Raw genomic sequence first — 225,921 nt, 5'->3', positions numbered from 1 at the left:
GCTGTTTGTAAAACTGCTCGTGCGAAAGGGGAAAGTGATCAAAGAAAGAGGAAGGAGGTCCCAGCCTCTGGCTCAGGGCTATTTCTCAGTCTGAGACTTCCTCTGAGCAAACTTGAAAGCCTCTTTATCACCGTCAGAGCAAGGCCATCAGTTGCCCAGTGCTCCAGCATATGATGGTATAGCTCCTGCTCAGTGGGGCAGGGGGATGTCCCAGAGTTGCATTCCTCCCAATCCCTTTGTTATAAGAAAAAACGACTCCTTTACCCTTATGGGGTGTCCAAGAGCCCGTATAGAGTCCTCCTGTAGGTTCTTTATCGGTAGGAGAAAATAACAGAGGCCAACCAGAGAATGTTGAGAAGCAAAGCAGCTCGTAAGCCTGATCTTTATTAAACTGTTGCAACAGGGTGCTCACTCACCACACGCAGGAGGGAGGAGGAACCCAGAACATCGGTGTGCAAGACCTTACATAGACTTTTGAAATTGCCACCCTGTAGCTCAAAACCACCCCCCAAAACATAATACATACATCACAGAAGGAGGCGTTCTACAGCAGAAGAGGTGGTCTACAGCAGAAATCCTGTTTGCCAGGATACCCGATAATGGTCACTGATTGCTTTACCTGGGCAGCCTGGCTATTCTTTTATGATGGTCAATACTTTAGTTCCTGAATCCAGGTCACAGGCTCACTCTATTCATGCACAAATACCCCCTTAAGACAGGATTTGTGAGTAAAGAGACAATGGAGACAGTGGCGGTGCTTCAAGCTTTGGCAGGGGGGGGGAGGCAGAGAGCGGATGGGGGCATGGCTGGTGCGCGTCCCGGGGGCGTGGCACGTGTCCTGGAGGCATGGTGCACCGCCTGCAGGGATGTGACGCCCAGCAGGGGAGCAGCCATGATGGTACCCCACTGGGATCGTGCCGCCGTGGGTGGTACGCTCCCCCCGCACCCCTGTTGCTCCACCAGTGAGTGGGGAGGCTTTTCCCATTTCCTTCCTCACTGCAGAGAATTATTTGAGGTCACTGGAGGAGTCAAAATGGTTTCAGGATTGCTCTTCTGTACAGTGGTGCCTCGCAAGACGAAATTAATCCGTTCCGTGAGGCTCTTCGTATAGCAGTTTTTTCGTCTTGCGAAGCAAGCCCATTGACAGCTTAGCGGATTAGCGCTATTAGCGGTTTAGCGGCTTTTAGCGGATCAGCTGTTAAGCGGCTTATCAGCGGATCAGCGGATCAGCTTATCAGCAGATAGGCAGCTTAGGAAAAGGGGGAAAAAGGGGGGGAAACCCGCAGGAACTCGCAAGACATTTCGTCTTGCGAAGCAAGCCCATAGGGAAATTTGTTTTGCGAAGCGCCTCCAAAACGGAAAACCCTTTCGTCTAGCGGTTTTTCCGTCTTGCGAGGCGTTCGTCTTGCGGGGCAACACTGTAATATTTCAGACATATGGTTTACATACTGATGTATGTATTTGCCTTGAACATTTGTGAAAATATGATTTATATATACTGTGGTACCTCTGGCTGCGAACAGGATCCGTTCCAGAGCCCCGTTCGCAACCTCAAGAGAAAGCAACCCGTGTCTGCGCATGCGCGGGTCGCGATTCACCGCTTCTGCACATGCGTGTGATGTCATTTTGTGTCTCTGCACATGCGCGAGCGGCGAAACCCGGAAGTATAGCTGTCAACTTTTCCCTTTTCTTGCGAGGAATCCTATTCGGAATAAGGGAATTTCCCTTAAAAAAACGTTGACAGCTATGCCCGGAAGTAACCCTTTCCGGTACTTCTGGGTCGCCGCAGGACGCAACCTGAAAATAATAATAATAATAATAATAATAATTTATTATTTATACCCCGCCCATCTGGCTGGGCCTCCCCAGCCACTCTGGGCGGCTTCCATAAAACCAAAAATACAGTAAAATATCACACGTTAAAAACTTCCCTAAACAGGGCTGCCTTAAGATGTCTTCTGAATGTCAGGTAGTTGTTTATTGCTTTGACATCTGCTGGAAGGGTGTTCCACAGGGCGGGTGCCACTACCGAGAAGGCCCTCTGCCTGGTTCCCTGTAGCTTTGCTTCTCGCAATGAGGGAACCGCCAGAAGGCCCTTGGCGTTGGACCTCAGCGTCCGGGCAAAATGATGGGGGTGGAGACGCTCCTTCAGGTATACTGGACCGAGGCCGTTTAGGGCTTTAAAGGTCAGCACCAACACTTTGAATTGTGCTCGGAAACGTACTGGGAGCCAATGTAGGTTTTTCAAGACCGGTGTTATGTGGTCTCGGCGGCCGCCCCCAGTCACCAGTCTAGCTGCCGCGTTCTGGATTAGTTGTAGTTTCTGAGTCACCTTCAAAGGTAGCCCCACGTACAGTGCATTGCAGTAGTCCAAGCGGGAAATAACCAGAGCATGCACCACTCTGGCGAGACAGTCCGCAGGCAGATAGGGTCTCAGCCTACGTACCAGATGGAAAAGACATAACCTGAAGCTAACATAACAAGAGGTATGACTGTATAAGATATATATATCTCAGAGACCTTAGAATTCCTACAACACCTTCCACTACATCACTGCCAGTGTTCAGAAAAGGAATCACATTGTGCTTAGAGACATGAAAAGCCTCCAAAAGAGAGAGGCTGGGTCTTGCTTTCTTGCCCAGGCTAGACTGAGGGTGCTACTCAGAGGTGCAATCCCACCACTGCTCAGCACGGGAGCTTTGGCCTGCTCTGTCGCCAGCCTGGGCCGGTTCGCCCCTCCTTAGGCAACCTGGTAGCCCCTGGCTCCCCGGAGAGCCCCCATGTTGATGCTGACCTTGGCCAGGACACCTGCTCCACGTAGCCACCGCAGCCTAGAACTCCTGGACTCAAGCAATCCTCCAGCCTCAGCCTCCCAAGGAGCTGGGATCACAGGCAGGAGCCACCATGCCCGGCTGGCTCTGCAGCTGAACAGCGGGATTACAAAACCCAGATTACCCATCAGCCAGGAGATGGCAGCAGAAGAACGCTGTGCTAAATCGATATTCGCATTATTTACAGTGCTAAGAAAAATAGCAACAATGGTCTAGTTGTTCAAGCCAAGGGAAGGAGTGTAGCTCAGAGGCAAAGCACCGGCTTTGAATGCAAAAGGTCCGGGTTCAAGTCCCACCATCTCCAGGTAGCAGCTGCCAGCAATGACCTGACTTTTTCCCAGGTCCACGGGAATCTCCACCAGGGCAATTGTCTTGCTTGTGTCGTGTTGCATCGTGCAAAGCGGACCCTCTGCGGCTTTGAAAATAGCTCACATGCCCTAAGAAGCGAAGGCCAAACTTCCTGGCTTCAGAAACAGCAAAGGGCAGGTATGGCTAATGGACCTGCAATAAGGAAGAACACAAAATGGATAGTTAGCTGCCTCTCTGGAGGTGCGTCATCTTCTCCAAGGCAAGTTGGTGTGCATTTTAACCTGCTTGGGTATTTTTTTAAAAAAACCTTTTTGTGTTTTCTTGTAGCATTCTAAAGAATGTTTTTCTTGATTTTTGCTGTCTTTGTTGTTTAGTCGTTTAGTCGTGTCCGACTCTTCGTGACCCCATGGACCAGAGCACGCCAGGCACTCCTGTCTTCCACTGCCTCCCGCAGTTTGGTCAAACTCATGCTGGTAGCTTTGAGAACACTGTCCCACCATCTTGTCCTCTGTCGTCCCCTTCTCCTTGTGCCCTCCATCTTTCCCAACATCAGGGTCTTTTCCAGGGAGTCTTCTCTTCTCATGAGGTGGCCAAAGTCTTGGAGCCTCAGCTTCAGGATCTGTCCTTCCAGTGAGCACTCAGGGCTGATTTTCTTCAGAATGGAGAGGTTGGATCTTCTTGCAGTCCATGGGACTCTCAAGAGTCTCCTCCAGCACCAGAATTCAAAAGCATCCATTCTTCGGCCTTCTTTATGGTCCAGCTCTCACTTCCATAAATCACTACTGGGAAAACCATAGTTTTAACTATACGAACCTTTGTTGGCAAGGTGATGTCTCTGCTTTTTAAGATGCTGTCTAGGTTTGCCATCGCCTTTCTCCCAAGGAGCAGGCGTCTTTTAATTTCGTGACTGCTGTCACCATCTGCAGTGATCATGGAGCCCAAGAAAGTAAAATCTCTCACTGCCTCCATTTCTTCCCCTTCTATTTGCCAGGAGGTGATGGGACCAGTGGCCATGATTTTCGGTTTTTTGATGCTGAGCTTCAAACCATATTTTGCGCTCTCCTCTTTCACCCTCATTAAAAGGTTCTATACGTACCATAATATAATAATAAAATTAATATAATAATAATAATAATAAATAATAATAATAATGCCAACAAAGGTCTGTATAGTTCAAGCTCTGGTTTTCCCAGTAGTGATGTATGGAAGTGAGAGCTGGACCATAAAGAAGGCTGATCGCCGAAGGATGGATGCTTTTGAATTCTGGTGCTGGAGGAGACTCTGGAGAGTCCCATGGACTGCAAGAAGATCAAACCGATCCATTCTGGAGGAAATCAGCCCTGAGTGCTCACTGGAAGGACAGATCGTGAAGCTGAGGCTCCAAGACTTTGGCCACCTCATGAGAAGAGAAGACTCCCTGGAAAAGACCCTGATGTTGGGAAAGATGGAGGGCACAAGGAGAAGGGGACGGCAGAGGACGAGATGGTTGGATACTGTTCTCGAAGCTACCAGCATGAGTTTGACCAAACTGCGGGAGGCAGTGGAAGGCAGGAGTGCCTGGCGTGCTCTGGTCCAGGGGGGTCACGAAGAGCCAGACACGACTAAACCACAACATAATAGGACAGTCTAGCCCAGCAGCAGCAGCAGCAGCTGGGCGCAGAGCAGTCCCCCTCCCTGCCACGGGGGGCGCTGTTCCTCGGAGCCCGCCCTCCTCTCTCTCCGTCCTCCTCCTCCTCCTCCTCGGGGCCCCTTTTCGGCGCTTGCCTTCCCAGCGGCCCTCGCGCGGGGCCAGCCAATCGGGCGGCGGCGGCGGCGGCGCCGGGGCGGTGGGCGTGGCCAGAAGGTTTCCTCGGCTGCCTGAGGGGCTGCGTGAGGCGCTGAGGGGAGAGAAGCGAGAGAGAGAGAGAGAGAGAGAGAGAGAGAGGGAGCCGGGCGGCGCCCCCTCCCCGAAAGGCCCCCACCCGGCGTCTTGACCCCCATCATGGCGCCCCTCCGGGAGGGGCCCGGCTCCGGGGGCGGCGGCGGCGGCGCGGCGGGCTGAGGGAGGGGGGAGGGGGGGGGCGGGGGCGGCGTCGCGGCGGCCGGAGGGGGGAGGGGGAGGGGATGCTGTCCCGGAAGAAAACGCGCGCCGAGCTCTCCAAGCCGGGCGAGGTGCAGGGCAAGTACGTGATCAAGGAGACCAGCCCTTTGCTCCGCAGTGAGTCCACAAGCCCTTCCTTCCTCCTTCCTCCCCGGGTGGTTTGGGCTGGGGGTCTTGCAAATAAAAAAATATAGAGTATAGAGTCCTTACATAGGTTCCCTATCGGTAGGAGAGAATAACAGAGGCCAAGCAGAGAATATTGAGAAGCAAAGCAGCTAGGAAGCCTGATCTGTATTGATCTAAACAAAAAAAATTCCTTCCAGTAGCACCTTAAAGACCAACTAAGTCAGTTCTTGGTATGAGCTTTTCTGTGTGTATCTGAAGAAGTGTTTATGCACACGAAAGCTCATACCAAGAACTGACTTAGTTGGTCTTTAAGGTGCTACTGGAAGGAATTTTTTTTGTTTTGACTATGGCAGACCAACACGGCTACCTATCTGTAACTTTATTGATCTGTTGCAACAGGGTGCTTCCCTTACATGCAGGAAAAGAGGAGGACCCAGAAAAATGCTGTGCAAGGGCTTATAAAGACTTTTGAAATTCCCATTCTCTAGATCAAGACCACCCCCAGGAACATTATGCATGCATCACAGAAGGGGTGTAACCTAAGACCACCCCTCAGATACATCCCACCTACATCACAGAAATTTAAATGCTGTTTTTCTCCTGTCACAGTTTATCTCCTGTCTGGCAAGTTACTTGATTGGATTGCCTGGGGAGCCTGGCCAGTCTTTTGTAGTGGTAAAATCCTTATTTCCTGGGCCAGGTCACAGGCTCACCCCTTATTCAAACAGACATATCCTTGAGACAGGATTTGTGAGGAAAGAGACAATGGGGAGGCTTTTCCATTTTGACCATGCAGGGAAACATTTGCTCAGTTTAGGAATCAAAATGGTTCCAGTTTGGCTTTCCTGTGCTGATCTATGTACGTGTGGTTATGAACGTTGCCATATATCTAAGACCATAAAATTCCTGTCACGGGGGGCGGGGTCAGATGAACGGGGGGGGGGGGGGCGGCAATTCAGAACCGACATCACCTGGCCTCTTGTGGGGAGAGGCTGGGTGCTAACTTGATTCAAATACAGTGGTACCTCGGGTTACACATGCTTCAGGTTACAGACCTCGGGTTAAGAACTTTGCTTCAGGATGAGAACAGAAATCGTGCGGCAGCAGCGGGAGGCCCTATTAGCTAAAGTGGTGCTTCAGGTTAAGAACAGTTTCAGGTTAAGAACAGACCTCCGGAACGAATTAAGTACGTAACCAGAGGTACCACTGTATTGCAGGGGGTGGGGGAAGAAAGGTAAGCCCCACCCAGGGCCAGATTTAGGTATGATGAGGCCGCCCCTGGACCTAACGGTCAAGGGTCCCTTGACCTTTAAGCTATTGGAGGTAATGTGGCCCTTTATATGCCCAGCTGTCCTTTGCCAACAACAAATTGTGGCTGTTTTTTTGTGTTGAATATATGCTATATGTCTAGTTACAGGTAGGTAGCCGTGTTGGTCTGCCGTAGTGGAAACAAAACAATAATAATAAAAAGTTCCTTCCAGTAGCACCTTAGAGACCAACTAAGTTTGTTATTGGTATGAGTTCTTGTGTGCATGCAAGAAGTATTTATGCACATGAAAGCTCATACCAATAACAAATTTAGTTGGTCTCTAAGGTGCTACTGGAAGGAATATTTTTTTCATTATTTATTTTGTATATGCTATACAGTGGTACCTTGGGTTACATACACTTCAGGTTACAGACTCCTCTAACCCAGAAATATTACCTTGGGTTAAGAACTTTGCTTCAGGATGAGAACAGAAATCGTGCTTTGGCGGCGCAGCGGCAGCAGGAGGCCCCATTAGCTAAAGTGGTGCTTCAGGTTAAGAACACTTTCAGGTTAAGAACGGACCTCCGGAACGAATTAAGTTCTTAACCAGAGGTAACCCTGTATGGTATTTTATGGACCTAATAGGTATCTAAAGCCATTTGCACATAACAAGTAGAAGCCTACACAACACAAAACACTGTTGCTGTATGTAGGTTTCACTTTATTTGTTTTTTATCTTAGATTTTGGAAATGTACATCCAGGTTTTTTCCCTTTAATTTTTTTGGGGGGCCCCAAGGGAGTGAGGCCCTAAGCTATAGCTTGTTTAGCTTATACGTAAATCCGGCACTGACCCCATTCCCACATAATCGGTCTCAAAGATGCACCCCATTTAAATGGTCATGTGCTTTGGGGAGGGCTGGCCCCCCCTCACATATTTTATTTGGGGGTGAAGGGACCTCGGCCCCTAGGAGCCGGCTGCTATAGCTCGGGAGTGTTCTCCCCTCTTCCCCATGAATCATTTTTATTATTGCATTTACATCCCGCTTTTTCCTCAAAGGAGCTCAAGGCGGCATATACATGGTTCTTTCCTCCCCCTCATTTAATCCCCACAACAACCCTGTGAGGTAGGTGAGGTTAGATGGAAAGGGGAACTTCCCCAGCAGCGGCAGCACCAAGGGGCCATCTGGCCCTAATAGCCCCCCCCCCCCCGGGCAGTGCAGGAATGAATGGCAGGTGGCCACCCAACGCCTGTGGTTCATAAACCTCCAACAGAGGAGAGCTCACCCCCTTCCCATCCTAGGAAACTGTGGACGCCCAAGGGCTCATTAGCCCCCTCCCCCAGTCCAAAGAAAGCATTCATGGCAGGTGACCGTCCAGCCCCTCAGCACAAAAAACTCCCATGAAGGGGTGTGTGCATGAATGACTTCAATCTGTGGTGGTGGGTGGGTTTATTGTTGGGGGCAGTATGGAGACCAGGGTTTGCACCGGCACTCGGAAGATTCAGGTTGCAACCGTAGCCCTGCTAAATTCAGTGGGGTTGGTTCCCAGGTTAAAGGAGGGTTCTGGTTATCTGCAGTGTTCAGCACCTCTTTTGAATGTGTTGCAACGGTTAAAAGGAGTTGGGAATTCTGAACGAGGAAGGGAATTGAAGGTGCACGCACATGTAAATGGAGACACAGCCTTGTGGCACTTGACACCCCACCACACGTATTTATGGCATGAACATCTTGTGGATAGACCCTGTGCTTTGTGCCTGAAGTGCAATCCTGAAGTGCAGGGCAGGCAGTGGGGGACAGAGAGGAGGGAAACCAGAGGGGAGCAAGGTGCAGAAGGGCAGTTTTCCTTCCCTAAAAGCCGAATAGTGAGCATGGTAACATACATCCTGCTGCTGGAAAGCAGAGCCACCTCACCTGTCACTATGTTGCTTTTTTGTACTTTTCACCGTTGGTTTGTTTTGCATTTGATTTCCCTCTGTATTTATTCCATTATTCATTTACATACATGCATACAACCCCAGTGTAATTTACACCCTAGGGCAGGGTTAGCCACATAATGTGGTGTCCTCCAGATGTTTCAGACAACAGTGACCATCATTCCTGGCTATTGGCCTTGCTGCCTTAGGCTGATGGGAGTTATAATTTCCAGCATCTGGAGATCACCACATTGGAAGCTAATGGAATGGGGTGAAGGAGGTTCCAGGGGGCGGGGATTTTGACAGGGCTGGGAGATCTTTTTTTGGGCCAAGGACTTGCCTTATCCTAGTGGAAAGCTATTGAGGACCACATTCTAGTTGTATCCTGAAAATTGCTTGACTACTTTTTGCATATTTGCACGAAGAGATTTCTGCAGAGATACTTCCCCTCTGCTTTGAAGCTGTTTATTTATAGAACTTACTAACCAATTCGTAGATGAAATGCCTCGCAAAGTCAGTGTACAATAAAATCCTGTAAAGAGAATTGTTTCTACCATGTTTCGATTCTGTCTCCCCCACAAATGTAGTAGTTTTAAAAATTCAATGAAATAATGTGCCTACTTTGACCATGTTGAAGCTTTTCAATTTTTACTGCAATGCTCTGTTGCAGATCTGATGCCTTCATTCATCCGTCATGGTCCAACCATTCCAAGACGAACAGATCTCTGCCTTCTGGACCCTGGTTCTTCTGCCTACGCTGCGGGTGGGGATGGAGCAGTTTCCAGAAACCAGAGCTTCCTTCGGACTCCAGTGCAGAGGCCTCCTCACGAGATAGTGAGGCGGGAAAGCAACAGACTCTCTGCCCCTTCCTACCTTGCCAGGAGCCTGGCCGACGTCCCGCGGGAATATGGCGTATCTTCCCAGTCCTTTTTAACAGAGGCAAACTCTGTAACTGAAAACGGCGATGCCGGATCCCGTCACTATTATGACCACCACTTTTATAATGGTCAGAGGCGGCACCAGCTGGGGGATCATGTGCAGGAGGAATATAGATACTATGAACATAACAATGACCTTGCCCAAAGGATGTCACAGAATCAGGGAAGGCATAGTTCAGGCAAGTATCTGAGCTTATTTTCCAGAATTTGCCATTCCGAAGTACAGCTTTTGTGTCTACATGTGTCATAAAGGTAAAGGTACCCCTGCCCGTACGGGCCAGTCGTGACCGACTCTGGGGTTGCATGCCCATCTCGCTTAAGAGGCCAGAGGCCAGCGCTGTCCGGAGACGCTTCCAGGTCACATGGCCAGCATGACAAAGCTGCTCTGGCAAGCCAGCACCAGCGCAGCGCACGGAAACGCCGTTTACCTTCCCGCTATAAAGCGGTACCTATTTATCTACTTGCACTTAGGAGTGCTTTCGAACTGCTAGGTGGGCAGGAGCTGGGACCGAACGACGGGAGCTCACCCCACCACGGGGATTCGAACCGCCGACCATACGATCGGCAAGTCCTAGGCGCTGAGGTTTTACCCACAGCGCCACCCGCGTCCCTAAGACATGTGTCATACTGGTGGCAGTAAACAAGGATCTACTTGTGCATAAATACCTTTCAGCATCTCAAGCTGCCTTGAAGAGAGTGGGACTATTGGTCCATATAGGTCATTATTGTAAGGTGTGGGGGATTTTTCTTCCAAGCAAGTTCCAGAAAGCTCCTCCTGAGAGAGAAACCAAGTTGTCTGCTGACTTCTGAGGCGAGGCCATGGGAGCATTCACAAATGCCTGGTGACCTGTGTGTGTTTCTGTGTTGTCTTCTCGAAGGGTAATTCTGTGAACGGTTTTTAAATACAGCCAGGGCAATGTTTGCAAACTTGCAATTTGCAGGAAAAGGAACGTGGGCGAGAGAGATGGGAAAACACAGGCCTTTTTTATATGCAGTTGAAATGTTGAGTGTTATCTTAGTTTCCTCAGAAAACTGGTGATTTTGTTCTTGAATTGAAGAGTGAGGGGGCATTTGGCCTTTGAAGTCGAGTGAGAAGACATCAGATGTTTGCCTTGGAATGTGACTCTTCCTGGGCGTGACAGCATTCCGGATCACATTTTTCATGTGGTTTACTTGTGTTTGCTGAAGGAAGCTCATCAAAGTGAAATTCTTGAGTAGCGCTTGTGGAATCACAGTACTGGGCACAGCATAAAGACTCCCAAGCTCTAAAATGTGGTATTTATGTTGTAAACATAAACAGATTGATATGTAAGCATGTGATACTTTCCCCCAGTTTCCTTGGTTATGAAACGCATTGCATTCAAGTTGACCATCTTGTGCAGATTGCAGAGGGGAAAATAAATCTGCAGGCAAGAATGTCAAAACTTTAGGGTTACTGACCTCAAATATGAAACTCCGCTTTTGAGAAATAGATGCTTTTCTCTCAGAAGGCTTTTTATTATTAGAAGAAGAGAGGCTGAGCTCCAAAGAGTTAGAGACTGGTTCTGTGCTGTGGAAAATTAAATGCCTGTGCATTTGACTGTTCTATAATGTTTAATTTTGGTTTGTTTTAGGAATGATACTTGGTGTATATGGGTTATTCAGATTAGCAGGAGGGAATGTCGAGTTTGCAAACCAAATAACCCCTATCTGTTTCCCGTGGCCTCCATTAATCTGCCACCCCACCAAACGCCTGCTGATTGGCAGGAGAGAAGTTTTTGAAGAACATGAGCTCATAGGCGTCTGCTGGTGGGAGTGGCTTGGTTGTGGAAATGGAGTTGGAAGCTGCTGGGCTGCCTGGCTGCCAGCCACCATGGAGTGTACATGATGGCAGAGAGGGGGAAAGCCAAGCCACAGATGACGCAGCTTCTGGAAGGCCTTCACTTAAAGCAGTTTGTTGGCATGAGAGACAGTAATATGCTCTAGTGAGGTAGCAGGAGGCTGTGCTGGGTGGGAGATTTGGGATGCAAACCCCACATTTAAGGAAAGGAAACTTGCGTCCTTTAGAGGAAGGAGGTGGGTTGTTGTGTTTTAGCATTGGCTGAAGCAATTGTGTATGAGCGGGCAACAATTTGGCTTTGACGGCAGCTGAAAAATTATAGGTCTACTCCAAAGAAACACAGAACAGGCTAGAAGTCGATGAGGAAGCAAAGGGAAAGGGCTGCAGCTGGAGCTTGCTGGAGACAGACTGGGGTGTGTGGTGATCCCATTAAAGACATACTTGGAAAAGCGTCTTATCCGGACCCATTGCAATCGGATGCAGCCCCAAAACTGCCTTCTTCACCCTGGTTGGTGACCTTTGTTCAGAGAGGGGCAGGGAGAGTGCAAACCTTTTGGCTCTTATTGATCACAACTTTCAATACTGTTGACCAAGCCATGCTCCTGGAGCAGCTCCCGAGTCTGGGAACTTGTGAACACTTTGTTAAAATGGTTCAATTCCAGCCTCTGAATCTGGTTTCAGAGTGTAACAGTTGGGGATTACCCCTTGGTGCCTCGGGAGCTTGTTTTTACAGTTCCCCAAAGATTTATCTTGCCCCTCGGCATGGAGCCACTGGGAGATGTCATCAGGGTATTTGGAGTGACATGTCAGCTACTATACTGATGATACCCATCGCTATCTCTTGGTGCATCTGAATCAGGAGAGACAGTGGTAGTGGAGGTGGTAATGGGCCGGTTGTGGACCAATAAATTGAAGCTGAATCCAGCCAAGAAATTGAAGCACAGTCTCTTGCAGGTTCTTGAGCCTAGGAATTTGGGAGGTGGCTAGTTCCCTTCAGGGTTGCAGTGCTCTGGATGGAAAAGGCTATTTCAAGCTACAGATGGTTCACCATCTCAGAAGCTGCAACTTGTGCAAGATGCGGCAGCAAGGCTGCTGGCAAATATTTCTAGCTGTGTACGTACCACACCGGTTTTGGAAGAGAAACCTTAGGAAGAACTTTCTGACAGTAAGAGCTGTTCGATAGCGGACTACCTGGGAAGGTGGTGGACTCTCCTTCCATGGAGGTTTTTAAGCTAGAGGTCCAGGATGCTTGAGCCGTGATTCCTGCATTGCAGGGGGTTGGACTAGATGGCTCTTACGGTCCCTTCCAACTCTACTGTTCTACGAATCTGTGATCTGCATTGGTTGCCAAGTCACTACTGAGCCCGGTTTAAAGGTGCTAATATTGAAATATGAAGCCCCCAATACAGTGGACCCTCTGGATACGAAATTAATTCATTCTGGGGGTCCGTGCGCACCCTGAAAAAACCATATCCAGAGGTGTCGCTTCTGCGCACACATGCAGCAAGATAGAGCGCTTCTGCGCATGTGCGAGCGGCAAAACCCGGAAAAATACTTCCTGGTTTACCGCTTTCAAAACGTTACTCAAGAGTAACGTAACCCGAGGGTGTACTGTATCTGAAAGAGTGCCTTCTCCCAAATTAAGCTGCTTGCCTGTTAAGGTCAGCAGGGGAAGCTCTGTTGGTAGCACTGCTACTCTCTGTCGTTTGATGGGCAGTAGCACTTGAGAGGGAATGACCTCCCCTCTTATGCCCATCACTCTATGCTTTCCAACAGTTGGTCAAGATGCACCTCTTTACCCAGGCCTCTCCCCCCCCCCCCATTGCTGTGCACTGTATTCACACAAACCATTCAGGCCTCCTGCTTGTTCACATCAGGGGTGTGGAATGCCAGCTCTGCAAGCCAAATAGTTTTCATCTGCTTCCTCTGGGCCCCTTTATCTTTCTCTCCTCCCCACCATTGAGGGATCATAGCTGAAAAGCAGAGCACATGCTTTGCATGCCGAAAGTCAGAGGTTCAGTCCCTGGCATCTCCAGCTGGAATGACCTGGTAGGAAGTGATGTGCAAGGCATCTGTCAGCACTGAGAGCTGGAAGGTTGCTGCCTGCCAGAGTAGGTGAAGCCAGTGGTCTTGAGTCAGTGTAAGACAGCTTGCCATGTTCCCTGGCAGCCTTGCCTCTTACGCAGGGCTTAATTCATGCCTAGAGAACGCCCTCCCACTTCTATAATCTGTCTCTTGATTTATTGGGAGGCTGGGGCTGAAAACTTGAGGCTTTCATTCCAACATTTGCTCTTGGATGTCCTGGGAAACAGATTACACAATCAAGAACCATCTTTTTTTCTGATAAGCAGCCGTGTTATGCAATAGCTCTGGGTCAAGTGTCTGTGTTTTGTCAGTCTTGAAAACATGGAATACTTCCCAATTTGAACTTCTCTTTCAACTGCTTATCCCCTTATCTGGCTTGGCATGTCTGTTATGTTTTGGGGTATGTTTTGATAGTTGCTATCTTCACCCTGCCTTCCATGATACTGAGTCTTCCCATTTAAAAAAGTTCTCTTTGGAGAATAGCCTTCTGTTCTGGGATGCTGGGTCTTATGTGCTGAGGTGAGCTGGGATTTAGCAGCCATGTGGCACGGAGGCAGCTGCCCAACTCCTTCGGACTTTACTAGCTAACGAACTTCTGCAAGCAAAAGGAGCATGTTGCGTAGAAAGCACCAGTGCTCTCTCAATGCAGGAATGTTTGTGAGAGGAAACGATAAATCTAGGCACTGAGAAGGGGGTGTATTATGAAATTGATGACAATCTTTTGCTGCTTTTCTGAGGAAAAGAAGTTGTGTAACTTTGCAAGAAGCCCGTTAAATGAGTGTCTGCTTTACTGATGCTGTTGTGGGGTTGTTTTTTTCCCCTCCAGGCATCGGGCGGGTGGCTGCTACATCGCTGGGAAACTTAACAAACCACAGTTCGGAAGATTTACCTCTCCCTCCTGGCTGGTCTGTGGACTGGACTCTCAGAGGAAGAAAATACTACATAGACCATAACACCAACACAACACACTGGAGTCATCCACTTGAGAGAGAGGGGCTGCCTCCAGGGTGGGAGCGTGTGGAATCAGCTGAGTTTGGTGTGTACTACGTCGACCACATCAATAAAAGAGCACAGTACAAACACCCTTGTGCCCCCAGGTAAGTCGTCTGTGGGCTTCCCTTGGGAGTTTCAACCAATGCCTTAGCCTGCAATTCTGTGACCACTTACCTGTGACTTATCCCCATTAAACTCTGTGAGACCTCTGAAAAACCCTGTGTAGGATCGCACTGTAAGAGAATGAACCTCAACTGCCTTACTGCTAGCACGCATGAAGGACTTTCACTGGTTTCCAGCTCCTAAGGAAGAGTGGGAAAGAACCCAACATCACATCACCAATCTCAGAACTTTGAGCCTCCATTAGCAAAGTCTGCCAAGGGTAGATGACAGAGCACACAACACATTGGTGGTACTCAGCACTTGCTCTCTACTTCCATGACAGGCAGCGCAGAGCCATTGTCTGCTTAAATCCTTAGTTTTTCTGGCTTCCCACCTGTTGAAACACACCTTAGAGACATGGCTAATCCCAGACTGGCAGATACAAGAATTTATACTACAAATGCATTGGTGTTAGTCTAAGTGGTGGAATTCGCAAGATTTAACACACCCACCTTTTAAACATAGATAAGATTTGTGGCGCAGATCTCTCCATCCAAATCTGTTTGATACTCCCAAGTATGGGTATGTGTGCTTTGAAGTTAGTTTTCAGAGTGTCGTCAAGCTGTATTCAGTCAAATCGTTGCACCAGCACTAGCCAGCACAGGGATTCCTTTTAACGCAGTGCGACTTCCCTCCTCTCCCCCCCCCCCTGCACTCTCCCCAGATCAGCCCTGGAGAGCTGGGGGAACTCCAATACAACCTTTTGTATCAAAGTATGGGTTGATCCCTGGGCTGGCATTTCCTAAATAAACAAAAAACAAAAAACTGCAATGGGAATTTGCTCACTCCAAGTTTCTGCACCCCAGCCTAAGAGAGCTGCTGTTGCCATTTTTGGTGTTGAAGTGACTTGAGTTTGATCTTTGCTGTATCTCTGTGCAGCGTTCCCCGTTACGATCAACCACCTCCGATGACATACCAGCCACAGCCAGCCGAGAGGAGCCAGCCTATCCTTGTGCCTGCGAATCCCTACCACACTGCGGAGATCCCAGATTGGCTGCAGGTCTATGCCAGGGCTCCTGTAAAGTGAGCATTAAGCACTTGTCTTATGAACTTTGATTTTTATTTCTGCCCAGTGGTGGGCAATTCATTGACTATAAGCCTGTATTTTTTTAAAAAATGGAGGCATTTTGTTTGGGACATCTTGAATGTATCCAGAACGTTAAGTTTGTGTAGCATCTTAAAAAGAAATGATATGCTCTTAATATAATCAGTATTGGCTGGTTATCCAAAGTAGCATAAGAACATAAGACCTCTGGAGTAGACCAGAGGTTCATCTTGTCCAGAATCGTGTTCTCACAGGGGCCTGCTTTAAGGTCATGTCCAGAAGATTCCTAGTTATTGTTGGCTACTGGCCAGGAGGGCTCTGCTGTGCCTCCACCGTCAGAGGCAGCAACGCTTCTTAATACCAGTTGCTGGAATCCACAGGAAGGGAGAATGTCCTTGTGCTCAATAATAATTTATTATTTGTACCCCGCCCATCTGCCTGGGTTTCCCCAGCCACTAAGATGTCACACATTAAAAACTTCCCTGAACAGAGCTGCCTTAAGATGTCTTCTGAATGTCAGGTAGTTGTTTATCTCTTTGACATCTGATGGGAGGGCGTTCCACAGGGTGGGCGCCACTACCGAGAAGGCCCTCTGCCTGGTTCCCTGTAACTTTGCTTCTTGCAATGACGGAACCGCCAGAAGGCCCTCGGCACTGGACCTCAGTGTCTGGGCAGAATGATGGGGGTGGAGACGCTCCTTCAGGTATACTGGGCTGAGGGCGTTTAGGGCTTTAAAGGTCAACACCAACACTTTGAACTGTGCTTGGAAACGTACTGGGAGCCAATGTAGGTCTTTCAAGGCCAGTGTTATGTGGTCTTGGCGGCCGCCCCCAGTCACCAGTCTAGCTGCCACATTCTGGATTAGTTGTAGTTTCTGGGTGACCTTCAAATGTAGCCCCACATAGAGTGCATTGCAGTAGTCCAAGCGAGAGATAACTAGAGCATGCACCCCTCTGGCAAGACAGTCCGTGGGCAGGTAGGGTCTCAGCCTGCGTACCAGATGGAGCTGGTACACAGCTGCCCTGGACACGGATTTAACCTGCACCTCCACGGAGAGCTGCGAGTCCAAAATGACTCCCAGGCTGCGCACCTGGTCCTTCAGGGGCACAGTTACCCCATTCAGGACCAGGGAATCCTCCACACCAGCCTGCCCCGTCCCCCAAAAACAGTACTTCTGTCTTGTCAGGATTCAACCTGCTTCCAAGTTTTTCTCATGACAGGAGGCTGGGTTAGATGGGCCATTGGCCTGATCCAACAGCCTCTTATTTATTTATGAAATTTGTGCACCGCCCTTCACCCGAAGATCTCCGGGTGCTTTGCAGCATAAAGCTCTCCTTATGCTCTCTTTATCCAGTGCTCGCCCAGTCGGTTACATCGTTCTCTTGTCTCTTGCAACAGATACGACCACATCTTGAAGTGGGAGCTCTTCCAGTTGGCTGACCTGGATACATACCAGGGGATGCTGAAGCTGCTTTTCATGAAGGAACTGGAGCGGATAGTGAAGCTGTACGAAGCCTACCGCCAGGCTCTGCTCAGCGAGCTGGAGAACCGCAAGCAGAGGCAGCAATGGTATGCCCAGCAGCAGCACGGCAAGAACTTCTGAGCTCCTTCCCTTTCACAGCGGACTCTGAGGGCTCTTGGAATCTTAGGGGACTCAAAAAAAAAAAAAAGGAGAAATCGTGCTTTGGTTGAAAAGGCAGCTTCTCTCTCGTTGATCTTGCACCTTTTGTAATTACCTTCTTGTGTATCATGTTTATTGAATACAAAAGATGTTTGTTATATTGTATAAAGAAAGTTAGTTTCTTATTCTGAGAGCCAGTGTGGTGGGAAAATTCAAGGAAAGCCACGTTTTATATTATTATTATTATTTTGTCTGATAACCTTTTTTTCTAGCAACGGTTGAACCTTGGAGAAGAAATTTTATTTTCAAATGATGTCAGTGCGAGAAACGCCCTGAAAGTTAGATGAAGCCTGTTTGCTGCCTTCTAGCTGCTGATCTTGCGGGCTGCCTTGCCTCCAGGGGAAAAGGAGGTTCTGTTTTTCTGCTGCAGCTCTGTGGCTGTGGACACAGCTTTAATATGCAAAAGGTCCACATGATCTTCCATTATAAAAACATTGCAAAAATACGGTTCTGTTGGACCCAAGCAATGAATAAACGACTGCCTTATTTTGACTGTTGAGCTCATCCTTCTAGTTTGCCGCAGATCCTCTCAGGAGCGTTTTGCCATATGCAGGCTGGCGCAAGTGGGCAGCGTTGAAAAGCAACTGGAGAACCCAGCCGCCTGCCTTAGCCATTTGGAGCAAGTCTCACCCTAATCAAACCAGCAAGGAACGATTTTGTGAAAACTTCCATCCAGTGGTAAAGTTGCCTTTGTATCTCATTTCACATTTTGATCTGTCATCCTGCAATGTGTATGAAAGTTCTGTAACATCTGTGTCCTGTAAATCTCAGCAATCAAATAAACTTGTTTTTGTTTATGTGGCTGGAACAAATTTCTCTCTGGTTTCCACATGACACTAAGCTGCGGTTGAACGCTGTCTAGTAGCCTAACAATAGTTTAACTTGCTGCTAACAAACCAAAGGCTGAAGTCATGGCTTCTTGCTGGCTGATGGACCTTGGCTTGTTTTAAGCATGGCTTGGCATTATGTGGAACCCAGTAGCACCCTTACTTAACCATGGTTTGTTGTCCTGGCTCAGATTGCTTGTTGTTGTTGTTGTTTAGTCGTTTAGTCGTGTCCGACTCTTCGTGACCCCCTGGACTAGAGCACACCAGGCACTCCTGTCTTCCACCGCCTCCCGCAGTTTGGTCAAACTCATGTTTGTAGCTTTGAGAACACTGTCCCACCATTTCATCCTCTGTCGTCCCCTTCTCCTTGTGCCCTCCATCTTTCCCAACATCAGGGTCTTTGCCAGGGAATATTCTCATGAGGTGGCCAAAGTATTGGAGCCTCAGCTTCAGGACCTGTCCTTCCAGTGAGCACTCAGGGCTAATTTCCTTAAGAATGGATGTGTTGGATCTTCTTGCAGTCCATTGGACTCTCAAGAGTCTCCTTCAGCACCAGAATTCAAAAGCATCAATTCTTCAGCGATCAGCCTTCTTTATGGTCCAGCTCTCACTTCCATACATCACTATTGGGAAAACCATAGCTTTTACTATACGGACCTTTGTTGGCAAGGTGATGTCTCTACTTTTTAAGATGCTGTCTAGGTTTGTCATTGCTTTTCTCCCAAGAAGCAGGCGTCTTTTAATTTCGTGGCTGCTGTCACCATCTCAGATTGCTTACCAAGCTACTAAGGCTCAAGCGAAAAGCAGATTGAAAACAAACCATGGGTTAGCATTGGGAACAAATGAGGCCACTGTTTTGTTACCTACTAGAGTGGCTAGAGCCTGTTAAGGGCAAACAGGCAGAATCGTGGGATTGTTTGGCCAGAACACACATTCTGATCCCATGCTTGGGTGAAGTAATTTGCTTTCTAGCCCTTAAAGTTGGAAGGTTATAGGACAGAACCTGACCGTGTTCTGGCACAATGAAGCCTATCTTATAAACTTCCCCTTGAAGGCGTACCATGTAATTCCCTGTTGAAGCTAAATGTGCAGGCACTTTACTTTCCAAAAGTAATTTGAGCAGAGGCCTGCCACCTTGCAATGAGAATAATATTTGAGCTGTAGAAGGACAAGCATATTTAATTGCAATTGGCATTTAGCAGTGTGTGCACTGAAGAATTGAGGACCCTGATCCAAATACAGTGGTACCTCGGGTTAAGAACTTAATTCATTCCAGAGGTCCGTTCTTAACTGATCTTAACCTGAGGTACCACTTTAGCTAATGGGGCCTCCCGCTGCCGCCATACCACAATTTCTGTTCTCATCCTGAAGCAAAGTTCTTAACCCGAGGTACTGTTTCTGGGTTAGCGGAGTCTGTAACCTGAAGCATCTGTAACCCGAGGTACCACTGTATGTCAAGCGGATTTTAGGCTTGCTTTTCTTAAAACTCTGGACTCCAAAACAGCTTTTAAAAAGCAGCTTGTAATATGTAATAGCTATTCAAAGCTAGAACCTGTTTGTTTTAGTACAGGTGGTTCAAAATACTTTTTGCTCCGGTTGAAGGGTCTATTGCATATAAGTACAGGTGCTTTCTCCTGATGCTGAAGGAAGATCTGAAAGATGCAAAAGGTGACAGGATCATGTCCATCCGGTGCTTAGCATGTAACGGGAAGGAGTCTGGGTTCAGTTGGGATTAGGTGATAATGAATTAGGGACAAATGAGGTAATTGTCTTAGGAACCAAACTTTTAATTGACAATTAAATAATAAAAACTTGATACACTCTTTATGCACTAAACAAAAATATATACAGTGAAACTCTCAAATACATGTACAAAAAAAAAATACTTCCCATCTCTTTTAACATACCATAGCAAAAGAAATATTCTTTGTAGCTTCTGAGAAGGCAGTCTTAAAGTGAATAAATTATCATTCACAGCTGCATGAAGGGAATGGTGTTAAATAAAAACCTCTTGAGTACAAATTTAAATATGTTCATGTGACGTGGCGCCTCCTGAATATGAGCCACATTCCGTTTCAGAATACTGGCCGATGGATTAATGGCATGGGAGCTTGGATCCAGAGGAGGCTATGAATGCGTACTCAGGGATGGCCAGCATGAGCATTGCAAAAGGAAGGTAGAAACCACTGCCTCCTCTGGCTCCAAACCTCAGTCTTGAAAAGTCCAGGGCCAAGTGTTCTGGAGAACCGAACCAGTAATGTATCTGCAGCAAAATTAAGTTTTCAGAAAATGAAAGTCATGCTGACTCATTCCCCCTTCAAGCAGGGCATTGTCCAAAATAAAGCAGCCACACTTAAGCCATTGGTACAAGTGAATGAGTTAGATCTGTTTTCCTCTGTCGTCGTTTCAAAGAGTGGCAGAGTCTCATACATGGATGCAAAATGATTAACATGTTTTAACGATGTGTTTTCATGCACCTCTGTGGAAAACAGCCGGGTTTACATTGTCTTCTTTTCCGTGCCTTCGGTGGGCTCAGCCTTCTGCGCCGTGGGGAAAGCGTGATGATACAAATGTCTGTGTGTGGCAGCTGCACTGTAAAGTTTGTACAAAGCCTGCACACAAAAGCACAGAAAGGTTAGTGGAAAGGAGGGGGGTATGTTTTAAAAGATACATTCAGGGCTCTGGAGGTGCACTTCAATTCTGCAAAAGTGCCAAAAAGTCCTACACTCTTGGCACTGGTGGCAGAATTCAACTCTCCTTTTTTTAAAAAAAAGTTTCAAGTCTGCATATATATGTTTTAGTGTTTGTGTGTGGCCAGATAATATTGCCAATGGCCAGGGATTCCGGTTTGCTTGGTCCCTGCAACCTTGCTCGTCCTATTGCTGGCAGAAGCAAAATAATTAATGCAAAATATGAAAAGGTAAAGGGACCCCTGACTGTTAGGTCCAGTCGCGGACAACTCTCGGGTTGCGGCACTCATCTCGCTTTATTGGCCGAGGGAGCCGGCGTACAGCTTCTGGGTCATGTGGCCAGCAGGACTAAGCTGCTTCTGGTGAACCAAAGCAGCGCACAGAAACACTGTTTACCTTCCCGACGGAGCGGTACCTATTTATCTACTTTCACTTTGACGTGCTTTTGAACTGTTAGGTTGGCAGGAGCAGGGACCAAGCAATGGGAACTCACCCCTTCACGGGGATTCAAACCGCTAACCTTCTGATTGGCAAGTCCTAGGCTCTTGTGGTTTAACCCACAGTGCCACCCGCGTCCCTATAAAAACATGGGAAAGTGCAACATAAATAGGGCAAAGCGAGCCAATCCATTATATAATCTGCGTAACTTCTAGTAGCTGCAGAATTCTGTCCTTGTTTGAGTTTGGGTTATAGCTCACTTAATATTTTCAGCTACGGCGTTGAACCTGTTAGTTTGGAGCTCCAGCATCCTGCTGCCTATTTGCATGAGGCAGACCATCACAGTGGGCTAGGTTTAAGCTGCTAGAGTTTATTCCTGCCTTCATAGTCTCCCAGCTGTCACTATAATTCTAGGTGGGCTTCTCCTCTTCTCAACAGCTTTGGCAGAATGCGCCAAGGAAGACAGCTGAAGGCAGGCACAGAACATGCCAGCCTAACACTACTGGTGTGGTAGAAGGGAGAGAGAACCTGCCGCAGTTTAGGATCGAGGCCAAGTCTATGGATCAGACATCTGATACTCTGCGCCACGATTCTCATTTCTGTGAAAACAGAAATGCTGTTTTTGCCCGGCAAGCTTCCCCAGATGCACCCAGGGTTCAGTCCCGCAAAAAGCCACCATCTCACACAAAGCAGCACACTCAGCAAGCGTGGATTTTTGGATTTCAACTCCAGTGCAACAGCCCTGAAATCGTGCAGTGCGAACCTGGTTGTGCTCGTGGCTGAGCCTAGGCTAAGAAAGGAACAATTTCACCCTGCCTGAAGCGACATGGCCCACTGCCGTCAGGGTTAGCAAACAAGCAGCCTCTTAACTGTGGTGCATAAGCATCTATCAGCGAATCCCAAAGGCAGAAAAAAGAGCTCGAGTGTCCTTAATCTGAACTTTTATTCTTAAAAGTTGTTCCTCGGTCCTCCTGCAATGTCCCCGGTTGTCACATTTTTCTGGGGTTTTCTGCAACAGCGTCTAAATGATTGCTAGAAACTTACCATGGCACTTGCCAAGCGAACTAGCAGGAGCAACTAGAGTAGCCTTGCCCAACCTGGTCCCCTCCTAATAATTTAGACTACATCTCCCATCAGTCCCAGCCAGCACAGTTCCAGCGGCTACTACTAGAAGGCACCATGCACACTTATGGTTAACATGGGAAGGGCCTGCTGGGTCAGGCCGATGGTCCACCTAGTCCAGAATCTTGTACTCATAGTGGCCAATCAAAGGCCTCTTCTGGCAAGCAGTTCTCCCCTCCTGTGGCTTCCAACATTCATAAGCATTGCTGCCTCCAATACACAATTTCAGCTTGGTTTCAGCTACCACTACCTGGGAACATCAGTTCCCATTCAACGTTGAGCCCACCAGAGAACTTGAGCCCTCCAGGATCAGGCCAGCCAGAAGCTTGTTCAATGCTGCTGAAGGATCATAGGACGCTTTCTTATATACAGAGTCAGAGCACTGTCAAAGTGGCTCTCCAGGCTTAGAGACGGGAGCCAAACCCCAGCTTTACCTGGGAACTGAACCTGGGGCCTTTTGCATGCAAGCAGAGCCTCCACCACCGAGCTATGGCCCTTACCCAAGGCCTCCTGCCTAGAATTGCGAGAAGGGAGGCTGTCAAGCCCCGGACAGGTCGCAGGAGATGCACGATGGGGCTGTGCAATCAACGCCCTGGGCCAAAAATTGTGCAGGAGGCGCGTCTTGCAAGCCAGGAAGTCCCGAAGCAAAGCAAGCCTGCCTGCCTCTCCTTCCCCACTTGGACAAAGGAGGCAGGAAGTTGAAGCATTTAAGCACCCCAAATATAGCACAGTTTGCACACACAGACAGACACTGAGAGAAGGGCAGCTGCTGCTACATAAAGAGTAATGGGCTTACCTCATTCGTATTTCCCTGCAGGTAAGGCAGTTGAAGGGGGGAAAAACACAAGGTGAGAGAAAGAAGACATGTGCACTCTCCTCTAGACCTCTGTCCACTTAAGGGCATCCTGGTGGAAAATTTTGACACTCCTTCCTCCATCCCCTCCCTGCTATCTGAACCCTTGTAAAGCGTCATGCCATCAGCCCAGGTTGCACAGCCTTCATCCAGCCCTGTGCCTTCCAGGCAGGGTTCGGACTACAACTCCCATCAGTCACAGCCAGCACAGCCATATGATGCTCTTAACTGTGGAAGCACAGCTGTGCTGCCAGGGGGTGATGGGAGTTGAAGTCCAAACTTCAACATGCAGAAGGGCACCAGGGTTGGGGAATGGCTGACTGCGCTGAAAACAGGCCTCCTGGCACAAATTCTGCCACCTTTTTCACTGGAGGTTTACTTTTATTTATTCTTGTTTTGGATATTTTTTTGTGGTCGCTATAGACTGTCATGGTGATTCCGCTTTCGGACATCTGATGCTTCAACTGTCAGGAAAGTCGGGAGACAACAATTTGTCAAATATACACAGATGTTATAAATATATTAGATCTGGGCAAAGTTTTGTTGGCATTTATTTTGCAGCAGGTGTTGGTGGTCAGGCTTCTTTTTAAAAGTTCATTTTATCTTAGGCATAAATACAATGTGGTTGAGAACTACTTTTTTTTTAATGAGGAGAGGGATAACCTTCCCACACACAATATAAATAATAACCCCGGGGGATTGTGTCCTACCATTGCAAAATGTTTTCTCCAGGAACACAGACAGAGCTGGTGTGGCTTTTAAAAGGGGGCAAAGAATCTCTTGGCCACCTCTGACTTAAGCCTAAGATGAAAATACTTAGAAATTTGCTCCCCACCTTCCAAAATTTCAAAATATCTCCCCACCAACTTTCATGGGAGCAGAATGGTCCTGTGGAAATGGGAAGTGGTGGGGAGGCATTTATTCCAGTTCTAATTTATACCCCACCTTTTCAGGAGTCATGACCAAAAGCACATGAGCAACTGGAGTTTCACCCAGCCCCACATGGAGATGCCAGGGACCCAACCAGGGCCTTCTGCATTCAAAGCAGGTACCCAGCGCTGAGCTACGGTCCTTCTGTTGGCGAGGAGTATTGACTGCCACCAGCCACTGGCAGGCAGCTCCTCCATGGATTTGCCTGGTCCTTTTTTAAAGCCATGCTGCTGGCAGCCATCCCACCCTCCCATGCAGATAAACTGATTCCCCATTGTAGAAGTGCAACCTCCTTGTGGACATCCTAGTAAATAAGGTTCACTGGATGACTCTGACGCTCTAAAATTTCTCTGTCCTCTCACTCCTCACCATTCATACTTTTGTCGGCCTCTGCCCTCACCTGTCAAAGCTGAGTTTTCCCCTTGTACTTACACCTATCTCCCTCCCTTCTTATTCTTCCTCCTCCTCCTAATCTCATGGGGGGCTTCCACATGAACCATTTATTGAGCAGGGAGATTAGACAGTGTTGGCTATTCAACAAGCAATTATTCTGATCTGTTTGCAGGGAGGTTAGACAGTGTTTCATCAAAGCAAGCATTACCCCAACGCATTCCAGAGTATTTCCCCATCACCTTCATTCCTGCAAAAAAAAATCCAATCTTTTGGGGGAAGCGGGTTTGTTACACAAGACTCCCCCCAGTCTACTATTTATATTATTGCCTGTCTGTCCAGCTGTCCTCTATGCATTCGCACACCTCTTGGGACACCGTTGCCCAACGTGGCATGGCAGCGCCCAAGATGGAGCAGGAGGCTTTTGTCTACGTTTGAATGCCCTTAAGATGCCATTCTGAAGGTAGATGGCGGACCAAGCCTCTGAAGATACCGTCGCCCCATTTGGTGGGACAATCACCAAGATGAAGGAGAGAGTCTCAGCCTATATTTGGATACCGTCAGGTGCCATTTGGAATAAAGATGACGGACGGAACCATGTAAAACTGCGCTGATTTTTAAAATGCACTGACTTATTATGGTTTTTTAGACTTCCCATGCAATGCTGGGCACTTCTCTCTAGCCAGCTATAAATGTGGAAGCTGAATTTGTTGGTGTGTGACAGAATCGGGGAGAGACAGCTGACAGACTGAGAGTCTTTAGAGTGCATTCCAGACCCCCTGCTCTCCCAGAACATGGCGTGCCTTGAAAGTAGGAGAGCAGAGGGCTCAGAGGCAAAAGGTGCTTTTCAGCACCGTAGAGATGACTCATGAGAAGGGGGAGGGATGCAGGGAGTGGGGCTTCACTCGGGGGCTGCATTCCTAAGCCTCTCTCTGTGACTATTGAATAAAAAGCAACTGGTAAGAACTTTCCTGTCTTGTCCACTCCTGGCAACCTACCGTGGGGTGGTTTGGATACTCTGACGCCTGACATCTGCTCACCTGGTCCCAGAGTGCTGCGGCCACTTGGTCTATGACGGCGCCCAGCTCCCTGTACTCCCCTGAGTACCTAATGTAGGCCCAGGTGCAGAGGGTGATCAGGGTCAGGCCCATGATCATATTGCACAGGCTGGCTATGATGTCCAAGCCGATGAAGCCGGTCACCCCGGCAATGACGTAGGTGATGAAGATGACCACAAAGAGCGTGGCGGGCGTGCGGGCGGCGTGGAAGATGTTCTTGCTGTCGTTGTGCTTGATGTACTGGACGTAGAGCTCGTCGATCTCGGCTTCCAGCTGCTGGAGGTAGCGGCGGCTGAACTCCTCACCCCCCATCTTCTTCACGGACCGGAACTGCCGCACCGCCTCCTCCTTCAGCTCCAGGTGTTTGCTCTGGAGGTCGCTGGGCGCCAGGAAGGGCTTGTCGCCTCCACACACCTGCAGGTTCACAGTTTCTGCATTAATTCACAAGGCCCTGAGCTACATGGGCCCCAAATATCTAAAGCAGCCTTTCTCAACCTGTGGGTCGCCAGATGTTGTTGAACTACAACTCCCATCACCCCTAGCTAGCAAGGCCAGGGCTCGGGGGTGATGGGAGTTGTAGTCCAATAACATCTGGGGACCCACAGTAGAACCGCTGATCTAAAGGATTGCCTGATTGCTTATGCCGCACCCAAATAATAATATAACATACCCAGCCCATCCAGCTGGGTTTCCCAGCCACTCTGGGCAGCGCCCAACAGAATATTATAAAACATGATAAAACATCAAACATTCAAAACTTCCCTAAACAGGGCAGCCTTCAGATGTCTTCTAAAAGTCAGATAGTTGTTTGATAAAAGTCAGATAGTTCCACAGGGAGGGTGCCACTACCTAGAGGCCCTCTGCCTGGTTCCCTGCAACCTCACTTCTAAAAGGCCCTTGGAGCTGGACCTCAGTGTCCGGGCTGGATGATGGGGGTGGAGACGCTCCTTCAGGTATACTGCGCTGAGGCCGTTTAGGGCTTTAAAGGTAATACCAACACTTTGAATTGTGCTTGGAAACGTACTGGGAGCCAATGTAGGTGTTATATGGTCTTGGTGGCCACTCCCAATCATGGATCTAGCTGCCACATTCTGGATTAGTTGTAGTTTCCGAGTCAAAGGTAGCTCCACGTAGAGCGCATTGCAGTAGTCCAAGCGGGAGATAAGCAGAGCATGCACCACTCTGGCAAGACAGTCTGCGGGCAGGTAGGGTCTCATCCTGCATCCCAGATGGAGCTGGTAGACAGCTGCCCTGAACACAGAATTGACCTGTGCCTCCATGGACAGCTGTGAGTCCAAAATGACTTCCAGGCTGCGCACCTGGTCCTTCAGGGGCACAGTTACCCCATTCAGGATCTTCTCATGGGGCGCTTCTGGAGGCTCCCCACCTGCCTCTGAGCAGAGGTGGGTTTAGGGCAGTGCGATCGGTTCTGCCACCTGGGCACTGAGCCTAGGGGTGCCCCAGGGCCTAGTGCAATGGTCCCCAATTAGCTAAGTACTGCAGACTCCCTATTTTTGAAAAGCCAAGCCATAGACCCCCATATTTGAAAATTTTGATATGGTGAATGGTGGCACAAATGCCGGGACCACCATTTAGTGAATTGAGCAGAACAGAAGGCGAGATGCAGGGGCACACACTGAACTTTGGCCTCGCATGGGGCGCTGCTGAAATTTGAAAGACCCAAGTCCACCTGTGCCTTGAGGTTCAGTTGGCCTTTATCAGGGACCCAGCTTGCAGCATAGCAGGCATTCTGCAGTCGTTGCAGCATCCAGGCTATGAAAAGAGGACAGCCCCACATAAGGGGCATTGCAGTAATTAAGGCTCAGGGTTACCCATGCATGAATCACTGTGGTAAGGTTGCCCCCGTCTAGAAATGGCTGCAGCACTCCGAAGAAATCTCAGTTGGGTCTCTAGTGGGTCTCTGAGAATCCTCCGGAAAAATAATCTCTCAAAGGACCTGTTGATGGCATTTTACCAGTGTACTGTGGAGAGTGTATTAACTTATGGTCTCTGTGTGTGGTTTGGGAGCTGCACGGTCAGGGGAAAAACAATGCTGTCCAGGGTTGTAAAGACTGCGGACAGAATAACTGGGTGCCCTCTTCCCACCTTGGATCAAATCTATGCTTCCAGGTGTCATAAGAAAGCTGCAGAGATAGCGCAGGATAGGGTGCACCCCGGAAATGATCTCTTTCAGCTTCTGCCTTCTGGAAGAAGGTCCAGGGTTATAAGGACTAGGACTAGCTGCCTGAGAAACAGTTTCTATCCAAATCTGATTTGGGGTTTAAACGCAGCGTAAGGTAGTCTCTGTGGGAGTATATTGTATTTAATTATGGGGTATCAGAGTATTTAGGGGGCGAACCAGGCTGGGATAGCTGGGCTTGTTGGTTTCTGAATGTCTGATGTAGATTTTTTTCAGTTTTGTTGTTCTGTATGGGTCAATGACAATAAAGATGATCGTATCGTAGTGAAAGGAAAGGAGCAAGGAGTGCTCTCAAGTTGAGGACCTTAAAAGCTGGGGTCAGAGCTGCTGGACAGTGGAAGGGACTCCTTCAGAAGGTGGTAGACTCTCCCTCCTTGGAGGCTTTTAAGTAGAGGCAGAGGCTGTCTGTCATGGATGCTTCAGCTGAGATTTCTGCATTGCGGGGGGCTGGACTAAATGAACCCCCCGGAACCCCTTCCAGCTCTGTGATTTTGTGACTCCTGCTCCTTCCATGGAGTCAAACCCCACCCAGAACGGGGTTGGGCCATCCTGTCGTGCAATTCAGACTCTCTGCCAGTTGAATCTCGCCCAGTACTTGCACACAGAGGGCTTTCCCACTGCGCCTTAGAAGGCATCCACTGCAGCCCAAAGGGGCCTAGTGGAATCATGGAGGAGCCACGCTCCTTAATGGAGGACGCAGTATCAGGCTTACCTCTTCCATTCTTTTGTTGTAAGTGTCTTTAGCCGTGGCTACAGCTGCAAGGTTGTTGGCTTCTGCTGTGGCCTGCAAGGGATCAGGAGGAAAGGTCAGAAGAGGGAACCAGAGGAATAAGAGAAGAGTTTGGATTTGATATCCCTCTTTATCAAAACCTGAAGGAGTCTCAAAGCGGCTAACATTCTCCTTTCCCTTCCTCCCCCACAACAAACACTCTGTGAGGTGAGTGGGGCTGAGAGACTTCAGAGAAGTGTGACTGGCCCAAGGTCACCCAGCAGCTGCAGGTGGAGGAGCGGGGAAGCGAACCCGGTTCCCCAGATTACGAGTCCACCGCTCTTAACCACTACACCACACTGACACCACCAGGAGGAGGGAATAGGGTCACTGGGTCCAAGGAAAAAAACGCACCAAGGAGAGGGAGTGGGGAGGAGCATCTTTAAGGGCTCCTCCAAACACCTTTTCCATTGCGCAGCCACAATCAGTTGTGCTCACAATGGCATCAGGGCAGTTACAACACTCTGTATGGAAGACGTTACACTATGTTTCCAATCCGTGCACATCCTGTAGCTTCCTCCTGAAATCCTATAACTTGGCATACCTCAAATGTCCCAGTTTATTTCTTGTTCCACTTTTGTTTTGGTTTTTGTTGCACTGCTGCAGCATTCTAGTGCATGCGTGCGCACACACACACACACACACACACCCCAGAGCAATGAAGCCCGGGGAAGCATTGCAAAACAATGAAGAAAGTGGGATTGTGGTAGTGGCCCAAAGGGCCATAATGAATGTGATAGTGTGAACCCCTATAAATCCGTGAATCTGCTTCTAATAGAGAAGTTATGGTAACCCGTTGCTTTAAGAAACTGGTGATTTTGCAAGTTGCTGTCCCCCACTGGGACGGAAGGACAGTTAATACGTAAATCACGAAAATACAGTTCATAAACCTGGTGCAAATGGCTACACGTAACACGGGTTCCCAACATGCATACTAACACAATGTAACTGATCACAGTGAATATCAAAGCTTAGTCAGCAATGCTTATTGCGCATGTGTATTAAACATGAAATGAGGTAATGATGTATATGATTGGTGGAAATTGAAATGCTTTGTTTGAAACTTTGTTTGACAGCCAGTGTGGTGTAGTGGCTAAAAGCGGTAGACTCGTAATCTGGTGAACCGGGTTCGCTCCTCCGCTCCTCCACATGCAGCTGCTGGGTGACCTTGGGCCAGTCCCACTTCTCTGAAGTCTCTCAGCCCCACTCACCTCACAGAGTGTTTGTTGTGGGGGAGGAAAGGAAAGGAGAATGTTAGCCGCTTTGAGACTCCTTCGGGTAGTGATAAAGCGGGATATCAAATCCAAACTCTTCTTCTTCTTATAAATACACCTGCCTGGACTCTTGGGCAGTGTTGCAGTTTTGTGAAAAGATTCGACTGTAACCTATTGCTTTGCAATAAGCAACAATGGACTCCCAACTCCTCTTGTCTCTGAGTTTTCTTGGCGTAACTCAGAAGAGAAGCCGTTTTTGGCTTACAACAGGATGACATGTGGACCATTCAGCACAAATGCATCTCTAGTGCACAGCTACTGCATCAGTTGTGTGTTGCAGGTGGCACCTGCAAAAAAACCAACAAACCTCACCAGTCAGGAGGACCCTAACTCACCATGGAGAGAACAATCCAAGTCATGTAATGTGAGTAAAAATAAATACACCTCAGTTTGTTTAATAACTGTAATCAATGCTGTGTGACTTACCTGCAGCATCGATTTGGGGTGAGGCAACTCCTCTCCTTGGTAGATCTTTATATAGGCCTGGGAAGAAAACAAGACAAGATAGGACAGGCTGAGTTTATGCATGCACAGAAAAGTCCACAAAGGTCTGTAAAAACTCAGGAAAACAGGAAGCTCCAACTGGTTGACCTGCAAGGCTACCAGCTTGTGAGGACCAAGAGGCTCACATGACTGCAGTCCCGGCTTGTTGGCTACAGTACCTTCCTGTATGCTTCTGGACTCACAGCTGTCCATGGAGGTGCAGGTCAGTTCTGTGTCCAGGGCAGCTGTTTATCAGCTCCATCTGGTATGCAGGCTGAGACCCTCCCTGCCCACAGACTGTCTTGCCAGAGTGGTGCATGCTCTGCTTATCTCCCGCTTGGACTACTGCAATGCTCTCTACGTGGGGCTACCTTTGAAGGTGACCCGGAAACTACAACTAATCCAGAATGCGGCAGCTAGACTGCTGACTGGGAGCGGCCGCCGAGACCCTATAATACCGGTCTTGAAAGACCTACACTGGCTCCCAGTATGTTTCCGAGCACAATTCAAAGTGTTGGTGTTGACTTTTAAAGCCATAAACGGCCTCGGTCCTGTATACCTGAAGGAGCATCTCCACCTCCATCATTCTGCCTGGACACTGAGGTCCAGTGCCAAGGGCCTTCTGGCGGTTCCCTCTCTGCAAGAAGCAAAGTTACAGGGAACCAGGCAGAGGGCCTTCTCGGTAGTGGCACCCGTCATGTGGAATGCCCTCCTACCAGGTGTCAAAGAGAAGAACAACTACCAGACTTTTAGAAGACATCTGAAGGCAGCCCTGTTTAGGGAAGCTTTTAATGTTTAATAAAGTACTGTATTTTAATATTCTGTTGAAAGCCACCCAGAATGGCTGGGGAAACCCAGCCAGATGGGCAGGGTATAAATAAATTATTATTATTATTATTATTATTATTATTATTATTATTATCAGTTCACCTTCAGGTGCTGGCTTTGACATTTAAGCTCTTCTAAGCCACCAAGGTCCAGGGGTGCTAGACTACAACTCCCATCATCCCTGACAACTGGCCATGCTGGCAGGGGCAGATGGGAGTTGGAGTCCAACTCCCATCGGAGGGCAGAAGGTTCCCCACCCACTGCTGTATGACCTCCCAACACAGGTGCTACAAAGAAAAAGGCCCTGCCTTCAAGCTTTTTACAAAGGACGCCCTCTTCCTGAGGCCGAAGAGGAAGGAGGTGTCCTGCCCAAGACGGCCCAGCAAGAATGGGGTTCCTGAGTCAGCCTCCTGACACCTTGAGGCTCACCTTGAAATATTCCACCAGGCCTCGGCAGGTGATCTGGTTGCCGTTGATCTCCTTGACGTCCAGGCTCTTGGGGCTGAGCAGCCAAGGGATCAGCACCTTCAGGTTCTTGATGAAGTCCTCGTCTATTTCTGTGGGGGAAGGCGAGTCAGTGGAAAAAGCAGTCCTCGCAAGCAAGCGAGTGATGTCAAACTCTTTGGAGAAGGATGTCAATCCTTCTGCTCATAAAGAATCTAGTGCTTATGTTAACATCAGCAGCCAGGTCCGTAATAGCCTGGTCCTGGAAATCGTCATGTGGAAGACATGGTTCAATAATATAGGAAACATTGCACATACCGTATTTTTTGCTCTATAAGACTCATTTTTTCCCTCCTAAAAAGTAAGGGGAAATGTGTGTGCGTCTTATGGAGTGAATGCAGGCTGCGCAGCTATCCCAGAAGCCAGAACAGCAAGAGGGATTGCTGCTTTCACTGCGCAGCGATCCCTCTTGCTGTTCTGGCTTCTGAGATTCAGAATATTTCTTTTCTTGTTTTCCTCCTCCAAAAACTAGGTGCGTCTTGTGGTTTGGTGTGTCTTATAGAGCGGAAAATACAGTATTTATTGGATTGTCTAGTTAGACATGTAGTCTGGGGCGAAGCCAAATCAGGCAGTTTTGATGGAGCCGGAGATGGACTGGTCTCCATTTTTTATTTTAACGACAACAATTTTATTATTTGAACCGCATGAATCTTGAGTTGCCCCAGCCGCTAGGGGAGCCATGCAAGTACTCTTCCCATTTTCTGCTTTTATGCTGTATTTTTATGTTGTGAACTGCCCTGAGATCTTCGGATGAAGGGTGGGATACAAATTTAATGACTATTTTTAATATATAATGATGGTGCACACCTGGTTGTGGTTGTGCTATATGGACTCATCTTAACAACTTGGCTATATGTAAGTGCATCTCTGTGATTTGTTTTTTTACACTGAGTATGTGCCATTTATGGTTTTCTTATTGTTTCTAAGATTATGCATTAGTTTGTCCATCTATTTGTGATAAAATAATAATAATAACAGCAGCAGCAGCAGCAGCAAGTGGCAGGCGCATGTCTGGTTTTGATGCTTTCATCATTTCAGCACCAGGCAGAGAACTACCATAGATGAGAGGTTAAAGGTAAAGGGAACCCTGACTGTTAAGTCCAGTCGCAGACGACTCTGGGGTTGTGGCGCTCATCTCGCTTTACTGGCTGAGGGAGCCGGCGTACAGCTTCCGGGTCATGTGGCCAGCATGACTAAGCCGTTTCTGGCGAACCAGAGCAGCACACGGAAACGCCGTTTACCTTACCTATTTATCTACTTGCTCTTTTTGACGTGCTTTTGAACTGCTAGGTTGGCAAAAGCAGGGACTAAACAACGGGAGCTCACCCCGTAACAGGGATTCGAACCGCCGACCTTCTGATCAGCAAGCTCAAGAGTCTCTGTGGTTTAGACCCTTGCAGATGAGAGGTTGGTTGCTGCTAAAAATTGTAGGATTTGATTTGATTATGTTTTAACTTTTCTCGTCGGTTCTGGAACTGTTGCTTCGATTGTGTTTGAGATGCAGCTTGGGATCTTAAAGTGAAGGGAGGGATACAAACACATTTCAATAAAACAAATCACGGATGAGAAAACGGATCAGGCCAGCAGGTCGGAGCCTCATGGCCTTGTAGGCCAAAACACCTGGGGGCACGAGGTTGGGAAAGGCCAGATTACAACATAAGCTTGCAGGTGCCCTGATGGGAAGAGAGGAGTTTGCAAGAGCTACGGGGAGTCAAAGTGCATGGGACCCATATCTGGTGTGTGTGGCTGTGGCTGTGGCTGTGGCTGTGGCTGTGTGTGTGTGTGTGTGAGAGAGAGAGAGAGAGAGAGAGAGAGAGAGAGAGAGAGAGAGAGAGAGAGAGAGACCTGGCACACAGGAGGCAATCGGAGAAATGAAACTGGCAAACGAACCTACCTTTGAGTTTCCCGTCGAAGTTTGGGTTGGTGGCCACTTTCAAGCCCGGGTGAGGTAAGAGGAAGCAGGAGATGTTGGTGAAGCAAGAATGGATGTGTTTCCGGACATTCTGCAGCTCTTCATGCTGGTTCCCCGAGACCTGAGAGCAAGAGGGCGGGCGGATTAGCAAGGCCACTCTTTAGAGGGGGACCAACGGCTTGGGAAGTCATAGAATCGTAGAGCTGGAAAAGGACCCCCAAGGGCCATCTGCAAGCAGGAATCACAGCTAAAGAAGTCCTGGCCGGTGGCCATCCAGCCTCTGTGGAAAAACCTCCAGAGGGAGCCTGTTCCACAGTCGACAACCTTGCTCCTTTGGAGTGGGGGAGCTCTGCCAGATAGAAAGGTTCCCCAGCCCTGGCCTAAAGGCAGGGCCGTCTTACGCATAGACCTAAGTGGCGCTGGGTGCCAGGGTGCCAGATTTTGGAGGGCACCACAGGCTGAGTATCCGGGAAGGAGAGTCAGGGTGCGCTCCCTTCCTCGCTCTGGGGCAGCCCACTCCCCTCCTCTCAGCCACCCACCGGAGCACGCTGCGTCCGGCTCAGGGAAGCCCCTTCGCATCCCCTCCTACCAGGGCTGCCTGGGTGCCTGATGGGCGCGATCGGGGGCAGGGACAGGGCACCCCTCTCTGGCCACACCGCTGCCTGCGTGCCCCCCTGCGGAGTCTGCGAGCGGAGCAGGGAAGCTCCCTGTGCGATCCCAGTGCACAGCGAGGATGGCACAGCTAATGAGGCACCTGATCTGCTTGCTGGCCCTCCTGTTGTTGCAGGAATTTATGTATAGGTTTGGGGGGGGAGTTGCCCCTCCAGCAGATATCATGCACATGCAGCCCACTACCAAAATCAGCACAATTGCTTTTGTGATTTGTCCCCACAAAACACTTCATCACAGTTTCTTCCTATCTATTCAAAGGGCCTTTGCTGTACGATACCAAATGTAAGAATTCACTGATAAATGTATCTATGTACTGGCTCACTGGGAAAACTTCAGAAATTCATATAGACATGTGAGCTCAGCTACTCAGCAGCCCCTCTGCCTGAGGGATAATCCCTGGCCTCCTGATACCTGAGTGCCAGACAGGTAGCCATTCCAGAAATAACAAACCCAGATGAAGACCAAAGGGTGTGATGAATTTGGCTGGGAAACAGGGAAATGTAAAGATCTCTTTTGTTACACTTGATGGGCATTTGGTGGAGGGCAAGGAGAACCATGGGGCAGGGTCCAGGATGCTCAGATTACTGCCACCAGACCTCCCCTTTCATGATGTAACCGTGATGTAGTTTGGGGGTGTGTGTAACATGGGGGTTAGCAGCTAATAAAAGTTTGGGGGCTCTTTTGTTTGGGGCTTCCATCTTGTTCCACCTGGTGGCAGGTGGGAGTCCTGTCACGACAGTCTTCAATAAAGACCAAGCCTACTGGCTAATGTTTTGCTCTGGTATTCCTGGCTGGTGTCCTTGTTTTTTGTCCAAGGGAGCCCTCAGATTTCTCCGTTAACACTGTGGCGCAGACTTACCCAGACGGGGACAGGTAAGGGGCACCGGGCATTTAGAGAGAGGCTTTGCGGGAGGCCATCTGGGCTGTAATCCAGGTGCCTCTTACTTACGTGCAGCGCCGAGTTCGTGCGTCGGACCACGTGATGTAAATGAGCCGGACCGAAGTGCCCCCCCCCTTAAAAAATGGTTGACAACTCTGGGAAACGGGGGGGTGGGGGGGTGCTGGAGAGATATTTACACCATGGCACCAGTTATGCTTAAGATGGCACTGCCTAAAGGCACAAGGAAATGCTACCACCTCCTTCTCCAAACTGGCTGAGAATGCAGGTTTCAAAAGGGGGGGGTGTCCCCTTGTCGTATCTCTTATCCAAGCCCCGCCCCACCCACATCCAAAGGCTCCCACACAAGGATGCTCCATTCATCGTCACCTGACTGCCCAACTGAGTCACATGACACACCTGCAATTGACCAGGTGTTGCCTTTTAGCAACAGTTAGTTGCAAGGGGGGGTTGTTCCACTTCCCATTTTAATTTGCTCATTTTTATTTTTTACTACTTGATGGGATTTAAATTGTTGGGAGTTTTGAACATTTTTTTTAAAAAAAAAGCAGGAGAAAACAAAAGTGTTAAGACCAACCTTGAGGCGCTTTTCCAAAAACCTGGCTCCACCATCTGCCCCGTAGGAAAACTCGTAGGGAAAGCTCCAGTCGCGAACAAGGAAAATGAGAGACTGCAAAAGGGACAAAGAGAATTACTCGTGTGCAAAGTGAAATAAGTCGCCCCAACTACACAGCCAAGCTCTGTCCCCAACAAAACACTGAATACGCCACCCCAATCTCTGAACACTGAAGGACTCTGGGGGGTTCCATGTGCTCCCCCAGGTTTGGTTTCCTTGGAATGAGGGTCAATGGAGACTGTGCTGTCTTTTGGATACATGGCTTTATTTACACACATATAAAGGTAAAGCTAAAGCGGGTGGCACTGTGGGTTAAACCACAGAGCCTAGGACTTGCCGATCAGAAGGTCAGTGGTTCGAATCCCCGCGACGGGGTGAGTTTCCGTTGCTCAGTCCCTGCTCCTGCCAACCTAGTAGTTCGAAAGCACGTCAAAGTTCAAGTAGATAAATAGGTACCGCTCCGGCGGGAAGGTAAACAGCGTTTCTGTGCGCTGCTCTGGTTCGCCAGAAGCGGCTTAGTCATGCTGGCCACATGACCCGGAAGCTGTACGCCGGCTCCCTCGGCCAGTAAAGCGAGATGAGCGCCGCAACCCCAGAGTCGGTCACGACTGGACCTAATGGTCAGGGGTCCCTTTACGTTTACCTTTAAGAAGGTAAAGCACCCCTGGATGGTTAAGTCCAGTCAAAGGCGACTATGGAGTTACAGCGCTCATCTCGCTTTCAGGCCGAGGGAGCCGGCGTTTGTCCACAGACAGCTTTCCAGGTCATGTGGCCAGCAGGACTAAACCACTTCTGGTCCAACTGGAAACCAAGATGGAAACCAGAGCACACAGAAACGCCAATTACCTTCCTGCCACAATGGTACCTATTTATCTACTTGCACTGGTGTGCTTTCAAACTGCCAGGTTGGCAGGAGCTGGGACAGAGCAACGGGAGCTCAGCCTGTCGCGGGGATTTGAGCCGCCAACCTTCCGATCAGCAACCCCAAGAGGCTCAGTGGTTTAGACCACAGCGCCACCCTAAGCATAAGACTGAAGGGCTCACAGCATCAACACCCCAGCACATCTTGCTTCTCTATTAGCTTTGTATCCAGCACAGAGCAAGCAAGGTCTCTGTGTCTCCAGCTTCCAGCTTGTTCCAGCTCAGCTCTCTCTCACACACACACTCTCTCTCTTGTTCTCCTGGCTAGGTGAAGTGGGGTGGAGGGAAGACCTACCCATTTGTTCTATGGCACAGAGCAACTTATTTGGTTATGCTAATTGTGGTTGGACTGGATGACCCTCAGGGCCCCTTCCAACTTGACAAGTATATGAACTAAAGTCCTTGCCAAAACAAAGGGACTAGTTGGGAAGCTTGTTCTCATACCTTGTTCTCCCATTCCCTGGTCCTGAATGGGGTAACTGTGCCCCTGAAGGACCAGGTGCGCAGCCTGGGAGTCATTTTGGACTCACAGCTGTCCATGGAGGCACAGGTTAATTCTGTGTCCAGGGCAGATATCTACCAGCTCCACCTGGTACGCAGGCTGAGACCCTCCCTGCCCGTGGACTGTCTCGCCAGAGTGGTGCATGCTCTAGTTATCTCCCGCTTGGACTACTGCAATGCGCTCTACGTGGGGCTACCTTTGAAGGTGACCCAGAAACTGCAATTAATCCAGAATGCGGCAGCTAGACTGGTGACTGGGAGCAGCCACCGAGACCACATAACACCGGTTGTTGTTGTTGTTGTTGTTGTTGTTGTTATATTATTATTATTATTATTATTATTATTATTATATTATTATTATTATTATTATTATTATTATTATTATTATTATTCTACCCCCAGAGATACAGGATCCCAAGAGCTGGAAGGAACTCAGGACATCATCCAGACTGACTCCCCCCCTCCAAATTTATAACAACACAAAGATGCCCCTCTCTACCCCACAGTGCAAGGGGGGTGGGTAGTCATTCTGGAGAACAGAGCTGAGAATACACAGATACTGTGGGATGTGATACATAAGTAGCAGTCAAGTACAACATTCCTTGTTTTCCTAGAGTGGACATGCAGGGGAATGTTTGGTCCAGCCAGTCGAAAACTTCCTGTTTCCTCCTGCACTGGGACATACTTCCTTTTGCATGTGACCAGAGGTGGGCGTGACCTTACCTGTCCAGGTAACAAAAGGACAAGGCATGCTACCATCTCTCTCTCTTTGACTTCCTCCGTCGTTGGAGCAGCTTTTTAGCTAGAGATGCTCCACTGGGATTATCCCCATATGGGATAGATCCACATGTATATACTATGTAACTATGTCTGCCTTCAGGGATCCAACTGTGAACTGATGATTTGTGAGTAAACTTTCTTCTTGTTACTTATGAATAAGATTGTGGTGCCTTTATTCTTTTAAGAGGGATAAAAGGGAACTTACCAGGAATCTAATAGCGAGAGGCATAAACAAGCCTGCAACCAGCTATTTGCTGTGCGTTTTAAAGGGGAATGTAAACTCTGCTAAGTAAAGGAACTTGCTCCCCTTTATCACATACACAGCCCAACAAGACAATGACAAAAATCCACCAACAGCATACAAATCAATATGGCTAACCTGATCCAAAACACCCACCCACCCCACTCACACATGAAAACAAAGACCACCACAGCCAACCACAAATGAACAACCACACCCTAGGCCAACCCCAACCTCTCTCACCACCAAAGGAACACAAGTGAACAGCACAGAACCTTCACAAGCGACACTGACATAAAACCCCACATATATTAAGTAAAATAGAAACATCGCCAGCCGACCCATCTTCCACCACCCCCTTTCCCCTTTTTCTTCCTAATGTCTCAACAAATGAAACCGATCTGTAAAAAATGTTACTTGGAGAAGAGAGAGAGAGAGAGAGAGAGAGAGAGAGATTGCACATACCGTATTTTTTGCTCTATAAGACTCACTTTTTCCCTCCTAAAAGGTAGGGGAAAATGTGTGTGCGTCTTATGGAGCGAATGCAGGCTGCGCAGCTATCCCAGAAGCCAGAACAGCAAGAGGGATCACTGCTTTCGCTGCGCAGCGATCCCTCTTGCTGTTCTGGCTTCTGGGATTCAGAGTATTTTTTCCCTTGTTTTCCTCCTCCAAAAACTAGGTGCGTCTTGTGGTCTGGTGCGTCTTATGGAGCGAAAAATACGGTGCTTTCGTAAACTAAGAAAATCTTTAATAAATATACATATAATGTAAGTAAAGGAACTTGCTAGTGCAAGTTAGAAAGGATATTAATAAACAATATATCCTCCCCTGCCTCCCTGAACATTCCCACAGATACTGCCCATTGCACCATCAAGGTCTCCTCCAACCTGTGGCCCTCCAGAGGTTTTGGGTACGGCTCCCATATTCCCTGGCAATTGGACACACAAACTGGGGCTGCTGGGAGCTGGAGCCTGGCTTTTGGGTCATCTGCCACCCAGCAACACAGATGAACTGGGGTGCTCCCTCCACGCTCCCCCTTACCTGAAAGGGCTTCAGGAACGTCTCCTCCATGGCCAGCCGCCCATATTCTGTGAAGAGCTGAAACAAGAAGCAGACCAGGGCAGAAAAGATGAGCTTTTCTTTTGGGAATTATAGGGACAGAACTACCTAAATTGTGTAGAAATTTATTGATGTATGCTACTATAGCAGCAAGAATGCTATCAGTATAGAAGCAGAAGTCCCAATAAAGGAAGAATGTATACATAAACTTATGGAATATGAAGAAATGGCGAATCTTACCGGTAGAATAAGAAATCAAGATAACCAACTTTTTTTATATAAAAGAATAAAAATGGTTTATTGAATATTTACAGATAAATTGTAAGCAGATAAAAACATTAGCACGATTATTGTAATAACCTGCAGTTTTATAAGCGAGTATATTTTCAGTAGATAATTAAATGAGCAAGTAAGTGAACTTGGATATGCAGAAGGTATCCAAAGATATTTAAGGAACCACTGAAAGAGGGGAAAGGAACTCAAATTTTGAAATGTTAAATGGATTGTAAAACTAATGAAATGTATAAATTTGAAAGGTATATGTATATAAAAAATTTGAGTGAGATGAATGTGTCAGAGAAGAGGCTGTGTTGAAAGGGGGTAGAATTCAACATAGACCAAAGTGGGGAAAGCGTGGGGGGATGAGATCTGCTCAGGCCATGCGTCTTGCCCCAGAGCAGATTTAAAAGGTGTGCAGGAGGCACACAGAAGGGAAGTCCAGTTGCGTCGCCAGACCTTGTTCTGTTGTTGTTGTTGTTGTTTAGTCGTGTCCAACTCTTCGTGACCCCATGGACCAGAGCATGCCAGGCACTTCTGTCTTCCACTGCCTCCCGCAGTTTGGTCAAACACATGCTGGTAGCTTCAAGAACACTGTCCAATCATCTCGTTCTTTGCCGTCCCCTTCTCCTTGTGCGCTCCATCTTTCCCAACATCAGGGTCTCTTGAGAGTCCCATGGACTGCAAGAAGATCAAACCTATCCATTCTGAAGGAAATCAGCCCTGAGTGCTCACTGGAAGGACAGATCCTGAAGCTGAGGCTCCAAGACTTTGGCCACCTCATGAGAAGAGAAGACTCCCTGGAAAAGACCCTGATGTTGGGAAAGATGGAGGGCACAAGGAGAAGGGGACGATGGAGGACGAGGTGGTTGGACAGTGTTCTCAAAGCTACCAGCATGAGTTTGACCAAACTGCGGGAGGCAGTGGAAGACAGGAGTGCCTGGCATGCTCTGGTCCAGGGGGTCACAAAGAGTCAGACACGACTAAACGACTAAACAACAACAACAACAACAATTTTAATCTGTAAAGGTAAAGGACCCCTGGACAGTTAAGTCCAGTTGAAATCGACTATGTGGTGTGGCGCTTATCTCCACTTTGAGACTGAGGGAGCTTTCCAGGTCATGTGGCCAGCAGGACTAAACCACAATGAGACACCGTGATGGAAACCAGAGCTCACGGAAACGCCGTTTACTTTACCTTTACCTTTTTAATCTGTAAAAACAAGGAGTCTTGTGACATCTTATTACAGAGGTTTCTGAAATCATACATGGCATGGAGAAAGTGGGCGGAGTGAACTGCTACAAGCAATAGAAGAAGCGTATCTAAGCAATATATAAAACACATTTAAAAGAGCAGAACCAATAAAACAAAGCAGTAGCGGAATAAAACCAATTTGAGCGTTATTTTAAAGGAGCCTGGAAACTAGGCAAGGACCAGAAACCTCTTTTCCTACAGACAAATGAGAGAGATTCCCAGTGAGGGAATCTCAGTGCCCATTCTGTGCTACTTCTGCCCAAACCCAGGAAGGGGAGGGAGGGAGGGAGGGAGGGAGGGAGGGAGGGAGGGAGGGAGGGAGGGAGGGAGATAAGAGAGTGATATTACCTGCAAGTGCTGGAGGTCGTCTTCTTGAACATTCTGGGACAAATTGTACACCTGGATGCAAAACAACCCCACAAGCATGTAAAAATGACTGAAAGCAATCCTGGCTTCTCTTTCGTTGCCAGAATTCCACCCCACTATGGCGAGTGGGTGGGTGTCTCCCCCCTGCATGTGATCTTGTTCCTCTTTCCCCAGAATCAGCGATTTTTCAGAAGGGGTGAGGAGAGGCACCCCAACTCAGCTCTAACCACTGAACTACAAACCTTCCCCTAGAAATCAATTTACTAGACAATCAAGTGTGCCATTAATTATGCTAACCAGCTGGGTCTAGAGATGTTGAAGAACTCTGTTGGAAACGGGAGGAGGAGCGGAAACTGTCACAATTCACAAATTCAGCAAAGGTCAGGAAGGGAAATCACACAAGCAAATATGAGCGGTATTCGCCAGCATTGTTTAAGTCCGCAAACATTACGTAAAGAGTTACGTTGTTTTCTGCATTCTTTTGGGCACAGATTCCCTTCCACTGAAATAGGTAAAGGTAAAGGGACCCCTGACCATTAGGTCCAGTCGTGGACGACTCTGGGGTTGTGGCGCTCATCTCGCTTTATTGGCCGAGGGAGCCGGCGTACAGCTTCCAGGTCATGTGGCCAGCATGAGTAAGCCGCTTCTGGCGAACCAGAGCAGCGCACGGAAACGGCGTTTACCTTCCCGCCAGAGTGGTACCTATTTATCTACTTGCACTTTGACGTGTTTTTGAACTGTTAGGTGGGCAGGAGCTGGGACCGAGCAACGGGAGCTCACCCCGTCGCGGGGATTCGAACCGCCGACCTTCTGACCGGCAAGCCCTAGGCTCTGTGGTTTAACCCACAGTGCCACCCGCATCCCTTCCACTGAAATGCGCTGGAGTTAATTATGTGATTGCATAACAAATGACGTTCATTCCAGCCACAATGGAAGACCAAACAGGCAGGTTTTAGCAGAAACCAAACTGCAGCCGAGCAGAAACAGCTCTGGTTGCAAGAAACGCAGGACGGAGCAGAAATCAACACCCCCTTGCGTCCCTTGCTGGGGCTTAGGGAGGCTGGCAGCTGTTTGCATCCTGCTTACTAAGGTCAGCTGGTCGAACACAGAGCACCGCCCATCCTCTGCTCATGCCGTCTTCACACACAAACCCCCTCCAACCCCCAGTCCCAACATCGCAGTTACCTGGATGGAGCTGATCATGGTACTAAGAGCAAAGACGGTGGCTGAATCTCGGAGGGTTGACTGGCTGTCAAAGGTTCCCTGAGTGTCCATCAGCAGCACAGCCACCTGCAGGAGACAGAAATTATTATTATTATTATTATTATTATTATTATTATTATTATTTATTATTATTATTTGTACCCGGCCCATCTGGCTGGGTTTCCCCAGCCACTCTGGGCGGCTTCCATAGAGACCAAAAATACACTAATATGCCATACATTAAAAACTTCCCTGAACAGGGCTGCCTTAAGATGTCTTCTGGATGTCAGGTAGTTGTTTATCACTTTGACATCTGGTGGGAGGGCGTTCCACAGGGCGGGCGCCACTACCGAGAAGGCCCTCTGCCTGGTTCCCTGTAGCTTTGCTTCTCGCAATGAGGGAACCACCAGAAGGCCCTCGGTGCTGGACTCAGCGTCCGGGCTGAACGATGGGGGTGGAGACGCTCCTTCAGGTATACTGGGCCGAGGCCCTTTAGGGCTTTAAATTTGAATTGTGCTCGGAAACGTACTGGGAGCCACTGTAGGTCCTTCAAGACCGGTGTTATGTGATCTTGGCAGCCGCTCCCAGTCACCAGTCTAGCTGCCGCATTCTGGATTAGTTGTAGTTTCCGGGTCACCTTCAAAGGTAGCCCCACGTAGAGCGCATTGCAGTAGTCCAAACGGGAGATAACTAGAGCATGCACCACACTGGCGAGACAGTCTGTGGGCAAAGTTTCTTTCTACTTCCTCTCTCTCTCTCTGCAGCATGTAATGAAGAAGAGCGTTTATAAGCTTGCTCCCAAGCTTATAGCACATGTTTGAAACTATATTCTGTATTTTCTGCCCAAAAGTATTTTGCCTGTGCTTCCCTTGCTGCTGCAAGGAACAATGCATGATAGACCTTGAATCTTTAAGTAAAGTATTTTAAACTTACTTAACAGTATGTACTCTGCACATTGCAAGAGGGGTAGAAAGAGTCAGCTGCTGTGTTCAGCTGACAGGATAAAAAGATTTAACAATCTATGTTCCCAATGCTATACTACTGCTTAACTTTTATTAGTTTAAGACTCTGCTACGGGGGGATCTCTGTATGCTAGCCCTGCATTTTGAATCCAGGCAGCCAGCCAGTTCGTTTGTTGTTCACCCACACATGCGGATCCACAGGGATAGATATATTTTAATTCCCCCACAATTTGCAATTTTATTCCTCCACAAGAGGTGGTACCACCCACTTTAGGAACCACTGAGGTAGACCAACCGGATCAGCCGAAAGGACTGCACGGCGATAGCTGTAGTAATAATAATAATAATAAATAATAAATTTTTATTTATAGCCCACCCTTCCCGGTTCAGAAAACCGGGCTCAGAGCGGCTAACAACAAATTTAAAACACTTAATTGATGCAACACAAAACAGCATAAAATACAGTATAAAACGTGAATAACAATAAATTCAGAATTCAAAAATCAATTTAGGGGGGCAACCCATCCAATAAATATTAGATGATCACCAGGGCTAGCTGGCTAAGTTAGTCCTGTTTGGATCAGCGAGGAGACCGGGGGAGAATTAGCTGTGGGTGAAGGTGATGGAATACATGGAACTGGCTGAGATGACTAGCAGAATCCGGGACCAAGGAGAAGAGTCGGTGGAAGAAGATTGGAAAAAAATTAAAGTTTATCTTCAAAAATATTGTAAAATTAAGGATTGTTAGAAAGATGTTGGAAAAAGAAAATTATGTGGTTTTGGCAGAAAGGACATAAAGGATTAAGTAAATATGAATTGGTGAAAGAGAGAATGTAAAATTATAGTATATAAAGACAAATTATTAAGATAAAAACAAGGTTGGAAGGATTTGCTGAAACAATAATTTGAATTAGAATACAAAAATGGGAAGTGTGAGGAGGTCAAGGAGATAAGTAAAGGAAAGAAAGCTATGTAAAGGTTTGAATTGTTCTTTTTTTTTTTTTACTGATTGTATTTTTTTCTGTCTTTTTTACTTTTTTTTCTTTTTCTTTTTCTTTTTGTAACCTTTAAAATTTGAATAAATATTATTTTAAAAAAAAGAAAATTAGCTGTGGGATCCCAGAGCGGGTAATCTTCATGAAAAGGGGAGGGGGAGGGAGGGAAGGAAGGGGAATAAAAGACCAGGCTAAGTTCAAATTGAAAGCAAGGCGGAATAGCTCTGTCTTACAGGCCCCGCAGAAGGAGGTTAAATCCTGCAGGGCCCTGGTCTCATGGGACAGAGTAGCACCAAGGAGCTGCCCACCTTGTTCCCGTCGGGCTTGTCCACGAGGAAGACTTCGCTCCAGATTTGGATGCCTGTCGTCTCCCGCTCTGAGCCGCCTCTCCAGGAAAAGCCCGTCAGAGGCTCATTGTAGTCGCCAACCCAGTCTGCCAACTCCTGCAAGGTGGAGAGATGGCAAGCGGTAGTTGATTCTGTTAGTTCCCGTAACTGGCGGGCCAAATCAGGCCGAGATTAGTATCCTACCTAGAGGCTAAAGCAATCTCCCATTTTTGCTACCTGTCAAGAATCTGGCACAGGCCACAAAGCATGGCTGGAGAGTCGCTTTGGTCCAGGGTGTGTGTTAAGTTGTGGGTTGACATAGCAGACGACACAGCGATTTCTCCAGAGCAGCTCTTTATTTGTACGCTGGACAGAACTGAACAGCAAACAGCTCAGCCGGCCTGCTTTTATAGGCAGCCGGCTGCCAACATTGTAGCAACAACAACCCAGGGTTTCCCACCTAAAATAACTGACGTGGACCTGAGTGAAAACTATCTACAGTATCCCCCTGCTGGCCCAGGGTGAGAACTTCAGTACGTAACAGTGTGTGTGTGCCACTAGATATGCAAGCCTGCATGAAGGGGTGAGGGAGAGGGACTGCAGGGTTTGTGTCATCATACGGGCCGTTATTCCATGAAATATTAGCACTCGGAAAAGGATTAGTGTTCGTGCAATGGGATCTCTCCTCCCCATGAACCAAGCCCAGATCTGCTCGGGGGGGGGGGCGGAGGATCCCCCAGAATAGATTTAGAGGGAGCAATGGGGAGAATGTCGCACTGCTCAAGGAGAAATAAGAAATGCCTTCCTTAAAAGGTAAAGGTAAAGGGACCCCTGAGCATTAGGTCCAGTCGTGGACGACTCTGGGGTTGTGGCGCTCATCTCGCTTTATTGGCCGAGGGAGCCGGCGTACAGCTTCCAGGTCAAGTGGCCAGCATGACTAAGCCGCTTCTGGAGAACCAGAGCAGTGCACGGAAACGCCGTTGACCTTCCCGCCGGAGTGGTACCTATTTATCTACTTGCACTTTGACTTGCTTTTGAACTGCTAGGTGGGCAGGAGCAGGGACCGAGCAACGGGAGCTCACCCCGTCATTGCGGGGATTCGAACCGCCGACCTTCTGATCGGCAAGTCCTAGGCTCTGTGGTTTAACCCACAGCGCCACCTGCGTCCCCCCACGTTAGTGCTGTCCCAAGTACAATCCAAAGGGCTTACTTCGGAGGCTTTTCCAGTGGAAAAGTTGCCCAGGCTAAAAATAATGGGAAAAGCAGGAAGCATACCAGATCCACCATGTTCTTTTAATTGGATGTAATATTGCATCTTTACAGTGCTGTAACGTGTCCTGGGACCATACGGTAAAAAGATCCTGGCTGGCGTCTCTGTTGCATTTGAATGGCTTTTAGACGTGTGTTCCTGTTCTTTTTGCTTTAAATTGTTTTTATAGATACCTATAATGGCTTAAATAGATGCAAATGTTCCAGCAGCCTCGCTTCAAGTGCACAATTGTTCTGAGCATGCTTTTATTGCACCGTAAATTGTTCCGGGATGCCATGTGGATATTGATGGGTAAAGGAAATAAATCAATGACAATGAAAACACACACTACTATTATGGCTGGGAAGCTGGGGCTACAAGCAGATCAATAGCTCTCAAGATCTTGGCAATGTGTCTGCTTAGGGTGCCAAATGTCTGGGGCGTCCCCGGAGCTGCCAGAACAGCCCGCTGTGTTGCATTCTGGACGCTGGACAGATCCCCTCAACATTAGGACTGGCCAGACATTTAGGTGAGTTCTGGGACAAGGAGCCCACGCCCCCTAGCCCAAAGAGGAGAGCCAGGCATTGCTCCTTACAGCACCTTCCCTGCTTAACCCCCAAGTGGCAAGGACATGGTGTTAGAATTCCTGCTCCAGGATTGCAGTCATGGGATTGTTGTCTATCACATGATGGTGTATGTTTTGACTCCACAGAGTGGGAAGTGACGGAGATAGGATGTGTGTGTTCCTGTGTTCCGTGAAGTGGGACTATTGTCCTTTGTCCTTTCTCTTTGCTGTCTGACGCTAGAGAGAGAGGGAGCCATGTTGCAGTGCTCCGTGTGTGTTGATATGTAAATAAAGTAGATTAGCCAAAATGCTGAGTTGCTGAGGTCTGTCACGTGTATGATGTGCAAACTCTGCGGATCCCTAAGTGTGCCGGTGTCGGTTGGCATCGGTCGCTGTGATGTTCGGGCAGAAGAAAGCTATTGAAGCTCCTGAACGATTGACCGGGAGGGAGGGAACATGCCAGTTGGGCATGTGTCTCTTCCAGGGTCCTACTTGAGTGTAGGCTGAACTCCTGACACACAGCTCCTTTTGGCAGGAAAACAAATGCATTTTATTGCTTCTGAAATGTTCAGATTTAGCATTACTTTTATTGTATTGTTGTTTATTAAATTTTTAAATTAATTTTTTAAATTATTAAATTTAATAATTTTAATTTTATTTAAATTTAATAACTTTAAATTATTAAATTTATATGCCACTCTTCATCCAAAGATTGCGGGGTGGCTTACAATATACAGTGGTACCTTGGGATGCGAACGGGATCCGTTCCAGAGCTCCGTTCGCATCCTGAATGGAACGTAAGACGCGACAGTGCATCTGCGCGTGCACGGGTCGTGATTTGCCGCTTCCGCACATGTGTATGACGTCATTTTGACCGCCTGTGCATGCGTGAGTGGCGAAACCTGGAAGTAACGCGCTTCGTTACTTCTGGGTTGCCGCTGAACACAACCCAAAAGCACTCAGCCTGAAGCACATTCAACCTGAGGTATGACTGTAAAAGAAATTCAAAATTAAAAGCCTAACAAAACAAACCAACCCCCCCACCAAAATATTATTACTTATTACATTTATTTCATAGCAGCACAGAATCGTAGCGTTAGAAGGGATCCCAAGGATCATCTAACCTCCTGCAATGCAGGAATGTCAACTAAGGCATCTATGGCATCCATCAAACCTTTGCATTGGTTTATTTCTACAGTGGTACCTCGCAAGACGAATGCCTCGTAAGACAAAAAACTCGCAAGACGAAAGAGTTTTTCGTTTTTTGAGTTGCTTCGCAAGACAAATTTCCCTATGGGCTTGCTTCGCAAGACGAAAATGCCTTGCAAGTTTGTTTCCTTTGTCTTGCAAGTTTGTTTCCTTTTTCTTAAAACCGTGCATTCAGGGGGTACAGTTGCGACTTGACTTCGAGGAGCAACTCATAGCACGCCTTTTTTGACGTTTTTGAAGACTTTGGTGATTTTTGAAGCTTTTCCAAAGTCCGTGCTTCACAAAACGAAAAAATCGCAAGACGAAAAAACTCGCAGAACGAATTAATTTCGTCTTGCGAGGTACCACTGTATTTGCATTTTTCATTTCATTTCATTTATTAGTCGCTTTTCCCTGCCAGCCTGACTCAGAGTGGCTTACACACATACACAAACACATACCACACCCTAACAAACAAAAGGCCACATACATTCATAAATAAAATCAAGAATTCATTTTAACACATTAAAGATAAAGGCCAACGGTCTGGTGAAAGAGGAATGTTTTTGCCTGGTGCCTAAATGTGTGTACTGAGTGACGGTGCCAGGCAAGCCTCCCTGGGGGGAGCATTCCACAAGCAGGGAGCCAACACAGAAAAGGCCCTCCAGACGGACACAAATTTGCATTTGCACTGTTTGTGAGCTGCCTTGGGGTGCTGTTTTTTTTTTCTGCTGAAAGGAGGAGTATGAATAAATAAGAACAGAACATCTGCCCAACCTCACCTATTGAAATTGAAATTCTTTATTGTCACTTGTACAACTTGTATACAGTGAGATTACATGAGCACCCATGGCTGTCAACCTTCCTTTTTTTTGCAGGAAATTCCCTTATTCCAGCACCGTTTCCCGCTGCTATCCCGCATTGTTAGATATCCCATAGACTGTTCTCAGGACAGGTGAGGCTGCTGATCCCTTATTTTCAAATCTGAAAGTTGACAGCTATGCAAGCACCCCTCACTCAGCTCTCTTAGTCTTAATTCCCCTCGTTTACTGACGCACACCCACCAAACCCGAAAGCCAGTTGCCCTGTTGTTATCTTTTCATTCAGCAGCCTAACAGCCCACGGATAGAAGCTGTTCTTTACCCTGTTGGCACAACTAATAATAAAAAAAGTGCCGGCCAGGGTGTGAATCATCCCTGAGAATTTTCCTCACTCTCCTGAGGCAACGTTCTTCCGCTATTTCATCCAACAGATTCACAGGACAGCCCATGATATAATATTGCAAGGGCAGTGGACGGATCCCAAAAGCTAATTTGGTCCTGCCCTTGTGGGGAGGCCCTGAAGATGCCATGTGAGGCCCACCTACCATGTTGTACATGTATCTCAACATGAAGTCCATCAGGAACGACTTGCCCTTCCGGAAAGCCCCCGCCACGGAGACGGCCACCACCTCGCGGTCTCGGACGGCTTCCGAAAGCAAGATGCGGTTGAGGGCCTCTTCGTCCAGCTCAAAGGAGTGGTCATCCTTCACAATGAGCACTTGCACAGGGCGGGCCTTCCCGTCAGACTCCTCCTCCTCCGAGCTCCACTCATAATTCTTTTCAGAGAACCCGCCTGTGTCGGAAGAGAGCAGCCCCCAGGGTCAGATCCCAGCAACAGAGGGTAGAGCTGAATCAGCCCCTTCAACCACCGCCCTCCAGCTCCCATCAGCCTCAGCCATCATGCCCAATGGCCTGGAATCATAGAATCGTACAGTTGGGAGGGACCCTCAAGAATCATCTAGTCCAACCCTCTGCAATTGTCATACACTGGAGGATGGATGGCAGAGGATGGTTGGAGGTTGGATGGTGGCTAACAGATTGAGGTTGAATCCTGACAAGACAGAAGTACTGTTCTTGGGGGACAGGGGTCGGGCAGGTGTGGAGGACTCCCTGGTCCTGAATGGGGAACTGTGCCCCTGAAGGACCAGGTGTGCAGCCTGGGAGTCATTCTGGACTCACAGCTGTCCATGGAGGCTCAGGTTAATTATGTGCCCAGGGTGGCTGTTTACCAGCTCCATCTGGTACGCAGGATGAGACCCTACCTGCCCGCAGACTGTCTCACCAGAGTGGTGCATGCCCTGGTTATCTCCCGCTTGGACTACTGCAATGCGCTCTATGTGGGGCTACCTTTGAAGGTGACCCAGAAACTACAGCTAATCCAGAATGTGGCAGCTAGACTGGTGACTGGGAAAGGCTGCCGAGACCACATAACACCAGTCTTGAAAGACCTACAGTGGCTCCCAGTACGTTTCTGAGCACAATTCAAAGTGTTGGTGCTGACCTTGAAAGCCCTAAGTCCAGTATACCTGAAGGAGCATCTCCACCCCCATCGTTCTGCCCAGACGCTGAGGTCCAGCTCTGAGGGCCTTCTGGCAGTTCCCTCCCTGCGAGAAGTGAGGTTACAGGGAACCAGGCAGAGGGCCTTCTCTGTAATGGCGCCTGCCCTGTGGAACGCCCTCCCGTCAGATGTCAAGGTAATAAACAACTATTTTACTTTTAAAAGACAACTGAAGGCTAATGTCTAATGCTGTATTGTTTTTAATATTTGGTTAGAAGTCGCCCAGAAACCCAGCCAGATGGGTGGGGTATAAATTATTATTATTATTATTATTATTATTATTATTATTATTATTATTATTGACACAATGCAGGAATCTCAACTAGAACATCCTTGACAGATGGCCATCCAGCCCCTACTTAGAAACCTGCAAGGAAAGAGCATCCACCACCTTTCATGGGAGTCTGTTCCACTGTCTAACAACTCTTACTGTCAGAAAGTTATTCCTGATGTTTAGCCTGATTCTCTCGTGTTGAGATTTGTAGCCCAGAACACCTGGGGGAAGGTTCTAGATTCAGGTACATAGCCGTGTTGGTCTGACGCAGTCGAAATATTAAAAAAAATTAATTGTCCAGTAGCACCTTAGAGACCAACTAAGTTTGCCTTGTAGAAACAACCTAGGGATGCGGATGGCACTGTGGTCTAAACCACTGAGCCTCTTGGGCTTGCCGATCAGAAGGTCAGTGGTTCGAATCTCCGTGACGGGGTGAGCTCCCGTTGCTCGGTCCCAGCTTCTGCCAACCTAGCAGTTCGAAAGCACACCAGTGCGAGTAGATAAATAGGTACCACTCTGGCGGGAAGGTAAATGGCGCTTCTGGGAGCTCTGATTTCCATCACAGTGTCCCGTTACACCAGGAGCAGTTTAGTCCTGCTGGCCACACGACCCGGAAAGCTGTCTGCGGACAAACACTGGCTCCCTTGGCCTGAAAGCAAGATGAGCGCCGCAGCCCATAGTCTCCTTTGACTGGACTTAACCACCCAGGGGTCCTTTACTTTTACCTTTAGAAACCACCTAACCCAGGTAGAGCAATGACAAACCTGGACAGCATCTTAAAAAGTAGAGATATCACCTTTCAAACAAAGGTCCATATAGTAAAAGCTATGGTTCTCCCAGTAGTAATGTATGGAAGTGAGAGCTGGACCATAAAGAAGGCTGATCGCCGAAGAATGGATGCTTTTGAATTATGGTGCTGGAAGAGTCCCATGGACTGCAAGAAGATCAAACCTATCCATTCTTAAGGAAATCGGCCCTGAGTGCTCACTGGAAGGACAGATCCTGAAGCTGAGGCTCCAAGACTTTGGCCACCTCATGAGAAGAGAAGACTCCCTGGAAAAGACCCTGATGTTGGGAAAGATGGAGGGCACAAGGAAAAGGGGACGACAGAGGACGAGATGGTGGGACATTGTTCTCCAAGATACAAACATGAGTCTGACCAAACTGTGGGAGGCAGTGGAAGACAGGAGAGCCTGGCATGCTCTGGTCCAGGGGGTCATGAAGAGTCGGACGTAACTAAACGACTAAACAACAACAAACCCAGGTAGTCTTCCTGTACCAGAAGTGGCTCTCTTCGATCTCAGACAAAGAAGGTCTTTTGCACCAGCTGCTACCTGAACCTTCTTTTAAGGAGAGACGAAAGACTGAGCCCTGGCTATTCTGCATGCAAAGTACATACACACTCTTTTACTGAGCTATGGGCCCCTCCATCCTTGCCATTCAATCTAGTTGCAAACTCACTGTCAATTATCGGTGAATTTGGCAGCATTTTAAAGCTGCTTTTGCACTGCAAAAAACCAGCCCCCGCCCTAGCATGAGCCAGCACAGAAAGTGACTTCCAAGAATGCTATTTCTGGCCCCAACTGATTCTCATTTGCCTGGAAATAAAGGGACTTGGTCCATCACACAACCCAAGATGTGCTTTCAAGCCAATCGGGTCTTCCTTTGCTTTGGCAACATCTTAGGGAATGTCACCTCTGCAATTATATCGCCCATTAAGCTGTTTGGTTTTAAAAGTCACCGGGGAAGTTTTCCTTAAATAATTTAAACAACAACAACACACCAAACCTGTATTTATCACACGTGCAATTTGCCACAAAGCTGAACAGAAACTTCAACCATAATAGTTGGGCATCTTTGACTTATTCCATTTATATCCCACCATTTTGTGGCACACAAAGAATCACAGCGTTGGAAGGGACAACAACCCTGTGAGGGAGGTTAGGCCAAGAGGCAACGGAGCTGGCAAAACATTTCCAGTTGGTGCCAGCTTCGAGGCAGGAAGGAAATACTGTTTAATCTAAGCTGTCTTCTGGGAATATTGACATTCCATTTTAGCTGCAGCTGCTGCCAGAAGGAAATTAGCTTTGGTGGGATCTTAGCTAGCGTCCCTGGTCAGTGACAGTGAACTCCATCATTAAGTCATGTCATCATACAGTTGTAGAGTTGGAAGGGACCCCGAGGGTCATCTAGTCCAACCCCCTTAAATGCAGGAATCACAGCTAGACAAAATTAATGGACTACGCAGAATTGGACAAAATGAAAGGAAGGATTCAAAACCTGCGGGACCAGAGATTTACAGAAGATTGGAAGAAGTATATGAACTATCTGAAGAGCAACTGTAATCAACAAATTACGCTTAGTAGGACTGCAAGAAGTTCTGTAAGGAGAAATATATGAAGTGCTACAAAGTAGATAAAGAAGAGAGATATTAGTTATGAGATTTAAATGTAATAGGGAAAGTAAGAAATGTACACTAAGAGATTAGATTGGAAAATTTTCAGATGAGATTGGTGGAAGTAAAAAAAAATGTATAAGATGTAAAAGTATGTTTAATTACTGTTGAAAATGATATGTTAAAAAACTAATAAAAAATATTAAAAAAATAAAAATAAAGCGGGATATCAAATCCAAAACTCTTCTTCTCCAAAGAAGAACAGCTCATCACTTTGTTCTACTTCTCTGCAGTATTTAAAGGAAAAACCTGCAACTCAACCCGACCCTTCTGCCCACTGCAGCTGCGTGGCTAAGGCAGGGAGGGAGGGAGAGCAGTATGGGAAGAGCTCTGTCAATCTTCACAGCTGCTCCAGAGGAATTAGCATCCGAGGACTTGCTGCAAAGACAAAATCTGCTACTCGGGGTTTGCAGTTGCTTGCAAAGTAGAAGAACGTGAGTGAGGCAGGGCTGGGGAAATGGGCGATGGAGGAGTCACTCTAGCTAGCATAAAGGCTATTTTGTTTTTTTAGGAGGAAATCATTTTCTGACATTAAAAAAAGATGCACATGACACTCGGCAGCCATATTCAGAAACACGGTTGGTTACAAATAAATCATAACCCCTTAAACGACACATTTTTTCCATCTTTGAAGGCACTTCACATATTTGATCTCAGCACTCTCTACAAAAACAGCAGGCCGGCATTACTATTTGTAGGTTGCAGATCATAGAAAATAAAATAATAATAATAATAATAATAATAATAATAATAATAATAATAATAATAAAACTATTTATACTCCGCCCATCTGGCTGGGTTTCCCCAGCCACTCTGGGCGGCTTCCAACAAAGTATTAAAATACAGTGGTCTGTTAAACATTAAAAGCTTCCCTAAACAGGGCTGCCTGTCAGATGTCTTCTAAAAGTCAGATAGTTGTTTATTTCCTTGATATCTGATGGGAGGGCATTCCACAGGGCGGGTGCCACTACCGAGAAGGCCCTCTGCCTGGTTCCCTGTAACCTCATTTCTCGCAGGGATGGAACCCCCAGAAGGCCCTCGGAGCTGGACCTCAGCGTCCGGGCAGAACGATGGGGGTGGAGATGCTCCTTCAGGTATACTGGACCGAGGCCGTTTAGGGCTTTCAAGGTCAGCACCAACACTTTGAATTGTGCTGTAGAGCTGGAAGGGATCCCCAAAGGGCATCTACTTCAAGCCCATGCACTGAAGGAATCGCAGCTAAAGCATCCCTGGTAAGCCAACGTCTATTGAAAAACATCCACCCACTTCCGAGGGTGTCCTTTCCACAGTTAAACAACTCTTGCCGTTAGAAATTTCTTCTTAATGTTTAGTCGAGATCTTTCTTGTAATTTCAATCCATTGGTTGGGGTCCTACCCTCTGGAGCAGCAGAAAAAAAGCTTGCAACATTTTCTATTTTGACAGCCCTTCAGATGTTTGCAGCTGGCTATCATGTCACCTCTCAGTCTACTCTTCTTCAGGCTGAACATACCCAACTCCTTCAGCTGTTCCTCACAGTGATGAGTGGAGTCTACAAACTGTGCTCCAGGACCTCTCTTGGGGGAAGGCTGATCTGTTGCCTTTGAAAGCAGCTGGCTCTCCATAATCCAGCCACATGCAGCCTTTGTGGAACATACTAAGGGTGTTTCAGGGTCCATTTTCACTTTGGAGGAGGCTGGAACAGGGAAGACTAACCGATCTGGCCAGCGTTTCACATGATCCAGGCCATAAGGTCGTAGCCAGTGGTGGCTGGTGGCTGTTGGAGCTGGGAGGACAGAAGGCAGGGAGACCCACAATAGGCAGGCAGTGGCCACCAGAACCACCCCATGAAAAGGCAGGCAGGCAGGCAGGCCAGACTGAGATTGGTGGGGCAGTGCCCCATTTGCCCTTACCAAAGGCTGTATGTTCCATCTTAATCAAATAAAAGTTCATGTGGCTGCTTCTGACACAGTTAATGTGAACCACCCTGGTCTAGGACAGCAGCTGCATTTTTAAAAATATAATACCATAGCTATTTTCCCAGTGCCTGTTCATGGAAATGTACAGAAATGAGTAATGGTTTCATATGCATTTTTATAAATTGCAAATATGTTTTTTTTAAAAAAAAAATATTTTAAAAAAATTAATAAGGGTGTTTGCCAATTCTGGATGCAGTGAACTAGACTGGTGAACCATATGTAACATTTTAGAATTTCCTTCAGCAACCCACCCCATCAGCCCTGGGGATTTGCTGTCTGATATTCTTCCCTAGCTGGTAAATCCTGGTGAGGGGCAGAAAAGAGGGGGGGGGACTGTTCCAACTGGAAAACACCACAAGGGCCTTTCCCCTTCTTCCTTCTGCTTCCCCTCCTCTCACCTGGACAGCTCCTCCTCCTCCAAATGCAACACTGCACAGTCACGATGAGTCGCTTAAACTCAACTCACCTTCCCCACTTCGTACTTTGTTCTGCAAGCGCAACCAGATAATGTATCTGGAAAGCTATTGGGTGAAAAGGGAGGGGAATCCCCAATAAAGCGTTCCAATAACTGGGTGTGTGCCCCCCTTTTAAGGTAAACCCCCAGTTCCAAACCCACAATCCCACACAATGGATCTATTCCACGTAAACCACCTCCCTTGTGCACAGTCCACCACCACCATTTTAATCAGGATTAATTAATGTGGCATTTAGAACAAGCTCCCAGTTCAATGGTCACCACTATTGATATGGTTTGGAATCTTACCTACAACAGGTATGTGTCATAAGTGTGCATGGGATAAGGGTGTTGTGTTGTTGTTGTTTTAAATGACTGGGTAGCTAAGGAAGCGCTAGAAGATGGCACTGAGTTCCCTAGAACAAGAGACCTCTTTTTTTGTTCCAGCTGCACTGACTACCAATTCATTCCTGGGCTCAGTTGTCTCAGTCCTGGACTTTACATTTAAAGCTCTGAACCACAGCTGGGGAAAGTGGTACCCGCTAGATGCAGCTGGACTCCCACGTCCATCATCCCTGCCAGGTGGGGCTGCTGGGAGTTGGAGTCCCAGAACATCAGGTGGGCCACAGGTTCCCCACCCCGATCAATATCCTCTTTACAGCGCAGCACCCAGAACAGGAAACAGCACTCCAGAAATGGTCCGACTAGTGCAGAATTAAGTCAAACTCTTGTTCCTCGTGACTCAGAAACAAAGCTTCTCTTAATGCAGCCTTAAAACTGTGTTAGCTGACTCATGTTTGACTTGTGATCAAGTGCAACCTCCAATACACCCTTCACATGAACACATCAGGGATCCCTCGTCATGTTTGTTGCTTCCTCCCCAAACTTTGCATTGGCCTCTGTTGGACCTCTGCTTTCTACTCCTTTCTATCAAGGTCTGTTTTGAGCTTTATCCCAGATTCCTGCGGTGTCAGGTGCTCCTCCCAGTTCTGTGTCATCCGCTAATTTCACAAGGGTTATGCGATGCCCAGAATTTCTACATAATGCTACCTTATTCCTTTTAGCTGCCTGCAGCATCTCTAGATGGGAAGGCAACCCACAAAATGCAGTAAATATACACGGGCATTAAAATTCACCCCCTTTCCTGCTGATTCAACCTCCTAGCAAACACACTCGGCACCACACCTTTTGGGCTTCGGAGAGGTCCATCAGTTCACACGTTATCACAACACGCAGACACCCTGCACAAAACTCCCAAGCCTGGGGAAGGGGGCTTAGAATCCGGTGCCTCTTTGTGCAGGGAGATCACGCCTAAAATTCATGATTTAAAAAGCGTCGGGATGCACCCACTCCTGCAAAAGCAACCATCACACATTATTTTAAACAGGTGGGGGGGGGAGAGAAACACTGGCCACCAAGGAGTGCTAACGGGCTACTAAAATGCATCTATCAGCCAGACACCCCTTCTTTTTGCAAGGCCATCCTGTCTCGACCACCGTCTTCCAATTCAGGGTTTGTTTACTTCTGACAAGGGGGGGGGGAGGAGAAACAATGACTCCCCACTCCCCACCCCTTGCATCTCTTTGGCCCCATTGTTCATCCTCTCCCTCTCTCCCCCCCCCCACTCCCAGCCCCACAATCTGCCGGCTGGCGGGGCTGCATCCATCCATCCATCCTCCCTGCGCCCTGCGCGATGCGCCCCCGGGGTGGAGCCACAGCCGGGGCCGCCTGGTGGAGCAACACTGGGGATGGGCGCAGGGACGGGCGGCTCCTCCTGGCCTTCCTACCGCGGGCCCCGCTCCAGGATCTCCGGGGAGAAGCGGGGAAGGCCGCAGGAAACGCGGCCGGGCCAGACCTACCCCAGCTGTTCCTCTCCTTGCGGTGCTTGGCCATGATCGCCGCGCCCGGTGGCGGCGGCGGCGGCTGGCGCGTCGCAGGAAGGCGGTGGGGAGCCGGGGCCGGGCCTGGGGATGCTGCGGCGGCGGCGAGGCGAGGACGAGCGCTGCTGCCTGGCCGAGGGAAGCGGCGCTCAGCTGCGCATCTCCGGCGGGCGGGCGCAGGGAGTGGCGGCGCAATCCGGCTGGGGCGCAACGGCGGCTGGGCGGGGACGGGGCGCCCCCTCCGCCGGCGTCAGCCTCCGCCTGCTTCGGGCGCGCGCGCGCGCGCGTCGGGGATCGCGGGGAGGCCGCAGCGCCGGAGCACCTGCAGGCGGCGGAGGCGGCCGCGGCCACGCGCGCGCGCGCGCGGCGGAGGCGCCGCTCCCGGCACTGCAAATGCGCCCAAGCAGCAGCAGCATGGCAGAGCGCGCGGGACCCCTCGAGCTTGGGTCCCGGGGGACGCCCCTTGGGTTGTCCCCAGAGCCGGATGCACCTCGGCTTGGCTTTTGGTTGGGACAAGCCCCTGCCCCGGGCAGCCTTCAATCTGCGGTGCGCTGCCCTGCCGGAGAGGGAGGCTGGGGCAGTGGCGTAGCGTGGGTTGTCAGCACCCGGCGCAAGGCAAGTAATTTGCGCCCTCTAACCCATGGATTTGCGCCCCCTAACCCTAACCCCCAGATGTTGCGCCCGGTGCAGCCGGCCCCCCCTGCACCCCCCACGCTATGCCACTGGACTGGGGTCAACAGGAAAGGGCGCGCGCGCACGTGTGAACGGCACACGCGTGTTTCTGGGAGTGGGGCCTTCTGCAACAGGCGTTGCCCGGACGACAGCCTTCTCCGCATCTATGCAGGTGTGTTAAAGTGCAACAGGAGCTGCGGAGGATGCCGAGGCCAGTTTTGGGTACCGGAAAAGCAGAGGATGCAGCGTCTCTTAAGGCCGGGCATCTCTTTGTTGTTGTTGTTTAGTTGTGTCCGACTCTTCGTGACCCCATGGACCAGAGCACGCCAGGCACTCCTGCCAAACCTTCACGACCAAGGCATGCATGTATTTATGTTGTATACCGTCCTTCATCCGAAGATCGAGGGCGGTTCACAACAGAAAAAATGCACGAAATGAGAATACGAAATACAGTACGTAATAAAACACAAACACAAACTGGTGAGTGCCACACTTACAACCAGTTACACTTACAACGAAGGCAGGCAGACAAGTTTCACAGATAGCAAAATATGTTTCAATTTCTGTAGTACAGTATGGATCCTATGCTCAAGGGTGCTGGACCAGGTGGGCCTTTTTGGCCTGATCCAGGAGGTTGTTCTGTCTGTCCAGTTAACTGGGTAACTTTGGGCCAGTCACCATCTCTCAGCCTAACCTACCTCACAGGGTTGTTGTGGGAAACAAATGAGGAAGGGGGTGAACCAATCACACCACTTTGAGCTCCATGGAGGAAAGGGTGGGATATGAATGCAATAAATAAATAAAATAGTTCAGTCTTGTTTACAATGCCTGGCTCTCCAGGGTCTCAACCTGGATTCTCACCCAATTTTACCTGGAGATGCCAGGGATTGAACCTGGAGCTTCTGGGTGCAATTAATTGAAATATACCGTATTTTTCTGTGTATAACACGCCCCCATGAATAAGACGCCCCTATTTGGGAGGACTAAAAATTAAGAAAATGGGGGCAGATTGCCCAGAGTTGTTGAGCTTATTTTAGGAGGGGGTTGCTGCAAATCACTCACCCGCCTTGTTGTGTTGTTGGTGTTTAGTTGTTTAGTCGTGTCCGACTCTTCGTGACCCCCTGGACCAGAGCACGCCAGGCCCTCCTGTCTTCCACTGCCTCCCGCAGTTTGCTCAAACTCATGCTGGTAGCTTCGAGAACACTGTCCCACCATCTCATCCTCTGTCGTCCAATACTTCTTGTGCCCTCCATCTTTCCCAACACTAGGGTCTTTTCCAGGGAGTCTTCTCTTCTCATGAGGTGGCCTCATGTATTGGAGCCTCAGTTTCAGGATCTGTCCTTCCAGTGAGCACTCAGGGCTGATTTCCTTCAGAATGGAGAGGTTGGATCTTCTTGCAGTCCATGGGACTCTCAAGAGTCTCCTCCAGCACCAGAATTCAAAAACTCACCCACCTAGCCGACGCTAACACTCGTGCACTTCGCAACAGCCTCCTAACTTTTGTCTGTCCCCTCGCCGCCAGAAGCAGCCTATTGCCCACCCAATTGCCGCAGCAACACCCAATCAACACCACCCCTTGCCGCAGACAAAACCTAGTCTTATAGACGGAAAAGTACGGTATCTACCCGCCGTACTGAATTCAGTAGGACTCCCAGGTAAATGTGCAGGTGATGGCCACCCTACGAACGCTTCCCAGAATAGCCAATGAGCTGCCCTCCAGATGTTGGACTGCAGTTCCCATCTCCCCTGTCTGTTGGCCATGCTGCCTGAGGCTGATGGGAGTTGTAGTCCAAAAAGATCTGCAGGGCACCACATTGGTCAGCCCTGCTGTACCCTAACTCCCTTCATTCACTGATTCTGTCCACAAACCTCAGTGGAGCCTTTGCTATCAAAAATGCAGGTGCAACTGAATTTACAGGAGTTGGGGTTCAGTCAAGTTGCTGCAGGAAACAATCAAATCTGCTCACTCCACCCCACCCATCCTAAATCTGCTCTGGATGGCCTGGGGGAATCCCACACTATGTGCAGTTGTGTCTATTAACTTCACTGGACCTACTCAGAGTAAGACCACCATCGAAACAATCCAAAAAAGCATTTTAAGATTTATGCAAAGGATTAGGGTGCGTCATTAAAGTGGGTGGGATTCCCTTCCTAACCAGCCCTGCTTGCTTTTGTAATAGGGATTCCACCCCCCCACCAGGTACCCCCAAAGTGGCTCTTGAGTGTTTGGGAGGGCATGGGGTGGGAAAAGGGGGGTGTCAATCCGCTTGGATGCTCAAAGCAGACAGAATGACTGGAAGTGTGCAATATTTAATTCCACCCTCTGGCTGCCTCATTGGCACAATTTTGCGCTTTGCTTTCTCAGAAATAAAGGAACAGAGGCAGGGGGATCTGGCCCACTCTGGTCTTGCATGTTAGAGATACAATGCGGCAGAGCAAGAATATGTGTGTGATTGTGTGTGTTTTTCTGGGCAGGCTGTGACAAAAGAAGCCTGTTTTACTGAACCCATGTGCAAGAACAGATTTTATGCGGCTCACCCCAAGAATGTGACTTCCAAAGGCCACCTGATGGGCAGAGAATGTTGGTGAGAATTGGCCTGTGGAATGAAACTCTCAGAGAGGAATGATTGCCCATGCCTGCTATGTAGCAATGGTTCAAAATCATTTGTACATGAGAGACTTGCAGCAGGATGGGGGAACCCTTTTTCTGCCCAAGGGCCATATTGCTTTCTGGGCAATCTCCTTGGGGCCACACGCTGTTAGTGGGCGGAACCAAAAACGGGTAGCACAACAAATGTAAATGTTACTTTTGTACAGGAGATTAGTTTGCATACAGATTCACCCCCGCCCCTTTGTATCCTCCATCCAGGCAAGAAAAAGGCATTATGAATAATACTAATACTAATAATTTTATTTATACCCTGCCCTCCCCTGCCAAGGCCGGGCTCAGGGTGGCTAGCAACCAATAATAAAAACGAGTTGAATGAATACAACTTAAAAACAAGATTAAAATACAACATTAAAACAGTAAAACAATTAAAATGCAGCCTCATCACAGAAGGAGAAAGGGAAAAGAAAGAGGGGGAGGGAATCAAGTTGACTCCAAGCCAAAGGCCAGGCGGAACAACTCTGTCTTACAGGCCCTGCGGAAAGAAATCAGATCCTGCAGGGCCCTGGACTCATGAGACAGAGTGTTCCACCAGGTGGAGCCAGTGTTGAGAAGGCTCTGGTTGAGGCTAATCTGACTTCTTTGGGGCCCAGGACCTCTAGGGTGTTGCTATTTATGGACCTTAAGGTCCTCCATGGGGCATACTGGGAGAGGCGGTCCCGTAGGTACGAGGGTCCTAAGCCGTGAAGAGCTTTAAAGCTCAAAAGCAGCACCTTAAATCTGACCCTGTACTCCACCGGGAGCCAGTGCAGCTGGAAAAGCACTGGGTGAATATGCTCCCATGGCAGAGACCCCGTGAGGAGCCTCGCTGCAGCATTCTGTACCCGCTGGAGTTTCTGGGACAGCTTCAAGGGCAGCCCCGCGTAGAGCGAATTACAGTAGTCAAGCCTGGAGGTGACCGTCGCATGGATCACTGTGGCCAGGGCAGGGCGGGAGTCCTAGCCGAAACTAAATAGGATGAGAAGTAGGGTCAGTGTGGCCTGGGGAGAATTCAAAGGGCCAGTTAGAGAGGCCTGGGGGCTGTATCCAGTCCCTTGTGCCAGAGGCTCCCCAGCCCTGGCCTAGAGTTTTTTTTTTTTTTTAATTATATTGCTGACACTTCTCCACTGCTGTTTTGAGGTTCGTGGAGATTCATATTTCTAATATATGTATACTTATGATTCCATGACATCACGGCAGCTGAACCAGTAGCATTCCACACTAAGCAACAGCCCTTTTGTTAGCCCATCGTGTAGGTAAGACATGATCTAATTATCAGCTTCAGCGATAACCCACATAATTGCTTTGGTTGGAGTCTTACATTACATTACAGAACCATTATATTTGTGGTGGTGATGTATTGCCACAGGCCCTGCAGAGAATGCCACTGCTATATCGGGGGAGCAGCTTATTCTGCTGCTCCCCCAACAGCCCCCACCCCCACTGAGTTAATGCAGGATTTTCTTGGCCACTCACAAACACTCATCACGAGACTAAAAGCACTCATTTCAGTGGTGTTTTTAAAAATGTCTGATCCTGCAACAATCAATAAAAATGCTAATATTTGAGTGGTCAGTTAGTTCCAGCTTGATACAGAATCATGCCATTATTATTATTATTATTATTATTATTATTATTATTATTATTATTAGCATTAGCATTTCATGACCATTTAGTTTCACTGTTATAATCCCCACCCATGAATATGTCCGTCTGTTGGTATAGGCAGGCATACATACATACATACATACATATATCTGCAAGATGCCGGTAGCACTTCATTAATCTGATAAACTGGGCTCTAATCTACTTATGCCAAAATTAATCTGCTACTTTTAAGCTTCTATAAGTCTGTTTAGAGGGGGGAGATACAGGCAGGAGCATCCGGCGTGCAGATGAGTTACACACAGAGATTAGCCATTTAACTTTATCCACATTGTAAGTGGAAAGCATAATGGACTTTCTCCTTTCCCTATACCTTGTGCAGGATGGTTTGTAAATAGAAACACACTCATATAAAGCTGGGTAGTCAATCGGGCTTCCAATCCAAGTAAGTGTTTGTGTGAATACAGAACCAGGGGAGTGGTGTTTATACAGAGCAGAGTCACAATGTGCGTTTAAAGCAAGACACATTTGAAGCACATGACTTCACCCAAAGAATCTGGGAACAGCAGTTTCACCCCCACAGAGCTACAATTCCCAGCCCTCTTAACAAACTACTGTTCCCAGAGTTCTTTGGGGAAAGTCATGCATGTTAAATGTGGGCTGGATGTGCTTTAAATGCACGGTGTGACCTTTATATTTGTGAATTTGGTGCACAGGTAGTCTTTCCTGCTGAAGGCCGTGTGGCCCAAGAGGAGTGAGGAAAATACTTGAGGTGAACCACTGGCTTTTGGCTTCCTGGATCATGGTCTCCGCTTCCTTGAGGTAGGACTTCTGGCAAGAGATGGGCTGCACCTTACAGCAGTTGGCAAGAATGTGTTTGTCAAGAGTCTTGAGAATCTGATCGGGACAGCTTGAAACTAGATCTTTGGGAGGGAGAAAACAATACGGACGACAAAAGAACACCTGGGACTGGGGGCAACAGCTTCATTCATAGAATCATAGAATCATAGAATCATAGAATCATGGAGTTGGAAGAGACCACAAGGGCCATCGAGTCCAACCCCCTGCCAAGCAGGAAACACCATCAGAGCACTCCTGACATATGGTTGTCAAGCCTCTGCTTAAAGACCTCCAAAGAAGGAGACTCCACCACACTCCTTGGCAGCAAATTCCACTGTCGAACAGCTCTTACTGTCAGGAAGTTCTTCCTAATGTTTAGGTGGAATCTTCTTTCTTGTAGTTTGGATACATTGCTCCATGTCCGCTTCTCTGGAGCAGCAGAAAACAACCTTTCTCCCTCCTCTATGTGACATCCTCTTATATATTTGAACATGGCTATCATATCACCCCTTAACCTCCTCTTCTCCAGGCTAAACATGCCCAGCTCCCTTAGCCATTCCTCATAAGGCATCATTTCCAGGCCTTTGACCATTTTGGTTGCCCTCCTCTGGACACGTTCCAGTTTGTCAGTGTCCTTCTTGAACTGTGGTGCCCAGAACTGGACACAGTACTCCAGGTGAGGTCTGACCAGAGCAGAATACAGTGGCACTATTACTTCCCTTGATCTAGATGCAATACTCCTATTGATGCAGCCCAGAATTGCATTGGCTTTTTTAGCTGCCGCGTCACACTGTTGGCTCATGTCAAGTTTGTGGTCAACCAAGACTCCTAGATCCTTTTCACATGTACTGCTCTCAAGCCAGGTGTCACCCATCTTGTATTTGTGCCTCTCATTTTTTTTGCCCAAGTGCAATACTTTACATTTCTCCCTGTTAAAATTCATCTTGTTTGTTTTGGCCCAGTTCTCTAATCTGTCAAGGTCGTTTTGAAGTGTGATCCTGTCCTCTGGGGTGTTAGCCACCCCTCCCAGTTTGGTGTCATCTGCAAATTTGACCAGGATGCCCTTGAGTCCATTATCCAAGTCATTGATAAAGATGTTGAATAAGACCGGGCCCAAGACAGAACCCTGTGGCACCCCACTAGTCACTCTTCTCCAGGATGAAGAGGAACCATTGATGAGCACCCTTTGGGTTCGGTCAGTCAGCCAGTTACAAATCCCACTGTTGCATCAACAGAAGTCTAGTGTCCAGATCAAGGGAAGTAATAGTGCCACTCTCTTCTGCCTTGGTCGGACCACACTTGGAATACTGCGTCCAATTTTGGGCATCACAATTTAAGAAGGATGTTGACAAGCTGGAAGGTGTACAGAGGAAGGCGACCAAGATGATCAAGGGTCTGGAAACTAAGCCTTATGAGAAACGGTTGAAAGATCTGTGGATGCTTAGCCTGGAGAAGAGAAGACTGAGGGGAGATAAGATAGCCACCTTCAAATATCTTAAGGGCTGTCACACGAAGGAGGGAGCAAGCTTGTTTTCTCCTGATCTGGAAGGTAGGACTCGAACCCATGGCTTCAAGTTACAGGAAAGGAGATTCAGACTAAACATTCAGAAAAACTTTCTGACAGTAAGAGCTGTTTGGCAATGCAACAGACTCCCAAGCAAGGTGGTGGACTCTCTCCTTCCTTGGAGGTTTCTCAGCAGAGGTTGGGTGGCCCTCAAACAGGGATAGTTTAGCGGAGATTTCTGCATTGCAGGGGTTGGACTAGATGACCCTCAGGGTCCCTTCCAACTCTTAATATTCTATGATTCTATAAGAACATAGGAAGAGAATTGGTTCCAGATCAGGCCAACAGTTGCCCTCTCCCCATGGGTAATTCCTGGCATTTGGGGACAAAATGCCTCTGGCAGCATACAGCCCTGCAGTTTGTGCCAGATTAATTATCCCAAAGAGGTGTGATTATATAAAAAGGTAAAGGTACCCCTGCCCGTACGGGCCAGTCGTGTCCGACTCTAGGGTTGTGTGCCCATTTCACTGAAGAGACCGGGGGCCAGCGCTGTCCGGAGACACTTCCGGGTCACGTGGCCAGCGTGACAAAGCTGCATCTGGCGAGCCAGCACAGCACACGGAAACGCCGTTTACCTTCCCGCCAGTAAGCGGTCCCTATTTATCTACTTGCACCCGGAGATGCTTTCGAACTGCTAGGTTGGCAGGCGCTGGGACTGAGCAGCGGGAGCGCACCCCGCCGCGGGGATTCGAACCACCGACCTTTCGATCGGCAAGTCCTAGGCACTGAGGCTTTTACTCACAGCACCACCCGCTATTATATGCTTGTGTTTTAAAAAAAGGGTGGTAACAATGTATCCACACATTGAAAGAACTTTCTGAAAGAGCGCCTCCGCCCCCATCGTTCTGCCCGGACACTGAGGTCTAGCGCCGAGGGCCTTCTGGCAGTTCCCTCCCTGCGAGAAGCCAAGTTACAGGGAACCAGGCAGAGGGCCTTCTCGGTGGTGGCACCCGCCCTGTGGAACTCCCTCCCACCAGATGTCAAAGAGAACAACAACTACCAGATTTTCAGAAGACATCTGAAGGCAGCCCTGTTTAGGGAAGCTTTTAATGTTTGATGCATTACTACTTTATTTTAATATTTTGTTGGAAAACGCCCAGAGTATCTGGGGAAGCCCAGCCAGATGGGCGGGGTATAAATAATAAATTATTATTATTATTATTATTACTACTACTACTATGAGCTTGCCCATTGGGCGCACGTGTGCATGAGAGATAGATTGCCTGCTGCTACTTATGAGTTAAACTGGAATATTACAAGAACCCTGTCAATCACCCCTCTAGCCCAGGATCCTCACAAGAGCACTTCTCTCCTGGGTGGTTTCCAGCAAGTGGCCTTCTGAAAATGCTTCTGGCCCTGGAGGGAGAGCAGATCCACTGTAGCCAGTAGTAGCCACAGACAGCTAGCTGCCTTCTCCACAAATTTGTCGCCTCCTCTTTTGAGGCCTGTTGTCTTTGTCCATTCTTGGCAGGGATACTGGAGTGGCTTGCCGGTTCCTCCTCCAGGTGGATCACGTTTGGTCAAAACTCTCCACTATGACCTGTCCATCTTGGGTGCCCTGCTCGGCATAGTTCATAGCTTCTCTGAGTTACTCAAGCCCCTTCGCCACGGCAAGGCAGTGATCCATGAAGGGGAACAACTGACTGGTTCAGAATTGGGAAAGGAATACGACAAGGCTGTATATGGTCTCCCTGCTTATTTAACTTATACGCAGAATTCATCATGCAAAAGGCTGGGCTGAATGAATCCCAAGCCGGAATTAAGATTGCCAGAAGAAATTAAAGAACCATTTAATGAGAGTGAAAGAGGAGAGCGCAAAATATGGTCTGAAGCTCAACATCAAAAAAACGAAGATCATGGCCACTGGTCCCATCACCTCCTGGCAAATAGAAGGGGACGAAATGGAGGCAGTGAGAGATTTTACTTTCTTGGGCTCCATGATCACTGCAGATGGTGACAGCAGCCACAAAATTAAAAGACGCCTGCTCCTTGGGAGAAAGGCTCTGGCAAACCTAGACAGCATCTTAAAAAGCAGAGACATCACCTTGCCAACAAAGGTCCGTATAGTTAAAGCCATGGTCTTCCCAGTAGTGATGTATGGAAGTGAGAGCTGGACCCTAAAGAAGGCTGATCACCGAAGAATTGATGCTTTTGAATTCTGGTGCTGGAGGAGACTCTTGAGAGTCCCATGGACTGCAAGAAGATCCAACCTCTCCATTCTGAAGGAAATCAGCCCTGAGTGCTCACTGGAAGGACAGATCCTGAAGCTGAGGCTCCAAGACTTTGGCTACCTCATGAGAAGAGAAGACTCCCTGGAAAAGACCCTGATGTTGGGAAATATGGAGGGCACAAGGAGAAGGGGACAACAGAGGACGAGATGGTTGGACAGTGTTCTTGAAGCTGCCAGCATGAGTTTGACCAAACTGCGGGAGGCAGTGGAAGACAGGAGGGCCTGGCGTGCTCTGGTCCAGGGGGTCACAAAGAGTCGGACACGACTAAACACCAACAACTTTTGAAGCCACCCAGGTTGGTGGCCACCGCTGCTGCCTCCTGTGGGAGGGAGTTCCACAGGTTAACAACGCGCTGCTTCGCGGAGGGGGAAAACCAACAGCCTCCATTTCCTCTGCCTTGAATCTCCAGGGTTGTCCCCGAGGGAATGGGAGACCCTTTTCCCCTTTCTCCTTCCCCCCCGTTTTAATCCTGTCGCCTGTCACTTTCCTCCAATTCAGCAGCGCGGTCCTGGCGGCGGCGGCGGCGGGCGAGGGCCGGCCGCGGCTAATCCCTGGGCGGCGTTAATCCGGATTACTTCACTCCGGATTCCTGAATTCGGAGTGGGAAGGAGGAGGAGGAGAGCGCGGCGGCGGGGACCATGGCCTGGGCGGCGGAAGCCCCGCTTCGGGGCGCTGTGGCTCCGCCTCAGCCGGGCGGCCTGCGAGGAGGCCGGGCCGAGGGCGGGGGAAGGCCGGGCGAAGGCGGCACCGGCGGCGGCTGCCTGGGTCTGGCGTGGCCCGGAGAGGGTTCGAGCGGCGGCGGCGGCGGCGGTGCGGGGCGAGGCCGCGCGGACTGAGGAGACCAGGCCGAGCCTGAGGAGAGCAGGCCGGAGTGGCGCGGCTGAGGCGGCGGCGGCCCCCGCCCCAAGAGGCCGCCGACCCGCGGCGGGACAAAGAGGGGCCTCCTCCGCCTCCTCCGCCTCCTCCTCCGCCCTCAGAGGCCGGCTGAGAGAGGTAAGGACCCGGGCCGGGCCTGAGGAGAAAGGAGTCCGCTTGCTCATTAGCTGGTGGGGAATTGGGGGGGGGGTTCAGAGCCCCCCAGCTAGAGGCCCCTCAGGCCTGGGGGTCAGGTAGACTGCGAGGCGGAGGGAGGCTCTCCTCGCAGGCTAGACGGGAGGAGGGAGGCGGGTGCGGGGAGTCCATTGCCCCCCATTCAGAGAACACAGGCTGACCAGGGTGGGTGTGGGGTTTTTTTTGGGGGGGGGCAGCTGGGATACCCCCTCTTTTGCACACCCGAGATGGGCTGGGGAGGGAAGGGCGTGTGAAAGCGGGGGATAGCGAGGCTTCTTGTGTACACGTGTGTGTGTGTGTGTGTGTGCTTCACACGCACTGCAAGAGAACGGATGGTCCCCAGATAGGTGGAAAGTGGATCTGCCTCTCCTGGAGGATCTTTTCTGGGGGATCTGGAACAGACGCAGCTGTCTCCAAAATAGAAGGATGGAGAAAGCTTGGAGGGACCTGGAGTGGGTTTTGGGGGGGTGAGATCCACTCACTTCTGCTGCTCAAGACAAACCCCTGGACTTTGGAAATTTAAATTCTGTGTGTATGTCTTGACCACTAGGTTCTGAGTGGTGGTTCTTTTTGGGGGGGTGCCGAGCAAACACACACACACACACCCCCCAAAAAACAGACCCTGCAAGCCTGAAGTCTGCCAAGATGGAAAGATGCCTCCCCAAGATGGTTTGGAGTAAGGTGGGTGAAGCCCCTGCCTATATCCCTGGAGTTAGGACTGAATGACTGGGTTTGGTGGGTTCCCACCTCCTCTTGCTTTTGAGACCCCTTGAGATCCTTTTGCTCTCTCCTCCATTCCATCCTGCATGCAGTCACAGTCTCTGGTGGGCTGGATCCTGTCCTCTGGGTGGCCAACCAGATCCCTGTGGGAAACCCGCAAGCAGGACCTGAGAACCTGAGCTCTTTCCCCTCCTGTAGTTTTTCCAGCAATCTGGTACAGTAGTACCTTGGGTTACATACACTTCAGGTTACAGACTCTGCTAACCCAGAAATATTACCTCGGGTTAAGAACTTTGCTTCAGGATGAGAACAGAAATCATGCTCCAGCGGTGCGGCGGCAGCAGGAGGCCCCATTGGCTAAAGTGGTGCTTCAGGTTAAGAACAGTTTCAGGTTAAGAACGGACCTCCGGAACGAATTAAGTACTTAACCTGAGGTACCACTGTATTCAGAAGCAGAACAATGGAAGCAGACTAGTGACTAGTAAAGGTACTCCTGACCATTAGGTCCAGTCGTGGTCAACTCTGGGGTTGCGACGCTCATCTCGCTTTACTGGCCGAGGGAGCCGGCATACAGCTTCCGGGTCATGTGGCCAGCAGGACTAAGCCGCTTCTGGCGAACCAGAGCAGCGCACGGAAACGCTGCTTACCTTCCCGCCGGAGCGGTACCTATTTATCTACTTGCACTTTGCTGTGCTTTCGAACTGCTAGGTTGGCAGGAGCAGGGACCGAGCAACGGGAGCTCACCCCGTCGTGGGGATTCGAACCGCCGACCTTCTGATTGGCAAGTCCTAGGCTCTGTGGTTTAACCCACAGTGACACCCGCGTCCCTAGTGACTAGTAGCTATCAACAAGTAGCTTTCTCCTCCATCAATTTGTCTTATACCCTTTTAAAGCCATCTAGGTTGGTGGCTATCACTGCCTTCCGTGGGAGCGAATTTCGTAGTTTAAACTGGCGCTGCGTAAATAAATACTTTATTTTATCTGGCCTAAATCTTCCAACATTCAGCTTATTAGGATGCCTGTGAATTCTAGTACTGTGAGAGGGAAGGGAACTCTTATCTCCTTTCTCCTTGCCATGTATGATTTTATAAATCTCCATCATATTGCTTCTGACTTGCCTTTTCTCTAAACTTAAACGTCCCAAATGCTACAACTTTTCTTCGTCAGGACGTCGCTCCATACCCTTAATTGTTTGGGTGGCCCTTTTCTGAAGCTCTACAATATCTTTCTCGTGGTGAGGCTACCAGAATTGTAAACAGTGTTTGAGATTGTATAATGCCATTATGATACCAGCAGTTTAATTTTCAATTCCCTTCCTGATGATTCTTTACATGGAATTTACCTTTTTCATGGGTGCCACACATGGGGTCGACATATTCACTGAGCTTTCTGCTACGACTCCAAGGTCTTATTCCTGGTCCGTCACCTCCAGTTTAGACCTCATGAGCATATATGTGAAAAAAAATATTTTTTGCTCCTACATGTATCTATCTCTGTTTACATTGAATTGCAATTACCATTTTACTTCCCATTCACTCAGCTTGAAGAGGTCCTTTTGGAGCTCCTTGCAATTTCATTTTAACAAGTGACTGCTAACTCTAGATCATTTATGAACACGTTAAACTGCACAGGTCCCAGTCCTGATCCCTGAGGGACTCCACTTCCTACTTCTTTCCATTCAGAGAACTGTCCCTTTATTCCTGCTGTTTGCTTCCTGCAACTTAGCCAAGTCCTTATCCACAAGATGACTTCTCCTCTTATTCCTCGACTGCTAAGCTTACTCAAGAGCCTTTGGTGAGGTACTTTGTCGAAAGCTTTTGGAAAGTCCAAGTAAACAATGTAAGCCGGATCACCTCTGTTGATATGCTTGCTGACACTCTCAAATAACTAGGTTCGTGAGACAGAAGCTGTGCTGGGTTAGAAAACCCTGGTCTGTACATGTTGGAAGCGCTTAAGGAAAAGTCTGCTGCCCAGATTGAAATGCCACAATTTCCAGCACAACCCCTGGTGACAATTAAGTTCCTGATGTTTTGCTTTTTAATCTGCAACCCCAACTGGGCCTGTGCTCTTCTGATGCCATGTGATGTGTTTGAGAAGATCTGACTCCCTCTGATGGAATCTTCCTGGCTCAGAAGCCCGCTCAGGGTCTTCCTGCTATCAAGGGGTTTATCTTCGGCCTCCTGTTTATATGGTTTAGTAAGAGACTGTGCAGGGATTCATGTGAAAGCAATTAGCTTTGTTGCAAACCCCTTTAACAGGAGCAGAGTAAGCTCCGTGCTAAGCGAATCCAAATTCAGCATCCGTGCTGTCTGTGCCAGGCTAAGCTGGAGGCTGCAGCAGCCTCTCTTGGTCAGCCAAGCAAGCAAATGTGAGTTATGTCTGTCCCTTGTATCCAAGTCTGCTTTTGTATTGACTCGTGCCTCCTGATTGCTGGAAATCCAGCTCTGGCTCTGCTCTTGCAAGTTTAATTGGTTAAATCGTCAGCTAAAGCTCTAATTGCCTCTTCAGTGGTGGAAGATCAGGAGGGAAGGCTCTGAAAGTTAAGGGCAGGCACACATTTTTGGTAGGTGGGGTTTTTTTTTGGAAGCGATTGCAGTTCTATTGGATTGTGGTCTGTTTGGCTGACAGCGAATGGTTACTTTTGTTTATTGAATTCTGATTTCTTGCATGCCCTTTTGTGTCTCAAAAAGGTGTCTGTATTGAAGTTTCTGTAATACTCAAATTCCTTTTGATAGGAAAGGCCATTAATAAACTAAAAATGTTTTTGACTTAGTCAGTTCTGCTTTGTTAGATCTCACCAAGCCTTGTACTGTACATATATTTTCAAGCCCACCTTTATGGTCTTGAGGGCTAGAAGCTTCATGTGTTTGTAAAAGCTGAAATTCTCAAATTGCTGAATTCTCTGCTGTGCATACATTCAGCATTCAAACATCCTGCCATAGCATACTTGGCACCCTGACCATAAAATGTATTTTGCCATTCTAAAAAGGGAATTTCTGGTGAATTTCTCTTTGATATTAAACATTCTGAGGGCTGAAATAGATCCTTTGTTATGTAAATAGTTTTCTTTTCTCCTTTCTGGTTACTATTTTTATGGGGAAAACACTTTTTGAACCAAAGCGCAGCAGCCAAATAGTTTCTCTTGCAAAAAAACGTTTAGCCTTGGTCACTGTGAGAGATTTTTCCACTGGCAAATGTAGGGCTTCCTCTTGTGGGAGAATCCATAGCAGTCATCATCCTTGTGGGGCCTGCCAGCTTGCTCTGCCTCTCCCCTGACTGTTTTGTCTGACATTTGGAAAAGCAGCAGCTAAAGGCTTGGAACATGGAGAGTACGGATGGCAAACCTGTAGGAGACCGTGTGTGCAAGGGTACATACGTTGTGTTTCATTTCCCCAGTCTTCACTCGGGTGAGCAATCTGTTACTTTCATATAATATATTTATAAAATATAATTCAAAAATACCACAGATGCATCCAAATATAAAAACTAATAATTGTAATGAAACATTATCATCCCGGGAGCTACCTACCTAATTGGCATTGGCATTTCTATTTTTTGGTAAATACGGGCATGCGCAGGATAATGCATTAATAAGCTTGGCAAAGAGAGAATACCTGGAAGGAATACTGTATACTTGCCAATATCCCTGTTATATTGCTTCATCTAGTTAATAAGTGATACTCTTAGCTGCTCAGTATTGCTTATTTTACCTGCCTTTAATATATTCTGGGCCTTCAGTAATATCTGTTGCAGCTGAACATAAAAATCAGAAAATGATAAAAGCATCAGATAAACCACTATAAATATAACACATGGGTGGCTATTTAGACCCCTGTGACATTCAATATCTCCTGCCGGTAACTGACAGCTCCTGTGCCAGTTTATTTCTTGGTCGGAGGAAAGACCTATAGGCATGTCAAGGCTGGGATGCAAACATTAAAGACAAGAGCCTTCTGGTTCCTGGGAATCCAGTGATTGTGCATAGCCAATCCCATGCCACTGCCTGCAAGATCAGATCACCATCTGGGGCCGTCTCCCAGTCTTGGTATCTGTTCTCCAAAGGGAGCCTTAATGCTCTCTCTTCCCCATCTCTCCAGCTATCAAAGGTTATTAGACTTTTCTGCTGTTCAGAACCAGGCAGTTGGCACTCCTCTGTTGTGGTCATTGACTTATTTGTTTGCTTAAGGTGTTTCTGCACTCCCCCCCAGGGGTTTACAATGTTGTGCTTCTTGTGTTTCTGTCTTCGTAAGGCCCAGAGCTGGGTTCCGTCATCCGTCGTTCCATAGGCAGCTTTTAACGGCCATTGCGCCATTTCCCCATTGCACATTTCCTTGGTGTGTCCAGAAGATCAAAAGATCGCTGTGGCCCAGATGCCCGAGTGGGCATGCAACCTGCCTTGGGACATTGCAGTTGGGATGCTTCTAAGCTGACTGATGTTTCTGTCCCTGTGCCTTCAGGGAGGGGCTGAACACAGCCAATGCACGTGTAAACCTTTTGAAGGGACCTTGATACCGCAGCTGTTATTATTCTTTTTTTATACATTTTTATTAATTTTTTAACATATCATTTCCAACAATCATTTAACATAACTTCTTATCTTATACAATATTTTAGACTTCCATCAACAACCTCTGAAGATTTTCCGTTCTTTATCACTTATTCTACATTTCTTAATTTCTCTATTTTAATTATCATTAACTAATAGTTCTCTTCACAGTCTTCGTTGCAATATTTCACATAATCCTCCTTACAGAACTTCTTTCAGCCCTACTAGTGTAATCTGTTTATTACAGTTGCTTTTCAAATAATTCAAATATTTACCCCAGTCTTCTAAGAATCTCTGGTCCCGCAGGTTTCGAATCTTTCCTGTTAATTTATCTAATTCTGCATAGTCCATTGCTTTCATTTGCCACTCTTCTTGCTTCCATTTTTGTGCCAGTAGTAGTCTTGCTGCCGTTATTGCATATAAAAACAATTTACAGTCCTGTTTGTTAATGTCCTCCCCTACAATGCCAAGTAAAAATGCTTCTAGTTTTTTAATAAATGTATATTTAAACATCTTTTTCATCTCATTATATGTCATTTCCCAGAAGTTTTTCACTTTTTTACATTCCTGCAGCTGTAATTATTCTCATCCATGTACAGTAATCTTAGGTAGGGCTGCCTTCATTCATGATTTCACAGTGTGTGGACAGAAGAAACTGATATGTAGCACCTGCCAGGCTAAGAATCTTGAGTTGCATTTAAGAAGGACCCAAGTTCCTAAGAGATGTGCTTGCAGCATTTTATAACAAGATTTGCATCTGTGTAGGAAATAGATGTTATTAAGTAATGAAATATCAACTCCAGTGTGGGTCAATTGCTATTTACTCTCCCAACATTATGAGGGATGTTCACAAGTGTCTGCCTTCTCTTGCTCCAGAGGGATCTCCTTGCAATCTGTCCCTCTGGACAATTAGTATTTTATTGGTCTCATTATGTTCCTATTTCATTTAGGCTTTGAAAGTGTTCAAGCATCAGCTGGCACACTCTTGAAGTGTAGTTGGTTTGGGGTACCACATGAGTTCTAGTCACTGGGGGCAAAGTGACCCCCCAAGACAATTTCTTCCTGGAACTAATAGAAGGATGGGTATATTCCCTTCCAGGGAGTCAGATGTATTCTGAGAGAAGAAAGATGAGCTTATAGATATGAGAAAAATAAACAGAATCAATGATGAACGCAGCAAAATTCACAGAGGGCACAGAATTTCATTTATACAGAGACTTTGAGTTATGTGGCACAGAGTTTTAGCTGTTCTTTAGTGCATGTCTTTTTAATTTGGACCAACGAGATGTTGTGATGGAGCCTTGCCTGTGCTCCCAGTACCCTCGTAAGGCTCTGTTATTTTGGCAGATGAGTTCGGCCTTGTTTGGGCGTGACATGTGGTGTCCCATGATGCTGGAAGTTTAAGTCTCGCCTCAGCTGCGAAAGTGGCAAGGTTTTTTTCTCTCCACGTCAGCCCTCTCATTTGCGATATGCAGATAACGCTACTGGCATTGGGTTCTTGTAGTAAGTCACGGGTTTCCAGCCTTTTTGGCCCATGGGCACATTTGCAAGCTGGAGAAACTGTGGTGGACAATACTAGATGTACATGCATCATGTGACCAAACACACCCCACAGCTTCCATAGGATGCTTCTTTCAAGCCTAATCTCTGGGGCAGGGAAGGGAGGGCACCAGGGAAGGCCTCTGTGGGGATCAGGTTGGTAGCCCATGTCAAGCGTTTGAAATACTATTATTTATTAATTTTATATCCCGCCCTTCCTCCCAAAGGAGCCCAAGGCGACACCATGCACAGTAGCGCTAAAACAATACAGCTAAAAATAGGAAGCTGAAAACCACTTTAAAGTCTCTAAAACATTTAAAAGCAATCCCATACCCCTCACAGCTAGTAATCTCAAGGTTGCTAGGAACACTATCTTTGCCATCAAACGCCTGGGAGACAGACGCACCTCACCCGGGTGGGCATCGCAGAAACTGCCTCCAAGAAGGCTCTGTCGCGGGTCAGTGCCAACTGGGAAGCAGCCAATGGCAGAACTGCCCTTGCCACTGACTGCCTTCGAAGACAGAACCGTGGGTTAGCTAGCCTGGGTTGGTGAGGCTATTTTTTGTGGCCTGAGGCCAGGTGAGGGGACCCTCCTCTGCCAGTTACAGACAGCAGGGCATCTGAGGCCCTTCTCTATGTCCCTTCTCCGAGAGGTTTGGAGGGTGGCAACAAGAGAATGGGCCTTTTCTGTGGTGGCCCCCCGTCTGTGGAATGCTCTCCCCAGGGAGACTCGCCTGCCACCATCATTACCTGTCCTTAGGCACCAGGCAAAAACATTCCTCTTTACCCAGGCCTTTAGCTGTTAAATAATATTTGCCCTGTTAAAGCTATCATTATGATTATTTTATTGCTATGCTGTCTGTTCTTATGCTTTTTACAGTCAAACATCGGTTTTCAAACGTCTCAGCTGCCAAACACCGGAAACCCGGAAGTGAATGCTTCTGTTTTTGATCACGCCTTGGAAGTCAAATGGCTTCTAAGGCGTGTTTTTCATTTTTTCCCCATTGACTTTGCAGCCAGCTCCTTGATCCTTTTCAAACGTTTCGGGAGTTGAACAGACTTCCGGAACGGATTATGTTCGGAAACCGAGGTTCCACTGTACTATGTTTTTATTATTGATGCTCTGTAAAATGTGTTTGTAATCTTGTACAGCACCCTCGGATCTTTCAATGTTATCATTGTTACTATTATTATTTATTTGATTTATAATAATTGATGGAAAAATCCAACCCATGGGCCACAGTTTTCCATATTTTTCTCTTGGGCAGGCCCATTAAAGTGAATGGAATCTGTACACAGCAGGGCTGCCCCATGTTAGCTAGCAGGGATTCCATTTGGATTTTCTGCCTGAGCCACCAGAGCGCCTTGACTACCTTCCAACAAGCTCTCATGGATGTTCCTTTCCCCTTAAATCTGCTAGGTCCAAAGAAGAGTGGACGGAAGCTATGCCTGCCGCCAGGGGATCACCTCGCTAGGACCTTGCTCGCGTTGCTTCTCGGTATTGCAAAAGCCAGAACCAGGGAAGGCAGAGGCGGCTGCACACCATTCCTGTTCCCCCTCGTGGAGGGGGGGCAGGGGGGAGGAAGTGGAGGCTGCATTAAGGGACAATGGATCCTCTGGCCCGCTCGAGTGGGGATATTATGCGGCGGAATCCACAGCAAGACTACGAGCTGGTCCAGCGCGTGGGGAGCGGCACTTACGGAGATGTCTACAAGGTGAGAGTCCAAATGCCAAGGCCTTTTCCGCAGCAGTCATTTCCGTTGCAAATTGGGATTTCTCTCTCCCTGCCTCATGTGGCAGCTTGGGCTGCTTTACCGTTAAGGAAGGGCAAAATCAACATACAGTCATACCTCGAGTTGAATGTGCTTCGGGTTGAGCGCATTCGAGTTGCGCTCCGTGGCAACTCGGAAGTAATGGAGCGTGTTACTTCCGGGTTTCGCCACTCACGCATGCACAGATGCTCAAAATGGCGTCATGTGCGGAAGCGGCAAAACGCGACACGCGCAGACACGCCGTCGCGTCTTGCGTTCTGTTTGGGATGTGAACGGGGCTCCGGAACAGAGAGTCGTGGGCATGGTAGCTGGTCTCTTCGCCCCACTTTTGCATTGGAAGTCGCATTTTCACCAGCCTACAGAATTGTTACAATATGCAGATTCAAGTAGCCGCCTTAAATTATATGAATCAACCCTTTCTGTGTGTTGGGTGGGCTTCACCTAGCGAACCCCATCAGCGGAAGCCCTGCGTGAGGATTTCTGCTTGTGCAAGAGAGTTGCCCCCCTCTCCTCCCCTTCACCTGCCCCCTGCAATTGGCTCAGGGTGGGGTGGGGGAACCCCCAGAACAGCAGGTTCAGGGCGGGGGCTCATCGGTTCATCTGGCAAGCTGATATGCCTGTGCAGACAGAACATTGGTACACAGCACAAGGCTGAATTCCACCCACTGCTCCCCAGGTTTTGTCACGGGATTGGCTGGCATTTCTTAATGGGGCTTTTGCTCATTGTTCTCTTCACCCCAACACTGTAAAACAGTTTGAAATGGAGGGAAGGAGAGCAGAGAGACTGCCCTCTATTCTTTACTTCAAGGGTTCAACATTACAGTGGTACCGTGGTTTAAGAACAGCTTAGTTTACCCAGAAGTAGGTCTTTTGGTTTGTGAACTTTGCCTTGGAATAAGAACGTGTTTTGCTTCCTGTTGAGTGTGTTCCATTTGTAAATTGAGTCCCCCGCTGCTATGGGAAAGCACGCCTTGGTTTAAGAATGCTTTGGTTTAAGAATGGACTTCCGGAACGGATTAAGTTCATAAACCAAGGTACCTCTGTGCTTGTTCAGCATTAATTTTGAAACCCTGGCTGTGGCGCAGGTGAGGATTCTTGACTCAGCGCTGATAAATGAGGCTGCTGTTAGAAAGCTGGGGTGCTTTTTTCTGACTAGCGAAGAGAGGAGAATTCCCCCATATTTTTTCTTTAAAAAAGAAAGGTTTGCTGTCTGATTTAGCTCCGAGGAAAGAGGCAATTGGTCGGAGTTAGCCTGGTGGACTGGGCAGGTTGGGGGTAGGAAAAGAAGAAACTGGATCTGCAATGGGAGGGGTCAGGGTTGTTGGAGTTTGAGATCATCCATGCTTGTCTAAGAAAATTGTGACATCCCTGAAATCGGCTCAGTTGCCACAGGTCCCCTTCCATCACTGCAGCGCGATTGAACTCACTTTTGTCTTCTCCTTCTTCCCTTCACTTCTTCATGAGTATACTCATTTGGACTTTTGACTTGATTTTATATGACTAGGTGTCGTCCCAAGCTAAATGTGATAGTCAGAGGCTGTGAGGCAAAGTGAAGTGGAGACATTTAGATGCTCTGAAGAGCAGCGGCAGCAGCAGCAGGGCAGGATAGAAGATGGATCCGTCCCATGAGTCACAATCCCCTGGGAAGTTCTCCTGCACAAGACCCAGTGGGAAGGAGCAGAAGGCTGCTCACCAGGCTTGTGCAGGGGTGAATTTCCCACTGAATAAAGGAGGAGGCATGGTTGTGATTTTTCAATTCTGGCTCCAAATATCTTTGATGTGATCTGGTAAAATGTTCGACTGTGATCACAGTGACTGCTGCCCCAAAGGTTTGCTCCACAAACTTTTAATAAACTTGCCCTACAAGTCAGCAAAGTGAAGTCCAGCTTTAAAGGCTGATTAATTCTGCTTTTTTTATATCATGGGTAGGCAAACTAAGACTCGGGGACCGGATCTGGCCCAATCGCTTTCTAAATCCAGCCCGCGGATGGGCATCAGTGTGTTTTTACATGAGTAGAATGTGTCCTTTTATTTAAAATGCATCTCTGGGTTATTTGTGGGGCATAGGAATTCGTTCATCCCCCCCCCCTCAAAATATAGTCCGGCCCCCCACAAGGTCTGAGGGACAGTGGACCGCCCCCTTCTGAAAAAGTTTGCTGACCCCTGTTATATGCTTCAAACTCTTACGGTGTTCTGTAAACAGTCCTTTGGGCTCTGTGAACTCAATGCTTATTGCAGAATTCCAGAATCCTCAGAAATGCAGTTTTCATTAAAAAAAAAACAAACAAATAAATTACACTACTAACTAAATTTTATAATCCAGCTTTTGGCTCAAGAACCACCAGGGTGGTGAATGAAATAAAACCACCTTTAAAATATCAAGACACTGAAGCAATGAAACACACAAATAAATTCCCATGTGTGCCAGCAGCAGAGATGGGAGAGAGCAGCTCCTGTAGCCTTAGAAGACAACAAAACAGGCCTTAGGCCCAGCTGGCAATGCTTCCATAATGGTGAGGTTGCCATTGCTATCTGGCCCCCATCCCTTGCCATTCAGATGATGGCGATGATATTGATATTTGTATATTGCCCATCTGACTAGCTTGCCCCAGCTGCTCTGGGTAGCTTCCAGCAAAATATAAAAACAAATTAAAACATCAGCCATTAACAACTTCCCTACACAGGGCTGCCTTCAGATGTCTTCTAAAAGTCAGGTAGCTGTTTATTTCCTTGACATCTGATGGGAGGGCGTTCCACAGGGCGGGCGCCACCACCGAGAAGGCCCTCCGCCTGGTTCCCTGTAACCTCACATCTCGCAGGGAGGGAACCGCCAGAAGGCCCTCAGAGCTGGACCTCAGTGTCTGGGATGAATGATGGGGGTGGAGACGCTCCTCCAGGTATGCTGGGCTGAGGCCATTTAAGATGAGCAGAGGAAGATAATATTGGAGACAGAGAGAGCAGGTTGGGAGGAGCCGGTGATGTAGCTGTTACTGCCCCAAAGGCAGGAGATTTTGGTGTTTGGCACAGCCCCAGAGGCCAACAGGTTAGGTCAAGTTATGCAGAGAAGTTATAGTTTTGCTTTGTGGGGGGGACGGGGTGTGTGTCCGTTTTTATGTCTTGACTGATTTTAAAGTCTTTTGGTGTTTTCCGTTGTGCTTTTGCTATTGTTGTTATGTGAGATTCTCCTCTTAAAAAGTGGGATAAAAATCGGTTAAATAAATAATTCAGATAAAAGAAATTGGCTTTTCCTTGGCATGGAATTAGCACTGCTGACCTTAATTAATTGGCTACTTCATATGTGCTCATTTTAATAAAGGAATCCTTTTTTTAAAAAAGAGTGGTTACATTTTTACTTTGTCAAAAAAGAGGCCCCTGCATCACTTTGGCCTAAGTCAGCCTGAACTTGATTTGATTTTAAATCGGTTCACTTATCATTCTATATGAAGAAACATTGTGTTTTAACACATTGGGTGAAGCATTACAAAGTATTAAAAAGCTGCAGAACTCCTGACTAAAACTGCTGCCTTCTGTATTCCTGACCCTCTCAGAGCAGGTGACTGTATATTTGTCTCTCTCTTGTGGGAATGTGGCATTTATAGGGTCAGATTAAAAGGACACAAGTTGATCCCTAGGTTAAGAATAGCTCACAGGAAGCAGATTAAGGTGCACAGGCGGCTTGCAGCATGACTGGAGTTAAGATACGCCCAATTCCAGAGGTGCTTGTTTTGGTTGCTCTAATTCCATTTCCATCTTTGCTCAGGATTGTTCATATGGGCTGCCCTGGTTCTGGAACTGGTACCCAGTGGGGCACTGCCGCTAATGCAAAGCCTGCTTGCTGCTCCTGGGAAGAATGCACAATGCTTCCGTACCTTATGCTGTCCGTCGAGGTTTGCAGCACTTCTCCAAGGTCTCAGGCAGCAGAAAAATATGATTTTCCCACAGGAAGCAGAGCATGCTGGCCAGATGACATTTCCGGTATGCAGAAGCATTGTAAGGATAGGATAGGCAGAATAAGATCCAAGAGAGGCAGTGCGATGAGTGCTTTTCATGGTATTCTTATTGATATTGTAAACGTGGTCCTCAGAAAGTTTTCAGAAGAGCAGGATGTCAGTGTCTTCATTGAAAGGTAAAGGAACCCCTGGCAGTTAAGTTCAGTTGCGAATGACTCTGGGATTGCGGTGCTCATCTCGCTTTACAGGCCAAGGGAGCTGGCGTTTGTCCACAGACAGTTTTTCCGGGTCATGTGGACAGGAGGACTAAGCCACTTCTGGCAAAACGGAACAACAACACGAGAGCACACAGAAACACCATTTACCTTGGTGCTGAGCCATCACACTCTCAAAGTGTGAAAGGAGCCTCTTTGTTGCAGAGAATGTGTTCTGAAAGCTTTTTTGGATGTGACTCTGCATACAATCAGTTTGCAGGGAGAGAGTCATCTCGGCTGGTTCTAAAATCCTCCCTTCATCTTTTAAGCCCATAGAACCTTGATTTGGAAGGGAGCAAAGGTCTTCCGGTTTAAGCCAAGACTGGCCTTCAGAGGCTGAATTATGTTCTTGTGTCCCTGCTGCTATTCCCAGAGGAGGTGCCTGGGACAGCCCCAGTTTTATGAATTATTATATGCATTTATAGAGTTGCACACCAAAGTGTCTCAAAGTATCTGATTTGATAAAAATAGAAATAATGAAACATAGTAACACCAAATATGAAAACAGCAGCACAAGGCTCATCTAAAAACATAAAGGGGGCTAAATTTTCCCATCTCACTTAAAAGGGTGAGCACAAATATAACTAGTTGTCCTCCCAATGAAAAACCAAAGGCCTGGGTAAGCAAAGTTGTTTTTGCCTAGCACCTAAAAACAGACAGCAATGGCTCCAGACATGCTTCCCTGAGGAACCTACCACGGAAAAGGCACATTCCTGTGCCACCACCATCCACATCTCCCTCGAGGAGGACACACAGAAAAAGAGCCTCAGTTGATGACCACAGTGCCAGGGTTGGTTCATGTGGGGAGAAGCAGTCCTTGAGATGTTGGCGGCCGTGAGTCTCCAAACCAGCACTTTGAATTGTGCCTAGAAACTAATTGGAAGCACGTCCAGTTGTGCCAAGATTGGGGCTATAAGTCCAGGTCTACTTGCCTTAGTCAGCGATCTAGCCACTGAATTCTGCACCAGCTGCAGTTTCTGAAGAGTCTTCAAATGCAATGTAGAACTTAGAGGTGACCAGAGCATAGATAACCTAAGTTAGGCTGTCCCTATCCAGCTAGGGCCATAGCTGGGCCACCAGCCGAAGCTGATGGAAAACACTCTGTGCCACCTGAGGCTCATGTGACAGTGATGGATCCGGGAGTAACCCCATGCTACGCACCTGCTCCTTCAGAGGGAAAGTAGTGTCACCCAGAACAGTCTGAACCCTGCCCATCCAGTCTAGGGAACCACCCACTAACAGGTCAATCACGATCTACCGGTCAATCACGGGGTGTTTTGGTCGATCCTGGTTGATTGCGAGACCCCGACCCCCCCCCAAAATGCTCAACAACTCTGGCTCCCTAAAAAAGCTCAGCAACTCTGGTCAATACAATGGGGTCTCTTGGAAGTTGGACATCCCTGTTCTACAGCATCCGCTGCCACACCTGCAGATGTAAAGGAGAAATAGGACTGTATATCATCAGCCTATAGGAACACTGGAAGCTGTCTTCTACTGAGTCAGACCATTCTCCAAATAGTCAGTGGCAGTGGTTCCCTGAGGTTTCAGACTCAGGGACATCCCCAGCCCTACACTGGGCTAGGAGCTAGAGCCTTTGCCCTGACAATGCACGCCATTGAACAGCACGAGGGATAAGATCGAATTCTGCAGCACCCAACACCGAAAGCTCAATGGTCCTGAACACCCTCCCTCTGCACTACCCTTTGGAGACAGCCATCCAAGTAGGACTGAAACCACCACAAACCAACGCTGCCCACCCCTAATTTGAACTGTCACTCGGGGAGAATGCTGTGGCCGATGGTATCAAAAGCTGCAGAGAGATTAAGGAGAATTAACAGGGACACTCTCCCCCTGATTTTCTCCTGACAAAGGATATCAAGCAGGATGACTAAGTCAGCTTCTGTGCCAAGACGGGGCCTGAACCCTGATCGAAATAGTTATAGAAAATCAGTTGGGGAAAGAGGTAGGGCAACGGATAGTCTGGGGGGGGGGGGAGGAATGGGATTGGCGAGCAAAATAAAGGATGGGAAGCTGCGATTTATAGATCCAACTTGGTTCCTGCATAGCTTGTTTCTCGGTGCATTTTTACTACAAAAGGCAGGTGGGATTCTTACTAGGAAGAAGAAGAAGAAGAGTTTGGATTTGATATCCCACTTTACCTAAGGAGTTTCAAAGCGGCTAACAATCTCCTTCCCCTTCCTTCCCCAGAGCAAACACTCTGTGAGGTGAGTGGGGCTGAGAGACTTCAGAGAAGTATGACTGGCCCAAGGTCACCCAGCAGCTGCATGTGGAGGAGCAGGGAAGCGAACCTGGTTCAGCAGATTACGAGTCCACTGCTCTTAACCACTACACCACACTGGCCTGTGAGAAGCAGGGAAACAGTCCAGATTTGCTGGCCCTGAAAGTAAAACCATTCCCCCACCCCCCAAGAAGATCATAGCTGTTAAGAGAAGGGAGAAGCACTTCCCACCAAACATCTAACATGACGGGAGCTGTCTTAGCTGCTTAGTCTCCCCCCTGGCTGCACAGCCAACCTGTCGTCTGTGATTAGAGACTTTACTCTGGAAAACCATGTCACACGCTCATCTTAATGCCTTTCTTTTATCATTGTACTAGCTCTCTGTTGGGTTACTGGGTAGAGTTTAGGTAAGGGGCATCAGGCTTGAGCTTGTCCACACAGCTGAGAGTCAGGAGGTTGTTGTTTGAACTCAGGAGCAAGGAAATGCATGCGTTTGGGAGCATGGCCTTCTTGCCAGTCGCTTTCAGTACTGGGCTGTGCACAGCTGAGCACATAAGAAGAATCCTGCAGCTGCATCAGACCAGTTGGCCTTTTAGTCCAGCATCCTGTTTGCATGGTAGCCAACCAGATTCCTTGTGGGAAGAGTGCAAGCAGGACCTGAGCGCAACAGGACCCTCCCCTGTGGATTGCAACAACTAGTATCCAGTTTGTGTTCGCTTGTGTTCCCCAGTAACTGGTATCCAGAGGCTGTGTATCATAATGGAGGTAGCCAGTGGGCTTATATAGTATCTGTTGAGTAACTCAGCATTGGGCCAAGAGACCTCTGGTTTGAGTTCAGGCTAATTTTGATGACCACTCTGAGCCCTAAATACCTGTTGCTTTTGACCAGAGAGCCGGACAAGCGCCTTTTCTGGACCTAATATAATTGAACATGATGCGTGGGGTGCTGCTTGCCATCACGGTCCTCTAAATCTGGTACTGAGCACAGAAGTCTACTTCCTAAGGAATTCAGTTGATGGTTTGGTGTTGGGTTGGATTAGGTTGGATTAGGTTTTTAATCAGGTTTTTAGCCCTTCTTGTTGCAGAGGTAACACATGCTGTCAGTCACTGCTGGTCGAGGAAATTCTTTTTTTTTTTAAAAAAATATTTTTTATTTTCCTTATACATACTTTTACAATACATTGCAACAAATCACTTAAATACTTTTAGCTCTGCCGAGCTTGCGACTTCTCTCCATCACTTCAGCGAGTATCCCTTATTTTCTTAAATTGCGTATCCTATATCTGTCGTACTTTGTAAGAGCTGTTTCAGTCCTGCCAGTGTTCTTAAATTTTTACAAGTATCCTTTATATACACCATAAATTTACTCCAACTTTCTTTAAACCTCTGATTTTCCTGATCCCGAATTCTTCCCATCAGTTTGGCTATCTTTGCGTAGCTCATAATTTTCGTCTGCCACTCTGCAATAGTAGGAATTTCTTGCAGTTTCCAATTTTGGGCAAGCATATTTCTTGCCGTTTCTGTGGTGTAAAAAAAAAAGTCTTTGGTTCACATTCTTAATTTCCTTCCCCATCAAACCCAGCAAGAAGGCTTCTGGTTTTTTGGGAAAGGTGTATTTAAATATTTTCTTAAGTTCATTATAAATTAGTTCCCAAAAGTTCTTAACTTTGCCACAAGTTCATCGTATGTGATAAAAGTCACCGTCGGCCTCTTTGCATTTCCAACATTTTTTGTCCTTTAGCTGGATGAGGAAATTCATGCCTACTGTGGAGTTCAGTCCCACATTGGCTATCTGCGTAGTCTTCCCTGGAGCAAAGCCAGGGGGCTGAGAGCTTGGTGTGACTCTGGGTTGCCATCCCAGTTCAGGCAGAGGCCTCGCCAGGTGTCTGCAGACTTCTCCAAGCCTCAGTTGCTCAACTGTGTAATAATCAAATGCCGAGAGTGGGTGTGAATATGTGATGCATTGCACAACCCTTTTTGCTGGTGCATAAGTGCAGCTAAGAATAATCAGGCTGTCTCTCCTCCCCCTCCATCTGCCAGCATGTAGTATTTTGTGGACTGGCAGATATTTCTGACTTAGTCTTTTGATCTCAGAACTGGCTAGCAAGCACTGTCTGTGCTATCTGCTCCAGGTGATATTCCCATGGCAGCATTGCTAGAGGAGGTTGCTCCTGATGTATACTAGACTTTGTGTAGGACGTAAGTTTCTATCCCTCACGGCTGCAGAGTTAAACCAGAAAGTGAGCCCTGCAAAATGATTTGTGCAGCAGGGTGTTGGTGGGGTTGAGCAGGAGATTCGCCACCCAAGTGCGGCCCGGAATGCTTTGCAGTTCACGGGCCCCTGCCTGTACGTATCAAGCAAAGGCAGAATGAATTGTGTGCAGAAGCAGATAGAAAGCTGGTACAGTGGTGCCTCGCAAGACGAAATTAATCCGTTCCGTGAGGCTCTTCGTCTAGCGGTTTTTTCGTCTTGCAAAGCAAGCCCATTGACAGCTTAGCGGATTAGCGCTATTAGCGGTTTAGCGGCTTTTAGCGGATCAACTGTTAAGCGGCTTATCAGCGGATCAGCTGATAAGCGGCTTAGCGGCTTAGGAAAAGGGGGGGAAAAGGGGGGAAAACCCGCAGGAACTCACAAGACATTTCGTCTTGCGAAGCAAGCCCATAGGGAAATTCGTTTTGCGAAGCGCCTCCAAAACGGAAAACCCTTTCGTCTAGCGGGTTTTCCGTCTTGCGAGGCGTTCATCTTGCGGGGCACCACTGTATACAGTATTGGTTGGGAGGCTGAGCTAGGAACCAAGAAGCCCATTCTTCAAACCCCCACTCTAGCAAGAACTCATGTGTCACTTTAACCAAGGTTAGGGCTAACCAGGGTGAGATGCTTGTTAACAACCCTGGTAAAGGGGGGAACCTAGTTAGCCTTATGTGCAATTAACAGTGCAATGCTCACCATGGCGAGGACCAAGGAAGTTAATTTGTGCTCCAAAGAGGAAAAGGCTAGGAGAAGAAGTGTGCTGCTTAACGATAGATTGGCAGGCGTACTGGGTGTCTGTCTTGGATGCTTTAGTTGATATTCCTGCATTGCAGGGGGTTGGACTAGATGACCCTCAGGGTCCCTTCCAACTCTACAATTTTATGATTCTGTGTGTCTGCCACTCCTGAAATGTCTTAATGGCTGTTGCTCAGACAGTTCAAGAGTCAAATCCTGCTTGCTTGCTTGCTGGATCTGGAGGGCTGCTAGTTGTTAGTGTTAAATGAGAAGATACCTTCTTTTTCATGTTACATTTTGGCTAAGCTGCTAGGATTTTTCAAATCATTTCTGGATGGCTAGGCCAGAGACCTAGATTTGCTTTTGTTGCCTCTGGCTGTCAGAGCCAGGAGTTTGCCTGCATTTAAGATACTTAACAGAAAGGCCCGGTGGTTGTCAGGCTCAATATGGAAAAGTTAGAAGAAAGATTCTTCTCCGTTGGGCTCTTTTTTTTAAAGCTACATAAGCAATTTATCTTTTGGTAACCAGGCTGTTGAGAATGGCATAGTATGCAGTATTTGTATCTGTTTCACTTGTGCAGCACAACCTGCACCCCTACGCTTTGTGCGCCCCCTAAATCTGTTCTAGGGGTTCCCCTATTCTCCGGGGCAGATTGGGGGAGGGCGGGTGGGGGAGAGGGGAGAAAGTCCCCTTGCACTAGTGATAATCCTTGCACTGACAGAACAATTTAGTAGAATGCCACCATTATTATTATTATTATTATTATTATTATTATTATTATTATTCATTAAATTTCTATCCCACCCTTCATCCAAGGATTACAGGGCAGTTTACAGTATAAAAACATAAAAATGTATAACATAATAACAAACAAAAACAATATGCCCCCACAGTTTTAAAAGGCCATAGATTGTTTAATTAGCCAAATTAATCTTGATTCCCACCCACCCTCTTTTAGGACTCACACAATTAAATACGTGTGCAGGGCGGGCAGGGGGCAGGAAGACAGAAGCCCCCTTGTGGGCTAGTATCACTTGTAGACTTATTTGCAAGGCCAACTTGAAGATATGTGGTTGTTGTTTTAATTCGTTTATTTAGCTAATTGAAACTGAAATCTCGGTGTTTCACACTGGGTATTAGTTGCCCTGCTGTAGTGTACAACAGTGTTTGTGCAATCATATTGGTGAAAAGCTATACAAAGGGGCTTCTGCTGGGTGGAGCTGAGGCAGCAGTCGGGTACAATTCTCTGGCGTTTGACTAAGCATCTGTTGCATAATGGCTTTGGGTTCGCTCCAAGCGTTTCAGTGCTGTATGCACACGGCAGTGGCATGGTTTGTGCAAAGTTTGCAACTCTGCAGCTTATATGTCCTCTTGAAAGATTTTTGTGTGCCACAATGCAACTATAATCCCCCTCAGGGTGGGAAGTCATCACTCCCTGCCCCACACTGGGGTCTTTCCATGACCCCAGCTCACCCCATGAAAGCAAATGTTCTCAGGAAAGAAGAGGAAAGGGAAAGGAAAAGAGCAGCCATTGGAAGATGGTAAGAACGAGAAAGATGGAAGCTTAGATGAGAGAAGTGAGCATAGGGAACATTTCTGCTTGGGAATAATCTTGCCTTTTTTATCAGATTGTAGTAGAAATTTATACTTGCCCACTTACCTTCCTGGCAAAATGTGCAATCTTGCAGGCATAAAACAAATAAGTTTTAGCTCACAAAAAAGGACTAACCCACCACGTGTACCTGTGTCAGTCGTGTGTGTGAAGCCTTTAAAAGTTTCTTCATTATCAGAGGCAACCAGCTTATTAAAGCCCTGCAACACAGCTACAGCCTTCCCCAACCAAGTGCCCTCCAGTTGTTTTGGAGCACAACTCCCATCGGCCAACTCTCCTCAGCCCCGGGCTGGTGGAAGTTGCAGCCCAACACATCTGGGAAGCTTGGCTTAGAGTGGGTGGGAGAGCTCAGTTCTGTTAATCATCTAATGCTCATTCGCCACTGGGCTTTGCTGCCAAACTTGTTCCTCTTGCACCAGCCATGCCCAGCAGGCAGTTATGTAAGGGACCTGAATTCAGATTGCTGGATTTGGGCATTGGCCGCTGCAGGTCTCAGAAAGATAAAGCCTTTCTCTACTCTGCGCAGCTCTTGACGTCAACAAACTACCTGTTGAGGCCTGCAGCTTGCTAGGTGGCAACTAGCTCAGGAGCTACCTGATTATTTTGCCGGAGGGCAAAGTAAGACTCCTGTCAAGGGCTTCTGCACAAAGACAGGCATGACTTTTGAAAAATTGCAATGCCATAAAAGAGACGATGTGAGCTTGGATGTGGCAAAGTGGGGCCAGCGGCGGCCAAGGTGGGACCCTCTCTCACTAGGTAGCGCACCTGCTTTGTAAAAGGGTGTGGATGTCCTAGACTTAGTTTCTCGCATCTCTGCTGGTGGGGCTGGGAAACATCTCAGCCAGATCCCTCCTAGAGCAGAGTAAAATATTTCAAGAGGACAGAGTAAGGGCAGAGTAAGTTGTGTTGAACTGTTGTTCTGATTCAGCTTCATGCGGTCAGGTCACTGACTCTCCTTGAGCTTCTCATGGAAAAGGTTCAGCTTCGACCCATACACTTCTCAATGTGGGGCTTAAAGGCTGTTGCTTTGTCACGCTGGAAGTGTAGAATCCCCACTAATCCCACACCTGACACACTTAAGTGGCTCAGTGCCTTACATTGGCTGTCTCCATCCTTGCAACAGCCTTGCATGCTATGTCTCCATCGCTCCTGTTCTGTAAGCAGGGAGCTGCAGGGGTTGGGGGAGAGGGAGACAGAGGCTTTGCTCAAGGCTGCAGAATTAGGTCTTGCTAAAGAAAAGAGGAAATCCCAGGACCGGTCAACGCATTTTGGTGTGCTCCCCACCCCCGCCAGTTAATTTGTATGGGGTACAATTAGAGATGGAGAAGTCTGTCAGTTTCAGTTTCTCAGTTTTCTTTTCTTCGATTCAGTTCTCCACATTGCTGCATTAGTTTGCTATATTTTTAATGAGAATTTCTTAGCATTTTAGTGCTCATGTCTCCTAATACACACATTTTTAGATATAGTCTTGCTTTAATATATGGAATTTTGCAAGCAGTTTCTCCAGCACATTTCTGTGTGTTGTTTCCTGCAATAAATATATTTTCTACATACTTCCTCCTAATGGACACATTTCTGTATAGGCATTTCACTTCAAGAATGCCATCACTGAATTTGGGGAAGTGCAAATTTCAAAAGAGAGCCGCATTTCTTTTTGCTTTACCGTTTGGGGAAGTGCAGATTAGATAGGCTCACATTACACTGCAGACCAGATGGCGTTCCGCCCCTACTTTCCCTATTCCTAGGTGAGATCCCCTGGGAAGGTCCCCTCTCCTCCTTTCAACCAGCTCCCATTGATTTCAGCATGAGATTCTGCCGAAGATCTGTTCTGTCCAGAAAGCCGGCCAGTAAGTATTTTTATTGGGTCCATGGCTCAGAGGAACTCAGGAAGCTGCTTTATTCTGAGTCAGACCATTTGGTCCATCTAGCTCAGTCTTGTCTGCACGGGCCGACAGCAGCTCTCCAGAGTTTCCAGATGGTGGATATTGCCAGCCTCTCTGGATTGAACCTTGGACCTTCTGTATTCCAAGCGGATGGGCTACCACTGAGCTATGAGCCTTCTCCTGTGGCTCAGATCTATCTGCCCTCCACTCCAGAATCCTTAAGCAATTCTACAGTGATCAAATGGTGTGTTATTCTCCCTTCCCATCCCAATAGTTTTTTTCTGGGCTGGATGGGAGACAGAGGGTCTGCGGTTGGGGAAGGCTGGTGTGGAGGGTGAACAATATTCCATGCGTGTCAGCCCATAGTCTTTGGTAGCTTAGCAGGCTTTGCTGTCCAGGCCTCCAATTTTGAGGTACAGTGGTGCCTCGCAAGACGAAAAGAATCCGTTCCGCGAGTCTCTTCGTCTAGCGGTTTTTTCGTCTTGCGAAGCAAGCCCATTGACGGCTTAGCGGATTAGCGCTATTAGCGGTTTAGCGGCTTTTAGCGGATAAGCGGCTTAGCGGCTTAGAAAAAGGGAGGGGAGGGGAAAAAACCCGCAGGAACTCGCAAGACATTTTCGTCTTGCGAAGCAAGCCCATAGGAAATTCGTTTTGCGAAGCGCCTCCAAAACGGAAAACCCTTTCATCTAGCGAGTTTTCCGTCTTGCGAGGCATTCATCTTGCGGGGCACCACTGTACTCAGGGCTCAGTCCCGCCACTCGACCTCGACCCAAGGCAGGAGCTGGATGTCTTCCCTTCCAAACATGGCTGGTCTCTGTAAACTGAATGTCACCTGAGAAGGGTTGTGCTGCCTGGAGCCAGTTGATATTCATGCAACTTTTCTCTCTCTCTCCCACTCCTTTGATTTTCTAACCATATTCCTAGTTCAGTCTAGGAGATGCTTGTGCGCTCTCTCTCTCTCTCCCCTGCTCTTGCTTCATCTCCTTCCTGGCCTGGTGTGTTGTGCTGTTTTCAGCTGGCCTTGTAAGTACTGGAATTGTACGTTGGAAAAAGGCAGTCTGCAATCTGGTGGAGCACCTCTGTGCACTGTGTTGGGTGCTTTGCATGTGGAAGGTTTGATACATGGCACCTTCCACTTAAAAGGGCCAGGTTGCAGGTGATGAAGACCCTGGAGAGCTGCTGGCAGCCAGAAGGGGCTATGCTGGGCAGGGTGTTTGATGTGGTGTGAAGGCAGCTTCGTATCTCATAGATTGTGCTAGACTAGTGCAACAAGCGATGGGCCAGAAGACAGCGTTTGGGAAGAAATGCAGGAAATAGCACTGTGTAGGATAGGAATGGTTCGGAGGAGAAAAATCTGCCTTGTCTAGACATGCCCAGCCATCTGGCTGTATCTGCTGGAGATCTGAACTTTTGGAACTGCTAGATGAATTGTTGATGGTCCCCCAAAGCAGAGCCTGTTCTGTTCCTCACCCTCTTCCCACATGGCTGGCTGCGTTCTCCTTTGCCAAGTTGAACTAGCTGTGTTCTAGGATTTTGTACTTCCGCTTGGTATCATTTTTCCTTTTTTTTTTTAGTTTTGTCTTTTGTTATTGATTCGTATTTCATGTCATTTTAGCAGTTATTCTGAGTCACCTGGGGAGCTCCTGCTTGGGTTGAAAGGCAGGACGGAAGTGTTTCTTTCTCCTCCTCTCGTTAACCTTCAGTTGGAATTTGCACCACCCTGAAAGTCTCTTATGGTTTAGGTGGGTTTTTTTGTTTGCTGTCATTAACTCAAGAAGACAAACCTGTTTGGGTAGTGTGCAAATCTTGCAGAAGGTCAAGAATTTGGTTCCTGTTCTTCTGCGCCTTCTTAAATAAAATTCTGGACTGCAGTTCCAGAGCAGAGGTGGGGAGAAGTTGGATCTGAATCTGCTGGTAGATCTTGGGGTGGTTTGCAGTAGATCACGAATAATTTCTACACATTTTTCATAGGTTTTCCCATGTTTCCCGTCCACGCTGGTGGCGGCGCTTGCAAGAATGTTCCTGTGCAGTGTTCTCTGCTGCCTCCCTTCACTCACTGTCTTCCACTACCATTTTCCACTCTGGGAATTTCTGTACCTGAGGGTGTGAACATTAAAATAAATCATTATTATTATTTTAGTGCAAAAGATCAGAGGTTACCAGGCTTCAGTGGCGTAGCGTGGGTTGTCAGCACCTGGGGCAAGGCAAGTAATTTGCGCCCCCTAACCCATGGATTTGCGCCCCCTAACCCTAACCCCCAGATGTTGCACCCGGTGTGGCCGCCCCCCCATGCACCCCCCACGCTACGCCACTGCCAGGCTTTATTTATCAAGCTCTCCAACATGCTGCGTAGAGACTTATCCCTTTTGGGCGGGGCCGGAGGTGGGGACAGCATGCATTTCTGTTTGGTGAGGGTTTTTGTTTTGTTTTAACGTCTGTGGATACCAGTTCCTGGGGAGCACAAATGGGGAGAGGGCTGCTGTTGTGCCTTGGTCATGCTTGTGGGTTTGCCCTCTATGGGAAACAGGTCCTGACAGGCAGGGGCGAACGAAGGCTAACCGACACCTGGGGCGGGGCAAACCATTGGCTGCGCATGCATGACACCGATATGTACGATGCCGCACATGCAGCGTATCTAGTGGTTTGACACCAGCACCGCTGACAGTGGCAGGATCCTCTGCTTGCAGCTGCAGCCACAAATGGCATATCCTCCACATGTGGCTGCTGTGGCAGTGCGATGGCTGCTTGTGCTGCCATGCCCGGGGGCAGTGGGGTGAGTACCCCGTGGGGTGCCTATTTGTCACCCCCCCGACACGGCACCCAGGGCGCACCGCCCCCCCTTGTGATGCCAATGCTGACAGGATTATGCCCTTGGACTCTTCCATCAGGGCTCTCCTTAAGGTCCTAATTGAATTGCATTTGCCCTTTTCTATTTGAATGATTCCTACAGATACCTTACTATATTTTTATGGCTGCCATTTTAAAATTGTTACTTGCTAGATATGCTATTTTGGTTTTTTAAAAATGCTTTTTTGCTTCTTCTGTACAGTGGTGCCCCGCAAGACGAATGCCTCGCAAGACGAAAAACTCGCTAGACGAAAGAGTTTTCTGTTTTTCGAGGTGCTTCGCAAGACGAATTTCCCTATGGGCTTGCTTCGCAAGACGAAAACGTCTTGCGGGTTTGCTTCCTTTTTCGTAAAACCGTTAATACCCGGGGAATCCACGCTCCGCAAGACGAAAAAATCACAAGACGAAGCAACTCACGGAACGAATTATTTTCGTCTTGCAAGGCACCACAGTAAATTAATTTGGTCTGTGACAGGAAAAGCCTATATAAGTATTTCCAATAAGTACATAAATAAATGGGACCTGGGACCACCTGCGTGGTCCTCCTAGGGCATTGTGCCTAGTAACCATTAGGAGCCTAATCCTCCATGAATCTGCCTAAATCCTCTTTTGAAGCCCTCCTTGCCGGAGTGAATTCCATAGCCATAGATGATGAGGTTGATTTTATTATTTGAATCCCCGCCCATCTGACTGGGTTGTCTCAGCCACTTGGGTACTTTCAGGTGTCTTCTAAAAGTTGTACAGTTATTTATCTTCTTGACATCTGTTAGGAAGGTGGGTGTGACTACCAAGATGACCCTCTGCCTGGTTCCCTATAACCTTGCTTCTTGCAGAGAGGGAACCGCCAGAAGGCCCTTGGAGCTGGACCACAGTGTCCGGGCTGGATGATGGGGCTGGAGATGCTCCTTCAGGTATACTGGGCCGATGCCATTTAAGGACTATGCTCTGCCTTCACATTTGAAGGCAGCAATCCTTCTGAATCCCAGTTGCTGGAGACCACAGGAGGGGAGAAAGTTCTCTTGTTCTCAGATCCTGCTTGCTGGTTTCCCACTGAGGCATCTGGTCAGCCACTGTGAGAACAGAATGCTGGACTAGAATGGCCATTGGCCTGATCCAGCAGGCTTTTCTTATGTTCTTACATTTAACTATAGTCATACCTCGGGTTACAGACGCTTGGGTTGCGCAATTTTGGGTTGCGCACTCCTCCGAACCCGGAAGTACCGGAACGGGTTACTTCCTGGTTTCGGTGCTTTGCACATGCACAGAGGCACTAAGTCACGCTTTGCGCATGCGCAGAAGTGCCAAATCTCAACCCACGCATGCGCAGACGCGGTGCTGCGGGTTGCGGACGCCGCGGATTGCAAACATGCTTTCCGCACAGATCACGTTCGCAACCCAAGGATCCACTGTAGTTTAACCCTGTATGAAACCCACAAGCAGAACCTGAGTGCGCATCAGTCCCCACCGTAATCTTCAAATATACATTTGCGGTTTGGGGGAGGGGAAGCAAAATAATTGTCTTTTTCCCCGTTTGCCTTTTTCCCTTCCCTTCCCACGTGTGTGTGTGTGTGTGTGTGTGTGTTGTTGCTGTTCCTGCTGCTGTTGTTGTTATTCCTTTCCTTGAAAAGGAGCAGGGGTGCCAGTTCCAAGAGACAGATCCCTTTAACGGTTGTGAGTCTGTAAAGTCTCTGTTTCAGCTGTGTTTTCTGAAAAGCCCAAACGCCCTCCACGGCGATAATAATGGAGCCTGTCACGGCTCTGTCTCTCCGAGCTCCAGCTGGGGTGGTTAGGGCACAGAATCCACAATGGCCTCTGGCAGAGCTTTAAAAATGACAAGAACTACAGCTACAAAGGCTGCCGGGGCTCCCTTTTTTCCCCTGGCAGCCGGCGATGGCTTCATATTTGCTTAACTTGTGGGCACCAAACGCCCAGATGAGTAAGGGAATACCAGTGGGTGGTGAATGACTGCATCTTGGAAATAGTTCCAGGGGTGGCCAGCACCAAGCTGTTTATTCTGCGCCTTTTCGCTCAGTGGCCATGCAGGGCAGGGGAAGGGAGCGGAAGGCGCCACAGGCCAGATTTTGGCCAGGGCTGGGAGTGGGTACTAATCTGGAGGGGTGTGTTCCAGCAGCGGGGAGCCTCCAGCCTGCCAAACTGTTCTAGGCAAGCCTTGGGAGATCCTCGTTGAGGTGTTTCAACACAGGAGGGTCTGTGCAGAGCTAGAGCCAGTGTTAGAAACTAGCTAGGCGCCAGGCATGTTTTGCAAGTTGGCACAGGTCCTGTTGTGACCACGTGGAGATCTCTGGAAGCCAGGTTGGCGCCTAGGGAAAGCAAAATTTCACTTAGAGAAGGATCTGAAATATTTCCTTTGAATCTTGAATTTGTCTTATTCTGGAGTGTTTTATTTGTTGTTTTAATGTGTTGTAAACTGCTGTGAGATTTGTTCTTTAGAATATAAAGTGTTGTAGAAATGAAATGAAAAACAGCAACAACAAATCCCTAGGTTTAAGGTGCCGTTTGGCAATTAGATTGTATATTTGAGTTTCCAACACTGGTTAGAGCAGGTTTCCTTTTTTAAGTATGCATTTTATTGATTCTCAGTGTACAGGAAAGGAAAAATAAACAGTACAAAACACGGAGTGCAGATTATCTTTCACCAAACGAAGTTACAGTGCCACACAGAGTTACATCTTATCCAGGAATCAGATCTCTTCATGATGGTACATGTGTCACAGGCAGTTCAGTTAAGGTGGCAAACTTATTAACATAAGCGAGAAACATAAACCAAGTAAACTTGCCTTCTTAACCTGACCTCTGACTACCCTGAGTACCCTGAGCTAACCTCTCCAGTAACGCCATTTCCCAGACTCTGGCAAAACGGTTTTGTATCGTAAGCCCTAATTGAGCTGCAAATTCCACCCTAGCAGCCACCAAAAAAAACGTTGTCAAATCCTTAAAATAAGCTCCAGATTGATTTCATTTCCTAACGCGAGGAGAGCCAGTAAGTCCCGAGCTGGTTTCTGGGGACTTAAGGAATGTAGAAAGGGAGGTTATATTGAGTCAGGTCATGTGGTCCATCTAACTTAGTACTGCCCACACTGACTGGCAGTGGCTGTCTGGGTTTTCAGACAGGGACCTCTCCCAGCCTTACCTGCAGATGCTGGGAATGGAAGCTGGCACCTTCTGCTCCACCGGGGGAACCTGTGGCCCTCCAGCGCCCCTTCTCCCTTGGCTGTGTGCTGTTGACCCAAGCGCTCCTTGGTAGCTGGAGGCCACAAGGCTTCTGCTCACCGCCCAGCCGACTGGACGCTTGCTTGGAGTCTGCGTTCCGAAAGCAGCCTTGCTTCTCAATCTTTAAGCGAAGGTGGGGTGAAAGAGAGGCAAGTTCGTAGCCCTTGTGGTTTTGTGAAGATTTGTGAGCTACAGAGAAGACAAGGCCATCCATAACTTTGCTTCTCCTCTAAGGAAAAGCAAATTCTGAACACAGAATTGGTATCTACAGCCACAGCAGGCGCTGTAACTGTCCAGAGGTTTGACTTCACCCCCAAAGGCACGCTCTTCCATATTGTCTCCCGAGACAGGCAGGTGGCAACCATCAGAAAAAATGCAAACCAATTTATTATGTATTCTATCCTGAAAATGGAGGGCACAGAAACAGAAGAAGAAGAGTTTGGATTTGATATCCCGCTTTATCACTACCCGAAGGAGTCTCAAAGCGGCTAACATTCTCCTTTCCTTTCCTCCCCCACAACAAACACTCTGTGAGGTGAGTGGGGCTGAGAGACCTCAGAGAAGTGTGACTGGCCCAAGGTCACCCAGCAGCTGCATGTGGAGGAGCGGAGACGCGAACCCGGTTCCCCAGATTACGAGTCCACCGCTCTTAACCACTACACCACACTGGGGCAGGGAGCGGCGGCAGAGGGTCTCTAGAAGCAGAGAATCGTAGTCATAGGGGGCTGAAGGAAGGTGATGGGAGGAGGGGTGAAGAGGGGTGCAAGCCAGCAGAAGAATTAAGCAAAATGGGAAGCTGTGTAAATGTGCCTCATTTATTCAGGAGACTGAAGCTGGGTTTGCATCTACAGTCGTACCTTGGTTCTCAAATGCCTTGGTACTTGAACATTTTGGTTTCCGAATGCCGAAAACCCAGAAGTGCCATATTTTTCCGTGTATAAGATGCCCCCATGTATAAGATGGCCCCTATTTTTTGAGTCCCAAATGAAGAAATAAATGAATGCAACATTCCATGTATCAGACGACCCCCAATTTCAAACTTAAAAATTTGGGGGGAAATATGGTCTTATACATGGAAAAATACACCAAGTGTTCTGGTTTTCGAATGTTCTGTGGAACCCGAACGTCCAATGCGACTTCTGTGGCTTCCGCTGCTTTCAGTTGAGTGCAGGAAGCTCCTGCAGCCAATCAGAAGCTGCACCTTGGTTTTCGAACATTTTCGGAAGTCAAACAGACCTCCGGAATGGATTACGTTCCAGAACCAAGGTATGACTGTATATAAATTAAATCAGAAGGGAGGAAATGGAATTTAGCTGCAAGCTAAGCTGGAGATGCTTCAATGCTCCTGGGGAGGCCTGCACAACTTCTGATTGGCCAGGACCAGCGGACGTGCACTATGGTCTAGCAGGGGCTCCCCAAACTATTTGGGCTGGTGGATTCAGGTTGTATAGGCCTGGCAATGGGGTGTCTTGTGCTGATAGCCAGTGTGGTATAGTGTCAGGCTAGACTTGGGAGACCAGGGTTCAAATCCCCACTCAACCATGAAGCTCACTGGGTGACCTTGGACCAGTCGCTGCCCCTCGGCTTAACCTCCTTCGCAGGATTGTTTGTGGGGATTAAATGAGGAGGGGGAGAACCATGTATGCCACTCTGAGCTCTTGGGAGAAAAAGGAGGGATATAGATGCAAATAATAGTAGTAGTAGTAGTAGTAGTAGTAGTAATAATAATAATAATAATAAGGCATGTGTACTGTCTTCCTAATACTTGAAAGGACCATTGCTCCATCTACCCCGGACCCACTACAGTATATTCTGCAAACAGTAATGGACACTAAAGGTAGGCAAGTCAGTGGGGAAATTGAGGGAGAATGTTTTGAGTATCAGTGGTGAGCTGAGCAATCCCCAAAAGTGGCAGGTAGAGAGCTCACACCTGGGGGACAGAATATACAGCTGGAGGGGGAGGCTGTTGATCCTCACCATCTGATTTCAGTGTCCCCCCCATTGGGGGGGGGGTGCTCTGTTTTATGGACCCTGGGATCCCAGGATTATGCCCTAAATCTGCCAGCCCAAGCTTGTAGCTTTGCTGTTATCTGTAGCTGTAGAGCAGGCTCCTTGCAATCCCTTTATTTAATTTTATTCTTCCTCCTTTTTTTGGTAATGTTTTATGTGTGTTTTTTTCACTCTTTTATCACTTGCAAAGGACTGAATGTACCCGGGTTTGGCACAGATATCATGTGCTTCCTGCAGGCAAGGAAGGAAGCAGCTGTCTTCCTGGATTTAGGGTCATCCTCCTCGTCCTTTCACCCTGTTGAGCAGTCAGGGAGGCAGTGGGGGATGCAGAAGGGGTGGGTGGGGGTGTGACCCAGAAGGCCAGGCTCGGATGTGGAGAGGGGCAGAAGGAAGACAAGAGCAGGAAGGTGCAAGCAGCGGGGGGAGTAGGGAAATAAGACTCTTCTGCATCATTTTTCAACTGAGAGCACATTTGCAAAGCTAAGCAGAGTCCAGTGTGGTTTCAAATTGGATGGGGGACCACATGCTGAGATTCCTGCATTGCAAGGGCTTGGACTAGATGACGCTCTGGAGCCCTTCCAACTCTACAATATGAAAATCTCAGCAAACATATTAAAAACAGAAAAAACCAGAGCAGCAGATTTAAAAATGCACAGGTTAATAAGCCAGCAGAGAGCTAGATTGGCTCTAAAGACCATCCAAGAGAGATGAGCAAGAAGGTCAAAAGTCAGAATCTAGCTGGAAGGGAAAAGTTTTCTAAGTGATGGTGCAATACCCATAAATAAAGAGATGTTGCAACCTCATGGGGCAGTGAGTTCCATAGGCTGGCTGTCACTACGAATCACTGCTTCACTTGCTTTTTCTATAGTGGCCTTGCTTTTTATATGGGTAGCCCCATTTCTGTATGGTATGGACTCGACATCTGCCAGGGAGGTCTATAACAGTGAGAGCGTAATGTGGTTGTGCATGTGTAGCCACTGTTCTGAGTACAGTACAGCCACATCTTATGCACGGATTTGGTTCCAAAGGCTACATACTTAAATGAAAATGTGTACTCTAACCACCTCCATGCGAGCATCCCAGGCACTGGCTCTGGAAGATTAGGGATGTTCGTGCAAGATTTCACGGGAACTTGGACAGCTCCATGAGATCTCGCAAGAGCATCCCAGGACCAGTGTGCCGACAAGGCCTTGCCCCCACAAGCAAAGAGAGCTTAAAAGTTCTTTCTGTGCCAGGAAAACCCAGAGCAAAAAGAGCTTTTAAGCTCTCTGCCTTGCTTGCATTTAACTTGTGAAATTTTAACCAGCTGGCCTTTAACTACATATGGTTGAGATCACACAAGTTAGCTGCCCCTAAGATGCACTTGTACTATAGTTGTGGCTTGACTGCCAAAGATTTAAGTGATGAGGGGCCTGTGCGTGTTCTACAATGTTTTCCTGCTACCTGGCTGCTCTTCCCTGCCCGCTTCATCTTTCTAGGTAGCAATTTCCCCAAATGATGCACATTCTGACACATAAGCCTCTTGGTTTAACACACTGATGTACATTCCTTTGCACTCTGCTTAAATCTGCTGTCATTCTGTTTTTTCCTAGGCCAGAAATGTGCACAGCGGAGAGTTGGCTGCAGTAAAAATTATCAAGTTAGAACCAGGTGAGCTCTTCCCTTCTTTTCTCTTCAAAAAAATACTCATTTTTGATGGATTTGTTTCCCTGACAGCCTGTCTATCACACTCTTAGTCCACAGTGCTCTGGTTAGCTTTCCCTTTACCCCCCAGTTTATCCCCACATCAGCCCTGTGAAGTAGGCTAGGATGGCAGGGGTTTGAACCTGCTTCTCCCTCATCCATCTCCACCGTTCCACAATACTGTGCCACACAATGAGGCTGGTTGGACTGAGGGGTTTTGTCTTAACCAAGCCAGCTCAAGGGACTCTTGGCTCAGTAGGTAGCTGAACCCTATAACATGCTCAGGTAACAACATATATCTATCAGTTCGTTTGCTCTATCATCCTGGCTCTTTGTGGCTGTCAAATTGACTGAGTTCTCTCTGCCTGCCTCTCTGTCTCTGTCGCACAGCAAGACTTTGTAGTAGCAATCCATTCTATTCCTATGAAAAGAGGTACGAAAGATCAGGTGCTCAAAGATGTCTTTTGACTCTTAATTCATATCACAGTCAACAACTTCTGCTTTTTTGGTGTTTATTCTTTGCTAGGTAACAGTCGCAGCTTCATTTGAGCTGGGACTCTCGTTCCTGGGATGGTTGAATCAATGAATAACAGTACTTCTGAGCATGTGCAGGGTGTATCTCCTTCCCCGTTGGGTGGCCCAAACCAGATTACATACTAGCTGTGGATTGGAGGATAAAAATCAAGCCAGGGCAGATACCATTTTGGAAGTTAAACACCGGCATCTAAATGCCTGTGTACAATGCAGAATGCAAGAGCCATTCCTTATATCTTGAGTTGCTTTGGCATTCATCGCCGGTGACTGGGTCTTGCTGTTGCAGGGAACTGTGCACTTTTCCTATTAGGTCTCCTGGGATCTTTGGTGAAATGGCTGGGAGATTCTGGTATTTTAAGATCAAAAGAGGTACCTTAGAATAAGTTCCAGCTATTGGATGGTGAGCACCCGCCCACCTTCGGTTTCTTGTTCTCCTCCAGTACAGTGGTGCCCCGCAATACGAACGCCTCGCAAGACGGAAAACCCGCTAGACGAAAGGGTTTTCCGTTTTGGAGGCGCTTCGCTAAACGAATTTCTCTATGGGGTTGCTTCGCAAGACGAAAAAATCTTGCGAGTTCCCGCGGTCCCCCCCCCCCGCTTTTTTTTGCCCTTTCCCTAAGCGCTAAGCCGCTTATCAGCTGTTCCGCTGATAAGCCGCTTCTCAGCTGATCGCTAAAAGCCGCTAGACCACTAATAAGGCTAATCCGCTAAGCTGTCAATGGGCTTGCTTCGCAAGACGAAAAAACCGCTAGACGAAGAGAATCGCGGAACGGATTAATTTCGTCTTGCGAGGCACCACTGTATTTCCTAATCGCATAAGTGGAAGAAGCTCTGTGGGGCTCATAGCCATTGATTTTGTCTAATTGTAGTCATCCGTCCCCATCGCCATCAAATATGTCTTTATATCATTTTGTGACATAGAGGAGGCAGCTACAAACTGCAAAGAAGGACAAGCAGAACAAGAAAATGGATGAAAAATATTAATACAATGACAAAATAATTGTAATAGTTTTTTGTGATGGATAAAGATATAACGCAATAGGAAAGGTTTGAGTAAAAATACTGTGAAGGTGAAGGTGGGAAGTCGACTTATGAAACAATGTACAGTGGTACCTCGGGTTAAGTACTTAATTCGTTCCGGAGGTCCGTTCTTAACCTGAAACAGTTCTTAACCTGAAGCAGCACTTTAGCTAATGGGGCGTCCTGCTGCTGCCGCACCGCTGGAGCACGATTTCTGTTCTCATCCTGAAGCAAAGTTCTTAACCCGAGGTAATATTTCTGGACAAAACAAAAAATTCCTTCCAGTAGCACCTTAAAGACCAACTAAGTTAGTTCTAGGTATGAGCTTTCGTGTGCATGCACACTTCTTCAGACCAACACGGCTACCTATCTGTAATATTTCTGGGTTAGCGGAGTCTGTAACCTGAAGCGTATGTAACCCGAGCTACCACTGTATTTGATTTGAAGGTTATTGTGATAACGTTTGGAAAAGAACAATACAATAAAAGAACAATACAATGAAAGAGAGAAAAATAGGCTATACAGCAAAGCTACAAATACTTAGCATTACATACCTTTTGGAAGAAAGCACCTCAAAGCTAAATTTGTAAAGTGTCATACAAATATTATATGAGTTATACCAAGAATCATGGCTGATCACTGTCCTGAACTGTCTCCAAAATTCAGCTGTGAGAGTGGAGGTTGAGTGAGCCCTTCTGACCAGGTAACAAACACCAGGAGAGACCACCAGATACCCTCAAACTTGTCAGTCTTAGGAAGACCTTTATACCAGCAGTAATCATGACTGAAAACAAAAACAAATCCCAAAGCCATGCGAGCCAAAGGCCATTGGTGCATCTTGCAGAAGTGAATTCCATAAGTTAATTATTCATTGTGCAACAAGCAGTATTAAGAAATAAAAATTCCCCCATAAGACTAATCATGTCTGCAGGAAAAGGACGTCGAGCCTCAGAGAGTTCATGCATCCGATGAAACAAGTTCTTTCCACAATAAACAGTTTATATACTGTGGCGGGGATCTCTTTCAGCTCATGTAAACAGGGCTGTGTTAGATGCACCCTTTGTCTGCGAAGCAACTCCTTAGTTCTTTCTTTCTCATTGAAAGGATTTCCTCCTCCACCCTTTCAGCCAAAAGGGGTCTCAGAGCTACTTGTGGCCAGCAGTAGCTTCATTGATCTAGGTTGGAAGTAGACCCCCAAGAATCGCCTCCACTGCAGATCTCAGTTTGCAGGCAGGCTGGTCATGGGTGCAGGCAACCCATCCAATATCTTCCGTTCCAATCTTTTTAAGGATTTGAAGCTTAAAACCAGCACTTTGAATTGGGTACAGAGATGCGTTGGCAGCCGCTGAAGCTGGTGTAATAGTATTTCCAAGACGGACTGCCTCGGTAACATATGAAACGAAAATGCCCTTTAGCCCAGATGTGGGGAACCTTTGGCCCTTTAGATGTTGCTGAACCACAGCTCACATCAGCCTCAGCAAGCGTGGCCAGGGACAATAGGAGATGTAGTCTCAGACCACGACCAGGTCACAGCCTGTGAACTGCACTAGCCAGCATGCAAAGATATGGTAAAAAAAATGAAAAAATGGGTTCCGAAATGCATGTTTGGGTTTAAGATGGACCCTGAGTCTGAAAAAAATTGAAGGCCAGCGCCTCAGGCAACACCCCTGCAAGGGGAAGGTCACAAGTCTGTTTGGGCATTAAGCGTTAAGCAAATAATAATTATATGCCATAAATAGTGCTGGGCTTGTCAGTCTTCTGGGCCGCTTGCCTTCCATTAATGGCCGTCTCCTTTTGACAAGATGCCCCCAGGGTTCACCTGGATGCCATTTGGGAATGCCTGCCGTCTTGTGGCTCTGCCCTCTAAGCCGTTGTGAGTGGGGCACAGTCACCAGGTGCTGGGACGGTTCCTCAGGCAACCAGCGCAAGCCAGCTGCCACACATGGGGAGGAAGGAGAGGAGCTTTTGCTCTGTTTGTAGAGCTTCAGAAGTGCCGTCCTGCTCTCTGAGCTGCGGTAGGCCGGAGAAGGATCTGCCCCGTGCCTGTGCAGGAGAAGGCAGGGAACCCTAAACAGGCTTGGCCCAGTATACCTGAAGGAGCGTCTCCACCCCCATCGTTCTGCCTGGACACGGAGGTCCAGCGCCGAGGGCCTTCTGGCGGTTCCCTCACCGCAAGAAGCCAAGTTACAGAAAAGCAGGCAGAGGGCCTTCTTGGTGGTGGCACCCGCCCTGTGGAATGCCCTCCCACCAGATGTCAAAGAGAAGAACAACTACCAGATTTTAGGGGACATTTGAAGGAAGTTTTTAATGTTTAACAGACCACTGTATTTTAATACTTTGTTAGAAGCCACCCAGGGTGGCTGGGGAGACCCAGCCAGATGGGCGGGATATAAATAATAATAATAAATTATTATTATTATTATTATTATTATTATTATTATTATTATTATTATCATCAGTGTTTGTAAAAAGCAAAAAAAAAAAAAATGAGGAAAGGGTTCTGACCTCCCTTTGTCTCCTCAGCCTGGTCCTCGGACCCTTGTCGGCACAAAAAGAGTCCACGTGAATATCCTTGCAGAGTTTTATTCTTAAAAGTCTTTGTGCAAAACACGACTGAATAAGAATACACACCAGCACCAACCAACCCAAATACCAGCCTCAGCACAAACTAACATTTCTCACTTTATATATACAACCTGCTGCAGGCCGCTGAGTCATGCTGACCCAGCTTTATTCGCATTAAAGAAACAGCGGCCATTTTAGCCGTGACAATTATTATTATTATTATTATTATTATTATTATTATTATTATTCCTGCGGCTATCATTTGTTTTCACTGTTTTTAGTACTGAACTTTAAATTGTTGTAGCCTGGGGCCTGCTGGTGAAGGATGGGTAATAAATTTCATCATCATCAAAATTGTCACCATCCCAGTTTGTCCTGAGCCCACCAACCTTCCTGCTCCCCCTCCCAAATATAATCTTCAGTTGACCTCTGAGCCAGAAACATCTCCTCCACGCCACCCATTTAATTTCTTTCCTCTGCCTAAGACATTCCCAAGGTCTCCTCGCCAGATTCCAGGGGAATAAAACTGGTTTTACAGCCGGAATGTTTTGTGAAGTTTCCGTGATTACGGGGCAAAATAAAAGCGAGGCCTGTCAGAGAGGCACGTTGTCTTGTCTGCCTCCTCGCAGTCTGCCTGTCTGCTGCTGCTGCTAAGCTGACTTTTCTGTCTGGTATTTGAGGTTTTGCGTTCAGCTTTTGAGCCACCGCTGCTATTTACAAGTTTCCAGGCCTGCCTTGGAGCCAGGGGTTGCTCTCTTGGTGCCGGGCCTGAGCTGAAGGGCCTGTTTCTCTGCTGCAGGGTTCAGCTGTGGTGACTGTGTGAGAAAGAGAATCCCTTGCAGCCAGACAGCCTCATTTATCTGCACAAGCCAGCAACTGCTTGCTGTTTTGCTCACTCTCTTGCATGTGGGATTCAGAACTTCCGTTTTCGGGGTTTGTGGCTTCCAAGCAGACCCAAAGACCTCGTATTTAAATAAACGTGCAGCGTTTTAACTCGAGCAGAGCTGACACGGTTGGATCCTCCTCCGGCTTATTATTTGCACAGTGCCACCAATGTTCCGGTGTTACTTGCAGAGTTTCATAGGGACATATAAATGAGTCTCTGCCCCCAAGGAGCTTGCAAGATGAAACAGACAATGAGAAGGAAAGGCAAACAAAGAGGCGCACTGCTCTCAAAGGAACTTTGTTCACTGTAAAATCTCCCATCCGGTGGGAAATGGAGGAAATGCTTTTGAAACTTGGAGGCATTGCAAAGCCTTACGTAGCATGCATCCGTGAGCATTTTAGGGAACGATTGCCCAGGTTCGCACATTGATCCAGGTCCTCTGAAATGGACCATGTAGCATTGGGGCAGATAGACTGTCCTACAAAATGGGAAGGCTTTGGTTCGAATCTTCCTTCTGCCACCAGATAATATTTGGAAAGCAACCCCCCCCCCTCCCCACCTTCAGTCCTGCACCTTGTTACCTCCAATGTAGGGATACTAATATTGTCCTTGCTTACTGGGTGGTTGCAAGTGCTGTTCTTTCTCTGGAATGCTCTGAACACTCTGGAGATCTGAAGGTTTGGAGTCAGACCACTTGGGAACCAACGGCATTCCTGAACTACAGCTCCCAGCAACCATAACAGAGGGTCAAAGATTTGCCACCCCTGCTTCAGCCCCACATTGTCTGATGGGATTTGTAGTTCAAAGCATTTGGAGGGTGCCAGTTGGTGAAGGCGGCTTTGAGGCCTTGGGCAGAGAGAGATTTTCCGCATCGCCCTGCCTACCTGGGTGCCCACCTTAAGAGAAGATGCTAAGGGCTGTATTTGGGAGATTATGCCTACAAAGGAGGAGCTTGTCACTTAACGGCATCCCCTTTACTACGAATGCAACTAACGCTTCCATTATTACTGTAAGAAAGCAAATATGTCAGTTCTATAGTTCCTGTTTGGGGTATGTGGCTGACACATTTGGCAGCGCTCTGAATCCTTTTTACATGTGTCCTGAATTATCTAGGTGTTGGCTTGTGCTCAGTTAATAAAGAGTTGGGCAGAAAAGCAGCCTTCTCCTCCCCCAGTTAAGCGGTGGATGTTGAATTCAAATGTTACCAGCTGTTAGCGCTGATTCTGAAATTAGACTAATCTTTGCACTGTGCCATGTAACTGGAGTTATGTGCCTTCACTGTGCATATGCCCATCCTGTCCTGAGAATCTCTACTTTTATTTTATTTTATTTAAAAACAAAACCAAACCAGAAGGAATTGTAAAAATAGGATAGCTGTGTGTCATTAGCTTTTTGGCATGAAGCTAGCCCTCAACATTTTAAAAAACACAACACTTGGATTATCTAGAAGCAGAACCAAAAACACGAAGGCATGAAGCTAGCCTTCAGCCCTTCAGAAACCACGAAAGAAGAATTTGGAAACACAGAGACAAGAAATGTGAAGCTCCAGCTCATTCCCATTTTTCAGGGTTTGGCTGAGCTTGTTGTATTTGAGGGCAATAGGCTTTTGAATGGGGCCATTGTGCACAGGAAAGCCATTTGTGTGTGTTCTGGCGGGGGGCTCCTCATCTGCTTTCCTAAAAATGACGTACAGATGTTGTTTATGTTCAAAACATACAGCTCAGTGGCGACCCTCGCTGAGTCCCTCCCCTGATCAAGGACGAGGATGTCAGAAGGTCGTGATCTGCGTGACTTTTGACTTGTTCGGGGGCTTTCCCCATATCTTCTCCTCGTCTGCCTGGGTAGGGTGGGGGAAGCTGAAGGCCACAGCAAGACTGCGGTCAGGACCCAGTCAGTCAAGACACTGGATGCTGTGCCCTGGCAGGGGATAAAAAGCTGTTTTCAATTTCCCCTCTCCATACTTGTTGACGGTTGCTCTCGTCTTGGTATCTTGCTTTGGACGGCGTTTATAATGGGTGAGAAGCTGGAGACCAGCTTCCTGTTGTTTGCTGGATTGGTGCTGCTGAGTAAAGCCAAGTGGGTAGAAGGGCCCAATTTTGGGGGGCGGAGGAATTGTGGGATGGGCATGAGTGAGAAGAATGCTGCTATTATTATTATTATTATTATTATTATTATTATTATTATTACTACTACTACTACTACTACTATTACTATTTGTATCACACCCATCTGACTGAGTTGCACCAGCCACTCTGGGCGGCTTCCAGCAGAATATACAAAAACAAAACTTCCTGTACAGGGCTACTTTCAGATGGGAGGGCGTTTCACAGGGAGGGTGCCACCACCGAGAAGGCCCTCTGCTTGGTTCCCTGTAACCTCACTTCTCGCAGCAAGAGAACTGTCAGAAGGCCCTCGGAGCTGGACCTCAGTGTCTTGCCTGAACGATGGGGGTGGAGACGCTCCTTCAGGTATACTGGGCCGAGGCTTTAAAGGTCAGCCAATGAAGATCCTTTAGGACTAGTGTTATATGGTTCTGGCGGCCACTCCCAGTCCAGCATTCACATTCTGGATCAGTTGTCGTTTCTGAGTCACCTTCAAAGGTAGCGCCACATAGAGTGCATTGCAGTAGTCCAAGTGGGAGATGACCGCCCTGTGCCCCCCTGGCAAGACAGGGCACAGGCAGGTAGGGTCTCAGATGGAAGTGGTTATGTCCGTGTGAGAGGCCCCTCCTCTTGGTGGGTGCCAGAGCCCTGTTGGAGGTGGAGAGCCAGAGGTCTCATGTTGCACTGAGCTGGAGCATGGACGAAGCACATCCAACCACTTCAAGGCTTACCACAGGCATAGGCAAACTCTGCCCTCCAGATGTTTTAGGACTACAACTCCCATCATCCCTAGCTAACAGGACCAGTGGTCAGGGATGATGGGAGTTATAGTCCCAAAACATCTGGAGGGCCGCATTTGCCTATGCCTGGCTTAGCAGGTTGCAAGGGACAATCTCCTGAGTTCTTCGTCTCTCCCTGAGGATGTGCATGCTTTTTCTGCCGGCCAATTTGAAGCTTGGAACGGCTCCTTGCATAACTGGGCTATTCCCTTGTAAAACAGCAGGCAGAGCTGTCGCCCTCAGGCGTCCTAAGAGGCTCCCAGCCCATCTTGCGGGGCCTGAGCACATTCTTTCCAGAGTCACTGTGGCGCTTGAGCCCCGAGGCTGCCAGCCCAGCCCTCTGAGGAGCAGTTTTGTCTTCAGCCAGAGAAAGTAATAAAACGTGGAAAACCAGTAGAGTGGAATTCGTTTAAGCAGGAGAAGTAGCGGTGGAGGGGACTTTTTTTAGCATCCGTCGAGCAGTTGTAGCATTCTGTATTGTATTGTTTTGTTAATAATTGCAAGCATGTTCTGGGATATATTTGTCAGGCTTGAGTCTTTTGTCGCTTTGGTTGCCTGAGCAGTCTGCTTTTCATCCACCTAGACTGGGGTGCCAACCCCTACCCTGCGGCCAGTTGATGAGTAGACCTTGAGCTAGGATGACAAATGCTGGGTTCAAAGCGAGTGCTGTGGTTGGTGCCGCCTCTGGTCACTCCTGTGCCTCAGATAAGATTCGCAGTCCCATTGACAGAGCGAGAAAATGCACTCGCACACATTTCCCTGGGTAAAAGTCAGATCCTGGGGGAATTAATCCTTGAAAAGCATAGAGAGCTGAAAGAGGAAGTGGGAAAGAGCAACTCTCTTCCAACTTCCCATGTCATGTCTGTGTACAATTCAAGGGAGAAAAAGGTAACTACCCTCACCACCGCATGATGAAGAGGTCAGTGAGTAGGAAGAGAGAATCATAGAATCATAGAGTTGGAAGAGACCACAAGGGCCATCGAGTCCAACCCCCTGCCAAGCAGGAAACACCATCAGAGCACTCCTGACATATGGTTGTCAAGCCTCTGCTTAAAGACCTCCAAAGAAGGAGACTCCACCACACTCCTTGGCAGCAAATTCCACTGTCGAACAGCTCTTACTGTCAGGAAGTTCTTCCTAATGTTTAGGTGGAATCTTCTTTCTTGTAGTTTGGAACCATTGCTCCGTGTCTGCTTCTCTGGAGCAGCAGAAAACAACCTTTCTCCCTCCTCTATGTGACATCCTTTTTGAACATGGCTATCATATCACCCCTTAACCTCCTCTTCTCCAGGCTAAACATGCCCAGCACCCTTAGCCGTTCCTCATAAGGCATCGTTTCCAGGCCTTTGACCATTTTGGTTGCCCTCCTCTGGACACGTTCCAGTTTGTCAGTGTCCTCCTTGAACTGTGGTGCCCAGAACTGGACACAGTACTCCAGGTGAGGTCTGACCAGAGCAGAATACAGTGGCACTATTACTTCCCTTGATCTAGATGCTGTACTCATATTGAGAGCTCAACTCCCACCCAGCTGCTCTCCTGTGATAACACACAATCACAGAATCATGGAATTGTAGAGTTGGAAGGGACCCTAAGGGTCATCTAGTCCAACCTCCTGCAATGTAGGAATCTCAGCACACGGTCCCCCATCCTTATGGAAACCATACCAGACCCTGCTTGCTTTTGCAGATGTGCTGGCAGTTTTATTGCTGCACCACTAGGATGAACGCATTAACTGCAGGTGTAAGAAAGCTTGCACACTTCCAGTGTTTTATGAATTGTGATGTTTAGGGTTATATTTTTTCTGAAGTGTTTCGTTGATTGATCAAAGCAGTCACTCAAAATTAGTTTAATTGGTTGATAGCGCTGCTTGTGGAATTTGAATTGGAATCCATGGATTCTGCTGCAAATCAATCTTCTGGATCTGCGCCTTTTGGGTCATGGTGTGAATCGGAACATAATTGTCCTTCAGATTTTACACCTCTCCAAATTATGCAGTATAGCCCTTGGCTTTAAAAAATGCACCGAAATGCATATTATAGGATCAAAAAAAGACATATGGGTGCATTGAGGTCTGATACATTGCTAATTATGTATTTTTTGACAAAATACGAATTCTCATGAGGATTTAACAAAAAAAATCGTAGATTAATACAGAGTGGGATTATTGTTATTATTATTGGCATGTATTTATGAGTGAATACATGCAAAACTGACACAGAGTGGAAATAGATTGATCCATCCTGCCCAGAAAGATGCCTCCAGTTATTTAATCCAGTAGGTTAAAAAAATTAAAAGCATTTAGTTTTTAATATATCGTAAGCTCTTATGAGACCTGCAGGTGTCAATCGCCATCATGGAAGGAGTATTCCCTCCTACGAGAGAGAGAGAGAGAGAGAGAGAGAGAGAGAGAGAGAGAGAGAAGGGATGCCTTTCCCACCTTTGGCGTTGTTGGGTTTATTCCCCTCATATGTTAATATGTGCAGATTTAATTAAGATTCATAAAGTCATTCAGCCAGGCTTCCTTTAACCAGGCAACAGCCCTGGTTAAAGTGAATAACAAATCTGCTTTGGGTTTTTTCTCCCAGGGGATGACTTTTCGTTGATACAGCAAGAGATCTACATGGTTAAGGAATGCAAGCATCCTAACATCGTAGCTTACTTTGGGAGCTATCTCAGGTAAGGCCTTCTGCATTCTGCTTTGTAGAAACGATTTGCTGTGCCAACTTCCTGCCAGGGACCTAAGGTTTTTCTGCACAAGCCCCAGGGAAGGTGGTGTTCCCTGCTGGTTTTTGAGCTTGCTCTCTGCTGTAGGATACGGTGGTCCTACAATGTCAAATTCGATGAAACTTGGATGCTGGGGCTATGTAGAGCCGCTTTTTAAAGCTCTGGTGGGACGGAAGTGAAGTAGTTCTTCTCACCAAACCTGAAGCACCATATTTTCCAGTCTTCTGTAATTCTGCATTCTATTGGACGTGAATCTCTTGGGACATCCCTTATTCCTCAACAGATTTGATCCGTTTCCCTGCGCTTGCATGTTCTGATATTCAGAAGTTTGCTGCATATCCCCCCCCCCCACCAAGAAATCAAGGGTTGTGTTTTATGTGATACTTAAAAATCTGCAAAGGGGTCAGAACTTGACGTTGCTGTGGGTCTTGAACCTATGATAGCTAACTGCGTAAAAAATGGACCTCCGACCTCAGTTCCTGTCTGTGTAATGGGAATAATGGTGACAAGGTGGCACCTAATCACTACAAAGCGCCTGTTTGAGATGGGTAAGAATTATTAACTACCCTGAGCCTCAGGGACAGGATTGGCTATGAATATCAATGCAATACAAATAAATGTTTTCTGATTCGTTATCAGCATCAGGCATTATTTCTGATAATTTCTTCTTAATTTCATAGCCGTGAGAAGCTGTGGATTTGTATGGAGTACTGCGGAGGAGGATCCCTTCAAGATATTTATCATGGTAATTGGCAACCTTATTATTTTATACCATGCCCTTCCTTCAAGGGGTTGGGGTGGGATGCACGACTCTTTTCTTCTCTTTAATTTGGGGCACAAATTCCTGTAAAGTGCTGCAGTCCAAAACCTGCTGCAACAAATGAGAAAGCCCTGTTGACTTCCATACTTTAGTCATGTGCTGCACGACAAAGGACATCCTTTTATCAGCCCCACACGGGTCAAGAGCATGCCACCACATCATGCCTCATCATTTTATGTTTGATTTTCCTTTCAGTGACGGGGCCGCTGTCGGAGTTTCAGATTGCGTTTGTTTGCAGAGAGACGTTGAAGGTAAGGCACTGCTGGGCAGGTCTTGTGTGACTTTTGGCGTAAGAAGAACGAAGCTGTTTCAGTAGAACTGCAGTCCAAAGTACATGCAGGGGAGCGGGAGAAGATCGCCAATAATAATCTTGGCTAATAAACTGCTCAGTTGTTGTTGTTTAGTCGTTTAGTTGTGTCCGACTCTTCATGACCCCCTGGACCAGAGCACACCAGGCACTCCTGTCTTCCACTGCCTCCCGCAGTTTGGTCAGACTCATGCTGGTAGCTTCGAGAACAGTGTCCAACCATCTCGTTCTCTGTTGTCCCCTTCTCCTTGTGCCCTCCATCTTTTCCAACATCAGCATCTTTTCCAGGGACTCTTCTCTTCTCATGAGGTGGCCAAAGTCTTGGAGCCTCAGCTTCAGGATCTGTCCTTCCAGTGAGCACTCAGGGCTGATTTCCTTCAGAATAGATAGGTTTGATCTTCTTGCAGTCCATGGGACTCTCAGGAGTCTCCTCCAGCACCATAATTCTAAAGCATCAATTCTTCGGCAATCAGCCTTCTTTAGGGTCCAGCTCTCACTTCCATACATCACTACTGGGAAAACCATAGCTTTAACTATACGGACCTTTGTTGCCAAGGTGACGTCTCTGCTTTTTAAGATGTTGTCTAGGTTTGTCATTGCTTTTCTCCCAAGAAGCAGGCGTCTTTTAATTTCGTGGCTGCTGTCACCATCTGCAGTGATCATGGAGCCGAAGAAAGTAAAATCTCTCACCGCCTCCATTTCTTCCCCTTCTATTTGCCAGGTGGTGATGGAACCAGTGGCCATGATCTTAGTTTTTTTGATGTTGAGCTTCAGACCATATTTTGCTCTCTCCTCTTTCACCCTCATTAAGAGGTTATTTAATTCCTCCTCACTGCTCAGTACAAATTGCTAAACACTGTAGTCTGGCCTTGGGATTTTTAGTTCACTACTTCATATTTCAGCTGGCACTGTGGTCTAAACCACTGAGTCTCTTGGGCTTGCTGATCAGAAGGTTGGCGGTTCGAATCCCCGCGATGGGGTGAGCTCCTGTTGCTCTGTCCCAGCTCCTGCAAACCTAGCAGTTCGAAAGTACACCAGTGCAAGTAGATAAATAGGTACCACTCCGGCGGGAAGGTAAACAGCATTTCCATGCGCTCTGGTTTCTGTCATGGTGCTCTGTTGCGCCAGAAGCGGGTTAGTCCTTCTGGCCACATTACCTAGAAAGCTGCCTGTGGACAAACGCCGGCTCCCTCGGCCTGAAATCAAGATGAACGCCACAACCCCATAGTCGCCTTTGACTGGACTTAACTGTCCAGCGGTCCTTTACCTTTACATTTTTACCTATATAGTGGAGATTGTTGCATATACATAGAATTAATAGAGGTTTCCTGTGTTCAAAGCACTTCACGTGCTTTCTCTCAGGAATCTGCACAGCTATCTAATAAGGTAGGTCATCCTTTCTTATTACCACCTTGCAAGTGGAAGAGGATACCCAAAGGCAGCATTTCTCAAACATGGGGCTCCAACTCCCATTATCCCTAGCTAGCAGGGCAACAGCTGGGGACCCAAGTCTGAGAAACACCGCCTTAAGGTCACCGAGGAAGTGGCCCATCTGCAATTTGAAGTGGCGACTCCACAGGTCACCTGCTTTGCCACAATGCAGCCCCATCTGTTCACAGGAAGGGCTGTCCATTCTCTCTGTTAGCCATGTTACTGAGATGGTCTTTTATCCCACCCAAGCTGAGATTCTGTGGGTGTAAAAGGTTGATCTTTGAATATGCACTCAGAGTCTAATTCAGCACTAAAAGAAGCCCTTCTAAGATGCGGTTTAAGGCTCTGTTCAGAAGGCTCTGTTCAAAAGAGAGTGTGATAGCTCAATACTGAGACACCTGTACTAAAAATACCTTCACCCAGAAGCAAACGTTTTTGATATCGCACTCCTGGACCTCCTCTTCACAGCTCCGTTTTATTCTCTGTGGATGAGGCAGAGGACCAGCACGTGAGGGCTGCTTTGCTGAACCACATTGGGGAGCAGGGGAACAGAGACCCCCCCCCAATCATGAATCACAATGTCTCCTCCAGCTCTAGTGATTTAGAGGAGCAAGGTTATGGACTGCAGAGTTGGAAGGGACCCTGAGGTTCATCTTATCCAGGGTTGTCCAGCCGGTAGATCGCCTGGGTGATCGTGGTCATTCTGGTGCAAACAAAATCCCTGTATCCCGTCTCCAGCGCTGTCTCCCTCCTTCTGCTGCACTGCCATCCCTTCTTGCCAACCCCCCCAAAAGCTCAACAACCGTGGCCAACCCCTCCCCCCCGAAAACACACACTCCTCCCTCCCTCCAATGACGGTGGGTAGATCACTGACAGTTATTTTATACTTGGAGTAGATCACAGTCTCTTGGGAGTTGGAAGTGCCTGATCTAATCTAACCCCCTGCAATGCAGCAATCTTTCACGCAACGTGGGACTCGAACGCACAACCCTGAGATTAAAGAGTCTCATGCTCTACCAATTGAGCTATTCTTCAGACAATAATAACACAAATAAAGCATAGTAATGTGTTTGCATAAGGACTCATTTAAAAACATTTTGCATGCATTATATCAGCAGTTCTTTTAAAGTTAGAAAGGGCAGGTGAATGGGGCTTAGGCAGCAGCCCGTCGTCTCATGGGGGAATTGGTCCTGGTCACTCTGGCCTTTGATTTCTTAGGCCATCTTGGAGTTCCATCCTCATCTTTGCCGCTGCTTTCTTTTTAGGGGCTCGATTATTTGCACAAGAAAGGCAAAATGCATCGGGATATTAAGGTAGGTCGTTCCTGAATGGAGCTCTTTCTCCATTAAAGAAAGGGGGGGGTGTTGGTGAGTGACCGTAAACGTAAGGTTTTATTTTTATTTTTCAGGGTGCAAATATTCTGCTGACAGACCATGGGGACATCAAGCTGGGTAAGTTTGCTTGCTGTCCTTGTCTTCCTTGAGAGAGAGTAAAAACATGTGTAACATTTGCAGAGCAGTAGAGACTGTCTCGGAGGCATCTTTGCTTCAGGCAGTGCAAATGTGCCTTCTCTTCTTGAGGTCATGCTCTGCATGCCACAAAAGCCAGATGTGGGTGGGACTGATTGGCTAGCTCCTGTGCCATCTCCAACCCTTAAAGGAATTGTGCAGTTTTTTAAAATTCCCTTTTAATTCAGCCTCCAGTTTCACCCACTCATCTGCCCCTTCCATTTTGGGTGGGAGCTTGGGAGGCAACGAGTGAGGCCCCTGTGGCTGGCACTATTGCAGATTTGGCACACATGCCTCTCTTCACCCTCCCCAACCCCTCCCAAGAAGGCCTACTTAGAGCCTTTGCCTTGGTCTGCATGAAATGGAATGCCAGCTTCTAGAAAACATCTTCCACTCTTTCTCCCACAGCTGACTTTGGCGTCGCGGCGAAAATAACAGCCACCATCGCAAAGAGGAAGTCGTTTATCGGCACTCCTTACTGGTAATAAATTCCTTGGGATTATTCAAACAAGGGTCTGTGATGCTGACCCAGGGTTTCTGGACTGAGCTATGAGGATGCAGTAAGAGGAGTTGAGGATGCAGTGAGTTGGCAGAAACAGACTCAAAGCTATTGAGCTCTTTTCTGACTTCGTTGGCTGGGCATCACCTCTTCCACTGCTGCTGAATACCTTCTGCTGATTCACTTTAAGCCAGAGGTGGGGACCAAATGCAGCCCTCTAGTCCTCTGTTAAGCCCTTGAGACCCTTCCCAGCGCCTTTGCCAAGCTGGAATCAGTCTTTGAACTATGGCAGTGCTGCTTGCTTGACAGGATGGAGGTGTGTGTGTTTGTGTAGCATGGTTGGAGTGTGACCTTAACAGTTGTATCCGTTGCTCTGTCTACTCTTGCATCTGGCCCCATTCACAACTGGCATGTGACACCCCCCCCCCAAAAAAAATTGTCAATGAGGGAATGTGACACTCAGGCTGAAAAAAGGTGTCCCACCTCTGCTTTAACAGCCCATACAAGGTGTCTACACAGGTGAGACAGAAGCACACAGATCTCAGCTGCAACAACTTTCAGAAATTGGAAGGTGAATATATATATATACACCTTGGGTTCCTGATTTACATCCTACACTCTTCACAGGAATAGGCAGCTTTTGTCAGCCAAGGAAGCAACCTTTGGATGAACATGGAAGTAGCACAGATGAGCAACTTGTGAAATGCAGGTTGTTATGTGCAGCTTACTCTTTTTTAAAAAAAGAGTTATAAATATCCTGCCTTTACTTTGTTCGTTCTCCTTATGGTGGCAGAAGCAAGGCTGAATTTGCAACTGCGCCCTCAATAAAATAAAAAACAATCTGATCTTGTGGTTGGTTGTGCACAAATTGAGGATGGGTGCACCAGGTCTTTCAGCTGGGCAAATGGTGAAGTCTTCCTTGAAGGAATTGTTCCGAGAAGTGGCTCAGCATTCTCAGAACTGCAGTCCCCAAAATTGCTTAAGGGAGTCACCAACAGCTCAGTCAGTATAGCTTAACACTGCTGGCTTACCAAAAGCTCCACAAACCTGGTGGGGTATGTGGGATCCCCTTCCTGCTCCACCCTAGGACTCCTTGAGGTCCACCAGCTGGAGCCAAGCGCAAATGAGTGACTTACAAGGAAGGTCAGACATACACTGAGAATTAAGGAAGGGGTGGGAGTTGCTTATCATCATCATCATCATCATCATCATCATCATTTATTTATACTCTGCCTATCTGGCTGGGCTGCCCCAGCCACTTTGTGTTGTTGTTTTTTAAATAATATTTATTCAAATTTTAAAGGTTACAAAAAGAAAAAAGAGAAAAAATAAAAATAAAAAAGACAGAAAAAATACAATCAATTAAAAAAAAAATCGAACCTTTACATAGCTTTCTTTCCTTTACTTATTTCCTTGACCTCCTCACACCTCCCATTTTTGTATTCTAATTCAAATTGTTATTTCAGCAAATCCTTCCAACCTTGTTTTTATCTTAATAATTTGTCTTAATATACTATAATTTTACGTTCTCTCTTTCACCCATTCATTTTTACTTAATCCTTTATGTCATTTCTGCCAAAACCACATAATTTTCTTTTTCCAACATCTTTCTAACAATCCTTAATTTTACAATATTTTTGAAGATAAACTTTACATTTTTTCCAATCTTCTTCCATCGACTCTTCTCCTTGGTCCCGGATTCTGCCAGTCATCTGCCCCAGCCACTTTGAGCGGCTGTTGTTAAACAATTCGGAGACAAAAAACGCTGGGTGATTTATTGCAAAAGAGACCCGCAAAGCACTCCCTGTCTGCCTTCTGCCCGCACCGCAGTCAGCCTCCTCCTTTTGCTGTCTCTCCAAAGTCTGCAGGACCAGGCGGCATGTCTGGCACCTGGGAGACAGCAGGATGTTTCTGTCAGGCTCCAGTTCCCCAGTCTCCTTTGTCTAGCCCTTAGGACTCTCCCCAGGCCTTCCTCCTCAGGCTACCCTACTCTTTCCAGGGTATGTGCCCTCATTGCTTCTCCTTAAAAAGCTAAAGGGACCCCTGACCATTAGGTCCAGTCGTGGCCGACTCTGGGGTTGCGGCGCTCATCTCGCTTTATTGGTCGAGGGAGCTGGCGTACATCTTCTGGGTCATGTGGCCAGCATGACTGAGCCGCTTCTGGCGAACCAGAGCAGCTCATGGAAATACCGTTTACCTTCCTGCTGGAGCGGTACCTATTTATCTACTTGCACTGGTGTGCTTTCGAACTGCTAGGTTGGCAGGAGCAGGGACCGAGCTACGGGAGCTCACCCCGTCGCAGGGATTCAAACCGCCGACCTTCTGATCGGCAAGTCCTAGGCTCTGTGGTTTAACCCACAGCGCCACCCACATCCCTTGCTTCTCCTTAAAGGACTACAATAATACCTCTTGCTTGCTTGCGGGGGAGGATGCGTGTGAGAGTGTGTGTTTCTGTAGAAACCTCTGACTTCTGCGTAACTGGGAATGCCACCTTCTGTGCAAACGAAAGGGCTGCATCCAGCGGCCCACCTGCTTTACAAACACAAATACCTTTATTGGCATTATGAGTTAAAACATTTCAAAACACTAGGATAAGTTTAAAAGGGACAGGGGTGAGGCTGTTGAGGATCACAAGGCACTCGATTGTTTTGCTTCACCCTGTCTATGCCCTAGAGAGGGATGATTAATTAAGAACCCTTTTGGGTAAGATGCTTTATTCCTCTGGCTCTGCCTACCCCCAGCATGCAGCCTCCAGAAGGTTGCCCACGAGAAGATGTGGCCCTGGGGCTGCGAAAGGTTCCCCACGCCTGGGCTGCAAGCATGGGGGGGGGGGCATTTGGGTTCATTCAAAAGCACCAAGGGGAGGTGGGGGAGGTCTTGGCTCTTGCTGCTGCCTGACAGTGTTTTTGTTCCCCCCACGAAGGATGGCTCCGGAAGTTGCAGCTGTAGAAAAGAACGGCGGCTACAACCAGCTGTGCGACATCTGGGCGGTGGGCATCACAGCCATCGAGCTTGGAGAGCTGCAGCCGCCCATGTTTGATCTTCATCCAATGAGGTCTGTGGACAGGAAGGGCTCCTCTCCCCACACTCTCCCTGGCCCTGAAGTAAACAAGTGTTAAAAAGAACTCTAGTATCTGAGAGCTGGAAGGGACCGTAAAGGTCATTTGTTCCAACCCCCTTGCCAAGGCAGGGAACCCAACACTATAATAATAATTTATTATTTGTACCCCGCCCATCTGGCTGGGTTTCCCCAGCCACTCTGGGCGGCTTCCAACAAGGATGAAAAATACACTAAAATGTCACATATTAAAAACTTCCCTGAAGCCTTCAGATGTCTTCTGAATGTCAGGTAGTTGTTTATCGCTTTGACATCTGATGGGAGGGCATTCCACAGGGTGGGCGCCACTACCGAGAAGGCCCTCTGCCTGGTTCCCTGTAACTTGACCTCTCGCAGTGAGGGAACCGCCAGAAGGCCCTCAGAGCTGGACCTCAGTGTCCGGGCAGAACGATGGGGGATTCTCCAGCATCCTTGGGGGGTGGTCCTCCCTCCTGCCCCTGCTACAGAATCTTTGGCTGGAGAAAGAGGAGAACCTTCCACCTAGAATAATATTAGCGCTCTGTAATTTGCTTTTACTGACCTATGGTTCCCCCCCCCCCCAAAAAAGAGAAAAACTAGTTCTTTAATTGACAGTTAACACAGTTGGTGTTATTTTTAGATTTTCTATGTTGGTATTTTTTAATTGGTATGAAAATGTGCAAGCATCATCAAAAGAGGAAACAGATTCACAACACTTCAGTCTTTTGCAAATGCAACGTTTATAATATCAACATTTTTAGATGGTTGCTGATACCGTGTTTGCACGATACTGTGAGCTTCCATGAGTTGGCTGTGCCCTGAAAGGCAGCTCACAAATAAATGAATAAAGCCTGACCTGCCTGACTGTTCGACCATCAATTCAGTGTGTGCAATCGAAGTTCTTCCTAATCTTTAGGGGTGTTGTGGACTGCAAATCCCATCATCCCCAGCCAGCAGAGCCAACGGTAAGGAAAGATGGGAATTGTAGTACAAACCATCTGGCAGGCGCCACTTGGTCTACTCCGGTCAAAAATCCCTTTCTTCCCTTACAAATCCTTTCCTTCAGGTAGGTAGCCATGTTGGTCTGACACAGTCTAAATAGATGATAGATAGATAGATAGATAGTCCAGTTGCACCTTAGAGACCGACTATCTGCAGGTAGAGACCGATGGTATCTGCAGAAGTGTGCATGCACACGAAAGCTTATACCCAGAACAAACTTAGTTGGTCTTTAAGGTGCTACTGGACAATTTTTTAATTTATTTTGAATCCTTTCCTTGTACAGCTGTGTTCTGCACTTCTGACGGGGTGGTGTCCTTGTATTTCAGGGCCTTGTTCCTAATGTCCAAAAGCAACTTTCAGCCTCCAAAGCTAAAGGAAAAAACAAAATGGTAAGTCTGGGAGTGCCTTTTTCATTTATTTCCCCCCCAGTGGTCTCGCCCTTGATGGTTTGTGTCTAGTTCCTTTCCTTTGGCTGGTGGTGGTGACCCCTGAAGGTGGCTGAAAGAGATGCTTAGAATATTCCATCACATACCCCCCCCCAAAAGTGGGCTTAAGGGATGGGTGTGGGGAGCAGAAAGAGTTTGACCTGCTAATATTGACTGGCAGCCCCTCAAATCGCCCCTCCCTCCACTTTAGTCATGGGGCACTACAATCCTTTGATGGTTGCCTTACTTTTTAAGCGGGACACGGGTGGCGCTGTGGGTTAAACCACAGAGCCTAGGACTTGCCGATCAGAAGGTCGGCGGTTCGAATCCCCGCGACGGGGTGAGCTCCCGTTGCTCGGTCCCTGCTCCTGCCAACCTAGCAGTTTGAAAGCACGTCAAAGTGCAAGTAGATAAATAGGTACCGCTCCGGCGGGAAGGTAAATGGCGTTTCCGTGCACTGCTCTGATTCGCCAGAAGCGGCTTAGTCCTGCTGGCCACATGACCCAGAAGCTGTACGCCAGCTCCCTCGGCCAATAAAGCGAGATGAGCGCCGCAACCTCAGTCGGCCACGACTGGACCTAATGGTCAGGGGTCCCTTTACCCTTTACTTTCTTTTTAACCAAAAGGCTCCTCACTGGATCATTTTGGACACCCCCATCCTGCAGTTCTTTTAGGGTACATGCAAAAGTCGCTTCAGGCTGGGCACATCCACCTTTGCTTTGTGCCTGACCAGGCGGAGGGATAGGCAAGAGTGGGAGTATTCTCAGTTGACTGTGCCCCGTCCTCCAGCGTACGGCTGGAGGTGTGATTAAGGGGTGAGGGAAAGGATTTTAGGCCACAAGTTTCTGCTTTCTTGCAGGCCTGCCTCTGCTCAGTCTCCGTTTTTAAGAAGTGGTATTTCTCTAGAATAAGGACAAAAGCAATTTCTGAAGTTAGGTTACCTTTTGCTCTGGGAGGTTGGTCCGCCCGACATTTCATTTGCCTCCCCCTTATGTCAGCTGCGGTATCGTCATACTGTGTTGCCTCCCCTCGTTGCTTGCGTGTGTTTTTCTAATAGGCTGCAGTTCAGTTGTGATCTCCATGTTAGCCATATTTTCCAGCACCCAGACAGTCAAACCACATTCTTTTGCTACAGATGTTTTTGCCATTTGCACAAGAGTTGCACTGGCCTTCTGTTCTTCCCTTCCCCTTTTTGGCAAAAAAATGTAGTTAAAAAAAACACCCCAGACAGTTGGGGGGTGGGGGAAACGAACTTGAATTTTTTTTGTTAATTCTGCAGCACTACAAGGGCCAATGCAGATGGAAGGGGAATGCATAAGACTTAAGAAGAGCTCTGAGGTTGGGTCCGACCAAAGGCCCATGCAATCATAGAATCATCTAGTCCAACCCCATTCAATCCAGAAATCACAGCTCAAGAATCCCTGCATCTAGTCTCTGCTTTAAAAACCTCCAATGAAGGAGAGTCCCTCCCAAAGGAGTCCATTCCACTATCGAACAGCTCTTGCCGTCAGAAAGTTCTTCCTAATGTTTGGTTGGAATCTCCTTTCTTGTAATTTGAATCCATTGGTTTGTGCCTTGCCCTCTGGAGCAGGAGAAAACCAGCATGCTCCATCTTCCCTTTGAAAGCAGTTTGGATAGCTCAACATGGTCAAAGGCCTGGAAACGATGCCTTATGAGGAACGGCTAAGGGAGCTGGGCATGTTTAGCCTGGAGAAGAGGAGGTTAAGGGGTGATATGATAGCCATGTTCAAATATATAAAAGGATGTCACATAGACGGGGGAGAAAGGTTGTTTTCTGCTGCTCCAGAGAAGCGGACACGGAGCAATGGATCCAAACTACAAGAAAAAAGATTCCACCTAAACATTAGGAAGACCTTCCTGACAGTAAGAGCTGTTTGACAGTGGAATTTGCTGCCAAGGAGTGTGGTGGAGTCTCCTTCTTTGGAGGTCTTTAAGCAGAGGCTTGATAACCATATGTCAGGAGTGCTCTGATGGTGTTTCCTGCTTGGCAGGGGGTTGGACTCGATGGCCCTTGTGGTCTCTTCCAACTCTATGATTCTATGAACATTTGCTATGTTGAATTCCATCCTCTATTTCAGATAGAGATGATATAATTCCTATCTTTTGCACTTGCCCGCTAATGATCAGTCAACCTCTAATAACTGGAAATAAAAAGAGTAGAGCTATGAGTTATCCATGGACCTTTTCCCGATTCCTCTTAAGCTACGTAAAGGAAATAATACTTCCAGATGATGGTTGAAACAGTACCTTCAAAGGCAGCCCCACGTAGAGCGCATTGCAGTAGTCCAAGCGCGAGATAACTAGAGCATGCACCGCTCTGGCGAGACAGTCCACAGGCAGGGATGGTCTCATCCTGCATACCAGATGGAGCAATGCAGGAATGGGCTGTGGATGAAGGGCAGCGTACAAATTCAATAAATAATAATAATAATTCAGAAATTGGGATTCTTCATACATTATACCGGCCTTTCTGAACCTGATGCCTTCCAGATGTTCTGAACTACAAGCCCCAGCTAGCATTGCCAGTCTGTCAAGGGTGATGGGGGTTGTAGTCTAGAGCAGTGTTTCCCAACCTTTGGTCTCCAGCTGTTTTTGGACTACAACTCCCGTCATCCCTAGCTAGCAAGACCAAAGGTCAGGGATGGTGGGAATTGTAATCCAAAAAGAGCTGGAGACCAAAGGTTGGGAAACACTGGTCTAGAGCATCTGGAAGACGCCAGGTTTGGGAAGGCTGCATTTATAGGAATGGTGAGGTACTAGATCCAGCGCAGCCACTGCTGCTATTTACGTTGAACTTTGCCTAAGAATGCTTAGTTTATTTTATTGTTGACTTTCCTTTGCATATATGTTTATTTGTGTCATTTATATTTTGTATTTTTATTATATTCATTTTCTTATTGTGCAATGGTTGCCCATTATATAAAAAAACTTTGATAATACAGAATCTGAACGTCTTTTAATTGCCATGCAGACCCATCACATACAATAAAAGCTGCGTTTTCCGTTTCTCTCTCTCTCTTTCTCTCTTTTAGGTCACCGACATTTCACAGTTTTGTGAAAGTAGCACTTACAAAAAACCCAAAGAAGAGGCCCGCGGCAGATAAACTTCTTACTGTAAGCCTGTTTTCTTTCTTTTTTGAAAGATGAGAGTAAAATCTCATCCCCACTAGTGGAGTAAATGTTCTGGCGTTCAGTAAATGTTCTGGCGTTCAGGGTACACTCCAAAGGCCTTGCATACTTCTTTTTTAAATGCTGTAATGCGTGATGAATATCAAAAACTTTCCAGGCATGTAAAAAGCTTCTTGTTTTTACAAAAAAACCCAAACGCCTCTGTGTTAAGATTGTGCTGAGATAATTCCCTCCGCATACTAGATGAATCACGTTTTTTAAGTGTCTTAAAAACTTTAAGCAAACAGACAGACAGACACTAAAATTCCCCAAATTGACCTCTAATGCAGACGCTGTCAGAAAAGTGAAGAATTGGGAGATTTTGCCTTGTTTGGATGGAAGGCTAAACCATGTTGCATGCCCTGGACCAGCACTTCTTAAACTTCTGTTGCGCTGCAGCTGCTGTTCCGGCTGGCATGTGTTTTGGGGACTGGCACATTTTCTTGCCTTACAGTTGCTTGAAAGCCTTTTGATATAAAGCTCAGCCTCCTGAGTTTGGTCTGTGCGGTGCTCACAATCCATGCAGGCAACCTCAGATTTTCACACACATGGGAAGAGAAACCTTTCTTTGGGGCGTGACTCTGCAGCAAGTCTTGCAGTGCTGAAGAAGCCAGCTGCCTTTTCATTTAAGTTGTAATGCCTTAGAAATCTTGAAGAAGCCACATGTGATTGCTCCATTTATTTAGTCATTTATTTATTTATTTTTAATTAAATTAGTTGCTTTCTCTTGGTCAAGGCAACTCCGAGCAACTTACAAACAAACAAAAAGCCCAAATAGAAACATTAAAACAAAGGTGTTAAATACACTAAAAACATAATAATTTTATTATTAAAACTAAAGAGGAGCCACTTCATTGATAGTAGTAGTAGTAGTAGTAGTACAGTGGTGCCTCGCAAGACGAAATTAATTCGTTCCGCAAGTTTTTTCGTCTTGCGAGTTTTTCGTCTTGCGAAGCACGGTTTCCCATAGGAATGCATTGAAAATCAATCAATGCGTTCCTATGGAAACCGCCTTCAGACCAGGTCCGGGGACAGTCTGTCCCCCGACCTCTTCTGAAGGCTGGGGGGGGGGACAAGGGCTTTTCTTCCCACCCCCAGCATTTAAAAAAAAACCCCGGACAGCGGAGGACTGCTCCGCTTTCCGGGGCGATCTTAAAATGCTGGTGGGAGGCAGAGAAGCCTTCGCTGCCGCCTGCTAGCATTTAAAAAAAACCTGCCTGCCTTCCCGGGAGAGCGGAGAAACGCGCGTTTCTCCGCTCTCCCGGACGGCTTTTGAAGTCCGCTGTCCGGGGCGATCTTAAAATGCTGGTGGGCCCGCGTTTCTCCGCTCTCCCGGGAAGGCAGGCAGGCAGGGGGGAGCAAAGACTTTTGCCCCCCGCCGGCCTTCAGAAGAGGTCCAGGACCTCTTCTGAAGGCCGGCGGGGGGCGAAAGTCTTTGCTCCCCCCCCCCCCGCCTTCAAAAGCCGTCCGGGATAGCGGGAAGCCCTTCCCTGCTATCCCGGACCGCTTTTAAAATGCTGGCGGTGGGGAGCAAAGCCTTTCGGCCCCCGCCAGCCTTCCTGGACCTCTTCTGAAGGCCGGAGGGGGGGGAAAGGCTTTGCTCCCCACCGCCAGCATTTAAAAGAGGTCCCCGGAGATTTCCCTATGGGCTTTCTTCTTGCGAAGCAAGCCCATAGGGAAATTCGTCTTGCGAAGCGCCTCAAAAAACGGAAAACCCTTTCGTCTAGCGGGTTTTTCGTCTTGCGAGGCATTCGTCTTGAGGGGCACCACTGTAATAATAATAATAATAATAATAATAATAATAATAATAATAATAATAATAATAATATTTTATTTGTATTCCGCCCTCCCCAGCCAAAGCTGGGCTCAGAGCAACTGACAAGTAAAAATAGCACAGTGTACATAAAATCACACAGTCAATTAATTAAAATACATTCTAAAATCTTTCTAAGAAAGGGCAGCCAGGGATGTCTATAAAACATAGTAAAAAGCTTAACCACAGTCATGAAATCATCATGTACCTCACACTTCTGGGATATTCTCTCAAAGAATAACTAGGCATAATGTTTATTATTATTATTATTATACATTTATATACTGCCTTTTCTTCTAAGGAGCTCAAGGTGGTGTGCGTGGTTCTTCTCCTCCTCCCCATTTCATCCTCACAACCCTATGAGGCAGCTTAGGCTGAGAGATGGCAACTGGCTCAAGGTCACCCAGTGAGCTGAGTGGCGAGATTCAAACCCTGGTCTCCCAGATCAGAGCCCATCACTCTAACCCCTACACCCCACTGGCTCTCCTAAACACTCGAGGCGCAGCCTGGGGAAAGTTCCTGTTCGCAGGGGCAGCTAGCAGACGAAGGATCATAGCTTTGTGGTAGGGCTTTGGTTTCTGTGCAGAAAGTCCCTGGTTCATAGAATCATAGAATCATAGAGTTGGAAGAGACCACAAGGGCCATCGAGTCCAACCCCCTGCCAAGCAGGAAACACCATCAGAGCACTCCTGACATATGGTTGTCAAGCCTCTGCTTAAAGACCTCCAAAGAAGGAGACTCCACCACACTCCTTGGCAGCAAATTCCACTGTCAAACAACTCTTACTGTCAGGAAGTTCTTCCTAATGTTTAGGTGGAATCTTCTTTCTTGTAGTTTGGAACCATTGCTCCGTGTCCGCTTCTCTGGAGCAGCAGAAAACAACCTTTCTCCCTCCTCCCCAGCTTCTCCAGGGAGCTGAAGAGCCTCTGCTAGCCGGTGCAGACCAACGCTTGCCAAACTGGTGCCCACCGCAGCTGTGCTGGCGAGGCCTGATGGGAGCCATGGTCCATCTGGAGGGCACCCGGGTAGCATTGGTATAGGCTGGTTTGAACTGGTCAAGGCTGGTTTGTGCTTGTCCACACCGGTTTGAACATGTCTAGGTTTGTTTGAATTGGCACAAGCCACTTTGAACAGTTCCAGATAGCTTCGAGCAGGTCCAGGCCGGTTGGATCAGGTGCAGGTCATTTGAAACTGGACCAAGCTGGTTAGAACGGGTCCAGGGCGGCTGGAACAGGTCTATGTCGCTTGGATCCAGCCCAGGCTGGCATGGACTGGCAAGTCCTGAACTCGCCCTCTCATTCTTTCCATGTATGTATATTTTTTAGCATACCTTCGTTGGGCAGCCCGGTCTCTCTCGGTCGCTGGCCGTCGAACTGTTGGACAAAGTGAACAATCCCGACAACCACCCTCATTACGCCGAGGCGGATGATGACGATTTTGAGGTGAGCAAGTCCCTCCTCTGGGCAGTTCCCTCGCCTTTGGGCCTCGTTCTCCCTTGGAGCTGGCGAGCCTGGGAGGCCTGGGTAGGTCTTCATTGTGGGGAGCTTACACGAGAGAATGCTCCCTCCGTGGGGGAAAATCCCTTTGCAACTATGAACATGCAGCCATACAGTTATGTGGGGCACCCCATTTCCCTTCGGTGGGCGATGAAGACTTGCATGTGTCACAGCCTCTAATGTCTCCCTTTCTGATTCCTGCAGCCACACCCAGTTATTCGCCACACCATTCGCTCTACCAACCGGAACGTCAGAGCAGAGAGGACGGCATCTGAAATCAATTGTGAGCTTCTCCTCTATTTTATTTTATTTTATTTTATTTTATTTTATTTTATTTATTTATTAGCAAAAACATACATCTATACATACACTGAATAAGACATAACGGGGGACACACACACACACACACACACAAAAACAAAGGTTAAAAACAAAAAACATTCATTAAAAATCAATAGAAACTAACCTTGCAGTATTTGTTCTTAGACTGATTTTGGTCTTTACTTATACATTCTAATATTGTCTGAAAATCTAAGATTTATTTACTAATATAGTTATATCATGCGAAAACAAAAATTAAGAAAAAAGAAAGAAAGAAAGAACGACTAAGTCGACGTAACAGCTTTAACAATAAAAATACAGTGGTACCTCGGGTTAAGTACTTAATTCGTTTCAGAGGTCCGTTCTTAACCTGAAATTGTTCTTAACCTGAAGCACCACTTAAGCTAATGGGGCCTCCCGCTGCCACGCTGCCGGAGCACGATTTCTGTTCTCATCCTGAGGTAAAGTTCTTAACCTGAAGCACTATTTCTGGGTTAGCGGAGTCTGTAACCTGAAGCGTATGTAACCTGAGATACCACTGTACCTATGTATTGCTAAGTATTACCTTTACATTTTGTTATATTATTGACTTCCTTCTACCTCGTTACGCTTTCTGTTTGACCATTCCTATTTTTACCCTGTATTTAATTGTTTCATCTTCATTTTGGAGTGAAGAGAAAATATTTTACTTCACTTCTCTATTTTAAAGCTAAACGCCTGCCCCCTAATTTAGCACCAGCTTAAGTGTTCATTATTACTCCGGGGGTGGGTGTGTGATGATGATGATAAGGACGATTTCCTAATCTCAATAATCCATCTGTTGCCAAAAAGGTCTCCAAGAGACTTAGATTTAAAAACTGCTTATCGCCTTCTATGCAAATAGTAGTCTGGGATAAGAACTTGCATTATTCGGTTATATTGCCTGAACACCGGCTGCAGACGGCAGGAGATTCCTTTCCCTCTGCTTTTGGGCCAGGTGCCCACAATCTCAATTGTTTTATTTTAGTCTCCAAAATTGGTCGAGGATCCTACCATGATTAAAATCCTCTTTATGTTGCTTCTTCGCCTTCTTGCCTAACTTCTCTTCAAAGCATGCCGTTCCAGAGGAAAGAGTTGGTAGTTGATATTCCTTCAAGCAGACACACTCCTTGCTAGTTTCATTTTTGCAGGGGGGTAGTTCTTGGAATCGCAGCCCCTCAGAAAGAGTAGCGTTTCAGAAGAGAGTGTTTCAAACCGAAAACAAAACCCTCTACCTTTTCAGGCATGTTAAGAGGAAATACTGTTTAATTGTCTGATAACAAAACTTTTTAATAGGCTCTTCTAAGCCACTTTGAGTCCCTGTCAGGGAAGAAGGTGGGGTATAATTAAATATATCACCATCATCTTAAGTGGCTTATATTAATAAATGTGAACATTTTTGCTATGGCAAAATTTTGCTATGCCATTTTGACATGGCAGTTGAAAAAAAAGCCTTGTAAAAGTTTTGTTTATAAAGTTGTAAATGTCTCATGTCTTTCAGTTGACAAGCTGCAGTTTGAACCGCCTCTACGGAAAGAAACAGAAGCGCGAGATGAAGTGGTATGGATTTGTTTTATTTTTATTTTTTATTTAGTATTAATACCACTTCATATCTACAGAAATCTCTAGATGAGTTCACCACATGCTACATGCACACACACATTCCCCAGGGGTTTGCAGAACGCAGATTGGGATCTACAGGTAGATCCCTGGGTGATCTGCAGTAGATTGGCAAAGGATTTCTGGCTCCCAGTTTTAAGAAGAGCAAGAGCAAAGGAGCTTTTCCCACTTGTGCTAAGCTGATGAGATGGAAAAGTTGACCAGGACTGGCCATCTGCTTGGAAGAACTGGGAGCTCACTTCAGTTTCGGTACTGCTTAGAATGAACTCAGAGGCACTCTTGTTCTTTAATTCTAGTTGTATGTCGTTTGTACTTGGCAGATTATTTTTCAGGAGGATTCTCAGAAAATATAACCTCTGTTGTGCTCTCTTCATCAGCTCTTTACTGTTTTTGAGGCTACTGTTGATAGCCTCAAGTCCACCTGTGGCCTTTGGCCATGTGACGGTTGAGGCCTGGCGTTGGGCTGGTCCCCAGTCTGTGCCACGCCTTTCCTTGTGTACATTTCCCAGACCAGAAGCAGAACCGAGCAGATCCAGAAAACGCTACTCCTGAATCAGAGCCAGGGAATAGGACCTGATATTATAGTGGGGTGCCGTCATTAGATATTAGATGGAGACATTGCTCAGCTGAACGTTTTCCCCTCTGCAGGTGGTGGCAGCTGGCGCACACTTCGCTTCACACTGGAATCCTTTTGTTGATGGCGGAAGCTGCGCAAAGTAAGTATGCCTGGCTCCGTCGTGAATAAATGACCCACACTCTGCATTTCAAGGTTACCACCTGCTTGGGAGGAAAAAGGGGGGCAGGAACCGGATGATCTGGGCAAGTCAGGCTTTTGAGTGAGTTCTGCAGGACAGACAGGGCCTTTTTAAAAAATAAAAAATAAGTTTTTACTGAGGGATTTTCCAAAAGTAACAAAAGTACCTTTCGTATCTCTGTTTTTAAATCGTAGAATCCTTCATACAAATCCATTGCAGTCAGTTTGAGACACTTTTGTTGCAGGTAATGTGGGGGTGAGAGGGAAAGAGGAGAGAGAATAAAGCGTATATGGATAGTTTCTTTGTCAGCATCATGCGGATAGGTGTCCTATTTTTGCTGGTGGAGCAAGAGGTCAGCGGGACCTGGGTGTGGTTGGTTGCAGTTGATTGATTGCAGTGTGTTGTGTGTTTTTGTGGGGGGGGGGGAATTGCTGGATTAGGTTAGCCATATTGATTTTTATGTTGTTGGGGAGATTGGTCATTGTCTTGTTGGGCTTTGTATGTGATAAAGGGGAGCCACACGGGGGTGAAGGCATCCTCTTTTGTCCCCGTGATAGTTTCAGTCAGTTAGTTAGTTAGTTAGTGAGGCAGGGCAGTTTCCTGTAGAGTTTGGTACCAGTGGTCCATATCTGGTTATGATGCTCCTAGCTGCTCAGAGTAAGTGACATTCATTCTTTGTCAGATAGAAACTTTTTTTCGCGTTAGCCAATGGCTAAAGCAACAATAAAACATTACAATATACACAGAAGAAAGGAAATTTAGTATAAAAGCACAGTTTAGGGTCCTGAATCAGCATTCAGATGGTGGCCCTTATTCTGATTGCCCCTGCTAAGAACCTAGCAACCTTCGCTGTTATCTGCTCCGTTTGGTCTGCCAGAAGAAAGGACACTGTGGCAGTGGTTGTGCGCCCTGGGATGGTCAGTACGAGTGGGATGATGCCCTTGTTCCTCAGTTCTTTGTAGAGAGTGCAAGACAGGAGGACATGAGCCGCTGTTTCGGTGCTACCATCTCCACAGGGGCAAAGGCCTTTCTCAGGCGGGATCTTTTGGAATCGGCTCTCAAGTACCGCAGATGGCAAAGCGTTCAGTCTTGCGAGTGTGAAAGCACGCCTGTATTTTGGGATAGCTAGTTTGTGCAGGTATGGAGCCCAGATAATCAAAATGGGAAGATGGAAATTGATCATACCATGGGCAGAATTTCCTTATAGTGGCCAGGTTGTTCTGATGCTCGATACCTTTTAGACATTGACAAATGAGACTGTTTGCTTTGGTTAGGCCCATAGTTAGGCCCTTTGTCAAGTGAGTGTGCATTCTCTGGCAGATGTGGCCTTTGTGGGCCTGCCGAGATGCAGGTGGAGGACTTTGTTCTCGCTGAGCTCGGTTGGCAGCATGACATGGCGACCCTCTGCCATTTTCTTGCCTCTCCTGTCACACTTAGGATGTGAGTGTGAACGCACATGAGTCTCACTGCACCCTGACCATCATGCTGCTCCAGACCAGCTTTGTGGTGTGGTCAGCTTTCTGAGAGCGTCACTCAAGCCTGTTTGCTTTGGTTAGGCCCATAGTAATTATTATTATTATTATTATTATTATTATTATTATTATTATTATTATTTATTTGCACCCCGCCCATCTGGCTGGGTTTCCCTAGCCACTCTGGGCGGCTTCCATAGAAACCAAAAATACACTAAAATATCACCGATTAAAAACTTCCCTGAACAGGGCTGCCTTAAGATGTCTTCTGAATATCAGGTAGTTATTTATCGCTTTGACATCTGATGGGAGGGCGTTCCACGGGGCAGGCGCCACTACCGAGAAGGCCCTCTGCCTGGTTCCCTGTAGCTTGGCTTCTCACAATGAGGGAACCGCCAGAAGGCCCTCGGCGCTGGACCTCAGCGTCCGGGCAGAAAGTTAGGCCCTTTGTCAAGTGAGTGTGCATTCTTGAGCAGATGTGGCCTTTGTGGGCCTGCCGAGATGCAGGTGGAGGAGAAAGGGTAGGGGAATCGCCCATGCTGTAGCTTAGATGTGGCTGCACCCCACAAATGACCTAATCTGGGGTCTGTGTGATTTCTGATGGGTGGGACAACAGGGGGAAGGAACGTTTGAAATAAGTAACTCCCATTGCCTCAGGGTAATGAGCTGGTAGTCTTTGGGCGCTGTTAAGTGTGGCTGCAGAATGAGGAGACTGGATCACTGGGCAGAATGTGGCCGGGGAGGTTCTGCGGCTCAGGGCCTGTTTCGCGGCGGGTGGGGCCCCTCTGTTCATGGTGTCTGTGCAGAGGAGTGCCGTTTGCATTTACTGCCTCAGGCATGCTTAGTGCAGCTGCTCCAGAGTTTATTGAAGCAACAGCTGCCCATCTCAGCTTTCTCCCAACCTGGTATCCTCCAGATGTTTTGGGCTTCGATTCCCACTCGGCCCAGCCAGCACGGCTGATGGGAGATATTGTCTGGAACATCTGTAGGGCACTGGGTTGGGGAAGGCCAGGGCATCCCATTACTGCCTCTGTGATTTTAAATCCCTTAGAACAGTCTGGCGCTAAAAAACAAACCCCTGACCTAAGCAACTTCGTGGTGTTGCATTCCTGTGTCTCTCTGCAGCCGCAAAGACCAGCCAGTGTCTTTTGCAAGCCAGGATTCCCCCAGGTTACCATAAGGAAACCTCAAGCGCCACAAGTTGCTTGCGCTGGAATGTGAAGGAGCCCATGGAGGCGAAATACCTTTGCCTTAAAAGGCCTCTGCTCTGGCTCCCTTGGCCGTACAGCACAACTTGTGTTGCTTTTGGGGGACCTTTTCCCTGAATGCCTCCCTCTTCCTTCTCCTGGTAAAGGCCTGCTCTCCTTTGGCCGGCTGGCTGTACAGCTGTTTCCGCAATCACTCACTAAGCACCATTAATGTACATGGCACTTCTTGCGTAGCAAACCCCCCCGGCCCTCTGCTGCTGTTGTAGGAGGAGAAAGAAGGCAGGCTCCCCACCACAAGCCGCTTTGAGTTTAATTTTTTACCACGGGGTAGGCAGCAACAGGAACGACTGTGCTGGGGGGAGAGAAAGGACAAATGTGAACAAATGCATTCCTATGTACTTGGGCTTCAAGGTGAGGGTGAAGCAGTCGTGCCAAAGTCTTTGTGGGTACCCACTTGGCAGATTTCCATTCTGTCTCCCGGTCTTCTCTAGACAGGATGCTGGAGTAAGTGGGCCCTCTTTGGTCTGATCCTGCAGCCAAGCTCGCCTTATGCTCTCAAGTTCTTATCTTCTCTGGTTGTAAATATCCATAGTGGTTTTGTAGGTCCTGCCTTCTGTTGAACTAAGAGGTTTTGCCTTTCCTTTCCCCTCCTCTCTCCCCACTTTTCTTTTCTTTCCTCTTCCCCACCTCCTTTTCTTTTCCACTGTGCTTTTCTCAATGGCCAAAGCTGTTAAATCCTTGCGTGTACAACCAGGCTGGCGTTTTCTGCGCTGGCTTGTAGGACCAGGCAACTGATAAGGAGAGGAGCATGCAGGAAATGCGGGGCTTCTGGCGTCGCGTCTGGCATTTGCTGCGGCTTTGGGCGTGAGCGGAGCTGGCTCAGGCACAGCTGCATTCCAGGCAGCTGCAGAGGAGCCCAGAGGCCAGCCCAGAGCATCACATCACAGTCACCTGGGCAGACAAAGCCGGGTTGCTCATGGTCCCAAACCCCCAAAGAGAGGGAGTGTATCTGCCCCTCCAGCAGAGGGTCACGTTCTTCTCAGCACCGTAAACAGGAAATGCTTGGGGTTTTTGGAGGCTTGGAAGGCTGGATCATGTCACTGCCGCGCGGAAAGAAAAAGGAGCTGTGGCTTTTGGGCCGCTTTCCGTCCTCTTGGGCTCGTCCAGAAAAAACACAGCGCTGATTTATGGCCTCCGTCAAGGGGTCAGCTCTGTGTGAAAGGTCCGCCGTGGCCTGCCAGCCTTCTGCTGGAGGGATATTTGCTTTAAAGCAAATAAAGTTGTATGCAGATGATGGTATTGCTCGATTGCTTTCCCCCTGTCTCTCCCCACACTCCCCAAAAATAATTAAAGAGGGAGAGAGCTCTCCAGATCTTTTTCCAGTGTTGCACATATGAATTTTCCCTGTCATAGGTCTGGCTCTTGATCTGTTTAGCCCAGGGCTGAACCATCCAAGGTTTTCTGGAGAGCTTTTATTCTCCAGCCTGGATATTCTTTTTTACTGGGGAGATAAGGGATTGAACCTGAGGCTGTGTGTGCAAAACTTGTTCTCTGCCACTGAGCGATGGCCCCGATCCTTTTGGGGGGGGGCGGGGAGAGGAGTGCCTATTTCCCCTGTCCCTTCAGGAACATTTTTTACAGCCATTCCTAAGCCCTCTTTATTGTTCCTCCACCACCATGACTCTGCCCATTCCCATTCATTGTGGGCCCCAGACCTGGGCCGGTCGCCAGAAATAATGTGGTCGTGGGAGGGCCTAAGAGAACATTGGGAGCATTGTAAGTCAGCGGGAGGCAGCCTTGACCCGAAGGCAAGAACTTAGAAGACGTTTCAATCGAAGTTACCGGATTTTGCCTTTCAGAGCACTAGTAATCCGGGAGGGCGAGGGAGAGCGCTTGCTCATCTCATTGCTTATTTGTTTAAAACTCTGTGGGTTTTTTTATTTAAAAATAAATAAATTCCAAGACTTTATTGTGACGTTAAAGTAGAAAACATGAAATAAAACAGAGAAGGGTGCATAAAAGCAGTACCAAGAAATGAAACCAAAGCAAACCAGGGTTCACAGCCATTAGCTCATAAAACAAAGTACGTTCTCGAGAGAGACTACACCGTTGAGTTAGACGTTGCAACCCAAAATGGCCTGGTACAGAAACGGTACAAAACAAACATTTTGAATACCAAATAAAGCCATATTTCAGTGGGTGGAGGTGGAGAGAGAGAGTCCTTGTGATTCATTTCTGTAATGCTCCTGAGCGCAGAAAGTGCTTTGCACTTGAGTAGTTTAGGACCGGCCCTTCCTCAGCCTGCGTACCAGATGGAGCTGGTAAAGAGCTGCCCTGGACACAGAGTTGACCTGCGCCTCCATGGACAGCTGTGAGTCCAAAATGACTCCCAGGCTGCGCACCTGGTCCTTCAGGGGCACAGTTACCCCTTTCAGGACCAGGGAGTCCTCCACACCAGCCTGCCCCGTCCCCCCAAAACAGTACTTCTGTCTTGTCAGGATTCAGCCTCAATCTGTTAGCTGCCATCCATCCTCCAACCGCCTCCAGGCATTCACACAGGACCTTCACCGCCTTCACTGGTTCTGATTTAAAGGAGAGGTAGAGCTGGGTGTCATCTGCATACATCCGCTTGGGAGGCCGCTGCACAGGGTTGCTTCCGGAGTAGGCGATGTCGGCTCTTCCCTCTGTAGCTCAGTGGCAGAGCATTGGATCTGCTTGCAGCCCACGGCAGCATCTCCAGGCAGGCCTGAGATTGTCTGCTGCCTGAAGCCCTGGAGAGGCGCTGCCAGCCAGTGTAGACTGTGCCGGGGTAGACGGACCAAAGGTCTGACTCAGGGTAAGGCAGCTTCCGGTGTTTCTCTCCTCCCTGCAGTGGGGGCCTAGTACCATGTAATAATAATAATAATAATAATAATAAGGCTAACACCAGTAAAATTACAATAAAAACATAATAGGGGAAAGAAGAAGAAACCATATAAAATACAGGTTAAAATGCAATTTAAAATGCAGCCTCGTTTTAAAAGTAGCCCATGGATCAAAACCGTAAAGGGAGGGAAAACATAAGAGTCAGATTATCTATTGCATAATCTATTGCTGTGGTTTGTAGAGTTGGAAGGGGGCCTGAGGATCATCTAGTCCAACCCCCTGCAATGCAAGAATATGCAGCTGTCGTATACGGGGATCGAACCTGCAACCTTGGCATTATCAGCACCATGCTCTAGCCAGCTGAGCTATCCAGGCTGCCTCTGTTGCTATTAATTAAATTTATAGCTCACCTTTCCTCCAAGGGAGCCTAAGGTGACAAACACGGTTCTCTAGCTCCCCCTGTTATTTATTTATATTATTTATTTATTTTGCCCTCACAACCGCCCCGTCAGGGAGGCTCAGCTGAGAGACAGCAACTGGGCCAAACTCACACTCAGTGAGTTTCATTGCTGAGCAGAGATTCGAACCCTGGACTCTCTGCTCCCAGCCTGGCACTCTTAATTTTCCTAGCGGCAGTTGCAAAGAGTGCTACGCGCCAGGTCACATACTTATCTATGTCTGCGAGGAGATATAAAATCATGTCAGAGGCCTTCTGGCTAGGGGACCTTGTCATTATAGGTGCTAAAAATCGTTCTCTTGCTTCATTATATAAGGGGCAGCGCAGGATATAATGCATAAGGTCCTCCACTTCAAGACATCCAGCCTTGACAGATGCAGCTATGGATTACAGTAGCATTTTCATTCTTTAAATCCGTGTTTCCCGGCTGTTGCTGGACTACAACTCCCATCATCCCTAGCTAGCAGGGCCCAGCGGTCAGGGATGATAGGAGTTGTAGTCCAACAACAGCCAGGGACCTGAGTTTGAGAAACAACAGCTCAGTCAGGCTAAAGAAAGTCAGGCGGTATTAGAGAGCGGTTGTCACACGGTCTTAAGCCAGCAAAGTGCCACCCAGGACTTCAGGTATGTGAAGAAGCCCTTTGTCATCAGTGCTGATGGTTTTGTACAGAATTTCAGAAGCTTCTGGGGTCTCCTCCTGAGTTTGATTTTCCCCACGTAGCCGCTCTACAGATCACAATCCTGGAGCATAAGCCACAGGTGCTCTTCAGCCCTACTACCCCAGTCTAATTTTTTTTTAATAAAATAAAATAAAATAATTTTATCAACGTTTTATCTAGGGGGCTTCTTACCAAATTTGGCGACGGCCACGAAGATGCTGAGGAGTGAGTGATTTCTTTCTTGACGTTTGACTTTCCTTCCTCTCTCTCTCTCTCTCTCTCTCTCTCTCTTTCTCTCTCTCTCCTTTGCTACCTAACAGAGTTGGCTTTCTTTAACAATGTCTCAGTCACCCTTGGAGACCCTAAAGGGACTGATGCTTCTCCTGAGTGGGCTGAGAAACCCTGTCTTTTGTTTCAGCCCAGCCTTTCTAAACTGTTCTGCATTCAGAGAGTACCTGAGATGTTTATAGCAGTTAGAATCATCGAATTGTAGAGGGACTCCAAGGTTCAATCCATTCCAACCCTCTGCTGTAGAGCAATAAAACACAATGCAGACCATAAAACAGCATAAAAACCAAACACCATTTTTAAAAAATCCGTAGAAGTAAAATGTACTGATTTGGGAAGGCCTAGGGAGAAAAGGAGCGCTGTAAGTAAACATCGAAAATATAACAACGTTTGGATTTGCTTCACTTCTGAGGGAAGAGGGTTCCGGAGAATGTGATGCCTTTTCTGCCTCCACGCACAGAATTTTTGGCTCTGGGCAGGAAGTTTCTCGAGGCTTCTCTCACTTCCCACCTGCAATGCAATGCCGGTGCAGTGCTCATTCGGTTTCCATGTGCAATCCTTTCAAAAAGTGTAGCTGGCTTAGCAAAATTCCATGACGCCATCTGCAAAGCTATTAACACATTGTCCCACCAAAAATATGTTCTCCTTCCGATGGCTTTTCTTTTTAATTGCCATCTGGCAGAATAATTCTGAAAAATTGAAGAATGGCAAGGCTGGAGTAATTAGAGGATGTGCTTTCTCTGTGCTTAAAAAACAACAACAATGCCCCGAAACTTTGCATTATGCTAACTGCAGTTCTGTCCTGTGCAGAGTTTTCAAACCACATGTGGTGAAGAGATCAGAATTGTGCGAGTTTACAGATCGCAGGGTTTGTGGGGGTGGCCATATTCAGATTTGGCAGGGGGAGAGGGAAGAGGGGTGGGACAGACAGTCACAGTCCTGATCTCGTCACCGTACCTTAGTCCCAGGTGTCTGTAGGGCTTCCCGTGCCAAAGAAAAACTAAGATCATGCAACCTCTATAAGTCAAGCACATCTTCCCCATTGAAGCTGGATTTTGGAAGTTTCAGGGCAGACGACAACAGAAGAGTCCTTCACGCTGCACATAGTTAAACTCTGCAGTTCGCTTCCAGAAGATGTAGGGATAGCTACCAACACAGAGAGAGAGCCTTGTTGGGCAGTCAAGGTGTTCATCTGAGAAACCCCAGAGGGATTTGAGAGGCTGCTCACATTTTCAGGGCCCTGCAAAAGTGAAGCATTTTCTGGTATGTGACAGATACTGACGGGAGGAGAGGGAAAACGCACCGAGAAGGGTTGTCTTCTACCGTGTGTTTTATCCTGCTGGTTTTCCGCTGTCCTCACTAACACCCCTCCTTGTAAAAGTGACTTTCTGCAACCAGAGGCTTTGGTTTTGGAAAAATGAAACGATAGCCTTGTCAGCCAGCTAACCTTCCTTTTGAAAGCCTGCGTGCACATCAAAGCCAGGTGGGAAGGAATACCATTTTCGTTGGCTTTTCTTCTTGTTTCTTTTTAGATCAACGCTGAAAAGGGGAGGACCCCCTCCACTACCTCCAAAGGTGAGCAAACGCCGCAGCCACATGACGTGTGCCTCCGGGCTGGAATGTTGAAAGTGTCTTCGTGGAATGTACTGAACCGGTTAGCAAAGAGAGGGGGCAGATCAGTTGGGAAGAACATGGGGCAAAAGAGGGCAGCAGCAGGCAGATGAAGGTGATGGACTATATGGAACTGGCGGAAATGACTGGCAGAATCCGAGACCAGGGAGAAGAGTCGGTGGAGGAAGATTGGAGGAAATTTAAAGACTATCTACAGAAACACTGTAAAATTAATATCTGTTAGAAGGATGTTGGAACAATATTATATTATTCTAGCAGGAAGGATATAAAGGATTTGGGAATAACTGACTGTTAATTGGTGAAAGGAGGAAAAGTAAAGCTACATTATATTAAGACAATTTACAGGACAAAAATTTTAAAAGAGGGAAAGGATTTTCTGAAATAGATAATAGACCTAGAATACAAAAAAGGGAGGTGTGAGGAGGTCAAGAAAATAAGCTAATGAAAGAATGGTAATGAGGAGATCTGATGCATTTTCTGTTTTGCGTTTTTGTTTTTGTTTAATGGGCCTTATTTCTCTGTTGTTGTTTTTTCCCCCTCTTTTTTATATTGTGGTGTGTTGTTTTGTTTTTGTTTAATGTGGTTTGTTTATTTTTTCTTTTTGTAATTGTTGAAACTTTAATAAATATTATTTTTTTAAAAAAAAAGAGGGCAGCAGCAGCAGGGGGCAGGAGGAGAAGCCAAATTTTGCTAAATGTGGCATTTCCTCCAGGCCAGCTATTGAGGAAGGGGAGCACTAGTACATCAGATTGCAAAGCAGCTGCCATCGCCATACTCAACAGCAGACTCCATTGGCAGAACCGGTGCTGTTAACGTAACAGACATTCTGCATTTCTAAGAACTCGATCTTTTTGTGTGGTGGCACCTGCACTGCGGAACTCCCCGCCTCTTGATACCGTACCCTGTTCAACGCCTGCTGAAAACATCCATGTGTAGAGAAGCCTACCCTGGTGTTTAGAAAGCTGGTGGCAAGCTTAAAACTGTTTTTGGTCTATTGTCGTTTTAAAATTATTCCTTTGGTGCACATTTTTATTCTTATTTATTTATTATTTAAAATGTAAATCAAGGTTTAAAATATAAATGAAAGAATGAAAGAAAAAGAAAAATATATATTACTTTTAATTTGTTTTACTGATATATTTTTGTGCTTTATCTTTTTTGTGGTTGGTTGGTTGATTTAACAATCAATGTTCTGAAATCAATCAATCTGTTTCACTTTCTGTGTCTTCTTGCTGTAGCCCAGGCTCAGTATCTACCAAGAGGAAGGCCTCGTCGATGATGAGAAGTCCCAGACGATCAAGTTTTGCCCCGACTCTCACGGCCAAGCCCCACCGTCTCACCGGAGACAGAGCATCCCGGTGTGCGGGCCTCAGACAGAACCCTCCCCAATTGGGATGACGAGCAGCGTCAGCAGTCCTGGTTTGCTCACCAGCAGGTACAGCGACTTGGGTGAGTATCCTCATCCTGGGAGGGCCACCTGGGCTGGGTGCAGAATGCACTAAGCACCTGAGCACCCTGGCCATCGGAGCCGCCCCACGAGATACCTAGGACTGCGGGGGGAAAGGTTAGAGGCAACCTCCACTGGCAGTTTCCGAAGGTGAGGATGCCAAATTAAGAGTCGGCTCCTTTGTGCTCCCATGCAGCTGTACTGAGAACAATCTGGGGGAGAGGAAGTTTTTGGTTTTTTCCCCTGTGGGGGGAGCAGTGCTTGCTGCCCCATGCCACTGATCTGCAAACGTCTCATTTCCCTTCGGTCGACCGTGGTTCATTCTTTTGGTTGGGTGTGCACAGTACAGCTGCACCAGAGTGTAGAAGGAGCTGGCGTTTTCGTTTCTGCTTTTCAGTCAGAAGTTTTCTTAGCAGACTTCTTAAATCATCTGAATCATCTGAAGGGTGCCAAATTGGTGAAGTGTGCTGTAATTTAAAAAATACGGTCTGCAGTCAAAACAGACCAGAACCTCACTTCTCGCAATGAGGGAACCGCCAGAAGGCCCTCAGAGCTGGACCTCAGTATCTGGGCAGAACGATGGGGGTGGAGACGCTCCTTCAGGTATACTGGACCAAGGCCATTTAGGGCTTTAAAGCTGCTAACAAGCCAGCAAGTAAAAAATAGACTAAGCATCACCAGTATAGCATGTCATATTATACCATTAGCAAGTATATAAAGGCATCTGTAGTCTAAAAACAATACGAGCGAAGCAGCAACTTAATTTTTTGCTTCTTTAGGCAACGGGGACACTGTGCCAAAGCTTGCGGAGGAGAACGCTGACGGCTTGGGCTACGTGCCACAGCTTCCACGGAAGAAGGACAAGCGGGAATATCTGGTGGGTGGTTTTGCACTCGGCTCCCTTGTGTGGCCTCCTTGTGGCTGCTCCTTATTGCCTGCCTCCATCCATCTGTACCCAAGAACTGCTCTTATTCAGGGCTTTGGGGATTTAATTAATAGTAGTAATGTCGATGATGATCCTGTACCAGGAGTGGTCATGTCTACCAGAATGTATTATTATTAGTAGTAGTATTAGTATTAAAATTTGTATACTGCCCTGTACCTGCAGGTCTCAGGGTGGTTAATGTACAGGTAACAAGGACAAGGTAGCCTGATCCAGGCTTGACAACAGAAAGTTGCACACCCCTTTTGCGAAGCAACCGCATAATATGTCAGCTTGGATTTGAATTTCACCCCCATCCCTTTAAGGTGTTCCTCCCAGTGTTTGCCTTCCAAAGGTGGTTTATGATACTCTTTTTTTCCCCCTATCCACAGAAGCCAGCAATCAATGGCCTCCCGCCGACTCCCAAGGTGCTGGTAAGAAAGCTTTTTGATCAAGTACGAGGAGCTGAAACGGCACGTCTTGAAACTGCTCTGCATGTTGTGCCGATTCTAGCTTTGCTTAGCCCTGAGAGGAAGGGCCCGGACAGGGACGAATTCTCACTCCGCAGCTCTTTAACGTTAGCCTCCTGCCTTTGAGCCAGGCTCCCATCTCTGTTTCTTCTAACGGAGATCAGGGTTTGCAAAAGCATCTGTGCCCAGAGTCAGCAGCAGCACCTGGGATACTGGGGCATATACTGGGGTCTCTGCAGCACTTCAGGGGCCGCCACCTTGTTTCAGCCCCCTGGGACTCCATTGCTTCCTGTTCATGCTTGCATGTGAGCTGGCTTTCCAGAGGCGGGGTGTGCATGCTGTCACCAGCCAGGAGCCGTCACGTTACAGTGGTGTTGATGTAGGGCAGCCCCCTTTCTCCAATCTTGAACAGGAGAGGGGTGCCAGTTGGGCTCCCCAGGGTTTTACGGTGTTGCTGCCTCCGCTTAATAATCCAATTTGCAGGAGAAAATGATCAAAAGCGAAGATCCTTGTGGGAGCCTGGCTCAAAGGCAGGGGGCTAACAGATTGAGGTTAAATCCTGACAAGACAGAAGTACTGTTTTGGGGGGACAGGAGGCGGGCAGGTGTGGAGGATTCCCTGGTCCTGAATGGGGCAATTGTGCCCCTGAAGGACCATTTGCGCAGCCTGGGAGTCATTCTGGACTTACAGCTGTCCATGGAGGCGCAGGTCAATCAATTCTATGTCCAGGGCAGCTGTTTATCAGCTCCATCTGGTACGCAGGCTGAGACCCTACCTGTCCGCAGACTGTCTCGCCAGAGTGGTGCATGCTCTAGTTATTTCCCGTTTGGACTACTGCAATGCGCCTCTACGTGGGGCTACCTTTGAAGGTGACCCGGAAACTACAACTAATCCAGAATGCGGCAGCTAGACTGGTGACTTGGAGTGGCCGCCAAGACCATATAACACCGGTCTTGAAAGACCTACACTGGCTCCCAGTATGTTTCTGAGCACAATTCAAAGTGTTGGTGCTGACCTTGAAAGCCCTAAACGGCCTTGGTCCAGTATACCTGAAGGAGCGTCTCCACCCCCATTGTTCAGCCCAGACACTGAGGTCCAGCTCCGAGGGTGGTTCCCTCATTGCAAGAAGTGAGGTTACAGGGAACCAGGCAGAGGGCCTTCTCGGTGGTGGCACCCACCCTGTGGAACGCCCTCCCACCAGATGTCAAAGAGAAAAATATCTACCAAACTTTTAGAAGACATCTGAAGGCAACCCTCTCTAGGGAAGCTTTTAATGTTTAATAGATTATTGTATTTTAATCTTTTGTTGGAAGTCACCCAGAGTGGCTGAGAAAACCCAGCCAGATGGGCGGGGTATAAATAAATAAATAAATAAATAAATAAATAAATAAATAATTATTATTATCATTATCATCATCATCATCATCATTGAAAGTCTCATCCCGGCACAACCGGTCATTTCTCTGGCCTCTGAGACATCCATTGGCCATTGCCCCCTCATCTGCTTTGTTTCTTTGTGTTTTCTTATGGTCAGAGGAACTAGAAACTTGTGTGTTGCATTTACGCCAATGAAGACACCCCATGGTTCCCCCCCCCCTTTTTGCTCTTCCAGATGGGAGCCTGCTTCTCCAAAGTGTTTGACGGCTGCCCTTTGAAGATCAACTGCGCCACATCCTGGATACACCCGGACACAAAAGGTGAGGGTGACTTTCCGTTTTTGAGCTGGGGAGGAATTCACACCCCATCCCAGTTGCGTTTCCGAAGAGGCTAAGCCAGTTTCTCCTCTGCCATGTTCTAGATCAATATATCATCTTTGGCACGGAAGAAGGCATCTACACTCTGAACCTCAATGAGCTCCACGAAGCCACCATGGAACAGGTAGGGGAGAACTGCTCAGGGCCAGCAGGATCCTTCTGGGAGGCCGAGGCCAGGGAGATGGGCAAAGCCCCCTTTCAGGATGGGGGACTAGGTGCGCCTCCTCCAGGGCAGGAGGGCTGGGTGGCCATTGTGGGTGGAACAAAGGGCTCTCTAATCTTCCCTGCTCTAAGTTCCATCGTCTTAAGACAGCAGTGGAAAACCTGTGGCCTCCAGGTGCTGCTGGACTCCAACTCCCATCACCCCTGGGTCTTGGCCACACTGCTTGGGGCAGATGGGAGTTGGAGCCCAGCAATACCTGGAGAGACACAGGCTCCTCAAACTGAGAAAAATGTGAAACCAGCCATCGGAGCTTCTCAGGTTCCCCAATTTCCCTAGCTAGTATCTGCAGCCATATGACTTAAGATCAGCCTTCCCCCAGCCTGTTGCCCTTCAGATGAACCACAGCTGCAGCCATCACCATGCCATGCTGATGGGAGCTGTAGTCTCTAAAACACGAGTTCGGCTTTTGTTTTACAGGTGAAACTCGAAAAATTAGAATATCGTGGAAAAGTTCCTTTATTTCAGTAAATCAACTTAAAAGGTGAAACTAATATATGAGATAGACTCATGACATGCAAAGCGAGATATGTCAAGCCTTGATTTGTTATCATTGTGATGATCATGGCATACAGCTGATGAAAACCCCAAATTAACAGCCTCAGAAAATTAGATTAAATGAAATCAGCAAAACAAGGATTGCAAATAGAGCAATATTGGACCTCTGAGAAGTGGAAGCATGCATATGTACTCAGTGCTTCGTTTGGGCCCCTTTTGCATCAATTACTGCTGATAGCATCCATGCCACGCCGCATTGAGGCAGTAATAAAGGCTTGACATATCTCGCTTTGCATGTCATGAGTCTATCTCATATATTAGTTTCACCTTTTAAGCTGAATTACTGAAATAAATGAACTTTTCCATGATATTCTAATTTTTCAAGTTTCACCTGTACTCATTTAATTTTCCCAGGCCATCCTTTTAAGATACTGCCTGAAAGAGTTTTTATTCTGTGCTGTTGCCCTGCTTTTATTGTTTCTGCTGTTTTTCAATATATTTGCTTCCGATGTGTTGGTTCTCATTGTCTTTAGTTATTCAGTGTCATCTCGGGAGGTGACGAGGTCCACCCATACTGGAGGCATTTAAAGAGAGGTCAGGCAGCCCTCCGTAAGGGAGGCTGAGGTTGCATCCTGCAATAGGGAGACTCCTCTGAGGTGGACTCTGGCCTCCAAGTGTCTCCTTCTGACTGTAAATTTCTGTGGTCTGTGAGTCAGCCAGGAAGTGTGAGGGATAGAGAGAGGTTATATAAGCTATGTATATTTGAAAATAAAACAGATTAAAACCGAGTGTAACTCTCGAAAGCTTAATAGTAACCCAATGCATACTTATCTGGGTATACACCCCATTCATCACAGCAGGACCTAACTTCTGAGTTAACATAAATATGATTTTATGTTGGAAGGGACCAGCAAAATTTAACCTGAGTTGCCAGAAACTGCCTTCCATGCTTCCTTTAACGCCTCCCCAGTTTTTCACCCATGGGAATCTCTTCTGCTCCTTTTTCTAGCTGTTTCCGCGGAGATGCACCTGGCTCTATGTGATCAACAATACCTTAATGTCGCTCTCGGGTATGTCAGCTGCTAAAGAAATGCACCGCAAAGCTTAAATGGGGGTTTGCAGGGGAATAGGATATTCTCTTAGGAAATCTTCCCTTTGGTGTGCTGAATTTAGCTTGGCTTACGGTAATGCCACCGAAGTCATTTTTAATTTGTTTCTTTCTCTTTTGCTCTCTGCAATTTGCTTGGACCTCTCTGGATGTTTTGGGGCTGTCCTTTTTAGAAGGTAACCCTTTTTCTACTCTGTATTCTTTGTTTTTATTCAGTATTTGCATTATTGTTATAATATGCCAGAGTTTTGAGACAGGCCATGTTTCTGTTACAGGGAGAACATTCCAGCTCTACTCTCATAACCTAATAGCTTTGTTTGAACAAGCCAAAAAAACAGGCCTTGCTGCTCATATTCAGACCCATCGGTTCCCCGACAGAATATTGCCCAGGTAAGCTAGCACTCTTGAACCCAGTTTCATGGCTAGCTGACATAATAGGACTACAACTCCCATCAGTCCCAGCCAGTCAAGGATGATGGGAGCTGTAGTGCATCAGTGCCTGGAGATCCCCACGTTCACTGCCCTGGCAGTAAGTGCGCCTTCCCTTGTTTTTTTATTTATTTAGATACAGTGGTGCCCCGCAAGACGTATGCCTCGCAAGACAAAAAACTCGCTAGACGAAAGAGTTTTCCGTTTTTTGAGGTGCTTCACAAGACGAATTTCCCTATGGGCTTGCTTCGCAAGACGAAACGTCTTGCGAGTTCTTGCGAGTTTGTTTCCTTTTTCTTTAAGCCGCTAAGCCTCTAAGCCGTTAATAGCCGCTAAGCTGTTAATAGCCGCTAAGCCGCTAATAGCCATGCTTCGCAAGATGAAAAAACCGCAAGACGAAGAGACTCACGGAACGGATTAATTTCGTCTTGCGAGGCACCACTGTAACACAGATTGTAAGCTCTTGGAATGGTTAGGTGTGTGCGTGTTTTTCTCTATGAAGTAAATCATTTTTAAAAGTCAAGAAAAACAGCAGTTTCAAGAAACAGGAAAACATGGGGCAGAATTCAGTATTGCACTCTAAGAGTTGTTCCATCAGCACAAGGGTTTCGGCTTCCCTGATGGAGTGGTCACCCCTTTCCTCCCCCTCTGTGCTGTCCTGGGCATTTTCCAGAAAGCCACATTCACCCCAGGCAATTTTCAGCGATGTGGGTAAGCCCTGCTACACTAGCAGGAGTTGTTTCACTGGCTCCCACTAGCGCAAGTATTGAGTTGAATCCGTCCCCAAGTGCCCAACATTGTGGTCTGGGCCTCTTCTTACCCCATGAGCCTGCCTGGACATGAAAAAAATCTTCTTCCAACACCCTTCACTTACCTTCAGAGGTAAGTGGCAGCTTATCCAAAGAAACCTCATTTCTTAGATGGCCACCAACTTTCAGGGATGCCGTGATACAAAATGCAAAATGCCTTGATAAAGAACAGGATATGAAATCTTGCATGGGGTGGAGAAAGTGAGAAGGGGATTAGACTGTAATGAGGGCTATCAATCATCGCTTCCCATGATAACTGTGTTCTACCTCCACTGTCAAGAGGCAAGTATATTGCTAGACACCAGGTGCTGGGGAAGAAGAGAGGAAGAATGCCATTGCGCTCATCTCCAGAGGCATCTGGTTGGCCACTCTGGGTAGCAGGAGACTGGACTCAATAGGCCTAAGGCCTGATCCAGCAGCCCAGACTCTTCTTATCCTTGTAGATAAGAATCTGAAGAAGTGTGTATCTGAAGAAGTGTGTATCTGAAGAAGTGTGCATGCACACGAAAGCTCATACCAAGAACTAACTTAGTTGGTCTTTAAGGTGCTACTGGAAGGAATTTTTTTTATTTTGTTTTGACTATGGCAGACCAACACAGCTACCTATCTGTAACTGTAGATAAGAAGTCAGATAAAACACGAGAGGTCTGATTTGTGGGGGAAGGGGGGTTACATCAGGAGAGCCCTGCTGGCTCAGGGTCCATGCTTTTGGTAGGTCCTCCAAGGGAACACAAAGACTACCCACTTCCCTCTCGTATGCTTCCCCCGGCTGCTAGGCAGAGGTAGACTGCGTCTATCCATGGAGGGTCTATTTTGGGCCCATTTTGCAAGCTTGGGCAACAGTCATATTGGTTTTGCTCCATCTACGTTCCCGTTCATATTCAGCGGGCTGAATACAAAAGTGACATAAGAGATAGTCCTAGTTAAACCAACAAACCATTAACTCTTAACTCTCATTTCAGGAAATTTGCCTTAACGACAAAGATCCCGGATACAAAAGGGTGCCATAAATGCTGTATAGGTAAGTCTTCCACTTGAGCTTCTGGAGACTACCTTCTCCCAGTTTTGTGGACCTGCTTGGACCTTCTCGGCCGGGGCATCTGCTCCTCCCTCCCTCCCTCCCTCCAAAGTTTGTTACCTGCTTATATCCACCTTCCTTCCATCCCGGAACCCAAAGCAACATATATGTGTTTTGATACCAAGTAGTATGCAGAAGATTGGGGTGGGGGGTCAGTGTGATGGAGCTGGCCTGTCAGAGCAGAGCCAGCTAAGTGAGTTCTGCTCCCAGCTCTCCCTCTCCTGGAACTGACTCAGTCCTAACCCTTTGGGGTTGTTCCTCTGCTTTTGTTTTCTTCCTCTGCAGTGAGAAATCCCTATACAGGCCACAAATACCTCTGTGGAGCGTTGCAGCTGGGGATCGTTTTGCTTCAGTGGTATGAACCAATGCAGAAGTTCATGTTAATAAAGGTGCGTGAGGCCGTTTTTGCGCGACTTCGTGGTGGTGTTTCATGGGAATGTGTCCGCTGAGGGTGGAACTTAAAGGTTTCCGTGCAAGACGTTAAGCCGTTTCAGATCTGGAGTGGGAGTCGCATCTGCCGTCAGTTAACTTCTGTGCTTGGTTCAGGGTGTTGATGCTTCTCATCAGAGCCCTAATAGACCACTTTGAAGGGGCAGCCAAGACTTCAGGGGCAATGAGGACCCCTTCACCGTTGACCCCTGTGCTGTGGGATACCAAAGCCCTCCCTGCAGCTCATCATCACACTGTCTCCAACTCCATTTAGAGTAGCAGATGAAGGGCTCCTTTTCAGGAGAGCCTTTTGAAAGTGATCCTGAGTCTTCTATACCTGTATATTTTTATGTTGACGTTGCTTTTGTTCATTTGCATTGCAAGGGGGGGGGGGTTAGACTAGATCAGGGTTTCCCAAACCTGGGTCTCCAGCAGTTTTGGGACGACAACTCCCATCATCCCTAGCTAGCAGGACCAGTGGTCAGGGATGATGGGAATTGTAGTCTGGAGACCCAAGTTTAGGAAACTCTGGACCCTTTGGCTTCCTCCCAACTCTGCAATTCTGACTCTATAGTGATCTTAATTTACCATATTTATCTGTGTATAACATGCCCCCAATGTATAAGATGACCCCTATTATTTTTAACCCAAAATTAAGAAATTAAGTAGTTTAGCTTTTTTGGAGGGTGGAGGAGGTCACTTCTGCCAATTGCTCACCCGCCTGCCCGCTACTGCCGATCGCACACCTTGCTGCAGCCACCAATTGTCTGCCCGCTCGCCGCCACCAACTGCCACCCGCCCACTTGCTGCAGTCACCAATCGCCTGCCCAATTACCACAACCACAGCCAATCACCAGCAGGCCTTGCCACAGCCACCAATCACCCTCCCAATCACTGCTGCCAATCTCCTTCTTGCTGCCGCCATTAAGCACACCTCCCCCCCTCTGTATTAATATTAATAATAATAATAATAATAATAATTTATTTATACCCCGCCCATCTGGCTGAGTTTCCCCAGCCACTCTGGGCAGCCACTATCCATGTATAAGACGACACCCAATTTTTTTTTAGCAAAAAGCATCGTCTTATACACAGAAAGATACGGTACTTTAAAAAAAAATGCTGTTGAGGCTTGTCATTGTTTACAGGGTGAGATCTAAATGTTGAAAATAATTTAGATGTCCACTCCGTAAGAAGCCAAATATCAGAGCAGACCAGTTGTTATTCAGTCTCATCTTTCCTTTCCTTTTGCTGGCCTTGTTGTTTCTTTCCCCCTGCCCCTTCCAGCACTTTGATTTCCCGCTGCCGACCCCCCTGAACGTCTTCGAAATGCTGGTGATCCCAGAACAGGAGTACCCCATGGTGTGTGTGGCGATCAGCAAGGGAGTCGAACCAAACCAGGTCGTCCAGTTTGAGACAATTAACCTGAACTCTGCTTCTTCGTGGTTTACAGAAACTGGTGCAGGTGAGGCTCCAGCAGATCGGAGTTCAGTTTACTATAAGAGTCAATATGAGTTACTCACAGCGAAAGTGGGGGAGTGCAAGAGGTTGGAGGGGCCAGGTTCTTCTCAGAGGAAGGTTCTGTCACCTGGAAGGCGTTTTTTTGGGGGGAGGGCAGCAGAAGAGGTGGCATTATAGTGTGGATAATAATAATAAATTTATACCCCACCCTCCCCAGCCAAGAAAGCTCAGGGCGGCTAACAACCAATAATAAAAACAGTTGATTAAAATACAATTTAAAAGAATTAAGATACAGCATTAAAACAATTAGGGAGCAATCTCTTCATAGGAGGAGAAAGGAAAAAGAAAGAGGGGGAGGGAATCAAACTGATTCTGAGCCAAAGGCCAGGTGGAACAACTCTGTCTTACAGGCCCCGCAAAAAGAGATCAGATCCCGCAGGGCCCTGGTCTCAAGAGACAGAGCATTCTACCAGGCCAGAGCCAGTGTTGAGAAGGCCCTGCTCTGGTTGAGGCTAATCTGACTTCCTTAGGGACCTCTAAGCAGAGGCTTTAAGCAGAGGCTTGACAACCATATGTCAGGAGTGCTCTGATGGTGTTTCCTGCTTGGCAGGGGGTTGGACTCGATGGCCCTTGTGGTCTCTTCCAATTCTATGATTCTATGATTCTCTAGGGTGTTGCTATTTACGGACCTTAAGGCTCTCCGTGGGGTAGACCAGGAGAGGCGGTCCCGTAGGTACAAGGGTCCTAGGCCATGAAGGGCTTTAAAGGTCAAAACCAGCACCTTAAATCTGACCCTGTACTCCACCGGGAGCCAGTGCGGCTGGAAAAGCACTGGGTGAATATGCTCCCATGGCAGAGACCCCGTGAGGAGCCTCGCTGCAGCATTCTGCATCCGCTGGAGTTTCTGGGACAGCTTCAAGGGCAGCCCCGCGTAGAGCGAATTACAGTAGTCAAGCCTGGAGGTGACCGTCGCATGGATCACTGTGGCCAGGTTGGGGCGGGAAAGGTAAGGGACCAACTGCTTGATGCGGCGAAGGTGGAAAAATGATGGCGAGAGTGGAGAGAGAAGATTCAGGGGTTTGAGGAAGAGTTGCATCGGTGGCCTGGATGCAAATGGTTGCTCTCTTCTTCTCCCCTCCATCAAGGTTGCCAACAGCTTGATGCCATCCATGTCACCCAGCTGGAGAGGGACACAGTTCTTGTCTGCTTGGACAGTAAGTAGCAGGAGTGAGAGCTTGCTTCCCCCCCCCCTTTTTCTTTTTTGAGCTCCGAGGCAGAAAGCAATAGAAAAAGAGGAGGGGACAAAAACAGAATAAACACAAGAAAACATAATAATAAGCTAGCTAGGGGTGATGGCAGTTGTAGTTCAGCAACATCTGGGGACCCACAGGTTGAGAAAGGCTGTTTTATGGCAGATGATGGATTTTTTCGGAGCTGGAAGAGTCCGTGACCTGAAGGAGGAGGAGTACCAGGAAGAATGGATGAAATTTAAAGACTATTTAGCTAAATATGTTAAGATAATTGGGAAAGCTTGCAAATATTACATAGGCTTAGGATTTAAATATGTAAGGATAGGATTTAAGATGTTTAATTGAGAAAGAATGAAAGATGTTAAGTGATCAGTTAATTTTTTCAGAAATTGGATTTTGGAAAACTGTTAAAATGATATATAATGAAATTCAACCAAGGGGATTTGAGGAAGTCACTTAATAATGTTACAAAGATTGGTTTAATTACAAATAGGATATATGTGTGTTTGTTTGTTTTAATTTTTTGGAAAATAAATAAAAATTTTAAAGAAAAAAAAGAGAGAAAGGCAGCCTGAAAGCAGCATTTAAGGTAAAAATCAGTTTAAAGCAGCAGTAGAATTAAAAGCCTACATAGATCAGTTCCTCAAAACACATAGTTTATTAACATTCCTGTGTTATTATGATGGTGGTGGTGATGATTTTGCCCTCTGTCGCTGTGGTTCTCCCGCAGCAGCCGTTGCATGTATTGTGGGCTGAGTGGCTGCTGCCGTGGGCCCTGGCTCTTCCCGCTTCCATATATTTGTTGGGGCAGCCTCTGAGCTGACCCAGCAACCCCAATTTGGCTCTCGTTTCTCCCTTTTAAGGATTTGTGAAAATTGTGAATCTGCATGGGAAACTGAAGTCGAGCAAGAAGCTGGCCTCCGAACTAAGCTTTGATTTCTGCATTGAATCTGTAGGTGAGCAGAGACCGTCTTCGCCATCGTTTCTTGTCTCCAAAGTGCATGCTGTATGTTAACTCGGAGGTGGGGGTCCCTTTTCAACCCGGGGGCCACATTCCCTTCTGGGCAACCTTCCAGGGGCCAAATGCCAGCAGTGGGTGGGGCCAGGCACCAAAGCAGGCAGGGAAACACATGTGAATTCCCTCTTTGTCCTCCACCAGAAGTTTTGTCAGAGTTCAAGGATGCATTCTAGCCAGGCAAAAATCCTCAAGGAGGGTGCCAAGCTGTGGCTGGTGAGAATGTGTAGCCTGGAGAGAGTCTTGGGGGCCAGGTAAAGAAGCATGGAGGCCCCAAATTCCTGCGGTAGATTGCATGCAACCCCACAGGCTCAGAGTCTGCAAGACACAAGACAGGAAGATGTTGGAAGTGACATTCCTCAAATGCCTGGGAGGCTTTCCCTGGTGAGAACCAGCCATTGTTATGGCGGGAATGTTCCTCCTGGCGGCATGTTTGGGCCTTCTGTGCAGCTCCTGAGCACTCAGAGTGTGTGATCAGTGTCCCTCATTGGCTGGAGGCTGGTGGGAGTTGAGGGGGGCAGCTCGTCTGTTGCCATGACCCTCTGACCTTGGAGGCTTGCGGTGGAGGCTGCAGACAGAGTTCTCTAGCCAGGGTTACAGCTGCAACCCAGAAGCCAGGCCTCTGTGCTGACATTGAAAAATCAAGAGGCAACAATTGGGCAATGCCTTGGCAGACACTTCCTGCCATTGCCAAAGACCAGCTGTCTCCAAGACATGTCTCTAGACTCCTTCCCACCATTTAATGGACTTCTCACTCAGCATGTGGGGAGGTCTCCCCTGGAATCCCCTCCCCGTGCTCAGCAAGACCACCCCGTAAAACAGCCCTGATTGGCCTTGCCTTGTGTCTTGAGGCAGCGATGGCCACCAGCCTGCATGGCTTTCAGAGGACTGGACACATTCAGGTTGGAGAAGACCATGCATGGCTTTTAGCCACGATGGCTGTGTTCTGCCTGCAGACTTGGAGGCAGCAATGCTTGTGAATACCAGTTGCAGAAGGTATTCAGGACAGGAGAACAGGACAGTGTTGCTTTTTGTGCTCAGGTCCTGCTTGCCGGTGTCCCATTGAGACATCTGGCCAGCCACTCTGAGAACTAGATAGCCCAGGGGCCTGATCCAGGAGGGCTGCTCCTCTCCTTCTCCTTCTCCTTCTCCTTCTCCTTCTCCTTCTCCTTCTCCTTCTCCTTCTCCTTCTCCTTCTCCTTCTCCTCCTCCTCCTCCTTCTCCTTCTCCTTCTCCTTCTCCTTCTCCTTCTCCTTCTCCTTCTCCTTCTCCTTCTCCTTCTCCTCCTTCTCCTTCTCCTTCTCCTTCTCCTTCTCCTTCTTCTTCTTCTCCTTCTCCTTCTCCTCCTCCTCCTCCTCCTCCTCCTCCTCCTCCTCCTCCTCCTCCTCCTTGTTTAGTCTTGTCCGACTCTTTGTGATAGGTTTGATCTTCTTGCAGTCCATGGGCAGTCCATGGGACTCTCAAGAGTCTCCTCCAGCACCAGAATTCAAAAGCATCAATTCTTTGGCGATCAGCCTTCTTTATGGTCCAGCTCTCACTTCCATACATCACTACTGGGAAAAGCATAGCTTTAACTATACAGACCTTTGTTGGCAAGGTGATGTCTCTGCTTTTTAAGATGCTGTCTAGGTTTGTCATTCTTACTTTATTGCATCTCTCCCGCAGTGTGCCTTCAAGACAGCGTTCTGGCCTTCTGGAAGCATGGGATGCAAGGGAAAAGCTTTAAGTCTGATGAAGTAAGTCTTGGGTTTGGGGGGCCCCTTGTTTTCCCAGCCTTGCTGCCCTCTGTGGAAGGAAGGTGGTTGCTGTGCTGAGAGAGGAACGCCCCTTCTCAGGGAAAGCCAGAGAGGGGAGGGGAGGCCCTGCTGCTCTGGCCTAGTGAAGGATCATAGTTGGCCCATGTTCGGTTAGAAGAATGTTGGGTGCCAGGTGAGGGGAAAGAGCCTTCTCTAGCCAAGTTCCTGCAGAGCAACGGACAGTCACAATAGAAGGGCAATTGGCCTGACCTGCTGTGAGATGGCTTCTTGTGGGGATGCCTGATTATCGTCTTCCAGAGCAACTACCCTATTCCGAACTTAAAAATGGAAAGCGTAATGCTGGTGGTCAACAAAAGGTTTATAGACTGTCCCAAGGCAAATCTAAAAAATGTAGTATAAGCACTGGCAACTGGGAAACACTGGCCTGCGAGCGCTCCAGTTGGAGAACAGCCTTGACCAAAGGTGTCATGGGCTTTGAAGACACTCGAACTCAGGACGCAAGGGAGAAACATACTAAGAGGAAGGGATGCTTGGCAAACCCTGACCGTGATCAACTCCTGCCCGGAAACCAATGTCCCCACTGCGGAAGGACATGTGAATCCAGATTGTGCTCCACAGTCACTTACGGACTCATGGTTAAAACCGTGTTTATGGAAAACTTACTTGACTATGAGGCATCGCCAAAGAAGAAGACATTCTCAAATATAGGGACTTAAGGGTGGAGGGGCATCGGCAGTCAGGTTTGAAGCCCCCAGAACATATCACAGCTATGAAGTCACTAACAGGCCTTGGTCATTCCCACCACCATGGAGACAATAACAGAATCAGGGAATTGTAGAGTTGCAAGGGACTCCCAAGGGTCATCTAGTTGAACCCCCAAATAAAAGCGTATGAAGTTGCACAAACACACTATACAAAGTTTTTGTGAAGTTTATTATGACGATGTGCAGTGCTATTTTTTTTTATTATTATTATTATTATTATTATTATTATTATTACTTACAGTTGGTTTATGTTGTTTTACCAATACAACTGCCCACTAACTCTCGTGTAAGGCTTGCCATAATGGCACAAACAACGTGCTTATGGTTCTCACTTCATTATGGGAGGTACCATTGCCCAGTGGCATAACACCTTCCTAGGGGCATTGTTTGCTGTCTTTGTGTTGAGTCAGGCCATTGGTCCGTCTAGCTCAATATTGTCGGCACTGGCTGGCAGCGGTCTTCCTGGCTTTTAGGCAGGGGTCGTCCCCAGCCTCCCCCCAGGATAGCAGCACATAAGCATTCCTATCTAGCACATTTGGAGAGTGGGAAACATGATATGCACACGTTATCTCAGTAATAAACCTAACAATAACCCTGTAAGGCAGGCCAAGATAATAACAGCTTGCCTAAGGCCACAATGAGTCTGTGGTTGAAGTGAGATTTGAATTTGGGCTTCCCAGCTCACACGAGAATCCTGCCCTAGGGCCACTACACTGTCGTACAAATTAAATGTAAGATACAACAGCAATGCAACAATAACGTAAATGGATAGATTTCTGTTTTGGCCTTTAGTACTGAGTGCTACAAACATGAGTCTGACCAAACTGCGGGAGGCAGTGGAAGACAGAAGTGCCTGGCGTGCTCTGGTCCAGGGGGTCACGAAGAGTCGGACACGACTAAACGACTAAACAACAACAACAACTGAGTGCTGCTGTACTCTGTTCCAGCGCAGAGGCAAGGAAAGAGTGCCTGGGTCTGACATCCATTCCCAGGTGGCTTAAACCAGAGGAGCAGAACCTGGATGGTGTCAGACTCCAGCTCCCTTGACCCCGCCCAGCGTGGCCCAGAAGTCAGGAATGGTGGGAGCTGGAACCCAGCAGCATTGAACCATGGTTCAGTAAGCTGCAAAGGTTGCTTCTGAACTAACTTGCTGTGCATTTTGTCAACAGTGACCGGACTATTTGACTCAACCCTCCTCCGCAGTCTTAGCTGGCTCAAGTGTCCCTTTCTCTGCCCCTTTTGCAGGTAACCCAGGAGATCTCAGACGAAACTCGGGTGTTCCGCTTGCTGGGCTCCGACAGGTGAGCTGAGAAGAGCCAAGCCTGCGCTGGGTTCTCTCACAGGGGTGGGGTGGGGTGGGGTGGGGTGGGGGTTTTCTCCTGGATTGCCCCCTTGCTGCCTCCCCCTGCAGAGTGGTGCTTCTGAATTTTCTCACCTTAACACCATGCTTCTCTGTCTATGCCCACATTGGGTTAATGTTCAAGTAATTATTTATTAAATTCATATGCCACCCACATACCACCGAAGATTTCAGGGCGGTTCGCAAGATAAAAATACTGGATAGAAGATTAAAAATACCAAATAAATAGTTCAAAGCACCAGAATGGTGTTGGGGTGGTTATTAGATTTCCAATCTTTCTGCATTAGAAAACTTCATGGCCACTTTCTTAAAAGAGATGCCTTTTCCCATGTCATGGGATGCATCCAGCAAGACGCCCCCTTGTAGCATGTAAAATTATTATTATTATTACAGTGGTACCTCCAGTTGCGAACGGGATCTGTTCCGGAGGTCCAGCTGTATTCACAACCAGAGGATGGCTTTTGCGCATGCGCATGGCGCGGTTTAGCACTTCTGCTCATGCGCGTGTTATGTAGAGCATGTGTGCGCAGCGAAACCCAGAAAAATACTTCCAGGTTTGCCGCATTCACATCCCGAAGTTTACGTATCCAGAGGGATACGTAAGCGGAGGTACGACTGTATTATTATTATTATTATTGTTATTATTATTATTATTATTATTAAGTCTGATGTTGCATTACAGCTCCCAGCGCCCACGGTGGCTGGTGGCAGTCAGTGGGAGTTGTCGCCCCAACATCATGGGTGTGGTCCCAGGGAACACGGCCCCAGGGTGCCCACTTTCAGTGAAGGCTAACTTGCTCGTTCCTCCTTCCCCTCACAGGGTGGTGGTGCTGGAGAGCAGGCCAACCGACAACCCAACGGCCCACAGCAATCTCTACATTTTGGCTGGCCACGAAAACAGTTACTAGGCAACCGAAACCCGACTCGGAACCGCCAGCCAAGGAATACGTCACATAAGGAAGCAGCCCTCAAGGAAATGCTATCCAAGCCGGACTCTCCCTCCCTCCCTCCCTCTTGCACTCTCTCTCTCTCTCTCTTTGTTTTCTCCCTCCCTCTCCATTTGCTCTACTGTGTCAATATCCAAACGGACCCATTTTTTTAGGAACGAGAGCCAAACGTCGCCTGGGCGTCTTGCAGCTGGGAAGCAGCTGATCTGTCACTTGCCACTGTGTGGTTGGTTATGTTGAGTTTGCTTAATAAAAGCTACAAGGTTAATAAGCCGCTCTGGTTCGTTAGGCCCAGGCGCTTTTTTGGGGGGGGGGTGGATCCCAAATGCGTTCACGGTGCCATGCGGTTCTCGACGCAGACTTCTTTTGTCTTCTGGTTAAAATACCAAGGCTGCCGCTGCCTTCCAATCTTGTGGCAATGCCAACTTTTGAATGCTGGTGGCCGAGATCAAAATCAGGAACATTGAGGCTGGCGGGGAAGGCGGGTGCGCTTTTGGGACACCCCCCCCCCATGGGGAAGACTTCCTACGCAAAGCCCCTCTGGATCTTGTCCAAATGATCCGCTTTCAAGAGGTCATCAGCATTCCCGGGATATCGTGGGGTTTCTGTTTTTTAACGCAACTGTTCTCTGTGGGTTTGTAAAATAGACTATTTAATCCTTATTTATTAATCTGCTGCTAGGGTCGTGTGATGTATCCTAACTTCTAGCACATGAAGGTTGCAGAGCAGCTTTTGGGGGGGTTGAGGGAGGGGGGCTCCTCCCCCTCCCCGTCTTTATACAATTGTACAAAGAACATGGTATTCATTTCACTCTTTTTGCCTCTTAGATGAAGCCCGTCGTCTGAGGGAGGTGTTTATATATAGATAAATATATATATATAGGGGGACGCAGGGTGGAAGGAAAGACCTTTTGGCTACTCCTGCAGAAATGCTGTTTTGTACAAGAGTCTTTTGTAGGGGTTTTTGCTTGTGGGATTTGTCGCCAGAGGGAGCGTGTGGCAGAAATGCAAAGCCGTATCTCCGTGAGGAATCAAGGATCCCTAGATTGGCTGGAAAGATAGATTGTGTGTGAGAGAGAGTGTGTGAGGGGACCACACAGGTGTGTCATCATCAGGAGCTCCTGAGAATGTACGGAGAATAAGAGATGAAAGGAAAGCTCATCCAGGTCTTGTGGATCCCTGGATCCCCACCCAATGCAGTCCAGGCGTGGTGGAGGTCTCGGTTCAGGCTGGGTTCAAGGCCGAGGCCCCCTGGTCCTTGCAGCCGGGTCCCAGGTGTGAATCATCCCTTTCCATGGAAACATCCCCCTTTCTGTCACGACAGATGCCAAACCGGGAGCGCAGGAAGCCACCGACTGGATGAGCCTTTCTAAAACTGCTTTCAGGGGAGAGCTTTTTTTAACGCTTCACGGACACGTATTTTATTTATACTGTGCCAGAGGAGAAAAGGCAGTGCCTGGAAGAAAGGAACTAGATTTCCCCCGGACTGGGCGAGTTTCGAAAGGTCTGTTTTTTTAAAAAAAATCCCGGTGGTATAGTATAAATATATATATAAGACGCAGTATTGTCTAATAAACCTTGGGGAATATCCTTTGTTCCATTATCCCTTTCTCGAGGCCCTCATCCATGTTTCTCCTCCCCCCGTCCCCCTTTCATCCATTAAAGTATCCTTTTTGCTCCTGATTTTTGTCTGCTTTCATTCATTACGCTTTAGTGGTTCTGCAGAGGTACACGGGGGCGGGGGGGGCATAGCTCTCTCAGCAGAGCAACTGCCTTGCATGCAGGAGGGCCCAGGTGGGGGTCTCTGACGTCTCCAGGTGGGGCTGGGGGTGTCGTCTGAAATTCTGGAGAGCCACTGCCAGTCTGTGTAGGTAATATTGAGTTAGGCGGACGAGTGGCTTGGCTTGCTACAAGGCAGCTATGTTTACAAGGTAACCATTCTGCACTTCCTGCTAATTTGGTAAAGATTTGGATTCCCCCGCCCCCATAAGGAAAAGCTACCACATCAGGGATATTGCATCATTCCAGAACTTCGCAGAACTGTAAATTTGGAAAGGGACCCCAAGGGGCATCTAGTCCAAGCCTCCCGCAGTGCAGGAATATGCAGCTGTCCCATACGGGGATCAAACCTGAAGCCTTGAAATTGTCAGCTCCACACTCTAGCCAACTGAGCTATCCAGGCGCAATATACCATTGATGGGAAGGTGTGGTTCATTCCCCAGCTAGCAGGACCACTGGGATGTCAGAGCACTGCTCTCCAGATGTTTCAGACTAGTAATAGTAATAGTAATTTATTATTTGTACCCCGCCCATCTGGCCAGGTTTCCCCAGCCACTCTGGGCGGCTTCCAACAAAGATGTAAAATACATTAAAATGTCACACATTAAAAACTTCCCTGGACAGGGCTGCCTTCAGATGTCTTCTAAATGTCAGGTAGTTGTTTATCTCCTTGACATCTGGTGGGAGGGCGTTCCACAGGGCGGGTGCCACCACCGAGAAGGCCCTCTGCCTGGCTCCCTGTAGCTTTGCTTCTCGCAATGAGGGAACCGCCAGAAGGCCCTCGGCGTTGGACTACAAATCCCATAGCCAGCACTGGAGTGGGAGTTTTAGCCCAGCACAACCCGAGGGCAAAGGCCGGTGTGGAGTTGGGTTACATAAAGGTCACTGAATACTGGCCATGCCATCCCTGACATCAAGCATGACGACACTCCCCCTGCCCATGTCAAAACAGGGGCGTTGCCTGTAAAGATTAAAAGCTATAGTGGGAGCCAACATAAAGCAGAGAAGCCCCTGCTCACCCTGGCCCCCCTGTTTTCAAGACCCAAAGGGCTTGTTGGGCACACCGACCCCTCTCTGCCCGACCTGTGGGACTCTTGTCCCCTGGGGACACCCATTACCAGCTCATAGCTGTCAACTTACAGATTTGAAAATAAGGGACCAGCAGCCTCGAAAATAAGGTATCAGCAGCAAAAATAAGGGATTTTGCTTAGCTTATACAGAAATCCGCCACTGATGGAGCCAGGCTGCTTTTGCTGCCACTGACTGTGTTTTGCAGGGAGTTGGACTAGATGATCCTAAGGGTCTGCAACTCCGACCAAAGAAGAGTGGCAGACAAAACTGATGAACGACGTTGAGATGGCAAAGATGTAAGAAATGTTGGAAATGTAAAGAAAAAGATGGTACTTTCTATCACGTGGTGGGAGTGTAAAAAAGTGAAGAGCTTTTGGGAGTTGATTTACAATGAATTGAAGAAAATGTTGAAATATACATTTGTTAAGAAACCAGAGGCTTTTCTTTTAGGAATCATAGGAAATGAAGTAAATAGAAAGGATTGTAAACTTTTCCAATATGCAGTAACAGCGGCGAGAATACTACTAGCCCAGAACTGGAAACAAGAACAAGTACCAACACTAGAGGAGTGGAGAATGAAGCTGATGGACTATGCAGAACTTGATAAACTGACAGGGAAGATCAGATATCTACAAGACCAAAAGTTTATCGAGGACTGGGGAAAGTTGGTGGAGTATTGGGAAGGTATAAGTGATAAAGAAATAACGGTGGCATTTAAAGAAGCTCTGTAAAAGTTGAAGAAATATTGCAAAAAAGAAAAACGGGTATCAAAGGGTATATTAAAAGGCAATAGCGAATTTAAGAAATGTGTAATTAAAAATTTTAATTTGGATGATTATCAGAGAGGCTGAAGGAAGTCCAAAAGTGAAAAATTTGTTAAAGTTGAAATGTGATGTGATATGTATTCTTATGAAGAAAATTAATAAAAATTATTTTTTTTAAAAAAAAAAAAGAGATGGCAAAGCTTACAGGCAGAATTAGAAACCAGGAAGAGGACCTCTTTAATAAAGAATGGGGAAAGTTTATAATTTAGTTGAAAAGCTATTGTAAAGAGTTACATACATTGGTAGGATTGACAGAAACCTTGTAGTAAAAATTTGAACTATGGATGGACAAATGATTTATAAAAATAGAGTTATGAAAGGGATGCAGAGGAGGAAATCACTACATTAAGATGCTGCACTGGTTGGAGGGGATGCTAAGCAGCACGTCGGGGCTGCCCTCGTCCTGGCGCGAGGAGTTCCATCGGCCCTTCCCCGCCCAAGAGGGAGGGAGGGAGGGAGAGAGACTCGCCCATGCTGCCCGCGAGCCCAGCATGAGGCGGTTGCAGTGCCGCCCTTCTGCGTCCCTCCCCATACCCTCCTCTTCCTCCTCCCTCAGCTGCCGCCTCCGGCTTCCCCTGGCAGCGCAGTGGAAGTCTCGCAAGAGAGAGGCTGCCTGCCCGCCCACCGCCACCCGTCTCCTCACGACGCGCCCCTGAGGGGGAAAAGGGAGAGACGGAGACGCGGCAGCTCGTGCGCTCGCTCTCTCGCGGCGGAGGACCCCGAGCCGCTGCTTCCCTCCTGAGCCGGGCGAGCATGAAACCCGGGAAATTTAAGGGACATCATCAATAAGGGACAAGAGCGGGACACGGCGCTGGGATAAGGGAGTTTCCCGCCAAATAAGGGACGGTTGACAGCTATGCACTGGCTCTGCTCCACACCTTCAATGGTTTTCATCTGACTAGGTGGTAAGGATACCGCTTGTTTGCCTGGACGTGTGTGTGTGTGTGTGCATAAACTTGCTGAGTTTTCCCTGGCAGGAATGCAGCCATGTACAGAGCTCGGAATCCTACCTGTTGCTCCGCCCACTTCCTGCCTCTGGCCCCGCCCTCACATGTATGGGTCCTTAAGGGGGTGTGGCCTTCGGCCTGAAAAATGTTCCCTATCTAGGGATAGGATTTTGTGCAACAGAAAGGGCTTCACCTCTGTAGAAGGACACCATCCCCAGTTGGAGCACGGGCTTCTGAAGGGCTTTTGCTGAAGACTGCAGGGTCCGGGCCGGTTCACTTATTAATCTAATCAAGGGGGAGGGCCAGTTTCTAGCTGATGGGAGTTGTAGTCTGAAAACCTCTGGAAGGAAAAGCTTGACAAAGGCTGCCCTACAGGGAAGGTAGAACCTATTCACTGTGGCCATTGGCTTCCTTCCCCTTGCAGAAGACAGAATCGGGATTCAAGAGAACCTTGACGGAGTGGAGACCTGGGCACAAGCTAACAAAATGAACGTCAACAGGGACAAATGTCAGGTTCTGCCCTTAGGAAGAACCAGAAGCACAAATACAAGGCGGGGGACACCTGGCATACTAGCAGAACATGTGAAAAGGATCTAGGGGTCTTGGTGGACCACAAGATGAACATGAGTCAAGCGTGTGATGCAGCAGCAAAAAAAGCAAATGCTATTCTAGGCTGCATCAACAGATGTACAGTGGTACCTCGGGTTACAGACGCTTCAGGTTACAGACTCTGCTAACCCAGAAATAGTACCTCGGGTTAAGAACTTTGCTTCAGGATGAGAACAGAAATCGTGCTCCAGCGGCGCGGCAGCAGCAGGAGGCCCCATTAGCTAAAGTGATGCTTCAGGTTAAGAACAGTTTCAGGTTAAGAATGGACCTCCGGAACAAATTAAGTACTTAACCGGAGGTACCACTGTATAGTGTTCAGTTCAAGGGCAGTAATAGTGCCACTCTCTTCTGCCTTGGTCAGACCACACCTGGAGTACTGGGTCTAATTCTGGTCTCCACAGTTTAAGAAGGTTGTTGAGAAGCTGGAAGGTGTGCAGAGGAGGGCGACCAAGATGATCCAGGGTCTGGAAACCAAGCCTGGTGAGGAATGGTTGAAGGAGCTTGGGTATGTTTAGCCTGGAGAAGAGAAGACTGAGAGGAGATAAGATAGCCACCTTCAAATATCTTAAGGGCTGTCACACGAAGGAGGGAGCAAGCTTGTTTTCTACAGCTCTGGAGGGTAGGACTCGAACCCATAGCTTCAAGTTACAGGAAAGGAGATTCGGACTAAACATTCAGAAAAAAACTTTCTGACAGTAAGAGCTGTTTGGCAGTGGAATGGACTCCCACAGGACGGGGTGGACTCTGCTTCCTTGGAGGTTTTGAAGCAGAGGTTGGATGTCCATCTGTGCTGGATGCTTTAGCTGAGATTCCTGCATGGCAGGGGGTTGGACTAGATGAAATTGGGGGTCCCTTCCAACCCTACAGGTCCAGTCCAAGTGGGTGCCCTTCGCCACCTCCACCGTCTCAGCTGCGCGCTGCGCGAGGAAGGACGTCGAGGATTCCTTGCTCTGCCCCAAGGAGTCTCCTGCTTCTGGAGGGCAGCGAGGGCGCCGCCTGCCAGTCTGTGCCAACGCAGGGAGACGCCTGCCTGCTCAGCCTCGCTCCTCCCGGGGGCGGGCATCGCCCCCTCTGCCCAGGCTCCGCCGCCCGCCCTGATTGGCTGCTGCGCGCCTTTAGCGGCTCCGCGCAGAGCTGCGCCCGGACAGAGCGAGAGGCGGCGGCGAGAGGAGGAGCGCGCGGGGCTGGCGGCGGAGGCAGCTGCAGGCAAGAGAGTCGGGAGGGAGGCGCGGGGGGGGGGGTGTAGAAAGAGCAAGGGGTCCTCTGAGCGCGTGCAGAGTGCCCAGCACCGGAGGGTTGCGCCAGCCCCAGGCGGCATGCCGGTCTCCCCCAAACTGCGCTCAGATGCTCCTCTGCGCTCTGGCTGCATGGGAGCCGACTTCTAGTTCCAAGGTTCCTTTGCCCCCCTCCCCAAATAAAATATTTGAAAGTGGTGCCCCCCCTAAGTTGATGGGCACCTTTCAGATGATGTTTGTGTACTGCATCTTGTGATTATGTGGGACAGAGCTTACCTGCCCCCACCTAATATGTTACTCAGGTTGGCACCGCTAGCTGCCTGGAGGGGAGAGTGCTCCTGGGCATGTGCAGAGGGCCCTTTAGCGTGGGGACACTTTTCCTGCTCCAAGAGGAGCTCCCGTGGTTGAAGCTGCTTCGGAGGGGAGGAAGGTGGGCCAGGAGAGTCTTTTGGCTGGCAACAAGGGAGGTGGTCCCAGCAGAAGGGGGCTTGGGGGCTGCCTTTCCTCCCGGCTGCCCTTTTGCCCCTTCCCAGTGGCGGCGCAGGGTTCCCGCTGCTGCGGGCGATGCCCTTCTCACCTCCTGTGCTCCCAAGGAGGCTCCTTCCTTCTGCAGACAAGGAAAGTGATCCACGAAACAGGATCCTGCCCGCCTCCTTTTTAAGAAGAGGCCCTTGTGGGTTTGCTGCTGATCTGGAAGCTGCCCGCAGAGCCTGCCTTGGCAACCTGCCTTCCCCCAAAGGGCCTGAATTAAATTTTAATTTCCAGACGGGCCTTCCTTCCGCAGGAGGAGGAGGAGGAGGAGGAGGAAGCTGGCCTGAAGATGCAGAGGCTGCTGGAGAGATCGGCTTTCACGGCTGAAGCCACCAGCTCCTTGGCTTTGCACTGACGACATCCGCGCCACCTTTGCCACAGGGTGCTCTCTCCCAAGTAAGTCCATCTGTGCCCAGTGGCGCTTATGTCAGAGCAAATGTGCGGGCCGTTGCTGGCTTAGAGGCAAGACTGGCTTCTCCTGGTGCTGGGAAACCTGCTGGGAGCCGCAAGGATTCTTGTGGCCCAAAAGTGGAAATCCCAAGAGTTACCAACCCTAATGGAGTGGCAGACGAAATCATTCGAGTTTATTGAATTGGCAGAAATGAGTTATAAAATTCGAGACCAAAAAGTGACAAAGTTTGAGGAGGCGTGGAGTAAATTTGTCTTGTATATACGAAATAACTGTAGAAGTTTAAAAACTGTAGCAGGGCTAACATAAATCTTGTATATAGAATGTAATTAAGAATCTGCAGGAATGGATGTAAATTGGGAAAACCGAAGGAGGGAAGGAGGGAAGTCCGGGCGCAGAAATTGCGCAGGCAGGGTAAATAAGAAGATAAAAACGGTTGAATGTTAAATTTTAAGTTTTATTTAATTTTGTTTTGTTTTTGAAAATCAGTAAAAAAGTGTAACCTGAAACCCTGCTGGGAAACAGCCTACAGTGCTAGGTGCACTATATGAATTACCGTCGGCAACAGGGCCAAAATTAGGTTCAATGCGGCCCTCAGCTCCTGAAGGTAATGGGGCCCTTTCTATGTCCAGCTGTCCTTTGCCAACAACAAATTGTCGCTGTTTTTGTGTGTTGAATATATGCTATATGGTAATTTATGGACACGACAGGTATCTAAAGCCATTTGCACATGTTGCCGTGCAGCCAGTCCATGCAGAATGTAGGCACCCTATATATAGAGAGGAGCAAACCAGTGATATTTTAGGGAGCAGGCTAGCAGGCGGGGCCCAGGACTTACGTCATAGGAGCCTCCACAACACAAAACACTGTTGCTGGATGTAGGTTTTATTTTATTTGTTTTTTATCTTGTATTTTGGAAATGTACATCCAGGTGTGTTTTTTCCATTGAATTTTTTTGTGGGCCCCTAAGAGAGTGGGGCCCTAAGCTAGAGCTTGTCTAACTTATACAGTGGTACCTCGGGTTACAGACGCTTCAGGTTACAGACGCTTCAGGTTACAGACTCCAACCCAGAAATAGTACCTCGGGTTAGGAACTTTGCTTCAGGATGAGAACAGAAATCGGGCTCCAGTGGCGCCACAGCAGCAGGAGGCCCCATTAGCTAAAGTGGTAGGTTAAGAACAGTTTCAGGTTAAGAACGGACGAATTAAGTTCTTAACCGAGTACGTAAATCCGGCACTGGTCGGCAATGAGATCTCCTTGATAACTAAACAAACGATTACTCCGTCTTTCCACCTAGCGCTTTTGCAAACAGAACAGGATTCAGAAAGCAAATAACCTCCTTCTCATCTCTTAACACCAGCCTGGAGCTGCACTGCCAAATCCTGGAAGTCTTAATAATTTGGACTGCTGGTACTCTAAGGCTTGGCAAATCACCCTCCGGGAAGTGATGTATCACAAACTAAGAGCAGAGCTTAAATGGCTGGTTTTTTAAATACGTGGCATGATTTTATTTCTTATTCAAATATTGAGGCACCTGGTCATTCGGTGCTATGCAAATGTCTGGCTCATTTAAGACTATAGAGAAACTTCATTCTCAGTAATGATGGCATTCACAGGTGGAGATAACTTATTTATATTTATTATTTGTAAGGGGAATCTGTGTGTAAGTTAATACTTGATTATTCCATTAGAGCTGTGCTGTGTCTTTGAACCTTTTTCCTTCCAGGCTGTGACACTTTATGGTTTAAATTTTCAGTTATTTGTTTTATTTATTTGTGTTATGTTTGTACTTTATTTGGTTAACAAATCAATAATATACCTATATATTTAAAATGAATGGCCTTTGGCAATCTTAACCTCACTTAAAACAATTTGAAAATGTAGAACAACACTGTGATGTCATCACTGTGGAGACTTCATTTTATTTTTCAGTTTTTCAAATTAACAATAATAATCATCAAATACCATTGCATACATAGTTGTTTAGACTTCCCTCCTCCCCTTCCTTGGTTCCCTATACAAACATTTTAAAAACTTCATCTCCTCCTTAACTCCTTTTACTTATCACTCTCTATATTTCTTCCAAAATCACCTTTAAACTGCTAGATTTTAAATTAATCCTGCTATGGTCCTTAATTGTTTACAGTTTTAGATATCTCCCCCATGCTTTGTTTAAAAACTCTTTTTTCTTGATTTCTGAATCTTCCCGTAAGTTTTGACATTTCTGCAGAGTCCATTACCTTCGCCATTCTTCCTTTGTAAGACTTCATGGGTGACATAAATGACTAGGTGCTCCTTGCTCCAGGGAGCGCACAGAGTGTAAATTTTGTCAGGGGAGGAGAGTGGGATTTGAAGAGGAGGGTTTAACCAGACAAATGCAGCTGTGTATTAAGCTGAGTTTCTGTAGCTCAGCTTACCCAAGACTGGATCTCCCCAGATGTTTTGATCTACATCTCCCATCAGGTTCAGGGTTGGCGAGAGTTGTACTGTACTCCAGAACATCTGGAATAATAACAATAACAATAACAATAATTTATTATTTATACCCCACCCATCTGGCTGGGTTTCCCCAGCCACTCTGGGCAGCTTCCAACAGAATATTAAAATACAATAATCTATTAAACATTAAAAGCTTCCCCAAACAGGGCTGCTTTCAGATGTCTTCTAAAAGTCTGGCAGGTTTGCAAACAGTGTTGTATATCTAATGAGGCCAGTTAAAAAGAAAGGCGTTGTTAAAAGAATTCCCTACTGCTGGTAATTTGGATCACACCTCCAGGACCCCACCCATTTACAAAAAAGAAAAAGGCGCCAAAATGGATTTTGCATGACCACAAAATGATGGAAAGGGTCTGCTATAGTCTGTGTTCAACTCCTGAGAAATGCCATCCTGTTTTCCTGTGAAATCTAAAGTTTCTGCAGCTGCTGACAGAGTGTTTGCTGTTGTGGTTTGCTCTCGTTTTTACAGGTTGAAAACATCACTTGTCACCTGAAGGATTCAGATACCCAAAAGGATAAATTAATTGCTGGGTGTCGCTTCGACTCTGGGCGGTATTTCCGTATCGTATTTGCAATGGAGAAATACGAAAAAATCAGCAAGATTGGTGAAGGCTCCTACGGGGTGGTGTTCAAGTGCCGGAACAGGGACACTGGTCAGATTGTGGCCATCAAGAAGTTTCTGGAATCAGAAGACGATCCCGTTATCAAAAAAATTGCCCTTCGGGAGATCCGCATGTTAAAGGTAACTTCGGCAGAACCCCGTTGTGGGGAATCCAGTTAAACGAGGGGCTGCCTACAGATTCATTTTCCCACAAATTAAATAATGTTCTTCTTTTTAATCAATCTTATTGACCGAACGATTTTAAGTTTAAAAAAATCATCTGCACATCACAGCATAGGTATATTCCCTAATACGCTAACTTTTGTGGAGCTTTGTTTTGTTAGAGATCTCCCCTGGGAAATTTGGGCTGGTGCGAAATTCAAACCATGCCTGTGCTTTGGTTCTGGTAAACTTTTGGAACCTGCAAAAATCTGATAGATTGGGCTACTGCAATGCGCTCTATGTGGGGCTACCTTTGAAGGTGACCCGGAAACTGCAACTAATCCAGAATGCGGCAGCTAGACTGGTGACTGGGAGCGGCTGCCGAGACCACATAATACCGGTCTTGAAAGACCTACATTGGCTCCCAGCATGTTTCCGAGCACAATTCAAAGTGTTGGTGCTGACCTTTAAAGCCCTAAAGGGCCTTGGTCCAGTATATCTGAAGGAGCGTCTCCACCCCCATCGTTCTGCCTGGACACTGAGGTCCAGCGCCGAGGGCCTTCTGGCGGTTCCCTCACTGCGAGAAGCCAAGTTACAGGGAACCAGGCAGAGGGCCTTCTTGGTGGTGGCGCCCTCCCTGTGGAACGCCCTCCCATCAGATGTCAAAGAGATAAACAACTACCCAACGTTTAGAAGACATCTGAAGGCAGCCCTGTTTAGGGAAGTTTTTAATGTCTGACATCTTAGTGTATTTTTGGTCTTTGTGGAAGCCGCCCAGAGTGGCTGGGGAAACCCAGCCAGATGGGCGGGGTACAAATAATATATTATTATTATTATTATTATTATTATTATTATTATTATTATTTGAATGCAAACCGTATCAAATCACTTTCCCATCCCTAATCACGGCATCCCTGCCTGCCCTCCCTTCCTTTCTGGCAAACTGGGAGAAGCTGGCTAGTTTGAGAGTCGGCGTCAGAAGCTGCCATTGGCCAAACTTTGGGTCTGGCTGATGGCGACTGGTATGGCCACCCCATTCTGCCCGCCCAGCTTTTGCGCAGTTTCTGCTGCGCAGGAGAACTTCCCTGGGAGTGTGCACCTTGGGGATCCGATCTCTTTCTAGCCCAGCCTTTGCCATCCTGGCGCCCTCCGCACTACAACCTCCATCATCAGCCCCTGACAGCATCTTTCTTTCTTTCTTTGTTTGCATTTTATTTATTTATTAACATTCTTATATCACATTGGTAAACATTGTCATATTACATTACAGGACTTACTATAATATAATTTCCAACATGTATACAAAAATTATATACAAATTTTATATACCTAGAAAGAAAAGGAAAAAGAAAGAACAAAGGGAAAAAACAATTCCCCCCCCCAAAATCATATACATACCAACACACTAGACTTTCTGTCTTTCCCATTGTATATTCTTTTTTTACAAATGAATGTACTCTTTTTATTGCACATTTCTTTACATATTATCTAATACATTCCTGTATCAATATGTGCTCTTAGTCTTAGTTACAGATAGGTAGCCGTGTTGGTCTGCCATAGTCAAAACAAAACAAATTCCTTCCAGTAGCACCTTAAAGACCAACTGAGTTAGTTCTAGGTATGAGCTTTCGTGTGCATGCACACTTCTTCAGATACACTGAAACAGAAGTTTCCAGACCCTTCTATATAGTGAGAAGGTGGGGAGGGGTATTACTCAGAAGGGTGGTGGGAATGGGTGATTGGCAGATAGCTGTGATGAGCCTGTTGACGACTCTTAACGACTGCAATAGGTCTTACAGGAAAAAGCAAGGGGTGAGAAGGTGAAATCAATATGTATCAATATGTGCTCTTAGTCTTATTTCTCAACTCAGTCTCTCACCAACGTCAATCAAATACTAGCACAGATAGCGAACCTTGACTGTATTTTTGAACGTATGTTTTATATCTATCCCACTTTTCCATAAATTTGTGTTTTGAGTTGCCTCTCAGGGTATTTGTTAACTGCACCGTTTCAGCAAATTATTGGAGCTTGTAATGCCAGTCCGTTATTGTCGGGGCTTCTTGTTCCTTCCACCCCTTTGCCACCAAAGTCCGAGCTGCGCCCGTTGCACATAAGAGCCCCTGAGAGCATCACTGCTGGCTGCTTTGGCCTTTAAGGACATATCCCACATCTCGGCTTTGTCTCAGGGTAGTGTTCTGAGCTTAAGGGACATGAGAGCTCAATGCAGCCGTTGCTGTTTCCCCCCTTGCTAAAGATATATTTCCCGTCTCCCCTCTTTGTTGTGAACGGTTTTAAAGTCCAGCTTGGTGTCCCAGGGTGCAAGAATGTGTCACCTAGGAAACATCAGGGGGGGGCCTGGGGGCGGCTTTTCCTGGGAGACGCTGGCCGAGCGCGCTAACTAAGCCATCTTACTCTGTGGCTCCTAATCTCTGGTTTCATCTTGGCGCATCTCCCAGAGCCCTTGGCATTCTCGCCGGCATTGTTGTAGGAACACAAGGAGCAGTCGGTGTGGTCTCCTTGGGCTGAATGGTCTGTGCTTTGCTCCCAGTAGGGAAGGATAAAATTGTAGAGTTGGAAAAGGGGCTCCAAGAGTTATCTAGTCCAACCCCCCTTTAATGCAGGAATAGGCAGCTGTCCCTTACGGGGATCGAACCTGCAACCTTGGCGTTATCACAGCTGAGCTATCCAGGCCCAAGTATCACCTCTGGCGGAGATTTCCCTGAACCGCAGTGTAACATCCGATAGAGGAACTGTCTAGCTAGAAGAGCTTTGTTTGCTCATTAATATTGTGAAATAATAATAATAATAATAATAATAGGGACATGGGTGGCGCTGTGTGTTAAACCACAAAGCCTAGGGCTTGCCGATCAGAAGATCGGCGGTTCGAATCCCCGCGATGGGGTGAGCTCCCGTTGCTCGGTCCCTGCTCCTGCCAACCTAGCAGTTTGAAAGCACGTCAAAGTGCAAGTAGATAAATAGGTACCGCTCCGGCGGGAAAGTAAATGCCGTTTCCGTGCGCTGCTCTGGTTCGCCAGAAGCGGCTTAGTCATGCTGGCCACACGACCTGGAAGCTGTACGCCGGTTCCCTCGGCCAGTAAAGCGAGATGAGCGCCACAACCTCAGAGTCGTCCGCAACTGGACCGAATGGTCAGGGGTCCCTTTACCTAATAATAATAATAATAATAATAATAATAATAATAATAATAATAGTTACAGATAGGTAGCCGTGTTGGTCTGCCATAGTCAAAACAAAACAAATTCCTTCCAGTAGCACCTTAAAGACCAACTAAGTCAGTTCTTAGTTGGGCTGGTGTTCTGTTCTTATCTCATCACCGCCATGGATAGCCCAGAAAAAGCTTTTCTCAACTTTGGGTCCCCCGACATTGTTGGACTGCGACTCCCATCATCCCTGACCACTGGTCCTGCTAGCTAGGGATGATGGGAGTTGTAGTCCAGTATCTTGGGACCCCAAGGTTGAGAAAGGCTGGCCTAGAAGTGCATTTGCAGCCAACACCAGCTCAAGTGGGGCAAGCTTGTTTTCTCTTGCTCTGGAGGGTAGGACTCAAACCCGTGGCTTCAAGTTACAAGGAAGGAAAAAATATGGTTCCGGAACTTTGTCATGACAAAGCCATTTTTCACCTTTTCACCCCTTGCTTTTTCCTGTAAGACCTATTGCAGTCGTTAAGAGTCGTCAACAGGCTCATCACAGCTATCTGCCAATCACCCATTCCCACCACCCTTCTGAGTAATACCCCTCCCCACCTTCTCACTATATAGAAGGGTCTGGTGACTTCTGTTTCAGTGTATCTGAAGAAGTGTGCATGCACACGAAAGCTCATACCAAGAACTGACTTAGTTGGTCTTTAAGGTGCTACTGGAAGGAATTTGTTTTGTAATAATAATAATAATATTTATACCCCGCCCTTCCTGGTTCAGAAAACCAGGCTCAGGGCAGCTAACAACAAATTTAAAACACTTAATTGATGCAACAAAAAACAGTATAAATTCAGAATTCAAAAATCAATTTAGGGGGGAAATCCATCCAATAAACATTAGATGATCACCAGGGCTAGCTGGCTAAATTAGTCCTATCTGGGCCAGCAAGGAGACCAGGGGAGTATTAGCTGTGGGATCCCAGAGAGGGGAATCCTCATAAAAAGGAGAGGGAAGGAATGTGATTAAAATACCCCTGAGCTTCTCTCAGGATTCTTATCTCATTATAAGGATTCTTATAATGATTATAAGGATTGTTATAATGATTATAAGGATTCTTATAATGGATTCTTATCTCATTATACATGACAAAGCCATTTTTCACCTTCTCACCCCTTGCTTTTTCCTGTAAGACCTATTGCAGTCGTTAAGAGTCGTCAACAGGCTCATCACAGCTATCTGCCAATCACCCATTCCCACCACCCTTCTGAGTAATACCCCTCCCCACCTTCTCACGATATAGAAGGGTCTGGTGACTTCTATTTCAGTGTATCTGAAGAAGTGTGCATGCACACGAAAGCTCATACCTAGAACTAACTTATTTGGTCTTTAAGGTGCTACTGGAAGGGATTTTTTTATTTTGTTTTGACTATGGCAGACCAACACGGCTACCTATCTGTAACCCTGAGCTTCTGCGATGGTGCAGTACAATATTATACCTGTTGCTGTTTGCTTTTGCAAATTGTGAATATGTGTAGCGTGGACCTTTCACCGATGGGGCAAGCAGCTAGGTGCCAAAATCCCCCTCTTTTCCTGATTCGTTCCCTACCTGTTTCCACGCCCAGAACTTCTGTCTCCAGGTGGTGACAAGGAGATGGGTGCTTGTCAAATCCAAGAAAGGGGGAGGAACCCCTCTCTGCTTTTCTCTTTATAGTGCAAGCACCCCAAATGAACAGCCCATTTACTGGAAATATAGAATCGTAAAATTGCAGGGAAGGGACCCCAGGGGTCATCTAGTCCAACCCCCTGCAATGCAGGAATTCCAGCTATGGAATCCATGACAGATGGCCACCCAACCTCTGCTTAAAAACCTCCAAGGAAGAAGGGAGACCATTCCACCATTCCACCTCCTACTGTCAGAAAGCTCTCCCTGATGTTTAGTTGTAATCTCCTTCCTTGTAACTTTTTTTAATAAAAAAAATACTTTATTCCAAAACCGAAAAAGAATTACAAATATCAAATTCAGAATCCATATTCATTTTGTAGCATAAGCCAATTACGTAGTTGACTAGATTAAAATATACCTAATTGCTATAGACTTCCCTTTGCTATATATAAATGCAACGCCATGAGAAATATTATATTAGAAATTTTTATAAATTCCCCTATACCCCCCACTCCCATTCACCCATGTGTGAGCTCAATGTATTTTTTTTTTAACTTCTTCCATCTTGTTGTGTTGTTGGAGTTTAATAATTATTCAGTTGGTTCTTTTATTATTTCCTTGCATACCCCTGCATGGTTTACACATTATCTATTAATATTCCAGTTCCGGAACCATATTTTTTCCTTCCTTGTAACTTGAAGCCACGGGTTCGAGTCCTACCCTCCAGAGCAAGAGAAAACAAGCTTGCCCCACTTGAGCTGGTGTTGGCTGCAAATGCACTTCTAGGCCAGCCTTTCTCAACCTTGGGGTCCCAAGGTTGTATCTGAAGAAGTGTGCATGCACACGAAAGCTCATACCTAGAACTAACTCAGTTGGTCTTTAAGGTGCTACTGGAAGGATTTTTTTTATTTTGTTTTGACCATGGCAGACCAACACGGCTACCTATCTGTAACTGGAACTTGGGGTCCCAAGATACTGGACTACAACTCCCATCATCCCTAGCTAGCAGGACCAGTGGTCAGGGATGATGGGAGTCGCAGTCCAACAATGTCGGGGGACCCAAAGTTGAGAAAAGCTTTTTCTGGGCTATCCATGGCGGTGATGGGATAAGAACAGAACACCAGCCCATCAGGCCTCTCTAAGTGAAGCATCCTGTTCTCACGGGGCCACCCACAAGTAGGATTCGAACACAAGAGCATCACTGTCTCCAGTGGCATGGAGTTCCACAGTTTAACTACGTGCTGTATGAAGAATTGGCTAGCTACCACCCTCTCCCTTTGCACTGTGGCTCAGGCACAAGGCTAGCCGATGACCCAGACTATGCAAATGGTAGCCTGCAAATTAAAACACATTCTGCATATTATTATTATTATTATTATTATTATTATTATTATTATTATTATTTTATTGTTATTGTTATTGTTATTATTATGTAAGCTGCCTTGGGTCCCTGTCATGGAAAAAAGTGGGGTATAAATAAATATTTCATCATTTTAATAATAATTTCAAGCAAGAAGCTTTGCAATCAGAGCCTGTTGCTTTTTCACCAGCCTTGCACTCTTAAAGGACCATTCCCAACACTCTCTTCTGGCCTGCAGATGTCTGCATAACTTTTATCTGCCGCATCAGAGTTGCCGTTTCCTTGGTGCGAGATTTGCCGCGGGTGACGGCCGTTACCCACCATGGACTCTGCCTGCCATAAGTCTTCCGTATAGAATACCCTGGCACAGAACTTGAGTCGCTGCCCATCAGCTAAGAGCTGGAGATTAGGCCATTCGCAGGAATTTGCTTATCGTCGAAGCACAGAATTGTACAGCAGGAAGGGACCCCGAGGGTCATCCATCCCAACCCCTTGAAATGCATGTCATACACATGACAGGTGCCCATCCAACCTCTTGCTTGATTGCATCAAAGTTCTATCCATTCCAGAGACACCTGAACCCTTTTAGAGACTGGCAGAATGGAAATATTTTCTGCAGGCATTTAAATGTTGGCACAGAAGGGGCTCGCTCAGTCTCCAGTGGCAGAGGGTTCTGCAGGACTGGGACAAGAACCCTAAGGACTCTGTTTCTTGTTATTGTCAAATGAGCCTCATCAGCTTGGGAAGTAAGCAAAGGTGCTTCTGCAGATGATCTCAAGGATCAAGCTGGGATAGAAGGGTTCAGGGGGCGTCCCTGAGACACCCCGGTCCTAAGCTGTTCAGGGCTTTGTAAATTACGGCAATACAAAAAACTTGAACCTGGGTTGGTAGTTAAGTGCCTCAGCTAAGCCTGCCTTCCCCCAAACTGGGGTCAATATCAGATGTTGCTCCTTTTAATATCAATAATTAAATCAATAATGTAATTAATTACTATTCATATAAATAAATAAATTATTAATTTAATTATTGATCTAATTAATTAATAAATTAATAAGTTACTTATTAATCAAACTAACAATTTGATTAATTATTAATTTAATTACTTTGTTTATATGTGCAAACAAAAGTAAAACAAGCACAGTATTTATGCAACTTTAGAGCAAATTATTTGCTCTCTGGAACTCACTCCCACTGGAGGCAGTTATGGCCACCAACCTGGATGGCTTAAAAAGAGGACGGGACAAATTCAGGGAGGAGAGGACTATTAATGGCTATGCTCTGCGTCCAGAGTCGGAGTCAGTGATGCCTCTGAATCCCGGTTGCAGGAAACCCCAGGAGGGGAGAAGGGCTTGGGTGCTGCTTGCGGGTTTCCCACTAGGGCAGCCTTTCTCAACCTGCGGGTCCCCAGATGTCGTTGGACTACAACTCCCATCACCCCTAGCTAGCAAGGCCAGAGCTCAGGGATGATGGGAGTTGTAGTCCAACAACATCTGGGGACCCACAGGTTGAGAATCACTGCACTAGGGCATCTGGTTGGCCACTGTGAGAACATGATGCTGGACTTAATGGGTCATTGGCCCTGATCCAGCGGGTTCTCCTATGTTCTTAAGTTCAGCAGGAAGCTCTGGAACATGCACTGACTGTATGAATCAGCGTGCCCACCCGAAAGCCTTTGCAGATGCAAATAATAATAATAATAATTTATTATTTATACCCCGCCCACCTGGCTAGGTTTCCCCAGCCACTCTGGGCAGCTTCCAATACAACACTAAAACACAATAACCTATTAAACATTAAAAGCTTCCCTAAACAGGGCTGCCTTCAGATGTCTTCTAAAAGTTTGGTAGTTATTTTTCTCTTTGACATCTGGTGGGAGGGTGTTCCACAGGGCGGGTGCCACTACCAAGAAGGCCCTCTGCCTGGTTCCCTGTAACTTTGCTTCTCGCAGTGAGGGAACCGCCAGAAGGCCCTCGGCGCTGGATCTCAGTGTCTGGGTAGAACGATGGGGGTGGAGACGCTCCTTCAGATATACTGGACCGAGGCCGTTTAGGGCTTTCAAGGTCAGCACCAACACCTTGAATTGTGCTCGGAAACGTACTGGGAGCCAGTGTAGGTCTTTCAAGACTGGTGTTATTTGGTCTCGGCGGCCGCTCCCAGTTACCAGTCTAGCTGCCGCATTCTGGATTAGTTGCAGTTTCCGGGTCACCTTCAAAGGTAGCCCCACACGTTGACTGTGTAAGACCATCCTCAGCACAAATAATAATTAATGCTTGATTTTAAAGACTTTGGTGGTCCCCTTTGGCAGACCGGTTTGTGTGTCTTGATGGAAACCAGCTTCTTTCAGTGGGATCCTTTGGCCCTCCAGATGTTGAGGAACTGGAATCCAGTGGCATCTTGAAGGCGACAGATTCCTCTTCCCTGCTCTGCTTTTCCCTGTGCCCAAAACCCTCTTGCCGAAATAATAATAATAATAATAATAATAATAATAATAATAATAACAACAACAACAATAGTAATAATATATTATTTATACCCTGCCCATCTGGCTGGGCTTCCCCAGCCACTCTGGGCAGCTTCCAACACAATATTAAAATACAATAGTCCTTCAGATATTAAAAGGTTCCCTAAACAGGGCTGCCTGCAGATGTCTTCTAAAAGTCTGGTAGTTGTTCTTTTCTTTGACATCTGATGGGAGGGAGTTCCACAGGGCGGGTGCCACCACCGAGAAGGCCCTCTGCCTGGTTCCCTGTAGCTTTGCTTCTCACAATGAGGGAGCCGCCAGAAGGCCCTCAGAGCTGGACCTCAGCATCCAGGCCGAATGATGGGGGTGGAGACGCTCCTTCAGGTATCCTGGGCTGAGACAATTTAGGGCTTTCAAGGTCAGCACCAACACTTTGAGTTGTGCTCAGAAACGTACTGGGAGCCAATGCAGATCTTTCAAGATGGCTGTGGGTCTCTAGAGCCTGCAGAGGAACCCAGCAGCTCAGGCCAGGCTCCCGGGTGACAAATGCGCCTTCTGGTCATACACCTGTCGGTCAACAAAACGAGAAAGGCAATGGGGCTGAGTGGGGAGCGTTTGCCAGCCTCCGCTCTGGGTTGGTTCCGGCAAGTGTGGGCTTGCTGCTCCGCCATCTCTCAGAAAACACCTTCTCAGTCAATAGTAACAGCTTGTTTGTTTGGGAAGCGGAGAAGGGCCGAGCAACGGAAGGGCTTGTCCGACATCTCAGGCGGCTGCACGTTCAGCAGGGGGAATTGGGATTCCTGATCAGTCATTTTTCAGCCGTGTAAACACTTACAGGACAAAGGCCCCAGTGGCACACAGAAGCCCGGATCAGGGAGATTAAAGAGGCCCCGCTGTTTATCTTCCTTTTTTTCTCCCTCCCTCCCTCCCTCTCTCTCTCTCTCTCTCTCTCTCTCTCTCTCTCTCTCTCTCTCTCTCTCTCTGTTTGACATGCAAATGATGGGTTTTGAAATATATGGGAGGCAGGCGCGACATTAAAGGGACTTTAAAGACTAAGATAATCAAAGGTGGGTTTCTGCAGGTGACAAAGGGAAAAGGCGTGTTTGTTGGAGAATGGAGTTTGCAGGTGTGGAAGGAAAAACTGATACATGAGAGAGGCCAGCATAACAGGAATTCATGCCCACGTTTAGAATGGAAAGATGTCGCTTATTCATTTCGTTTATTCATTTCATCCCATTTGTTGTTGTTTAGTCGTTTAGTCATGTCCGACTCTTTGTGACCCCCTGGACCAGAGCACGCCAGGCACTCCTATCTTCCACTGCCTCCCGCAGCTTGGTCAAACTCATGCTGGTAGCTTCGAGAACACTGTCCCACCATCTCGTCCTCTGTCGTCCCCTTCTCCTTGTGCCCTCCATCTTTCCCAACATCAGGGTCTTTTCCAGGGAGTCTTCTCTTCTCATGAGGTGGCCAAAGTCTTGGAGCCTCAGCTTCACAATCTGTCCTTCCAGTGAGCACTCAGGGCTGATTTCTTTCAGAATAGATAGGTTTGATCTTCTTGCAGTCCATGGGACTCTCAAGAGTCTCCACCAGCACCATAATTCAAAAGCATCAATTCTTTGGTGATCAGCCTTCTTTATGGTCCAGCTCTCACTTCCATGCATCACTACTGGGAAAACCATGGCTTTAACTATACGGACCTTTGTTGGCAAGGTGATGTCTCTGCTTTTTAATATGCTGTCTAGGTTTGTCATTGCTTTTCTCCCAAGAAGCAGGTGTCTTTTAATTTCGTGGCTGCTGTCACCATCTGCAGTGATCATGGAGCCCAAGAAAGTAAAATCTCTCACTGCCTCCATTTCTTCCCCTTCTATTTGCCAGGAGGTGATGGGACCAGTGGCCATTATCTTCGTTTTTTTTTTATGTTGAGCTTCAGACCATATTTTGCGCTCTCCTCTTTCACCCTCATTAAAAGGTTCTTTAATTCCTCCTCATTTTCTGCCATCAAGGTTCCTTTTTTCTCCAAAGAGCTCAAGGGGGCCTGCACATTTCTCTTCCTCCTCAATTAATTCCCGCAACAACCCTGTGAGCCAGTGACTGGCCTAAGACCACCCCCTGAGGTTCATGGGCAAGTGGGGAGTGTCTTAATTCCGTTGTTGTTGTTTGTTATTAAGTAGGACGTCCTTATTTTCATCATAGAGATATTGGAGGGTATGTAGCTTTAACTGATTTTCATTGTCTTTGGTTACTCATGTATTGCTAAGATATTGTTGTGATTAAGTGGTATGGCAAATTGTTTAAATATATATATATATAATAAATATTTTCCATGGAAATGGAAACATTTACTTAATTCTTAGTGATGCCTCTCAACTTCCACATTCCTTTTTCTTCATACACTTTTAAAAATTATTCTTACACAACATGAAGATAAGGAAAGGGAAAGGAAGGAAAGTCCTCCACATTTTTTCTCCATCCATTTCTATGCAAAAAAGCAAAACGAACTTGGTAACCCCAGCAGAAGAATGCAAATAAAGTCAATGCACAACTGACCTGCAGACTCAACCTTGCAGCTGTTTAAAGGATGGAATTAAGAAATGCAGGGTTTTGGCTTGGGGGTTTTGTGTGTATATATTTGCAAGGAACGCAAGTCTGCTGAGAGAACGTCCCCTCTGCTCTGATCTTTTGTGGGGAAAGAGCTGTGGTTTGCACACTTTGCACATGCTCAGAGCTCTTTTCCCTCTCTGGGTTATTGCTTTGACCAGGGAGCTCTGAGTTCAAGTCTCCATTTGGCCACAAAGCTGACGGGGTGACCTGAGCTTGCTTGTGTGTTCTCTCTCTCTCTCTCTCTCTCTCTCTCTCTCTCTCTCTCTCTCTCTCTCTCAGCTACTTCACATGGTGGTTGTTAGAATAAAAAAAGGGGGGACATTATTTACATTTTATTTTATTAGATTTACTTTAGTTTTCCAGTCTGCTTTTCAGGGTCTCGGCCCACACGAAGTAGAGTGCAATGTACTTTTAAAAAAGAAAGAATTTCAAGCCATAAAGAGAGAAATACCCAGCTAATCATTATAACAACAAATAGCCACGTATTTATTCCAGTGCGCATTTGGCTAATTTTAGTGTACTGCGCTTGTAACTGAGGTTATTATCTGCGGCTGTTATCTTATTTATTGTCTTAAGAGTGCAGGCAGCAGATAGTTCCTTGGTTACGGGTTCAATCCACAGTCCTCTTAGAATAAGGTGACCAGATTTTTTTCAATAAATCCGGGGACACTTAAAATAAACAAATACTACACTTTCAGGGTGTTGGTGCTGCAGCGATGGCGGTGGCAGAGGGGCGGCCGCCGCCTTGACCTCAACCGCCACGTTTCCCCTTCCTCCAAGGCTTCTATCTCCTTTCTCCCTGAGCCTGGGCAGCCCCTGAGTTGTTGGTTCTTCGGTGGTGGTGGGTGGGAAGCGTTGCGCAGTAGTTCAGGCATTCAAGGCGGAGAAGGAGGGCCGAGAGTGGCAGCGGCGGCGAGGCTCGGGCAGCACGATGCCTCCCTTCCCATCGGAGCAGCCCCAATCCCACTCCTACTTGCGTGCCACTGCCTTTCAGAGCAGCCCCATCCCAACTCCTACATGCGTGTAAGCAGGAGGGGGCAGGGATCTCTCAGGCAGCGCGATGCCTCCCTCCCCATCAGAGCAGCCCCAATCCCATTCCTACCTGCGTGCAAGCAGGAGGGGTCTGGGATCCCTCAGCTGGGCAGGGAGGCTTCCCGTTGCCTAACTGAGAGATCCCTGCCCCCTCCTGCTTGCACACAAGCTCTGATAGGCAGCGTGAAGCCTCCCTTCCCAGCTGAGAGATCCCTGCTCCACAGGAGTTGGGAGGCTGCTCCGATAGGCAGCATGAAGCCTCCCTTCACAGCTTAGCTCCCGGGGTCAGGGAAGGTGGAGGCAGCCCAGAAGCTGCATCTTGGAGCCCCTGCACCACCAACACATGGGGACTTCCGAGCAGCTCCTGAAGCCAGCCAGAGCCAACTGCTCCGGGCTGCTGAGACTGCCGCTGCTGCGTTTCCCGGGGACATTAGATGAAATCCGGGGACATTCCAGGGATGGAAACAGGGGACATCTGGTAACCCTGTCTTAGAATGCCCTCCTGTCCTTTCCAGCAACTGAAACACCCCAACCTGGTCAACCTTTTGGAGGTATTCCGGAGGAAGAGGAAACTCCACCTGGTCTTTGAATACTGCGACCACACAGTCCTCCATGAGCTGGACAAGAACCCACGGGGGTAAGTAACTAGTCCCTGGTGTGACTCCCCTGTAACCCCTCTCAGTCAACAAAACAAACACACCATTTTGGCACCAGTTTAGAGCCAGTTGGACCAGGCTGGGTTTGGGGCCCTTTACTCGTGACCCCGGTTTGAGTGGCAATCGCTCAGTTTTTTGGGGGGGCAGCGTCACAAAAAGTTGGGTTTGTGGCACAAAACCGGCACAAAACTTTGGCACCTGTTTGGAGTCAACCAGACAAGATTGGATTTTGGGGCATTAACTTGCGACCCCGTTTTTGCTTTATCAATTACTCGGTTGGAGGGGCAGCACGGAATGTGGAGTTCGCAGCACAAAATGGCACAGAACTATAGCACAAAACTTTGACATCAGTTTGAGGGGGGTGTGCAGAATTTTGGGGTCACACGTTAATTAAGCTTCAGTGAATGCTGGGGAGAGACGATTTTGACTTACTGTTGCTGCGGTTTTATTGTTTCAAGTTAGGGTTAGGGTTACCAGACGTCCCCAGTTCCCAGGGACAGTCCCCGGTTCCCAGGGACAGTCCCCGGATTTGCAAATCTGTCCCTGGACAAATTCCGTCCCTGGAATGTCCCCAGATTTGCAAATCTGTCCCCAGGAAATATGGCAGCGGCAGCCTCAGCAGCCCGGAGCCCGGAGCCAGCCTGGTAACGCAGCTGGCTCTGGTTGGCTTCAGGAGCTGCTTGCTGCCGTGGCGCCCACCATTTTTCCTCGCCGGAAGTCCCCATATGATGTGTCTTGTGCAATCTCCTGCCCCCTTCCCCCTTTGTTTTGACTGATCGGGGGAGGCTCAGCAGTTGCTGGTGGGCGGCTGTTGCCCAGTTTTTTAAAAACTCTGTGCATTTATGTTTCCCAGGGTGTGAAAGAAGGGCTTTGCACCTTTATACAACATGCCTGTGTGCTTGGGCCCAGGGTCTTTGGCCTCACCATCCCCACTACTGACTCCCTGTTGCTACTCGGCTTTAAAAAAAAAAAAGTGTCCCCAGATTCATTGAAAAAAATCTGGTAACTATATTTTAAGAACACAAGAAGAGGCTGCTGGATCAGGCCAGTGGCATAAGATGGAGATGCTCACTGCATTAGCATTCCTAATGAAGATCTTGCTCACCCATTAGGTGTCATTGTGTTTTGGGGGGGGGGTCATAGCTTGGGACACAGCACAGAGAATGAGTCTGGCCTCTTCCCAGCTTCAGACAAGGATGTCCCCCAGCAGATTCCCTTACACCCAGGAAGACATTGTCTGCAGCCTGCCTTATATCAAGGGGCAGGGAGTTCCAAAGTGGATCATTGGCGGCCTTGTAAATGAGCAGTGTTACCATTTGGAGGCCCATTGACACCTTTAGGCAGACAAAATGGAATTGCCCAGTGCTTTCTTTATCATGCTTCCTTCTCCCTCTCTCTCTGTTTCTCTCTCTCTCTCTTTTAAGTATATCTTTATTGATTTAATGTAAATACCGTATTTTTTGCTCTATAAGACTCACTTTTCCCCTCTAAAAAGTAAGGGGAAATGTGTTTGTGTCTTATGGAGCGAATGCAGGCTGCGCAGCTATCCCAGAAGCCAGAACAGCGAGAGGGATTGCTGCTTTCACTGCACAGCGATCCCTCTTGCTGTTCTGGCTTCTGAGATTCAGATTTTTTTTTCTTCTTGTTTTCTTCCTCCCAAAACTAGGTGCGTCTTGTGGTCTGGTACGTCCTATAGAGCAAAAAATACGGTACATTTATGGGAAGACAGACAAACGAACAAATAAACAAACAAACATACAATCAAACAAACAAATAATGAAGAAGTCAAACAAACAACCACAATATAAGAAACAACAAAATTAGTATAACTAGCATCATTTATACTCCCGATACTGAAATCAGTTATAAAAGAAAGAAATTAAAAATGACTTTCAATTAATCTCACTGTACTTTATCTATCAATTACCTTATACTGTACAGTTGCATATTTCTTATATCGTCTCTTTTTATATCAGGCCTCCTTTCTCAACAGCGTTTTTGCTCCGAGAATCAAGCAAACCACAGACTCCAGCCAAACCACAACCTGTGTTTTAGGGAGTGTGGGGTTGAGAACTGGACCAGCCGTCTGGGGTGCGGCCATCGTGAAAAGAACTGCATTTAAATGATTTTCATTTTAAATCTTCAGGACAGGGAGGAAAAAAAGTCCCATACATGCTGCGAATTCCTGAGATGTTGGACTGGAAAAGTACGACATTTTAGAAAACAACTGCCATCCTGTGGGACACATGGTTTTTGGATTCCCCATGTATGAGACCCCATCTCTGGGGGAACGGGGCCAGGGGTGGTCCTGTGCAAGCGGTTGCCAGGGGGTCTCCTTCACTGCCTGCAGTATGTGGCAGCAGCAGCAATAAACCGTCTCCTAAAAGTCACACCGGCGCAGCTGTTGTGACTTTCACTGGTTCCGGCGCCTGCGAGGTCCCTTTCCCTTTTCATTTGTCATTTTTATCACCCCGTTTTTCTCCGCACAATGGTTTCAGAATTGCTGATTCTGTTCACATGAAAAGTTTTAAAAGTTGTGTCAGCTTCTTCTCTGAGCTTCCTTACGTTGGGACCTTCTGCATTCAAAGCAAGTTTTCTGACACTAAATTACAGCCAATCTCTGTGTGTGAACAGAGGATGCTGTGTTATACAAAGCCAGACTATTTGTCCACCTAGCTCAGTGTTGTCGACTGGTGTTGACTGGCAGTCGCCCACCAGGTTTCAGACGAACGTTTTCGCCGAACCTACCTGGAGAGATACTGGGGTTTTCGATGCATAGTTAAACTATGGAACTCACTGCCACAGGAGTCAGTCATGGCCACTAACCTAGAAGGCTTTAAAAAAGAGAATTAGGCAAATTCATGGAGCAGAAAAAGGCTATTGATAGCTATTAGCTACGATGGTTCGGCTCAGGCTCCATACTTGGGGGCAGCAATGGATTTGAATACCAGTTTCTGGAAACCGCAGGTCCTGCAGCAGGGAGTTCCAAAGGTCCCTTGCACATTGCGCAAGACAGCTCTGTTTATTTCCAACGCACATGAGCACATGTTCAGTGAGTGGCTACTATCCACAATGGCTAGGCTCTCCCTCCACAGTCGAAGGCAGCAATGGTTCCGAATACCAGATGCCGGAAAGCCAGGAAGGGGAAGACAGCTCTTGTGCTTGAATCCTGTTTGTGGGTTTCCCATAATAGACATCTGAATAGCAACTAGGAGAACAGGATGCTGGACTTGATGGGCCTGGGGCCTGATCCAGCATGGCTCATCGCAGGTATTTCAGGTTCCTGCTTAGAGGTGTTTTGATGTTGTTGTTGTTGAGTGGGACTGTGAAATATGTTAAGTAACATAAAATACTCCTTCGTGGATCACTGCCTTGCCATGGTGAGGGGGCTTGAATAACCCAGAGAAGCTATGAGCTATGTCGTGCAGGGCCACCCAAGATGGACAGGTCATAGTGGAGAGTTTTGACCAAAAAGCAGAGACATCACCTTGCCAACAAAGGTCTGTATAGTTCAAGCCATGGTTTTCCCAGTAGTGATGTATGGAAGTGAGAGCTGGACCATAAAGAAGGCTGGTCGCCGAAGAATGGATGCTTTTGAATTCTGGTGCTGAAGGAGACTCTTGAGAGTCCAATGGACTGCAAGAAGATCCAACCTCTCCATTCTGAAGGAAATCAGCCCTGAGTGCTCACTGGAAGGACAGATCGTGAAGCTGAGGCTCCAAGACTTTGGCCACCTCATGAGAAGAGAAGACTCCCTGGAAAAGACCCTGATGTTGGGAAAGATGGAGGGCACAAGGAGAAGGGGACGACAGAGGACGAGATGGTGGGACAGTGTTCTCGAAGCTACAAACATGAGTTTGACCAAACTGCGGGAGGCAGTGGAAGACAGGAGTGCCTGGCGTGCTCTGGTCTAGGGGGTCACGAAGAGTCGGACACCACTAAACGACTAAGTAACAACAACAGCAGCAGCAGCAACAATAACAACAACAAACATAAAATAAAATAAAATAAACACTGATCTTTACAAAGGATGGTTGATACAGAAGAGGAGTTACATTCCCTGGAAGTGGGTTGAGAAGAGAATACCTGTATTTGCCTATATTGAGCAAATGCCCTCTTCCTGAGATCATGTAGAAAAATTAACCAATAAACTGAAACTGACACGGGGACAAATGGAAGAAGATGCCTTCACCCCGGTATGGCTCCCCTTTATCACACACACAGCCCAACAAGACAATGACAAAAACCCACCAACAGCATAGAAATCAATATGGCTAACCTGATCCAAAACACCCACCCACCCCACTCACACACGAAAACAAAGATCGCCACAGCCAACCACAAATGAACAACCACACCCTAAGCCAACCCCAACCTCTCTCACCACCAAAGGAACACAAGTGAATAGCAGAGGACCTGCACAAGCAACACTGACGCAAAACCCCACATATGGTATATTAAGGAAAATAGAAACATCGCCACCCGACCCCACCCCCCCTCCACCTCTTTCCCCCCTCTTCTTCCTAATGTCTCAACAAATGAAACTGATCTGTAAAAAATGTTACTTGGAAAAAAGAGAGAGAGAGACATTGCACATACTTTTGTAAACCAATAAAATCTTTAATAAAAATAAAGAATTAAAAGAAAACCCTCTCCTTCCGAATCAACGTCATTCTTATGTCTTAAGCGGATGCTCTGCTGGTGTGACCAAGGCAGTTAACCAAACCAAAAAATTGCTTTACTACCCCAGTGCAGGAATACACGCTGTCACCATCCCTTCCCTTTGCTGATGGAATTGTGTCAAGCGGTTGTGGAATTTCAAGCTCTCTCCTCCTTCTCCTCTTTTTAATTCTCTTTGCAGAGTTCCGGAGCACCTCGTGAAAAGCATCACTTGGCAGACCCTCCAGGCAGTGAACTTTTGCCACAAGCACAACGTAAGTCTTGCTGTCAGCACAACCGACCTGCAATTCCATTTCCCCTACCATCTGTCCTCCCTAACCCTATTTCCATTGGCTGCCAGCGCTGGCGTCACTCTGCAAGCGATCAGATCATACCTCTGGCCAGAGCAGCCTGCCCACCCGCTTGCAGCCCCCTGGGGTGCGAAGGAAGGGAGAAGAAAGGGGTGGGCCCTGCTAGAGATAGGGGAGAAAGTTGGCGCTTTGCATTTAAAGGGGGGGGGTTACCTAAGTCACACATTCCAAAATATTCGCAGACGGAAGCAGATGATCTTTGAACTTTGCACTTCTCTGAAACCTCACAGTGCAGCTCTTTGGCCAAGTATTTTGTGTGAAATAACTAGGATAAAGACTTCATAAAAATACACATATTATTTTAAAAAAGCATGCAAAAGTGCATTGTTTAAGGGGGGGAATTGCTTTGCAAAACTTAGCGTGTTGGGCAGAATTGCTTGCAAACTTGTGTATATTAGAAACCAACACTAGAAGGCTGATGAATTCTCATGAGGATGGTGTTGTTGTTTTAAAAACAACAACAACCACAAACTGTTCTGGGAATGTGGAGAACAAAACTTAGGATTCTTTGAATATTGTACACCACCTTGATATTTTATGATATGGCAGTACAGACTGTCTCTATAAATAAATACTTTTCTCATATGTTAGGTACGGGGGGGGGGACTATTACAGTGTGGAATGTTTCTGTTTATTACCATTTTTCTTCCTTCTCCCTACAGACAAAAGTGGGCTTTTCAATATGCTAATAATAATAATAATAATAATAATAATAATAATAGGCAGGCCCAGATTGTATCAAGGGCCAGATCCTAACTGGGGCTCCCCATTTGCCACCCCCAGTTTTAAATAAGGTGAAGCCTCTAGCTTTCTACTTGATTGTCACATTGACAGCTCTTCCTTTGCTTCCAGTGCATCCACAGAGATGTGAAACCAGAGAACATCCTCATAACCAAGCATTTTGTCATCAAACTCTGTGACTTTGGCTTTGCTCGCATCCTCAGTAAGTGCCTTTATTTATTGCTACAATTTCTGTCTCTCTATCTGCTAAGCAACTGGGCATGGCTTCCCCTGCACCTACTTTCCCTATATAATCCTTGGAATGTATTAACAAAATTCAGCAAAGGAGGAATATATTGGGAAAGGGAGGAGCTCCTCTGGCGCCCTTGACCCTTCGGGGTGATTGTTGGATAGATCACCCTTCGTGTGTGAGTCTCATCTCCTGCTCCCACCCTCCCTTATCCAGCTGGGCCCAGCGATTACTACACAGACTACGTGGCCACTCGGTGGTACCGGTCTCCCGAGCTGCTCGTGGGGGACACCCAGTATGGCCCCCCCGTGGACGTCTGGGCCATCGGCTGCGTCTTTGCAGAGCTGCTGTCTGGCATCCCTCTGTGGCCGGGGAAATCGGATGTGGACCAGCTTTACCTGATCAGAAGGACGTTGGGTAAGTCCTTGAGAGGTGCCAAGGAAACAAAGAGGCGTTTTTCTTGACTGCAGCTGGCTACAATCTGTCTCACTCTCCTCTCCATGGTAATTGCCGTGGAAGGTAGTGGAACTATAGCGGAATAAAATGCAATTATGGCATTCGTTTCCATTTGCAAATGGATTTTCGCCGGAAGCAAATAACCGAGAAAAGAGAACCAAACCTGCATTATATTCCACTATGGCTCCAGAAGAGGGTTTTATGGCGTGCGAAAGCTCACGCGTCATGCAAAACGTAACACGGAGGGGATGGTCGTGAGTGTCAGTTTGCATTTCTTACTGCAGAAAGTATTGATCTGATGTGTAGAGAGCTTTCCTATTCTACTTAATTCAAGAGGGTTCCGGAAGCTTCTCTGTGTGAGAGAAGCAGGCAGAAAGTTCATGATTGTTTGGGTTATATACCTTCAGAGAAACTGAGTACAGCTGGTTAAAACTGGTTCTCCTATCTCTTTATAAAAGTAAGGCCAGAAGGAGCCTTGGTTTCACTTTCTCTTTCTGTCTCTCTTTTCTGGTAGTATGCTGAGTGTTAAGGTTTAGACTTATTATAAGTTATTTAACTTATACCACGCCAGGCAGCCCCTCCTCACAGCCCCGCTGCTGCAGCTGCTGGGCCATGTTGCATTTTCCTCGCCTCTCTGCCCTCCTCCTCCTCCGGGCAAGCGGCGTCGTTTGGGCGGCAGCGCCAGCGGCAACTCGCCTCAGATCACCTGACACGGACCCACCGCCACCGCCGTGGCTACCTTACCGTAAATACCCCAGCCCAGGCAGCAGCAAGAAGAAGCTGGCAGTGGCGGCAGGTTAGGGGTTAGGGGCGCAAATTACTTGCCTTACCCTGGGTTAGGGGGCGCAAATTACTTGCCTTGCCCTGGGTTAGGGGGCGCAAATTACTTGCCTTGCCCCGGGTTAGGGGGCGCAAATTACTTGCCTTGCCCCGGGTGCTGACAACCCACGCTACGCCGCTGCCTCTTCATCAGGCTAAGCAGCAGTTGCCCAGTTGCCTTAGCATTTGGGTTTTCACAGTGCAGGCTAATGAGCCAAGTGGGAATTGAGTTGGGGGTCAGAGGTGGCTTCTTCCATCCAAGGACATCAGCACGGCAATAGAGGATACCGTATTTTTCGCTCTATAAGACACACCTTTTCCCTCCTAAAAGGGGGAAATGTGTGTGCGTCTTAGGGAGCGAATGCAGGCTGCGCAGCTATCCCAGAAGCCAGAACAGCAAGAGGGAGCGCTGCGCAGACTGCATAGACTGATTTCTTTGCCACCAATGGTTCAGGACCTGCTTTCGGACAGGAATGATCAAATTACTTTAATAGTGGCTGAATTTTTGAGTGCTGTCCATGTAGAAAGACCGGGTCATTATAAAGAGAATTAGTGGTTCTTAATTGATGGGTGATGTGCTGTATTGTATTATATGCAAATTGATTTTCTCTAGAGTTAAAGATCTGATCAGGACAAACCTTGTTATGTTGAGCTCGTATTTTGCACCATTTGTATACGGTGTCTGTTTGATAATGTGTGGTTTGCTATGCCTAATAAAGGACTAAGCCGCTTCTGACAAAAAAATAGAGGATAGACTGGTGGTGGGGCAGTTTATGGCCAAGCCATTCCTCCCACCAGGTGTGGAGCAGGGGAATTTGCTTCTGGGCTGAAAGGCAGTTTTGCAGTCTCCTGCAAAGATCCATCTTGGACTGCACTTTGCAAGCCCCCAGCCACCAGCTGGTTGCAGGAGCTTTCATAAGATGAATTCCCCACCTCTGGCCCAAACTGATTTTTGCATCGCAGCAAGGATCCAGCAAATGGATCTTTTAAAAAGCTGGGAATTAGGGGAGATCCACTTGTGGGACTGAAAGCTTGTTTAGTGCTATTTGTGTCTTCCTTAGAAACAGGAAGGATTTTAGAAAAAAAGGATGATGGGATGTGGCAGAGGAAATGTGTAGGAATGCCTGTTTTTGGCTAAGGTGCAAGTTTGGGGCTGGTTGCTTCGGCGGCAATGCTTCTGCGTAAACATACGTGGTTCGTCTTGCACCCCACATTGAGCAATTGCCCCCCCAAGATACTAAGATACTCCTGCTGCCAGCAGGAATGTTTGAATTTATTTATTTGTTTCATGAAATTTATCCGCTGCTTTGTTGTGGAAAGAAACCCCTGGAAGCTGTTTACAAACAAGGTAAAGCAGTAGACTTGTCAAGAAGGAAAACGAACGACAATAAATTAAGACGTTCGGGGAATAAGTTGTAAGAGCAACAGACTAAAAACGGATTAAGACTCGCCTCCGCTTTCTAAACATCTGGGCAGGCAGGTCTGAACAAGGACGGTTGCAGGGAGTTTCAAAGTTTAGGTGCTGCCACACTAAAAGACTGAGTTATTAGAAATGCAGAACAAATGCAGATTTGAGTGTGATTCGATTTCCTTCTTCTCCAAAGGGGACCTCATTCCCAGACACCAGCAAGTCTTCAGCACAAACCAGTTCTTCAGTGGGGTGAGAGTTCCAGACCCAGAAAGCATGGTGAGAAAGCCCCCCCCCCTGCCTTGCACAAGTCCTGTTGCAAACAAGACATAGGAGGCTCCTCCGCTTCCTAGGTTTTTAAGGCCTTTTTGCGTCTCCAGGCAAAGGGTTGCGTTTTTGTTTTCGGCTGCTTGGAGATGAGGCCCATTGTCTGGGATCTAGCGACCAGCTCAGTGGAATGGCTGGCTCCTGGACGTGGCTTCGGAGACATGCAGACGCTGGCAGTTGGGACATCTGCGCCCACATTTCAGTGTTTGGGAGGGAAGGATCACTCTTGGAAACGGAGCAGAAAATTGAAGGTCTCCAGGTCCAAAGGGGCAAGATTGGCGCTTCTTCTTTCTGACCAGTCCAGGGAGCGAGTTCTTCAAATATAGAACTGTAGCCACTCTGAGCCTGGCTTTGGCTGGGGAGGTAAAAGGTAAAGGGACCCCTGGCCATTAGGTACAGTCATGACCGACTCTGGGGTTGTGGCGCTCATCTCGCTTTATTGGCCAAGGGAGCCGGCGTACAGCTTCTGGGTCATGTGGCCAGCATGACCAAGCTGCTTCTGGCGAACCAGAGCAGCGCACGGAAACGCCGTTTACCTTCCCACCGGAGCGGTACCTATTTATCTACTTGCACTGGTGTGCTTTCGAACTGCTAGTTTGGCAGGAGCAGGGACCGAGCAATGGGAGCTCACCCCATCGCAGGGATTCAAACCACCAACCTTATGATTGGCAAGTCCTAGGCTATGTGTTTTAACCCACAGCGCCACCCATGTCCCTTTTGGCTGGGGAGGGCGGGATATAAATAAATTGATGATGATGATGATGAGGATGATGAGGATGATGATAATTATTATTATTATTATTATTATTATTACTAGTGTTCATTTTTTTTGATTGAAATAAAAACATGAAAGGGGAGAGGGAACCTCTAAGCCGATGATGCTCATTACTTTGTCCTCCTTCCCCCCCCCCCAGGAGCCTCTAGAAATGAAATTCCCAGGCATTTCCTACTCGGCCCTCGGACTCATGAAGGTGAGCAAGTACTGTGGGTTTTTGAGGCTGGGCCAGGCTTCAATAGGCTGCTTTGCATGTAGAAGGTCCCAGATTCAGTCCCCAATGGCGGGACGAGATTTCAGGCTTAAGAGGACCCCTGACCATTAGGTCCAGTTGTGACCGACTCTGGGGTTGCGCCGCTCATCTCGCTTGATTGGCTGAGGGAGCCGGCGTACAGCTTCCAGGTCATGTGGCCAGCATGACTAAGTCGCTTCTGGCGAACCAGAGCAGTGCATGGAAACGCCATTTATCTTCCCGCTGGAGTGGTACCTATTTATCTACTTGCACTTTGATGTGCTTTCGAACTGCTAGGTTGGCAGGAGCAGGGACCGAGCAACGGGAGCTCACCCCATTGCGGGGATTTGAACTGCCGACCTTCTGATCGGCAAGTCCTAGGCTCTGTGGTTTAACCCACAGCGCCACCTGCGTCCCTTATTTCAGGCTTACCATCCACATTAAAATGCACTAGCATTTTGAGACGGCTCTTTTGCCTTCATACCTGCTTCTTTACTGAAACCCAGTTTAGCAAGTTTAACCATCCATTTCCATTTTATTTGCCTAGCATTCATTTGAGAGGGCCATTTGGAACTCGCTGCTTTGCACGCCAGTTCCGCTGCCAGCTTGCAATTAAGTTGATGATTGACCAAGCCCTCGGCAGTCTTTTTCCATTTCTTTTTTATATAAGCAAACCAGGAAAGGGGAGTAAACAAGCATTCACAGAGCGGAGTGTTTCTGCTCTGCCGCTCCATTTCAACCGTCTCCCAAATTCCCCCTCCCTTCTCCCCCAAAGTCAGCTCACATTCTATATATATAAATGTTCATAACTGCATATCTAAACCACATGTCTGAAACCCCACAGAAAAAGTCCTGAAACCATTTTGTCCCTCCCAAATTGACCTCATATATTTCTCTGCAAGGTCAAAGGAAAATGGAAAAGCCTCCCCATTGTCTTTTCATTCACAAATCCCGTCTTAAGGGTATGTCTGTGTATTTATAGGATGAGCCTGTGACCTGGCTCAGGAAACTAAGTATTTATCATTACAAAAGACTGGCCAGGCTCCCCAGGTAATCCAATCAAGTAACCTGCCAGGCAGGAGATAAACAATGCACTCAGATTTCTGTTGTAGACCGCCCTTTCTGTGATCTAGGTATGATGTTTCTGGGGGTGGTCTTGGACTCCAGGGCGGGCAATTTAAAATGTCTATATAAGGGCGGGCACACCTTTTTTCGGGGTCCCCCTCCTTTCCTGTGTGTGAGGGGAGCACCCTGTTGCAACAGTTCAATAAAGATCAGGTTAACGAGCTACTTTGCTTCTCAATATTCTCTGGTTGGCCTCTGTTATTTTCTCCTACCAATAGGGAACCCATGTAAGGACTCTATAAGGGCTCTTGTATCCCCCCATAAGGGAATAAGGGCAGATTTTTGTTTATTATACCATTGTGGCATCTGGTTGGCCAAGGTGAGATCAGGATTTAGGACAAGGTGTTGGGCCACTGGTCTGATCCTGCAGGGCTCTTCTTACGTTCTTAACATAGGAAGCTGCCTTATATGAGATGTCCATCTGCCTCAGCCATGCCTGGGACTTCAGGCAGCCGACATTCCCAGGCCTGAATTGAACCCAGAACCTTCTGTGTGGGGAAGCAGGCACTGTTGCTACTGGCTTGTGTCTGAATCCTCCAGACTCTTTGCTTTTTTCCCTTATCGCAGGGCTGCCTCCACATGGATCCTGCAGAGAGGCTGACCTGTGAGCAGCTCCTGCAGCACCCCTACTTTGACAGCGTCCGAGAGGTTGAGCTGGGGAGGGAAAGAGAGAGATCCCTCACGCGGAAGCCAAACCGGCCCACGCGGAAGCACATCCCCGGGGTAAGAGGCTGCTCAGATATTTCAGGGGTCTCGGGGATCAAATTGCATGGCAGCCAGGAACACCCTCCTGCTACAGTTCCTGCTGAGCCCTGCACAGGATCCCCAGATGTCTTGACCCACAGCTCCATCTGGTATGCAGGATGAGACCCACGTTGCCCGCAGACTGTCTCGCCAGAGTGGTGCATGCTCTGCTTATCTCCCGTTTGGACTATTGCAATACGCTCTACATGGGGCTACCTTTGAAGGTGACCTGGAAACTACAACTAAACCAGAACGCGGCAGCTAGACTGGGGACTGGGAGCAGCCGCCGAGACCACATAACACCAGTCTTGAAAGACCTCCATTGGCTTCCAGTACGTTTCCGAGCACAATTCAAAGTGTTGGTGTTTACCTTTAAAGCCCTAAACAGCCTCGGTCCTGTATACCTGAAGGAGCGTCTCCACCCCCATCGTTCTACCTGGACACTCAGGTCCAGCACCGAGAGCCTTCTAGCGGTTCCCTCACTGCGAGAAGCCAAGTTACAGGGAACCAGGCACAGGGCCTTCTCGGTGGTGGCGCCCGCCCTGTGGAACGCCCTCCCACCAGATGTCAAAGAAATAAACAACTACCTGACGTTTAGAAGATATCTGAAGGCAACCCTGTTTAGGGAAGTTTTTAATGACTGACGTTTTAATGCATTTTTAATTTTTTGTTGGAAGCTGCCCAGAGTGGCTGGGGAAACCCAGCCAGATGGGCAGGGTATAAAAAATTATTATTATTATTATTATTATTATTATTATTATTATTATTAATTAGGGCCTGTGCTCCTTTGGACAATTGAAGACGTGGCAGTTTCTTAATGGCCCTCGCTTGGCCAGGTCCTTTTGCACAGGATAGCCCAGGAATTCCTCTGCAGCTGGCATTTCTCCCTTCATATCCCAAATAATCAAAATCTGCAATTTATTAATTTCTAGGGTTTAGGGGGGTCACAGCCTCAAAACTATAGTGATACTTTTACCGGCATGGGTGGTGCCAGAGGTCAGCAGGACTGGGTCTAGACTAGATGACCCTTGTGGTGTGTTCCAAACCTACAATTCTAATTTACAAACTTGGGGCCCGGATCCTGCAGGGATTGCCTGAACCCTTCTATCCCAGCTTGATCCATGAGATCTTCCACAGGAGCTCCTTTGGTCATTCCCCACCTTGGTGAGGCTCATTTCACAACAACAATAAAGAGAGCCGTTAGTTATTGGCCCAGTCCTGTGGAACTCCCTGCCAACAACAGAGACTCGGGCAAGGAAAATTCAGGGGCCAGGAGAAAGCAATCTTCGAACAAGCCTTTGGCTGATTAAACAACGTATGGCCTTTTAAATGTGTCTTGGAAGCTTTGGCTTTCTTGATATTATGCTATGTATCTTGTGCATTTAAGCTGTAAGCTAGCCTGTGATCTTCAAGTGAACATACATTTTTATTATTAAGCAGGTGTCTTCTATGCCAAACGTTGAACACCTACTGGAATTTTTTCTATTTTGTCAGGCCTGTGTTTAATAATGCAACTTTCCACCTTTTTAGTTATATGGTTTCATTGAATGGTTCTATTGTCGTAAACCACTTTTATTTCTTTATGTATAGTGGTATACAGATATCTTTTAAAAAAATAAAATAAATTCAAGACCAGCACCGCCAAAAAAGAGTGGATCCAGCCTCCAGCTGCCCGTTCACCTTTGTGTCATTTTCAGAACAGTTTGTGTCATTTTCAGAACAGTTTCTTTGCTGTCCATTGCTAAACTGAAAACTGCCTGAAAGTTACTCTTTATTCTCTCTTCTTAGTTACAGTACCTGCCCCAGTTAACCAGCAGCAACATTCTACCTGCTTTGGATAACAAGAAGTACTATAGCAGCACAAGGAAACTGAACTACCGTTTCCCAAACATCTAAAAAAAATTAAAGTGTGGGTGTCATGGCTAAGCCGGATTTACCGCGGACAGCCTCAGCGCATTCCCAGCCTTGAAGTGAGCTTGAACGGAGAAAGGGATATTATTCTGTTGGTGCACAATGTAGCAAGCCGTGAAATTACCGTGTTAAGAATGACAAAGCTTTAGAACGAAAATCTCTGCTCCGAGAGACAAGAGAGTCGGCTGAAGGTCTGGAACTTCTTGTGACTCGGCAGAAAATGCATCTCTCTGGGACTTTCAGGGGTGGGTTGGGGGCAGGATAATTGTGAATGCATCAGTTTAGGGTTCTCAAGAGCTCATCCTGTGTACTGTGTGGGGAGCAGAAAAGTCTGCTGCCTGTTTGGGAGTGGAAGCGAGGGGTGGGGGGTGGGGGGTGGGATCCAGCTATGCCAAATACATTTAATTCACAAAGTCCCATGGTGTCAAAGAAGGAGGGAGAACTTCCGTTCTCATGTGCATTTGTAGTTAATAGCACAGGCTGGTTGATCCTCAAGACGCAGTCAAAGATGCAAAGATCTCCGATTCTGTGAAATCTTGCATCAAACACAGATCTCCCAGCAGGGTGGTTAGAAATCAACGTCTTTCCTCTGTTTTTAAACTTGTAAATTTCTGTTTGTCTCTTTGAATGATACTTCCTAAAAATAATAATAACCTGGGTTAAAATGAAACCTCCATGTAAGAAGCAAGCATGTTTGCCGAAATATAGGATTTGGTTGCAAGAGATGGAGACACATTTGTTGTTGTTGTTTAGTCGTTTAGTTGTGTCCGACGCTTCGTGACCCCCTGGACCAGAGCACGCTAGACCCTCCTGTCTTCCACTGCCTCCCGCAGTTTGGTCAAACTCATGCTGGTAGCTTCGAGAACACTGTCCAACCATCTCGTCCTCTGTGGTCCCCTTCTCCTTCTGCCCTCCATCTTTCCCAACATCAGGGTCTTTTCCAGGGAGTCTTCTCTTCTCATGAGGTGGCCAAAGTATTGGAGCCTCAGCTTCAGGATCTGTCCTTCCAGTGAGCACTCAGGGCTGATTTCCTGAAAAATGGACATGTTCTTTAAGAACTTGCCATAGTTTGCTGTGGTCGACACAGTCAAAGGCTTTTACATAGTCAATGAAGCAGAAGTAGATGTCTTCCTGGAACTCTCTAGCTTTCTCCATAATCCAGCGCATGTTTGCAATTTGGTCTCTGGTTCCTCTGCCCCTTCGAAATCCAGCTTGCAATTCTGGGAGTTCTCGGTCCACATACTGCTTGAGCCTTCCTTGTAGAATTTTAAGCATAACCTTGCTAGCGTGTGAAATGAGTGAAATTGTGCAGTAGTTGGAGCATTCTTTGGCACTGCCCTTCTTTGGGATTGGGATGTAGACTGATCTTCTCCAATCCTCTGGCCACTGCTGAGTTTTCCAAATTTGCTGGCATATTGAGTGTAGCACCTTGACAACATCATCTTTTAAAATTTTAAATAGTTCAGCTGGAATATCATCACTTCCACTGGCCTTGTTATTAGCAGTGCTTTCTAAGGCCCATTTGACTTCACTCTCCAGGATGTCTGGCTCAAGGTCAGCAACCACACTACCTGGGGTGTACAAGTCATCCATTTCTTACTGGTATAGTTCCTCTGTGTATTCTTACACAGAGACACGTTATCGCACATTAATAGCACCGGGGGGTGGGAACCCTAACTTTTGAGTTCTATAGTTAGAAACTATACAATTAGTCATGCTTGTATTTATTATTGTGAGTTTCCTGCTGGACCCTAGAGATGCTCGATTGCCCACATGGTGATCCGACACTTTGCCTTGCAAATCCTTCAGTTCTTGGAGTATCTGGTACTCTGCAAACCCAAACAGGATGTGGCCCTTCTATTTTCCACCTCCTGGAGAAACACTGCTTTGCTCCAGAAACTCTGATGGAAACACACTGGTCCTCTGGATGTTCAGAAATCCCATTTCCCATCAGCTCTACGCAGACTGGCCAACACCCAGGGGTCTTGGCAGTTGTGGCCCCAACATCTGGCGAGCCACGGATTTTACCATCCCAGCTGCATGTTGGAATCTCGAGCCTAGTCAGAGGAATTTGCCACTCTCCAGGCATCCGGCTTGAGTTCCTTGTTGACCTCCCTGTCAGCAACTCCCGGCAGGATACAGGCAAGGTCTCTATCGGTGATTCTCCTCAAACGTGAGAAGAACACACCACTCTTCCCTCCTCCCTGTCTTGCCCAGGAGGGGGAAAGAGACAGACAGAAATGTATTTACATGCCTTTATTTCTGTCTATGCAGCAGTACAGAGAAACATGTCTGCACTCTCCAAACACCAACAGCAGAGAGAGAAACTCCACCCCTGTACTTCCAGTACAGATCAGATGACACTCTGAGCTAACATCCGGTGCTCAGTACAGTGAATAGGCTGTCCCTTCGCCCCCACGGTACAGCCACAAACATCAACATCCTGTTTGGCATTCCAGCCAGCTGCAGCTCGCTGCATTGCTCCTTTTTCGTAACAGGAAAGCCCTACTTTGTTATTTCTTTAGTATCCTTGACTAGAGTGCAGCAACAACAAAAAAGAAATCTGACTGTGAATAGGCACAATTCTGGGCTGTATAGCCAAAGGTTTTTGGATCACGCTCCTGGGTTTCACGAAGGTTCTGTGCAGTTGTGTTATAATATAATTGTTATAGCAACCAGGTATCACGCATGCTGGTTCAGGGAACAAATGTAAAATTCTCTTTTCCTGGTTATCTAGATCAAGGGGCAGCGAACTTTTTCAGCAGGGGGCTGGTCCACTGTCCCTCGGACCTTGTGGGGGGACAGACTATATTTTGAAAAAAATAATAATGAATGAATTCCTATGCCCCACAAATAACCCAGAGATGCATTTTAAATAAAAGCACACATTCTACTCATGTAAAAACACATTGATTCACGGACCGTCCGCGGGCTGGATTGAGAAGGCGATTGGGCCGGATCCAGCCCCCAGGCCTTAGTTTGCCTAGCCATGATTTAGATTCATTTGAATGGATGGATGGAATTCATCTTCTCCTTCAGGCTTCGCTCCTGCCTCGTCTGCAAAAGGCAGACTGTGATTAGGGGGTTTCTTCTTCCAGGGCTGCGGTCGTACGTAAGGAGAGTGTCAGGCTGCCTTGGCAACAACACCCTCTCCAACAGACAGGTCCAGCTGGAAGAAATGTGTACCTATGTGTTGTGCTTGCAAGATCAGCTCTCTGCAAAATCCGCTGGTTATCGGAGCTGCTCCATAGAAGCTGTAGCCAAGTTTTGCTAGGCCATGTTTCTGGCAAACAACTACCAGATTTTGCCTGGTATAAACCAATGTCTGTAATGCTTGCATAGGAAACAGTAAACTGCATATTACTCTGAGTTGTTTCTAGTTCATTTCCACCCCACATACCCCGCTTACATTACTCTGTAAATTGCCATAACCGTCATAATCTCCTTGATGACGTGAGAGCATCAAAGCAAATATTTTTGGTTTGTCTAAGCCAGGCATGGCCAAACCTGGCCCCCCAGATGTTTTGGGACTACAATTCCCATCATCCCTGACCACTGGTCCTGTTAGCTGGGGATGATGGGAGTTGTGGTCCCAAAACATCTGGAGGGCCAAGTTTGGCCATGCCTGGAAGCAGAAGGGGACAGGGGGTTAAGATGACTTTGTATTTTTTTAAAAAAAATCTCTGGAAGAAGTACATACCATATTTTTTGCTCCATAAGACAGACCTAGTTTTTAGAGGGGGAATGCAAGAATTTTTTTTTTTTTTTAAAGGCTCTGCTCAGCGCTCCTTTTCACGAGCCGCGTGGACCGTGTGTGCGGCGCTTGCAGGCTTTTCCCCAGGAGGGAGAAGGGCAGCCTGGGGGGCTTTTCCGGGAGGTGGGGGAAGGGACTGAGGGGCTGCCCTCTGTCCCTTCCCCCACCTCCCGCAAAAGCCAGAAAGAGCTGCGCGCTCTTTAAAGGGAGTGCGGCTCTTGCGGGCTTTTCTACAAGGTGGGAGGAGGACAGCCCGTCAGTGATGGGTTGCCCTTTTCCCTCCTCGGGGAAAAGCCCACAAGAGCCGCGTGGAGCATGTGTGTGGCTCTTGGGGGCTTTTCCCGCCTGCCTCCCGCCTGCATTCGCTGCATAAGACGCACACACATTTCCCCTTACTTTTTAGGAGGGCAAAAGTGCATCTTATGGAGTGAAAAATACGGTAGTTCTCTGTAGGAATCTTTTTGACCTCAGATTGCCCAAACTTCCAGGACTTAGCACCCAAAGTCAACATCTTCAACAACAAACGAGTTCTTCAGAAAGTGGCCCAGGGGTGTTGTAGTCTTGATTTATGGAGGGGGGGAGTAGCTTAAGGACAGATCACATGGCTAGCATTGAGCAAGCTGTAGCTTCACCTGTTAAGGGATTCCCAAAAGCAGAGGCCTCCCTTGAGAGGCTGGAGAGTGGAGATTCTGCAGAGACAGCAGTGGGCTGAGCAATTCTCCACCTCCACAACTTCCACAGGTTTAAAAAGACTATGAGGCCCAGTGAGGTGGCAATTCCTTTAATCCAAGTCCAGTTCTAGCTGCAAGCCTGGCAATGATCGCCTGAGGGTCTGAGCAGTGGCTTCCTTCTCTTTTATCCCAGGTAAGTCGCTCAAAAACAAATATTCCAGATTACTGTAAAGAAGAAGAAGAAATATTTAATTTAGCAAAAGCTGCTGACTGCACTGGAAGACAGGCACACATTAAGCCCGCTATTCACAGATGCCTTTTATTTTCGTCCAACCAAATTTATATACTGCTTGATTGTAACATAACCTCTAAGTCAGTGGTTCTCAAAGGGGGCTGCAGGAGAGGGTGGCAAGTGTGGCGGGAAAGTTCAAGGACAATCAAAGAAGCATTTTAACATTTTAGTGTAGCGCAGGAGCAAAACTTTTTTTTATTTGCAGAATATTGATAGACATATTTTCAAAATGTGAGCAAGAGCATTCCGTGGCCCTGACGAAAATCCTAGTTGCGTTTTCCAACACCAATTTTAAAAAAGTGATACAGCAGGAGCAAATTTTTATTCTGAAAGGGCGTCTCCCTTGTCCCCTCCAACAATTTGGCTTGGGGGGAAAAACGCCTTTCATGGTAGCCAAGGGAAGGAATCTTTGGAGCCTAACTGCAGCAGGGAGAGGGCTCCTTTAAGTCACCTATATTTTCCGTTGGTGGTTGCGAGAACAACAGGGTTCATGATGCAGCAAAACCGCAGGGCTACCCTTGGCGGCTTTGCATACCTGAGCTTATGCAGCGCAATGATGCCTTTGTCCGTGACGTTCCCGCAGGAAATGATCCACAGGCGCAGGAGGCTTCTCTGCAGGCTGGGCGTCTGGCTCAGCCGCTGCAAGCACTCATCGTAGATGTACATGCACTTGCAAAGCCGGATTTCCTCAACGTGCTCCAGGCCGTCTGAAACAGGCAGAACGTCAAGGAGGGGGACTTGCAACACACAACCGGCCTGAAGATCTACAGTTTTCGCCCATGCAAGTGATAAAGTCTCCTTGTGGAGACTTCACCACCTGAGAAAGGGCTGGGTCTATTTTCCTCAGTGCGACCTGTATAAGCAGGCAGTGATCTAAACCAGCTTTCAACAACCTTTTTGGACCAGTTGTGTACATTTCAAATTTTGTGAGCGCTGGTGGACAGGGGTGTGTGGCATATTGGGAATATTGACGGACCAAGCTGGTAGCGATCCAACTAAAAGATAAAGGTAAAGGGACCCCTGACCATTAGGTCCAGTCGCCGATGACTTTGGGCTTGCGGCGCTCATCTTGCTTTGTTGGCCGAGGAAGCCGGCGTACAGCTTCCAGGTCATGTGGCCAGCATGACTAAGCCGCCTCTGGCGAACCAGAGCAGCGCACGGAAACGCCGTTTACCTTCCCGCCGGAGTGGTACCTATTTATCTACTTGCACTTTGACGTGCTTTCGAACTGCTAGGTTGGCAGGAGCAGGGACCGAGCAGCGGGAACTCACCCCATCACAGGGATTCAAACCGCTGACCCATCACGGGGATTCAAACCGCAAGTCCTAGGCTCTGTGGTTTAACCCACAGCGCCACCTGCATCCCTAGTGTTTCAGCTACTTACCCAAATAATCGAATCCCTTGGCCATGATGCAAGATTCTGTGGCATTAATTGACTGTATCTTATATTTCCCTAATGGTCCCGAAGGGAGAGCATTGTAATCTTGCTGCCATTTGTCCAAGCCTTGGTAACGCACAAGTGCCCCGCACCGAAGGAGCCATTCCGAAGCGGCTCTGTCTGGGCCAACGGCCTGGATCCGCTCATAGTCCACCCTGTCAACGAGGAGTAACAGCTACTTTTAAGGACAGTTTTGTTTTTATTATGCAACCCTCTTTTAAAGGCATTCAGGTTGGGTGGCCATTAGCAGCTCTTGCTGAAGTGAGTGCCATAGGTTAACGGTGCGCTGGGTGCCCCCTTACTTGCTCTGCCTTCTGTTATTGGCCCCTGCTAGGCCTATGTAGTGTAAACAAGTGTAAAGTGATTCAAGTCAGAGCAAGCAATAATTTCACATATATGCTTTTGGGGTCTGAAGTGGCAAGTGACCTGGGGTTTGTAGTAGATCGCTCAATGAATATGTCAACTCAGTGTGTGGCGGCCGTAAAAAAAGACCATTCCATGCCTAGAGATCATTAAAGGTAAAGGACCCCTGGATGGTTAAATCCAGTCAAAGGCAACTATGGGGTTGTGACGCTCATCTTGCTTTCAGGCTGAGGGAGTCGGCCTTTGTCCAGAGCTTTCCGAGTCATGTGGCCAGCAGGACTAAACCGCTTCTGGCGCAATGGGACACCGTGACGGAAACCGTAGCACATGGAAACATTGTTTACCTTCCCGCCGGAGTGGTACCTATTTATCTACTTGCACTTTGACGTGCTTTCAGACTGCTAGGTTGGCAGGAGCTGGGACAGAGCAACGGGAGCTCACCCCATTGCGGGGATTTGAACCGCCGACCTTCTGATCGGCAAGTCCTAGGCTCTGTGGTTTAACCCACAGCGCCACCCGCATCCCTATCTAGGGATCATTAGGCAAGGAATTGAAAATAAAACTGCCGGCATCCTAATGTTTGGAATACTGTGCAAAGTTTCGATTGCCTCTCTTCAAAAAGGATATTGTAGAGTTAGAAAAATTTCAGGAAAGGGCGAGCAAAACAATTAAGGGGGTGGAGGGACTCCCCTATGGAAAGGCTGAAGCGTTTGGGGCTTTTCAGTTAAGAGAAAACGCAAGAAAGGAGTCACACGATTGAAGTTTACAAAATTATGCATGGCACGGGGAAAGCGGACAGAGAAAAGTTTTTCGCCTTTTCCATCAGTGCTAGAACTCGGGGGCATTCAATGAAGCAAAATGCTGGAAGACCCAGGACAGGCAGAAGAAAGGGCTTCTTATTTACACGGCACGTGGTTAATCTTTGGAACTCCTTGCCACAGTAGGCAGCAACGGCCACCAACCTAGAGGGCTTTAAAAGACAAATGGGTTTCAACTCGCAGTGTCCTTTGTGGGAGCCGATTTAGTTGTTTTGGCCAGCACACTTACTTGTTGAAAACGGCATTAAGCCACCCCCAAAAACTCCTGCCTGTATCCCAGGAGGGCTGCCTCTTTAATAAGCCCGTCCGACGTGTCAAAGCTCCAATCAGCATCATTCAGCTTCTGAAAAAGAAACAGCAGCAGTTTAGCGGATTCCCGCACAAAGAACACACATCAATTGTCGGCAGGTATAAGAGTTACAAATAAAGACAATCTATTAAGGAAGTGCTATAAAACACTAATAATAATGATCCTCAGCATTTATAGAACTCGTTTCAAGGATTCAAAAAATTCATAGGTTGTCTTGCTAAATGCTTAGAACAGGTTTGTGCGACAATATAACAACTAACTGGTAGTCTTTAATATGCCACAAAATAGTACTTTTTGCAGCTGAGTTGAGGTTTCCTAGGTTGAATAGATCCAGATTAAAATTTAGGCCCAATGAAATCAGTGGCGCCATGGGCATAGCCAGGATTTTTGTTGCAGAACCACAGTTTTCTATGTATTATTTATTTATTTATTTATTGGGGGGGGGGGACAGCTGCCTTTCCCTGCCCCCCTCCCCTTGGCCCATGAGTGGGGGATGTTTGCAATGACTTAATCTCACCGGTCTCAAAGGGAACTAGTTGCAATTTGCTAGTATGGATTTACCCTTTGAGTCCCTTCCAATTCTACCATCCTATATGACTCTAGGCAAAGGATCCCTGCTGCCCTGCAAGGGGCTGGACTAGATTGACTCTTGTGGTCCCTCCCAGCTCTACCATGCCATGCAGACCAGGGCTGGATTTAGGTTTCATGCGGCCCTAAGCTACTGAAGGTAACGGGGCCCTTTATATGTCCAGCTGTTCTTTGCCAACAACAAACTGTCGCTGTGTTGGTGTGTTGAATATATAATAATAATAATAATAATAATGATGATGTTGTTATTGTTTAGTCCTTTAGTCGTGTCTCACTCTTCGTGACCCCCTGGACCAGAGCACGCCAGGCACTCCTGTCTTCCACTGCCTCCCGCAATTTGGTCAAACTCATGCTGGTAGCTTCGAGAACACTGTCCAACCATCTCATCCTCTGTCGTCCCCTTCTCCTTGTGCCCTCCATCTTTCCCAACATCGGGGTCTTTTCCAGGGAGTCTTCTCTTCTCATAAGGCGGCCAAAGTCTTGGAGCCTCAGCTTCATGATCTGTCCTTCCAGTGTGCACTCAGGGCTGATTTCCTTCAGAATGGAGAGGTTGGATCTTCTTGCAGCCCATGGGACTCTCCAGAGTCTCCTCCAGCACCATAATTCAAAAGCATCCATTCTTCGGCGATCAGCCTTCTTTATGGTCCATCTCTCACTAATAATAATAATTTATTATTTGTACCCCGCTCATCTGGCTGGGTTTCCCCAGGCACTCTGGGCAGCTTCCAACAAAGATTAAAAATACATTAAAATGTCACACATTAAAAGCTTCCCTAAACAGGGCTGCCTTCAGATGTCTCCTAAAAGTCTGGTAGTTCTTTATTTTCTTGACATTTGATGGGAGGGCATTCCACAGGGCGGGTGCCACCACTGAGAAGACCCTCTGACTGGTTCCCTGTAACTTGGCTTCTCGCAGCGAGGGAACTGCCAGAAGGCCCTCGGAGCTGGACCTCAGTGTCCAGTATATATATGCTATATATGCAGTAACTTATGGACCTAATCGGAATCTAAAGCTATTTGCATGTAACAAAATATGTATTTTATCAAAGTAACTGTTGAACTGAAATACAGTTTAGAAGAAGTATTTTAATCGTGATTTTTCTCTCCCCCCCCCCCAGAGTAGGGCCCTAAGCTACAGCTTGTTGTTTAGCTTATACATAAACCCGGCACTGAAATGCAAACGATGTTTCTGAACGCAGGTCACTTTGCAAGATGCAAGTCGCTTTGGGCTGCCTTGGGCAAGACAAAATAGCAATAGCAATAATAATATGACGATGGTGGTGGACGTGTCCTGGGAAAAGAGGGCATATGGCAGCAGCAGCAACAACAAGAACTTGCATAAACAACAACAATTTGCATAAACGACGTTTCTGAACCCAGGTCGCTTTACAAGATGCAAGTTGCTTTGGGCTGCCTTTTGGCAAGACAAAATAGCAATAGTAATGATGATGATGATGATGATGATGAGATGGTGGTGGTGGGCGTGTCCTGGGAAAAGAGGGCATATGGCAGCAGCAGCAGCAACAACAACTTGCATAAGCAACAACAACAACAATTTGCATGAACGACGTTTCTGAACGCAGGTCGCTTTGCAAGATGCAAGTCGCTTTGGGCTGCCTTGGGTAAGACAAAACAGCAGTAATAATAATAATAACAACAACAACAACAATAATAATAATGAGATGGTGGTGGTGTCCGGGGAAAAGAGGGCATATGGCAGCAGCAGCAACAACAACAACAACAACTTGCATAAACAGCAACGATTTGCCTCCAGAACAAGCCCCACTTGCCTTCTGGCCTCCACCCGGAGCCCCCTTCTTCCTTCCCGGCCGGGCTCCTCCTCGGGGCGGGGGCGGCGCCTGGGCGGGCGGGCGGGAGGCGGCTCCGGAGAAGCATGGCCCCGGGGTGCGGCCGGGCCTGCGTGTGGCGGGGCGGGCGGGCGCGCTGGCTGCGGCTCCCCCCGGCGCCGGCCCGCCTTCTCCCCGCCAGGCACCTCGGAGGGACCCCCGGGAGGTGAGCGGGGCGGGGCGGGGCGGGCGGGCGGGAGAACCGGCGCAGCTTCGCGGGAATTGACGCAGGCTCTGGCTGAGGGCAGGCCGAGGCCCGCCAGGTGTGTGGGGACTACAATTCCCATCATCCCGCGCGCTGGTCCTGTTAGAGAGGGATCATGGGAGTTGTAGTCCCAAAACAGCTGGAGCCTGGCTTAGGGCCCCGCTCTCTTAGCCCCCCCCCTCCCAATTAAAGGAAACAAAAAACTGGATGTCCATTTCCAAAATATAAGATAAAAAGCAAATAAAACCTACATTGTCAATATTGGAAGAGGGCTTGGCTGGGAGGGCATAAGGACCAGTGCTGGATTTACATATAAGCTAAACAAGCTGTAGTTTAGGGCCCCACTCTTTTCCCCACCGGAAAAAAAACCTGGCTGTACATTTCCAAAATATAAGATAAAAAACAAAATAAAACCTACATCCAGCAACAGTGTTTTGTGTTGTGTAGGCTCCTACGATGTAAGTCATGGGCCCCACCTGCTAGCCTGCTCCCTCAAATATCACTGGTTTGCTCATTTCTATAGCAGTTACAGGGACGTGGGTGGCGCAGTGGGTTAAACCACAGAGCCTAGGACTTGCCGATCAGAAGGTCGGTGGTTCGAATCCCCATGACAGGGTGAGCTCCTGTTGCTCAGTCCCTGCTCCTGCCAACCTAGCAGTTCGAAAGCACATCAAAGTGCAAGTAGATAAATAGGTACCGCTCCGGCGGGAAGGTAAACGGCGTTTCCATGCGCTGCTCTGGTTCGCCAGAAGCGGCTTAGTCCTGCTGGCCACATGACCCGGAAGCTGTACCCGGCTCCCTTGGCCAATAAAGCGAGATGAGTGCCGCAACCCCAGAGTCGGCCACGACTGGACCTAATGGTCAGGGGTCCCTTTACCCTTTACCTTTATATCAATTGTACCTCAGGATGCAAACGGGATCCGTTCCAGAGTCCCGTTCGCATCCTGAAGCAACGCAACCCGTGTCTGCGCGTGCATGGGTCGCAATTCGCCAGTTCCACGCATGCGCGTGACGTCATTTTGACTGTCTGCGCATGCGCACAGCGAAACCCAGAAGTAACGTGCTCCGTTACTTCCGGGGCACTGCAGAGCGCAACCTGAAAATACTTAAAATGAAGCACATTTATCCCGAGGTATGACTGTACTTGGATAAAATAATTAAAAAATTGTCCAGTAGCACCTTAGAGACCACCTAAGTTTGTTCTGGGTATAAGTTCTGGGTATAAGCTCTTCAGATATCTTCAGGTATCTGAAGAAGTGTGCGTGTGCATGAAAGCTTATACGAAAGCTTATACCCAGAACAAACTGAGTTGGTCTCTAAGGTTCTACTGGGCATTTATTTTATTTTATTTATTTATTTCGACTGCGTCAGACTAACACGGCTGCCTACCTGAATTTAGATAAAATGCATATTTTGTTATGTGCAAATGGCTTTAGATACCTATTAGGTCCATAAATTACCATATAGCATATCTTCAACACAAAAAAGTGACAATTTGTTGCTGTACAGCTGGACATATAAAGGGCCCCATTACCTTCAGTAGCTGAGGGCCTCATCAAACCTAACCTGGCCCTGAGCACCACCACCATCACTTACTGCATTTCATAGTCACTTCCTCTGGCCCTGCTAAGGCAACCCAGAGTGACTCACCAACAAACAGAAACAAGAGAACATGAAAACCCCTTTGGAGGGATCCTCATTCTCCTGGGGAACTTAAGAGCAGCCTGGCAGGCTGAAGTCTGGCCGGTGAAGCTTGCTTTCTATGGTAGGGGAGGGACATAGCTCAGTGGGAGAGCACCTGCTGCCATTATTATTATTATTATTATTATTATTATTATTATTATTATTATACCCCACCCATGCAGAAGGTCAAGTAGGACAGGAACTGTGTTCGAAGCTCCCCTTGTTCTGAGTGCATTTTGCAACAGAGAATTCCATTAGCGCAAGCCGTTTCTGAGCTCTGGGACTGTTCTTAGACCAGTGTTTCCCAACCGGTCTTCCGCGGCACACTAGTGTGCCGCGAGACGTTGCCTGGTGTGCCGTGGGAGGGAGGCGGGCGAGAGCGCAAGGCTTGGGGCGGCAGCTGGCAGCGCGGAGCACGGGGCGCCCTTCGGAGGGCTCCGCGTGCTTCGGGCAACAGGCTGCCGCCCCAAGCCTTGCGCGCCCGGCGGGAGCTCCTGCCGGGCGCGCAAGCCTTGCAGACACTCGCCCGAAGCACGGGGAGCCCTCCGGAGGGCTCCCTGTGCTTCGGGCAACAGGCTGCCGCCTCAAGCCTTGCGCGCCTGGCGGGAGCTCCTGCCAGGCGCGCAAGGCTTGCAGACACTCGCCCGAAGCACGGGGAGCCCTCCGGAGGGCTCCCTGTGCTTCGGGCAACAGGCTGCCGCCCCAAGCCTTGCACGCCCGGCGGGAGCTCCTGCCGGGCGCGCAAGCCTTGCAGACACTCGCCTGAAGCACGGGGAGCCCTCCGGAGGGCTCCCTGTGCTTCGGGCAACAGGCTGCCGCCCCAAGCCTTGCGCGCCCGGCGGGAGCTCCGCGCGGGGCAGACATCTGCAGCTTAGGGAGCCCTGCAGGACTTCCCCGCAGGGCTCTCCAAGCTGCGGATAGCAGCCTGCTGCCCCGCACGAGGGGCGCTCTTAAGCAGAGCGCCCCTCGCGCGGGGCAGACATCTGCAGCTTGGGGAGCCCTGCAGGACTTCCCCGCAGGGCTCTCCAAGCTGCGGATAGCAGCCTGCTGCCCCGCACGAGGGGTGCTCTTAAGCAGAGCGCCCCTCGCGCGGGGCAGACATCTGCAGCTTGGGGAGCCCTGCAGGACTTCCCCGCAGGGCTTTCCAAGCTGCGGATAGCAGCCTGCTGCCCCCCACGAGGGGTGCTCTTAAGCAGAGCGCCCCTTGGGCGGGGCAGACATCTGCAGCTTGGGGAGCCCTGCAGGACTTCCCCGCAGGGCTTTCCAAGCTGCGGATAGCAGCCTGCTGCCCCGCACGAGGGGTGCTCTTAAGCAGAGCGCCCCTCGGGCGGGGCAGACATCTGCAGCTTGGGGAGCCCTGCAGGACTTCCCCGCAGGGCTTTCCAAGCTGCGGATAGCAGCCTGCTGCCCCGCACGAGGGGCGCTCTTAAGCAGAGCGCCCCTCGCGCGGGGCAGACATCTGCAGCTTGGGGAGCCCTGCAGGACTTCCCCGCAGGGCTCTCCAAGCTGCGGATAGCAGCCTGCTGCCCCCCACGAGGGGTGCTCTTAAGCAGAGCGCCCCTCGCGTGGGGCAGACATCTGCAGCTTGGGGAGCCCTGCAGGACTTCCCCGCAGGGCTTTCCAAGCTGCGGATAGCAGCCTGCTGCCCCGCACGAGGGGTGCTCTTAAGCAGAGCGCCCCTCGCGCAGGGCAGACATCTGCAGCTTGGGGAGCCCTGCAGGACTTCCCCGCAGGGCTTTCCAAGCTGCAGATAGCAGCCTGCTGCCCCGCACGAGGGGCGCTCTTAAGCAGAGCGCCCCTCGCGCGGGGCAGACATCTGCAGCTTGGGGAGCCCTGCAGGACTTCCCCGCAGGGCTCTCCAAGCTGCGGATAGCAGCCTGCTGCCCCGCACGAGGGGTGCTCTTAAGCAGAGCGCCCCTCGCGCGGGGCAGACATCTGCAGCTTGGGGAGCCCTGCAGGACTTCCCCGCAGGGCTCTCCGAGCTGCAGATAGCAGCCTGCTGCCCTGCACGAGGGGCGCTCTTAAGCAGAGCGCCCCTCGCGCGGGGCAGACATTCACAGCTTGGAGAGCCCTGCAGGACTTCCCCGCAGGGCTCTCCAAGCTGCGGATAGCAGCCTGCTGCCCCGGACCTGTCCTGAAGGCTTGCAGCGGGAGGAGGGCTTTCCTCCCCACCGCCAACATTCAGAATGCTGTTCTGAATGTTGGCGGTGGGGAGGAAAAACCCTCCTCCCACCGCAAGCCCCGGGAAGAGAGGAGAAGCTGTGCGCCTTCTCTTCTGTTCCCGGACCTCCCACCGCAAGCCTTCAGGACAGGTCCCAGAACAGAGGGGAAGGTGCGCAGCTTCTCCTCTGTTCCCGGGGCTTGCGGTGGGAGGAGGGTTCCCCGCTGTCCCGGAGATTTCCCTATGGGCTTTCGTCTTGCGAAGCAAGCCCATAGGGAAATTCGTCTTGCGAAGCCGCTAAAAAATCGGAAAACCCTTTCGTCTTGCGGGTTTTTCGTTTAGCGAGGCATTCGTCTTGCGGGGCACCACTGTACTTTATATATAGTCAATATAGGCACAGAGTTAATTTTTTAAACATTTTCTAATGGTGGTGTGCCTCGAGATTTTTTTCATGAAACAAGTGTGCCTTTGCCCAAAAAAGGTTGGGAAACACTGTCTTAGACCGAGGTACCACTGTACTGTAGTCACTACAGGTAGGGAATTGAATTGTTAGTTTTCCCCCATTAAAACTTGGAGACGCAGCTTAGTGATAGAGCACTTGTTTCAACTAAGAACATAAGAAGTGCCTGCTGGATCTAACCCAGCCTCCTGCTCTTATGGTGGCTAACCGGATGCTTCTGGGGAAACCAAAAATGAGACCCCAGTGGAAGTGTGCTCCTCACCTGGTTGTGGAGGTAAACATAGCCATCGTAGAGAAGGCTGTGATGATAAAATGAGATACAGGATGTACATATAACCGATAAATGAAATATGTAGTTTAAAGAGTCGGACAGGAACTTCCACACTTGTGTTTTGTGTGGAATTGCAATGCTTGGTTCCCTCATTTGTTCTGGGGCATCCACACGATGCTGTCTAGTCATCGCCATTCTGCCTTTTCCCTGCTGCTCTTCTGTCTTCTCAGCCCAAAGACAGTCAATGACTTTTTAGGGGAACAGAAGAGCAGTACAATCTTTAATGGTTTAAATGTGTATAATGTCACTCTCCCATCTTTTTTTAAAGGGTGGGGATTTTGGCATGGGCTGTGACGTAACGGGAGAGTGAACAGCTCAGCCCACATTCGTTGTAACTTTAATTTTTTTACTTAAAAAATCTTTTAAAGGTAAAGGGACCCCTGACCATTAGGTCCAGTCGTGGCCGACTCTGGGGTTGCGGCGCTCATCTCACTTTATTGGCCAAGGGAGCTGGCGTACAGCTTCCGGGTCATGTAGCCAGCATGACTAAGCCGCTTCTGGCGAACCAGAGCAGCGCACGGAAACACCATTTACCTTCCTGCCAGAGTGGTACCTATTTATCTACTTGCACTTTGACATGCTTTCGAACTGCTAGGTTGGCAGGAGCAACCAAGCAACGGGAGCTCACCACGTCGCAGGGATTCGAACCGCCGACCTTCTGATCGGCAAGTCCTAGGCTCTGTGCCGGATCGACCGCTAGGGTGAGAATCACTCCAGCCGGCGACCTCTCAAATTCAGTAACCATCAATAGAGGTGTTCGTCAGGGATGTATCCTTGCGCCAACCCTTTTTAATCTATTTATAAGTGATATGAGGGCGCCTCTGATAGATTCTCAAGAAACGATCCACGCCCCCCGTCTTGCCCAATATCGTTGCCCCCTTCTACTCTACGCAGACGACGCAGTGATCCTATCTTTTTCAAGAGTTGGCCTTAGGAGGGCATTAAAAATTTTCGAAGTTTACTGCAAATCAAATTTTCTTACAATTAATCATGCCAAGTCCAAAGTACTAATTTTCACTAAGAGTCGAAAAACCTATAATTGGAGAGTAGACGGAAAAGCCATTGACCAAGTCTTTAAATTTCAGTACTTGGGAGTCCTTCTCCAACACAACATGGGCTGGAAGGTCCATCTTGCATATGTATTAAATAGAGCTAAAGCCCTTTCCTTTGCGCTACTGCGTTTTTTATTTTCAGATGGGGCTTTCCATATTCCATCAGTGTTAAAAGTCTTCAAGGCAAAGGTGATTGCAACAATAGCATATGCAATTCCAATATGGGGGTCCTTTGTTAATCTAACCCAATTGGAGGTAATCCAAAACCAGCTTCTAAGAAGGTTGCTAAAATTACCCAGGTGTGTAGGCAATACTGCTATACGACTCGAACTAAATGTTACATCTCTAGAAACCACATTATGGAAATGCATCCTCTGTTACTGGTTGGCATTATGGCATAAACTTCCAAATCTCCACTTGATACAGTGTCTCTGGAGAGATGACTTCCCTAGCCCTTGGGCAAAAATAATACATGGGAAACTTGTGTCCTTAGGACTATCTCCATCTGAACTACTAAAATTGGATTTAATTTCTGCCAAGAGAATTATAACTCACAAATTAGAGGAGATGGATTTACAATTTAATATTGCGACAGGTAGTGGCACCTGTTCGCCGATAAACCTTGGCTTAACACCTCCAACGAAACTTCCATCTTATCTAACTACCTTATCTGTGGTGATGCACAGGTACGCCTTTATAAAGGCTAGATTCAATGTTTTCCCATCAAATGTGTTGGGTAACAGACTCTCCAACGGACAGATCTCACTCCTCTGTGACTGTAAAAGTGGATCTATAGAATCGTTATATCATATAATCTTCTGTTGTCCATTACATTCGGCTTCACGGTCTAAGTTTCTGGCCCCATATTTATCGAAAATTGCTGACAGACCTCAGGAAGCCCAAATAATATACTTATTAAACGACGAAGACACAAGTAGATCCCTTGCAGTCGCTAGATACCTGATTAATGTCTTATTTCAAAAGAGGAGAAATGGATCACTGTATGACTCTGACAGCTTAGCTAAACTTAAGAACCATCAATAAGTGCCAGAACTAAGACGCATATCTCCCAAAATCTGAGGGATTTGAATTGTGGTTTACATTGAGGGAGCTTATTGTGTATAGTGTTTACTTAATTGAAGTAAAATTGGTTTTATATGGGTGTTTTAACTTGGATTTTATACTGTTTAAATTGTATTGTTTATGGATAAATTTTGATGTATTGTTTTCGATATGGGCCAATGGCCATAATAAATCAAACTTTGAACTTTGAACTTTGAACTAGGCTCTGTGGTTTAACCCACAGTGCCACCCGCGTCCCTTACGTAAAAAAAATATTTTACGTAAATGCAAAAAAAGCAAAACAAAACAGACCCTCTTGGAAATTGTCTGATAGCTTTTGACCGAAATAAGTTCTTTGCTAGTGTGGAGCGTGTGATTTTCATTCTTCTCAAACCTGTTTTTAATAGCACTTTTGATGTGGCTGTTGTCGGCGCTGGGATTGTGGGGCTGGCATCGGCCAGGGAGCTCAGCCTGCGACATCCATCCCTCACTTTTGGAGTGCTGGAAAAGGAGAAGGAGTTGGGTATGATATCTGAATCTGATAAAAGAGCTCATCGCCTTCCGTATTAGTTTCCCTCATGCATTTTTAACCTCTGCCTGCCCCATCTTCCAGATTTGGTGGTGGTTGTTTAAATGGCTCACTAAAAGGCATCGTTCAGTTAGGCACAATCCATTGGGAACATTTCTTGTAATGGGCCAATTTTGTACATCTTCCCATTTATCTTAATAGGCCTACTGCATGGCTGGACATGCACCTGCAAAGGGGTGCTCTCTGCCCTGCCCCTTCTTCCACCAAAATAAGGCTTGGAAGAAGACTTTATTGTCACCAGTAAGAGCTGGTGTGGTGTAGTGGTTAAGAGTGGTAGTCTCGTAATCTGGGGAACCGGGTTCGCGTCTCCGCTCCTCCACCTGCAGCTGCTGGGTGACCTTGGGCCAGTCACACTTCTCTGAAGTCTCTCAGCCCCACTCACCCCACAGGGTGTTTGTTGTGGGGGAGGAAGGGAAAGGAGATTGTGAGCCGCTTTGAGACTCCTGAAGGGGAGTGAAAGGCGGGATATCAAATCCAAACTCTTCTTCTTCTTCTTCTTCTTCTTTCCAAGCCTAATTGCAAAGGGGGGGCAATTTGGAGGGGTGGTGGCAGTGGATGGGGGACGAGCTAATCCATCATTGCAAACTTTTCTTTATACATGTCTGGTCAGTTTACACCACATTTATAGTTACCTCTCATGGCTTGAAGTCTGAAAAATCACCTGGCAGTTTAAATATGTATTTCACCTGACAGTTAAAAAGAATAATGGTCCATGCAGCATGTATTTCAACATCTCTCCTTATTTGTAACACATCTCTCCGACTAGCCTTCCATCAGAGTGGACACAACAGCGGTGTTATTCACAGTGGGATCTACTACAAACCGGGATCTCTAAAAGCGAAGCTGTGTGTGGAGGGGGCTGCCCTCTGCTATGAGTACTGTGACCGAAAGGGAATCCCGTATAAACAATGTGGCAAGGTATGGTAGGTGCAGCACTTTTTGCTTTTCTGTTCCAGCAACTCTTAATATCCTTGTAGAGTCCTTACACTTTTGCTTTATACATTTGAATTTTCTGACTGCCATAAGAACAGTCTCTTAAGGCCATGCAGACAGAGCTGTTCCGCCTGGCCTTTGGTTTGGACTCAGTCTGACCCTTATGTTTCCCTCCCCTTATGGTTTTGATCTATGGGCTCCTATTAAAATGAGGCTGCATTTTAAATTGTATTTTAACCTGTATTTTAAATTGGTTTTTTTCTTTCCTCCCCTATTATGTTTTTATTGTAATTTTACTGGTGTTAGCCGTCCTGAGCCTGGCTCTGGTGGGGGAGGGCAGGTTTTAAATAAATAAGAATCATAATTATTATTAGTGGTACATCGGCAATGAATTAACTGAGTTTCCTGGTCTTAATTAGGGGTCTTGCTCAGTGAAGCCCTAATCATGAACTGGACCCAGGATGAGATATAGCTATAAAAAAAAAAAACACTCTGAAAATGCTCTGAAAAAAACACTATAATGCTCACAATGCAAAATTTCATAGAGTTCCAATTTTGGCTCTACAGCGCCATCTAGTGTCACAGTGTTATAATGCATTTATAATGTTTTATTTTTACTAATGTCCTTGACCTTTTGGATATATCGGGAAAAACACACCAACTGGTAGATTGGTACATCATGGGATGCCTGTGGCAGATCGTGGGACCCCTCGCACCCCCTTTCCCCCAAAAAAGCATAACAACTTTGACTTATCTAAACTTATCAACAACTTTCAGTGGGTAGGTCACTGTCTCTTGGAAGTTGGACAAGCCTGACCTATGCCAAGTTTTTGAAAAGAGGATTAATTTCCATTCCATTAAACTTGTATTTAATTAATATGACAACATGACGCTCCTCCTGCTCCATCCCACACAGCACGGTTGTCGTTACCTTTACTCTGTCGTTGCATTTTTACTCTGTGGCTGGCTCACGTTCCGCATTGTAAATTCCTTTATTTCTTCTGCAGCTGATCGTTGCAGCTGAACAGGAAGAAGTTCCGAGACTCAAGGCGCTGTATGAGAGGGGCCTGCAGAACAAGGTCCGCGGACTGAAACTCATCTCTTCCAAGGAAATACAAGTGAAGGAGCCCTACTGCCGGGTATGCAGCCTCATTCGATGTGATGATGATGATGATGACAATAATAATAATTTATTATTATTGATGATGATGATGATGATGATAATAATAATAATTTATACCCCGCCCATCTGGCTGGGCTTCCCCAGCCACTCTGGGCGGCTTCCAAAAAAATATTAAAATACTGTAATACATCAAACATTAAAAGCTTCCCTAAACAGGGCTGCCTTCAGATGTCTTCTAAAAGTCTGGTAGTTGTTGTTCTCTTTGACATCTGGTGGGAGGGCGATCCACAGGGAGGGCGCCACCACCAAGAAGGCCCTCGGAGCTGGATCTCAGTGTCTGGGTAGAACGATGGGGGTGGAGACGCTCCTTCAGATATACTGGACCAAGGCCGTTTAGGGCTTTCAAGGTCAGCACCAACACTTTGAATTGCGCTCAGAAACGTACTGGGAGCCAATGTAGGTCTTTCAGGACCAGTGTTATGCGGTCTTGGCGGTCGCTCCCAGTCACCAGTCTAGCTGCCGCATTCTGGATTAGCTGTAGTTTCTGGTTCACCTTCAAAGGTAGCCCCACGTAGAGCGCATTGCAGTAGTCCAAGCGGGGGATAACCAGGGCATGTACCACTCTGGCGAGACAGTCCGCCGGCAGATAGGGTCTCAGCCTACGTACCAGATGGAGCTGGTAAACAGCCACCCTGGACACGGATTTGACCTGTGCCTCCATGGACAGCTGTGATGCATCTTTTTTGTTCTAGAAACCTTTTGGAGGGGGTTGGGATCTAGGGAAGCCCAGGGCAGCTGTTCACCTCCCCATCTGAATTACAGTGGTACCTCGGGTTACAAACGCTTCGGTTTACAAACTCTGCTAACCCGGAAGTAGTACCTCGGGTTGCAAACTTTGCCCCAGGATGAGAATGGAAATCGCGTGCAGGTGGTGCAGCAGCAGCAGGAGACCCTATTAGCGAAAGCGCATCTCAGGTTAAGAACGGTTTCAGGTTAAGAACGGACCTCCGGAACGAATTACAGTGGTGCCTCGCAAGACGAAATTAATTCGTTCCGCAAGTTTTTTCTTCTTGCGAGTTTTTCGTCTTGCGAAGCACGGTTTCCCATAGGAATGCATTGAAAATCAATTAATGCGTTCCTATGGAGACCGCTTGCCAGGCTGGCGGTGTGAAGAAGGGCTTTTCTCCCCACTGCAAGCCTTCAGGACAGGTACGGGAACAGAGGGGAAGGCGCGCAGCGCTTCTCTTCTGTTCCCGGGGCTTGCGGTGGGAGGAGGGTTTTTCCTCCCCACCGCCAACATTCAGAACAGCCTTCCGAATGTTGGCGGTGGGAAGGAAAACCCTCCTCCCACCGCAAGTCTTCAGGACAGCCTTCCGAAGGCTAGCAGCGGGAGGAGGTCTCTCTGCCCCACCGCCAGCCTTCGGAGCAGCCTTCCGAAGGCTGGCGGTGGGGCGGAGAGACCTCCTCCCGCCGCCAGCCTTCGGACAGGTACGGGAACAGAGGGGAAGGCGCGCAGCGCTTCTCCTCTCTTCCCGGGGCTTGCGGTGGGAGGAGGGTTTTTCCTCCCCACCGCCAACATTCAGAACAGCATTCTGAATGTTGGCGGTGGGAAGGAAAACCCTCCTCCCACCGCAAGTCTTCAGGACAGCCATCCGAAGGCTGGCGCGGGGAGAAGGTCTCTCCGCCCCACCGCCAGCCTTCGGAGGAGGTCCGAGGACAGTGGGGAAGACGCGCTGCGCTTCCCCGCTGTCCCGGAGATTTCCCTATGGGTTTTCGTCTTACGAAGGAAGCCCATAGGGAAATTCGTTTTGCGAAGCGCCTCGAAAAACGGAAAACCCTTTCGTCTAGCGGGTTTTTCGTCTTGCGAGGCGTTCGTCTTGCGGGGCACCACTGTAAGTTTGTAACCCTCCATTAAAGGAGCATAAGAACCTGTCTTCTGATGAGTCACATCATTGATCCATCTAGATAAGAGGTGGAAGCCTCTGTCCAGCAGACTAATAGCCTATCAGGCTATTATCCCCCAAGCTTCACCCATAGTAGTGACCTCAGCCGATGGGCGTGAGGACAGGATTTAATTCTGCATTGGCTGCATGATTCTGTTCCCAGGCAGCAGGATTTAATCTCTGCCCATTCATTTAGTGAGGGTTAAAATGCTATGCAAAAGTGCTCTTTGAAGCAGCACTCAGGAGCGAGCTACTTCAAAGAGCACCTCTGTGGTTTGAAGGAGAAGCGGAGAAAGCTCTTGGTAACATCATCCCGCGAGGAGGTTTACAAATGTATAGAGGGCTCTTTGAAAGCCCTGTAGTTTGCTTTGAGGTCCCAACAATTAGGTTCTTCAAAGTCAAGTGATGTCACTGCGACACCAGAGGATTGGCAGATGGGCGGCCCAAACACCTGCCAACTTTTGCCTGCCCCGGGTGCAGGAGATGAAGATCAGGCCCTTCAGCCAGAAAAGGTGGCCCACCCGCTGTTTAGATCAGCTCTGTCTGCACTGGCAGCAGTCCTCTAGCCTTTTGCTTTCGCTGAAGGCTGGAGAGCAAGAGGGGTTGGTGTGCACAGACCCCTCTTGCTCTCCAGGCTTCAGGGATAGCCGCCTGAAGCCTTTGGAGCGCAGCGGGACCTCGCGCTGCGCTCCAAAGGCTTTGGGTTCCTTTTGCTGAAAGCCAGGAGAGCTGTTCTAGCTTGGGGATGGCTGCGCATAGCCTCCGCAGGGCAGTGGGGTGAAGGCACCCCGCTGCCCTGCGGAGGCTTCACAGGCTATCCCAGAAGCCAGAACAGCGAGACGGACCACTGCGCAGTGCTCCGTCTCGCTATTCTGGCTTTTGGATGGCCCTGTGAAGCCTCTGCAGGGCAGCGGGGATGAAGGCTCCCTGTGCCCTGCGGAGGCTTTGCGCAAAGCTATCCCAGCAGCTATCCCAGAAGCCAGAACAGCAAGAGGCTGTCCCAGAAGCCAGATCCCTCTTGCTGTTCTGGCTTCTGGGGTTCAGAATTTTTTTTTCTTGTTTCCATCCCCCCAAACTAGGTGCGTCATATCGTCTGGTGTGTCCTATAGAGTGAAAAATACAGTATATAAGCCCTGCTGGACCAAGCCAAAGGGGGCCTCCCGCAGCGGCCGAGCAGATGTCTGTGGGGAACCCACAAACTCTCTCCTGCTTGCAACCCCCAGCAGCTGACTGGGAATTGGAGGTCCTTTGCGTTTACTGCTCAAGAGTGCTGCTTAAGAGCCTGTCTGGACTGGCAGCTTCTCAGCAGGCATGATACGGGGCCTTTCTGTCTTCCTCCTGCTTTAAAACTCTCTGTGGCCCTAAATCCCTTTGAATGCCTTTTCAGGGTTTGATGGCCCTGGACTCGCCATACACAGGCATTGTGAACTACAGGCAGGTGGCCTTTGCCTACGCTGAGGATTTCCAGGCAGCCGGAGGGACTGTTTTGACGGACTTTGAGGTCAAGGGCATGGAAATGGCCAAAGAAAGTCCTGCTGGAAGTGAAGACGGTAAGGAGCTTTCCTTCCAACTTCTTTGTCCTTCCTTCCCACTTTGGCAGTCTTCCTCCGTGAGGTTTTGTGGTGATATGCAGTCCTGGAGCTCACAGCCTCTCAGGAGATCCTGCGGTCCATGGGATGATCTAGGGGAGCGACGTGGAATGTTTTCAGGTGGACGCAGGAATTGCTTTAGAGACCATCCGGGGAGATGCATAATTCCAGAAGTAGCCCATAGCCTAAATTCAAAGAAGCCGTAACTGAGAGAGAGCGAGCTGCGGCAATTCAGTAAACTTTCCTTCCTTGCAATTAAATAGGAAATCGTTAGTTTGTAGTAGGTATTCTGAAATTATTTTAAAACACAACTGGTGCCTTGGAACTGAAGCCATTCTCTGAAACTTTTCGCTAAAACGAGATGATGGCACATTCTCTTTTTTTGGCCCGTTCAGAGTCCAGTGCGAAATGTGATCTGACTATTTTGTATTGTGGGTACATAGAAATCGTGCCTATTTGTCACCTTCTGAGTCTGAAGAGCAGTGGAGGCTGTGCGGAGGCAGGGAGAGGGTGAAAGAGGCGAGCTAAAGACCTCTTGCTTATGGGTCACTTCTGAAAGAGCAGCTTGTCTCTCTTTAAGGGTAGAAACTCTAGCTCAGTAGCAGAAAACCTCGCTTGTATTCAGAAGGTTTCAGGTTCAATCCCAAGTCTCTCTTGCCCCACTCCTCTCTGCTTGAGATCTATTGCCCATCACAGCAGATAATACTGGGCTAGAGGGACAAGTGTCCTGACCCTGGAATTAGAAGGCTGGTGAAAACTCCTGTTCCATTCTGTTGGGTACAGCTTTGTTTTTAGCCTGGGCTGCCCTAAGTATTTAGGGCCTTGAGTCTGCCTGACAAGTTCTTCTGTTTTGTCCTTGTGGTTCAGATGTTCTGCTTACCTCACCAATGGAAGCGAAGGCTCAGAAAAAGCTCAATATGGAGGCCAAATGGCCGAAATATTGGGAAATTTTGGAACAAGAGGGAGACAGATTAAAACTGCAGAGTTTTGAAAAATTAAAAAACAGAGTGCGAGATTGGCTTCATTATTATCAGATAATGGAGGCATATAATTTGGACAAAAAAATTGGCTTCCAGGTGGAAAAATCAAAATTGGAAACAGAACTGTTAGATCCCAAAACTAAGAATTTGTCAAGAATGCTGTTGAAGTGGAATACTCAGGATGAAATGGTGAAATCAGTTATGATCAAATGGGCACAAGATGTTGGACATAATATTATGATGGCTGACTGGGAACAGTTATGGACCACTGGTATGAAGTTTATGGCATGTAATGCCTTAAGAGAAAATATAATGAAAATGATCTACATGTGGTACATGACACTAGTCAAGCTTGCAAAAATTTATCATTTGCCCGATAATAAATGTTGTAAATGTAAAGAGACTGAAGGTACATTCTTTCACCTTTGGTGGACGTGCCCAACGATTAAGGCTTTCTGGGAGATGATTTATAATGAAATGAAAAAGGTGTTTAAATATACCTTTCTGAAGAAACCAGAGGCCTTTCTCCTGGGCATGGTTGGCCAATTGGTGTTAAAGAAGGATAGAACTTTTTATGTATGCTACAACAGCAGCAAGAATACTTATTGCAAAGTATTGGAAGACACAAGATCTACCCACTCTGGAAGAATGGCAGATGAAGGTGATGGACTATATGGAACTGGCAGAGATGACCGGCAGAATCCGAGACCAGGGAGAAGAGCCGGTGGAGGAAGACTGGAAGAAATTTAAAGATTATTTACAGAAATATTGTAAAATTAATGAATGTTAGAAAGATGTTGGAATGAAATTATGTGGTTTTAGCAGAAATGTTATAAAGGTTTATGGAAAAGTAGACTGTTAATTGGTGAGATGAGGGAAAGGAAAGTTATATTATATTAAGACAAATTACAGGATAAAAATTGGAAAGATGGAAAGGATTTGCTGAAATGTTAATCGAACTAGAATACAAAAAAGGGAGGTGTGAGAAGGTCAAAGAAATAAGGATATGAAAGATGGGTTATGGAAAGCTGTTTTGTTTTTTTTAATGGACTATTTTCTTGTTGAATTTTCTTTCTTTTTTTTTTTTTGTTTCTTCTGCTTTTTTCCTTTTTATTGTGATTTCTTGTTTATTGTTGTGTTGTTTTTTTATATGTATAACTTTTAAAATTTTAATAAATATTATTTTTAAAAAAACAGATGTTCTGCTGCTTACCGTATATGTACTTGTTTTATGTGTGCCATTTATAGTTTTCATCTTATTATTTACAGGGATGAAATATCCAATTATTGTTAGAAACCCAAAGGTAAGTCCAAGCTTTCAGATTATATTTTACTTCTCAAGTGCAGAATATTTTCTTTGTGTTTTGGCATTTGTCACATGTCAGGCATACAAAAACTTTAACCACAATTGCTGTCGTCGCCACAAAAACAGTTTGAGATGGATATTAATGTGAGTCAGGCAGCTCTAGCCTCGAGGGCTTCATAGCCCTTTCCCTGCTCAAGGTCTAGTCTTAAGAGAGGATGGTGCCTGACTCGCTCGGAAGATGGTGGACTCTCCTTCATTGGAGGGTTTTAAGCGGAGGTTGAATGGTCATCGGTCATGGAATTGAGATCCCTGCATAGCAGGCGCAGGACTGGATGACCCTTGGTGTCCCTTCCAACTCTACAATTCTGTGATTCTATGACTCTGCCCTTGAAGGACCTCAAGCGCCTCTCATGTGGAACCTGAATCTGCAGTTCTGCCTGCGCAGCAGCTGCCTAAGACCCCTTGCTCCCCTGCGAAGAAACAGAAAAGACACTGGCAGGTCACCCATTGAGGACCAACTGGGGGGTTCCAGGCTGGGATTCTGCACCTTTAATTCCTGCTGGCTTAGCTATCAGCAAGCCACACCAGCCTCCTCCAAGAGCTCTCCGTGGTCCTGAAGAGCCTGCCAGGTGCTCTTTGGCCTGTCAGACCACTCCTGGTCAAGATCAGGCCTCTTCACCTGTCACACTAGAGCAGGTACCTTCAAGCATGGGGAGCAGCAGGCTAGAAGGTGTGGAAATGGAAGGATAAACAGACAGCCTAGCGGGTCAGCTGGTTTTGTGACGATGTTAGATGGAGCTGTAGTTTTGCTGAGCCTTGACATCTTCTTTTGCGCAGGGGGAAGAAATCCATTGTCGGCATCTTGTGTCCTGTGCAGGGCTTTATTCGGACCGCATCTCTCAGATCAGTGGCTGCAGCCCAGAGCCTCGCATTGTTCCATTCCGGGGAGATTACTTGGTGCTGAAGCCAGAGAAGTGCTATTTGGTAAAAGGAAATATTTATCCGGTACGTCAGTTTACCGAGAGCTTGAGAAAGCCCCTGGTGCTTCTGGATGCTTTGAGTACTGGTGTTATTTATTTAATATTTATTTAATACAATATTTAATATTTACTAAGCTGTACACATGGTGTGAGAGGCCTTCTAGTTTCAGGGCAGATCCACTGTGCAAACTTTAGCCTATTTGAACTATTTTGGCTTTCCTCTAATGAACCTTGGGATTGTCCTCTTCTGAGAATCCTTCTCAACCACCTGGAAGATGAGTCCTGTGGCTTTGGTGGTCAAAGACACGTACAATGCCGATGGGAAAGTTATATAGATATTGAAATTACCTAATCTTGAACCAGTCTGCTTTAGAGAGGGTATATTTGGGAAATGTCGGCTGCTCTAAGCAATTTCCCAGAATATTCCAAGTTACTGCTGCCAATTTCCCTTTCCTCCATTCTGACTTAAAAGCATCTCTCTCCACACACCCCCAGGATGCTGATTTTTATATATCCGTACATTTAGCTCAGCAAGAGTTTGTATCTCGATAGACAAAATCCTCGGAGATGTATTTAGGTCCACACATGCACTAATCTTGGGAGGGCAGAAAAGAAGAAGTGTGTGACTACAAGTGTTGTTGCTCATATTTATCATGTGATGTGCCTAGCCCAAAGATTGGCACTGAGACACATGGGGGGAAGGAGAGCTCCACCTGATGAACTATAATTGCCAGATCCCCAGCTTTCATTTAAAAAGAGGGTGTGAGAGAGAGAGACAAGCCTGCTCCCTTCTTTTCAATGTTTTCTTTGGTTTGCGCCATTCAGAGAGATGCTCCTTGGGCCATTCTTGTGTGATGCGGAGTGTGGTTCTTTCAAATGCATTTTGACTCCCGAGTGTGTTTCTCATGCTTTAGGTGCCTGATCCCCGTTTCCCCTTCCTGGGTATTCATTTCACCCCGAGGATGGATGGCAGTGTTTGGCTCGGGCCTAACGCCGTGCTTGCTTTCAAACGAGAGGGCTACAGATTCTTTGACTTCAGTTTCCAAGACTTTGTAGACGCGGCGGCTTACAGGTAGTGTCCTCTTTCCATTCATCTGCAGGTGAAGAGCGAGAATCTCATTACCTCTGCCCTGTTCCACTTTCTGCAGTCTGTAGTATGAGCTATAGTAATCCCAGGAAGCATTGCGCTGCTTACTATGGGCGATGGACACCTGCTTCTTGCATAGGTTGTTCTCCAGGGTGTTATGGGTTGAGCATGTGCATTTCTGATGCTGCAGGGAACACCAGGGGGTGGGTACAGTTTCTGTAATACTTTTTTTTCCCTGTATTGTTGCTCTTTCCTCTTAAGTCAGCCAGCCCCCGAGCCCTTGACTTTGGCTGCATCTCGGAGCTAAGGACCAAAATCTTGTCACTTTTTAAAAAAGCATTAAGCACACCTGTAACATACAGTGTTAGTGAGGGACTACCATAGCTGTTATAAAAATGAGAGTTTGGTAGCGCCTTCAAAGTTGAACAGGTTTTTTTAATGTTAACTGATGTGGTTAAACTATTTTTTTAACTAAAAAAAAACCCTTAGACTGAGTTTTAGCACACATGAAAAACTTAAAACAAATCATTATTTCCTGATGAATAGCCTTTGGACTATAACGTAACTTAATTAGAAAATTTAAAAAGCTTTAGAAAGCTTTTTCCTCCAAAAGCATTTTATTTTAAAAATCCGATTTAAATCAAAAAAATCTGATTTGAATTTTTAAAAATCTGATTTTTTTTTTAAAAAAATCATTGATTTTTATCCACCCTGCTTTGTGAATGGTAACTGCAAATAGTTTACACTTCATCATGAGGGACTTTTTTTGCATTTCTTTCATTTTTGACTGCTCTGCTTACATTTTTCCTTTACACTTGTGTGTGGGGGTTTGCATGCATGTGTATGTACATATCTATCTATCTACCTACCTACCTACCTACCTATCTATCTATGAATGGAAGCTACTTGCAATAAATGTTGCTTTCTCTCCCCAGTGGCCTATGGAAGCTGGTGTTGAGGAACTTCTCTTATGGAATGGGAGAAATGTACAGAGCGTGTTTCCTTAGTGCTCAGGTGAAGCAGCTGCAGAAATTTATACCAGAAGTTACCATCGATGATATACTCAGGTAATCCTTTTGGGGATTTAGATATCACGGAAGAGGAGAAGAGCCCGGCTGCAAGTCCTGCACCTGGTTCTCACAGTGGCCAAACAGATCCCACTTCTGGGAAGCCTGAAAGCAACGGCAGGGCTCTCCTGACCTGCGATTCCCAGCAGCTGGCATTCAGATGCATACCACCTCCGACAGTGATGCTGGATAAAGGATGGTATATAAATCTAGTATATAGAGCCAGTGAGAGCCAGTGTGGTGTAGTGGTTAAGAGCGGTGGACTTGTAATCTGGTGAACCGGGTTTGCTTCCTCCACATGCAGCTGCTGGGTGACCTTGGGCCAGTCACACTTCTTTGAAATATCTCAGCCCCACTCACCTCACAGAGTGTTAGTTGTGGGGGAGGAAGGGAAAGGAGAATGTTAGCCGCTTTGAGACTCCTTCGGGTAGTGATAAAGCGGGATATCAAATCCAAATTCAAACTCTAATAAATTTTAAAAAGCGCCTGAGATACGCAGTTTCCACTTAAAACAGCATATGAGCATCTGTAGGGTCTAATAGCAATTTAAGCATTTTGTTCCTAGACAAGCAGGCCGGGTCCCAAGTCTCCTGTTGCATTAGCTGTGATAATCAGAGATACAATTCAAGGTCCACTTTGCCCTGTTTGAATGCCCAGCTTCTCCTTTCTTTTTGCAGAGGCCCAGCTGGTGTCAGAGCTCAGGCCTTGGACAACGACGGAAACTTGATCGACGACTTTGTGTTTGACGGAGGCACTGGAGACATCGGCAGCCGAATCCTCCACGTCAGAAATGCCCCTTCACCTGCGGCTACCTCCTCCCTTGCCATTGCGAAAATGATCGCTAACGAGGTGGAGCGGAGATTTGAGCTCTGATGGAATCCTGGAGGCCCGTTGGATCTCTTTTGTGTTCAGACACTGTGCTTGGAAGGGTGGCAGTCAAGGAAATGACAGGGAGGTGGCCTTTTGGGGAGAAGCAATCAGAATGAGAGGCTGCCAAGTGGATTGCCTTGCCGAAGCCTCAAGCTTTGCAATGTTCCAATGAGCCTCAGAAGTCGTGCCACGTAAGGTCAAACCCAGTGAACACCAGTCAGGTCCATTAGATGCTGTATTAATTTGGCCCTGTGGTGTATCCAGGAATGCAGTTCGAGCAGCAGACACCACGACTCCTTCTTCTTATAATTTTGCTTTTGAACTAACTGGGTGTGCAGGCGCTGTGGCTGTTTTAATTTCCCTCCGTCCCAAAATCACCTGAAAAAGGCACAGAAGGAACACAGCCTGCTCTACACAAAAAGGGGGTTGTCTGCCCAAAACGCGGTAAACCCACAACTCTGTCTTTCTCCCTGCCCTTGCCAGGCCACACTGTGGGTTGTGGCAATTGCAATAACAGGCGGGTGGTACCATTGCCAATGTGCCCTGAGCCCCAGGGAAGGATACCTGTTTATCAGAGTACTGAATGTGATTCCCACCTTCCAACTTGCAGAACATAGGAAGTACACCGCTGGCACGATCCAGAGGGAAGTGCTAGTGGGGGGTTGGACTAAATGCCCCTTGGGATCCCTTCCAACCTTACAATTCTACCATTCTAAGCCCCATTGAGTAGCTGAGAAGTGTGCGGGAGGACAGTAATAGATAGTCCTCTAAATATTGGATGCACGGAGTGGTTTGGTCACAGCAAGTGGTGCTTTTTCTTTGGAGGGTTTTTTTGGTTCAGTCTTCATTGAAAATGGGCAAACGAATTGGTGTTTCATTTTCTGGTTAGATCTACATATGCACACAATCTTCATTTACTGGATAGTCCAGATATGCAAAGATCAGGAAAAAATAAGTTTTATCTAATTAAATGGAAACTATTTTTATAAAAGAAAAGATAATGGGGGTATATGATTAGAAGCAAAAACAGCCATGATCTGGATCTACATTTTTAGAATGTGAATTCATGCAAAACTTGTGCATTACAATGATCAATAAACTTACACAAAAACTGTTGCATAAACGCAAATGCGTTGTCTTCATTGAGTTACGGTGTACAGTGGTACCTTGAGTTACATACGCTAACCCAGAAATAGTGCTTCAGGTGAAGAACTTTGCTTCAGGATGAGAACAGAAATCGTGCTCCGGTGGCACAGCAGCAGCAGGAGTCCCCATTAGCTAAAGTGGTGCTTCAGGTTAAGAACAGTTTCAGGTTAAGTATAGACCTTTGGAACAAATAAAGTACTTAACCCAAGGTACCACTGTACATTACATTTTGTTTCTATTCCAAATAGACTGTGAATCACTGCAGTTCTTGGTATTACAGTCATATGCATCCCAATATTTTTTGGACCTAGCCATCCACTTAGGTAAGGAACATGAAAGCCTGACTTCTTGACACCCCTTTCCTGTCTGCAGAACCCCTTCCAACCTTCCTACTGAACCTCTGCCTTGTGAAGCAGGAAAACTTGCTTGTTGCACTTAAACCACATTTAGACACCAGTGAAAGCTGAAAGGGAGAGAAGCAAACCTGTTATACCCTGGATGGGGAAAGAGGCTGCAAATAAATTCCCCCCCGTAAATGTTTGTTGCCAGCACCTTTCAAGGGAGCAGAGGCAGGAGTTACGTATTACCATTGCTTAATACCACTAGGAGAACCTAGTATTCTGGATCTGTTATTGTAAGGGCAACATCGGCTATATATAACACCAAATCAGTCTGAAAATCAGTGTACTGTATATATTGTATATTGTTAAAAGAGGATTATATGAAAATGATATACTAATGGTCTTCTTCTTCGGTGATCATTCGTAGCCAAGTAAGATTCTCTTCCATAAACACAATTTTAACAATGAGTCCGTAAGTGACTGTGGAGGCCAATTCTGGATCCACACATCCTTCTACAGTGGGAACATTGGTGTCCGGCAGGAGTTGATCATGGTTAGGGTTTGCCAAGCATGCCTTCCTCTTAGCATGTTTCTCCCTTGCGTCCTGAATTTGAGTGTCTTCAAAGTCCATGACACCTTTTGTAAAGGCTGTTCTCCAACTGGAGCACTCACAGGCCAGTGTTTCCCAGTTGTCAGTGTTTATACTACATTTTTTAAGATTTGCCTTGAGACAGTCTTTAAACCTCTTTTGTTGACTACTAGTATTACACTTTCCATTTTTAAGTTCGGAATAGAGTAGTTGCTTTGGAAGACGATCATCAGGCATCTGCGCAACATCACCAGTCCAACAAAGTTGATGTTGGAGAATCATTGCTTCAACAATGGTGATCTTTGCTTCTTCCAGTACACTGGTATTAGTTCACCTGTCTTCCCAAGTGTTGTGTAAAATTTTTCGGAGACACCGAAATCTTTCAAGGAATTGGAGATGGTGTTTATAAGTGGTCCATGTTTCACAAGCATACAGTAAGGTTGGTAGTACAATAGCTTTGTAATCAAGCATTTTGGTTTCCCTGCAAATGTCCCGGTCCTCAAACGCTCTGCACTTCAGTTGGGAGAAAGCTGCACTCGCAGAGCTCAGGCGATGCTGGATTTCGGCATCCATAGAATCATAGAGTTGGAAGAGACCACAAGGGCCATCGAGTCCAACCCCCTGCCAAGCAGGAAACACCATCAGAGCACTCCTGACATATGGTTGTCAAGCCTCTGCTTAAAGACCTCCAAAGAAGGAAAGACCTCCATGTTGGCCCTTGTGGAAAGATAACTGCCTAGGTAGGAGAAGTGATCGACATTTTCCAACGTTACACCATTGAGTTGGATTTGTGGCGCTGTAGAGGGGTTATTTTGTACTTTGGTTTTTTGGATGTTGAGTGATAAACCAAGCTTTTCTTAAGCTTCAGCAAAGATATTTAGGATGGTTTGGAGGTCATCCTCTGAGTGTGCGCACACTACGTTGTCATCAGCATACTGAAGCTCTATGACGGAAGTTACGTCATAGAGGTAACCTTACTCTTTGCTTTCAGCCTGCTCAGATTGAAGAGCTTTCCATCTGTTCGATATATGATTTCTACTCCAGTGGGGAGTTTCCCTTCAATAAAGTATAGGATCATAGAATCATAGAATCATAGAGTTGGAAGAGACCACAAGGGCCATCGAGTCCAACCCCCTGCCAAGCAGGAAACACCATCAGAGCACTCCTGACATATGGTTGTCAAGCCTCTGCTTAAAGACCTCCAAAGAAGGAGACTCCACCACATTCCTTGGCAGCAAATTCCACTGTCGAACAGCTCTTACTGTCAGGAAGTTCTTCCTAATGTTTAGGTGGAATCTTCTTTCTTGTAGTTTGGAACCATTGCTCTGTGTCCGCTTCTCTGGAGCAGCAGAAAACAACCTTTCTCCCTCCTCTATGTGACATCCTTTTATATATTTGAACATGGCTATCATATCACCCCTTAACCTCCTCTTCTCCAGGCTAAACATGCCCAGCTCCCTTAGCCGTTCCTCATAAGGCATCGTTTCCAGGCCTTTGACCATTTTGGTTGCCCTCCTCTGGACACGTTCCAGTTTGTCAGTGTCCTTCTTGAACTGTGGTGCCCAGAACTGGACACAGTACTCCAGGTGAGGTCTGACCAGAGCAGAATACAGTGGCACTATTACTTCCCTTGATCTAGATGCAATACTCCTATTGATGCAGCCCAGAATTGCATTGGCTTTTTTAGCTGCCGCGTCACACTGTTGGCTCATGTCAAGTTTGTGGTCAACCAAGACTCCTAGATCCTTTTCACATGTACTGCTCTCAAGCCAGGTGTCACCCATCTTGTATTTGTACCTCTCATTTTTTTTGCCCAAGTGCAATACTTTACATTTCTCCCTATTAAAATTCATCTCGTTTGTTTTGGCCCAGTTCTCTAATCTGTCAAGGTCGTTTTGAAGTGTGATCCTGTCCTCTGGGGTGTTAGCCACCCCACCCAGTTTGGTGTCATCTGCAAATTTGATCAGGATGCCCTTGAGTCCATCATCCAAGTCGTTGATAAAGATGTTGAATAAGACTGGGCCCAAGACAGAACCCTGTGGCACCCCACTAGTCACCCCACTAGGATCATGGCAATGAGTATATTACACTGGCCAAAATGGCCAAAATGTATAGAACAAGCTCCAATAAATGTTGGAAATGTAAAGAAAAGGAAGGAATGTTCTATCACATGTGGTGGAACTGTAAAATAATTAAAAACTATTGGGATATGATTTATAATGAAATTAAAAGAATGTTTAAGAGAACCTTTGTTGAAAGACCAGAAGCTTTCTTATTAGGCATTTTAGGTCAAGATTTGCCAAAAGACAAGAAGAAAATATTTATGTATGCTACAACAGCAGCTAGAATTTTACTAGCTCAAAGGTGGAAAAGCATTTAAATGCCAACAAAAGAACAATGGCAGGAAAATTGATGGAATATGCTGAAATGGCGAAGTTTACTGAAAGACTTAAAGATAAGGACAATAGAGACTTTTTAAAAGACTGGGAACCTTTTATGATGTACCTACAGAAGCAATGTAAGGAAATGGACTCACTTGCAGGTTTGATTAAACACTTAAAATCAACAAACAGAACATAATAATGATATATAACTTTACTATATTAGGGAATAAGATAATAAGCAGGAAAAGTGAATTCGTTATGAACCAGAAAGGATAGTTGGGGGAAGTCGTGGGGTGGGGGTGTAATTGGGAATTTGTTTTGTGATTATCTCACCAACAGTGATTATCTTAAAATCAATGTACTGTAGTGTTGGAAGGTAACCTGAAGGTCATTTTAGTCCAACCCCTTGCAATGCAGTAATCTCAACTAAAGCTCCAGTTACAGATAGGTAGCCATGTTGGTCTGCCATAGTCAAAACAAAAAATTCCTTCCAGTAGCACCTTAAAGACCAACTAAGTT

General features: G+C 47.5%; 6 protein-coding genes and 1 long non-coding RNA gene across 14 annotated transcripts; 5 read left to right on the top strand and 2 right to left on the bottom strand.

The window, feature by feature from the left end:
- Positions 1-5,221: 5,221 nt before the first annotated feature.
- Positions 5,222-18,028, top strand: SAV1 (salvador family WW domain containing protein 1). Its single transcript, XM_081864503.1, has 5 exons — positions 5,222-5,337; positions 9,179-9,625; positions 14,177-14,447; positions 15,385-15,528; positions 16,949-18,028. The coding sequence occupies exons 1-5, from the start codon at positions 5,244-5,246 to the stop codon at positions 17,151-17,153; spliced, it is 1,161 nt and encodes a 386-aa protein (XP_081720629.1). The 5' UTR covers positions 5,222-5,243; the 3' UTR covers positions 17,154-18,028.
- A 1,793-nt stretch (positions 18,029-19,821) lies between these two features.
- ATL1 (atlastin GTPase 1) lies at positions 19,822-57,102 on the bottom strand. 3 transcript variants are annotated; one of them, XM_081861865.1, is made up of 14 exons: positions 56,959-57,102; positions 48,948-49,195; positions 44,562-44,696; positions 42,279-42,383; positions 41,076-41,126; positions 39,180-39,236; positions 35,657-35,749; positions 33,492-33,630; positions 31,523-31,650; positions 30,209-30,265; positions 28,452-28,523; positions 25,480-25,953; positions 23,105-23,119; positions 19,822-20,670 (listed from the first exon to the last, which is right to left on the bottom strand). In XM_081861865.1, the coding sequence occupies exons 1-14, from the start codon at positions 56,990-56,992 to the stop codon at positions 20,557-20,559; spliced, it is 1,722 nt and encodes a 573-aa protein (XP_081717991.1). In that variant the 5' UTR covers positions 56,993-57,102; the 3' UTR covers positions 19,822-20,556. The 3 variants fall into 3 exon arrangements, with proteins under 3 accessions (XP_081717991.1, XP_081717992.1, XP_081717993.1); XM_081861866.1 differs by having other exon boundaries at positions 25,522-25,953; XM_081861867.1 differs by lacking the exon at positions 23,105-23,119 and having other exon boundaries at positions 25,522-25,953.
- A 10,237-nt stretch (positions 57,103-67,339) lies between these two features.
- On the top strand, positions 67,340-155,731 carry MAP4K5 (mitogen-activated protein kinase kinase kinase kinase 5). 3 transcript variants are annotated; one of them, XR_014156073.1, is made up of 34 exons: positions 67,340-67,531; positions 75,814-76,108; positions 98,770-98,827; positions 109,332-109,422; positions 110,151-110,215; positions 110,486-110,541; positions 113,294-113,341; positions 113,437-113,479; positions 113,945-114,017; positions 116,959-117,090; positions 118,440-118,502; positions 121,592-121,673; positions 124,866-124,982; positions 125,241-125,319; positions 126,877-126,935; positions 127,644-127,711; positions 134,592-134,636; positions 136,232-136,274; positions 137,570-137,780; positions 138,558-138,655; positions 139,093-139,134; positions 140,783-140,867; positions 140,969-141,048; positions 142,652-142,712; positions 143,026-143,140; positions 144,951-145,009; positions 145,352-145,455; positions 146,783-146,960; positions 148,102-148,170; positions 149,070-149,162; positions 150,887-150,957; positions 152,988-153,043; positions 153,923-154,487; positions 154,585-155,731. XR_014156073.1 is itself a non-coding variant. In XM_081859735.1 (33 exons), exons 2-33 carry the CDS (start codon positions 76,001-76,003, stop codon positions 154,008-154,010), a joined length of 2,640 nt encoding a protein of 879 aa, XP_081715861.1. In that variant the 5' UTR covers positions 67,340-67,531; positions 75,814-76,000; the 3' UTR covers positions 154,011-155,731. The 3 variants fall into 3 exon arrangements, 2 of the variants coding, with proteins under 2 accessions (XP_081715861.1, XP_081715862.1); XM_081859735.1 differs by having other exon boundaries at positions 153,923-155,731; XM_081859736.1 differs by lacking the exon at positions 134,592-134,636 and having other exon boundaries at positions 153,923-155,731.
- A 4,703-nt stretch (positions 155,732-160,434) lies between these two features.
- Positions 160,435-192,110, top strand: CDKL1 (cyclin dependent kinase like 1). Of its 3 annotated transcripts, none has more exons than XM_081864821.1 (11): positions 160,435-160,484; positions 161,279-161,440; positions 164,420-164,692; positions 177,503-177,624; positions 182,505-182,577; positions 183,526-183,616; positions 183,860-184,060; positions 186,523-186,605; positions 187,568-187,624; positions 189,353-189,508; positions 191,318-192,110. In XM_081864821.1, the coding sequence occupies exons 3-11, from the start codon at positions 164,525-164,527 to the stop codon at positions 191,423-191,425; spliced, it is 1,059 nt and encodes a 352-aa protein (XP_081720947.1). In that variant the 5' UTR covers positions 160,435-160,484; positions 161,279-161,440; positions 164,420-164,524; the 3' UTR covers positions 191,426-192,110. The 3 variants fall into 3 exon arrangements, with proteins under 3 accessions (XP_081720947.1, XP_081720949.1, XP_081720948.1); XM_081864823.1 differs by having other exon boundaries at positions 160,457-160,484; positions 161,310-161,440; XM_081864822.1 differs by having other exon boundaries at positions 160,470-160,484; positions 161,304-161,440.
- Positions 192,111-193,385: 1,275 nt separating this feature from the next.
- On the top strand, positions 193,386-194,809 carry LOC309344997. The gene is made up of 2 exons (XR_014157967.1): positions 193,386-193,482; positions 193,944-194,809. It is a non-coding gene; the product is annotated as an uncharacterized lncRNA (long non-coding RNA).
- Positions 194,810-195,959: 1,150 nt separating this feature from the next.
- Positions 195,960-199,159, bottom strand: DMAC2L (distal membrane arm assembly component 2 like). The gene is made up of 4 exons (XM_081866563.1): positions 199,006-199,159; positions 197,542-197,750; positions 196,693-196,864; positions 195,960-196,090 (listed from the first exon to the last, which is right to left on the bottom strand). Exons 1-4 carry the CDS (start codon positions 199,110-199,112, stop codon positions 195,976-195,978), a joined length of 603 nt encoding a protein of 200 aa, XP_081722689.1. The 5' UTR covers positions 199,113-199,159; the 3' UTR covers positions 195,960-195,975.
- A 2,380-nt stretch (positions 199,160-201,539) lies between these two features.
- On the top strand, positions 201,540-222,071 carry L2HGDH (L-2-hydroxyglutarate dehydrogenase). 2 transcript variants are annotated; one of them, XM_081863502.1, is made up of 10 exons: positions 201,540-201,687; positions 208,883-208,998; positions 209,831-209,982; positions 211,005-211,136; positions 214,451-214,613; positions 216,902-216,936; positions 217,776-217,943; positions 218,833-218,990; positions 219,941-220,072; positions 220,750-222,071. In XM_081863502.1, the coding sequence occupies exons 1-10, from the start codon at positions 201,569-201,571 to the stop codon at positions 220,943-220,945; spliced, it is 1,371 nt and encodes a 456-aa protein (XP_081719628.1). In that variant the 5' UTR covers positions 201,540-201,568; the 3' UTR covers positions 220,946-222,071. The 2 variants fall into 2 exon arrangements, with proteins under 2 accessions (XP_081719628.1, XP_081719629.1); XM_081863503.1 differs by lacking the exons at positions 201,540-201,687; positions 208,883-208,998 and having other exon boundaries at positions 209,839-209,987.
- The last annotated feature ends 3,850 nt before the right edge of the window (positions 222,072-225,921 follow it).

Source organism: Podarcis erhardii (assembly GCF_964252035.2).
Source record: "Podarcis erhardii genome assembly, chromosome: 1".
In the NCBI taxonomy this organism is placed as follows: Eukaryota; Metazoa; Chordata; class Lepidosauria; order Squamata; family Lacertidae; genus Podarcis; species Podarcis erhardii.
The sequence above is the reverse complement of the archived record's forward strand: the minus strand, read 5'-3'. Positions and strand labels throughout refer to the sequence as shown.

Coding starts and splice junctions, on each gene's coding strand:
- CDKL1 (XM_081864821.1), top strand. CDS start 164,525: ATGGAGAAATACGAAAAAATCAGCAAGATTGGTGAAGGCTCCTACGGG. Junction 186,606..187,567: donor TTCCAGACCCAGAAAGCATG/GTGAGAAAGCCC, acceptor CCCCCCCCCCAG/GAGCCTCTAGAAATGAAATT. Junction 187,625..189,352: donor CGGCCCTCGGACTCATGAAG/GTGAGCAAGTAC, acceptor CCCTTATCGCAG/GGCTGCCTCCACATGGATCC.
- SAV1 (XM_081864503.1), top strand. CDS start 5,244: ATGCTGTCCCGGAAGAAAACGCGCGCCGAGCTCTCCAAGCCGGGCGAG. Junction 5,338..9,178: donor GACCAGCCCTTTGCTCCGCA/GTGAGTCCACAA, acceptor GCTCTGTTGCAG/ATCTGATGCCTTCATTCATC. Junction 14,448..15,384: donor AAACACCCTTGTGCCCCCAG/GTAAGTCGTCTG, acceptor ATCTCTGTGCAG/CGTTCCCCGTTACGATCAAC.
- MAP4K5 (XM_081859735.1), top strand. CDS start 76,001: ATGGATCCTCTGGCCCGCTCGAGTGGGGATATTATGCGGCGGAATCCA. Junction 109,423..110,150: donor TACTTTGGGAGCTATCTCAG/GTAAGGCCTTCT, acceptor TTAATTTCATAG/CCGTGAGAAGCTGTGGATTT. Junction 150,958..152,987: donor AAAGCTTTAAGTCTGATGAA/GTAAGTCTTGGG, acceptor CCCCTTTTGCAG/GTAACCCAGGAGATCTCAGA.
- ATL1 (XM_081861865.1), bottom strand. CDS start 56,992: ATGGCCAAGCACCGCAAGGAGAGGAACAGCTGGG. Junction 44,697..48,947: donor TGAGATACATGTACAACATG/GTAGGTGGGCCT, acceptor TCCACCTTGCAG/GAGTTGGCAGACTGGGTTGG. Junction 28,524..30,208: donor ACCCCAAATCGATGCTGCAG/GTAAGTCACACA, acceptor GATCCCTTGCAG/GCCACAGCAGAAGCCAACAA.
- L2HGDH (XM_081863502.1), top strand. CDS start 201,569: ATGGCCCCGGGGTGCGGCCGGGCCTGCGTGTGGCGGGGCGGGCGGGCG. Junction 208,999..209,830: donor GGAAAAGGAGAAGGAGTTGG/GTATGATATCTG, acceptor CTCTCCGACTAG/CCTTCCATCAGAGTGGACAC. Junction 217,944..218,832: donor TAAAAGGAAATATTTATCCG/GTACGTCAGTTT, acceptor CTCATGCTTTAG/GTGCCTGATCCCCGTTTCCC.
- DMAC2L (XM_081866563.1), bottom strand. CDS start 199,112: ATGATGCTGATTGGAGCTTTGACACGTCGGACGGGCTTATTAAAGAGG. Junction 197,751..199,005: donor CTTAATGCCGTTTTCAACAA/GTAAGTGTGCTG, acceptor CCTCGTTGACAG/GGTGGACTATGAGCGGATCC. Junction 196,091..196,692: donor ATTGCGCTGCATAAGCTCAG/GTATGCAAAGCC, acceptor TCTTCTTTACAG/TAATCTGGAATATTTGTTTT.